Consider the following 231,972-nt stretch of genomic DNA (forward strand, 5'->3'; position numbering starts at 1 on the left):
ATACTGTTCTATGTGTAAAAAAATGACCCACAAAAAGGCTAAAACAGCTTTAGCTCAAGAGGGCTTTAAGTGCTGTAAGTATAAGTGAGTGGACTTTGTGCTGCTGTTCAGGCATTGAAGTATAGAAATTAAAAAGACAACAATGGCAGACATTTCTCATATACAGAAAAACTAGTATCAAGACATAACAATATGTAAAATGTATGAAATCATTTTGGAGATTTTTTATTTTGAAGAGCTTTTGATAAGTGATCATCATTTTTTTAAGTTGGTGTTGTAAGTATCATATGTCATCCCATTAATTAACTTCTACATGAAAACAAAGCCGTCCTGTGCTTGACTTTTGCAGTGACATGAGGTAATGTTTTTTTTATTTTCAATCCTGAATAATTCCCTGACTGTAACTCTAGCCTTGATCACATCTCGCATCCCTATTAACCTCGTCCCCTGGCGCAGTTTGGTATCACTGAAAGATTCATCAGCAGGGTAAATAATTAACCACGCAGCAGCTTGGGGCCGACAAGGTGAAGAAAGAGCCCCGTCATCTGAATCATCCAAACATTTTGTCCACTCATCTAATGAACACTTTCTGAAGGACATTACAGCATGACGCTAGAAACTTGTTTGTGCAAAACTCAAGTTTCAAGTTCAGATGAAAGCCTCGCTGACATCGGTGGACTGATACGATAATTAACTGTTTGCTCCAATGAACCAAAGCACAATTCATTTAAATATCCATTCATTAAGTCAGCCAGTTTCCATTAACCTTAACTCTGGATCAGTCCTAATAGAATCACTTTTATAGCTGTAATTTCTGACCTAATTGAATCACCAACATACAAACATACATGGACAATAACTAATTTAAAAACAAAAAAGTTAACCATCAGATTAATAAAATTGGTCAATGCGTCTCAATTCCTCAATGCACTTCCTGGTCCACAGTGTCTTTTGTCTAGAATGATTTTATAAAAAATACAAACAGAACATAAGCAGCATAAATGCCAGGTACCCAAACTCCTTCTTTTAAAGAGGCTGTACGTTAACACTGAGAGGTGTGTATTCCATTATTCTACCCGGTCCTTACTGCGTTATTTCCTGGGCTCGTTGTGTTTCGGTCAGTGTCTTTTGACCTAAAGCAGCAGCAATGTTTTCTTGGTTTTTCAGACTTGAACAGAGGTTGATCCCTTACTATATCAGCCTTGCTTCACGAGTCAAAGCCCTTATGTCCACCTCTGCTTTCTATCATTGGTCACCTGCAGCCAAAAGCACCTTTAATAAACTCAAGGACGTTTTCTTATGTCCTCGTCCAACCAGATCCAGTCCTTCAATTCAATGATTCTCCTGCTGACAATAAAATCCACCCAAGGTGGACATATTGTTCTGGTTCCCAAAACTCCAAAGCCAGATACCCTAAAATGCCAGGTCAACATAAGAGACCATTTTTGATCCAGATCCAGATTTAAAGGTTTAGTTGTTGACGACAAACCCAGATTTTACAGCCAGATTGAGACAACTGTCCTACCAACTTTGTGTTTGTCCCTGAAGCTGTCAACTCTTAATGGGCTTGTTCTGCTCATTGGGTCTGTTATTCTGTATCATCCATCTGTGGCCTTCTTTGTCAAATGTTCAGGTGGTCCACCATGGTTCCAGTCACCTGTTTCTTCTTCTCTGCTGTCTGTTGAATTCTAAATAAATCCAAATCGATCATTAGTTGCAGATGCACTTCCCAACATTCCCAACATTCCATGCTAGCACTGTATTTCTCTGACATGGTACATTATCTGTGACATAAGTGATTGCTTTTACCATCTTTCTGGAGCTTTTCTTAAACATTGTGCTCTGTCTTTCTCCTCTTCCGGGGTGACTCAGTTAGATGAAAATAGTTTTGTATCCATGCCTCAGAGCAAAGAATTATATTAAAGTCACTCATCAAGCTTCAAAGTACGTTGTAGTGCATGATAGCAATTAAATGAGCTAAATTACGCATTTACAAAGACCAGAGTCTGTTTTAAATCAGGAATCATTTTCGTGGAGAATAAAAAGGTTAGAGACTACAAAAAGAAGGAAAAGGAGCAAGTCACTGAAAGTGTACACCTATCGTATGGTTGGTGAATTTAAATATTAAATATTTAAGGAACGCAATGAACTATAGTATTATGTCCCTGCAAAACGTAGCCCTGCACTTTTTCTGTGTTCTTTCCAATTATAAAAATATAAATAACAACACACTGATCTATATTTTACTGGTCTTAATTGGATCATGTTTGAAAAAGAACGATGCAAAACCATGGGATGATTGATATAAACATGAGTATGTTTTCTGGCTAGGTTTTATATTTCCAGGTCTTGTAAGTGCCTCATACTATTCCTATAATATCCCTTTAATTACATCAGATACAATAGTATGATTTTGTCCCAATGATTAAGAAATGGGAGCTCTCTGGTTTGAATTCTTACTTTGTTATCTCATATTGTGTCCAGTAAACTGCACCCACTCACAAACTGGTGCTCTTTTGAGTTGGTCCCACAGCATACAAATGGCTGTACACAGAGGCACTGCTTGTCAACAGGCAAGGCAGGCAACTGCTTGGCACCCCAGACCAGTATGGGGCCCCTGAAGGCTCACAAACTTAAATCAAAGCAGTGGCCCAAAATGTGCAGTTTTGAATTGCAGTAGGAAACCTCCCTAAGGGGGCCCCCATCTGACAGCACTCACTCTCGTTGCCCTGCTACGCGCTGCATTATTGCTTTGAAAACCAAAGTTTGTCAATGAAAGTCAACAAAGAAAATGAAGGTGGTTCTTATAGCGTTCTGAAAACTTTTTGCAATAACGTTCTGAAAATGTTTTGATATAATGTTCTGATAATGTTCTGAAAACGTTTCACGATAATGTTCTGTAAACGTTTGGCGATGACGTTCTGAAAACGTTTGGGGATAAGGTTCTGAAAACGTTTGGCAATAATGTTCTGAGAACGTTTGGGAATAAAGTTCTGAAAACGTTTGGGGATAACATTCTGGAAATATTTCAGGATAGCGTTCTGAAAATGTTTGGGGATAACGTTCTGAGAAGGTTTGGGCATAATGTTCTAAAAACGTTCTGCGATAACGTTCTGAAAACGTTTGGGGATAATGTTCTAAAAAGAAGTGGAATTATGTGTCTTTACCGTCTTTAGGAGAGAGGGCCCCGCAATAGATTTTTGCCTATAGGGCCCCACCAGACTCTGGAATCACCACTGGCTGTACAGTCCACCTCAACATCCTACAGCGACCCCCTAATCCCCCTGAACCTACACCCTCATCATAGCTTGAAATTCAGTTTTAGCTTCAGCTCCGCTGTTTGCAACCTCTGTGATTCTGTCCTGTTTGAGCTTACATAGTCGATCATTTCCTTTCCCTCAGTCACAAGGATTTTCACATCGGGTATCAGTTATATCTGAGTCGGTTCTCTTGCCCACTTCCATGGCTGCACATGTGTTGGTTTGCTGTGATAACTGGTCTTATATCCAACCAAAACGAGGGGTGCGGGTGCCTTAAAACAGCCTACTTTATCCCCAGTCAAAACAAATGAAGACCATTCAGGCCTGGAATTGAAACTTAGAGGGAGGACATACTGACTGCTGCATTGCTGTCAGAGAAGCGAGCACTTCAACATCGCATGTTTCCTTAATGTATGAAGATATGGCAAGGTCATTTTATGATTTCATTCAGTAGATATATTTTATAGGCCTATTGCTCCTTTAATATAATGCACTACTGTGAGGCCACAACAATCATAGAGACAGGCCATTACCTGCTGTCTCAATAGCTGGATCTGCTTCACTATTACTAAGAGCTGCATCATTCCCTTAACGTTTAATTTGCTTTTCCGACAAAGTTTAAATTACCACCTCATTTATATAGGAACTTCTTAATGAAAACCCCTTTCAATTGAAAAACTGAATTGATATGTTGCATCACCTGCATCCTCTTCCTATTTAACAGATTAACAGACTTTTCTCTAATTTGCTTCAGTCTAAATGACAGAATATTAAACGGTCCTTAAAACTACAAGATATTAAGGTGATTACAGTTTGCTTTGGAGTCAAGAGATTTAAAACTGAAAATATACACATTGTCTCCCTCTGGTGGTGAAATGTTTTTTGACCTTTGGAATCCATAGACATAATGCAATTCATTTATTTCAAGGTGTTCTTCCTAAGCATTGAAACATCCTTTGAAGATACATATCACTGATTTGCATCAAATAAAGTTCATTTACATAAAAAACTATGCTCTAGTCAGATTTGAATTACACAAACTTGTTTTGTCTGCACTAAATCAAGTAAATTTAAAGCAATTTTATTTGCACAGCACCAAATGATTAATTAGTTTGCGTCAGAGGGCTCAGCAAGCTATGTCACATTTAAAAAGCTTTATCTCTATAACCTTGATTTAGATCAGGAAAATCCCCAAAATTGGAGAGTAAGAAACAACTAAGAAACATTTAAAATGAAAACCCCTCATGGATAAAGAGGCATGATTAATTATCTATTTAAATATAAATCAAAACCACTTACTTGCGATTTAAAATAACAAGAGCACAAAGACAGCAATGAAAAAATGCAGCTCACTTTCATTGTCATGGAAACGTATAATTCCCCCGGGTTGCGACACTCACGAGGGTCAGCACCTTGGACAGAGGTCGCAAATACTAACTTTGCAAAAGCACAAACATCTGAATCAATGATCCTTCACCCTGGACCATCAGGACATGTCACGTAAAGCTGCATGAGTAGTAACTATCCTCATTTACACTTGGTGACTCAACACAATGACAGATCTACTCATAAGAAATACCTTTTGCTTTAAATTAGTGTGATTATCTGATTCCCCAGCTCAACTGTGTGCATATTCCTATGTGTGTCATACTCTCAAAGCTTTTGTAGTTACAGTCCAATAGGAAAATACAAAATGCAAACATACAAAGGAGGAGTCAGAGCAGACAATGGGTTTGGGTTACAGCCATACATAGAAAAACATTCAGGAACCTGTCTTTCAAACCTGAAACAATGAGGCTTTCCAGTAGAAACATTAACACATCAAGACACATTGTTGATCAAAATCAGATCTTTTCCAGATTTCTCACATACAGATTTCTCACATTTCCCAAAAAGGCTATTTGTGTGGGCATTGTGCAATTTGTGGATGGGTTATCAGATTGGCTTGCCACTTTCCTTGCTGACAGACCTTGTAATCTATCAGCACACATGTTTGTTCTTGTCTCTTACGTCACTGAGACAGTTGTCTTTTGACGAACTAATAGCGAAAGTTGAATGAGTCCAACTGGAGGTAGTCGGAGGCATTGGCAGAAGTTCCTATACACAGCAAGGTGAATGGCCACATTTGGGGATTTAGCCTCATCAACATGTTCTGTAACATGTTTTGTGTTGAACGTTACTTTGATCAAAAATCAACAGCCACAGAAGTGGACAACATTCAAATAGTCGCACAGAACTTTATTGGCACACTTTTATACATGGTGTAGTATTCCCAAACTGCGACTGTCTGTCACTGTCTGGTTATTTTAAGAGTCATGCTTTTTGAAATTGCCTAAATCAAGGTGAAAGCATCAAAACAGGCCTCCACACAAAAATAGAAAATATGGGGCACAGGTAGTGGTGTGCTATTCCCTTTCTCTTATGTAATTCCCCACTCTGTACCCGATTTCTGACTCTATCCACCGTCCAATCTCCAAATAAATGCATAAATAAAAAAGTGTTATTGCTTGATTGTTTCCTCAGCTAAATTGGCAGTTAAGGTTTTCTCTTTCATTCATTTTCTCAAAACTTAGCCTACTAAAACACAAAACTGTAAATATTTCAATTTTCATGAAAAAACAAACACTTACGCCTCCATTGGAGGTGCAAAGACATGAACAGTTCCATTCTTGACCTTTCAATTTACCATTTCCTATTACTTAACCTTCATTACTGTCCTTATCGGCTTTCTCAATTAAATCATTGTGAAATAAAAAAAAACCCATTTAATCAGGCATTTCATCAGACAACTTAAGCTCAGGGCATTAAACATGGGAAATAAAAACATATAGCCTACAAAGATATATATTTTTATAAACCGGAATATTCAAACAGCAACTTTGTGCTCCTGAGATATCTTACAAACTTCTGCTGTGTCACCGTCAGAGGCGTCACTTCCAGTAACTGCAATATTTCTTAGCCTGTTTTTCCAGATGTTTCTGGGTCAGAAAGTTTAAACGTTGGGGATAAACAAAGGAGGGTAAACGCAACATCATTTATTAATGACAGTAAGAGTGTAACTCACATCCGGTTCAGCTCCCAAATCAGCGCTCCCCCACGTTGTATGAGTACGTCACAACAAACCACAAAAAACTGGCAATTCCTGATGGCAGGGTCATTAAAATCATCATCATTAGTCATAATCAGCAACCTTTATTGAAGCCTCGAAAATCATGGAGGTTTCTTTCATTTATAATGTCGAGGCACAAAAACGTACTATTAGCCTACATCGACTGAAACTCCAAAGAAACATACAAAAACAACAAAAATATTTATAGAAAACAATTACACACTGAGGTGTTATTAACACATAGATAATTGATTAGTGTGTCGATCTTAAGAGTATGGCTACATTGTAAAACATCCCACATGTTCTGCGCAAAGACGCAAAAAGCGGTCAGAAAACAAGTTTCTGACTAAGCTTGCTGATGAAGACGTCAGTATGATATTTAAATGATAATATTTCATTCAAAGATATTTGTACACTTTTACTCGTTCAATATTAAATCCATCCAGTGTGAATAATTGTAGACTGTCAAAAGATACCTGGCCCGGAAAAAATCGTGCATTTTGTTTTGTTGCTATTATGAACAAGTGCATTGTGAAATTATAATTATATTAGCTATACAGAATCATCAAAACAATACAAAATATTGCCATCTGCGTACAGGTTGATACTACTGTCGGTTATATGGTAGACAATATTATTGATATAATTGGTAAACAAGACAGGGCCCGGAACTAACCCCTGTGGAACACCTTTTGTTATTGGTCGAAACTTGGATATTTTTTTCCAGCCTTTACACACTCATCCAAAAGGTAGGAGCCATTTACAAGCAGTGGAGTCAAACCCAATGTTAGAGAGCTTCCCGATGAGAAGGCCATGATCAACCCTATTAAAAGATTTTGACAAATCAATCAAAACTGCATCACAATGTCTCTTCTTGTCCATGTCCGAAACAATATCAGTAACACTAATGTGACAACAGAGGTGGTACTGTGCATGGGTCTTAAACCAGGCTGATGAGGGATAAAATAACTACACATTTGAGAGACATTTGTTTTGAGTTGACTTTTTTCAGTGATTCTAGTAAATCTGTCATAGAGCCACTTTCACTTTGGGCAAGTATGCAGGCGCCTGGTAGAGAAGAGGGAGGGGAAAGTTTGGGATTTGCACACTCCTGAATGAGCAGTGCGTTATTAATCATTGAGTAGTGCGTGTACGCACTCAGTGGCTGCTTCAGTTTTCTTGCGCACACAGTTTCCTCCTCAGAAAGTTTAATGGCTAAATACAATTTCTGCCGGGTGAGCTGCTTTATCTTGGCTGGATTAATTAGTACCGTTTCTCTCGTCTTTTTCTGCATCTTCTGGTTTGTGGACGGAGGATGTCCCAACGGCAGTTTCAAGCACGCGGCTGTGGCTGCAGACTCTCTGCGGTGCTCACAGATCGGCAGGTAAGTCACCTTGTTGAACACTTTCTTACGTTGAAAAAAGTTCGTTATAATTGGGAGAAGTTAGTGCTGACTCTGACGAAAGATTTCCCTCAACACTTTCAACATTATACTTAAGTTGTTCGGGACTCTTCAGGCTATCTGTTCATGTGGCAGAGATAAAAAGCTGAACTGAATGGGATAAGCCGTTTAAGAGATTTGATAGGCTGTGTTTGAAGAATGAAGATAATACCTGCAGAAGTGTGTTATACAGGCTGTGATTCTACTCACCCCTTGTTTATGTATAGCCACTCTCATTTGTTTGACATGATTGTAAGATTTCCCAACCCATTCACTGATGTTTATCTTTAATGTGGAGTGAATAGACTTGCCTCTCTCTATCTATGATGCAGTCATTGTTCAGTGCAAGTCACAGCAGACTCCATAAATCTTTCATCAGAGGGACTCTAAATTTAGGAGAAAGGTGATTTCTCTTTACAAGAATGTGCGTGTACTATAGCTCTTCCGGCTTTTGTATTCAGGTGCAGACAGGGTGTCTTTCTTTTCCTTTGCACTGCCAAGATTTGTCAGGGGTTAATTTCCTCACAAGACAATGAGCTTCATGAAGCATCAGGCAACATGCTCATCTGAAAGGGCCTTTAAAGAACACACTAGGACCTTGTTTAAATCGATGCTGATATCTGAAGAGGAACAACATGATTAAGTGTTATAGAACACCTTCACATGTAACAGGAGTTATAGAAAAATAAAATATACTCTGGTCAGATAAATAGACAGTATATGAACACTGTGTTTAAGCAGAAGTATTCAGTTATAATCCCTCTTATTGTTAAAGAAAAGATAGAATCAAATCTAATATTATTTTCTCATGAATTTATACAAACCATTATCTTCATTACTGTATTGAAAGCTTGCTGTCAGTCTGAAGTCTTGCCTGTTACCTCTGTACACAATCCACCTTTCACAGATTAATACATTTACTACGTCTTCATAATGACATTAAACTGATATCAACTATTGCATTTGTTGTTCTTTTTAATCAGTCTACATGAGACTCCTAATTTATTTCATCTGATTCAATTTGGATCAGTCGATCTTTTCCTCTGTTCAACCCATCAAACGACAAAAGCCTCGAGTAGACCTGACCTTAACTGAACCAAAACATTCCCACTCCTTTTCCCCCTCTTATTGCATCTGAATTCATGCCAGCCTCTTAGTTGAAAAGAGCTATTCAGAAGCTCCCTGGAGACTGTTCAGAGTCAAGCTTACGGGATCTGTTATAATATACCTATTATGTAATTACATTGGAAACGCCTAATTAAAGCTTATGAGTTGTAAATTTCCAAGTTGTCCTTGAGAATCATGCCTTAAAAAGGCTCTGTATACCATGGCCAGCGACTTCCTGGTATGATTTCCTGAAGTCTGAAGCATCAGCATGTGGGGTAAACTTGCTTCTTGGCAGGCTGATACTCTTCAAAGACTACCCCACACAGCTACAAAATCAATGTGCACATGTGTATCTGAGGTTGGTAAATAGTTTAAATGTGTGTTCCCATAAATTTAATGACTATGTCTTTACAGGAACATGCTGCAGCAGGGAGGGTCAGCAGTAGATGGCGCCATTGCAGCACTTCTGTGCACGTCTGTAATCAATCCTCAGAGCATGGGGATTGGAGGGGGGTCTATATTCACTATTAGAGATAAAACAGGTGGGTCCTCTCATTTATTTGATGACGATTATGATGACATTTATTTAAATCCATAATCTTAAGTCTTTGATCTCTGTATTATTTCAGCGGGTCTCTGTGTGCTGTTTTGATATGTACAGTATTGGATTGCTTTTTTGTTAAAAAAAATCTCCCCCTAAATGTTATATGAATATTATATATTTCTGTAGAAACAAACCTTTTTTATTTTTTATTTTGTAAGTATTTATAACTATCAATCAAAGCCGTTTTTACATTCTTGTTGTATTAAAGCACTTGGTAACCTCATCTGGGTTTAGAAAGGTGCCATATAAATCAAGTTTATTTATTATTAACTCTGAAAATAATTACGATTATGTATCTTTTTACAGGCAAAGTGAAAGTCTACAACTTCAGAGAGACGGTCCCAAAGTCTTTTGATCGTAACCTGTTAGATGATTGTCCAACCACATTCAGACTGACCACAGGTAGGCAGAATTGTCCATAACATGTACATATTCCTGTATCACAGGTTTCTTATTTGTGCAATGTTTTGTCAACATCAATATTGCATTCAAAGTTCCCATTAACAGTCAAGGCTAGGAAAGACAGGTTTGTTAGCATAGCACATTTCATACTCAATATGTTTTACACAATTTAAAGACAAAAAACAACTGAGCACATAAAAGGACACTATAAGAACAATTTATTTCTTTGTGGATTTTGATCTGATTTGAATTGCCCCTCTGGGTCAAATAAAGTTTTTTTTTTAATTGGATTGAATCTGTACATAAGTAGGTACACTAGTAGTGTTTTCTTTTTTTTTCTTTAGAAAATCTCCACATGGTTTATTTCAACAGTCACATGTATCAATCATCAAGAATCTTGCAGTAGAAAATGGAAAAAAAGCATAGACTGCATATTAAGATGGACAGAGAAACAGCCGTCTGTAAGTGAAGCCAGAAGATTTAGAGCTCCCCTGATAGAGCATAGATAGATATAGATATAGAACGTAAACCCTGCCTCCTCTATGTTAACAAATAGGACATGGGTCAAACTATAAAATTAAAATTGCTTCATTTTACTCAAACCCAGTTTCCTCATGATAGTTATTGTCATGCCATTTTTTTGGGGAAAAAGTTTTTCTTAGTTATGGATGCTATAAAATGGTGTTTGATGCCATAATTGACAGCTCTTTTGATAACACTGAGTGCATGGGATTAGCAGAGTATACGCGGAAAACAGTGAGAGAAAACGTGACTAACACCAACACAAGAGCGGTTGAGTTTCCATAATCGTAGGTTTCTGCTTCAAATTGACACATGAATCTGCTCCACTGTGGCCTCTACCTAACAGAGAGATTTTGTGCTGTTTATTGGTAAGTTAACTGTGTGTTTATATCAATACCGTGATTAATCAAGCCGATCCCTACCGGGCAGACTCTGGTGCAGGCTGAGGTGTGCTGTCCATCTTTCTACACAGTCTCTGTAAAATAAAATACATCTCTCTAACAGCATTTTCCAACATGAAAATGAACCATTACAAATATTCAATCTTCATACTGATGATCTCTTCTGTCTTTGTGGGTCATAAGAACACATCAGCAATATTCTCAATCTGTTTCATAGCCTTAAATCCACTCACTAATCATTTTTAAGAACTCATTCTTTGCTATTCTTTTTGTTCCAGACCAATTTCTGATTGTTGTTTCTGTCATTTCTTGATTGCTGCACTCCTCCCCTCCCTGTACGATGTATAGGCACACAGTGGATCGGTGTTCCCGGCGAGCTGCGGGGATATGAAGCTGTCCACAAGCAGTATGGGAAGCTGCCCTGGGCTAAGCTGTTTGAGCCAACTATAAAACTGGCTAGAGAGGGCATCCCTCTGCCTCCATTCCTGGGAAAGCTCCTAACTATCCCCATTGCAAAAAAACATGTGGAAGGTTCCTCCATCTGGTAAAGCATCTTACTGACAATTGAAACATGTTTGATGGTATGTGCCTTTTCGGACCTGTGTGTCAGGGGAGAGACTCAGGAGTAAAGGGCTCTCCTATAAAAATGCATTTTAACTCATTTAATGGTTGTTTTATGAAACCACTGAGAATCTAAGTGTTTGACTTTCAAGAATTTAGATTGCATAATAGTCTCACCGTGATGAAGTGCTCATCTGTTTTCTAAAAGCAATGGATGGCATACTGTGGTTGTTATCATACAATTTCGGGTACAGAAGGTGCTGACCCAGACACAACAGAAATGCAAACCTTTCGTTCAAATATTTTTGAAAATTTGGATTTTCCTTACATTAACATTCTGAAAGAGTACATTTGCATTGATACATTTGATTGATCACATGGGATGAATGTGACAAACGTAAAGATTTACATGAAGTTAATGTCACTCTGAGGTTTACAAATGAGTTCAGGAGTTCATAAATAGTTTGAGTATTACTGAATGTGATCCTGTGTTTCAATATGTTTCAAATGTTATTTCACTTGCATGTGTTTTCCCAGTGAAGTTTTCTGCAACAAGAACAAAACTGTTTTGAGGAACGGAGACATGCTTAAGTTTCCCAAACTTTCCGAAAGCATGCAAATGATTGCTGCACAAGGAGCTAATGCCTTCTACACAGGCAAGATAGGACATGACTTAATCCAAGACATAAAAGCTGCAGGTTAGTGCAATGTTATCAACGATTGGGTAAGATGGGGGTGTATGCTTAAATAGACTGAAAAAAGACAAAAATACTTTATTCGAGAGATAGACCTGCTGTTTTTAAATGATTACATGTTACAATCAGGTGGAACGATGGAACTTGAGGATCTGGAGTCCTTCCAGGTGCGGGTGGAGGATGCTTGGACAGTTCCTCTGGGGGATGCTAAGCTTCACATTCCTCCACCACCTGCTGGAGGCGCCCTGCTGGCCTTCATTCTCAAAGTTCTGGAAGGTTAGAAGATCCCGTAAATTGTAGCAATTTTTTCCCCCTAAATTCTCAATGAGCAAAAACAACAAAATTGTACAGTGAAATACCTTTTCAGATGTTGTTTTATTTTTCTGTTTTTCAGGGTTCTCTTTGACTCCAAACTCTTTTCTTGGGGACCAGAAGGTTCAGACATATCATCGTTTTATAGAGGCAGCCAAATTTGCAAATGGACAAAAGAGAAGCATTCAAGATCCTGCCTTTCATGACAGAAAGGTTATGATTTTACATTTTTAATTCATCCATTTTTCCCAAGTTTTCTGTGTATTGCTGATTTTAAGCATCCTTCAAGCTCCTTGTATTGGTTTGATGTCCTAAACTTAAAGCTCTGTTAAAAACGACTGTACGTGGAAAAACTTATTTTAGACTACTTAGCTCCAGAGAACCAGATAAATATTGGACTTGCAACCAAATAATCAATCAATCACTGCAGATTGTTTTATAACCAAAAACAACATCAGGTACCCCGGGGGTTTAAGGAAAAGTACATTTTTGGAAATATGCCAAAAAAGAGTTGCTTCTACCTTCTTGCCTCTGTTAAATTTGAAGCGTCTCTAGCTGCTGACTAACTAAGATTACAGCAAATATGAAGAGAGGGAAATGACTATCGAGGCTCTGTTTGAATGCCACAAATTCAAACTCCTGCTACCTTTAAAAATCCCCATTAACACTTTTCATGTTTCCGAGAAATGTCTACGCTGTTTTCCATTCTCATGTTGATTTTTCTTTCAGAGTGCCGATCATTTGATTGATCCCGCCTTCATTAGTCGCATCCTGGACATGATTTTTTCAAACCGCACCCATGACAACTCGTACTACTCCAACGTCAAACCCTCACCCGATCACTTTGGGACCACTCATGTGTCGGTGCTGGATGAAGATGGACTGGCTGTCTCTGCCACCAGCACGATAAACCATCTGTAAGCAGGACGCCTTTTCAGGAAAATAGTTTTTATATCAAACCATTTAAACTTTGTTGTGATGGTTATTGCTCAGACTTCTGTGTTGTGTTTTGAAGGTTTGGAGGGGCCGTTTACTCTCCACGTACAGGTATCATCCTCAACAATGAGCTGTCTGACTTTTGTGGGAGAGCAGACAAAGTGACGGCAGGTGAAGTCATTAAAATTACCCCAACATTTCATCATAAGACAACAGATTCAAAGACATGCGCTCATGTATTAATGTTGAAATCTTTCAGCGTGTTATAGTCTGTAATTGTTGTCACAGGTGAGCAGCCTCCTTCCTCGATGACTCCCGTAATACTGGAGTCAAAGTCCGGAGGTCTCCTTGTGATTGGTGGATCAGGCGGGAGTATGATTACCTCAGCAGTCGCCTTGGTAACTAAACTAAACTCTGTTTGTAACTTTAATGACTGATTCTTATTTATTTTCCTTACATGGTTCTCTTTTATTCTTACAGTCTATTATGAATCACCTGTGGTTGGGGATGAATCTCGAAGATGCCATTTCTGAACCTATAGTCTTTATTGACTCTAAGAATGAATTAAATTTTGAGAGGTTTAATGAGGTGAGTTGCTGCTTTTTTCATCCTTACTGCCAATCAGTGACATTGAAATGTATTACACTCTAATGAGTAACATTATGTTAATGAGTTTTGATGGAGATTAACGAGACATAATCCTAAAAAATCCCATTTAATTTGCCATTTTGCAATCTAAGTGTGAAAGGAGAAGTGGTAATGTTCACTGTTTTTGTGTGTCCTCAGTCTGTGAAGGCTGGACTCATGGCTCTCGGACACAATCTAGGGAGCTCCCAATTTTTCGTCAATGTGGTAAATGCTGTGGAAAAGGAGAACGGATGCATTGTGGCCGTGTCTGACAGCAGGAAGATGGGAATGTCAGATGGTTATTGACCAAATATTGGTGAGGAAGCACCACCCTCCACTTCAACCCCCCGCCCCCTAAAGACTGACTGAACCGTTAGCCTTAATGGAAATACTGAATGTGTAAAAATCCAACCACCAAATGTTGGCATTTTGGTGCTCGTTGGTAGTCCAGGTAGCTTCAAGCTTAAAGTATCATTTTGATTTATTATAATAAAAGTCTAGTTTTCATAGATTTTGACACCATTTCTATCAAGAACAAACAACTGTAGTCACCATTTACCCTTTAAAATCTTTGAGGGAGCCACAAGTTTATGAAATTGTTCATAAAAATTAAGCGCACATATTTTTTCCAACCCCGAGACAAGTTGGGGAAACAATGGTGTTCTATCTTCTAAGTCTACAGATTTAATTGTGAGCAGCCCGAGGAAAACGGTTGGATAAAAGTTATTTACAAGGTGATACTTTATAAGGACTTTTCTCTACACCCAATACTAAATGCACATTTTTTAAAAAGAATTAAGAAAAAATAAATAATAGACACATTACAATAAGGCACACACATTTTGCAGAGTTACTAGGGCACAAATGAGGAAGTAGAAGAAGATACACTTTATTAATCCCGCAAGGGGAAATTCAATTTTACACTCTGTTGTTGAACATGCTACACACATTGGCTGAAACACACACACACACACACACACACACACACACACACACACACATGCACAAGCACAAGCATGGACATGCACTAATGGAGAGATGTCAGAGTGAGGGGTATGCCCACAGCGAGCACTTGTGAGCTGGTGAGAGGGTTGCCTTGCTTAAGAGCACACTGGCAGTGCTCAGGAAGTGAACTGGCACCTCTCCAGCTACCAGACCAATATCCCGACTTTGTCCGCCCCGGGACTTGAATCGGCGACCTTCCAGCTCCCAACCCAAGTCCCTGCAGACTTAGCTACTGCCGCCTCCAACGTTTAGCTAATAGTTGATAGTAAGTAACTCCTCATCACATTATAGAGTAGCTTATAATTACTGAACAGAGATCGAATGCTAGATAAGGTATACACAAAACTTTGCATGCTTACTAGGGAACGAATAAGGAACTACTGTGAAACATTTTGTGTACCATATTTACCTGTTAACTAATTGTTAACTAGTAGTTAGTTCCTCATTTGTTCCCCAGTAACTACGTGAAATCTGTGTACAACATTGTAAAGTGTTACCAAATAATCATTATTTACAAAGAAAAACTTTGCAAACTAACTATTAAAGAAGTCAATAGTTTTAATCCCAACAGAGATTTTGATTAATGAGCGTAGTACTTAAATGTAACTTTTTGCAAAGTGTTCAACTGCATTTCCTAGTCTGAGTTTGCTCACTTGTCATCATTGTCAACATCTGGATAGGCTTGTGGCTTTGCTTTCATTCTTTTTTCCAGAATTGGGATAATTCCTAACATTCGCCCCCATTGTAAGCAAAATAAGTTTGAGCAGTTTTTAGACCTTTGAAAAGCTTTTTTATTCTCTAACATTCAGGTTTCTTGCCCTGTTAATGTGATAGTAGAAATTATGTCCATTTAGCTGTTATGACCACTTTATATAAACACACTTTAAGTCCAGCCAGTTGGTATGCACACATATACTATAATAATGTTATATCCTGTGAATCGTGAAGACGCACAGTCAACGCACCATGAAGCGCCATGAGGTCTGCTTATATGTGCTGTAGAGTTTCAAACTTTAATCCAAAGTTTAATGTTTCGGCAGAATGAGCCATGAAAGAAAATCTACTGATGTTAAAAAAAAAAAAAAAAAGCATGTTTTCATGTACGACTGAATTTGATTCTTTGTATGAACTTTTTTTTAATGTGATTGAGCCATGTGCCTTTACAACATGACACCCTGACTGACATGTGAATGGAAAACAGGGAACTTTTACGCTGACCTTTAAGATATTAGTTTGGTTCAAATGTGTGTATGTTTAAATTGACAGAAAAACTTTATTTACATTTAACAGTTATATAGAAAGAAGATTTTTTTATTACCATTTACATATATATATTTGTATTTTGATAAGACGTTGTGTTTTGTGAATTCATTAATTTTTGTTACAACAATTAACTGTGAATATCTGTGTTGTCGTAATAAAACAAAGAGTTCGAACAAAGACGAGCTGCCTGACTCTTTAAACAAAACACCTCCAATACACTTTTCATTGTACAACAACACTTGTTTAAACATTTATCCTTTATTGTTAGCATATGATAAGCAATAATCTGCATCATGTTTTCCCGTTTGCCCTGGTTCAAAGCAGCACTTGTGCTCTACAACAAAGGAAGCAGTAATGAGATACATTTCAGAAGAAGGACTTATGAATTAGTAATGATTTCTTAAGTGGATTCTGCTGCGTTTTCCTTTGAGGCACAGGATCTGAGTTATGAGAACATGTAAATTTGTGTCTGTGTGAAGCACCACTGTCTTTTTCTGTATGACAAATGAGTTAATCTGGATAAGTTGTAACTTCATATCGGGTGTCGTGGCATTAACGGCCTTTCAAAATAAGGATCATTTTACACTGTGAAGAAAACGTCTGATTTAAAGAAGAAGCGGTTCAATAATCCTCTGATGACTCTTGTTCTCAGTCACATATTCCCATGATGAAGCAAACAACCTACACTGTACTTACGTAATGGTAGTCTACACGTTTTATTTTTTGTAACATTCATAATGCCATGCAAGGAAGCCGGTTGAATTACAACTTGAGCTTTTGCATATGCCCAAAGGGTGTGTGAATTGGCCTCGAAGTTACATAATACCAACACTCATTATGTGAAAGTGAGGCCGCGCTTAATTGGGCCTTAAAGCAAAATTCCGGTGTGACTTGCTCATTTTTGCTTTCTCCGACTCCATGAAAATAATTGCATCACACAAGGTGGCGATATTTTTTGCAGAGATTCCCAGGCGACCAAGGCTGTACTCAGACTTCAGTAGACGAAAAACAAAATCAGACTGATTAAAAAATCTGGTTGCATCATACACATAAAAAAAACATATTGGGTATTTTTCTCTCTAATCTCAAACATAAGACCCCCACAGATTATCATTAAGACTATTGCGTGTTCCGTAGGGAGCAACATACCACCTCAAATGACCTCATTTGATCTCATAGTAAGGTAGATGTAAAGAAATAAAGCAGAGACTGACCACAACTTTCTCTAGAAACCTTCAGCAGTGAGAAGTAAAACTTCAAAAGCAGAATCCTTAGCAAAATATGAATAACAAAATGTTTTGGGAAACACAATGAGCAAAGGCTCCTACTCTCTGGGAAGGATTGTAGAAGGGATTTGTTTGTGCTAGCTAACATTAGCTGCAGCTGTTTGAATGTTTACGGTTGGCTTGGAAAGCATTGATTGTATTATTCAGACTAAATTTTTTTTATACAGCTCTGATGAATCCTTGAACAGTTGAGGAGGTTTCAATTCTGACATGTAAAGCCCATTCCTCTCACTAAATAAAATACAGGAATTGGGAGTTACTCCAAAAGGGGCCAAAATTAATTTTAACATAACATGCTGTTGACAAAAATATTTTTATATAGATAATTTGTGCACCTTTTTTTTTTAAATATCACATGGCTGTAAAATCTGCTGTTAAATTAAACACAGGCCTATATGGGGATTGCCTCAATTTGGAGCCAGTATCAAGTGGCCATTATAGGAACTGCACTTTTTGGCACTTCAGTGCTTGCTTTACTTTTTACCCCAGAGGTTGCTGCTTGCATGAGCTTAACCGCGGAGAAATTATATTAGGTGTTAGGATAATTGTCGTGCGATACACCTGAATAAACCTAGATGTAACCAGTTAGCTAGCAGCCTTATTAATGAGTCAGTTATAATGAAACATGTTGACACAACTTAATGTTCTTTCTATTTGCAACATATTATTTTCATGAAGATATTTTACCCATGGAAAGCTCTATGTCAGTTGAGATGACCAAACAGGTCAGTCCACCACTTTGGTCCGGACTAGAATACTAAGGAAACTTTTTGATAATAAGCTAGTTGATATAATAAGACACTTTTTGGCAAATATTCTACAATCGCTCTTTAGTGAATCTTTGACCTTTTATCTAGACCAACATCAGGTTGCATTTGTTTATTTGTCTAATACTTTGGTTAATGACATAATACCTACAAAACTTTGATACTCCCATAGTTGTACACTATGTCCATAGCTAACTAATACATGTTAGCATACCAAGGTTAACAGAAATATTTATACCCAAGATACATAAACAATAAGCTTTGCACATAACTTTAAAAAAAGCATACAATATAGCTGCTTAAGCCTGTTAACATTTTCTTTGTGAGCATGTTAGCATGCTATCATTAGCATTAGTAAATAACAAGCTTTTGCAAGCTACTTTGTAAAAATCCTCCTTTTTTTTAGTAATAAATCTCCTTAAAGACTTTTTGCATGTGTGTTTAATTTTCACAGTATGATCATTTCAAGTGTTTCTTTAAAAAATACATCAATAATATCTACAATAGCAACTGTAATTTTATAAAAGCAGTCAGAACATTAATGCTGGTAATTCAAAAAATGGATGCATTCACTCAGAGATTTTTAGTGTGTTTAAAATAAATATATCTATAGTGTGAATGTTAAACCAGTTGTCTCTCAACATTTCAATCACTTGGGAACCATTCATCCATAGCAAACGAGTTATAAAAGCATCATTATTTGACACAGATTTACATTTCGTGAATTATGTAACACATTTACATTCCAGCTGAGAGAAGATGAGCCCTGAATCCCAGCAGTGACAGTGAGCAGCAACAGCTGTAATGTTGTTATGGGGTCATTATAGGCCATTGCACTGTGAGTTGTGGGAAATTACTGTAAGTCATTATGTGGGAGTGCTGTTCCCTGAGGTGTTATAGACCTTTATTTGGACAACAGCTCCTGTCTGCTCCCTCTCTTCTCTCTGTGTACTGTCACCATATATGATCCTTGTATAATATTTTTAACTTCTAAATGAAAGTCATTTGATCTATGGGGTTTCTTTGCTTGAGTTGTTTTTACATACAGTTGATATTTCTACATTAGGAGTAACTGTAGATGCTGCGTGTCGGATCGTTAATGGACAACAAAAGGAAGTGGCTCTACATTGCTGATGATTTACCAAACACACTTCTTATAACATCCAAGAATTGTGAGTACAGTGTTTCCTCATTGACAGTAACACGATTTACAATTTGAAATTCATGTTGTTTTGCCTCAATTTAAAATTCCAAGACTGAATGATGGAAACCTGTAAAATCTCATATCTTATGCGTCATTTTAGTACAATGGTGTGAAATATATTTGTAATGATTTAAGAGTATATATTCAAAACTTATTTCAGACAAAACTGAACAACAGTGAGGCACTTTTGTTTGGAAGATCAAATCAATAAGACAGAGCTGAGTCATGTGGAGTACATGAATGTTTTTGCAAACTTAATGAGAGAACAATAGGTCACCAGTGGGCTGACAATGGTACCTGGTTCTTTAGCCTCTTATCTCACAGCTCTTACCCAGGGTGTCAAAGTTCACACAGCTCCGGTCTTTCTGTGTGATCAGCAATTCTATTTCGACTTCAGTAGCCCGCGGCATACCCACCCTTGCGAGGATCTGACTGAGCATGGAGTCCATCAACATGGCGAACCACCGCCTGCACCACAGCCCCGGTTGACTTGAGGAATTCTGTCTCGTGGTTTTTTTCTGCCAAACCATCCAGAACATTCTGTGAACAGGAACATATATGAAGACATACAGACTCTATGCAAGCCAAGAGAGACAGCTGAATAGATGTGTCAATCTGTTTGTGTTGAATATTTTCTATTACTCTATCTACTCTTGGCACTTCAATAATTTGAGCAAAGGCAACTATAGCCATTTTGCTCGATTTATTTTTAATGAAGTCTGTGGAAACTTTCTTAAAATGACCAAAACTCTGAGAAAATAGCCCTGCATCGATCTTGAAACCTTTCCTTCGTTCGAACCTCTCTCCATTTTTCGAAATCTCCAATATTTATTCTAGTTTTACCACGTTTCTGGTCGTGAAACTTATTTGAAAAATGCAGAGTCTTTTTAGGTCAGGTAAAATCACTTCTATCTGAACCAGTTCGCCTGCCCACTTCCATCACTGCAACACCTCTTGGTTTGTTGTTTGCCTGGCAAACTGAGGGGCGAGGGGCAAAACGGGTGTCGCCACCTTTTCTTTTCAAAACAAAAAGAAACCACTCCGCACCAGAATAAAAAAACTTAGAAGGACATCCTGGCTGCTGCATTGTTGTCAGAGAAACCAGCACTTCAACATAGCATGTTTCCTTAATGTCTGATGATATAGTAATGTGATTTAATGATTCCATTCAGTTGATATCTTACATATTGGACCTTTAACTTCAAAGCAGGTTTATGTACTCAACAAATAATGGTTAAATTATTAAACAGTAAGATCTTTGCATGGATAGAGCCTTTTTTTAAGTCTCTTAATATTTCATTTTTGAAAGTCTTTAAAGAATAACAAATGTACCCAAACATAGAGACAAGTAATGCAATCACCACAAACAGACAAAACAACTAAAAAGACATGTCTATGTCTTTTCTAGGAGGGTTAGAGGCCTTTTGCATGTCTGTGACCAGGGCCAGTTGTAGAGATTGATGTTTATATTAAACCATCAGGTTTGTTTTCCCATTTATTACCCTCAAACCTTTAGGAGGCAAACAAGATTGTTCGGCCAATTTTTTCTCATTCTGACAAATGTGTGCGGAAATGATTTTCTAGTCGCGTCACGTAAACACCCCTGAAGGTAAACTCAATAAACAGTGTTCCTGGTGTTGGACATGGCTGGGGTATAAGAGCTCGGGGTTAGTTGGTCTTTTGGTTGAAGGATCGTCTCCTGACACCCCCACACCACCCGTCTATTTGTCACACATATCAGTGTTGTTTACTGTTTGTGACACTCACTTTGTCAAAGCCCGGCTCTGCTACAGTGGTGTTGGGACTCAGCTGGTTGTGGAGCCTTGGATCTGACACAGCTTTCTTCAGATCGTAGTCGAAGAACAGTGCCCTCAGTATCACCTAAAAAACAACACTTATTCAGCCACTGATCATTTTACAGACATAAAATAACAAGCTAGGTGTTATTTTTGAAGACAAAACAACATGCTTAATGAGTAACAGCCCCTTTTTTTTTATAGCATTTTCTGTAGCATTTATGACTCACCTGAGCAATCGAAGTAGTAATTTTTGTTCCTCCTGATCCTCCCACGACCATCTTCACTGTTTTGTTTTTGTCAAAAAGGATGACTGGACACATGGAGGACAATGGCCTTTTTCCTATTAACAAGATTTAATTCAATTAAAGGTAAAAAAGGAGTGAGGACATTTGATCCACTCTGAAGATTTAGTGTTAAAGCACAAAAAACATTTTATACAGTCTGAAAGAGGACAGCTTGACTTCTGAAGCAGCCAATTTTTTACAATTGTACTAGTTTTCAGAAACCTTATGGATGTTTCAGTGTGTGTGTGTGTGTGTGTGTGTGTGTGTGTGTGTGTGTGTGTGTGTGTGTGTGTGTTGGTCTTTATCTAACCTGGCCTGATGAAGTTGTTGGGTGAAGGAGGCACTCCAAAGCCGTTTGTGATGAGTGGGGAGCTGAAGTCGTCCATTTCGTTGTTGAGAATGATCCCTGTTGAATTCGACATGACTTTGGAGCCCAGACTACAAGAAACAACAGCCATTACACAAAAGAAGTTACAGACCCAAAACTGATTCACTTTCATCATTCAGACATTTGTTTTGGTCCATTAAGAGGCCTTACAATTGGTTGATGGTGCTGGTGGCAGCCACAGCGCTTCCGTCTTCGGCCACTACAGACAGATGTGCGGTCCCGTGGTTTTCGGGCAGGTAGAACTCTGGCTCATAGTAGTTCATGTGATGAGTGGTATTGTCTGTGATCTTCTTACGAAGGTCATTGGCATAAAAAGTTGAAGTCATATTCTTGATGAGCTTTGGAAGAGAGAGCAGAACTCAAAATTAAATCGCACAGCAATTAGTTATTTCATACTGTAGGTTAATTCATGTTCCAGGTAAGACCAAAGATAAATGTACAATGAGCTTCCAACACCAAAAATTATTGAAGTGGAAAAAAATAACTAAACATTCATAGTAGGCTAAGTGCTGTATGGACAATATAGCCAATGTAATGAGTCACAAAAGGTTTTAATGTTTGGTAATGCAAAAATACTCTTAACATGTTACGTTTTTCAGTATTTAATGGATACTGAAAAAACGCACCTCTGATCGAATAGTTTATTTTTATGTATTATCAAGGCACTGTGATGTAAACTGTTGTTACATACAGAGCACTTTAATGAGGCTGCAGCTAAAAACAAATACCCGTTCTTTACATTACTCTTTAACAGTTGGGCATTGTCAATATTTGTGAAAAACATCAGATAATATGTACAAAACTGAGAATGTTGGACTTTGGCACTCTCCTTGCAGCACACTGCTATTAAACATGTAACGAGAATGCTCACAAGTACGAACGATAAGGCCTTCAGCTTTTAATACGTTGCCTTTTCTAAAAGGGAGGTGCTGCCGCCTCGGGGTAAATTGTATGATTCCACAAAAAATCGACTCTTAAAATTTGGTATTAGAAATACATATTGGAAGGTAATTTTCTTACGCCTGTGATGTTGAGGAAGTCTGGATCTCCAAGTAAGGTCCTCTTTGCATAAGCGAAACGAAAAGCCTCCACGATGCGATGGTTGGTCAGGATCTTATTCCCAGTGCTTGACACACTATCTGGGGTTAAGTTGTACCCTGTAGAAAATTTAACAAATAAATGTTTTTAAAACATAGACTCATGTAGAGAAGGAGACTGCTAAAATAGACTTGACCCAGCATTTGTGTCTATTTAGTCTGAAAGCTGTTACCAGACTTTCTGTATTAGTCTGAGCTGACAGCCAGTAGAAGAGAGGAGGAGGAAGAAGGCTGAGGGAAGCAGAGAGTTTCGGTTTGATGGTTTTCAGCTGTCGGACAGAGACAGGAGTCACGGTAAATCAGCAGGATGAAAGTTTCGGGCAGCCTGTGAAATGTGTGCGCGAAACCTCCGCCACTCGACTGTGTCCAATTAGGAGGTAAATTGGTGAGATTAGTGTTAGTGTGTGAGGCGGGGGATGTAGTGAGTGGTGGCCAGTCAGAGGAAAGGAAAGGTTTGGAGAGATTAATTACTTTGGAGGGAAGTTTCCGTCAAATCCTTGGAGGGAGACACAGTTAGTATACTGAAAAGCAGCAGAGAGATAGTGTCTGCAACAGAGACAGTTTATATGTCCTGCAATGGCAATTAGGAGAACGTCAATTTAAACACGTTGTGTTGTACACAAAAGATATATGATTAAATGATGGAAATGATGATAGACCAAGAAGGTCTGAGGAGCAGCATGTTCGTTATCTGTCCTGCCACGACTCTGAATCTGTGCTTGGAAGACAGACTGCACAGATATCTGTATCTTAATTACTTCAATCCAAAAGAAGCTCTACTCTAAGGGTTGCACAGTTATTTCCTCAGTGGTTTCAACTTCAATCTCTTAATAAGAAGGAGTGAAATGAAAGTTTTTTATTGAAGCTCATATTTTAATTTCAGTAGGAAGTATCATCTGTTAATGTGGCTGTATCAAAAATCCAAGTCTTAATGTCTTAATCATTGTTAATAAAGAATTTCTTCTTTTTTTTTTTGTATTTGTCACATCTCAGGTGAAATTACTTTTTCTACTATTTGAAAAACCTAGAAGAATTCAAATTAATGTATTCCCTTTCTTGCAAAATGTTCATAAAAACGTCATGTTAACCAGTGAGTCAGTCACACTTAAAAAAATGTAACATTCTAGTAGTTGCTTTATGAGTTATATCTGCATGTTATCTTTATGCCTATGGCTTTTGCGACATATTTTAGCAGTAGCATTATACTTTGTATACGAACTAGTCTTATCTATCTTTTTATGTGATTCTTGGAAAATATTGTATTTTTTCCTTTACAGCTAAGGTTAGGGTTTAGGTTGAGGTTCACTATCTTGAGTTTTGTTGCCCGACTGAATCTTCCCAAGGCTGTTGGATTGTGCTTATTGTTCATTAGAAATCATAAAAATTGATTGAGGCCTTTATACTCACTATATAAATCACTCAAAACGGTCATATACTGTAGTTAATAAGACATCTATATAACTACACTGAAAGCACTGAGTCATCGCTGGTGACAAAGTCATTGAGCTAAGTGTTGCAACTGCTTGAAAGCTGGATTTGATATTTATTTTGTTCAGGCTGGAGAGGCTGTTTGAATCAGGTCCAAACCTTTCTGCCCCAACAGATCAATGTAGACAAATCACTACAGGACTCTATAAAAAATATAATAGGGAACCATCAGGACAGCTCACATTCCTGGCATCAATTACAAAAAGGATGTTGTGGGTGACAGGGACCGGGAGAGCCGGGTGTAATAGACTATTTATAGCCATTAATAAAAAGCTTAACATTGTCAGACAATGGCCAATGTTTTCTGGGATTGCATTACAACGGATGCGTGCTGCACATGGACAGGTTTCCAGAAATTAACTGCTGTGCACAGAAAGTGTGCTACAGTAATGTGTCATGTTATATTAAATAGGATTTTATAGTCCTGCTTAAACTACTTGGATAAATGTCTCTTGTTTTACAAAGTAGTTCAGGATACTCTTAGGTAACTTGAAGTCAACCAATCTTTTTATAGGAACAGATTTAGTGCACAATAGATCAACATGCTGCTCACAGCGGAGTCCTTTTTAAACAGACTGACTGGAGAAGTGAAAGCAGCTCACATTAAAGCACATCCTCTCCCACTCAGGGTGTTTTTGGACAAAGCATCAAGGCTTACCATTCAAGATGTTTAATATCAGCGAGAGCACAGGGCCGCTAGCGGGGGCATTGGGAACAGCCATGGTGTACTCCCCCACATTCACCCTTAGAGGGTTCTCATCCAAGACAGGCACATAATCCTTCAGATCCTCCATTGTGATGATACCGCCTAAACACAGATTGAAACACACTGGCAATGTGCACTTGGACAAAATTGGAAATTTCAATCCTGCTTACCATGTAAATTAGATGTGCAGAGTGTGTTTTTTTTTTAAACGTATCCCGGAGTCTTTTAAGCAAATAGCTCTTAGAGAGAATGGCAGTGGCAATGATGATAATGATGATGTCCTTACAGTATGTGTGACATTAATGTACTTGAAGTGTGAAGAAACATGGTTTCATAGCCAACAATTAGTTCTTTATGCGACAAAATTGGAAACATGATAAAGCCAACAATTATTTTAGGTAAAACTCCTGAAATCATCTGACATGTGACCCTAGGCTTTAGATCATTAAGCCAATAAAACATGTATCTTAATGTGTATAGTGCCAAATCACAGCCAAACTCTCAGGATACTTGACAAAAAGAGAAGGTCAATACTGTGGCCTACCATGAAAATAAATACTTTGTTATATTATTTGGAGAGACTCAACTTTAATCCACTTCTATCCTGACTGTAAGGGCTGAGAAAGTCAGATTAGTGGAGAGGCAGAGAGATGGATAGAAACAGAAAGATAGAAAGGCAAACTTTCTTTGCCCATCATCTTTTCTCATCAAGATCAAATTTAAAAAATATATATCCTACCTGCTGCTTGAATATCTGTCACAAGGTTCTGAGCCAGTTCTCCCTGGTAGAAAGCATCGGGACCCTCCTCGGCTATCTTCCTGTAGGTTGCTGCTAGCTTGGTAAATTTGATGTGATCGTTTTCCTTAAGGACTTCGCCATTTTGCCCACAAAACACTTCACTGATTTAAAGAGAAAAATGTATATTTAATGAAAAATAACCTTAGTGGAAGTAGTCCATCTTATTTTTTAAACTATAAATTGCCATATTTAGGAAAGAGGATGGCAACGTATTAGTTTGTTCATCCTGGTTTGTAAAGACTTGTCAAACAGTCATGCATTAAACCATTCCCTGCATAATGGTCTTCATCTTAACAAGAGTATCATTTTTTTTTAAAACACAGTTGGGTTTTGAAGAAGATTCAAACCACACACTTTTTATGAAAATGTAAACAGAGGTAATAAATCAAAATAAGAATCAGGTTTATTTTCTCATCTAGTTTAATACAATCCGACTTATTTTCGCCACCAGTTTAGTCTCCCCCTGCTGGCCATTAGAAGCACTGTAGGTTTACTGCAATGGCCACATTTTCTAAAACCAAGAGGCCAAATCTACTTCTTATACCCATGAAACATGATTTGACGTACTTCAGAATAATGACTCTGACTCACCATAAGGCAGAGTCATTTACGATTGTTTTCTTGTGACTGTTAATGGCAGAGGCAAGTGCCCTTCCAAGAGGAAATCCTTTTTCTGCAAGTTCAATGCTTGGCTGGAACAAGTCTTTCCATGGTATTTTGCCATGTCGCCGATGTGCCAACTCATATCCTCGAATCTCCCCTGGCACTGCGATAGACAAGCCTCCTACCAACCATGCAAACCAAGTAAGAAAAAAAGTTATTCAGACAATATTACATACTATTATTACCCTTTAAGTGAAATCGTAGACAGAATAATTTTCCTTTTATACCTGGGTTTAGAGTCTGTCCTTCTTTTGTCACTTTTACAAGGTCACCCTTGTTCATAATACATTTAACTACAGCTTGCCTGGGCTCATTTCTACGTCTGACAGAGCTAGTTAAACATTACCTTTCTGGGATAAATCTGTACTGTTGCCAAACATGTTCTCTGTTGCGTTGTGTGGTGCCGTCTCTCTGGCATCAATCGTCTCAACCTTCCCTGTGTGTAAGTCACAAATCAGGGAATTGCATTACTTGTAAGGGTCCATTTTGTCAGTTGGAAAGTAAAAAATTGAACAGTTTGTGTTGTGGATGTATATTAGAGGATTGGTGTACCAGTTTTTGAATCGTAGATGGTGAAGAAAAGTCCTCCTCCGATGCCCATACTGTGTGCGTTCATAAGTCCGACACACAGTAAAGCAGCTATAGAGGCATCCACTGCAGACCCCCCTTTCTGCAGCATGTCTCTGTGGTAAAATTAATTAAAACACACACAGGGAAGGAGTGGAGGAGGATTAGATTATTAGCACACTTGAGATCTTAAGACCCTGTGTTGGCATAGACGTAAATAAATTAAGTACAGATGGTTCACACAGGGATTTGCATGTATGCTTTACATGTGTGTGTATACAGTATTTAGATATGGTTGCATGATTGTGTAGGTGTTTACAGCGCTGTTCCTGTCATGGGGGATGTTTACGGGTGTAGTACCTCTCACCTGCCAATCTCTGAGCATGGCCCAGCATCTGCTGCCACAGCTGCCTTCAAGTACACGTGATCACTCGGTTTCTTCCTTTCCCCAACACCGAAGAAAACTCCCACAAAAGTGGCAACACAAGCCAACACTAGCACCCCCAGGGCCACGACTATTGTTTTCTTCGCCATTTTGACAGCTCAGGTAAGGCCTTGATTTACTGCCTGTCAAGAAAAACAACAATGGTTATAAATAATATTAATCAAAATGAAACTGCAAAGAACTGCACTTTGTATAATAAGAAACAAGCAAAATCACTGTACACCCAAATCCTGAATATACCTCATACATAAATAAATAAAAATTCAAAACAAAGAAAAAAAATGACCCAAAATTGAAGTGAACATATAGAACTACCAGTTCATTAAATAGGTTGCAAAGATTGAATCTTTAAAGCCAATACATTTTCAGAAAAGTTGTCCAGAATGCAGTTTTCTGCAATTTAGGAAAAAAAAGCAAAGTATTTAAACACAGCACACTTTTTTTTCTATGATTACATAACATTTATGGAGAAATTTAAATGTATGACTGCTAGGTTTGATCACACCTTTAAGATGACTGTCAGAACTAACTGTCTGGGAGGATCGTATTTGAATATTTATTGATTGATTGAAGTACAATCTAATACATTGAACAATTATTAGTTCCTTGAGGTGACATATTCCTCTTAAATGTATAATACACACTTTACCATGGTTTTCTAACACTAATATGTGCCCCAAGCCTGTCTACAAACCTCCCAATTATGAGCAAAGTCCATCCTCTCTGTATTTTCCCTGCTCCACTTTTCAGAAAATGTGTGCTCAAACAGGCTGTTTTCCCACTGTGACATCACAAAGGGCAGTAACCCACTCCCCCTATGTGGGTGACACTCCCACAGCTATGTGTTTGCATTTCCCTTTGAATCTGCCTTTCCACAGTAAACAACTGGGCATGGAGTGAGAAACCCCAAGCCCCCCAATTCCTTCCCAAAAGGGGTGTGGTCAGACAGCTCAGTTCCATTTAAAGCTACAGTCACAGAAACAGCCTGTTCTGAGCAGGGCTGATATAGAGAGGTTTATAGGGATGATAAAATATAGGATCAACGTGGATTTTTGACAAGAAACTTCACAGACATGTTTTGAGGACCTCTGAGACTTATTTAAACTTGTTGAAAAATGTTATAATATGTGACCTTTAAATCAGTAGCTTCAGTCGTCAGAACACAGTGCATATTTACAAGGCACTCTTGATCCCTGATAAACATTATGCAACAAGAGGAAACAACCTTTTGGTTTCATTCAGTCTGATTCCTGGAAGGGCTGAGGCCTTTGTCAGTTAAAATAAATGTGCATTTACAGTTTCAGCTCAGGCCTTCAGTAATACATTTGTTAGTAACTATACTGACCAACAGAAGGAAAATATGTTTGATCTTAAAGACTAAGCTAAAGAGAAGACACAATAAGATTTGTTTTGTTAAATATTGCTTACCAATAAGGCCAAGACTTTTAAATGTATTTAATAAAACATGGTACTGAGGTTATGTTTACAATGTTGTGAATCTTAAACCAAAGGTTAGTTGAATGGAGGGCTCTACTCATTTAAAAGTTACATAACTCAAGTCTTTAGTTGAAAAATACCTTTGCTGCAATGCTCATTTAAAACATTTTGCTCCCAACAAATAACAGGTTTTTTTATGTGCATTGTGGACTCTTACGGCCAATAAATATCTACATTGTCATGATAGTTAAGTTAAGTTAAATCATACAACACAGCTTTGTTTTTCTACTTGATTTTCTTTTCTGTGTTGTAATCCCTGGCCTGTGCTTTAGCTCCCAGTAAGACAAAGAAAAAAAAGGAAAAAACAGAGTATTTAAGGGGGTAGTACTTCCCATGGTCTCCATACTGTACATTAATAACTACTGTCATGCAGATTCTTTGGTCTGTCAAAGCACTGGGTCCAGATTATATAACATGCAAGTGATATGAAGCAGTTTCACAGCTATAAACATTAAACATTATATTCCACAGACCATTTTCTGTAAAAAGTCACCACGTTCACATCTCAAAGGACAAAGTTACTTAAAGGATTACAAATTAAAAGGTCTTTTTGTTTGTTTAAACCAATACTTGGATACAAATTGAATACAAACGCTGATGATTAAGTTTCAGTATTGAACCACCTGCATGAATTAAATGAACCTTCAAAAAAATAATTTTCTCTAACCTTGATTTCTCCAGGGGTCTTAGCAGCAGGCAGCTCAGTGTTTACCACGAACCACAGCACCAGGTAAAGGCTTACTTGTGATTCTCGATACGTAACTCAGACAAAAGTCATTAAACTTTAACCCAACATATCATAAATCACCTATCTTGAGCAACCAAGAGCAGAGAAAAAAAATGCAGACAGAGACAGAAGAAAAGACTCATGACAGCGTTCAAGTTATGCAGGGAAATAATGAATCATCCGTACACAATCTACACATCACTTTCTAAAACACCACAGAGCAAATGTGTGACCCTGAAAATGTAAGGCAACAACAGTTCATAATACAATGAAGACTTCTTTATCTAAAGTGGTACTAAAACTTATCTGAGACAAAGATTATAAAGCAGTAGCCTCAGTGTGCTGCTGGTTCATTTTAAGGATGTGAAATTTGACACCAGGTAGTCAACATTCACATAAAACTGTACAGTAGGCCTGAGCGGGGTCATTTCTTACAGCTATGATGCAACACTTTAAAGTTGTTCTTTTTGCATGATGGATTAAAACCTTTTATATCGAAGTGTTAAAATAAAGTGCCTCCTCACCAAGACGATGAAGGCCTTCGGGGCTGCGAGGGAGACGGTCACATCTGCCACGAGGGGACGGAGAACACTAAGAACAAACCGCAGGGGGACAGTGTGAAATAGTCCAGTTAAATAAGCTGCCAGGCACGAGACAGATGACTTTCTCAACTTTGACATGGCGGCCCCAGGCTTGTTATCTCAGGTAACGCTGCTCGGGCAATAAAATGGTTCAAAGAGAATTAGCATTTGTTTAGGTTTCAGATAACCTTGAGGAAATCAAGCATGACAGGTATGTTAAGGCAATCAGAGGCAGCCTTGAATTTGATTCCTCCTAAAATGTGAGGAATGTGTTTTGGTTAAAGTTAATTCAGGCTAACAGAGTTTCACTTCCAAAATAAAGCAATAAATGTGTATGGTTTTTAGCTTTAAATGTGCAAAAAAAAAAAAACGTGACCTGTGTAGTGGAATGTGAATGCTCCGTGCAAGGAGTCTCTGTAAACACAGTGTGTATTTTCATTCATTGGGCCTTTGTGCCAAACATCTAGTGGCAGCTGTGTTAACACCAACACTTAATGTTTGTGTTTCCACAGCTGTACAAAATACCCAAAGTTTGTTAGTTGTATGTAGCTCCATCCATTTCATCAGAAACTGCCATGGCATGTCCGAAAATATTGCACTCATCTTCAACCTGACAAAATATGGTTAACCCCTTCAAAAGAAAAAAAAATAGATAAGAAACAGATTGTGCGTTTGTTTGATTCACAAACTTATGCAGTGCTTCAATAGAATTACATTTATTCACAGGAGGCCAACAAAAGCCTCAAACTCAGCCTGGACTTCAAATATTAAAATAAAAGAAGTTGATTTAAATAAAGTTTTGGATACAAAACAAGTGTCTATCAGTGTGGATGATATATTGTAGCACTCACTTTAATATAAAGTGACACCTCAAGCTGAATATTAAGTTGTCTGCAGGCAACTACATCTGTTAAACCAACCGCTGTTTTCTGCTGATTTCTTCTTTTGTCCACCGAAGGAAAACAAAACCATCCACAGTTTTCAAGTTTTCTTCTTTTTCTTCTTGTGGCTTTTTAATATGTCCCGTCTTGTTTTACTATTCATTTACATCATTTTGTCCGTTACTTCTTTTGTAAACACAATTACTTTCAATGCATGGCAGAGCCTGAAGATATACGACGCAACTGCACTGTGGTGGAGCGACAACAACTTACTGTCTGTGTCAGTCTGTAAATCATTTCATTTGTCGGCATTTACGCAAGGTCACTGAAAAACCCATGTGATGTGTACTCCTGGCTGTCAGCCCCGACACCTTGTGCACAGAATCATCCCAGAGTCCCTTACATGTATCTGGGAAAAGGTCAGAGAGTAGTTTAAAATCCCTCAAACATCTTCAGGAAAACCTCTTTTTCCTGGTGTGATGGTGTGATCTGAAGCATCCCTCTGAGAAAGACCAGTCTGGACTGTTAAGTGCTTCTACAGCAAGTCAGCAATACAAAGCAGCTTTCACATGAACCAGTCCACAACACTATTAGGCAAGAATCTTTAAATAATTTAAATAATTCAATCTCTGGTAAAAAAAAACCTTGACCATTGTCCTCCAATACTCAATATCTCTAAAGAATGCCTTAAATGTTTAACAGTAGCTCAAATCCACAAGAGAAGCTAGAATGACTCAATATAGACCTTGCTGTGATACTACCTTACAGATAGTGTTTTGTATTATACTGTACACATCGTATTGTACCAAACCATATATCACCATTTTGTATTTGGTTGTACCATACCATAATATACAATATCATGCAATTTTGTATCATATTATAAGGAATTGTACTGCACTGACTGAACTGTATCAAAGTAAAACTCTATAAAGTAATGCAACTTTATATCATTACCTAACCTTACCTAGTCTTATCGTATTGTTTTGTAGAGTACCGTGATGTGAAGTTACTTTACAAAACAATGCCATTAGACCGGTGAGGTAAAATAATGTTAGGTGACGTTACATGAACTAACCTTAACTTGCCCAAAAAACAGGGACAAAAAAAAAAAAAAAAACTTACACGCATTATGGACCCTGGGAAAAAGAGTTTGATGGATGGAAATGCAATGGGCACATGGGGACAAATATAGTCTTACTCTTTTCTCTAGCATAAGGTTGCTGATGTTCCCATGGCTTTGCATGTAGTTTTTGAGGTGATACAATTTATCACACTCGTGTGGCATTTTCTTTTGTGATGTAAGGATTCATGCCCACAGATATTCCACAGGGCTGACGGTAGATTAGGATTGGAAAACTCTGTCCCAAGAAATCTGTCAACCTTACCACATAAAGATTTACCAGGAGCTTTACATACTTAACAAGATGTCACTGTATTAGAAACGGTGAGTAAAGTTAAAGGCTTTAAGAAGGTAGCAAAGTAGGCATGTCATCTCACTGTGTCATCGCTCTTGCTTAAGCCCCTTGTTATCATTATTCCACTGCAGTGCATTCCAGTTTTTTTAAAAATCATATTTATATTTAATGATTTCATGAGTGCCTTAACCTGAGTTTTTGTGCTCTGTCTTCTTGCAAGTCAGATGTGCTCTCACAGCACAAAATACTCCATGGGATTTAGTGGGGGGGGGGGGCTATAGCATGCAGTAGGAGGAGTCTTTATAATAGTGATTGTTTCTGGGTTGATATCACTGCAACATGTATGAAAACGCTTCAGCACTACAAACGCTTAGTAGAAAACATAATATGACAAAACAACATCATCTCTCTGCCCACAAGGTCTCTGTGAATGTTCCAGACTATTACCTCATAAGCTATCAGCTACTTGGAGGCTTGCAGGAAATACTCTGCCTAAAGTCGGGGTGAACAGATTCAGTATTTTGCATACACACATGCACACCTCCTGGAAGAAAGTTAAAATAATTCAGTGCGGTGCTGATGTGAAAGGGGCCTTTTTAGTCTCTGTTGTCTAACTAGTCTGGTTCTGCTCAAGGTTTCTGCCTGTTGAAGTCTTTCATTGCCACTGTTACAAAGTGTTTGCTCACTGTTAAAATTAGGTGTTTTTATATAATATTACAGAGTATTGTCTAGACCCACTAGATATACATGTTTTAATACATTTTGTTGTTATTTGTCAATATATGAATATGAATCGATTGATAATCAATGGATGGATGGATGGACGGACTGATGGATAAAACAAGCTCCTCATTGACAATTTAATTACCCCCCATTCAAATCTTCCTTTATTAAAATAACTTTTCGGGATGGATTGTCAAAAACAGTCTGTTGCAGATATATCCTCACCCAACAGTGATGTCACTCTCCACTGACACACAGGAGTTTAGTTACTGAAGCGAGGTAGTGTATATAAAGGTTTAAAAACAATTAATCCACAGAGTTCAGGTGCTGTGTTGTTGTTCATTAGATTGACAAACTCTTCTCTTTGTCGTAAATTGTTAAAGCCTCTTACAAGTCATGTTTTTCTTATGTGATTAAATCTGTCTACGAGCCCATCTGTCTGGACTAAATCAATACTATTGCTGATTTAATGGACTCCCATAACTTGAGAGTGTGCAGTCTGCATAGCTGATGGATGTACTTTAGTTAGAGACTGTTTTGCAATTTAAACAAGGCCGTTTTAGTTATTAGTCAGAATCAGCAGACTGCTCCTGCTTCATCAACTACCCGTAGTGTAATATTCATTTCTTAAAAACTTCAAGAGGATTGGAGTCCAGATGTATTCTGTGAATAAGTTATGAAATAAGTATAGGCTTGCAAACTTTTTGAAAGTTTTTGAAAATCTGAATCAGCACCAAGATTTTGTGACTTGCACTGTGTGCGCTCAAATTATATCAGAGCCTTATACCTATGATCCCCAGGAGTGACAAATCAATATGAATACCTTTAATATGTAATGCAATCCAAAGCAACACATTTAATACATTTAAGTGTTGCACCTATCTATCTATCTATCTATCTATCTATTTATCTATCTACCTATTATTACATTACGCAACTGTTACATAAGACCTTATGAAAACACTCGATCAGTAGATAAGTCTACTTTCTCTTATTGACTACGCGTCAAGTAAACCACCTGTGCGTTATGCTGTGGGGTCAATAAGAAATGTAAGCTGCCAACAGTTTCCTCCATGCCTCTCAGTCTCAGGCTGTGCGGAGAAACACGATCTGATTGGCTGAGGAGCGCACGAGCTCTGAGTAAAGCAAAGGATGCCAGAGTGCTTAGGCAGTGCATGGACGGATGAACGCAGGGGGACGACGGCGAAACCGCGTACACATTGTTTACGGTGCTGCTTTACACTCAGGAGTAGCTTTAAAACTTTCATACACTGCTTTTGCTGAGGTTACATGAGTGTTTCTTTATCTCGCTACAAGGAAAGTGTGATGTTTTGGCTGCATGTTGTGAAATCCCTCTCTCCACTACCTGCTTCGACACATCCTCTCAGGAGTGATGGGTTCTAAGTTGACCAGGCAGAGAAGTCTCGATTTGGAAAGCAAATTGTCAAAGAGAAGACGCCAGAGGAATGAAACCCCGGTGGAAAGCGAGAGAAGTGGCGACAGAAGAGACTTCTTGTTTACCTCCCTGATGCTCAGGTCCGACAAGCTCCCGGGGATGCTGCGGAAAACCAACCACAGCCCGTACGTCCGCCGGGTGGCCTGGATCCGGGACATCCAGCGGCTTCTCCGGGAGCAGAAGACGGAGCAGGCGGCCGAAGTGCTAAAACTCCTGAGAAAGGTGATAACTTACATTTCTATAATGCACCGAGTTGATTTAAAAGTGTTTGCTCTTACCTTAAATGTGGTCAATAAAGGACGGAACTAATTTAATTGACGCACTGAGTGGGTTGCATACGAGTTAGTTTAAATCCACCTTTAAAAGGCATATTATCGTTTATCTGCAAGTTATGAAACAATAACAAGTTTGTCTAGCTCAACTTGTGCTTAACATGATGTTGCTGAGTTTTTATTTCCACTTGTATGAGCTAGCCTAGGAGTGTTGTCTGCATCATAAAGCTAAGCACAGCTAAACAAATGATATTCCACTTTTTATGTGTCAGCAGGTGTCAGTGTGTAAGTCAATTTTTAAAAGTTAAAGGCATTTAATCCTTTACCATTTTTTTTTTAAATAAATGTTACCATTAAAGGAAGCCTTACTGTCATAAAGAGCAAATACTGAGCCTACTCTGTCGCCGTCTGCTTATAATTCGGAGGGGGAAAAGGAGAGTTTATAATGAGGTTTTAGCCTCAGTGGGTGAGAGTCTGGTCTGAATCAACCACCTGTTTTGTCTGAGAGGGAAAGAAGCCAGCAAGTTCATGATCTGAATATTCAATCAGCTCCAATAAACACAGAACACTGAGTGTATTATGTGTTGGCCTTTTTCAAAAAACGAAATAAAAAAACAAATAAAGGAAGACTTGCTCAGATGGATATTGCTTTGTAAATGAAAAGTTGTGAAAATCTTGATTAAATGCCTTAATATTTGTTTCTCACAGCTTACAAACCTACAGACTCCTGGAAACAGGTTATTTTATTCAGGTTTATAAATTGTATAACTGCACCGCAAGTCATGTCTGTTCTTCTTCTTCTTCTGCTGTTGTTCAATCGTTCCTTTTCAAAGGAGGGTTTGATAAACGATAAAAGAGAATGTGAATTTTGCAAATACAAAAGAAGAAGAAGCCATTCATAAAAACTCAGTTCTGCTGTTAAACAGATCAAATATGGCCCCATTTCACAGCATTATGCAAACACTTCATTGTCATCAGCTTCAGAGCTCTCAACTAGAAGTTAGTGAGGTTTTTTCTTTTTCATTTTACATCCGTTACATTTTCCTGTGTAGCACCTTGCTCAGCTTAATCCTCACTTTCTTAAAATGTATCCTAACTAGAGAGAGGAGGGGAAAATAACAGACTTTAGAGCTCAGCTTGAGCTTTCCTCTGCCTTCTGGTATGTGCACGGATCAAAGGAGCACAGTTTCGAAGTTCAGACAAAAGCAGTTCTGATCAAGAGGGCATCCCTGTCACGAAAACTCCCTGCCCATCTGTATACTACCATAGAATAAATTATACAGGTGTGTGGAGATTAAAGCAGAAAAACGACGCTGAGGAAAAGCTGTGGGTGTCTGCATTTAAGACGGATTTACCTCTATACCTCTATATTTCTCTGCAGAAAGCTTTATACTTCATTGTAAACATTCATATTCATATTTGTATGAAGCAGGAGGGATATGACTCATGCATAGCTTCCTTTAAGACCTCAATATGTCTGTCCAGGTTGATTAAAGTCCTCCTGCAGTCTGTGATATCTCATAAGAACGAATATTTTAAAGATCAACTTGTGCATTTGTTGGTCGTGAGCAGGGGCAGCTTTCCTCGAAGCTCAGCATTTGAACTGCTCACGAAGCATGAATACACTCTCCATCTCTTGCTGAGGTGAAGCCAGAGCACTGCTTCTGTTGTATGTTGTTGGGGTTTGAGCCAAGTGTCTGACTAACAATACTTCAGCACTTTAAACAAAAAAAAAACCTGGCAGGAGATTTCTTATTGTTGCTCTTAAGCAGTGAAGCAGCCTTCTCCTCTCAGAGACGGATGGATTTGGAGATAATCACCTTGAGATGATAGATGCGGGAACATGTCTGTTTAGAGGGAGTCATTACGACGGGAAACCAATAACACCAGCGCCCCCACACTGTATCTCCACCCCATATCTGCCTTCTGGGCCATTAAGTTAATTAGTTTGGGATCTTCTAGATATTCATTAGTAAACAAAGAATCAGCAACTGCTCGTATCAATTATGCTCCCCAACCCGAACACTAAGTAACCAATGTGCAGCCGTGGAAAAGGCACTAATTAAGGTGGTCTCTGTAGTGAATGAACTACCTTTCTGAAGTCTGAGGTCAGTTTCCTCAGCACACGTGTTATTTGCTTAATTAATTTACCTTGTATAACTTCTAGTCAGAATTCTGTGCCTTCTGACTCATAGTACCGGGCATCCAGTGTTAAATAGTAAAATAAGAAATACGAATGGGGTTAAGGTTTAAGATTCTTGTCAAGAATGCATCCTGATTCTTTAATGTAAACATATTTATACATGCTAAATATGGGGAATAATAGTAGACAAGGGCAACACGGTGATAAATCTAATGATTACCGCTGTTGCCCCACAGGAAAAGTTCCTGGTTTGAATTTCTGGCCAGACAGGGACCTTTCTCATGGAGTCGGCATGCTTTCCCCTTGCCTGTGTTCTCTTTAGGGACTCCAACTTCCTCCTACAGTTCAAAGACATGCTTATTTGACATTTATTGGCTTTATATAACCTGCCTCTTGCCCAATGACAGCTGGGATCAGCTCCAGTCCCCTGAGACCCCGTACAGGATGAGCAGTAAAGAAAATGAATAGATCATATTAGTAAAGTAGACCAAGATGTATGTAACACCAGTGCCTTCATGGCTAAAATAAATGTGGCAACTTTAGTTTCACATTTGCCTTCGTTTGTTGTGGTAGAGTTTCAAAATACATTGATGTTAATCTTGTGTCTGGTAAAAAGCAGCATTCGGCTGCTAGTTAGCTGAGCTTAGCTTAGCATGGAGGCTACAGTATGTCCCTATTTAAGGGCTGCATCCTTCAGCATTAGAAGGCCAATTACATCACTTCAATGTGGTGAAGGATGTCCCATTTTGAAGGCTCCTTTCAATGTGGCATTCAAATGTGTCCTTATTTCCTTGGCCAACGAAGGATCTATCGCATTCTTCTTGGCCAAACATATTAGCTGAATACAACAGATTCATTGTGTGCCAGCTCTTTCTTTTCCTTTTTCTAAACCTTTATTTATACTCAACATCTGACATTACAATTATGAATTGGCATAAATCTCACAATTACATCTAAAGATTAGTTGATAAGAACCAAACACAATGAAGATAAACTATAAATTAAAATAAATACAAAGCCAAAAAATGTCAGAAATCAAACAGGAATCAATATATGTATAGCTTAGTAAATCACTGAGTCTTGTCTAGTTTGAACGCATTTCAATGTTTGCTTGACGTTTGTTCATTCATTCATAAAGATTAAGAGCAGTGGTCTCATGGTCTTCATAAATGAGTTAGTTCTGGTGCAGTTTGAGGTTGCTAGGCAACAGGGTAAGGGCGGGGACAGTTGGTGACACAAACAGGAAATTCTCCGTAGACCATGCCGTCTTATTTCAGTTCGGCTTGAGCGGTCTACACAGGCTAGGAAGGCTGGGTCTTTCAAAGGATGCTAACCAACGAAATGCCAGTTTTTATGCTAGACTAAGCTAACCTGCCAATGCCTACTCTCATGTCTGTTTACCATACAGACATGAGAGCAATATTATTTTCTCTACTAACGTATTAGGAACATGTAATGGGCATATTCTCCTTGATATCTTACTATTTTAAATAAAATGAGTTTCTGGTATACTCCTTATAAACTGAGATTTGTCAAGTTTTTTTAGTCATTGTTTCGGGCATGTAGCTGCAACATTAATAAAATATAAAAATGTATGTGCTGGAGTGACAGAGCGTAATATTTAATTCAAAGACTGAACTTTGGAGAATTTGTTGATAGTCAATGACTCTTAATAAAACTTAACTTAGTCCAAATGAACATTTTAAGACAGTTATCGTAATATGTTCGGCAGTCTGCTGATGCACCAGTATGAACAAATTGCTCTTTTAAGTGCATGTTTAGTGTGAAAGACAAGACCATCATTCATATGCAATTTCACATTTGACTAAGATGACATGTTGACCTCGTCCTATTTGTCAGATATCCTTACCAAACATTTGTTGCTGCTGGCAAAGCATTCGCCTCTCAGAGATGAAACAGATTTTCAGTACTTTTTCATGTGACAACCATGAACAGCATTGGGTGATTGCTCTAAAGGTCACAACAAGTCAAGTAAAAGTAAAATAAAATAAAAAGGAGTTGGAGGGTTTGTTACCTGACAGTCCCAACATGTTTCGTACACTGAAGCAGGAAACTGTGGGACTGGATTTGTCACACTGTGAAATATGTTTAATTGGATTCTAATGAACTGCATGTGTGGGATGACATCCTGCGTTTCGGTGCACATCCGTTTATTCAGACTCTTTGTGACAAGGCGTATGTCAGATTAGATATGCAGCTTTCAAGAGGACATTTGTAGCAAGATCTGAAGGCACAAATAGGAAGACATTTCATGCTTTTCTGATCAAGATCAGTCAAACTAATCCCCTGTATCAGATCTTTAAAACACATTTTAGCTCTGAATCCCTCTTAGAGCTGCTCCAAAAAGCAGCTGCTTAAGACACATCATCATAATGAAATCATCTTCAGATTACTTTGTGCTTTCATTTATGGACACATGTGGTGCCTTCAGCTTGACTAAATGAGGTTTTACTGAAGAGGGAGCTGGTCTGGAGGATAGTCCAGCGTCAGGGAATCCCACAGAGCTCAGCTGTAATAAATCAACCCAAAAGCTGGAGGAGGAGAAAATGCTGATGGGAGTTTTCCTCTTTGCTTCCACTGTGCCCCGAAGTATTAGAGCTGTCAAGCCGTATAGAGCATGTTTTACACAGTCTCAACCTCCAGCCGGCTGTTTGAAAAGCTTTTCAGTTCAAATAAAGCTGACAGTATTTACTCTTCAGCCCCACAGCTTCTGGTTGTTCACTTTTACATGTCATAAAGTGAGCATTGCTGAAAGCAAGACGATTAAGGTCCAGTGAAACATGTTTGCTGTGTTTGTTTGTTTTTTTGATTAAGTTGCAGTATTTCAGTTGCTGGTATACCATGATGTTTGAGTGGGGGAAATCATCTTCTTACAGTTGTTTTGGATTAAGTGAGAATTGCAGCTTTATGTCTAAAAAGGCAATTTTCTTTGAAGATCTTCCCTCTTCTTCTTAACCTTTCATCTTCTCATCATTTTGTTTCATGTACGCCGTTTCTTGTCTTCCCTGCTGTTTCTTGGTTTTTTTCTTCTGTCGTGTGTTTGTGTGAGTGCTAGTATCTTCCCTTTAAAATGCGGGGGATGCTGCATGCCGCTGAGACTATTTGATGTGTCTGAAAATGTTAGTTCTCAAACTGTGTAATGACACGTCAGCACTTGAAGCATTACCTGAGGATGTAGCTTTCTACTGTGTACATCTTTGTTCATGAGTAAAAGATGATGTAGATTACATGTTGTGTCCTGCTCTGCAATCCTGAAAATTGAAGATGGAAGGCATAAACGCATTAAACTGGAATCAAAAAGTTTTTTCTCAGAGTAAGAGTTGTTTTTTTCCCTTCTTGTGATAGAAACTCCTGCGTGACAAAACACATCCAAAACCTGCAAATGAAACCTTATTCTCTTTATTAACGTTAAATAAAATTTAAAAAAGACAACTTCATTTTTAGATTGCTTCAACCTTAATCCCAACGCCCACAGATATATCTGAAAACACACATACAGTATATGCACAGATATAAATGAAACCATTTGATGTTAGCAGCCAAGTCTTAATGGCAAACCCCCAATCAGCTGCAGTGTGATAAGAGGGCAGGATGAAAGAGGGTCATGATCACAGCTATTAGAAAATGATAATCTATTTCATCTAAATAGCCATGAAATGCCTCATGAATTTTAAATCAAGCAACATCAAGATGAGTGTTTTTTCGGCAAATAATTAATGAATTGTAACTACATTTAAGTTCTGGTGAGAGGTAAACTGAGTCACTTTCCTTTCTTATCTTTTCTTTCAGGATTTGGGACTCCAGGGAACGTCCCTCAATGACATTTTGTACAAGAATGCTGCTTTTCTCAACTTGGTGGACCCCATTTCCCATGAGCTGCTGCTCAGTCTTGCACGGGACCTTCAGTGTCCAAAAAGGGTAAAAATCCAGCTTTTTCATGTCGGTTTTTAACTGTTACATTCATGAATTATGAAACAGCCGCTCTTTGTTTCGAACACAAAACACCTCACGTTAATTAACAGCACATGAACCAGAGAGACGAGCTGCAGAGCGTCCGCATTTATTAGCCCTGCTGAAGTGCATGTGTCACATTGTTGGCATGCTGTTGTAGCAGCATTGAAGTGTCAGGTTGCCTTCTTCAAACACAGCAACAAGCACTAAGAAGAATGGGAAAAGATAATTCAGTTCTTTTGACCATTAGCATATTAGATCACTACGCATTTTTGGTTCTGTGTAATGTGCTTAGCATTCGATGACATATTAACTTTGAATGCGAGAGGATCCTGTAAACTATTGCCAGATTCACCATCTGTACCAGGTTTAAAAGGGGAAAGGTTATTGACTCAGCAAATTATTTGAACATTGATCTTGTAGAAACCCTTTTTTGAAACCTCTTTTATGTTTGTACTATAGGAAATATAACCCTAGCAGAAAATTAGAGACGTTCCAGCTGGCATTGCTCTTTGTATGTTAACAAACACTCCTGTGATCATGTATGAAGTTTATTGATTTATACACGACCCCCTTAATTTAACCCATACATAAACCAAAGCATAAAAAACATGTTTGTAGTTAAAGGGGTTTATTGCACGGCCAATGATATTTACTCATCAAAGTGTACTTAAGAAAACTTTTCCTTTTTTAAAAAATGATTCAGAATTAGATTAACCATTTTTCTATCATTCATCAAAAACAACAGCAGAAACAAAGTGACAAACTTCCAACAACTTGACCTAAAATAGATCAATTTGATGTTTTGATCCAGCTATAAAGTGGATACCTACATACTCCGGATAGGTGAGGGGTGAGTTAAAAGGCTTGAGGGAGACTTTGGGTCAGGATTTGGCTCTGCAGTGGCACCCTGTGGTCTGTTCTCCCTTCTGCCCTTTTAGCTCAGTGGCCAACAGGCAGCATCTGTGCTCAAGACCCGCAGGTGTATGAGATTATCTGTCATGGCTGCTTCATGCTGAAAAGTGTGGGCAAGTTACCAGCAGGGATCAGTCTGAGGTCAACAGGGTCAGGGCCACAGACTCCGGTGCACAGAGGATTATGGGGCATCATGGGGTTGACGCCATCATTTAGAGATCTTTGAGGAATCGTACAGGTTGCAAATGGGATCTAACTGGTGAAGCTGGAGTCCAGTTGGTGCTGCGAGTGTGAGGTGTGAGGAGGGTAATCTTAGCAGGGCGGGTGTGTTGTTGTTGTTTTTGTCGTGGTAGTGTACTATTTTCATTTGAAGGCATGAATTTAAAACTTTACCCTGCACTATGGCTGAGAGAGAGGAGCTGGGGAGGAACGAGTGGTAAGAAAATGCTAATTTATAAGCCATAGCTATGTCACCAGGTAGCGCTATCTCCTTCTTTTAATGAAAAGTGACAGTGAGATTGTTTGGAATGCACATATGAGCTAGCAAACCCACAAATGAAATGTAGAGAAGGTGAGTTGAAGATAATTTGTTCCATTCACCGTTGTAGCAACTTCACACTTACAAGGTGAAGCAGGTTAGGCATACACTTCTCCATTGCCTTTTGTCTTTTTTTTTTCTTTTTTTTTTTTTAAGATGCTCTATTTCACAAAGTTAGTTTCTTTAGTCCACTAACTACTCGATTAAACAACCACCACAGGAAGTAAAATGAACAGGCTTATTTTTCAGCTAATGAATTAGCCATGAGTGAAGACTAATATGCTTTGGATAGATGACCTTTACAGAGGACCATGGCTCCTATCCGGTGCTACCACGTCATCCAAATATGATCACTTCTGACTACAGAAAACAAACTTGGTGGTGAAAACAAATGCCAAACTCAAAGATTCAAAAAGGCAGTTTACAAAGAATTGATTGACATTATGGTGCCTATGTCCATTTTTTACTGGGCCCATGTCACCACCCCAATACTTAGTCCATCAAAGTACAGTCCAGAGATATAAAGATCGACTGGAGACTCATTTTACACAAAGAGGTGTAAATAATTAAAGATTTTTGATGCTTTCAAATGTTCCTTCATGCTATTATTATTTGTGAACGCAGAAATTACAGCCCTACATTTTTAGTGAATCAATAAGAAAACCTTTTCATTTATGCATAGTATATGATTTCTGTTTGGCTTCATAATGTCAATGTAACAAAGCACTATTCCTTCGAGATTTAGATCACGATTTATCAAGAGTCAGCTCATCCACTTGTATTGTGGCATACAAATCAGATATTAGAATTCAAATTACATTGCAAACTCAGATATCAGGAGGGTAAGGACACCAGAGTGTGTCTCAGAGTGGCTGTAAAACACAGAGCCGACAGCCATTGCACTTATCTTCAGTCTGCAGTTATCTCTTTAAGGAAAAGATGAACTGCCTCAAGATAAAGTGTTCTAGTTTTCTTTCGCCGAGTCCAGCTGATAATCACCTGTAAGAAACTCTAATCTTATCGCTGTTTGCTTTGGCGAGGAAAGCCCAGGAGGACGGGAGAAAAGAGGCAGGCATGTTCTCCTGACTGGCTGGCGACCCGTGGCAGAGACCGTGTCAGACGTGATGGGGATGTAGAGAAGCAATGTGCTGAATTTAAGGCCTGGCAGCTGCTTCAGTGTCCACTACTTTCCACCAGACTGACATTTATTTATATTATATATTCAAGGACATATTGAGGGCTGAGAGATGACATGTGGTCATCACTTTCTGACAGCTCATCTATTGTATATTTAGTTTGATGCACTCAGGTTTACAGACCCATGATTAATGCTCATAGAGCTACAGTAGTGTACATTTACTTCCAGGCCACAAAGTCACATTTTCTTCATCGCAAATCAGTATGCGCCGCTGCAACACGATGCTCACTCATCCAAACGGTTGAAACAGCAGCACTGAATGTTGGAAACTATGAGGCATGTTCGCTTGGGCGCCCGAGAAAAGAAGCGACAGCAGGAATGCTTAATTGCCTTAAGGTAAATTGCCCCTGTCTTTCTTTTTTTTTTTTCCCCCTCTCTCGCCACATTGCCTCTGTCTTGTTGTCGTGTTGTACCATTAATTAGATTTGTCCTGCTCAGCACAACCCATTCCGTTTAAAGGCTTTGACGGAGGAGGAAGAGAGCAAAGAGAGGAGGGGGAGGCGAGACATGGAGCAAAGAGGCAGGCAGAAGGGAAAGTAAATTAATGTTTCTGCGGAGGAAATGTTTGAAGCTGCTGTATTCAAAGGAAAAGAAAGACTTTGTGACTGTGGGAAAATCAGTACAAGTTCGCAGGAAATAAGAAAGTGAGATCAGGCATCCAGTATTTATACATCCAACATATAATATATACAGTTCATGTGGTTTGTTTTATGACTCCACAAAAAAGGGTTAGCTAAATGTATGCAAAAAAACAGCTGTATGGTTTCACTTTGTTGTATGAACTAGATTCATTTCTCATCTTACGCCTTTCCTTCCTGTGTGTTGTGTAGGAGACTGAGTCCCTCAAGTCCACCAGCAAGATCTGCCGCCAGCTTATCTACCACCTGACCCCTCACTCTAAGTGGACGAGGCAGAGTGTGCCCAGGAGGAAGTCTCAGGCCTGGTAAGTGAGTCCTCTCAGCTGCCTGACACTCAGCCTCCGCCATAGTTAACACAAAAAGTAATTTAAGGTATCAATTCATAAAACTATAAAGAGCCTCTCTACAAATTCTGACAAAGACTTTTTCACTTTATCAAGGTGAACATTGGTGGTTTGTACTTTTTTTCTTCTTCATGTTTATTTGTATAGAGACAAGTTTGGAGCAAGTAAACCACTGCCACACACTATAGCATTTATAGCATTAGCTAATTTGCCTGTCAGTAGACGGGCCCTTAAAACACATTAAATTCAACTATAGACACAAATAAAACAGACGCAAACAAGCACAACCATAAACAGACAAAACAGTACAGGATATAAACTATCATACAATAAAACAAAGTCAAACAGGAAGAGCAATGACTACAAAACTGAAGATCATACAAGACTACAAGTCCTCTTTAAGAAGTGACTCAGTTTGAGTTTAAAATGACCCCAGTCTGGATCCAGTTTGACCTCTGCAGGTATAGCGTTCCACATGTTGATCCCCTGAACAGAAAAGGTGTTTTTTTCCAGGGGAAGATTTACAAAAATGGCACCTTACATTAGTAAGGTTGAGGGTGTTTTTCATGTAAAGATCACTCTTTTCGCTTGTTGCAGGATTTCTTACCATAATGACAGATGGTTGTTTAAACACAAGATAAGTTTTATTCCTTTTTTCTTATATTATACTTTCTATAATGACTGTAAGCTTATTTGACAAGCACCACACAGCTATATATCCCTCACTGTGTGAATGAATTACTGTGAAAAAAATCTCTGTCTTTACTTAAATTCTACCTTTAGTTGTTTCTTGGTACGTCAAGGTGTTCCTCTAAACCCTAGATGCAGTCTGAAGTCATGTATTACTGTAATCGAGGGATGTCAAATTTATTAACCAATGGCATCGTGCCTCTAATTTCACACCTGCCTCTCAGCTGCAGAAACTGATTCCCACCTGATACTATGGTGGCAAAACCCGCCTCACACCAGCTTTAACACCAACTGAGGGAGCAAAAAAAGATGTGTTTGCTGAGACTTTAACAGCCCAGACTTTTTTAACACTACAGCACAGCTTTCATGTTTACTACTGAACTGTCTCAGAGGATGATTAGGAGACAAACAAGAAACTTAGATACGGGTCATGGTTGCACAATTTAAACTGGAGCCGTCTTTTGTATTTGTCCATCCTTTTAATGCCTTGCTGCAAAGCCAATTGCCCTTTAGGGACAAATAAAGTTGGGTTGAGTTGAACTTGGACAACTATCATCAAACTGCAGGCCACCAGAGGTCAGCCAGACAGACATTGATTGCTGCTGCAGTTTAAAAAATTAAAAAGATTTAAACTCAATGAAAGTAACAGGTGCATTTGTGGAGATGTAATGAAAGAAAAAAAAAACCTCTCTAATCATGATGATGAGGCTCCCTCTCCCCAAGCAATTAACCCAGATTGAAAGATTTTTTTGACAGCTGGAGTGAACGTCCCGCCCCAGTCTCCTGGTTGCAATATTTTTGAAACAACACTCAACAGAACAACAAGGCAGAATCTCCCAGTGTGCTCATTAGCAAGCTTCAGTCTCTCCCACAGCCTCTGCTGCAAGCATCCAGACACCAGCCCCTACTGTTTCTTTTCCCTGTGAATATAAAGCTTACTAAAACGAGCAGAAATGGATGTTTTTGATGCATTCAAACACAGTTTACATGGTATCAAACGCTTTTCTGTTATCGATCTTTTCCTTTTAGCTCAACTCTCTCAGTCTGTCTCCTCCTCCCTCACCTTTCTGCTTTGCTAATCCTTTTTTTTTTCTCCCAACTCCTCCATTTCTCCTGTTTTAAATTCTCTTCGATGCATTGATTTTCTTCCTCCCCTTCGTTTCCTGTGGGATTTTTTTCTCTCTCCGTCTTGTGAGAGTCCATTTTGTTCAACAGTTGCCACACAGAGCGGCTTTGCAGTTTGAGCCGAGGCTCTTGGGGAAACACTCTGTCAGACGGAGAGAAATAAAAACCGGGGGAGGCGGAATCACTGCAAGGTTGCCGATAAGAACCATGTGTTTCCCTCTTTTTCATCCTGCCTTGCTTTGTATCGATCGTGAATTTGATCTCTTCATGTTTAGGAAAGAAAAATGCATATATATATATATATATATATATATGTGTATGTATGTGTGTGTGTGTACAGTATATAAATACTGCATCCTATATTGCATTCTTGGATTTCCATTTTCTCCAAGTAATAGTGAAAAGATAATTTGATCATTCGAGGAGTGTATTGCAGTCTGCTCTCCAATCATGTCTGATTGAATTATTTGAATGAAATATATGCAACTGGTTGCAAATCATTCTGCAAAAACACATAAGTCATGATTTAAGTTTTTATTACTCAAGCCTGCTCTGCTTTTATAACACTGCAACATCGAAGTGACTGTGTTGTTGTGAATATTCTGTCAAAACAATATCATTTAGGTCTCTGCAGCTGCTTGTGCCAGCTTTCAGAGAAGTACTGTTTTGCCCCAGTGGAGGTTTTAATTTTATTGTAATTGGTATTGAATTTCAGATTGATTAAGCTCATATTTTTTATTACACATTAAATTGCCCTTGCAGCACATTTTGAAGAGATTGTATTCCAATTGCGAGTGCTATTTTATTACCTGTCATTACTGCAGTGAAATTATTGATACTTGGCTTTTACAACAGATATCACAGACGTCCTCAGTGCATTTCAAGAAATGAATTTGGTTCAAGAAGACGACAGAATTCTCGTGTTAAGCTTTGGAGAGTAAAATCACTCCAAGTATAGAAGAAAATCTGTGCATCTGGCAATTTTCGTTGTATTTGACTCAGCATAGAACACAGCGTTCAGCAGAACCACTGACAGGATTAAGTGTTAATGTTCAGTCGTGCAGGTCGTGCAGACTGAGGACGGGGGTGAAAGAAATTGTGGGTATGACAGCTGTTTGGGCAGGTGTAATCAGCGGTGGGTGAGCTTTAAAAGTCTGTGTGAGTCTTCATATTTGACCCAGACCTCATGCAGAAGTGACTTTATTCCTACAGCTCAAACTACAGGAATTCCAAAAGTTATTTCACTTTAATTGATCTTCATATGTAACTTAGCAACACACAATAACATATCTGGTGACATTTAAAGTACCAATATGTAAGATATCATAAAATGACCTCACTATATCATGCTATGTATTTGCTGGCTTCTCTGACGACAATGCAGCAGCCAGTATGTCCTCCTCCTAAGTTTCGATTCCGGTGTGGAATGGTTTTGTTTTCGTTTTGAGAGGGTAGTCAGCTTTCAGGCAACCCCACGTGGCTGTGGTGGACGCCTCTCGGTTTTGCCATGCAAACGTCAAACGAACCGGTGCTACAGAGATGGAAGCAAGCAGGTGAACTGGCTCAGATATAACTGATCTTACCCGACCTAAAAAGCTCAGCATATTTCTAATAGGATCCACAAGCAGAAAAGTGGTAAAAGTAAAACTATGATAAAATATTGGAGATTGCTTTTGAAAACGGAGAGAAGTAAGAATGCAGCGTCAGTGTCGGCCACATAATAACCTTCATGCACATCGACTCCACGGAGGAGGGGGAGGAGGGAGACTGCTCTTTTCAATGTTTAAAAATTTGGACTTCAGTACCCGTTTTAAACACGACGTGTCAGGGTTACATTTTGCTCCTTTTAACATCATGAACATGTTGAAAAAGCCACAAACATCATATTTGATATAGCAAAGGTCAAACTTGATGAAAAATAAACCCTGCTCGATATTTCAACAAGAATTTCGACATGCCTCATCCTCTTCAATATGCAAACAAGGATACGACAGGAAGATTTCATTTAAGCTTCAAAGCCCCAATTAGGGACCAACCTTCAGAATCCTTTTTTTTTCAAAATTTTCACTGATTCTGATTAACTCCAACTTGTATTTCCATCACATGTCTCCTAAAAGCCTGTCTCAACATTACTAATATGCTGATCTCCTTTTAATCAGCATGACCCCTCCTCAGATTGCTAGACATTCATACATTTCAAATGTGCTCGTCCCCAGCCACAAACAGCATCAGATGACCTACCGTCTCTCTGTAAGCTAGAAAGCGTCACGTTGAAGTGTCTGCAGCCAGATCCTCAGACTACTTTGAGCTTTAATTAAAACCTACCTTTCTTTGTATGCGTCTTCACCTTTTCTCTGAAGAGTTACCCCTTTCAACCTTAGACTACATAAAAGAAGTGGATGTACAGTATAGCTTACATGACTTCAGTTACTGACTACCGTTTTAAAGCTTCTAGTTTGGCATTTCAGCTGTTGCAATCTTGTTTTTAGGAGCCATACAAGACCACATTTGGACTTGAGGAAGATAGGGGTTGTAATACCTTAATCCTGATTGAGAGGTCTCAGTAGAAGTGTCTTTCAAATCTTGAGTCAGCCTCACTTGAAAGCATTGGATGTTTTATCATCTTCACTTTTGTTGAAAGAGACTGTGCTTTTGAGGTTGTATGTCCTAAACTTCGGATCGGTCCTGCACTAGAACTGAGTACTGTGGACACTGTTGACATTTTTAAAAAGCATTTCAAGACCTATTTGTTAAATGTCTGCTTTAATGTAATTCTCTATTTTTGATGTGTCTCTGATTTGCCTTTTAAACTTTTATTGTGGAAATCTGTTTTTAAAAGGTGCTGGAAAATTAATTTGACTTACTTTACTTAAATTGGACCATACATGGGGAAATGTTTGCCAATGCTTTTCTTATTAGCTCTACTTTACAGACATGGTTGCCAAATTTACTTTCAACTCAAAGATGCCAGAACATCTATTTTCATCGAGGTTTTCATCCTTCCTCATTATTTTAAAGGAATCTGTTTAGATTGCTTATTTAACAAATTAAAACCTATTTCCCGCTGAGTTCTCAGAGTTATCATATCAACCCCAATGAGTCCTCATCCTCAAATATTCTCCAACGTTGATTCATTCTCTGCTGCCACAGAAATCCTGGAGGAAGCAGAGAAACACCCACTTGTGACCTGCTTTTTTATACTCAGTGTGTCTGCTTAGAAAAAGTCTCTCCAACATCAGCAGGATAAGGACCTGTCTTTGCTTATAAACTTCAAGAAAAAAACAAATTTCCTCTAGTGGCATCATCCTCTCACTTCTGAATCATACCTTGTGAAGTATTAGCCAGCTAAAAGCCATCTGGAAATCCTGGCTTTGACTATATTTCTTCATGGAGTGAAAGTTTTTTTGGACATCTGTGAAGTGGGGGATGCTTATGACCATTTTCTCCTCTTCAACGATGACATTTCTAGTCCAGACTCCTTTGCGGCTTTTCACCGGCTAATCACCAAAGAATTGCTCACTTGAAATCTCTCTGCGTTTTCTCTCCTGCTCTGCTCAGACTCATTTGCTCTCATTTTTTAAAGAAATCCCTCCTAGCTCTCCTCCTCACTGTTATTTTGAGCCCTTCTCTTTGACTTGATCCTTTCAGGGCCACAGCAATATTGTCAAAGCTCTACATATTCAACCTTTGCAGTCCGAACTATTGAGTGTGTCTGTGACCTAATTAAAGAATATTCTACTGTCCAATCACACCTGGGCATATCTAAAATAATTAATCTAAAATTAATCTTAAAATCACTTTTCATATAATTGAATGGCCATTTTTCTACAACAAGCTGCAAGCCCTTTTGGCATGTAATTGTGACTATATTTATATTCTTTTGCTTTTTCTAGGAGGAGGAATAGATGACTACAAAATCATTCTAAAACGAAATGCAGGTTTTTAATGGGAGCAAATGAAAGCGTTGCACCTTTTTGGGAGAGGTTTTTTCATCGAAAGTCAAGTTAAAAAAAAAAGTAAAACTGAAAAAATCCTGAGGTTTTTAGGATTCTGAACTTGCACAACAAACCAGCAACATTTCATATAAATAGCCGTGAGCAACAAGAAATAAATGATGAAGCTGTTGTCTCAAGTGGCCTACATACTGTATGAACAAGAGACAAAGAATATGCTTTTATGTGGAAGAGTTTTGTTTGTGTCTTTAGCTCTGTAGACGGCAGGGTCTGCCTTTCTGGTGCATGGTCTGAAATATCGCAAAACAATTTAATGATGCATTTCTGAGAAACTTTGTACTGATATTCATGGCTAGTATCTTTGTTGTCCTTGACATTTTCTCTACCTTAAGGTTAAAATGTATGGTTACAGTATATGTTAAATGACTCAATGATATTAAAATGGCAAACCATGACATTTTGCACTGATAAGGCCTGCGCAGTGGTGCTGCGGTTAGTGCTGTCGCCTCGCAGCAATAAGTTTCCTGGTTCAAGTCTGTGTCTGACAGGACCCTTTCTGTGTGGAGTTTGCATGTTCTCTGAGTACATGTGAGGGTCCACCTGAGTACTCAGGCTACAAAACATTCATATATTGAAAATTTACCAATTGTTTGTTTGACAAACTTTGAGTGATATTTTTATTTCCATTCATGGTCTCATACTGGATCCAGGGTTTTTTACCATGTAGTAAAAGCTTATGTTTTTCCCTGCAGCTCAGGATAATAATAATAATAAAAATAATAATACGATCTCACCTCTTCTCCAATCAGACCTACTCTTTGTCACATAGCTGGAAAAATGAACGACAGAGTTCTTCTTTACTACATTTACTGCATTTGTAGCTCGTGTACACTGACCCATGTGTCATCTGACTTAAAGTGTATGACCCATTTCTGCAGCCCAGTCACCCCCTGAGGTGTGCACTTGAAGGCCAATCAGGCTCTGACTCAGCAGGGTTGACCTCTAGGTAACTCACAAGGTTGACTACTGAAGAGAGGTTAAAAAACAGACAAAAATGGAAAAGAATATGAGAAAAGTATACATTTGTGTCGTAGACAAACACATACAAACACAGATGTCTGGTTTTTGAAAAGGTTTTTCTTTCTCTGGTCATTACTCCATTCAGACATGGAGTATTCCACTTGACTGCACCGTGCACTCAATCTACTTCTATTTGACCTCCACTTTTAATAGAGACTTAAAGATCTAGACACCATCCTGGTCTATGAATAATTGAGGACTTCCCACAGTACAGACCGAGATGCTGGTGGATGAAGTAGAGAAGGAAGAGATGCTCAGTGTCCATCATTTCAACCTTACGGGACCTAGCTTTAATGAAATAATCACAACCATTAAACTTGTTGATCAAAGCGACACATGTTAATTATTAACAGCAATTTAAAACTTGTGTTACGCTGCTTTAAATTACTGCATTTCAGGGCTTCCTTGTGTCTTCTCCAGGGATTAAACCACTGTTAACCTCTCACTGATTGGATTTTAACTGTAAATCTGAGATAAGGCTGCTGCTGCTCCGGGGTAATAACAGAAACAAGAATTGTTGTGCTTTTGATAATCTGTGGGTCTTGTTGCTTTGAGCCTGATACAGATCACTCCCCACAATCAAGCCCCTCGGTGTGTGTATGAAGCCCTGCATTTTAATGCTGATTTCATAACTGTGCCTTGACACAGTGTGGCACACTCAGGCTCACTCCTCCATGATATACACAGTTATATAATGCAAACTGTTTTCTATGTGTTCTGTCGCGGAATTCTCCTATAAGCGTCTAGTTTGTCACATCGAATCAAATGGTGGGTGAATTTATAGCTCACCCGAGGAGTACATTTTGCATTTTACACGCTGCATAGTTGCATTATAGAACATTCTGTACTGAGAGGTTTCATAACCATTGGCACAACGGCAACAAATATGCTTTTATCTTTTGTCACAAGCCATGTATTATTATGTCACATCTATAGTGGGCTGTTTGTGTTATGTTTATGTAAACAGAGATAAGCAGAGTAGTAAAGTGAGATCATCTTATTCTCAGGAGAAAGTAGATCATATTTTCCGTCTTTTATATTTCTCTTAGTACACTTTTACACATTTGTAATGTTGTTTTTTTTGTGTTGAGGAAAAAGTGTAATTTCCTTGACATCTTTTCTCAACATTCATGTCTTAATAACCCATGAGAATTTTTTGATGGAGTAGCTTACAGCTAAAAAAAGATTTATTACACTCACTTGAGTCCTTTTCTGTCCTACTCAGAGCTCATTAAAACTCCACCTTCACATCTGTAGCCACTCCAGACAAATGACAAAACGTGTGTGACACCTTCAAGGAATTAGCTGTTAGTAAATTAAAACATCCTTTTAATATTTTCACTTTTTTTCTGAAAAATAACTTTTTTCTTTTCGAAGGGCAAATGTGTTGTTAATAGCTTCTGTTTCACTCTGTGTTGACATCATTACTACTTTCCCCAAAACTTGAAAATCAAAGTCTCTTAGAACCAAGTGACAGATCTGCAATGTCAGAACATAGCACAGCCTGAAGCAGCTCCATTTCCAACATATAACGAAGGAAACCTTAATCAGCCCTGCTGCTAAATGCTTCACTGAAATTTAATCCAAATTAGCTTCAAGGCTATTTTTTCCTTCCCAGAAAAAGTGCTATTATCCTCGAGAAACTGGAGGACACCGGATGGTGTATGAAATCCCCACTTTCAGATTTGCCAGTACATATCCTACTTAACCGTAGTATTATTGTGACAGCTGCATAGATGAGGCTAATTTAACTACATTTTCAGCTTAGAGTGACTGTAAATGATTCTCATTTACACAGGCCAAAATGTCCCAAGGCTCTTGAGTCACATTTTTGATACTAAAACTGAGTTAAACAAACTGTTTTGGGAAATGTTCAGTAGTGTAGCCTGCAGTCACAGGCCTGAAGGCACACTCAGATAAAAGAGAAAAACGCAGAAATAAAGAGAGTAGCAGTTCTTTACAAGCTGCTTACTTCTCAAGGATGAATTTGTACAGGAGACCCTCATAGGCTCTCCCACGGCTGAGCAAGACGACTGCTCATGTTTTATACACATGCCTACAGGCAAGCTATTTCAGATCGACCCAAGGAATAAACAGGTCAGGACCAAAGTGTTGATGAAGCAGACATTAATCTGACCAATCTCAAGAGTCTGTGGAGCAGCTTCCACATCCAATGTTTCTCAAGTGCTTTTATTTCATTCCCCTGCAAGGAGTGGAATGTCTCTCTGTCTCTGCATGCTCAGCAGGAAGTAAATTGGAATTTGTGTTACAGATTTTATTCTCCCAAGGGAGATGCTATTTGATTTATATCAGATCTTAGGTAATGAATACAAAGCATACATTATTTGTACAAAAAAAATTGGATAAATTATCGAGCTAACAAGCTTCCTTTAAGAAAAGCTTCTTAAACAACATCTTAGAAACAAAGATGTCACACCACCTCAGTTTAAGCCTATTTGCATCTTCAAGTCCATTATAAAAAAATTTTAAGGCTTTACTCATTACTTTTAAAGCAGTTCAGGATCTGGCTCAATACCCGCACCTCCCTAAAGTCCAGCAAACAAAGGTCTCCAAATCTACAACAAAAAAAGAGAAGGCTGGGGCGCACTGGTGGCGCAATGGTTAGGGCGCGCGTCCCATGTGTTGAGACTCTCATCTCAAGCAGCACGCCCGGGTTCACTTCCACCCGTGACCCCCCTCCACATGTCATTCCCCCCTCTCTCTCCCTCGTTTCCGACTCTATCCACTGTGCTATCTCTGTATTAAAGGCACGAAAAAGCCCAAAAAATTAATCTTTGGAAAAAAAAGAGAAGTCTGCTTTTGCTGTTGGGCATTAAACATGCCTTTGTGTACACTTTAGTGTCTGTCTTAAAATAACCATTTTAGGAACTTGTATGCTCTTTTTTCATCACGCATTAAACTTTTTTTTTTCTTTTTACAGTTCTACTTATTTGACATTTTTTGTTGTTTCTGTTCTTTTTGTTAAGTTTCTTTTTTTCTTCTTTTAAAGGTTTATATACAAATAAAGGGTAAACCTTTGATTACTGTTTCCATCTCAATGATTCTATACAGTACATCCCCAGAAAAGATTACAGCCTCTCTATTTGAGGTCAAGGACGATCCATTGATTTCTGTAATCACTCGTTTTCTGAAACATGTCTGGGACTACTCAGTGTCAGGAAAGTCTCCAGTGAATCTGGTTTCTCTTAATGTTACACAAGTTAAGTGCTTATCATTAGAATTAGTCTGCAGTTTCTCAATTTCCCTGCTTAGCTAATCGGTTTCCCCTTCAATGACACCAAACACTCCCTCAACACTTAATCTGAAGAGAGATGGAAGGCTGGAGTGGTAAACGTTTTCAAAAGAGTTGAAAGGGTCAAGCCAACATGTTCATTGTCATACATTAAAACATACTGGCATTTTCAAAGAGAGAATGGCACAACTCTTCTATATTCTGCCACCAGGGTGAGAGTTAAAAGCAAATTGCAGAAGAAACTTGTAATCTGTCCACCCACACAGATTACATGTTCCCCTTCATTTACTCTCATGAATCAGTAATTCATCAAGAGACAGAGGGAGTGTTTGGGTTATTCTTCCCCCTCACATTATTTAATGTTGTATTTAATAATGGATGGTGGTCAGTATTATCAGAGTTGGTTAAGTAAATATACTTAACTGTTTGACCTCTCTTTTTGCCTGCACATTCCTTCTTTAAGCACTGTTCTATGGTTTCAGAGACTTTACTGGAGCTACTTGGGTGCAGTTGAGACACACTTCATATATAGTTGGCTTATTGTAACTAAAGTCAATATTTAAATGTATGAATCACAGATTTATAAAGAGTATTGAATGTTTGATAATCTGTCTAATCGTTTTTTATTTGCACTCACAAGTTTAAATGAAGATTTACTACTTCCAATTCTCATGTCTATTTGGAAAAGATTAATCTAGCGACAGCAGTTATTTTGGTTATCAAAGCATAAACACTGAAACAGGTAAAACTGTTTGCTTGACTTTATTCAAAGGGGGAAAAGTCACTGCTCCAAAGCACATATTAATCCCCTATAAAGCCACAATGAGTCTTCTTTTAAATACCATTAAATAGTTTTGTATGAACCAAACAAACGCAATGTCACAGGATAAAAAGTAAGGGCCAGAGGTGCTGTTGGTTAGAGTTTGATGCCTTTGGACATATATGTAGGTGAACCGCTAGTTACCAAGAAAATCAGAATAGAGAAAATGATGTCAAAGAAATAATTGAAGTAGGATCTTTTACATAGTTATCAGCTGGCACAATAAGAATCAAAGAGAAATCATAAATCTCTGGTACGGGGCTCAAGGGAAATGTTCCAGTTTCCATTTCCTATTTGAATCAGAGAATATTAGTGAGAAAGTTCTTCAAGAACATCAAGCTGATTGCAATTCTTGATAAATATACAGATAAATAGAGTTGCATGTCATCAGCAAACTGGATAGTTATCATTTCACAACATACATACAGAAGCAGATAGCCAGGAAATGGAAAGGGACCTAGAAAAAAGCCAAGTGGTAAACAAGCTGTTTAAAAAGTTGGAAACAAACTACTTGTGAGGAGAGTCTTTAAGTTTTGTAAAGTCTCTTAGACAACAAATTAAGTTATCATGATATATAGCTCAGCCTCAGAAAAACCATTTCAGCCCAGACCAACAGACCTGCAAGTATGAGCTACAAAGATCACGTGTGCAGTTAGAATATAGTTAATAACCTTGTCTAAGATTTTTAACAAATCTTAAAGTTTTGGATTGATCTTTACATCGTCCCATAGTACACTAGTTGCCATAGGTTAAATATTGGGGGGAAATAAAATGTCAGTTATTATCTGAAATTTAAAATGTATAGTGTATATTTTCGCTCTGCTGTGGAAAGAGAAGGCTGTACCAGATTTGTCGGGGGTGCATTATTATGGTAGGTTCTGGTCAGCTGATGCTCGGAATAAGCCTCTGCATCAACACTGGCAGCCTGCAAGATACATCAGGAAACTGTATGTTTGTTCTTCAGTCTCACCTCTGTCCCTTACAGTTTGCAGTGAACAGCGCTTCAATCACTGGTTATTCAGCAGTGTACATCTCTAAACACAGATTCTGCAACTTATGATTAAAAGACACAATCGCTGGTTTTGTTGTGACCTTTTCTGCAAGCTGGGTCTCTCTACCTGCACTCCATTTACACATCACACACCCCAGATGTTTGGTTCCCACCTCTGGGGTTTACATAACTATAGAACAGCAAGGACCCTTGTACAGTGTGTAAAAGTTAACAACATCCCTGAGGAAAGACAGGCTATGAAAAGCAATTAGACAGTCTGCCTCAACCCACATTTAGCAGCCAATAGTTTGACACAAGAGAGTCAGCTCTTATTAGATTCCTGCACTGTTGTATCAGTTGCTCCTGAGGATGTCAATAAATGGATTTCCCTCAGTTCTTTGCTCTTAAATGAGTCCCAATGCAGGGCATGCTGTTGTTTCTCTTGCTCTCATGTTTATGCGGGTAGACTGTCCTTTGAAGTTGTTTGTGTCTGAGATGGTCCAAGAGGATATGCACCACTGCCTACGAGCATGGCAGCCACATCAAGAGAGACCAGATGAGACATTTTGTGTTATTTTTAATGTTATCATTTGATGGACTATAGTGAACACTGAGGCTTCAGTAATGTTAGCTGTGCCCCCAGCCATGCAACCTGTGGGTGGAACTGCTCCCACGGTGCCAGGAGGCAGCAGAGAAGGAAGAAAGAAGTTGTCATCGACTCTGTCTCATTAAAGGCAAATTAAAGCCCACCCTTATGCTGCGCTTAGCTGCATTATATAGAATAGCTCTTCCAACTAAAACAACCACAACACACGAGAAGGAAAGTCCTCCTATAAATAAGTCCAAGAGAACCAAAGTCGATGCTCATAATCAGTTTCATTATAGTTAAGTGCAGAAGCTGCTCAGAGGACCAGTAAACCTTCTGAAGCCGAGTGGTGGAGTGTGCAAAAACAATGCAGAAGCAGACAGACTTCAATGGCATTTTTAGAAGCTACTGGTAAAAGGCAAAAATAATACAATAATAAGGCAATGAAATAATTATTCCAAGGCTATTTGCAGCTCATTTTTACAGGTTGCATTTAAACCAATCATTGTTTCTTTTCTTCTAACAGCCTTTGTTTGGATATTTTTATGTGTTTCAGGGTCAAAAAGCAAAGTAATATGTGGAAAATTTGGTGCAGGTGCTTCTGCAGATCAAATTCAGAACAAGAGAGAGGATAACAGTCATAATAAAAAAATTAAGAGGCCAGGAAATAAAGAGAGCAGAATCGGGAGAAAAGGCAAAGAACAAAGAGAGCTGTTCCAGGAATCAATAATATTTCGAATCACATCTCTGTGGTGCGACAGATCTTTTTCTTTCCCCTAACAGGCAGAAAGGTTGATAGATGTAAAACGTGCAGCCTGCCGATTTATAAAGCTCCGAGACCGAGCAGAGAGCGAGGCATGGATAATCCTCATTGTGCCTGAGGAAGCAGAGGGACGAGCAAAGGCAAACAGGACTAAGACAAAGAGAGGATAAACTTAAGGCCACTTAACCATAACATTTTTCTACTGTTTGTCGGATTTTTTAAACAAAGTCTCCCACTCTTCCACCTCATTGTCATTTGTTTGGCAGATTCCTCCCGATGACTTTCTCCAAGTCTGAATGTTGCTACAAAGAAAGGATTTCTAATGCACTGCAGCAGGCTTCTTCTTATTCACCATTGCTGCCATCACATACATGGAGCTTACTTAAAGCTCTCCAATGCATATTTAACAAAGCTGGTACGAAGGGAACATTTTGTTTCAGAGTGCTCAGTGCGATCCCAGGCAGCTAGGGATACAATGATCCAATCTGACACCTGTGAAAGCAACAGTAGTATTTTTCCTTGAAATGGACTCCTCTCACACCTTGTCTGAAGTCATTTGGGCTGAAAGAAACGACCACTAGCCTCTATCACTCTTGGTCTTAGCTCAGTTTTGTCCCACTGTGTGATTGTCCATGCATCAACTGTGCTTTTGTCCCCCTGCCTTTTCAAAATGATTTCAAATAAATTCATATACAGAGCTCTGAAAAAATATAAAGGAAAGTTTGATCATTTTTAACATAACCTATTTACTTCTACTGTGGTTGGCATACATTATAACTCTTGTGTTTACAAAACATTTAAAGCTACAGCCAGCAAAATGCTAACCTAGCTTACCATTAGTAATGATAGCAGTGAAAACAACTAACCACACTATTAGAAGTACAAAAGAATTCAGCTACCAGCACTGCTAGAATTTGCTAATTTGAAATATTGTAATTTGTCACCTGTGGAGGTTCTTGATTTTGAAAATGCTCGCTGTTTCGCCTTGTTTTTTTTACTTTTTGGTAAGCTAAGCTCATTTACAGCTGGGGGTAGTTTTATTGTACTGACATGATAGAGGTTTCAATAACCCTATCAGCTGTGAAATCATTTTTCCGAACACAAAGTCACCCCCATAAAGTGAAGCTTTTAAGCTAGTTGTTGGACTTTGACCCAGTTGGCTAAATTAAGTTAGCTGGCTACTGGTGGTAGCTTCATACTTTAAGGGGAGCTCCAACAGAAATATTTAACTAAAATGTGCTGTAGGTCTCAGATAAAACGTCCACAATGTAAGGGGACAACAGCTATATAAAGCTTTTAGGGAGCTTTCTGATTAAATGTTTGGCCCTTGAGATTGCAAATTTCAATAGTGAACTATTCATATGTCACTCACAAAACTTCAGACACAGTGACCTTTTTTTAAACCCAGTAAAAAGATGTATGTCTCTTCTCAATCCCTGCTTTCATAATGACATATGAATGACACCCCAGCCTGTTGAAAGGTGACATATCTGGCAAAAAAACAGAAGGTGAATTTACTTTTTTACCTTCTCCTGTCTGATTAAGTCATTAATATATTTGTTTAATTTCTTTGAAGGTTGTCTGTACTGAGGCAGTTGGACGTGACGCCCCAAACCTGCAAACAGCTGGTGCTTTTTAGTGTTTGACAGTGGCTGAGCGAATTTGTTACTTGAGGGACTGAGACTGAGTCACATTTAAATGCAAATGTTCTACTTTACATTATTGATTACTACACACTCCATTGGTGGATGCTGTTTCTTTTTGTTGCATACTTTGCAGTTCTCCTGTATAAGTGGTACTGTGTGGAGTCCCATAACAGAGGCTTTTTAATCAATAACCTCAGCATCAGTAAGTAAAGATCGTTTGTCTTAACAACCTGTTTGAAAACGACACGCCACTGCTGAAGAAAGACCAAATATTTCAAACTGTCTGCTACTAATGCCTTTTTTTGGCAAGATTCATCTTGTTAACAACGCTTGTGTGTTTTGTTTTTGATCTTTTTCAAATAGTCTGAAGACCACCCTGAAGAAGAAACTGTCCGGTGATGTGGTGAACCTCTCAGGCATACCGCTGTCTGGCCGAGACGTCCATCGCGTGGCTTTCTACCTGCAGAGCAGCAGTGACGCAGTGTCGGCTGTTGACCTGAGCTTCACCGAGCTGCAGGACGAAAGCTTAAGGCTGCTGCTGCCTTCGCTCGGCTGCCTGCCCAAACTGTCCATACTGGCCCTCAATGGAAACCGTCTGACCATGGCCATCCTGAAAGACCTGACAGATGCTGTGAAGGATCCTAAGAGGTTCCCAAAACTGGCCTGGGTTGACCTGGGTAACAATGTGGATATCTTTACTGTGCCGCAGCCGCTGCTTGTGGCCCTGCGACGTCGTTTCGGTTTACGCAGCAGCCTCCCAACCATTTATGAGTACAGAGAGGCTCAGGCAATGAGTGGCTCCACACCAAACATGGAGACCTCTGTGGAGGAGCCCAGTCTCTGTGAGGAAGGCGATGGAGATGAGGATGATCGAGAGGAGGAGGACAGACTGGAGCTTCGATCCTGGGGCTTCAGAGAAGAAAACATATCAAAAAGTGTATCATTGCACTTCTGTGGGAGGTGATTGCGTCAGTGCTGCTTTTTTTTTTTTTTTAGACTGAGTGCCCCTTATATCCCTCAGAATCACCTCAACCCTGAGTCGGACCTCCTCTGTTGGCAGATGTTATTGTGGCAGAAGCTAACAGTGACCCACATGTTTGTGTAAATAATGTGTCTGCCTGGATGCTCTACAGTGTGAGGCAGGCACTAAGACCTCATTTACATGATTCAACATTTCATTGTTCCAGGAGCTGTTGAACCAAACATTTATGCTGTTTTCAGAGTATCGAGTTTCTAAAACATTGTGCTCTTGCAGGTTCAAACTTCTAGATTTTTCCAATGTCCACTGGAGGTGCCAGGGGTTAAGTGCCTTGCAAAAGGGCATCTCAATAGTAGTGCATGAGAAAAGGGGGCGAGTTGCTGATTCCCCTAGCATATTTACCCAACTGAATCTGTCTCTCTGACAACTTCAGCCCTGCTGCAACATTTCTATGAAAAGTAGGAATAAGTCCAAGAAGCTTCATATCCTACTTCAAATTAAGATTTATTTTAACTAGTCCAATATTTTGGCCATAATATATTTTTTGAGTCATAAATTCTGCTTCCAACATATTTCTGTCATTACACAGGATTTATTAACCCCCATTCTGAAATAATTGCTGAGTGGTGATATGTAATAAAGCATATTGAATCCATTATTTTTTGGTTCTTCACACAGAATCAAAAATGACACACACAGTTGGGGTGTGAGCTGGCGATGAACTGATTCCTGCTGCTATCAGGCCTCGTTAGGTCCCTTCAGGCTCAGATGCTGAGCGGAGAGGATCTTTTTATTTCTCAGTAAATAGGACTAGCCCCAGATAATTTGTCCAGTCTGGGTTTATGAGTGATAATAATGAATCAGACCACACGCAATGTGAAAGATGCTCAAAATGTTTTTAAGGCAAACACAGAATTGACAACAAATCTAAAACCAGCTCTGTGTGCACATACATCTGTGTTGTGGCATGGAAATCATGCAGCAGTTTATTTTTGTCTCTTCTTAAATGTGAAGTTATTGTTTTTGTAAAAAAAAAAAAAATAATTAAATGGGCATGACTGTTAATTGAAGAAATAACATCAGATCCCGCCGTAAGAGAGCATGATTACATGTGGTTTATTATGACTACTTATATAAGAATATTCTGGGGGGTATTTGATAAAACTTGCCGCATGTGAACGCAACATTTCATCCTGCTTACAGATGTTAATGTGATTTCCATGCTATTTTTCAGGATAGTCTGTTTATGTCTACAGGGATGTTAATTAACAGGATGCTTGTCTGTGTGTGTCAGTTTGTTTGTGTGTGTGTGTGTGTGTGTGTCCGTTTGTTTGTGTGTGTGTGTGTGTGTGTGTGTATGTGTGTATGGGTGCATACTTACAGTGTGTGTCTGTGTGCATGAGAGTGTTGTGGACATGAAGAGTAAATTTCTACCTTTGATTGTAGAAATTAAATGTTTACTTATTTGCACTTTAAGGACGACTTCCTCGCTGACTGTGGAAGCTGTTGTTTTATGGGTCGCTGTTGACAGAAAAAAAACTTCTCTCTGTGAAAATGTTTTAGCTGAACTGTTTGATTTCATAGATCAACCATCAACTTTTGTACAAATCACTGTCAGGATCAACACATTTGTACATTTCCTTGAATTTGACTTTGCCTCATTAAATCAACATCCTTCCCTTAAAGTAAAAGTGTATGTGCCTGGTGTTGCTTCCAATATAAACATGATTTGAAAAAAACTTGCCTTTTGTGGAGTTTTTGTTGTTGGTTGAACACATTTATGAATTTGCTAGAAATGTGAAAACACTACTTGAAAGTGATACGTCTGCAAGCAGCTGAGAGAGACATATTTATTAATAAAAGGCCCTATTAGGATTTATTCTATTTTAAGACTTTAAACAGAGTTGATGAAAGACTAAATCAGAAGGAAGGCCAAGTTTTCTCAAAACTCATATTTATGAAAATATTGTATTACAAAATGTGAACTTTTGATAATGTTAAACATCCCTTCTTTGTTTTGTTTTTTGCCACTTGGATGCAACAAGTGGCAAATAAACTACTGACAAAACCTTCAAAGCTGATGATGGCAAAAAGATGCTTATGCACACTGCCATTGTAGCCTATCATATTTCTGACAACATGATAAACGTCCAACTGTTTAGCTTTGTATTTGTTCTCTACCCAGTCCTTAAGGAAATCTTCTGCTGCTTTGGCCTGAAGCTAATCACTAACTTGAGTTTGTTGTCGAGCAGTCAAGAAGCAGAAAACACAGATTTGATACTGAAAGGTTCAGTATGTAAACTCCATTGATAGGAAGCTCTCAATCAATCGGGCAGGCCTGATTATCTCTGCTACTCCACCCACCATCCCTGAATAAAACGAACTCTGAGTTTACCATGAACGGGCAAAATAAACCTGAGGAAAAGAATATGTTTACCATTAATGTATCCAAGTGTAATTTACTTCTTTTTTTTCATAGCAGCACATACAGCAACAGTACAGCAGCTTTTTGTAGCAATGTTACATACGGTGTTTCTATGCCAACTTGAACATGTCATTTCTGTCATGGTGACAAGGCTTATCCCGTTACAACTTCAATATTAAGGATTTCTCTGGATTTTAAAACTTTGGGAAATATTGGAGATAATGTAAGTGCACAACAAAATAATATATAGCCTGCTGTATAACATAGGTATAGTCCATTTTTAGATATTTTAGTGTAAACATTCTAATGCAGACTACATTTTTGTACCTTTAATTAAAACACTTTGGATAAACGCGGCATTCAAAAATGAAGCCAACATGATTGGAATGACTATTGTTCATTTTTTAGATTGTTATGCTTGCTGTAAGATTCATTAGTTTTGGATCCTGAAATCCTCCTTGCTTGGATTGTAGTTGTATTCCCTTCTTTTTCCCTGTCCTGTACATGAATTAGTTTTATCACAGCTTGTTGATGCATGTTTATCATTCAGAACTACTAAGAACTTCATGATGTCATATTGCATTTCATATTAACGGAGATGCTTTTACGCTTCATATCCGTATCTTTTTTACACACAGATTGTGCAAGATACAGTACGTAGTGCTGAAAGTTATTTAAGTACCTCACAGACATATTAGATAAAGTGATGACTCTGGGGTTTTTGCAGCCACTGGTTTCCATGTCAGCATTTAATACAGTGCGTGAGCATTGAGACCGGTGCTCTGTTTGGACATGTTAGGAAAAGAATAATATCAACATCCTGCTGACTTCTAGCTGCACTGCAAGCCAGGCATTTTCATGTTCACAAAAGGGGAGCCTGAGGCCATCCATCTTCAATTCCTTTTCTTCTCTCTTAGAGTCATCGAGGAGTGTCAGATAGCAGAGGAGCCTGTTGTGATTTGTAGCCAACATTGCAACACCCTGCAAACCTTATGTGGTCTAACATCTGTGTCTCTGCTGTTTATCAGACATAAACAACGTCTCATCTGCAGCATTCGTAAGTAAAAAAAAACGAATAGACCAATTTAGAAAAGCCTACACGTGTACATTGAGCTGTCAGTTTCAAAGGTTTTCACCTAGCTTATGAGTTTGTAAGTGTACTAGAACAGCCCTTTCTTACTGACATTTTTTAAAACAGTAAGAACCTATTAAAAATATGGTGTAATATTGATCACAGTTAAGTGTTGTCAGATGTTTTCAGGGCCATGACTCCTATTTGTTTCAAGGGAAAAGAAGACCTTTCAAGTGTCATTTTGGTCAATATTAGACTGCTGATGGTCTTCAAGTTAGTGACTAACTTCCTATATTTATTTTTTGCTAAAGTGTATCAAAACAAGATTAAAAACATTTTGCTAGTTCAAAAGTCAAAGCCGTCTAAAGGGACAATGCTGCTAGCTTTTTGACTACCTGAGATCTACAATGGCTTTTATGCTTGACCATGCTGTTAGATTTAACAGACTGTGTGACCCATGGCTTGTTACGGGGTAGTTTTATATATTTTATATATCTGCAGAAGGCAGAATCAGAACATGTGACCCACAAGCTCATCCAGATCATCACCACATACCTCTTTAAACACATCCCAGTCACTGAAGTCAAAACACTCCTACAGACAGAGCACAGACTCCTTGTCCAGTCCTTAATGTCCTTGGTCTGGACTCTCTCTCTCTTTAAAACAGTTATGAATGTAGGCAGGAGAGGTGCACGCACATGTGACCCTCAAGCCCAAGGGAGGAAGTGGGAGTGATGTTTACACCACAGCAAAACTTAACGTATGGATACAAGCTGTGGTGAGATTGTTTGCTTTATGCAGTAGGAAGGCTTCATCATCTTACAATGCTTACACAGATTTCTCAAAAAGATCTCACTTCTTGTTTGCAGAACTCACACTTAGGTCAAGTCAATACTCTCTGACCAGGTCAAACTCAGAAACTGTGAGCGGTAAGATGTCGAAGGTTAGAACACACTGTACTGCACTGATGTAGGAGGCAGAGCAAAGGATTTTGTTAATCTTCCCCTCGGTTTCTTACTTCCTGTGGTTTGACCCTGGTACAAACTCTGTCACAACAGCTTCCTTTCGGGGAACAGATAGATTGACTCTTTCTTTTTCAAACTCTACTCCTTCTTAGGTCAACATAAAGTCCTATATGTTATACTTAAAGCTCCTAAAGTTAAGTATGCTTCCTGAAAATGTGACAATACTAAACAGTTTAAATGCTTCATTAAAAGTAGCAAGTTCTGCTTCCAAATCCTACTTATTCAAACAAGCAGCAGTATTATTAACTAAATATGCATAACAGATTTAAAGTAAAAGTACTCGTTCTTCAAAAATGGCCACTAGGATTTATATATTTTCAAATTTTATTTAACGGGTAACAAAAAGTGAAATAACCCTATTGCATTCTAATCCCACTAAGGTGCAAACCAGTAATATCAACACAGCAAAAAAGAAAAGCGGTAATTGGAATTCATAAATTTTAATAGTATTTATTAAAGCAAATTTACCAATTCTAAGAAGTTCATAACACGTAGAAGAACAAGGTCCATCATCCAAACCCTCTTAAGGACACTTAAGGAAGTATGATCAACTAACTGTACTTGATGTATAAAAGGTAAAAAGCCGATTTCTTGAATAAATGGCTTACAAGATTTCATAGTATTTATTGCAGTTATATACCAAAACCAAAATGGAGATACTCCATCACAAGTACAAGTCCTATATCCAATCATTTTACAGAAAAGTATTTCAACTCATGTACTTCAAATATTGAAGGTAAAAGTACAAATTACAAAGTAAAAAATAAATGTATTTAGTATGAAAGATAATAGTAATTACTCTTGTAAAATGGTCCCTGGGACTCCAACATTTTCAAAATAGTATTAGAGTAAGCCTAAATGCAACAATATCCAAATGTTTAGGAAGCCCACATAGAGATATTATACACTAAATTAAAGTATTAAGAGTAAAAGTACCCACTCTTAACCAAAAATGGCTCTGTAATAGGATTCTCAGAGCAAAAATTAGAGTTTTTCTTTCACTTACTATATTACATGTCTATGTGTTTGAAAGCACACATGCTCCATCTAGTGGTCATGTTTGGTAGCACAGAGTATGGTTGACAGGGCATGTGCTGGCAAGAAGTAGCTGGATTTTTTGGGGGAACTGGAATTTTATCTGACCTTCATTTGCTCTGCCTAAATATTTCTGTCCTCAGCAAGAGTTTGCTGGAAACGCTCGGCTAAACGTGTAGATACACACAGATTTATACAGTCTTTACAAGTTTTAAAGGAAAAATGAATGAACGTTTATGGGAGTCTTTAATTGGGAATTGAATTTGTTTCCACAGAGTTCTCATTTTTTGATTAAGTTATCCATGTTTTCAACTACATCTGGTCTGTGTGTGTGTGTGTGTGTGTGTGTGTGTGTGTGTGTGTGTGTGTGTGTGTGTGTGTGTGTGTGTGTGTGTGTGTGTGTGTGTGTGTGTGTGTGTGTGTGTGTGTGTGTGGCCTTTGAAATAATAGTGACTGATGTTTCGGTCTGACGGGAAGGATTTTTTGCTCATGTTGCACAATCCTGGATACAAATGTTGGCTTTGGATATTCTCTCACACTTTTTGGATGCAAGTTCTCCTCACACAGTTTGAATTTGGCATCTGGTTTTCATCCAATGTTGCTTTATAAAGTGGACTGACAAGAAACACCCCCAGAAGGATTCTAAAAAGATCCCTAAGAGTGTCTCAGTGTTTCTCTTCTATTTCCCTCAGAATTCTTACACAAAGGTTTCCTGTTAATTCATGATTTTTTACGACCATAATTACCATGAGATGGTTGACATCGTATAAATAGAAGCAGACTGACTAATCAGGTAAAGTATCAGACAAGTTGTGCAACAGGCTAAGCATGGTGAGCAGCTGTGGGAACAAAGCACATTGCAATGGGAGTCAGCGTGAGAAGAATAGGGATATTCAAGAGTTTGTTTTACTCTGTATGTCCAAGATGTTATGTTTAAGAGGACATATGGAGTGTGTGGAGCTAAATGCTTCAGTCATCAATTAAACAGAAAATGAATCCTCAACAAGCATGGTCATTTAAGTGTTTCAATCATTGATAAATAATTAATGGAAAAAGATTTTCTCCTTCTTTAGAAAACAGATTAGCTGATATTTTTGCTGTTGTGTCTAATTGAAAATGTATTTTGAACTGTTAAAAATGCACATGATGACACTCTCGAAAGTATTTTAAAAAGTAAGGCTTTTTCACTTTTTCCTTTATACGGACAACAAGATCAGCGTCCCCCTTCACTCCGAAAGGATGGACTGCAGGTAAACTTTTGAATGAGACAGCTGATCAAATCCATTTTCTGAAGGGTCAACATTCAGGAGGAAATGAAAGTGGAGGATTTTTAACATGTTTATTGGAGTTTTTCAAAATCAAACTTTATCTGCATTAAAACATTATTTTTGACTGATCTAATTTATTTATCTTCCGTAATCTTTCTTTTATATTTCTTCCATCTAAAAGGCCTCTTAATGACCTTTAAATGAAACTGAATGTGTTGGTGAAACAATGTGTGACACAGAAAACGATGACGAAGATTTGACTTGATGAAAAACTGGTGAGGAAACTGAAAGTCTGTCTACATAACTGAATAAAAAAGCAGATATAAATGAACTTTAATAAGTGTTTACACTAACAAACTCCCACTGAGAGTTCAGCCAGATGTTTATGTAAACAAATTATTTGTTTTTTAGAAAGCTACATGATGTCTCGTTGTTTGTATATTTCTATAATTTGGCTTCACTAACTGGCCTTTCATGTCTTTATGTCTGCTACACAGCATCTAACAGCTGAATACACTGTTGATACTATCTGTAAACATCTGGATCCAATAAACACCTGACTGAAAATCTCAAACATCACATTTTGGCTGTCCGGAAGCTTACTCTCAAACTTGATTCTGAAGAATATTACATTTATTCTTAAAAGGTCTGACAGTAAAGAAGAAGTGACATTAACATTTCACCAGATGTGACAGATATTTCTCAGCTGACTCAGTTCGAGAGCAACGAGCTGTTTCCCACATCGTTCACTGTTCACAATTACGCATACATGTCGGGAAAATTAAAACCATATCCAATAAGCCAGTCCTCTGTCACAATATTAAAAAGTCCAAAAATGGTCATACTGACAGTTTACTATGAAGCATCAAGACTGTTGTGCGTCTCCATAATATCACATCATGTGTGAAAGGTTCATAGACATTTACTGTCAAATGGGACAAAAGGCCACAGCAGCACCAAAAACCAATCATGATAGTGATGATTTAAATAATGTTTGCTTCATTTTTACTGGGTTGTATCAATGGGATGTGATTTTTCTGTGAGCTTACTATCAATAATCATTCATATTTTGTATAATACGTCTTGCACAGTGATGTAACTTGTAGCAGGTAAAAGAGCATTTTCACTCATCCCAAAAAAACACCCTGAGGTGTTTTAAAAGGACTGTGTCATCACTTTTTTGTGTCATTATAAACTATGATGAACATGTCAGAGGCCACATCTCTGACTGTGCAACTGTTGCCTCAATCTCTCATCATCTGATCTGCAACTGTGTTTTCTGATGAAGTTTTAAAATAAGTATGAGAACAAATTATCCTGGGCACACAAATACATGTACAATTTTCACATTTTGTTCAACAGCAGTATGGTGTCATCGTGTTAACTGACTTTTTCTTCAACTGACTTCTAAGCATGGTGAGCAGCTGTGGGAACAAAGCACATTGCAATGGGAGTCAGTGTGAGAAGAATAGGGATATTCAAGAGTTTGTTTTACTCTGTATGTCCAAGATGTCATGTTTAAGAGGACATATGGAGTGTGTGGAGCTAAATGCTTCAGTCATCAATTAAACAGAAAATGAATCCTCAACAAGCATGGTCATTTAAGTGTTTCAATCATTGATAAATAATTAATGGAAAAAGATTTTCTCCTTCTTTAGAAAACAGATTAGCTGATATTTTTGCTGTTGTGTCTAATTGAAAATGTATTTTGAACTGTTAAAAATGCACATGATGACACTCTCGAAAGTATTTTAAAAAGTAAGGCTTTTTCACTTTTTCCTTTATACGGACAACAAGATCAGCGTCCCCCTTCTCTCCGAAAGGATGGACTGCAGGTAAACTTTTGAATGAGACAGCTGATCAAATCCATTTTCTGAAGGGTCAACATTCAGGAGGAAATGAAAGTGGAGGATTTTTAACATGTTTATTGGAGTTTTTCAAAATCAAACTTTATCTGCATTAAAACATTATTTTTGACTGATCTAATTTATTTATCTTCCGTAATCTTTCTTTTATATTTCTTCCATCTAAAAGGCCTCTTAATGACCTTTAAATGAAACTGAATGTGTTGGTGAAACAATGTGTGACACAGAAAACGATGACGAAGATTTGACTTGATGAAAAACTGGTGAGGAAACTGAAAGTCTGTCTACATAACTGAATAAAAAAGCAGATATAAATGAACTTTAATAAGTGTTTACACTAACAAACTCCCACTGAGAGTTCAGCCAGATGTTTATGTAAACAAATTATTTGTTTTTTAGAAAGATACATGATGTCTCGTTGTTTGTATATTTCTATAATTTGGCTTCACTAACTGGCCTTTCATGTCTTTATGTCTGCTACACAGCATCTAACAGCTGAATACACTGTTGATACTATCTGTAAACATCTGGATCCAACAGCAGTATGATAGCATGTTAATTGACTTTTCCCTCAACTGACTTCCAGTGCACTTACCGGTAGTATGGGGTACATTTGTAATCTTTGGTTAAAGGGAAGGAAAGGGCACATAAAGCGTCAGTTCATGCAAATCCCAAAATTCAATGTGTTCAAAACATTGACAAATTCATTTATCAGAATTAGCAGAAAGCATTTTCCAGTAAAAGTGTCCCAGTTACAATAGATTAGAAGCTGACATATTTCTGTGGATTTACTTATTCCTGGAAAAAGTAGTCCCAATATAAACTGTTGGCAGTGAGCTGTGCGGATTAACCACATAAAATGGGACACTGTTTTTTGGAAAAAGAAAAGTGTTGCTGTATATTTAAAAAATAATGTTTTTCAGTGCTGATAGCCCTATAAAAATAATCCTGCTGGTCTCGAATGTATTTAGGTGGCGACAGATATCCCCTTTTAAAAATGGGTCAATATGGCCAAGTCTGCATCGCTCAACCTCTCTAAAATCAGGTGAAAAGGAAAATGCTGCGTAAAGATAGAATCAAAGCTAAATGCACCTTCACAGGTAACGTGTCTGCTTCTTTCAAGCGAAAAAGAAGTTTGCACACATTAATACTTCAATACAACTTTGATGTTTAAGCCCCGGGACGGAATATTCAGGCCAAATCTGGAGCGCTAAAGTGTGTCACCGATGGCCTGAAGGCCTCCACACATCTTTGAATGTGCTTGTGTTAAATAAAATCAACATAGTAGGCTCTCTGTTTGATGTTGCGCAAATGGCAGAGAATCTAAAGTGATTCAGGCAGCAGCACAAAACTCCATTTGCATCATTGTGATTCATCAGCACCTTAAAAGTATTTCTTTCCTCGTGCAGGACCGCTGCAACATTTGCATGACTTAAAAAGTCTGTTTGATTTCAGCTGCATTACACAGTCAGAGCATAATGAAGAGCACGAGCTGCCTTCCTCGCCTGTAGCTCTGTTGCGTCTCAGTGATCAATGATAATGGTAGGGTGGAAGCGGCTATCTGCTGCCCCCTGCGGGTTGACGGCGGTACCGACGTTATATGGAAGAAAACCCCTCTAATCTCCTTACTGCAGACAGCGCGCGCACTGTCACAGCCATGCACACATGCAAACACGCACTGCACGCTAAATGTGGCAGTAAATAAGATTGTGGACGCATTTAGTTTTGGTACAAAACAAACCGTGCATGTTTGCGAAGGGGGTAAATAATCCATCCTCCGGTTAATTTATAAACATGAAAAAAGACGTGATTTCTCCTCAGTCTGAATAATAACAATCTTTTTTTTTCTTCCTTTGCAACAGAAATAATAAGTAAGAATAAGAAAAATCAAGCTAAAAATACCCCTTTAATACTCATCCTTGACTCAACTCAGGTGTAGTTATCTACTTGCCATAAGAAACAATAACTTGTTAGAAGAAGAAAAAAAAAAATGCTAATTCACCACAGCATAACCCGGAGCTGTGAAAATAGCATGATGCGTCTTGTCAGGCTCGCACATGCGTCTTTACGCACGCGCACTGACCGCCCACTCCGCCGCTGTGTGTTCGGGCGGATTGGCTGCTAAAGATACCAGCTTCTGCGTGCGCGCCGTGGTTGGCTGCGGCTCTGCTGGCCATTACGTTATTGCCTACTCCACGCACACACACACAGGCAGGACGGCTGGAGAGAGGGAAGACGTAATGGTTTGATTCCCTGTGCATTTGCGATGGTCGTCGTCCTGACTTTACTCGGCAGATTCCTCGAACGGGAGGTGCAATGAAGGTACGTGGTTGCGCCGCGGTCCCTTTGTGAGTCGGATGTACTGACGATGCACATTTGCCTCGTTTTGCTCGCGAGACTGCACCTACAGGCAGAGGATGCCTCAATTTCAAATGTCAATTCAATGTGTTTGTGTGCGCTTTTGGATGGGAATATATCAACAGGCTCGCGTTTATACGTAGCAGTGAATCTTGGATTTGAACTTGTCATATTCATATTCCCACCCTGCTGCCCTTGCGACACTCTCGGTGTGATTTTTGAAATTTCCTGGCGTGCAACCATGGCAAGGCTTCCCCTGCGTCTCTAGTCGTCCCGATAAACAGTAGGTACAGTGTGTAGCCTTTTAACGAGCCTGCTGTGACCCCAGAGTGATAGTTCAGTGGACTAAAGCCGCTGCAGAGACGTCCATTCATCGTCAGGCTCTAATCCGCTCTAATGAGATGAGAGTGAGGTAGTGAGTGAGGGGGATGTTTGGGGGATGTCTCGATGGGATGAAGAGAGATTCACCTCTCAGGTCCAACCGGGCTGTGTCAGGAGTCTCCTTTCCGCTCTGTGTAGAGTGTGTTTGTGTATGTGTGTGTGTTTGTGCTGCAGCATTGGAGAGGGGGGGGGGGGGGTGGGGGGGGTGGGGGAGAGAAAGCAGATGATGATGCTGTCTGGTAGCTCGAGCTCTGAGGACTGATAACGGTGAAGATGATGGCGATGATGTCATCGGTGCCGTGGTGGCGGCGGCAGGTTTGTGGAGAGTCACGGTGAAAGGTGAGGAGGTGGCAGGGCTGTCACTACCTTGATCGTCATCATTAATACTGTGCACAGACATCATGAAGAATACAAGTTGCCTCAGGGTTCGTCATTTTGAGATCGAGACACCCTCAAACCAAGAGATGCAGCATCATTAAGTAGGCTACATTCATGCCATGATGCGTGACTTATATTTACCTGTGAAGAACATGCACCAAAAGCGTCTATTCTGCGGGACCTTGCTACATTTCAGAGTAAGAGACAGAATATTATGAGCAAGGACTGAGGGTTTCCCCTGAGCAGCAGCTTCAAGCTAAGTTGCTGCTCCGCTCAGGCTGGTAAGATATTTTTTTTTTGTTATAGCTAAAGGTTAAACATCACTGAAGGTGAAAAAATACACTTACAAGAACCTTGTGTTTTTAAAAGCCATTTTAGGATACATCAAGATTGTGTTGGAGTATCTAGCACTTAAAAAACACATTTAATATTTGCATGTTGTTGTTTTTTTTTTTTAATTATCCAGCAGTTAATCACTTTCTTTTATATTGCCTTTGCTTCTACCTCCACTCTGCGTTGAAATCCAATATTTCTGCAGCTCCTGATACTTTCTCATGTTAAGGAGCTGAACATGATGAAGATGAGAGAAGAAGCATTACAGCAGTGGATGAAACCTTAAGTTTTACTTGTTTTTTGTTTGTTTTTTTTGGCTCAAGGACACAATATTTTAGGTACATTTTCTGCTGCAGAAACAAACGAGAAGTATATCGGGAAGCACAAGAATCTAGCATTGAACACAACAGCCACAATCAAGCTAAGATAATGTCTAATTCCTGCAGCTTCATCATCAGTACTTGTGTGATATTTGTCATGCACTGGGATCTGCCATTTTTCACTCTTGCAGGGCAGCATAGTTCATCTTCCTAAAGCCCATCATCATCACTCACTGTGTCCCTGGGAATCAAAATGGACGAGATGTTTATTGACTAATCTGCTTTAAATTGAAAAGCAGCTTTTCTGCCCCTGTGGAACAGCGTTGGCTAAAGTGTGTACAAGCATACATCTGAAACAGGAAACCATGCTGTACAGTGTATTAACAAAACCATTTTAATCAGGGATAGACCCAGTGTTGTTTGATTATCACACATGATACATTCACGTTCCTTTCCACCATTTAATGTCCCAGCTCATTCTGTACATCCTGGATGCAAATACTCACAAATCTGAGATGAAACTATAAGATGTAGCACTGCAGCCAGCGTAGTGCATTATTCTAGATCCATAAACAGACTTCTTCTAAAGTAGATCAAGACATCAGCAGCTATACAAACAGTCCAGAGGGCACAGCAGATTCTTGTTGTGGTGCTAAATGAGTCCAGTCATGTTTTTATATTGCAGGACAGTCTGTGCAGCAGGAATACATCTCTTTATTAATGCATCAAAAGAATTCTCCAGGCTAAATCCTCCACAAAGTCCTCCCCCTGCCTTTGCAGTAAACCGTGTAAGTCTGTTATTTTGCAGGACACAAATCCAGACTACTGGTGGCAGCTTCAGTTTTATGCGCACATCTCTTCGGTCGTCTGCTTTCTGGCATCTGCAGGCTCCAGACGACTCCATTGAAGTGTTTTTATATGTCGAATTTACAGAAAAGAATGCTTGTATTGTCAAAAACAGTCATTAATTGATTTTTTTTTAGAGTCAACATTACTCCCTGGGCTCAACAGTGATGCAGCTGAATTCCGCTCTGTCAGTATGAGTGACACAATGATGCCAGAGGGAAAAAAAAAAGAAAGAGGAAATGAAATGCAAGAGAAAGCAGTGGATGATGGGAAGATATAAAGATGGTGATACAATGTATGATATTACAGTGTTACGTAGACTGAAAACTTTTGTGAAGCTGCTTGTTTGGTACTTGCAGAGGTCACTATAGGATGCTCAGGACTATATTTGACCATGCAGTGTTTCCCTTACCATGTTTTGTGGGATGGGGGCCCACTACCCCAACATGACCGCCCACCACCCCAAAATAAATGCACAAAATACTCTATTTATGTGCACTATAATTTCAGAAAAACACAAACATATCTTATGTATTTTATCTTATTGTTTCCTCCTTTAATTTACAACAAAGAAATATTGGCGGGCACCGTGCCCCCACCTGTAACAGATTGACCTGGGGGAACAATGCTGTGTGTGCCATGAGAACATTTTCTGTTACCTCTCAAACAGGAGCAGCTTTAAGATTTGATTTCTCAAAGAACAAATCGTGTTGCAAATAATTGGTGGAGTTAAGACATTTTTTTTTTTTTTTCATCCACAGAATAAACCAAAAATCTATTGACGTATTTCTTTATTAAAACACATTTGTTTCACTACAAACTTTGTATAGCTTGACTCGCACAGAATAACATTCAGTACACTGTTATAAGAGTTTGGTTCAAATTAGCCACGTGCAGACTGTAGTGAACAACGGCGCATCAGTTATTTGTATTGTGCTGAGAGCCGAAGAGAATATAGAGAGAGAAGCAACAGAGGACGAGATAATCCCACTTTTTTTTACATCATGTTATTTATCCTAAAAAAAACAACAATAGCCTACAATACCCATAATGCAACTTCCTCCTTGCACATCTTTTAAACCCCACACCTCCAGATTGATATAATAAAACAAAATAAAAGCTTTGTGTTTTAAGTCTAAGCAGAAACTATTAACCAAAAACGACTCTGATGACATCATCAGGGTTTCTATATTTAGGCTGCTTCAAAAAGCTCCTTCAGAGGCATCAAAGACATATTACTAACTTCGTAGCTGCAGGACACTTCATGAAATGCGACTTGATATTGTTCAAATGAAGGTAAAAAGTCTTCTGTCCTGTTGTCAGGCCTGATTCAGTTTAAGATAAACATCCAGTCTCAACATGACCCATTTAGACTGCATCATGTCCCATATGGTAACTGCTGTCTCTGATTCAGGGCAATTTTTGAGATGTGATCCTGGAAAGCTGATTTTATGAGGTCAGATTGCTGTTCGTCCACATGAGGCCTGCTTGTCTTCCTCCCCCCCCCCCCCCCCTTAGTTTGTTTTATTTAAATCTGAACCTTGGTTACTTTCTGTCCTCTCGGTGTTTGTTTGTGTGCAGACTTCAGGCTGCTGGCAGCTCCTGTTTGATGTTAAAAATCCAGCAGCCAAGTGAGAAATATCTCAATTATTCCGTCACTCGGCGCTTCCAAAGGTGACTGGAAGGACAAATACATAAATACAAAATTGTTTCCCTGGAGGCACAGCTTAAGTGATGAAGCCATAGGGGAAATGTAAATTGTCCAAGGGAATAAAAAAAAAAAACAATGTAGTCCATGTGATGTTTCCTCTTGTCCCTTGTTTGTTCGGGACTCCCTGCCTGCAGAGCTTACAGTGTGCTAATTGCAGTGACAGAGGGAATTCATGTTGCTGGATCATGGCCACATAAGTCTGATTTCATTGGCAGACAGCAGCGGATCTCCGTCTTGCAGAACGCAGTAAATATTCCTTTTATTGTTTGTTTTTTTAACTGCCATATGAGGGAGGCTGTCTCTAGTTTTTTTTTTTTAGCAACTGAACATCAGGTCAAGTGTCTGCCAAGGGCAAAATATCCAAGTTGTTACAGAAGATGGTTTTATGTGGGCATAAAAGTAGAGAATATAATGATAAGCCAATTACTTTTGTATAGACATATATGTCATACAATATCAATGTCATCTACTGCTTCCAGCCTTTCTAAGTTCACATTTTGTAGACTTTTTTCTTCACTGTAATATCACAGAAAATGGAAATACTTAGGGACTCAGCTCTATGACAGCTGAGTAATATCAGCTGAGTAATATCAGCTGAGTTGCCCTGTGGACAGATGGACAGGTTGGCCTATTGGCAAATAATTTGGCATTCACTGATTGCAGAATCCTTTACATATCTGTTAGAAAAGCTATAAGCCCAATGTTTCTTTCTACTGGAAGGTTTTTAGCTTTTGGAGAAAGAAAATTGAATGGAAATAACACAAGAGCTGAATGCTCTATTTATGTTTGTAAGTTCCTTATGTGTTTCAGATTTTTTTTTATTTCACTTCTTTTCTCTGAATTTGTTCATTTTATTTGATTGTAGTATAACAGTATTGATGTTTTCAAATAGAATGTTTTGGATGAGCTGAGTAAGCGCTGAACACTGCTTCTTGTAACGCTGGCTACAAAGGCTAATGAAGCAGTTATTGTTTTCATAATAAAAGCTGTTATGTTTAAATTCCAGTTTGTTTCGTAAACATGCACAATTAAATGTGTCTTGACTCAAAGATCTGAATTACTTTAATGATTTGTTTTAAGAATGTTGATTAATAGCGCTCCTCGGCCCAGATTGGAAAAATTGGATGGATAAATCCATCCAGCAAACCGTCCACCATTTCCAGCGTAATGACATATCTAACCTTTAAAAATACGTCCTGGCTGCCTCGCTGCAGCAGGGGAAAGCCTCCCCCCTCCCCCTCCTCCTCTTCCTCCTCCTCCTCCTCCTCTTCCTCACTGTGACTCCACATATAGTTGCTCATTCCTGTGCTTACATAAGCAGTCCCTAAGCAGATGGGTGAGGTCAGATCACAGGGTGTTTGTGACAAGTCAGAGCAAAGAAGAGAAGTAGCGGTGCCCTGTGAATTCCATTGTTTTCCCCTCACAGAGAGCCAGGAGGCACAGAGGGCTTACATTATGCTCATGTCAGCTATTGATTCTGCAGGCCGGAGGAGGAGGAGGAGGAGGAGGACGAGGGAGAGGGAGAGGGAGGGGACAACAGAAGACATATTCTCTCCTCGCTGTTCTTTCTCCCTCCCTCCCTCCCTCCTCATCAGTATGCTCCAAGGAGCCGTGGATCCCATCACGCCATCTTTGCTGCCTGTCTACGTCCGGCCTCGTGGTCAGCAAACAGATCCGGCAAGACTCTGAACGCTCGCATTAACTTTACAGGATGAGTTTCCTTTCTTCCTGAGGACATAAACGCAACGCAACATAATGTCTACCGCAAGTTATTTGAAGTGTGGTTAAGAGTTGGGGAAACTTCTTTGTGGCTTATTTGTGTATCAAATTGTAAAAAAAAACAAAAAAACAATGCATGCAGTGGCATGAAGTAACTCTTGTCATTAATAGGAGCTTTTAGAGTCTGCTTGTGTCTCATTATCTCTAACCTCACAGGCTGGTAAAGAGCACTCTACATAATGTGCTGCATGATATCTCTCAGCCGTCCTCCGTGTCTTCCTCATTCACTTGCTTGCTTGATGTTCTCTCTCAATAATGGAAGACTCACTACTTAAGCTTGTTATGGTGTCATTGAGCGAACGACTGTGGTATTACATCAGTATTAAGGATTCTGGTAAGGTGATATAGAAACGTTAATACATTGGATAAGTAGTAAATCATTTATTTGAACGTCATGAAAATGATCAATCAATAGTCATGACCGGCTCAAAGGCCATGGCAACCAAAGGGAGAGACACTAGAGGCACCAAAACAAGGCACAAGCAGAAAGTCTCCCTGAGCAGACTAAGGTGGCAGCTTTTATACACCTACCGATTGCGTTTAGCTGCAACACCAGAGAGGAGAAGAGAAGGCACAACCTGACAGGCCACAGGGCCGTCACACAGTCAACCATTCAAATATTATTTGTGTCACTCTTTTCATACTATGTATGTAGCACAAAGTGTTTTACATTAGAAAACAAAGCAATAAGCAACAATATGACCCCCCCCCCCACCCCACAATCCATGCACAAATTCAAAAAAGATGACCATGGTGAAGGCCACAAGCTGAAGCACGTCGTTCTAATTTGTTAATCGTTTCGGGACTAGACCTTCATCAGGCATATTCTGTGTCTAAACTTTTCTATAAGATGTCTCTAAAATTATGATTTTTTGTGTGTGTGTTTATTCTTTTAGGCAGGGGCCTCGTCCATGTGGGCATCATGTTGTGGTCTGCTGAACGAGGTGATGGGCACGGGCACAGTGCGGGCGCAGCAACCGGGGTTCGGAGCAGGGGCCGGGCCCTTCCGCTTCGCCCCCAGCGCCGGGTACTCCACCTACCCCCCCACCAGCTCAGGGGGTGCCGGACAGCTGTGCAAAGCCTGTGGACTGGCGTTCTCTGTCTTCAGACGCAAGGTAAACTACACTCTGTGTATGTTTTTTTTTTTCTTTGTCCGTTGATGCTGAGGTTTTTCCACATTAAGCTGTTTGTTTCAACTGAAGAGCAGCTGCCTGCTTTCATTTCATGTCAGCATTTTAAAAAAAAAATCAACGTGCAAAGAGGAAACCTGCTTCAGTAATCCCTCACAGCCAAGGTTTAGTCAGCTTTTTTCTCTCCGTTTGAATTATGTAATCATTGCGTGCACTTGTGAGCAGGGACTCCGTGGTGCATTCAAGGAAACACCGACATTCATTCAATTGTTTTTCTCTCAGGACAAGCGCATTTAGTTCATCTTTATTTTACGATGCAGGTTGGCTGAACACATACTATTTTACAGCACCGTCGGTTGTGAACGGTTTACAGGAATATAATAGTAGGAACAGACTTAGTTTAGTTGAATAATGTCACAGCAAGTTGAAGGCCACTAGAGGCGGCTCCTGGATGATCATGTGTGATTATCTCGTAAGCACAAAGCTGGAACATTGTTTAATTCAGGTTAAAGAAAGTGTGAGCAGATTTTTAAATGTATTAAACAGAAACAAACAGCTGTAAAGGTACAAATACTAAAGTACAGTTTACTGTACGTTTTCTTTATTTAAGCATTTCCAATCTTTGCTACTTTGTACCATCTCTTAACTTTCTTTCAGAGTGAAATATACTCTAGTCCTCTACATGTAACTGCCAACTCTAAAAATCCTTTATATGTTTTAGTTTCTTTAGTTGTTAACAAGCTCCAGCACAATGAGATTTCCCAGGTAAACTTCTCAAATGGTTTCATTTTAATAACTGCAATGGGCATAACAGGTAACATATCCACCATTTATTTTAGAAATCCTGAACTTTTCTTTTCTTCTTTCCAATGCTGTTAATTGCAGAAACCCTGGGCTCTCCCTTGGAGAACACTCACCATGCATATTCAGGGTGGCATTTGAGTTAAATGGCAGAGTGTCTGTGTCTGTCTGGAAGACAGACGCTCTGAGATACTGATGAATCGCTGCTGTTTTTACTCTGAAATCACTTCATCCTTACACACACACACACACACTTCCCCTGACTCCCTGGACACACACATTAGTGTGTCAGCGTGATATTTTTATCGTGTAAAAAAAGAAGTGCCAGGGGATTAACACAAAACGATTGAAGAAAAGTATGTGTTGCTGTTGGAAATATGCTTCTGGTGGAGCAGAACATGTTTGTGAAAAGTGATAAGGAATGGCTCAGAGAAGGGCTGACCTGCTTTCTGCACATTTGAAGTGTCAGTCTACTCACTGCTCTCTATCAGGAGGCAGTGTGAAGACTGTGAAATGTCAAACATCACTAGGAACCGCTCACTTTTTCTCTTTTCTTTATTCTTTCTAAGAAGTTACAGAGCACACAGGATGTGTTTTTGGTTTCTAATGCTTCTCGTTGTCATGGGGATCCACCAAAGACGGCTGACTGCCTATCACTAAATCACAAAATGAGATGAAAGTGTTTGCTTTATTAATGATTATCACAAGACTATTTTTTTCTATGAAAACATTTGTGAATATTTTTTTCTAAAACTTATGCCATATTCCATTTTCAAGTAAAGATTTTGAATGAATTTAATGTGAAATACCAATTTTTATTTCTAGAACAGAATATATTAATTGGTGCCAATCAATTGTTGGGCTTTGACATTAAAATCCAATGTGGGTCATTGAAGTCAGTCCAACTTCAGGATTTGACATCAAGCCAATGTTGGGTTTGATTATCAATTCAATGTCCAGTGTTGGTATTTTACATCAGTCCAACATCAAGTTATGATGTCACTCTCCTTGGGTTGTGACATCAATCCAAAGTCTGGTTTTGATGTCGATCCAACATCAGGTTTAGATGTCATCCCAATGATGTGTTTTGATTTTAACCTAATGTCAGGATTTGATATCAATCTAATGTTGGGTTTCGACTACAATCTAATATCGGGATTTTACATCAATGCAACGTGAGGTTTTTTATGTCAACACAAGGTCAGGTTTCACATCATTCCAATGGCGGGCTTTGACCTCAAATTTTGACAGGTTTTGAAGATGGTCTAACACTGAAGAAAGAATCTGATTGTAATTGACAAAAGCAATTCAGTTTTTCATCCAGTGTTGGCAGTGAACTTCAATTCAATGTTTGGTTTTAAATGTTAATCCAATATCTGCTTTTGTCATCAGTCCAATGCCAGGGTTTGACATTAATCCAAAATTCAGGTTTTGATGTCAACCCAGTCTGGTTTCCAGCTACAACTAACCTACACACTGAAGATGCTTTTGAATGCAAATATTTTGTCATTTTACCTCATATATTACTGAATAAAGTAATGAATGTGCTCATACCAACATATGCAGAAAAGATAACATGCAAAATAATCACACTGATGATAATTAACATCCACTCTGTTTTAATATCAGTCAGATCAGTTTTGAATCAGTGTGCTTAGAATAATGATTAATAAACTGACTGAATTTCTGATTAAAGTGAATTTATTCTAATTCTCTATTATCAACCAGTTCTCTTTAATGATGTGGTTCAAGTCAGTAAAAACAAAGAATGTAGTGACGTTACTGATTACTCATTTGAATATAAATGAGGACTTTATTATTATTTATTCAAACAGAAGCTTCAGTGACTACGCCTCCATCATTTCACCCATTATTTATCATTAAAGTCTTTGAAAGATTTCTCAGAAGATGCTTAATTTATTCATGAAAAGCAACATGGATAAATAGTTCACTGTGCTAACAAAATGCCTGTTTAAAAGTAATGAAGTTTCTTAAACGATGTTGAAAATGTTTGGTTTCTTCACTCAGTATTCAAATCAATTCTGATCACATCTCGTCTCTCCTTCAGCACATCTGCTGTGACTGTAAGAAGAGTTTCTGCGCCCTATGCTCGGTGCTGCAGGAGAACCTGCGCTGCTGCACCACCTGCCACCTTCTGCGTGGCACCGCCTTCCAGAGGCCTCGGCTCATGCAGCTGAGAGTTAAAGACCTGCGCCAGTACTTGCTGCTGCGCAACATCCCCACGGACACATGCAGGGAGAAGGAGGACTTGGTGGACCTGGTGCTGTGTCATCAAGGAACGAGGGAAACCCCGCGACCATTGGTGGAGGAGGAGGACGAGGAGGAAGAAGAAGACGAAGAAGAGGACGAAGAGGAGGAGGGGGAGGAGGAGGAGGACACCACACATGAAGAGGAGGAGGAGGAGGAGGAGGAGGAGGGGGAGGATGAAGGGGGGGATGACGACACGGACAGTCTGCACTCACTCCCAAACTCGCAGGCTGCTTCGCCTCCCTCCGCCACACGCTCCGCCTCTGAACAGTCCGTGCTCTCCGCCTCTCAGGGAGACGTGCTCAGCCCCAGTGACAGCTCAGGGACCACCAGCCAGGTCTGTGTGTGTGTGTGTGTGTGTGTGTGTGTGTGTGTGTGTGTGTGTGTGTGTGTGTGTGTGTGTGTGTGTGTGTGTGTGTGTGTGTGTGTGTGTGTGTGTGTGTGTGTGTGTGACGTTCTCTCATTTACATATGCCATACTTCCTTCACATCTGTCCTCATTCTATCACAGATAATTATGCTTCTTTACAAGTTTCATTTTGGCTGTTTTAAGTCAGGAGATCTTCCTACAAACCGACAAACACCCTCTCGTGCATCTCTTTTGATGTCAGATGTTTTTTCATTGTATTTTTCTGGTTAGGGTTAGGGTCTTCCTGTTGACTTTTTTCTGCTTTATTTCTCCATAACAATCCACCACATTTCATTGTATTTTTTTTCCCCATTCATTCATACAGAAGAATCTGAGATTTACAGCACAGGTCCAGTGTTCAGCAGCATGCAAACGTGACAGCTGGAAACAGCTGTGTTAGCCATGTGTATATGTGTGTGTGTGTGTGTGTGTGTGTGTGTGTTTCCTAAGACTAGCCAACGATGCAGCTTAAGCTCTTTGCCTTTTTTAGGTCGGTTACATGGCTGAGTCTGTTATGTAACAGGCCCACAGGTTGAGAACTCCCCACAGCGTCACAGCTGCAGCCTGACAGCAGAAACACAACAGAACATCCCTGCTCTCACACCCAACACACTTCATCTTTTCTTTATTCCACCTCTGATTTCCTGGCATGAGAACTTTTTCATATGCCTGAAACTCAAGTTATAGAGGATATTTATTTGTGCAACAAAAACAATCTTCCACAGCCAAGCTTAACATTGTGTCATCTTTAACTTTTTATGACTATAAAAGCATACAAATCTGAACTTTCGATTTTCCATGATCTCTTCTTCTCGGCCACCTCAGTACTTTTGACCATTTGCAAGCAATGATTTCTAAATTAGATTTGAAATTGGAAAAAAAACTAGAACTAGACTGATGACACTTCAGCGCTCAGAAAACTTTCTAGGTCTTGCGTCCCCTGATTTTTAACTGTATTTCTGGTTATTTCTGATAAAACCTTTAAAAACCTGATGTAATGAGGGAGCTGCTGCATCTTGAGGTCAGATAGAACAGGCACAAGCTAAACCACATAGAAGTGCAGATATAATGTTCTGTGGGACGAAACCTAGATCAGCACGTAGAGTGTTTCAACCAAATATTGCGACTCCTTTGCAAATCTGGTCTGATGCTTAGAAACATATGGATTGTAGTGTTAAGTTATGTGACTGTTCTCCAATATGGTATCTTTACAATCTACTGCAAAACTCCAGCCTATATTATAATGCCAGCTCGGCCTGTGGGGGATTTAGACTTCTACTTTTGTGTAATAGAGATGAACTGCATTCATTTCAGTAACTAAAGGATCGATGTTCTCTTCCTTGGTTTTTCTTGGTTCTTGTATTTACAGTTGAGAGCAGCAATCTGTGGCCATGGAGTGTGATGGGGATTTCCTTTATCCTCTTATCCACTAGACACTTGGCTAAACCTTCAGAAAAACTCTACTGGGCTGGTGTCCACCCTTTTATAATGATTTGGTCTCCAAAAGTGCCAACACTCTGGGGGTGACTAAATCCTAGAACTATGACATTGAAAGACAAAACCTTGCTCTACACTGGGACAATATTTTCATTGATTATTTGATTTGGAACAATGATTAAACCTTTCATAACACTTCTTTCTTTAAATAGTCATGACTTTAGCAGCTTGAAAAGCTTGACAGAAGTCTTTGTTCTCTAAATGAGTTTTCTTTTACTTCCACACTTGGCAGAACGATGTCTTACATGAAGTCAAAGAACATTTGTGCTCCACAGAGGTTTAGCACTTTTTGTGTAACAGGACTTGTGTGCTCCTCTTTGTGTGTCTGAGGAGTCCAGCCTGAGTAAAAGCCTGGTGTTTGAATGATACATTATTAACACAACTCCAGTGCAGGTCTGCTGAAAGAGAAACAGAAGATTTCACTTTTTTTTATACTGTTGAGACAGCATGACGTCACACACCTTTTTTTTAAAAACTTATTTCAGCTCTTTTGTCGAGCAGATAAAAGAATAAAGAAGCGATATCTTTTCTCCATAGCACATAAATGGCTGAGATTAACAGACTTTCACACCAAACAGCGTCTCTGCTTTTTCTGCTTCATTTATTCTTCTTTCATCCGGCAAAATCCTGACCTCCACCTTCAAAGAGAATAATTAACTGTGCATTTAGAGCAACAACAAAGCCTCTATTCTTTTATTAGATATCTGAACAGTGGCAATTTAAAGAATGAGATCACAGGGGGCTGTGAAGTCATAAAGTATCGTGGCGTTGATAGTAATACAGAGGCACAGAAAATTATACAATGTAATCAGGCATAATAAATGCGCAATCTTGTTAAGGAAAGGAGAAGGCCTCTAATCTACAGTCAAGGTTAATTGTTACACTTGGTTTTGACTGCACTCTGTATCCATATTGTTCTAACAGCAGATGCTGAAAGAGAAACTTGATATTTGGAGATTAAACAGTAAAATGATGTGATTTGAAGGCTGAACATGAAATTAAATGTATTATGTTGATTTCTTCTCAAACAGGAGCATGAGGACACTCCCACTGCGTCCCTCTTGAACCTGGAGCCCACAGAAAATATGATGGAGGTATGGCACGCTTCCATAACTTTAAAGGTCACATGTTATCCTCCTTTTCAACCAGTTGAAACAAGTCTCAGAGCTCGTTCTCAGAACAAGTTTATTGTTAAAAATCCACCCAGATCCTGTATTTCATCATGTCTATAAACCCCTCTATTTCAGCCCTGCTCAGAACAGGCTGTTTCTGTGTCTGTAGCTTTAAATGCAAATGAGCTGTGTCTGGCCACGCCACCTCTGTGGAAGAGGATGTGGCTCGGGCTTTCTTGCAGCATGCCCATTTGTTTATGGTGAGAAGGTAGACTCAGAGATCAGAACAAACATCTACCTGTGGGAGTGTCAATCGCCTGGGGGAGGGGTTACTGCCCTTTGTGATGTCATGAACTGAAAATCTCCAAACGGCCTGTTTGAGCACACATTTTCTGAAAAGTGGAGCAGGCAAAAGACGGAGAGGATGGACTTTTCTCATTATTGGGGGGCTTGTAGACAGGCTGGAGACACGTATTAGTGTTAGAAAAACCTGGTAAAGTGAATTTAGCATAATATGTGACCTTTAACAAACATTATTGTGAATGACGAGGCTTTCAGGGAACGCAGAAAACGTCGGTAATCAACAGCTCCTGTTCCTCTTGTGTATTGCAGGTCAGTCCGGCAACACAGAGGAGGATCAGGGCTTCGCTGTCTGATCTGGACAATGAGGAGGCGATAGAAAACCTCTCTGTCCGCCAGCTCAAAGAGATCCTCGCCAGGAACTTTGTCAACTACTCCGGCTGCTGCGAGAAATGGGAGCTGCTGGAGCGAGTTCATCGACTGTACAGAGAAAACCAGCAAAACAGAAAGTCCAGTAAGAGATTTCACTACTTTTTTGCTTTGTTTTTGCTTCTCTTTTTGGAATATCCTTCTAAACATCAATGTTTTGTGAGATAAAAACACATTTCTTTTTTTTTCTTTTAGTGGAAAATGTCAGCATAACAGCAGGTAATTATTGTTTTTATTAGCACAATACATCCAAGTTTAAAATGTTGTCATAGCTTATAATTTGAACACCGATATTAACATATTAAACCAACATACACAATATAGTTATATTTAGTTCATGTGATGTCAATGATGCTGTTCTAGGTTAAAGGGTAAAGTCACAGTTGTCTGAACTAATAGATGTTTTTTTTATTACTGCCCCTTTTTTTATTTATAAAGTGGTTGCATATCCTCCACCTCTCTGCAACAGTGGTGTTGGAGGTAAGATGTTTACATTAAAAAAAGCCACCTTACAGCTCCATCTCCTCCATAAACACAAACATTGACCATGTGGTAACAGTAGAAGCCTGCTGCAGCATTTCTCAACTCTCTCTCATCCTATATATGATCACATTACGGTCACTTGAGTCATTATCTCCCAGTGTCTTCACACTCTGCCACTGCTGTTTTTTTTCCACAGTGTGTATTATTTCATGGTGTTTTGAAGGACAGCCTCATTTCCTGTCAATAATGCACTCTGTGTGAGAGCTTTTATCTCTTGATGACCTATCACTGCATTGGCAGCTTGCCTCCATCAGGTGTAACTGCATTATGAATCTTTCTCGAGGATCTCTTGTTGACATGAAGACCTTGTATCTTATTAGCCCACTTAATAGTCAGTCAGCATACTGTAAGTAGAGGGACAGGGAGAACATCGATCGGCTTTATTTTATATCCGTCGTTCAAGATGTGGTCAAACAGAGTCAGGTTTAGGCCAATGAGCTGACAATCAGCCATCAGACATTTAAACAGTACGTTCTGTACAGGAGTCATTTGTTTTTCTGATTCTTTTCTGTGAATTTGTAAGAAGAGGTGATAAATGTAAAGTCACCATTCTACATATTTTTCTTTTTTTTCTGTTTTTATTTCAAACTTTCAACTCATTGAAGGTCAATTATTCAAATAAACACAATTGAACATCTCTTTTTCCAAACATTACTTCTCCAATTTCAGGATTTTTTTCAATGTTTTTCTTTCTTATTTTCTGCACTTTTTAACAAATCTGAAAAATACCACCTTTTATTTGTTTCTTGCTCTTTAAACCAATTTATGGTCTTTAAAGACAATCCTATTCACAACTTAATACAATTAAAAATACTTTTGTGATCTTTAAAAAAAACAACCTTGATTAAAAATGAACCAGAAAAAGTTAAAAATACAAATTTTTAAGAGACTAAATGAATAAACCAAAGTACATTTAGCTAAAGTAAATTATATTATATCACCTCATATCATTAATTCCATCAGTTAATCACCAACTGCTTTGCTTTATGTGTTTTGTGGCATGTCTTCCACTTCATCAGTCATTATTGCTTTATATCTACTTCCACAATACGGTGCATCAAAAATGTTCTAATTTTTACATTTTCAACTATTTTTTTTATTTTTTTTTGTCTGAGCCTGCAGAGAAAGAGTGTATCACACTACATTTTTATATTTCTGTCCACAGATGGGGTCAAAACTCAGCTGGCAGCAGATGAAAACTTGTGTCGCATCTGCATGGATGCCATCATCGACTGCGTGCTGCTGGAATGTGGTCACATGGTCACCTGCACCAAGTGTGGAAAGAGGATGAGCGAGTGCCCCATCTGCAGGCAGTACGTGGTGCGGGCCGTGCACGTCTTCAAGTCTTAAAACTTTGCGTGTGTATCTGTGTGTGTGCGGCGGGGAGGAGTTTCTCACTGAGGATGAACTGCTGTGCATGACGTCTGGCAGGGTCTAATGCTGCAGCGGGTGCGCGCAACTTCCCCGGTCTCTGAAACCAGACTGTTGCCTCGTGCCCTCCACGGTTTCCTTCTCCTTTACTAACTCATGTTCCCGCCCCACTTCTCCTCCTGCTGGACCGTCATCAGCTGCACCAGGACCCTCTTTCTCAGCGGTGTGATAACATAACACAGCAGAAACGCCCTGCCATCACTCCCTGCTCTCTGTTCTCTGTTTAGTTTCACTCACAGGAGAGGAGAGGAGAGGAGGCGGTCCCGTGGACACTGTTTGGGTTTTTCTGTGTGGTGGAGGGAGGCGGGGTGAAAAAAATATAAGATCCCAGGGTTAGAGTCAATATGGTTTACACAGTCATGCCACATGACACTGTGTAATCTCCCTCAGTGTTCTTAAAGATGTGCAATATCAGAAAAAAAGAGACTTACATGTGTTTATAAAAAGAATCTTCTTTTTTCTTTTTTTTCAATTGAAATGCACCGAGTCATCTGGTCTCACACACAGGAGGGTGTAAGGTGCCAAACGTCATGCCTTTGATCCATATTTGGTTTCACAACTTATGCATCCGTTTACCAGCAGGCTTGGTGTGGTAGTTTACTCTTTAGTTGTATTTTAGGGAAGTGAAGTGTGTACAAATAAATATTTGAGCATATTTGGGAAGGATGTGATTGTTTTTGGCATTTCCTTCAAAATAACGAGTGAGGATGTGATTTCTGCAGAAGAAATGAGCAGTGGCAATACATTCCTTTGACATCTAAAGATGGGAGAGTTCATTAATGCACACCTTTACAGCAGCAGTTGGACAAAACAAAATCCAAACTCAAGGCTCTCCTGTACTTTTAACTCATTAACTGTGTATAAAGATGGACGACATGTCTCCACCTGCTCCTGTTGCACACAAGTGAAACCAATTTCCCCTCTGGCTATGGGGGCTCACAATTAAGGCATTTACAGCAAGAGTCTGCATAGTTCGACCCATGTCCCCTCTGTTAACCTGGAGGAGGCGGGGTTTATGCCCTTTACTGCATGTTGTCCACTTTTATATACAGTCCAGGTTTTCAAACACATGACTTCGGCTTCTCCGGCAGAGGGCGGTTGCCCGCTTTTTAAATAGAAGGGTCAGCTAACAATAGTTGTATATGAATATGAATATGAATGATTGCTGAACCATCCTTTTTCAGAGGAAGACCATGACGTGCATCAGATAAAAACTCATAAGTTGACCTTTTTTTTTTACAGACAGATTCCTTTTATTTTCTACAACAGCCACAATGCAATAGCATTTTGTTTTAACTTGTACTGAGTGTCTTTCTGTGTTTGTGTGATTGTTAGTGTGTGGATGGTTAGGTAGGTAACGGGTGCTACTTCCTCTTTTCTGAGTGTAACATCAACATATCTTTTTGTAAAGTGGTCCATCCTGCAGAGAGGTCGAGGACGCCTGGTTTACTTTAACCTGTTATGCAAACTAAACACTTTACGTTTTCTTGTCTTGACATCCAGTTAAGTCAGACGCCACTCAAATATCTGTGTGTACAGTATGCCTGTGATACGTTCAGTGAATCGCATAGATTACTTATATTGTTGTTTACTGATCAGTCATTAAATGTATATTTTTCCATTTACTTGGGAGACAACATGATTTGAAATTTAAATTATTATTATGATGGAGGTTTTAAAAAATGAAGAATAAGACATTTTTCAGAATGTATTTCTGCTGGTTTGGGTCACATGACTCCCTCAGCCCGCTGATCGTGTCACTCTCTCACCATGAAACCTGTGACAGTCATGGTTTTGGTTTCAAGCGCTCTTTTTTTTTTTTTTTGTCGTCGTCTGCTTCGGATCCAAACATGACCCAAACACCATGCACTGTAATAAACACTGTAACTCTGTAAGTCTGTGTGTTGATGCTGCTGTTTTTAAAAAGATGTCATTCACAGGCAGCTACAGTAGAATCAGTCGGAGGTCATCCTGAGCACTCATAATCCTGGATCTTTATATTTTGGAATGTTTGAACCTTTTTATTTTGGTAAAGAAGAGAAAATGATTTATTAGATTCAATAAAAAGCAGTATTACAAACCAGACAGTTAAACCCTGCTCTTCATTTATTCATCAGGCTGCATGTTCTTCTCTTAAAGCTGTAGGCGAGGTAGGCGATCATTCAGATGTAATAACAGACCAAATGTAACTGTGAAGACATAATCATGTTTTTTTAAATCCGAAGGACCATATGCACACAGCGTCGTGTTTCAAACAAATTTAATATCCCAAAAGTTGACTTAACTTTTCCTAGAGGCTTTACATGTACAATATGTACAGACGGAACATTTTCAGTAATTAAATAAAATGTACGATGGAGACAAGGTTGTTTAATATAAAAAAGAACATAACATTTCTATGTCAACCCATCTACTGAACTGTATAAGTGCTGCGCAAAAGTTACTCGATTACTTTTAAAGACTTCATTTCTAAAAAAGAAATTTAAAAAATATTTAAGAGCAAAAAAAATCTGAAACTGGAGAGTTCCAGAGTCCAAAAGCAAAATTAGTCTTTTTTTAAAAATGGTATTAAAACTAAATGATGATAAACACTTTTAAAGTACACTGCATCTCAATATTGTAGTGTTCTTCATCCATCGGTATTTAATCTCAAAGTCAAACTAGAAACATTTGAAAACATCTGAAATAAAACAACAGTGTTCATGGTTGTTTGTCAGCTGAAAGTGGAATGTCTAAAAAAAGAAACAGAATTCTAGATTTACACAAATCTCTGGAAAACTGAGTTCTTTTTTCAATGGCACAGTATAAACGACATGTATCATTTAACACTGTCTGTAATGTACACTTGTGATCTTAAGTTTGGGCTTGTTGGCCCATGTGTGAAATGAAACTGGCTGGATATGTTCAAAAATAGAAAATCTTCAAATGTAAAGGCTCACTAATAAGTTGCAATTAACAGACCGTGAATAACGAGGTTCAGGGGACGGAGACGAGAAGAGAAACACACCCTTTGTCGTCAAGATCAGTGGTTCTCAACTGGTCCAGCCTCAGGACCCACCACCAACTCCCTCATGAAAAATCAGGACATGAATTTCAGATATTTTTTAACCAATCAGATTTGTTCAATGAAAAAATGGTTTGGACCTCAGACAAACATGTTTTAAAAGCCCTTCATAGACTTTTTTGTGGCACAATATTTTTTCCATGCACACTTTCGCAAATCCACTGAAAATGGCTCCGTGACCCACTTTTGGGTCCTGACCCACCAGTTGAGAAACACTCATTAAGATTTCTGCAAATGTATCACATTCCTAAGGAAGCCCTAAGAAGACATTTATCAATACATTTTAGCTACTCACTTTTTCCACGAGGCGTAATGTCCCGTAACCGGTCTCGTTATCCCGGGACAGCGGGAAACAAAGGCTGAGATCTCGGGATAACAACTGAAGTGAACTCGTCCTCACAGGAAAACGAAGTCGATAAAAAGCAATGATGCAAGTCTGCTGTGGCTTCTGTACATTCCTGGACTTTTGATTCTTTCTGTTGCCCAATAAAACACTCAGTTTCATATGGAGTTCAGCTAATGACTGTAGTAAACTGTTACATTGTTCAACATATTAGCTGTGGTGTAAACTTGTTTCTTTGCTGCATGCAGAGCTCAAACGCTTCTTTAACAAAGCATCAACTATGCTAAAGACTGTATGCAGGCCAGTTTTAATAGAGCCTGGTTAACTAGTAGCTGTTAGTAGTGTAGAACATCTTAGTGTTAAAAATATGCTTTATATACTTGGTCACTGTATACTGTAGTGTATGTGTGAATACATTCATGTATTCATTTTGACTGTAGCAGTGCAAATCACTTTTCTTCTACCCAAAGGGACATGGAGGCATTGTTTGGAAATACAAATGTACACATGTCAGAAACATAATAAAAGTATAAAAACACTCACAAACACAATCTACCATCCTACAGTTTGGCAACAAATCAATAGACCTTTGCCTCGCAACAATAAAGAGCCTAACAGCAATGCCGATTGATTATCAATTTCAACGGTAAATGGTGCAATCAATACTGCACATAAATGTAGGAAACACTTTCTGATACAAAAATATTACTCTATTATGCAATAAACTTTGCATTGGAACAAAAAATAATCTATAACACCAAAAGAGAAACAAGATACAATACAATCAATATAAAGAAATAAATAACTTAGAAACAAGTGCAAACAAGAAGAAAAACATTTTTGCATTTTTTTGTCTTCACAGGACAAGATTTGTACATTCTGGCTCAGCTGCACGGCTTCCCTTCACGGAAACAGAGACTGTGTCTGATTAGTCCTCTGCAGACGTTCATGTCACAGCGCACAGTAGTCTGCTGCCTCCTTGTGGTCAGTAGTTTCACCACTTATTAATGTGTTCCTTTTTCCTAACTGATCTTCTGCAGCATTTTCTCCTCGATCAGTTCAAACTGCACGCTGACCGACATCTCTGCGATGAACTGGTCGCAGCCCTCTTTGGTCACCTGCTTGCAGTATCGCAGGTCGATGTGACAAATGCTCCCGCAGCGCTTGAAATAGGTCAGCGACTGGTCTGTGACCCGGTTGCACACTGCAGGGAGGAAAAGCACAAATGAAGCAGAACAGGTCACCTGCACAGACACACACACAGCTGTAAGACAAACACACAGGGATTAATCAGATCTTTAAGATATTCTGGGACATGAAACCTTAAAGTATTTTTTTTTTTATGGTGAAAGGCTTTTTAGGATGAATGAGGAGACTGTAGCACCGAACAGGAAGGCAAAATGTGTTTGCCTTTCAGCTATCTCCGTAATGTCTCACTGCTTTTAGATGTTAATGGTTTTTCAGAAGGACAAAAGTGTAATATTGGATTATTTCAAGCATCTGTGCACTCTGCAACAAATGGCATGGAATTAAATAAAAAGTGATTTCACAATCTTTATCTAATTTCATGCCCGCGTTTGCATGGAGAGAAATAACACCAGAGGCTTCTCTTACAACGTTTCTGCAAAAATAATCATTGAAACTCTCATGAAGGTCAGATTTATTGCAGGATTGTTGTTGTACTCTGCAAAATAGTAGTCGAATGTACCTTTTTCTATTTGAATCTGCGATATTGGTTACTGGAGGATTTTCTTTGCCTGTTTTTGGCAACAATACGACAACGTGGAACAACCCTTTGACAACCACATGACCTTCAAAAAGGTGAGCACTAGGTGAGAAAATAAACGCTGGGCACTTTTTCTTCTGTGCTGCAAACGCTCTCTAGTGAACTGAAAAAAGTTGAAAAAAAGATGCTGGCCCTCAGAAAAACACGGATCCTTAACCAGTATAGGAATGAGCTTTGGAAGATGATGTGCTGATCATATGATATTTGTGTTTATAGAGGTAAAGATTAAAAAACACTCATATGGCCCTTTAAATAAAGTAAAATACTTTTATTTATGTTTAAAATTAAAGTTAGGTTAAAATCCTCTGTTGTTACTTTAGTTATCTGGTAAATTCAGAATTTGTCCACTAGGGGGCTGAAGTTAAATGCAGCACAGACGGGCACCTACCTGACAGGTTGATGTCAGTGAGCGAGTCTCTGGTGGTCGTCCCCGCAGCAGTCAGGATGTTGACGGACTGGTCGGTAACGTGGTTGCAGTAGCTGAGGTCCAGTTTTGACAGCGAGGGCATGTAGCGAATGATGAGACGCAGAGATGTGTCCGTAATGTCCAAACCTGCCAGGCGCAGGTCCTCCACGTTACGCAGCTTACTCCTGTTGTCCAACTGACCTATGAAGGAAAGAAAATAAGAGATGATCAGAGGAACAGAGACCAAATGTAAAGGGTTCATTTGTGCAAGAAGCCAAATGTCAGTCACCAATCAATCAATCTTTATTTGTAACAAACGTTATCTCGAGAAACTTTACAAAAAGAGCTCTTCTAGACTTTACTCTTTGTTATTCATTTACAAAGACCGAACATTCATCCACCATGAGCACGGAACTTAGCAACATTTAGCAAAGTTACAGTGAGTGCTGCAGGAAAAACGTCTGAAACATTATCATGATCAGGGTTCTACTTCACTGTATCAATTTGAAAGATTATTGAATTGATAGTGAATATTTGTCTCATGTATAATTAATCCCATTAATAAATAAAATAAAAAAGGTTTAAATATATGATCCTTCTATCAAGTTTTATCAGGCTTTTATCTGTGAATTAGCCTCACATAACGTATTCCTCAGTGACACAGACTTCCGCTGATTAAAAAACACTTTAATGAGCTATACTGTGGTGTTGATGTTCATTTATCCATTAAAATAAAAAAACAGGCCCAGTACTTTATTCATCATCATAGTTAATCCTGCATTCACCCTCTTGCTGCTGAAAATAATCACCAGAGACCTTATTGCGTATTAATCCCTGGCTGAAAATAGTCACAAACATATTCACTATTTATGCTTGTTTGGTGCAACAATTACTTAAAATAAATTGTCAAGCTGTTTAAGGAAATGGTTTAGCCTTGTTTAAAGCTAGGCTTTATATTTGTGACCGCTTTTAAATATGCAGGTATTCAGAAAGAATCATTGGGCCTAAAGCCGGCTGTGGAGGACTCATTTTGAACAGTTTGGGTCTTTCATGGGATTGTTCGGCAGTATGAAAAATATGCCACATATTATTTATATGATTATTATTTCTTTAAATTTGACAGCAGGCATTGAATGGCACTCCTGATTCATGCTCACTCTTAACTGTTCAGACAGTATGAGTGTGAATGGCAGGTCGGCACCTGGTCTGTTATCTGTAGGCGGCGACAGCAGGTCCCTCATCTGAGCATCTTTCAGTCCCTCCACCCACTGAACATCCAGAGTTCTCAAGAGGGGACAGCTGGACGTGCAGAGAGCAGAGACAGCTACCCATGAGCACCCTGAGAGCAGCAGCACCCGCAAACCTGCAGGGAAAACAAGGACATATCAAAACAAGCAGATCTTTTTCTTTATCATTTTTTTGGGACGTTTGCCTTTATTTGATAGGACAGCTGAAGAGAGTCAGGAAATGTGGGGAGAGAGAGTGGGGGGGGTGGCATGCAGCAAACAGCGTCAGCATCTTCTCTAACTCTTAAGAATCTGTTCTCTGTGATGCCACGAGCAGCTCGGCAGCTAAAGCTACAGCAGACTCAATGTGAATCTCTTGAACAAGTCTTGCCCTATTTTTCATTTTTTCTGTCTCCAGAGTTTGAGTTAATCAGAGGTCACAAAATAAACCAACGCAGAATCTAATTAGCTGAATGATCCAGCAGAGACGTTCAAACGAACAAAGGAAAGCATTGGAAGTAAACCATCGAAATCCACACGCCTCGAGGGATACAATTATCCAGAAGAATGAACCAAATGGGAACATATGGGAGTTGTAACTCATTAGTGCACATGATGCTACACAAACACACTTTTTTTTTTATCAATACCTGAAACAATTATCTAACTGCCTTCATCATGCACGTTTGTAGACTTCATCAGCACAAATATGTTGGCTGTACAAATCTGGACAAATGTTTACTCAAATCCCTATACCACCTGTTTCCCTTTGTTTGAAGTTATAATTAAAATCTACTTCACTTGTTAAAGTGACTGCATGGGCTAATGTCTTACACTGTAAGTTGTGCGACCATATTCTCATGTTTCTCAATTCAGTTGTTCATAAACACTAAGAATAACAGCCCAACATCTGAAATGAGAATTTGCTAAAATTTTACCGGTACTAACATTAAAGAGGACATATTAAACCCCTTTTCCACCTTTTCAAACAGTCCCCTATGGTCTAAATGAAACATCTGTGCTGTGCTTTGGTCAAAATATAACATGAATCAAGCACCAGAGGAGGTTTGTGACCTTGAATAAACCAGCTCTCTCAGAATGCTCAGTTTTGGTGCGTGTGTCTCTTTAAATGCAATTTAAAGAGACACACACAGACAGACACTCAGGTTACCCAAATATGTTCAAAAACACTGTAAAAATGAGTTTTTCATAATATGTCCCCTTTAATCGATCAGACCAGAGGCGGCAAAAGTACACATTTAGACATGTTCAAAAGTATACATCTCTGAATGTGTGCAAAGACAGTTTCAAAAGATTTGGGTTTAAGTAGAAGAAGTACTATTTCAACTTCATTATTGGAGCAGAAGTGAGACAGAACAGGCTCTGACATAGTCTCAGTCCCATTTCACCCCTTAGTCCTACCACTTAGCCCTACCCCTTCGTTTTGCGCGTTCACGTGTAGGGGTAGAGTGTCCCAATTCTTGTTGCAGCGGAGGAATAGGGTGAAGTGTTAGGGCTACTTGGCCCTTTAAAACGAGATAAAATCTCTCAGTAAAAATCAAAAGAAGCCCAATGAAGGACATTTCAACCAGCTGTTTGTGTGCAAAGCTAACTAAAACTAGCATCAAATTGTGGAGGCTTTTTTTTTGTTTAAATCATTCAAAATCTAAGTAAAATGAATATCTTCCTTTTAAATTCCCAAATATGCACATCTGAAGCTACTTCAAAGATGATGAAGAATCTACTTCGGTGTTAGCTGGTTCACTTTTGCATGTTGAAACAAAATGTTGCTGTTGGTCACAAACATCAAGAATCTGAAGAGACAAGTCTCAGGAACAAGAAGTCTCTCTCTTGATATTAGCTGGTGGATACACCAATGAGTCATATTCTTTATGCATATATGTTCCAAGCTGTTCAACCGGTTGAATTGGATAAAATGTTGGAAATGTGGACATAAAGAATCAAAATATAATGATCAAGAAATTCCCTAAGAATTAAATACACAGCTAAAGTAGAGACACCTGAACCCCGACCATGTCACTTCCCATCTCTTGCCTCAGTGTGTTTCATTTGCTTCTCGTTATAAAAGTTTATTCTGGTTGAAAGTGTTGATTGGAATACTTCTTCAGGGAGATTAAAGTTATCTACCTGGCAGTCTGTTGATGAGCCAGCTGAGTTGTTTCTTCGAGATGTTGGTCCAGCTCAGGTCCAGCGCTGCCGGCTGTCTCCGGATGATTCCGCTCAGCATGAGAGGCGTGATGGACTTACAGCGGTTCAGATTGATCTGCTTCCAGAGCCTCTTGTCGCAGCACCTGGTGGGACAGGCAGTTAACAGAGCTGTTTGAAGTGAGGATGGTGTGTGTGTGTTTTTTTTTTTTTTTTAACTCTGTGGTGCATCCTGTACTCACCATCTGTTCCACGTCCTGCACACGCGCATGCACACACACAGATCTCTGTGCGTCAAGTGACCGAACACCTTCATCCACATCTCTCTCTGCATCAAGTGAGCTTCTCCGTCGTTTAGCGGGAGTCTGTCAGGCGGGGGGCTAATGGGAGGTGGGCGGATCACATGGCGCTCCATTTGGATGCATTTTGGCGGTGATCTGCAGGGAACGGGGCGGGGACAAATGGGTGTGATGGGCGGGTTTCTGTTCCAGCTGAGCGGTGAGTAACCACGTGTTGTCTCTGTCACTTCCTGCCCTCTGTGTCGCAGCCAGTCGTCAAGGTTGCCGCTCCCGTTATTAAGAGGCCATCTTGGCTTTTGGTCTTCGACATTGTTGTCAGGCTCGGCTTTTACAGGTCTGTGGTTCTGATTTGCCAGACTGTCCTCTGTTTTCAGTGGCCGTCTGTTTTGATTGGCTAGTCCTTCCTCGGTTTTAATTGACCTGCGGCTCTGATTGGAGCCCGAGTCCTCTGTTTTAAGTGGTTTACGGTTCTGATTGGTCATAGAGTCCTCGCTCTTCAGTGGTCTTCGGTTGTGATTGGCTGGGCTCTCCTCTGCTTTCACTGAGATGTTTTTTTGGTCCTCCTTCTTCAGTATCTCCTGTTTGAACTCTTTGCTCAGCTCTTTGTTGGGGAGACGTCGGCGTTGATGGCGAGCCTTGGGATGAGCAGTGCTCCTCTCCTGAGCATCTCCTGATTCGCTGCTCGGTCCGGCTCTAGGAGAGTTGGAGGACAATAAGTCACTTTCTCTGCCTGCCGATGTCCTCAGCAGCGGATTCAACAGGAGCTTTCCTTTGTCCTCTACACTACTGTCTCTTTCTCTTTTCACTGTCTCCTCCTCTACGGCCTCGTCTTCTCCTTGGCCCTTTTCATCAAACTCGTTTTTCTGCTTAAAACGAATCCTGTCTAAGAGAAACCTGTCTTCATCCCGATCCTCCTGGTTGTCTCCATCATCGCCGTGATCATTCTCTGTCTTGATTTGCCGCAACATCTTCGGAGTCAAAGGATCCTCAGGTTTTGAAAGCTTCTTCTAAGAAAAAAAATGAATGAATATAATTATCTCTTTCAAAGTCAGTACATTAGAGTGAATTTTCAGAATATTAAGTTGTGCTGTACATTCAACTTTAATGGGAATGAATGGGCTGCGGATAGATTTATGAAATGCTGAAAGAGAGACATTTATTTTGAGACTTGACCTCTTGAAAAATTGCCTCCGATAGTTTGCTCGGTCCTCTAACAGTCAAATTAAACAGGATTTTGTGGCAGAACATGACAAAGCATGGTAAATCATGGTTAAAAACAACTTCAATCTTGGAGAAGTAAATGGAATAGGTCCAGCAATTGTGTGACTGATCATGCTCAAATTTTAAATGTTCTGGGAAATTAAAGTTTAAGGTCAATAGAAGATTACAAAATGAACAAATATTGTTAAAGTTATTTAGTCAACTGCCTTTTTTAAAGAACCAAAACAAGAATGAAACTTGAATGGGACATTTTGCTGTTACTGCACTACAATCAATGTCCATCCATCCATCCATTATCTATACCACTTTTCCCATTCTTGGTCGCAGGGGGGCTAGAGCCGATCCCAGCTGTCATTGGGCGAGAGGAGGGGTTACACCCTGGACTGGTTGCTAGTCAATCACAGGGCTGACATATAAAGACAGACAACCAGCCAAACTCACATCCACACCTACGTGCAATTTATAATCACCAATGAACATAACTAGCATGTCTTTGGACTGTGTGAGGAAGCAGGAGGACCCGGAGAGAACCTTCTCGCTGTGAGGCAACAGCACTAACCACTACACCACCGTGCAGCCACTCTGTAAGATGTGCAATGGCCTAATTTCCCACAGAAATCAAATTACAATGCATGCATTACAGTATATAGTAAACATTGGCATGAATCAGTTGCATCATAAATAGCACCAGATTATCATATTCACTATCTAATTTTTTTTATTTTTTTTATAATCATTTTACAAGAAAGGGTAATAAAGTCAGGGATTATTTCTCAGAGCAAAACAAGAGATTATTATTACCGCCACATTGATAAGCATAAGTGATAAATAACTGTAATGGTTATACCTTCTTTTTCACAATAATAGGTTCATCGTTGGTATCAAATAGTTTCCTCTTTTTTCTCAGAGGGTTGTCCTCAAGCCGTGGTCGGGGCGTACCATCCAGGGACAGCAGAGGAGGACGTTTCTTCGGAGGCTCGTCCTCTTTCCTTTTCGGGCATTCTTCCCGCTCCGCCTTTCTCTTCACAGCAGAGGTCGGAGTCAGAGCAGTTACAGTCGCTGTGGCCATCATTGGCGGCTCCGGCTCCTCTTTTGAATCCCGGTTCGGCCGAGGTTCTTTCAGTAGCGAGCCAGGAAGGTTCGACGCATACTTAAACCCTGGCCCCCTTTTTTGCTTTGAGGCCAAAAGGTTAGAAAAAAAAGAGACAACAACTTTATTTCTCTTGTTCTGAGATTAAGAGACAAAGTCAACAGTATACTTGTGAATGGTTCAGACACATACACATTAAAGTCCATACAGATGCTTACTTTCCCTGTTTTCCCAGCATGGTTGCACTTTGGGCACTCCCAGCAGTTTGGCAGCTCGTCATTGACGACTCCGTTTGAATCCTTAACCTGAACACATGATGCACAAAGAAGACGAGGTTTACTCACGGTTCAAAATGTTTTTTAAGGGACTAATGTTATAAATTCTTCCACAAACACTTTGCTTTCTCATTGTTAATGCACTTAAGGATAGGGGTCACACAAATAATAAGAGGACATATTTTAACATAGCTTGAATATTTATACCACCAGGCCAACACTTGGTCACACTTTCTATGAATGTAAGTTTTGCAGGGACTAAAATCCTTGTGTGTGTTTTACATATAATTTGTAATGTTTTCAATTTTACCAGATCCAAGATCCAACTTCAAGAGCCTAACACCTCCACTAAATTTACCACCAATAAACTGTTACATCCTCACTGACTAAAACACAACTGTTTTTGTTTTTCTTAGACCATTTCACTTGGCAGCTTGCTGCATTAGCTTCAGTGTAAACCTCGTATCTACACCAACTCCACTGTCCATGCTTGTATGTAATTATATATATATATATATATATATATATATATATATATCTTACTTATGAGATCTCATTCACTTGCAGAGTGCATCTGGAGTTCAGTCGAAGAGCTGACTGTGAAATGAGCTGATGCTTAATATGCTTAGATTGTTGCTGTAAATGCAGTAACCATTTGTACCACCATTTTTTTCAGTAAATATAGAATAAGAACGGAACAGATGTTAAATATTACAGGGAAATAAAATTCTGTCTTTCCATGTCTTCATCCTTCAGAGCATCTCTTCAGATCTATCAATAGGGGGGGGGCATCACCATTAGTTTGGTGTAATTAGTAAAATGTTTTGGTTGTTTTGTATGATTGACCTCACTTGTTAAGGTTATGTAATTATCTAATGAACTTGTGTTATGAGAGTCAATTATACCTGGAACATAAAACTAAAAATATGATTAAATAAAACCAGATCATTGTGAGAATAACTTCCTGGTCGTATATTGAATACATAATGACTTTGAGTAGTTCACCTTGAGACAGTGGGGATGAACAATCTCATTGCAGATGGAGCACTCCATTAGCATAAGGTTAAACTTTTCCTCCTCATCCTCCACTGTGTCCTCTTTCCCCGCCTCTCCACAGACCAGACACACGGCTGTGTGCGGCAGCACGGGCTGGAGAAGAAGAACAATAACACAGGCTTGAAGATACGGCTGCTGAAACAAACTTGTATCCTCTTTAAGAAGAACTCCTCTTGGTAACAATTATAGTTGAGAAAGCAGTTAACAGAACAATCCTGAAAGGTAGAACTGTGTGTTAATTCAAGGTTCAATCACAATACTGCACACAAGAGAGTTAGCTGTGTGCAATGGTTTGTGCAAACTTGGCATTAAACTGTAAATTAACGTGTTTGTGTTCAGAACATTCACCACCATGGCTTGTAAATAACCTACTTACATTTGACTAAGAAAACAGAAAACACTTCCAGGTGAGTGGTGTGATCCTGATGTGCAGACTGAGCTCCAGCACTGGATGATATGAGGGTTTATTCAATTCTTGTCATGTAATATACATCAATGTAAGAGTCAGTTTAAAGAGAATGACTTTCCCTCAGAGATGACATTACTTAGCTCTAAGCACTGCTCCAGTATGAGAGAGAACTGAACATCACCAGCGAGTTTAGCCTCCTGGCATATCTTTATGATGTGACACAGTTGCTCAAGAGTTGAACGCACACATGTGAGATGTCTGGAAAGATGGCACCTCTCTCACTTTCTTGTTTCAAGAGGTCGAACATTTCAAATGTTGATTCTAATTTTGTGTACAGAATGCCAAAGAACGAGTAAAACCAAGTGTTTTGTTTGTCTCTGTCCGTGGTGCTGAAAGATTCAAACACAGTTTTTGGCAAACCCTACCATAAGTTTACATTGTTTTCTATAATTCAGGCAGCATACCAGCTGACTGAAAATTAACCCTAAAAACATAAAGCAGGTATAACAGGTGAGAATGGTATAAAAGATGCTAATTTCTTGGATGAAAAATACCAATCCTCGCTGAACACTCCAAAGCACAAACATGCAGAGAAATGTCCAATAAGATACTGACATGAACTGAATGTGTCATTCAACGGGATGTTGTTTACGTTCATTAGAAAACCATGGTCCAGTGCTTTGTTGATTTAAAAAAAAAAAAAAAGCTTAGCAAAGTACTTTAATTTCACGCCTGTTATATTGTGGAGAGTGTTCAGACAACGTCCTCTGAAGCTACACGCACAGACAGCATTATTTAATCTATTTATAGCGCATGGTGCTTTTAGGCCGTGTTGGATTTCTGTGAATAGATATGTGCTTATGGATGCAGAGTCTGTAGGAGAGAGATGTTGGTAACTGAAGAGTTGTGTTTTAAACTTCATACAAACATTTAAAACAAAAAGAATTCTCAATAGGAATAAAGATTTTGAAAAATAAGGCCATTGATGTCCTCTCATTTCTAACCAAGTTATTTGGTCTCAAGTATCTAATGTGATTGTACACGATAAACGCTACATGGAAGAGAACATACTGTATCGTGAATCAAAAAACATGAATTTAATTAAAACCAATCAGGATGTCCTGTCCTACTCTGTTAAAAACCAGATGCCTCTGGGCAGTGTCTTTTAAATGGAGGATTTGCCAAGTTGAAGAAACTGCTGTTTACTGCTGTAGAGAGGGAAGTGCTTGTGCTCAAATCAAGAGTGTTCTAACCCTAGAGAGAGGATATAAGGTGTTCGTGAGCCTGGCGGGAGGATTTTTTTTTTTTTTTACAATTGGCAGTGTGTCCCCAGTTTTTCAGCCTTCCTGCTAAGTTAGGCTTATTGCCTCCTGGCCTTGGCTTCATATTTCACATACTGAAGAGAAAATGATTTAGATCTTTTATCTAACTCTCAGCACTGAAATGAATAAGCCTATTTCCCCTACATGTCACACAATATAGCCTTAACATGGGCTGTACATGAAAGGAAAATTCACTGCATGCACTACAAACGATGAACTCACTGCAATGCACTGCCTCATGATGCAGGACTGTTTCATGCGGCCGGGCCCGCCAAACTTCTTCATGTCTTTGCAGAAGTGGCACTCTCCACACTCGGTCCGCAGGCACGCCTCACACTTCCGACAGCGCGTCCTTCTCCTCCTGGCACCAGATGTTCCCCGACTGGCTGACAGCTTGACTGCTGATGCAGGAGAAGCTGCCATCTTAGGTTTTGGCCGGTTGGGAGGCCGGGGCTAAGAGGATAGAGAGGATATTTGATTGAGTCAACTCATTCATACACTGACATCAAATGAAAAGATATGACATTTTTTAATGAAAGTAAGGAAGGATAGGGGCGCTGGTGGCGCAGTGGTGCAGTGGTTTGTGCACGCGCCCTATGTATGGAGGCTGTAGTCCTCAACGCGGGCGGCCCAGGTTCGAATCCAGCCTGTGGCCCCTTTCCCGCATGTCATTCTCCACTCTCTCTCTCTCTCTCTCTCTCTCTCTCTGATTTCCGACTCTGTCTACTGTCCTATCTCTCAATTAAAGGCACAAAAAGCCCACAAATAAAGCTTTAAAAACAAAAACGAAAATAAGGAAGGATTATTTTTAAATACTGAAATATTAAAAAAAGAGGATTGCGAGTTTAAGTTGACTGATGCAGTAGCACTAAGAAGCTGATGTGTTGTATCTTCTGTTTCCTATTAGCTTTGAAAAGACAAAGTTAAGTTTGCAGATGCTTTACAATATTTATCTATATACTGGTCAACAAGATTCTTTATACTCCATTAACAGTCCTGTACTCTCAATTGCAACACATTCCATTGAATACTGGTGCTATGTCTGCATTATAAGTCTTTATATTATACATATGTACATATATATTGCCATTGAGTTGTGGGCAGCTCTGCCTAATGTTCTCTTTAGTCTGCAAAGCTCTGGGTCAATAGTTCACAACACATACACATTATTAAAAGAAAAAAAAAAACCTTTATCAATCTATGCATACATAGACACCACACACCCTGAAGCAGAAATGTGATCACAAACCCCCGTGTGCCACCACATATTTTTCATGGTTATTAAAGCAGTCGGATCCAGGACAGAAAAAAAAAACAAACACATAAAGAATGTCCCTGAAGGCATCTTCCAAATTTAGCCCTTCACTTGCCTGCCTGTTCTTCTTCAAAGAGTAGCTGCACTTATGGCTGCATTTCACACATGTTTCAGCACCTAATACTCTGCGTAAAGAGGCGCGCACACTCATTTATAACAGTAACACGATAAATGTGCTCTACTTAATCAAACCAGGCCTTTGATCGCCATTGTTCTTTCTCTTGTGTTATAGATTATTGCTTCTTCTCAGGCTCTAAAAAAAACCAACCACAACAATGTATCTTAAACATGCATACCACATGTCAAAATACTGCCAACACAGCCGTGAGAGAAGATGTGTGAGATGCACAAGAACAAGGAGGGCACAAGACTGCAGAGCTCTTGGAAATGAAGATTTCTTTAGTTACATCGGCAGTGCAGATTTTCCTAGTGTCAGCATAGCAACAGCCACGTCCCATTCCCTAACAGAACAGTCTATGACACACAGACTTGTAACCAATAAGAACTGTAATGAGACTCTCTGACAGAGAAAGAAAGCAGGCTCAATCTTAGGCACATTATAGTCATTTATTCCAACAATAGCCATGAAATAGACTGACACAGGCAGTCAGATATGTGCTAACCAGACAGGATTAGAGGCAGTTATTGGGTTGGGGGGGGGGATGTAAAATCTGCACTGGACTGGTCTGGGGGTATTCAAGGGGATTATAGACAGGGGGTCTGTTTCAGACCAACACTGAAATGAGACCAAATAACCCAGAAAAAAAAACCCACTTCTGCAGCTTCAGCACCGTGATATGAAACCAAGCTTTTTCATGAATCATCTGGTCAGAGTGATGATAAATAAATCTTTATCACTCTCTCATTGAGCCTGTCAATTAAAGTGCAGGTGTATAGGGTAAACATACTTCATATAGCTGTCCATATTGTGTCCCAAATCCCCTCCTGACCCTCCTCTGTCTGCTACGTGAACCATTTCTAAAGCACACCACCCCCCCTGAAATTACAATTAAGTTTACATCAACACAAAATATTAAGTCTTAGTAAGCACTCTCTGTCTCAGGTACAAGAGCTTCTTTGCAATTATATGTACCACATATGTCCACGATAGGAGTTACGTAACAGATTGTAGTATATACTTGTGTTCTCTTTGCACAGGAACAAGGAGAGTACAGGAAACAAATAGTAATTTCTCAGCTCTTCAAAGCCTGTTCAGCTGGGAAACATAATGAGACTCGATTGTTTATGACATAGCCTCAGAGCCTTCTCCAGCTACTGTGGACAACAGGGAAAATCAATTATTGAGGATACACTTAACATCACCTTAAACACGCGTTAGAGACAGCGTATTCTGAGGACAAAAACAACACGACCTGTTGTTTATCAAGGCAAAGACCTGAACCACAGTCCACACTCACATAAACATGATCCCAGTGTTAAAAATATGATGAAATCGCCGACCTTAATTTGTGCTTTCTCTTCACGTCTCTGAGGGTTGTATTAGAAAAATGTTGATTTCTTTTTTGATTCACAGCTTCCTGGAAGGGTTGTTCCCATGTTGTGCCTTCAAGGTGTCATATGTTGTAAAGGCAAAAGCATGTGCTCGTGTGGCTGAGAACAATATTAGGTGTTTTCCCAAGTGACAACAGGAAGGTGGAACACGTGTTGCACCCAAATAAAACCTCTGGAGTCTTTAGTTACTCCGTAGCTGAGGACTAAACAAAAGCTGAAAGTGTCAACCAGTTAAAAAAAGAGCCAGAGTTTATGCACAGCTTGCTTTGGACAGATTAAGAATAAACTGAATTCTGTGCTGGATTCTTATTGAATATTTGGGTTTCATACTGCCGTGCAAAATATCTAATTAACTGAATTATTTGTGGACAAATTGCATGCACTTTAACATTCATAGTGTTTAAATGTGACCCTGTTTTTTTTTTGTTTTTTTTTTTACATTAGTGATGTATAAATAGTTAAGCCGTGGCACAAATAAGAGGTGTAATTACTTGACTTGAAGCAAAATACTGAATATATTTTATATCAGTCAAAAATGCAAAATGGACTGCAGTAAATCTTGTTCAAATCTAAATGCAGCCACAGATTGAATGTAAGGGGGTGTGGTTCAAAGTTTAAAGAGGAGAACATTTGAACAAACACAGTGTAAGCAGGTCACATCTTAGATCTCAGCCATTTTCACTGAACTGAACAATATCAAAAACAACCGACATGTTATCATTAACAACTGATAGGCATAACAACCGTTTTTTTTTTTTTTTGTATTAACTGTTCAATCTCCTTACATGCGCCTCCAAAGGTTTTACAACCAAGCCATGAAATATTCATTCTCTGCATCTACGTGAATTCCCATACCTCTGCCTCAGTGCTTTGAAACAACCAATAGCAGCCCTCAGGCTCTGAGCTATATAAACACAGCCTTCTCCCAATGCTGGTTTTACCTGACAAAAACACACAAGCATTGCCCACAGACACACACTCTCACAAACACAAACCAATACAGAAAAAATAAATAAAAAATCAAAGAGCAGACTGAATCAATGCATTCTCTCCAGGTAACTCCATTTCCTTGCTGCCCTGTGATGCTGCACGCCGCTATGTCTGGTACAAGCATTCCTCTGGTGGCCTCGCTCTGCCTGCCTGCCTGCCTGCCTGCAGAGTTTTGGTGCTCTAACCTGCTCAGAGTCTGACTCGTAGTCCTCATCATCAGCGCTCAGCGACATGGCCATAGCTGGTTTTTCATACAACGTCCAGCTCACAGAAAACTGACATGGCTGCAGTCTCCTCCTCCTCCTTCTACTCCTGCTACCGCTGTCTAGCCTACAGCCCTCCCTCCTACTCCACGGCTCCACAATACCACAAGCAGATGTAGGAAGCACAGACCAGCCTGATTAATATGGATAGACTCCTGGGAGAAGAGGAGGGGTTTCAGGAAGCATAGGGCCAATGGGAGGCTGCTGTGCATCAGAATATGCAGCAGGGGGAGTCAGCTTCTATCCAATGAGGGGGGGAAATGCAAAACAGGTGTAGTGATATTCATGATGAACGTCACAGGGAGAGGAAAGCGTGCGCTGCAGCGCCAGTAGAGCCATATGGCATCTCATTACAAAGGCAAACACAAAGAGGCCCCAAAAACCAGCAGTTGGCTTTTTGGAGGGACGGCTTGGGGGGATCCAGAGGCGCCAAGCAACTAAAAATCACCTCCATCCATTCATAAAGAACACATCCCATCAATGTGACTCCTGCTGAGGCTGAACCTCCTTTTACACAATACATGGGTTTTTCCTAACAATTAATTACTTAGTTAAAACAAAGAGCATGTATAATAACAATCTTTATTTAACCCAAAATTCTTTAAATATTAGATAAAAACATCATATCATTTAAATTCAATAAAGTCAACCTACATTTTTTTTTAGATAACAATGCACTACAAGGAATGAAGAAACCAAATATAAATATTCTCTAAGTACAGCAGTATATGAATTTATACATTTGTAATTATGACCTTTACATTTAAGATATGAGTGAACCAGAAAGAGGTGATTGTTTCCAATGACTTTAAGAGCCTTGTCTTTGACCTGCTGGTTTTGGCCTGGTACAGATATCTTTAAAGGGGACATATTATGAAAAATCCACTTTTACAGTGTAAAAGTAAGTATAAAACATATATTTGGGTAACCTGAGTGTCTACTGACCTACAAAATGTGAAATTAACCCATCCACTCCTTTGTTTGTGGTCTGAATGAGTCTTACAACACAGAGAAAAGTGCTCCGTTTTAAATTTACCCTAACTTTATGTCACAAGTTGGATTCTGGTATATAAATAAAAAATACCCTCCCCTTCCCTGATATCTCCACCCATGGACTCCACACCCAGCCTAGAACAAAACTTTTGAGCAGGTACGCCATTTTTATTCTTGCTAAAGAGGAGTGATGTCTCCCGGGGAAACTTAGGGGGGGGGGCTCATTGCATTTAAAGAGACACACACACCAAAACGGAGCGTTCTGAGAGAGCTGTTAATACAGGGTCACAAACCTCCTCTGGTGCTTGATGGATGTTATATTTGGACCAAAGCACAGCACTGATTTCATTCATTCATTTAGACCACAGGGGACTGTTTCAAAAGGTGGAAAAGGGGTATAATATTTCCTCTTTAAATCAAAGATGAAAGAGGCGATGCAGAACGTCACACTCACTTTAATCCAGCAGAGGTTTACAGATATGAATCACTCATTCACTCAGACTTTTGAAAGTACATACAGACTAGGGCTGGGAATCTTTGGGGGTCTCACGATTGGATTCAGAATCGATTTTCGATTCCAAACGATCCTGGCTGAATTTCTTGTTACTCTATTTGGCATTCTACTGAGTTAAAAAGCTAGCCTTAGCACATAGCAGGGAGTGACTGATCAGCCCAAAAAAGTTATGAATCAATTTTAAATCTTAGAAGAGAAGAATCTCGATTTTAACATAAATCGATTTTTCCCCCACCTCTAATACAGACTACCTGTAACGGCCTCTTTGTTAAGATAAAATAATCATTATTGAACAAACAGATCAATGGAAGTGAACTGGATTAAACTGGCAGCACTTCAAAGAAGCATCTTTAGTAATTATGATAACACCACATATCTAAAGTAGCCCTAACCCCTATTATAAGTCTTACATTTTTAGATTTTCTTTTCCTTTTTTAAAATCAAACATGTCGACTAACTTCAGTTGAATGACCTTCACCAGGTAACAAACGATGTTCCACAAAAGTAATAAGAAGGTCTGATGCAGCAGCTGAGATATTCTTACCTTTATAGCTTTCTTAGGCCAGGACACCACAGGAACTCCGGTGAGCGCTAACTTTTGGTCATCATCAGCGTGTTCTTTTAAGACAACCTTGACAGCCAAAGAAAAACAAACAAAGAGTCAAAAAGAAATCTTTAATGTAAAAATTGCTGAGTGTGTGAAAACAAGAAGAATGTGTCATCTTAATGTTTCTACCTTCATGTCTTCCAGCAGGCCTCGTGGGTTTTCTATTCCCTCTGGAACACATTTCTTATTTTCAGGGAGCGACTCCAGCTTCTCCACCAGAGTCCTGAGTCCGCTCAGTTCAAACTCCGTCAGATGCATCCACTTATTTGGCGACTCTGAGGCTGGAGAGTCAGAAGGGGTTTGGGGGAAATCTATCGATGTCGAGCCGGGGTTACAGCTGTCCTCCGAGTCCACAGATAACACTGCTTTGAAGAGTTGCCCCCTCTGGTTGTCGGGAGAGCAGGGGCCATCGTTGGCAGGTCTGTCAGATTTTTCACCCTGGTCGTCCCTGACCTGAGTCTCACACGAGTCCTCGTTCATGTCCTGGCTCCTCGAGTCAGAGAAGGGGCTCTCTGTGTTTGCCTTTGTCTCATTGTCTCAAGGGGCAAAATGAGAGAAAATAGCTAAGTCAAATAACTTCACATGTTTCTCCATATTGTATGTCTCCTTTTGAACAATTTGAATTTTCCTTAAATGTAGCTACATAGCTTGTGAGAGCACAGCAGAGCAAACTGAGAGAAAGGTTTTTCATTAATACACTTAATAAGAGATTTAATAACTTGAGAGCGATCATTACAGCTTTAGTACTTATCAAGGGACACAGAGGATATTAGAAAACAGCTCACCCATTACTACAGGCTCTTTACGGATCTCATGAGAGAGGTAAGAGCGTTTGGTCAGGCAGTGGAGGTACCTCTCCAGGACGTACCAGGATATCTCGTAGTAGAAGGGGAAACGGAACTTGGAATGAACCTGAAAACAGGAGCAAAACTGGCTTTGGTTTAACCTTGAGAAACACCTGTTTTTTTTTTAAGATTTGTTTTTTTTGTGCCTTTAATGCAGAGATAGGACAGTGGATAGAGTCGGAAACCAGGGAGAGAGAGCAGGGAATGACATGCGGAAGGAGGCCACGGGTGGAAGCGAACCCGGGCCTACCGCTCGAGACGACATCCTCAATACATGGGACGCGCGCCCTGACCATTGCGCCACCAGTGCGCCCCCGAGAAACACCTGTTTTTTGATGAAATTATTTTTTGTCTTGCATTTAAATGTCATGCCATGAAACACTGGAATATTTATGCTTGTGTATTAGCATGATAGAGAGCTAATGATATGTAGCCTATAGCTAGCAGCAGCAGCAGCAGCAGCAGTTTAAAGATGCAGCTCAAACACCTAATACATAATAACAGACAGGCAGACGTCTTCGGGAACAAGCAGTCTTAACTTTTACAAATTGTTTTGTTGTTTTTTAGAATTGCGACAATTTTAAAAAGCCACAAAGAAGCTTAAAGGTCACACACAACAAACACATTACAGTAGGAGGTCATCTCTTTCCCCACCTTTTTTTTTTTCAAAAATATGACATATGTCTTAGAGATGATTTTGATTAATTAACTCTAAATAGAGTAAACTGTACTGCAGTGCAGGTCAGATTCCAACCTTACATGGAAAGGTCCAGTCAGACTCCTACCTTGGTCCTATTCTCTATCTCATGGATGGTAAGCTGCATAGGAATGTTAAAGCTGTGCAGGATGTTCCCTCCAAACACAAGTGTGTCCTCAGGAGTGTACACGGCATGAATCCACCCTTTATTACAAAAGCAAAGTTAAATAACATGTGTAAAAAAAAAAAGTGTAAGGACTCATGCACATAGTTTAATATACAGTATAATACGCAGGTATGGCTTAGCATTAGTTTTCATTGATGCTGCAGCTAATCTTTTCATGCTGGCTACTTTAAAAACAGCCGTGCCAACACACCAGATGGAATGAAGAAGGTGTATCCCTGCTTAAGCTCTACTCTCTGGCATCCATCCGCTCGATCTCCCAGGAAAACATCACTCTGCTTGCCTGACAGGACCCAGTCCTCGTAAAGGGTGAGGTTATGAGGGGTTGGAGGCACAAGCCAAAACACCTGAGGAGGAGTAGAGATTTAGATTTTAGAGGTTATTCTGGGCAAGTTCAGCTACAAAATATCAACTCTGAGTCTGTTAACACCACTGAAATATTACCAGTCTTTTCTAGAACAGTAAATTACTAATAAATGAGGGTTTATGAAACTAAACAGCAAACATAAAAGACAAATGGACTTACTTTTTGTCCCTTAAATACGTGATACCAAACAGACGTTCCTCCAAAGTCGATGTGGAAGTCTGTGTAGCAGCCTTTCACACTCATCAAACAGTACCTAAAGCAGGAAAGAAGATACACATTTATTGAAAAAGGGCCAAACTGTGTGTATAGCATAGATTGTAAAGCAAAACACCAGACACCCATTAAAAGATCTTAAATGGAGGGGAAAAAAACAGCCAGGCAATCAGAACCAATTAGGAGTCAGCAGAAATCTCTGTTGTGTTTTGCTGAAAACAACAGCTACAAATTGAAAACACCACAAGAGATCGATCATAAGAACACTCGAGCAAAGAGCAAATTGTTCACAGTAGGACACTGCTTCTCTGGAAATTAATTGGGGAATGATTAGTACCCCAAGGCACGAATGATTCAGTCATTTAGATAGATGGGAGCAGCTCCGTTTATGTATATACACAAAGTATTAAGTTATGCGTCCCACAGGGAAATGATACAACAGTTCTTTAAACAACTGGTGAGACAGTTACAATGAATGACACAAACAAAACAAACTACGCCAACTTTTCTGTTTGACAAGAATGTGGAAAAAATCCCAAACAAATGTGACTTCAAGACAGAACAAGCTTTCTTAACTGTAACATCTTAATTCTCGCAAAGTATCTAGTTGATACTCTTCTCAACGATAACTGACCACAGGGCGCCTGAGAGTCAGCACTGTCATTTGGCGTACATGAGAGAAAAGGATTTACAGAAAACAAGCGTATTATTTGATTTTTTTTTTATGACTGTACAGTTGATCCAAAGAAAAAAGAAGAAAACTGGGATAACATTTTTCTAGCCCCTGAAGATATTGAGTTTTGATTCACATAACACCAGAAGAAAAGCAAATAATCTAATTTCAGATGTTAAAAATAAAGATTATTTTGCATTTTTGCTTAACAAAATAATCAAAAGGTCTGGTTGATTTAAAAACGAGTCTTTAACACAGCAATTAACTCCAATCCAACCGCTAATGATGAAATATTTAGAGCTGGATAATAACAGTGAACAAACTAAAAAACAACAAAATGACAAAAATGACAAATGTATGGAACTTCTCTAACATTTCTATATCAGATATGTCATGACTTATGTAAAGTACATCACTATTTGAACTCATACCTCTGGGGCAGTTAGTTATAGTAATTACATGCCAACACAGATACATAGACGGCATGGGGATCATTCAGGCTACATCCTGAAAATTAGGCTCAAAAAAATCATTAAAAAAATGCTCCTGCTTATTGAGGAATGTTCAAAACTGTTCCACATTCAAATATTGATTAGTGCATACTTAAATTGTTTTCTTTAAGAAAGAGAGCAGTCACTAATACAGTTAGGATTTCTGCATCAAGCCTGTATAGAATAACCTAATTATAGAGAAGATGTATGCAAAAGTATTTGTATTTCTCCATTTGTCTATAATTTAATCTCTACCACCAGCACTCACCTAACTATGAGCCTTTTGTAATAGAGTATAATTTAAATAAAATACATATAAATAATTGGGTTGGGTTGAGAGCTGGGTTGGTAAGGTTTACTGCATTATATCTGCCAAATTTAAGGTTTACATTTGAATTGAATTTGAATTGAGTCAAAAAGGAAAGGCACAAGCAGATTTGACTCTTTCCCTCTGTGCAAATGCAAGCAGCTGATTGGCTGAGAGGTGTCTGTGCAGTCAGGCTACAGCTGTTATATACCCATCCTCCACTGTGGAAAACTCTGCTGCCTAGCAACAATCAGGAGCACGTTCAGGAGATGGAATAACACCAACAGTGTGCAGCACTCTGCAGAGCTGAGCGGTACATGAGAGATTGAGATGAAAGGAGAAACTGTGTTTGCTGCTAAGGAAGCAGCACTCTTCTTCAAGTATGTTCTCTACTGTGCCCCACACATTTCTCTTTCTTTTCACACACAGACTGACACTGAGCTCAGAAAAATGTCAGTCAGCTCATACCTCTGCACTTTAGGGTACTTCATTTCTGAGATGACATTGGTTGCTTCTGTTTGGCTGTGTTTGAGATCAGGAGGCCACATGTTGTCCACCCAGTCCACTTGATCCACCTGTGACAGAACACAAAACGACTCTATTATGGGAATGTCTTCATCACACTCTGTTTAATTGCAGTACCAGATGCATGAGACATGCCCTTATGCCCTTCATGTAAACCTTTAATGAAATAGCGCCATGTTAAATTACCACTGTGGGCCGCTTGATGAGGTTCTCCAGTTTAGTGTGGCTGAACTCTAAGCTGATGACGTTGAAGAGTTTGTCCCGCTCTTCTTCTGGTGTCTCATAATAACGGACAAACTGGGCCATGCTCATTTCAGAGCCTTTCTGGGTGCTAACATCCATAACATCCACAGACCGACGGCTGCCTGCAAGCCACAATCACAACAGAAAGTGAATTAATCCTATTAGTAGTAGTAGTAATAGTAGTATTATTAGTACTAGTATGATTTTTATTATTGCTGTTGTTATTATTCTAACGTAATAATTACTACTATTATTATTATTTATTATTTTGTGGGATTGATACAAGGAAAATATGCATTTGTATTTGACAGTTTAAAAATTGAATCATGAACTGTCCTAGTGCTTGCAATGCACTACCTTCTCCACTAGATGTAGCAATGACGCCTCTAAAGTCTTCAGACAGAACTCTCTCAGGCTTCTCAAAACACATTTGTCAACACAAAGAAATTCCATTTTCTTTGACATTATGACGTTCATAATGAATAAAAGGTGTAAGAAAGTACATTTAAACATGTTGAGTTTTTTTAAAGGAGGATAAAGAACAGCCTACGTTGTGTGAGAGAAGACATATAGACACAAACATTAAAGATCAATCACACACTTAAAAATGTTAGAAGAGAAGATCAACCAAAAACAATATGTTATGTTGAAGTTAGATATTATTTGAATGAATAAAACATTTTGCTCATAATCTTTTTAATTTGTAAACTTCATTCCACTTCACAGAAGAATGACACAGTAAGCGATAAAAAGATGCTATAGCAACGACATAACAGAAGCCATTATAGCTGGGGTTGTTTACACATTTTTATTTAAAGCATGCTGTGAAAGTGAATAATGCCATGGATCAGTCTGATACTTAGTGCACATACAGATAATTGTAGGTTTCATTTAGTGCGATTACTCCACCCACTGACTGAATTTTTGTGTTGGAGGGGTTTTGCATCCGCCATTACAAATGAATTCAAACTTCAAAAAACTCAAATTTACTAACCTCCCTGATTTTTGCTCCAACTGTTTTAATCCTCTGAACTAGCAGGTGGAAGTTTTCACCCAACGTTTTGCTTCGTTTAACCCATCTAACTGCTGCATCACTAAAGATATGTATGTGCATATACTGTACATAAGTGTGTGTAAGAAGCATTGTACTTACCGACTAAACCCTTAATCTCACTCACTGTAAATTCTGGTTCGGGCATTCTGTGTAAGAGAGAGATTTGATACAATTTCACGACATTGCAGTACAACAAATACAAATAAGGTTCCACCAAAATGACAAACTATCTAAGAATATATTCGACAACTAACTGACAGGTGATTTTCCATAAATTGCTTCTCACCTGATCCCCAATCCAGCTTTCTCTTTAAAAATAAGTGGTATCCTGAGTGCCTCCCTCTGCACATATTCATAAGAGAAGTCTGCAAGACAATGTTCCAGACAAAAGCTTGAAATTATTGTAAACAATGCATCTTGTACATCAAAAATAATAATAATAATAGCAGCTTTTGGAAAGAAAATACGATGTGCTGTGTGATGCTTTACCTTTACCCTCCATGGAGTGGACAAATTTTGCACTGTAACTGTCACTGGCGAGTTTTTCCTCCACACTGAAACCTCGGATGTTTGCAATTTCTTCCACGTCAGACAAATCCTCGTTTTCGTCGTACATCCTCCGGCAGATGGAGCGCTGCCATTGAAAACGACATTTATTTACATTCCCCAAACTGCAACACGCGTGGAAAGCAAACTCTTCCTGTCACAAACAGCCCCCCCCCCCCACCAACCCACCCACCCCCACCTCTCCATAAAACAGACAGAATAAAACCATGGAAAGTTAACTGGACCTTTATCTTTATACCACAGCCTACTTAACAAGTGTAGCAAGGGTCTTCAGTTTACTGCAGTCATGTTTATTTTCTTAAATGTGATGTCACAGAATAACAAGCGACACTAAGACATGTGTGCGTTACTCCATAGTGTTCCCTGATATAAATATTGATTTATCATGACTCTACTACAGCACACTATTTATATTACATAACATATATGAGAAGTTATCACATATAAAATGCAATAGTTTCCCTAGTAGGCTCTAACTTGAACTGCTTAGGTTACTTGACAAATATCCCAAAGCTGCACACGTTAGCTTAGCTTACTAATTAGCTCGCTGCCAATCTCGCCTTCATAAGCTAACATTAACACGGCAGATGGTACACACCAGCCTGCGTCCGGATTCGGCACACGTTTCCACGGCCTGAGCCATCGTCTCTTGTGAATGTTTCCCGGTCATTCAGGGTTGGATGAGCATCTTCGTGCGTAGTGAACTTAAGGAAACATTTAGCACGCTTTTGCAGGTTCAAAACAAGGGAACCATGTTTTTGTGTGTTACGTCATCGTCAGGAACCAAAACATTGTTGGGCAACGTCACGGTGTGTTAGTTCACTTGCTTTTTCCAATGCTACTACAAAGAAAGAGAAGCATCCACGTCAAACGGGGAGCTCTCTGTTAGGGGTCCGAAACAATTAAAATCACAATTAATCATAATCATTGTCTATTTACGTCTTCCGTATTAAAAAAAAAAAAAAAAACACACACATGAGTAAAAATGTCCTAATAGCGTCCCTTTAAAAAAATGCTCATTCATTCATTCTTATTGTAATAACTCCAGCTTTAGTGCTTTGGACGTGATTTGAATCACGTGGACTGGTGCATGTGTGGTCAGTCGTTGTTGCTGTTGTTGTTGTTGACTAAACCCTTTTTTTAAAGAAGCTCTGACACGTTTAATGTGGTTGTTATAACATCATTAACTTAGCGCAGGTTAGTAATCCGTTTAACCGAGCAAACGCAAAACCACAGAGCGGATGTTCCCCCACTCTCTCTCTGTCTCTGAGCGCGCAGGCTTATGGGTAATGCAAGGTGTAGGCAAGCAGCACAACGAGCCGGGGAGTGCTGCTGAAAAATTGCTTCCACGGTTTCGTCAGTAGGAGATTTTTTTTTTTTTTTTTTTTAAAGGTTTTTTTTGAGTGTGCACTGTTAGCATGTTGAACTTTTGTTTTTGTCGTGTTCCGCTTCAGTAACAAGGTAACTACGTCAGCGCTGCTCGTGCAGTCCTTTGATAACAGGAGCAACATGAGTCTGAACGAGCATTCACTGCAAGCTCTGTCTTGGAGAAAGCTGTACCTGAGTCGAGCTAAACTGAAGGCTTCTAGTCGGACATCAGCCCTTCTTTCTGGATTTGCTATGGTAACATCGTCACAATTCAACTCTTGTGTTTGCTCACGTAGTCATTAGACAAGTGCGGGCGTATGTAAAGTTGTTTCCTGTTCTCTTCCGATTTCTTCTCTCCAGGTGGCAATGGTGGAAGTGCAGCTGGACAACAGCTATCCATACCCACCTGCCCTGCTCATTGCCTTCAGTGCCTGCACCACTGTGCTTGTTGCCGTGCACCTGTTCGCTCTGATGGTCAGCACCTGCATTTTGCCCAATATCGAGGCTGTCAGCAATGTCCACAACCTCAACTCTGTGAAGGAGTCCCCTCATGAGCGAATGCACCGGCATATTGAACTGGCGTGGGCTTTTTCCACAGTAATAGGCACTTTGCTCTTCCTGGCTGAGGTTGTTCTGCTCTGCTGGGTCAAATTTTTGCCTGTGAAGCCAAACAAGTCCAGTAATAGCACAGTTTCATCCGGTGTGGCTGCTGCTATCACCTCAACCTCCATAATGGTCCCGTTTGGTTTAGTCTTCATTGTTTTTGCTGTGCATTTTTACCGCTCATTGGTCAGCCACAAGACCGACAGACAGTTTCAGGAGCTGGAGGAGCTATCTAATCTCACCAGGCTACAAAACGAGCTGGATAACAGAGGAGAATCTTCCATCCTGCAGTCTCCAAACTCACATTTTCCATAGAAATAGTATGAGGGACATATGGTGGAAGTCTGACTCCTTAGAATTTTTCTGAGTTTAGAAGCCAAATTGTTGGCTTCTGATTTTTTTTCTTTTTTTTTTTTAAAGAAATGAAAAATGTTCATCTATTTGTTGTGAAATTTACTTTTCTGTTGAGAGTTGTATTTTTTTAGAACAGGTTTGATCAACTGTGAATTCACAAATCTGCCATAATGCATGGAACTTGAAATTGTAAAGTCTTAACTGTGCTAGCTGCTTGATTTATCACTAACATTATGGCCCACAATATATATCTGAACAATAATTCTGAAGTTTGTCTGTTGCCTGCTGGACTAATTTACCTGTTTTTCAGTGAACACTGCATTTGTTGATATATATGACCTGGTTGTGGTTTACAAAACACAAGTATTTTACTCCCTCTTATTCACTGTGTACCTGTTTTATTGTAATGTTCTCTGTTTTGCCATAGACTGACTGCCGAAACAACAGTATTACTTTTAAAGACTATATGCCGACATCTGTAGCTCAGGCTGACTTGTTAGAAATAAAACACTTTAGTATGAAACAACATCCAAATGTTTAGTGTTTTTAAAAAATAATCTGAATGTACTTTATGAAAAACAATATACTGTGTAATGTTATCTGTGTGACTTATTCTTCATTATTTGCACAGTTTAAGCAAACATGTAGCTCTGGAATGCAGAAAAAAATGGATGACACTGTTTTGAATCAGTCGTGGGGTTCTGTTTGAGGTTATGTCGTTGCTTCCATGAGACATTTAGAAACATTGAGCAAATGCTACATTTGAAGTTCATGGGAACGCAATACAAATATATTGTCATCTTAATTCTGAAAAATCCACTAAACACGTATGTAATCCTGATTCATTACATGTGCTGCATAATCACATTTGAGATTTATTTTATTCATAGACACTAGTGCGCCATCGGCTTTATTTTGTAAAGCCCAAGCACCCCACCTGCTTCACACTCCTGAATTAGCATGTTGCATTCATAGTCCACTTCAATCAGACGGTTGTTTATTCAAACATAATCGAGCTGGAAATTCATTCTCAACAACTTAAAGAAATGTATTCATTTGAGTTAGCAGTCTGTTCTGGAGGTGTTAAAGTCCAGATATGTTTGGAGAAGCCCAGGTGTGATGAAAAGTAATGGTGAGGAGATGTTGTAGTGCAAATATTCCACCATAACCATGGAAAAAAAAACAGGTTTAGAGCTCTAGTTGAATAATGAAAAGAGAATTAGTAATGAATGGGTAGGTCAGAAGTAAACTGTTATATAAACACATGGACTTTCACCCTCTGGTTATTTACAACTGCACCAAACAGAAAACACATGAAAGACTATTATATGATTGGTTAACTATAGCTATGCTAATGCTACTATTTAATTGATCATGACAAGCTTGGGTAGCTTATACTATTTTAATATAATTATCCAGCTTCAATACAGTGTAATAAGACATACCATTAAGTTGATGATGTTTCAGGAAGAAATTAGCTGTTCGTGCAGTAATAAGAATTAGCACATTTTGTCTTCATGACAGGAACTGTGTTACACTCTCTGTGTTAGCAGTAAACTGGATAAACATGACTTTATATTACCTCTGTTTTCAGTTCATTTGAAGTAGTTCCATGTGTTTGTGTTTCATACTATGAACAAGAACTATTATTTGGGTGTAAATATTAAGACAAATCTGACTATACTGAATAAAATCATGCCATTTGTTTTATTCCCGTTCAGTAAGTGTGTGGCCGAGTGGAAACTTGCTTTTGAGCTTCTTCTTGTTCTTCATCAGCACTGCTTAAGGTAGGCGGCCTGGGCTTCCCTTAAAACCGACTGCGTATCCACCAGTTGAACCTTGGAAAAACAGAATTGGAAATGTTTATGTTCAAACCAACACATATGCGTAGGAAATTAGCATTTTTATTCAAGATTATTTGATAGTGTTACATAAGATACGACAGACTGCTTGTAGACTGATTTGTAGAAGTGTCTTTCATCAAAATGATGTACCTGGGGAATTAGATACTTTGTTGGTGTTGGTGCTTCATCCCTTCCAAAATCAGACAGGGTCCCACTTTTTGCTACTCCATCCACCCAGAAGCCTTCATAAAGCTGGCCTTTATCGGAGTAATAGAACTTTCCATGTCCATTTCTCAGGCCGTCTTGCCACGTGCCTTCATGCCGATTTCCTTTAGCTTGAAAACAAGTTGTGAAGTCATATTTCTCCAATTATCTCCAAACTCTGCCCGACTAAACACACAAAATGTATTAAGGCAAAGTCCTCTTACCAAATCGAATGATGCCTTTCCCATGATTCTTATCCTTAAGCCACTCTCCCTCATAGATATCTCCACTCTCATAGTACATCCTTCCCCAGCCACTCCGACAGTCCTCGCTCCACTCCCCCTCATAAACTGATGAGTTATTGTAGAAGTACATCCCATACCCCTAAAGAGATATAGAGTGATGTAAGCAATGCATTGTATACATTTGTTATACTGTGTAGAAGAATAGAAATCAGTACATACATGCTTCTTTCCATTCTTCCATTCACCACAGTACTTCCTTGAATACTCCTTCCTTTCTGGGAGAAGCACACTGTAGGTACCTTGTCCGTCACGTTTTCCAAACTTCCACTCTCCATCATAAATGGCACCAGACTTCTTCCACACCTGAGTTCCCTTTCCTTGAGGAATGATTTAAGCAAACATTTCAGCTAAAGCATAGCATAATAATGCTAAGGCATCCACAGAAATGGTCATAGAAGCTCACACTTAACAGTATATCTCACCATGCTTCTTGTTGTCCTTCCACTCTCCAGTAAATTCATTTCCATTGACCGAGAACACTGTATGCCGCAGTCCACATTTCTGTGACTTGCTATCCAACAATTCTGAGCGTGGCTGCTTTATTTGTGCTGTTTTAAAATTTGGCATGGCTGGCGGGAGCTTGATGAAAAGGACATAAATAACATATTAGACTCACAAAGCTTTTCCCACATTAACAAACAATACTATAAAAAAAGGAGAACAAATAAATCTATTAGTCTTCTTTTACCACAATTTCCTTTTTTTATGTTATCTGATAAAGCACAAGGGATGGGGAAGTTTTATGAAACAAAATATTTGAACAAAAAACTAATGCAAATATTTATTTATTTTTTACCAGAGTGTTTTTATTTTGCCCTTATCTGTGGATATTATTGATGTAGTACAAATAACAAAATCTCACAAAAAAAACTACTTCAGAACATAGGATGTAAAGTTGTGAACCACTTTTATAATATGACTACATTTGATTTGTTGACATTAGTTATGTACAGTAGCAGCTACACAAATAAACATGGCTACCAAACACTCATTCACTCATTCAAAGCAAAGTATTTTTACCTTAGCGACGTGTCCCAGCGGTTGACTTACTTAAACTCAATCCGCTTGTGGATGCAGGCCATGTAGCTAACGAATAAACTGACTAAACATGCGAGAGAGCTGACAGTGTAAACTTTACTAAGTGGTTTCCGCAACCGAGGGAGCCGAGTATTTACTGTATCTTAGCAACAGAGTTGTGCACTGTTGCGGGCGCAGTGGAAAACAAATTTTAAAATACATTTTAAATTACAGTGAAATGTGTCTGGAAGGTCCATTTAATGACTACGGCTTTTTATTTATTTTTTTAAATATATATTTTTATTTTTATTATTTTGTGTGTTTTCTTTAAACCACTGTTTCTGTCCGGACTGTTAAAACGATGTGCGCATGCGCCATGTACCCCCCCGGGAGTAAAACAGCTCTGAGTGGACAGTCAGTGTGAGGAGAGACTTTCAGGGTGGATCCGTGAGAAGCCGTCCTCTTTTTCTACATCAGCGACTGTGCCACAATGTCCAAACCGAAGTTTCAGTCTGATTGGGAGGAAATTGATGTGGAATATCAACAATTACAGGTGAAAGAACACACTTACATGAGTACATCATGCATGGTAGATTGTTGCCTGTAGCATGCTTAGGATGGGACTGACAGCCGACACTCTTTGGCGGCTACGATAGTTTGGATGCCTCTTTCTTCTTGTTCGTCATTCATTCTCAGCCCAGTCATAAACGCAGCATTTGGGCCAATATCTGCTCTGTTGAAAGCAATTTCTGAGGGGGTGCATTGTGTCACACTGGAGGTTTATCAGGCTTTGCTGCAACATCCTTGTGTTAGAGGAGCTAACGTTAGCAGCAGGTTGCTTGTCTGCCTGCACGGCTAATGAGCAGCTATAGTAACTTAGCCTGCCAACACAGAGCAGCATACAGCCGGAAATATTATTTAATAATTGCTAACAAAGTTACCCAAAGGCAGTTGTGGAAAATGGAAAAACTTCAGGTGTTTTCTAGTGCTTTGCTTCTGTAAATTATTTTATGTGGAATGAATGAATCATTGAAAAGCTAGCTCTTGTTTGCTAGCTGGCTAAGTTGAAACAATAATTGGAAGTAGAAGATGTTATTTAAGAATACCGCTCACTTTACGGTTCATCATGTTTCATGACGTGGTGTTGTGGCCGAACCACTGCTCACCTCCAGCTGCTGAGATGTGTAGCAGTGATGCAATCCCACATACACAATGTGGAGCTGCTCCGTGGGGAAGGATGGTTTAAAAAAAGGTGACTGTCAGCTTTTGTCATGTGAGGTTCAAACGTGTCACCTGCCAAGAAACAGTCTCTTTAAGCCAGTTAGGCATTTCAAGCCTTAACACTGGGGGGGGCTCAGTGGGGTTGACTGATAGAAACCCCTTCAGTATAACACCTCTTTTTGATTAGTTATGTGCAAAAACAAACTGTGATTTGGTGTTTGGTGGAATACAATGTGAGCAGCTGTGTACATTTTATTGTCCCCTCTGGAAGGTCAGGATGCCTTTGAGATTTTAGGATGCTGCTTATCTTAAAGCCGGGGGTTGCAAAGACACCACACGAGTGTCCGATAGTTAAGTATAGACTCCCATTAAACGTTTTTCAATATCCAGTTGTGCATCAGTATTACTTTTCATATGTAGTCGGACGGCTGATTTAAAAAGCAAACAAACAAAAAAAAAGTCCCAATTAAAATATGTCCAACTTTGCTTTACATTGCGAAAACAACTCTTGTGTGGCCCACTTTCGGCTATCTATTGAATAACATAAAAAGGTTTGTTGTGGTCTAATTGTACCTATGGGGGTCTGAGAATGAGCCCTTTACCGTAGACCAAAGGATTATCTCTGCTGACTGTGCATCCTCTCCTCCACACACACAAACACACACACAAACACGGTCCAGTCTCATGAGCCTGTGGGGGATAAAGTGACGACAGTGTGGCTGAACGCTGTGGTTTGGTTCACAAGCATAGATGGGTGGATAAATACTGGAATACAAATTTCAGCATGTAATTCAGTTTGAAGGGCTGTTTGTGTCCAGATAGAAAAGGTCAGGCAAGATTTCACAGGTTGAAGCCTCTGCATCTCTTATGAAAAGACACCCTGTTCACCTTTTCAGTGCCGTCCATTGAGATGAAATTAAGTTCGGCTGAGATTAGGATACACATTCAATCTTTCAGAGAAACATTTTCAGGGGAATATGACAAACCTGACGTTTTTTTTTCTTCTCCATATTAGTCGTAATCATCCATCAGCAGTGCTTTGTCATTTCACTTAAAAGTATTGATGTCTTGATTTCTCTTAATTTACCAAAAAGACACATTTGTTATTGAGTGCCAGCAGCCATTTCAACATTTCTATACTCATTCTGTGTGTGTTTTTTTTTTTTTTATGTTTGGTCACTAGGAAACCCACAAAGTCTACCGACAAAAACTTGAGGAGCTCACCAATCTTCAGGCCACCTGCAGCAGTTCGATCAGTAAACAGAGAAAAGGCCTCAAGGACCTACGGAACAGCTTGAAGAAGTACGTGTTCTTTGATTTGGAGTCTTTTACAGATAGTTTGTTTTGGGACATTTTTTTCTGCGTCGCTTGATATGAAAAGAAAATACGGGGACAAGAGAAAGTTGAGTATGACTTTTCAAAATAAAACAAAATGATTCATTTTTATTTTTCTATGCTGTCCAAAAAAAAATGTGTTTTCCCATTTTCTATTTGATTGTTTTTAGATTTTATATGGATTTTCCCAAAGTTAATTTATACCCTTTAAAATGATTTCTTATTATCTGCTATATCTACATCAACTTTCTTCCTGCTAACTTTCCCCTCAATCATGTGATCTTTCCTTCAAAGATGTGCCAAAACATGTGATGAAAAAGACTTGGAGCTTATAACGGACATCAAAACACAAATCAAAGAAAAAGAAAATGTCTTCTTTGATATGGAAGCTTATTTACCAAAGAGAAACGGGTATGTACTGTTTCCATCGATAAAGTAAGGTTACATTACAGACAATGAGATTTTTTTTATTTCTCACATGTTTGGTGTGTTTGTGTTTTCAGACTTTACCTGAATTTGGTCCTGGGTAACGTGAACGTAACTCTTCTCAGCAACCAGACAAAGTAAGTAAAAAAAACAAAACAAAAAAAAACCTTCAGAGCAGCTTTACAAGAAAAACAGTTGAAGACTTTGGATTCATCTTTTATTTTTCTTCCATAGATTTGCATACAAAGACGAGTACGAGAAGTTTAAGCTTTATATGACAATAATCCTGATGTTTGGAGCAATAACCTGCCTCTTCTTTCTCAACTATCGGTGAGATCCCTTATGCTCCTGAACAATTCTGCTTCTTGCCTGAGACCTATTGAAAGGGTTGCTCTACTATTTTACTCTCTCTCTCTCTGTCTGTTTAGAGTCACTGATGAAATTTTCAACTTTTTGCTCGTGTGGTACTACTGTACGCTGACCATAAGGGAAAGCATCCTCATGAGTAACGGCTCCAGGTGTGTGCGATAAGCAGATTTGTGTCTGAAAATGTGCTCGTCGAATGACTCTGTATAATACTTTTTCTGCTTCACAGGATCAAAGGTTGGTGGGTGTCTCACCATTATGTGTCGACCTTTCTGTCAGGGGTGATGCTCACCTGGTGAGTTTTTGATTTGGATTGTCTTATTTTGAACTTGGGTAAAAACACACGCAGGTTAATAACTAGTAAAGCAATAAAAGCTGCATTTTCCCTGCTGAGTTTTTGTTTGATGTTTATTTTTTTGTCTTCTCACAGGCCGGAGGGGCCCATGTATCAGATGTTCAGAAGCCAGTTTCTCGCTTTCTCCATATATCAAAGTAAGACGTGAATCTGTTCTCTAGATGTAGAACTAGATATGAGCGCATATTTAATTTATTTATGTGTGTTTGTATTATTATTATTATTATTATTATTAGTTGATCATAACCAGAAATTTGTGTTACTGTGTTTATGACTATGACTATGTCATTTTAATGGATGTAGATTCATTAAAATGACATGAAACAGGACTTTCATATGAACACACAAACATCTCTTCTCTGTTTGATAGGACTGTTTCACCTCAGCTTAGAAAATCTATTTTTAGCACAGACAGCAACAAGTGGATTATCATTAAAGCAGTGGTAACTTTAGCCTTTGCTGTGATGTTACAGGGAACTTCTGGTGCCTTGTTTTTATTAACTTTTATCATTTCACAGTTTTTTTTTTTTAATTGACTTTGGTCAAGTGTTGATGCACTTATTTTTTTTTGAATAGAATATTTGATTTAGCTTTTTTCAGGTTTGACTGTAGAGGTAGACAAAACACAATAATTAAAATCAAGGACAAGTACGAAACAAAAACAAAAATAATACTCACAACTGCAGGATTTGAGACAACAGACAATAAAGTTTGATCCACTATTGAATTTTTTTCTATATTTATTTTTGTGCTTTTATTGTAGAGATAGGACAGTGGATAGAGTCAGAAATCAGAGAGAGAGAGAGGAATGACGTGCAGGAAAGGAGCCACAGGTCGGATTTGAACCTGGGCTTCCTGCTTGGAGTACTGTAGCCTCCATACATGGGGCGCGTGCACAAACCACTATTGACTATTGTAGACATACTGCAACATGCTGCCAGGCTGATGACTAACGGGAAACAAACACTTCACATATCCAAAGATAAAGGAGAATTTGAATGAGTACATGTTTATAAATGCGTGTATTTGTTTGGAAAAGCTGACACAGATTTGAACAGAAACATCTCAGTGATCAAACACATGAACGAGGCAGCAGCTCAGGTGAAATATTAAAATGGATTGTTACGACGCTCCTGTTGATCGAGGACATTAGACTATAGATGCGTCGCTTCTAGCCTGCTAACATGAACTGCATTGAAATAGATGCGTGTTTGTGTGAGATTGTATGCTCACCAGAAAAGGGAAGAGACCTCATTTCACACGCTGCTACTTCCAAGTCATAAATAAGAACATCACGTGTTAGTTTTCAAGATTCAAACCACTTAATTCAGCATTCAGATAGGTCAGTGACAACAGATCGGCTGTGAGAACAAGGAGCTATACAAATAGCACAACCAACATGATGCAGCATTTAATCAACACCACAATGAGAAGCGCCAATCACCTCCCCTTGTTGCGAGAAAAAAAACAAAAAAACATTAAAAGGCCAAAGCACACTGACAAGCCGGTTTGCAGTCCCTTTAGGAATCTTTTTCGGGCCTTAATTTGTCTACAGTGTCATCTTGTAAAATAAATCTTGAGAGAATCGTATCATGAGTTGAGTGAATCGTTACATCTCTATCTTGGCGCCATTAAAGAGAGTTCAGAAGACAGGATTTTGTCCGACTGACTTATAACGCTTTTGCTTTCCGGACCCAACTTTTCTTCCAGAGCGAGTTTCCGATCTTTTAGCTGGAAACAATGTCATTAAGACTGTTTTTGTCTTCCACTGCCGACCCAATAAGCAGCTGATAAAAGAGATGGCTAAAAGACTTTGGATAAAAGCGACATGAATAGCTCTCTGTTGTCCACGTTCTACAATAGCTTCTGTGTTTCCACTGAACTTCAGTTGTGACTAGGAACACTGCTCCCACATACTTGTACTTGTTCATACTGTGGTACCTCTGATGATGATGATGATGATGATGATGGGGCTCTCAGGTTTGAGGTTAATGGGTGATAGGGTCACATGGTTAAACAAACAGATGACCACTTGTTTAAATAGCTTAAAACAGAACAGCTCTATTGATGTGTTATTTTTGACCCAATTTAAAAACTCTTAACTACAGGCAAAGCGTTGCCTTGTGTGTTCTGTAGTCAGTAGTTTGTCCTAAGCTCAACTCCTCAACGTGTAGCTGAGACTAATTGATGTGTTCTGTGCTGTAATCATTCTATTTTGTGGTCCAGGCTTTGTTCAGTTCCTGCAGTATTACTACCAGAGCGGCTGCTTATACAGGCTCCGGGCTCTGGGAGAGAGAAATCAGCTGGACCTCACAGTGGGTGAGTTGTAAGCTATTTTTGGTTGTAGTCATTTCAATCGTTTGAACTCTTGAGCCATCTGCAACGCCATGTCTGGGGAGAAATGGAGGGGAAAGGTTGCGAATAACAGTAGTGCTGCTGTTGCACAGATCAAGGGTGGACAGAATCATTTATAAAGTGTTCTGTGTAAAGCTGTCCAAAGGTTACTGTTTGCGTTTTGTGTCTCTGCAGAGGGGTTTCAGTCCTGGATGTGGAGAGGCCTCACCTTTCTTTTGCCATTTCTCTTCTTTGGTCATGTAAGTCAAACTTGAGTTTAATCTCAAAACTACATCTGTATCACTTTATTCCAAATATCTTCAAATCAGGAGGATGTTGCATAGAATCACCACAGCACATTCTCTTTAATGTGACAGTATAAAAGCTTGTAATTGCGTAAATGTTTGCCTTTTGGGCTGACTGTATGAGCTGAGGAGAAAGACGTGGATCAAAGATAATAAATCCTCTTCCTTCACAGTTTTGGCAGCTGTACAACTCGGTGACCCTGTTTCGCTTGGCAGGACATGAGGACTGTAAGGAGTGGCAGGTAAAGATGAAATTGGCAGATCCATAAACTTAATTGTTTGCAGGAAATAAATAGTATGACAAGCTTTTATAGACTCTGCAACCCATGTGGCTTATTCACTTTTTTTATTAAACAGACTACCTTGAAAACAATGTAATCCCACCTGTTTAAATGTAGAAATACGAATGCATCTACAGTTTTTGTGTTGTGACTTTTCTGGTTCAAATATTTTGTTTCTCACTTTTCTTCAGATATTTATGCTGGCGCTGACATTTCTTGTCCTATTCCTGGGGAATTTCCTCACCACGTTAAAAGTCGTCCACCAAAAGATTCAGAAAAACCAGGGTAAAGTGCAAAAAGACGACTGAGAACAAAGCTCAGAGACACACCTCAGATTCTTAAAAAAAACGGCCAGTAATTTTCACCAACGCACACGACCGCTAAACAGACTTGACCACGGTGTGAGCAGGCCCGGGAGAAGATGATGCTTGAAGCCACTCTTCCTCTCAGGCTTCGATGATGGCAGCGGCGTCCAGCCAAAGTTTCTGGCCTAAAGGCTTTTTATTTTTATTTTATTTTGCTTCTAATGATCTGCCGTCAATGTTGCTGCGCAGCCGGGTCACAACACACAAAGTGGCGTCTCTGTGCTAGATGAACAGTTTGTCGCTTTTCTCCTGTACATTGAGGAAAGAATGTGTTTCTTTTGGGTGTTTGTGTCCGTGCATGAATATGTCAGAGAGCCTTCGTTCAGATCATTATGCAAACTAAAGAGAGCAGGTAGCAACAACAAGTGTCAGAGCAGAACATTGGTTTGCCTTTTGAAGACCTAAAGTCTGTCGTGTACATTCTTCATACTTCTGTGAAGTAGTGATGGTCAAACCGTCTCTGGCTTGAACAAAGCTGTTCAACTTGGCAACCGCAAGTATACCACTTTTTATGTGTAGTCCTCAAATTCCTCGTGTGCTATTTCACTGCTAACCAGTATTTTAACTGGACTTACATCAAGTGTAGGTCCACAACTTCACAAAAACATACATGTGATACTTTACTGCCCAAAATGACACTTTTCTGAAGAAGAAGAAAAAAAACCCTTTGGTGTATTTTTTGTATATCTGTCGCTCTGTTTTTGTTGTTTACTAGTTCTTCAAAAGAGTCCAACTACAACACAGTTTATCCCTTCAGGCAGCGGTTACAAAAGCCATAAATTTTTCTCTTTTTTTTTAATATAGTATGACCTAATGCCTAAACTGGGTTAGCTAGCTCAGTCACATGAACACATGACACATGAAAGCTCGTACTGGCTCAACGGAAAGTGATTGAAGATAAAGGAGTTCTTCTTGTGAGCTCATCCCCAACTATTACACTCTTGTGTTGTCACGAACATAATGCTAGCTAATTCATTTAAAAAAAAAACAAATGTAGGTTTACAAAATGTTTCATGGTTAAGAGTTGCTTGTCAAAGATTTTTTTTTTTTTACGAAAAGGGACATGAGACGTTCAGCTTTGATTCACATAGTTTTGGGTTTTTCATTACTGTGCTGAGAAATCAAAATGTATTTCTTCCTTTCTAGTCCTATGGTGTTGTAGAAATGATCAAATGCTGCTAGTAATGATTTAATAAAAGTTACTAACTAATGGCCAAATCTTAAAAAACTGTTACTCTTGTTCACTGTAGGGGGGGGAGGGGGTTCTCCTTTGGTCCATGTTTCATGTTACACATTGGTTCTTGTTTGTTTTTGAAGCAAAGGTTCAGCTGACTTCAAACTAATGTTTTTTCGTCATCTGCTTTATCCCTTCAACCTGTCGTGGCAAAAAATTCTGTCTTTTGACAAATCAAAAAGAAGTAGCATTATGATATGTTTGTCGGGCCCCACAAAGCAATCATGCAGAAGAGAATCAGTTTTCACTTTAATTTAGGGGGAATATTGGATCATGTGGAGTCACCAGAATATTACATTTGATACCAGAGCTGAATGCACTTAACAGTTTGTTTCTCTCCTTTTAATGATGTAGCTTGATGTTTAACATGTTTTCCATGGATCAATCCAACAATGTAAACTGGTTCCTGAGTCTGATCAGCACCCTGAGACAGTTGACAGTTTCTTCATCTGTGTACGTTACTGTGAAAGAATAGATAATTAAACACAAAATGAAAAATAACCACTTTTTTTTTTTTTAAATCTCTTTTTCGATAATGAAAGAAAGTTTTGTACCTTTTCATTTTCTCTTGTGAAAATGTTGCCCAAATGTGTAATGTGACATTTATTTTTTCCCAACACTAGTGGGCACTGTTGTTACAGATAGACTGCTCCAGGACTAATTGTTGTTCAGTGTTAAACTGGAAATGAAGTAACCCTGCTGTGTTGTTCATCGATGGCTTATGTGTTCTTGTTTTTTTTTTAAAGCTACAGTACCATTATATACGCCAACTTTTTTTCAGGGAGTTTGTTATGTAACAGCAGCGTCTTTAACCAGGTAGGACATTCAAAATATCGTTACAAAAAGCTCTTAAAATCTTCTTCAATCATACAGGAAATGCCAGGTTAATTTAAAATACCCAAAACAGGTAACAGAACAAAACTTCCATACGAAGACACTTCAAAAGATTCTTGTAAAAATGTAAAAAATACTAGGCATTTCATGTTGCATCATAATCAAGTGATAGTCCAAACTGTTGCAGCTTTTCCAGAGATTTGGCTTTCCTGTCATATCAGTCACTATTTCCTTGTAACAGTCTGTTTCTCCTCCCAGTCCTCAGTCCTTTTTTTTTTTGGGCATCACAAAATGAGACACCTCTTTGTGTTTTTTTTATGTTTTCGATTGAAGGCCAGAGTTCTTTTAGTGGCTTCCCTGAAAATGTCGTCGACATTCTCCTGATGCTTCGCCGAACACTCGAGGTAGAGCTCTGCGTTCATCTGCTGCCTGGTCTCCTCACCCTACAGATCCCAAACAAACCAGCAGTAACACCAAGAATTATGGGAAGTAAACAAATCAAGAAAAATGTGTACTGGAAAAAAGATCTGCTGTCCTATTCAAACTGTTGTACATAGTTTTAGGTCCTGGTTAGGGCGCTTCCTCATACATTATGCACAATTTTGCACATCACAACATTTGTGCACATTCTCATATCTTTACCTGGGTGTAAGTGATGGGAGCCAGATCCATGGCCTTGAGTTTCCTCGTGCATTCTTTGTCCTTCCTGAGGTCGGTCTTGCAGCCAATCAGGATGACTGGAGTGTCTCTGCAAAAGTGCTTCACCTCAGGGTGCCACTGGTTGGGAAAAAAAAAAAATAGAAATCAAAACAAATATTGCATGTCTTCTTGTCTTTATTATTTGTGTTTTGCTTCAGGATTACTCTGTTTCTCAGCATTCTAACACTGTTTACAAGCCCTATCTGTGTGCATAAGGGGGTTCAATGTCCACATGCAGGCTCACTTTCATGAGTTAATCATACAGCTAAAAGGAATGCAGCCAACACCAACATGCCAGCCTCTTAACAATCATTTAGAAATTCTGTAGAAAGCAAAACTGCAGCTGCGGTTAAGCAGTGACATTCTTGTCTCATAAGATGTGTTTGTTAAACTTGGCATGCAGACAGATTACCTTTATCATGACATTCTCAAAGCTGGTCGGGTTGGTCACATCAAAGCACACTAAAACCAGATTAGCTTCTTGGTATGAAAGTGGCCGCAGTCTGTCGTAGTCCTCCTGGCCTGAAAGAGTAAGGGTACAAAATATGTGCTGAACTGAAAAATGAACAGAAGAATAAATGCAAAAAAGAAACGGTTCATGTGTACATGGACAATAGAAGTGTACCATAAGGGGTCACTTAGTGAAGAACACTGTGAACATAAAGATATATGAATGTCTCAGAGTCTGTGAGCATGTTTAAAACCACATCCTGCCTTCAGCTTCCTTTTCCGCTGATGTAAGTCACACTGCTGCAACTGCACCAGAGATAAGCTGCCAACTCGGACTGTCATGGTATTTTCTGAAAATGGTCTTTGGTGGGTTTTCCTGTCAGCCAAGTCAAAATGTCAATGTATTTACAAATCATTAAAAAGAAGTTTGCCTTCAGTAACCTTATGTGCCACATTTGAGCATTTCTCTTCAAAGCATTTCATTTTTAAAAATCAAATAACTGAACTTCTACCTCCATTAAAATACAACACATATCACATTATACATTAAAATCAGTAAATATTAGAAAATAGATCTACTGACAAGAAATATGTTTAATATTGATAATTTTTCCATTCGTATTAGATTTTTATACTAAAACTGAGCTTTTCTGCAGAGAAACTTGACCTAACAGCACATAGACCTAAATGCACCCTTGATACCGGATGTTGTAAAGTGTAGGCGTCCAAAAAGAAGGAAATAAAACATTACAGTGGTCATGAAGTGTTCAAAGCATCATGTCAAAGTTTCAAAATGATATTGAAGTATGACACTGAGGTCAATAACTACAATAAAACCTAACATCATGATAGACTTGTTTGTACTGTATGTATTTAGCATAACGCATTAGATAAGGAGTTTGACTCAATAACAGTTTTTCGCTGACTTTGGAAGTAGAAAACAATCTCTGGCACAAAGTTTGCCTCTAAAGTTGATACCTAATAGGATTAAGAAACTAATATGGAAACAGTGTCAGTTCCTGAAAATATGACAACGATGACATGCACATCCTCTGTGTCTACATCAGAGTGATATAAAGATAGTGAGTGGATGTGTACACTTAGATATCTTGTAAAATATTTTTAAAAAGAATGAAATTATCCCACTTTGGGCAGTCACATCTGTGTCCCCCTCTATGCCAGTATATGTGTTGTATATATATATATAGTGTGTATATATATATATATATATATAAAGTGTTTCTACTGTATTTCATTCAGTGGACTTTGGCTGGGGAATTCATTGTGTTTCAATTTTTAATTAAAATGTTGGCTTCCCATGATCATGAAAACAAGAGAAATAGATTTAAAAAATGATTGTGCCATGACGTTGTGCCCGTTTTGTCATGTTATATTTTGGCCACAAGAGTAAATCTCCACTACCTGAAAAACACAGTTTTATTTGTATTTACTATAATTATTTTAATATTTAAAACAAAAAAAAATAATTGTTTATTTTCACTTATTGCTTGTTTTTCAGTGTTCCGGTGGTGTAAGGAGTTCCATAAATGTTTGTGATGCAGATGTTGTAAAAACAAATAATGAATACATCATGTTTAATAATGTGATTTCAATATCTATTAAAAAATAATTGTGATTAGGATTTGTGCTCTAATCCGGCAGCCCTTCAGTGGACTCATTATGTGTCACTCACCAAACCCTGCTGTCTCTAAACATTAAGTGAAATATAACAGGATAGTTTCTCATCGTCTTACCGGCTGTGTCATACAGGTTGAGCTTTATCTCTTTCCCTCCTAGGGTGATAGTGGTGACATATTTTTCAAACACTGACGGCGCATATTTCTGTTTTTGAAAGACAAGGGAAAGATATCCATTTCAAGATAAAACTTTATTGTACATTTATACCTTCTCATACATTTCTGCTCATTTAAAACAGAATGAGAATAATGCTGTTCCCATTGGTTACACTACAGCTGGAGTAATCATTTAGTCTGACGTTAGGAATGTCTTTGAAGTAATGATCAGGAAATCTTTACAAATTAACCAATGTAAATAAATTGAAGTCATAAGGCAAAAATAAAATAAAAGCTGTTCTTACCTCTGGAAAATCCCCTTTAGCATAAACCATCAGAAGTGAGGTTTTCCCACAGCCTCCATCTCCCACTATCACAATCTTAAGCTCTCCTTTTTTTGTGGTACCATTACTATTCACAGCACGGTTTTGTGTCATTTTTTTAAACTCCAAAAAAATCAAACAAGTGCCAGGCCGGATGGGTCTGAAAATTCTCCTTTCAGATATACGTTGAATACATGATAAAGCCAAGGGAGTCTACATGTGGAACAGCTGAGATGATTTACAGTCAGTGAGAAGAAGCGAGGAACCGACCAGCCTCATGTTGTTACCAGGTATCTAGCTCAGTTCACCACTTCCTGTTCCTGTCACACTGATGCTGTTTCCAATTGTACTCCCACCACGTCTTCCTTCTTCTCATCTTTTAGCAGTCTGCTCACTGAAAGCACCCTTGGTGGAGAATAAAACCGCACGAGTGGAGTGGTTGAGTCTGTCTGCTGCCACTTCCTGTATTGCATGTTAAGCCCTGCCTCCACCCAGAAAGTTCAGCTCCTGTTGACATGCACAGTAAAAAAATTTGATTTTTATCTTTGAAACCAGGCATGTGTTTCCCAGAGATGCTCTGATAGAAATGAATGGGTACGTGTGCGTCTAACATTTTACCTCCATAACAACTTTCTGACACTTACTTTCACAGACTTGTATGGAGGTCAAAGGCTAGAGCTTCATTTCCTTCGACCAAATACATTAAAGATGACTCGAGCATTTTATTTACAGATGCCCATCCAGTTAATTGACAGCATTTGTGAATTAATATGGAGTATACGTTTGATGTTGTTTTATTGAAAGGCCACTGCAACAAATACAGGATGCCATGCTCTAAACAACTGATCAAAAATATTAATTTTACTGGACCAAAAACCTGAATATTCCATTTGAATCAATTTTTAACTTTCCCCCTTGCTACCACATGCTCCATCTATGTATGCAAATAAAAGACACATTTTGTCTATGTGTAATGTCCCTTTAATGAGATCATTTCCCATCCCCAGGTTAATCCACGAGCATGATGCCAGTCATACCTCTCTGTGCAGTCTGTTTGGCTGAACACATCAATGACATCACAGATCGGGCGTAAAAGACCAACTCAATTCTCTCACATATCTGGGTGAAATTTAGGGAATTATACTTGAGCAAGAAATATCTTTAATGAGTGAAAATAAAAGGACTGGTTTTGGAATAGCATTCTATATCATACTTAAGGTAAAAAAAACATCTTGAGTGCTTTTTTTTTTAAATAGGAAGGTGAGGTGTGTGAGGCAGACGTGCTGCTTCAGGGCATTTCAGTGATTCAATCAGGGTGCGACGGTATATAGCTTTAAAGGAAACTTGACATGCACAAAAAGTCTAACACATTTAATTTGTTTAACCTTGAATAACTACTGGAATTACAATAGATGACTCATAATTTGCACCCTCCTCTGTTACATAGGGATATTTTAGAATTGGTCATTTGTTTCCTGTTAACGATTGCTCAACAGAAATCTGATGAAGGTAAAGGTTTTATTTGTTGTCTAGAGAGAGCATATCAGGATTGAGCTGTGCACAATACACAAAAGCATTGTATTTCAGATAACTCATTAGATTTAGTGTGAGCATTTTCACAGTGCCAGGCAGCTGAACTCGAGCCAATGTACTGTAGGCTTCGTAGTGAGATTTGAAAGCTACATTTTAGTAGTCACTGGAGGGGAAATATGCAGTAGGAGTGGTAAAAAAAAACTGTCCCTTTAAGAACTTAAGCAAACACTAGCCTTTAGCCTTTTTCCTCTAAGAAAACACATTATCTTTTGAGTATTTTACCTAAATACACACACCTTTTTCTACAGTAACAGAAAGGGGGTTTCAGCTGCACGATAAGGTGTATTTTCAAGGTCAGGAAAGGCTTTGAATAATGTTGGAAATATTTTGACAAAAAGTGCATTAAAGAAGTCCATCAAAAAAGAAAAACTCTACCTCTTTCAGTTTCCACAACAACAAACCATGGAGTGAATTTAGGAAAGTCTATTTATTCAAACATCTCATAAAAAACAGACATTATATAATGGTAAAGAAATAGAGACTAAATTACACTGAAATATTAACCTTAAATATTAGACATGCAAATAAGAGTTAGAGAGAAAGAAAGACATTAGTACAGTACCACCAATCTGCATGAAGGGTCCTTGATTAAGCCAGTGTACCCATATATAATCATTAAACAAAGCGACGAGGAAACCTGGTTTGATCCACTGAACAGTCCTTCAGGCTGTACAAGAGAGACAGAGATAAAATGGCATGTAGCAGTTTGCCTGGCTATGCTGTCTCCAAATAGTCATACTTATCCTTATGCCCAAAGTGCTACAATTTGTTACACAATCCATGACAGGAGCCTGTATAATAGTAAAAAATAAAAACAAGTGCTTTTTGAGGTGAAACTATAAGCCTTACATACAAACTAAGGTAATCTATAAAAAAAGGATATCAAATTGTCCTGTAGGTGTAAGAAATATCCACACGTGTAAACCCCTTTTTTTTTTTTTGTAAATTAATTAACAAAGAAGGTTTGTTAAAAAAAGAGGTTTTTTTCGCAGTGCAGAGACAGCTGTCCAGCAGGAGAAAGGCCAATCCTCTGTGTGGAATCTTCCAGTCTTTCAGCGGCGCGCAAAGCTGAGTGGCGCAACCCACAAGGGAGTTTTTTTTTTTTTTTTTTTAAACAAAAGCCTATAAATAACCTCATTGGAGGGTTTGGGGGCGCAATATGTTCGCATTTGTTACACACATCTTCAAATTTGTATCCCCGTTGAACAGGAGATGGTGTCTAGAAAGCAAGGTGGAAAACAGGAGTACAGCCTCGTGACCTGCACACGGGAGAGAGCTTAGGAGTGGCTAACAGGAAAAACAGGCCTCACACACACACACAACCACAACTGTGTGTCCAGATAGCCCAAACACACGTTTTTACGTAAAAGGAAAAAAAGAAAGAGTGCCTACTTCCTAGAGCCAACACAGAGACGGTCCTAAACACCCTATTTACTAACATAGACTTCCCACTGCTCCATTTTTAACTCCATATCGGATAAAATACAGAAACGCATCTTGTAAATTTGTAACTGAGCTGCAGACTTAAAACATACAATGTTGTTGATCCACACGGTCTTTGCCTTGAGCCAACAGGCACCCGCTGCAGTCTAAAGCACCCCCCCTCACCTCCCCTCCCCCAATGTTATTTTCGCCAGATGCAACCAACAGGACTAAAGTAGATTCCTTATGACCTTATATGGCAGTGTGGGGGTGCAGCAACACGCCGAGTTCTCGTGGCAAACGTCCAGAGCTCTCGGGTTACTGCCGTCGTCAGGGCGAGTCAGCCTAGCAACCGACAGTCTGAATAGGAAAACAAGCACCGTCGACTGTTTTTCGTCTTATATACTTATTTTCGAGCATACGCCGTCCAAGTAAAAAAAAATCCCCCTTATGACGGTCGTTGGAAAGACTTCCTGAATGTATCACCGAGAAACGTCCTCACAGTAAAAACAAATATCCTCCTTCCGACTGAATGAGCCTCACCCAGTTATGGCGCAGCAACATTATACAGCTCACTGTTCTCCTTTGTCTGCAAAGAAGCCATTTTGAGAGGGGAGGACAGCAGAGAAACCACAATACATGGGTAGCTTTCTTACACTAGAAGGTTTGTTTGGACACAGATAAGCAGCAAGATGTAACTAGAACATCCCCCAATATATTTCTTTTTTTCCTCTTTTTTTTTTTTCTCTTTCGTGTAAGACTTCTACTAGGCTACAAGATTTTTAAAAAAGCCTACTAACCTGACTGTAAGTTTGCAACATTAATCAAAGAATGTGGAATTAAAGCTAAAATGTACAAAAGTGAATACAGTTTTGGCGTTTTACCACAATTAAATGATGTCCGTGTTGTCAGTCCTCTAGTATAATAGCCTACTAACGCGTATATAGTTTGTAAAAAAAAAAATAAAAAAAAAATAGCTAAAAATCCATTACCTTTCCAAAAACATTTCCTTTGGGCTTTATATGCTGCAGCTCAGTAAGAAATGTCGCGATAGAATAAGTTATAGGCTACTTGACTGCAATCCTGTCTTCAAGGGGGGAGAGAGAGAGAGAGAGGAGATGGTTTGCATAGGCTATTGCCCACACAGATGATGCTTGAAGATGAATATTCGCTTGCTAAAAAAGAGGCAATGCCTGCCACTGATTAAAAAGTTTCCAAAAAGAGCTCAATCTTCGTGCTAATGGATTCCTTCCCTTTCAGGAGACGCTCTCCCACCCCTAATTAATGCATTTAATAGAGGATCCGAAGATGGAGCTGAAAACATTCCTCCTGCCCCTTCGTTTAGGCCTGTTAACTGCATTTCACCAAAGTGCTGAGGTAAATATTTTCAACATGAGCTTTCCCTCCATCGGTTTCCTCTTATGTGTCACAATTTATTTTTAGACGTTATATAAAATGCTTGAATGCCACCTGACTACAGGCTACTTATTTAGACTTTTACATTTGCCCTTGAAGTAAGGTCAAGCTGTCGTTTACTACTTTGGACGCTTTTGGATCCTAAATGGCAAATGAAAAGCACAAACCTAATCATGCTTGAGGCTGTCTCCAAAGATGTAGGTAGAGAACAACACAAGCCATCGTGGTGTTTAGCATTTGCTGTTGTGAAAGGAAATGTTTAAAGTCATTAATCAAAGCAAAAGGGTTATCAATCAACAGTCAGAATTGCGAGCAGAACAATAAACTCATTTGCAAGAGGCCATTGGTTATCCACGACCTTCTTACCTGTCATTTGAGGAGTATGATAACATAGTCTATATAATCTGGACTGTATCTGAATTTTGTATGTCTGCATGCCAGTGAACATAAAGGAATAAAGGTGCTACATTCAAACATTTCTGTTAAAATTGGTGATAGCTCAATGAATAACATGACAGAAAATACTTTTTACTTACAGTAACTGCATGCCTCACATTTACATTGATAATTACCAAAAAAAAAAATAAAGTTATAAAAGAGTTGAACTTACTCATTGCTACTCTTATCCTACAAGGCCAGAAGTACAATGCCAACAACCAGCCATTACACATTTTCACTTTGACTGTGTTTGTTTCCTCTAGTTTAACATTAAAAAAAAAAACACAATGCTGTTTATTCAAAACATTTGGTTTCTTTCACTTAAGAAATATAAATACTATTATATGGGTGTGCCATGACCTAGTTAAGACAAAGATGGATTCCAGGCAGAGGAAAAAAGGCTCAAAATGTCACAGGGTATTACATCCAGAACATTCTCTTCCTTCTTCTCAATCCTTTAAAAGGAGGAATCATAGTTTTATCATAGTCCGTGAGAGATGAGGAAATCAAGTGTAAGATCCCTTTTGGAACAAAGGAAACCCATATAGGCCATTGAGTCCTGTTTTAGGAAAATGGCTGCCGAGAGCGCTCAGCCCCCTCTCTCTGCTCTCTGTTGAAGGACTCCTGAGCCGTGCTTCTAATAGCAGACAGCTCCTCTGCTGCTGCGCTCTGATTGGCCGGCCGAACTGCCGCTGTTAACCAGCCAATTGCCCGAGCACTGCAAAACACCATGCAATGTCTAACGATATCCAGTTTGTTCGACAAAATGCAGTTCTCTATAATAATTAAATGATGCAAACTCCATGTGTTTAATAATAAATATAATTGTAGGTAAAAAAAAACAAAACAATATTGAATATAGCCTACGTGTTAAGTAATGTAGTAAACAACGAGGTCTGTAGGCAGCTCTTCCCCTTCTGTTTTAAATGTTGCCCGACATGCTTGAATATTTGCACATTTCACTGGCATGTAACACAACAGCCTTGGAAAAAAGTCGTGTTTATTTGCTTTTAGTGGCAATTAATGAAGATAGTCCCCCCCCCCCCCCCCCCCCCGTGTCTATCTTGATGTTTGCCACTGGGAGTAAACACAATCGGCAGATTCGACACAAAATGAATGGAGGTTTATCGAGTCAAAGCAGCGGCCATGATTTAAACGTTATAATGCTTGTAAACGAGCGGGCACTTTGTTAGTAGTTTCAAAACAAAACAACGTCCTGTGTGGCAAAAGTACCACTCAGTGGCCGATGGAAAGGGCAAATATTTTTTCTGTTAACGAAAGTGCGACTGTCGTGTGAGGTAAGGCAAAGCCTAGCGGTGTATTGTGGGAGAGACAGAAGCTACAGACTAGAGGCACACAATATGTGTTGGCTGTAGCCGAAAAGGAGGCTGTATTCTTCAAGCTAAATCATGTAATGTAAGCGGCGAAAGGGAGAGCGATTTCGTCTTTTCGTCAATTACAGAAACAAAAACACTCGATCGGACAAAACATGTCCAAGCCAGGGGAGAGGAACAGATTGAACGAAGACCATGGCAGAAAGCAGAGTTCAAGTAAGCTTGTTCTTTTTTCCCCTCTTTCTCCAGCCCTCCTAATGCCTGTTTTCCGTAACTGGGATCTACGCTAGATCCCGTTTTCCCCTCTCACTCTGGGGCTCCCCCTTACACACAAAGTCATGCATCTGTAATGTTTGACTGTTGTAAAGTGTTTGGGATCGGGGGGGGGCGGCTGGTAACGGGACCGTGTTTGGCGTTGCCTCACGATAGCTCCTCTCTCCTTGTCGCTGCCTGTCGTTTCAGGTCTGGCGAACGGCATGGACAGTCATCCCGTCTGCGGCTCGGCGGAGAAGCGGAGTCACCACTGGAGAAGTTACAAGTTGATAATCGACCCGGCGCTGAAGAAGGGATCCCACAAGCTGTATCGCTACGACGGACAGACTTTCAACATGCCCGTGAGTGGACCGCCGCGGATCGGCTACAATAGTAAACCGAGCAAGCCAAGACCCTCCATGATAATGGGGGGGTGTGGGGGGGGGGGGTTACAATGTGTCGTGTGTTGCGGCATGTCGGCGGTGCTTATGTCGGACAAACACCGCGTCCGGTTTGCGTTAAAAAAAAAAAAGTACTTTTGCAACAAGTTCTCGCTGTGTGAAAGTTGTGAATGGGATGATAACACTGTACCCCCCCTCCCTCCCTCTTTCTCCTCCTCTCATCTCCTCTCAAACAGAACCCCGGGATGCCACCAGTGGACATGGTCCGGGACCCGAGGATCGGTCGTCTATGGACTAAGTATAAAGAAACGGACCTACCTGTGCCGAAATTTAAGGTACCTGCTCCGACAGAAACCCAGCATGTTGCCCGCTTTTTTTTTCCTTGAGGAATAGGGGGGATGGGGGGGGCTGTCAGAAGTTGCAGACACACCCCCTCGGTCATCTTTGGGACGTGGAGTATACAAGTTTGATTGTCGGATGGATGTCACTAGAATAACCCACGTGCATATGGCTGACTGGATCTGCACGTTCAGAGTTACTCCTCTGCCACTGTTGTCCTCATAATCAACTGTCAGGTCGCACATGGTGCAGCATTAACAGGGAAAAGCACCTGTGACAGTAACTCCTTTCCTCCTTATTGCAGATCGATGAGTGCTACATCGGCCCCGTGCCTCCAAAGGAGGTGACGTTCGCCCGGCTTAACGACAACATCAGGGAAGGGTTTCTTACCGATATGTGCAAGAAATTCGGAGACATCGAGGAAGTGGAGATCTTGTACAATCCGAAGAATAAAAAGCACTTGGGAATTGCCAAAGTTGTTTTTGAGACCGTGAAAGCTGCAAAGGTGGCCGTGCAGTCGCTCCACGACACGTCTGTTATGGGAAACATCATCCACGTGGAGCTGGACCCGAAAGGTAAACAGTGATTCAGACTTTCAAGGAAACGACTTGTAAGCCGCATTTATGCACTCTCTCTCTCTCTCTCTCTACTGTAGAAAAAAAAATAGTCGTCAAAGTAAAGTGTTGTCTTGTTTTGAGTCATTATAGGAGTAAGGCAGTCACGTGCATACATTTACGTGCGTTGCCTAGTAACGTTTGGTAATTGAATTTCAGTGAATGTTAGCTTGCTCCCACAAGCCCAGAGCAGAGGGTGCTGTGTACTCCCACTGTGCCTAATTTCAACCCATAAACAAACACTAACCGATCTGTTAGAGTCTCAGTCCCTGATCAGATCCCCTCAATGACTTGCTCTTCAAAAAATATTTTAGCTATTTTTTCTTTCCACCTGCAGCACTTTAACATAGAAAAAAAAAAACCTTCTGTTGTTTGAGAATGATGCTTACTTTAGGTGCAGCAACTTCCCTTAACACAATTTAAATGTAATTATTATTAAGTTGGGAACAATGGTTTTCACCTGTTGTGCTCATGTAGTTATTAAAATAATGACTGATTTAAAAAAAAAAAAATCTACTATAAGGTATTTTTTCCATAAATGAGGCTTAGAGAGAAATATAGTTTGCATATGTTAAATAATGGTGCTTAATGCTTTGTGTTAATGGTAAATCTAATAACCAGTGTGGGTAATGTTATTTTGCTTCAGTGTATCCCAAACCTGCACAAGTGTAGACAGCCCCTTATTACAAATGTTTAGATTTTGCTTCAGTATTCAAAGCATGCCCGATCAGTTGTACTGAAGCGTGCTGGAATTCCGCTTTATAGACCGTGGCATGAGTATGTTTGCTGTTCTGCAGGTGAGAATCGCCTCAGGTACTTCCAGCTCTTGATGAATGGCAGCTACACCCCACGGACCCTGCCTGTTGGAGGAGAGGAAGCCAGAGAAATTTCCCCTCGGAGCTTGGCAGAAGCCTTACTGGTAAAAAAAAAAAAAACAACAACTCCTCTTCTATGCAAAACAGTTGAGTTTGTATGTTTAGGTTGTGGTTAATCCCTCTTTTAGCTGTGACAGTGGGACTTTGATAGTGCTATTTGGTGCACTCTCTTCTAGGTTTTGCAGTAGTTGGATTCTGCCGTGTAGTTGTGATGGCTTAGTTTTACTGTTTCTTTGTCAAAACAAACTTCAGTCTCAACTGACACCCTTATCAGTGATCTAGTTTATCAGTTCAGCAGGTGGTGGAGTAGAGGAGTGTAAATGTTATCCCGACCCTTGGTTGTGGACTGAAACCACAAAGAAACGTGCACTTTGGCCTTGTAGCATGTGTCTGTTCAGGCATCGTGTTTAGGTTCTCTGATATTTATATATATTGTTTTTAAGAACTCTGCAGGTGTAGACGGCAAAGTTAGTCATGTTGGGAAAAGTATTCAACTCTTTTTAATGATTGGATTGAAACAGATGCGTTAAAGTTTCATCCTAAACACACTCCCAATTAGAAGTTATGTCATTTGTTTTTAGTGTGAATGTTTGCCTTTGACACCCAGATTCCTCCTGACTCTGTCTCTCTCCTCTCAGGCCTGTGAGCCGATCCGCAGGCTGTCAGAGAGCAGCGTGTCTGCTGTCGGAGGAACATTGCCCCCCAGCAGCTCCACCACTCCACTGTCCCTGGAAACGGGCTACTCCAGCCTAAGGCAGGACACACCCCAATCCCAGGGTACCCCTCATACCCCACGCCAGACCGGTACGCCCTTCTCGCAAGACTCCAACTTCTCCAGCAGGCAGTCCACGCCCGCGTATCAGTCCGGCCGGCCTGAGAGCTCCGGAGCTTACAAATCTCGCCGACATGAGAGTAAGTTCCAGGATGCATACAACCGCAGACCGGAGAGACCTCAGTACCGCAGCAACATGTTCCGAAGTACAACATCATCGGAATCCTTTAAACCGCACCAACTCACCCCGCCTGAACCTCCACCGTCCACCCCCTCCTTCACCTACACAGCACCCCCGCCCGCTACACCCAATTTCAAGTCTGCTTTCTCGCCCTATCAGGCCCCTTTGCCCCCTGCATTCCCCCCGTCAGAGCCAGCTTTCCATCACCCTGCCCAAAGGGAGGGTGAGTATCTCCGACCACCACAGCCACCTCTAGCAGCCGCCACAGACTTTTTACCTGTCAAGGATAGACCTGAAACTCCTCCCATCCCAGAACCCCCACCAGAGCCCAGTCCCCATCCCACCACACCTCCTCCTCAAACACCAGAACACTGCCCCTCACCCGGCTCCCCTACGCTAGATCCAGAGCGAAATAGCCTGGATTCCCGCATAGAGATGCTCCTCAAGGAAAAAAGGACAAAACATCTGCCGTTCCTCGAGGAGCGAGACTCGGACACTGAAGTGAGGATGGAGGGGAGTCCGATTTCCTCCTCGTCCTCTCAGCTCTCCCCGATCCCCCCTTACACGAGTGGCTCCCAAGGTGGCCAGCTAAACTCCCGCCCCTCCAGCACAGGTTTAGAGGACATCAGTCCCACCCCGCTACCAGACTCGGAAGATGAAGAGCCCATTCCTGGAACGGCCGCCTTGATCAAGAGAAGCAGCTCGCCTGTCCAGGAGAAGAAGAGCAACAGTGAGCTCAAAGACGGACACTTTCGAGTCCACACACCCACTGATACAATGGAAACGGTAAGCCAGAGGATGTTTTGTCATATTTGCATGAAACTTTTATCTTTGCCTGTAATGATTATAGGCAGTTATTTCAATATGCTAAGTATTTCCTATTTCACTGAAAGCAGCATCATGGAGTGCTAAATGTTGCTAAAAGTAGCCTGTGTTGACTGTCCTGATTAGTTGATAGTAGCACAGTGCTGATAGTTACTTCCAGCTTTGAATGACAGTTAAACAGAAGACACCGGAAGTCAGGTCTAGTTTCAGTGCAGGTAGTAGACTTTCCCTTTTGTTTCATTGTGTTCTCTCTGCTTGGTAAAGGAAGTTTGAACAGTTATTATGCATGGAAGGTACCACAAAAAGGAGTCTCAGTGAAAATCTATCCTAATATTTGCTGTGTAGATTACCTGTATGTATTGTTAAATAACTTTTATCTAGTTTTTTTTTTTTTTTTAAAGACTAGGAATGGCATTAGAAAAAAAGTGTATCGCACACGTTGTATTCCTTGGAGTTATGAATGAAAACTATTCAATACAACTATTCATATTCAAACAAGTCGCTCTCCTTGTTTGAAGTCACAGTAAACACCATCTGGCTTGTTGGAAGTTGAGTTTCTAAATTTCGGTCTAAAAAAGAGAAACAGGAGCCTCTCTGCTGTTGGGGAATTGGAACACTCTTGTTTCCTCTTTCTTACACTCACCGCACACACTCGCATGCAGGAAGGCACAGTTTGGCTGGGGGCCCCATTCAGAAGTACACTCGCTGGTTTTTTTGCTGAGCCTGACAGCCACATTCGGCCCCGCAGCGTCCCACGTTCTCACATTTCAAGTTGTCAGAAAGTTGTCAGACAAAGCAAGCCGTGCGATCCGGTCATTTGCGTACGACGCCACTCCCACGATATGTTAACTCCACTCACTTTCATTTCTGCAACTGTTTTAAAAAAAAAAAACCTTTTTAAAGCTCATTAACAGCAAAGAAGATGATTTCACTCTGATATGTTTAACAATTAAACTTCTGGATAGAATAGCTCTCTTACTGCTCATGCATGTTTTGCACATCCTTTCAGTATAGACATAGAATCAGAGATGAAATATATCTGTAATGTTGAGAAAGTTCATGTCAAGGTGAGACCTCATGAAGAGATCTTTTAAACATAAGAATAATGTAATCCATAGCTGCGGGTACAAGGTACATCTTCAGTTATATAGATTTTTAAATATTAAATAATAAGGTTCTGATTTAGCTCAACTGGTAGAGCAAGCGCCCCATGTAGACAGGCCACAGACCCCATCGCACTGGTCGCAGGTTCTACTCCCGGTCCTGATGCTAATTGGTGCATGTCAACCCCCAGTCTCTGTCCTCACACGTCCTGTCTCATCTTCAGCTTTCCTATCAAATAAAGACAAAAAAGAAACACCTCAATATGAATAATAACAAATAGTGGATAATTTCCCCTTAGCTCTAAGGATAAAGTTACTTTAAAAAAGTATCACCAATTTATATTTCAAAATATAACTTTATATATATAACTTTCATGAAAACATGTGAAATGCATTTACGCTCATTTGGCAAAACAGTCAGTCAGTCTGTCTGTCAGAGAAGAAATGTGAAAATTCAGTCTGTATTTATTCTGAAATTCTTTCATAATGATTTATTTCTTCTAAGTTATGCTACTGTAACACAAGTGTGAAATTGGATCTATCACTTAATGAATTAACTGTTTTAAATGAATGTGGTCAAAATGACAGTTTTAGCTGATTTAGGGAGAACAACTCAAAACTCTAATGTGTATTTTGCAATAGTAATCAAACAGCCGTACTGATACAAAATGTAAGAGTTCTATGGTAACACACATTACAAACACAATGACTGTGTCTGTGGTCCTCGTGTTAATACTGTTCTATATACTTTTTTATCTGCTGTGGTTTGAAGAGTTAATATTTTAATAAAAAGCAAACAGATCTGTTTGGATTTGGGAGCGACTACGTGGGGTCAGCTGTGTTTGTGTTTATAGATGCTAAACTTTGAACTCAAATCAGTCCTCATATCACAGATCTTATATCATTTGGTGCTCTGATTTCAAAAGCCTGATTGACCTCTTTGACCTGTACAAAACATGTCAATGAATCTATGATAATGCTGATTAGAGATATTGTGGTGAAAATAATAAGAAAAAAACAGGTAAATCTGCTAAGTCATCATTGAGATCAGAGGGACATGTGATTAAACCTGTCAAATCTGTGAAGCTGTCCTGACCTGCTAAGTTTTCCTACAGGGTCATCAGTCGTCAGGGGAAGACATGGAGATCTCTGACGACGAGATGCCGGGGACTCCCATCACCAGTGGGGACTGTGGCCAGATGCAGACCATCACCATGCCTCCCCACGGCTTCACCCATATCCCCCACCAGGCCGGCTTCCCCATCCCACACCACCACCTGCACTCTGCCGTCCAGGGACACCCTGCTCACCTGGCTGCTCACCCCGGGGTGCCTCATCATTTGCTGCCCCACATGGGTCCCTACGCTCCGAGCATGATGCCGCTGGTGCAGATGGAGCTGATGAACTGCCTGCGCTGGGAGCAGTGGAGCACCGTCCCAATGTCCTTCCAGATGCAGCAGCAGATGCTGAGTCGCATTGCGCAGACTCGAGGGCCTTTTCCTTTCCCACATTTTTTGGACAGTGGTGCGTCGGGGCCCTATGGAGGACCTTATCAACCTCCGTCTATGGGTGCTACGCCTGCTAGCAGCACAGGAGCACCCGGACAGCAGTGGCAGCACCCCAGTATACCAAAGTTTAACCCCACCGTTCCACCTCCTGGATATGAGAGTAAAAAGGAGGATCCCCACAAAGCAACCGTAGACGGGGTGCTGCTCGTCATTGTCAAAGAGCTGAAGGCCATCATGAAGAGGGACCTCAACCGCAAGATGGTGGAGGTGGTGGCTTTCAGAGCCTTTGACGATTGGTGGGAAAAGAAGGAACGCTCAGCAAAGGTAAGTCTTTTATTTTACTTTCCAAGACCTAAACACAGTGTCACCTGCAGAGTATATCGAGCGATTATACACCAATTCATCAAACCGACTTCTACTTGTACACCCTGATACAACAGTCTCATATTGTCCAAATGATATGAAGTCATTATATCAGATAGAAGCAATGAATTCAGTGACGTTAGGATAAAATCACTCTGCTGGCATATCAGTGTATAAGTCAGCTGTACATTTTGAGAGCAGAATCCTGGATGAAGTAATGATGATTTTTGTTCTTGTAGAATATTTAAAAAGAAACAACTGAAACAACCATGCTATGTGCTTTTAACCAGTGTGTCATTTTGTCCAACCTACGCCCCCCCCCCCAAAATCTCACACTTTTACAAAACAGCATTTTGTCAGGCACCGTTAATGAAAAGGTGACTAACTAAAACTTGAATGAGGATTCTGACAGCTTGTTGCTGGGATGCAAAAAAAGATGACTAAAGAAGTCTAGTTTAAGGACTAATGGTCGATAAATCTGTTCGTTTTGCTCTGGAAAATGTGCCATTATTTACATTTTTCAGCACCTTGTAGAATCAACAATTAATGGAGAACTAGAAAATAATAACATACTCATCATTTACACGTGAAGGGGCGTGTGCATGATGAAAAGTGTTCTGTAGTCTGAATCAGGTAGAAAAAAAAAGGATGGATCTATTTTTTTAGAATAATGTATTGTTCAGAGTTAATACAGAAACACCTCAAAATGAAAATTCTTGTCTTTTTTCCTAGGCATCTTTGACTCCAGTGAAGGGTGCAGAGGGGAAGGAAGAAGAAAAACCCAAACCCAAAGAGACCATGGGTTCAAGCCTGCTGGAGAACTGGAACAAGGGGGAGGGGCTGGGCTATGAGGGGATGGGCCTGGGGATTGGTTTGCGAGGAGCCATCCGCTTACCTTCCTTCAAGGTTAGCCTTTACATTTGTCTTTTAGATTACAAAGACAGGGGGGGGGATGTTTTTTTGTTTTTTTTTTTACATCCACTGGGTCACTGTCTGGTGCTTAATGGTTGCATGTTGTATTCAGGTGAAAAGAAAAGACCCACCTGAGACTACAGCAGTGGGAGACAACAAACGAGCACGACCCTCCACTCCTGTAGACGACGAGCTGGAGGACGAAGGTAACCACAAACTAAATACTAGTTTGTCCCTACATCTTCTTTTCAGATGGTCTTTTTTCTTCCTGCTGTTGTCATTGTTAATTCATCCTGTTGTTCATTTCCATCAGACCGGGATCGAGAAGCCTCTGGACTCCCTTCAGATGATTCCAAAGTGGATGCCGATGGTTTGTCGGCAAAGCGACGGCACTCGCGTCCTCTTGAACTGGACAGTGAGGGCGAGGAGGAGGTGGACACCTCGGGGAAGGAGGAGGAGTCATTATCAGACAGGGAGCAGGAGCCTGACGGAACGGAGGCTGCTGATAGGCTGTCCGGCAAAGTAAGCTGCTTTGGAACAGCGAACCATTTAATGTGTGTCTAAACTTTTACATGCGTGCGGTAGATATTTATTGATTTGTTTAAAATCCTCTTTCAGGAAAGTGGTGATGATGACAGTGATGATGAAGACGACTCATCCAGTGAAAGCGCTTCCTCAGATTCTTCTGATGATGGTACTTTGAAGAGCAACAGTTGTTTGTTTTTTTTTGTTTTCTTGTCTTTTATTCTTGATATAAATCATTTCTATTCCCTTTTTCTCACGCGAGCAGAAAGTTCGGCTTCCTCCAAGGCCAGGTCGGACTCCTCAGGAGACAGCGATGACTCCTCTTCAGAGTACGAGTTAAGCTCGGAAGAGGAGGAGGAGGAGGACGAGAAGGCTTCCCATGAAGTAGACAACGATGTCAAAAAGGCAGACACCTCCTCGACGTCTTCGTCCTCATCGTCTTCGTCTTCTGATGAAGAGGGGGAGGAGGCAAAGACCAAAGCATCAAGCCCTACTGCAAGACCGCTTTCAGAGGAAAAGGAGAACCAGAGGAGGAGGGAGGAGCTGAGCAGTAAAGCTAACCACAGACCTCCAAGTCCTAAAGAGGAGGTCATGGAGGACAGGAAACCACCATCACCCAAAGGTCTCCTAGGTGAGTTTTTCACCCTTTTTTATACAGGATTCTGATAGAATAGGAATCATTTTCAAGGACAGATTTAAGAGCTTATATGTTTTATCTTTTTATGACTTCTAGTTAAAGAGCGAGTCATCAGTGTGGACGGAAAAATTCCCGTTGTGAAGTCTGAACCCCAGGAGCGGGTAGCGAACCTCCAGCCGTCTACACCCACAGGTGCCCTGCCTGACAGCGACCAGGAGACGAAGGCCAAAGGTAAAGCAGAGCCAGAGGAGGTCCCCTGCACCCCTGGTCGATTAGCCCCCGCCCACTTAGAAGCAAACACGCCTGTCCCCAAATCCACCTCTGCATCTTTAATGCACCTCCCTCTCCCTCCTCACCCAGCACTAGAAGGTCGCTCCCTCCTACACCCACCCCCCGGTCTTCTGCCTGACTTACCTCAACGGCCACGCCTCCCCACAGACGAGGACATCCCTCGCACGCCGGGCCGGGACCTGCTGGAGCGAGCCAGAAGCCTGGGCAAGTCTCACAGCACAGACACTGTGCCCAATACGCCCGGAAGTGACGCCCCGTTGACAGGTAGCAGCCTCCTGCTTAGCTCTCCCCACATCCCTGGTAGCCCCTTTTCCTACCCCTCACAGTCCCCTGTTCTTAGCGCTGGAGTCCCCCGCACTCCAGGAAGAGACCTAACCTTTACCCCTGTCTTCCCTGACCCTGCCGCACTAACTCTAAATAGGAAAATCTCCTCCGAGAGTATAGATGATAGACCAGTTTTTAAGGAGCCTCCTGTCAGTGTCCTGCCTAACCAAACTCTCTCAGCTGGAACAGAGCTCTCAGCTCGAGTCCCAGGCGATCTGCCCTCTGGTCTCACTGTAGATGTCCCTGTGCCATCAGATACCCCCTCCTCAAAGAAGAAACCTGGACGATCCAAAAACAAAAAGACCTCGGCTCTCTCTGCATCTGAAGACTCTTTGGAGCTCTCATCGGAGTCCACCCTCCTGCCTCATGACGCACATCTCCGTGAACTGTCCATGCAAATGTCCTCCAAGTCCCCGGATCACCCGAGCCTGGACTTCAGGGAAGTGAAGGTGGAGCCTCAGACGGTTCTGCCTGCAGAAGACGGCTTCCTTTCCTACGACGACGAGGCCCCCGTGGTGGTGAAGCCGACGCGGAGGGCCCGGCGAAAATGGGAGGAGCTGTTACTGTCCCCTGTCACCTCGCCGCCCCGGCCGTACTTCAACCCACGCTCCGAATTTGAGGAGATGACCATCCTTTACGACATCTGGAATGAGGGGATAGACGAGGAGGACATGAGGCTTCTGCAGATTACCTATGACAAGATGCTGCAGCAGGATAACGGCAACGACTGGCTCAACGACACGCTTTGGGTCAACCATCCTGATATCCTTTACTGCTAAAGTTAATAATTGTGTTCAGGGAACTTAAATAACACTGTTTTGTACTGTGTGTAACAAATAGCAGCCCCCCCTGGTGGTGAAAAGATGGAAGTTTTCGGCTGGTATTGCTTTTAATCTGCTGAAGTCTGGTTGCATTCTAGCTATGGTTTAAAGTGTTTCCAGTTTCTTCCTTGACTTCCCTGCACCAACCAACATCCTGGGCGTGAAGAAAAAGAGAAGAGACGACGGCATGAGGGATCACATGACCGGATGTGCGAGAAGCGAGGGATACTACAAGATCGACAAGAAGGACAAGATCAAATACCTCCAGAGCACGAAGCTGCAGTCGGAGGAGCCGCCGATGGACACACAGGTGGGGGGAAAAAAAAATGTTTCCTGGTTATTTCAAACTGCATATTTGGACAAACAAATCTAATTCCCTGTCCTCCCTCTAGGGTATGAGTATTCCTGCACAGGTGCACGCCTCTACCAGATCTGGTTCAGAGCGGCGGTCGGAGCAGAGGCGGTTGCTCTCCTCGTTTGCGTGTGACAGTGACCTGCTGAAGTTCAACCAGCTGAAGGTAAACACCGACAAACAGAATTTTGCTCCAGCAGCTGAAACGTAGAAAAGAATTGTGAACAGGGGCATAAGACATTCACACAGACACAGATGTCATCGACATAACTTTAATCCTGAAAGCCAGACCCAGGCGGCTTGTCTGTTACTAAAAGTGACACCTTGCTCCACTTTTTTCCTCTTAGTTCCGAAAGAAAAGGATCAGATTCTGCAGGTCGCACATCCACGACTGGGGTCTGTTTGCCATGGAGCCTATCGCTGCGGATGAAATGGTCATCGAGTACGTGGGGCAGAACATCAGACAGGTGAGATGCAGCTGATTGGTTGGTTTGAAGTGGGTTTTTTTCTCTGGGTATGTACAATGTTTCATCATTATTATTTTCTAACATTATTTTTATTGATTTTCAAATACAAAACAATAACAGCTCAGTGCACTTCAGCAAAGTATTTGCATAGTTGGTCCAGTAGTCACATTCAGCATCTACCGGTATAGTATACATGTGATTAACAGTGATGTTGTACAATAGCAAGATAATCATTCAGGGATCATTATGATAAGTTGCACTTAACATTTAGAAGATTCAAAGGCTTCTCCCATTTTTCTTTTAAAGAGATGAGTCTTTCCTCCGATACAGTATCTTAACCTTTCTAACGTCACAACATCAGATATCAGAGAGTTCCACAAGTGAACAGTAAGGGATTCATCCCCAACCCATTGTGTCATTATAGCCTTCCTAGCCAACATTAAAAGAAATTGGATTATGTCCTTATGTTCCTTTAAAGGGCTCGGTAGACTTCCTAGGAGGCATAGAAGTGGGCCAGGAGGCAGTTGTTGTCCTATCATCGTGCCTATTTCTCCACATAGTGCCTTCCAAAATAATTGCATTTTTTCACACTCCCAAAGACAATGCATTCTAGTTCCAGTATTAGCTTTGCATTTGGAACATATTTGGGAAGCTCCTGTTGTGAACTTACTATAAACATATGGAGATATAAAAACATTATGTATTGTACTGCATCTCCTTATATCTGTTACAGATTGAAATCTTGGAGGGTAACATCAGAATTGTTTCATCATTTTTTTTTTAAACTGAATGAATCTGTTTTATCATTATATTTTATTTACACTTCAGAAAATTTAGAAAAATCATTTTTGAAACCAATTTATAGACATTTTTAGACTTCTGAATATACAGTAGCATTTTTCAGACTGCAGGAACTTCTTGATTGCTCTACAACTGTTGGAACCCTGCACCTTTTAATTGATTCCGCTCTGCAGCAGAACCTTATCTGCTCCTGCTTCAGAGTCCCCATGGTGTGTAGTATTCAGGGAACTCTCTAGTGGATAGTTCCTCTAACTTACGATATTCAAAAAGTGTAATCTCAGTTTTTTTTTTTAGTACAGAACACAACTTAGAATAAAATGCTGAAGTGCTCCAGCAAACCCTGGATCAAAAATAACTTCTACCTACATAACCCAAAGGTGGAAACAAGCGTGATTTTATAACAGTCAAAGTTCAGCATGTAAATAATTCACTAAATCATTGAAACAAAAATGTTACAAAGTTACCTTTATACGGGACTCTTTACAGCCTCTTCTTTATTGAACACACTATCTCAGATGTAAACAGTTAGTCAGATTTGTCATTAAAGCAGGACTGCAGCCGAGCATGTTGGCTAATCGTGTTTAAAAGTACCAGAGCTACTGAAGCGATCAAGCACCACACATAGAGGCAATGACTGTAGAGAGCAAGTGGATAGTCTATGTCCAAAATGGTTTCATTTCAAAGCTCACAAACTTGTAACCTTTGACTATTCTTCCCTTCACAAGGTGATTGCGGACATGCGGGAGAAGCGCTACGAGGAGGAGGGCATCGGCAGCAGCTACATGTTCCGCGTGGACCACGACACCATCATAGACGCTACCAAGTGTGGCAACTTTGCCCGTTTCATCAACCACAGCTGCAATGTAAGATAACATCCACGTCATCCACGTTTAGTTTGTCTACGCATCAGTGCTGCACATTTCTCACTTGTTTGTCTTTTCTTTACAGCCTAACTGTTATGCGAAGGTGATCACGGTGGAGTCTCAAAAGAAGATCGTGATCTACTCCAGACAGCCGATTAACGTCAACGAGGAGATCACATACGACTACAAGTTCCCCATCGAGGACGAGAAGATCCCCTGTTTGTGCGGGGCGGAGAACTGCAGGGGAACGCTCAATTAACGTCCATTTGAGGTGGATCCCCTCCTGTATGTGAAAGTGCTATCCTTGAACTGAAGTTTCACAGAGGAGACTTCAGGTGAGGGGAAAGTGAAGGGGAAATATCCTTGCTTCCCGTAAGGTGCTCTTCACATATTAAAATCTAGATTGTTTACGATTTATGGTGCTCTTGAAATAAAAAAAAAACAACAGCATAGTTTTTTACCTCTGCCAGTGATTACCCAGAATTACGAAAACACTTGACTTGCTGGTACAGCATCCCCCTCCCCTTCTCCTGTCAACACAGGACAGTATTTGAGCATGGTTTCTTCCACATCCAGTCCTGCTTTGTACAGTTTTTTTTTTACACTTTCCCCCCCCTCTGGGTTGTCTCATAAGCTTTACCTACACCACACTCGGTTAAAGAAACACAAACACAAACATGTTCAGCTGCTTTCTAACGCTGTTGAGGCGCACAAACCTGAGGCCTGAACACATGGCAGACAGCGGATGGCAGCAGAGTGTCGTGGCCGGGCCAACTCCTGCCTTTCACTCCCGCCTCCTCCGCACAAGTTATCTTTACGTGGAAAATAACTGACGGAAGTTCAAAGAAAAAAAAAAAACAAGCAAAAAAAATTGGTCTAAACCCACCGCAAATTCTGGAATACCAGCCAATTATGGATCATGCTGCTCTCTATTTGTTTATGCAAAAAAAAAAAAGTTCAAATGAAAGTGGAACGTTTGTATTAATGATATTTCAGTGTTTTCCCAGTTTTTGTTAAGGTAGTCCTCTTCTCGCTTGTTCCTCAAAGACACTATATACGTGTGTGAATGTGTGAATGTGTGTCCTGGTTGAGTTGATCATATCTTGTGAATGCGAGTGCACTGCCCCCTGTAGGCCGCTTGAGAGAAACTCCAACTAATCATGCAGAGAAAGAAAAGTGAATCATCACCTGTCTTTCATCCACTGGGCAGTGTTCAAACTAAGTTTCGAAGAAAACATAATTTGTCATTTTTAAGTGCCATATGATTGTGTTATTGTCTGTGCTTAAGATGAGCAGCAGGTGACCAATTCAAAAGACTTGTACAAAAAGTTGCTGCCTATTTTTTCCAGCGCTGCGGGTGTTGATGACGATGTTTTTTTCGGCTTTTTGACCGTCACTAATAGATTCCTGTTCATCTGAAACACTTGATTACTTCTACAGTGTTGTTGATGATGATGATGACTGCAAGACAGACATGTTTGTCTGTCCCAGACAGACAGCAAGGGTTCTTCTTTCTTTATGATCTCATTAAGATAAAAAAATAATGCACTCGAGGCTTGCACTTCTGCTTAGCAACTCCCTCAAGACCAAGTAGATCATTGCTTTTTCATTCAGTTTGATTAATGTTTTGTTTTTGTTTTTCACCATTGATGTTTATATTGTATATGATTACTTGTACAGAAGATCTAAAGCTTTTTTTTTTTACCTTCACAGGGGTTACACTTTTATGATGCATCTCTCTCTATTTCTCTTTTTTTAACAAAAGACTGAGTATTTAAAGATATTTTCAGGGATCTGTAAAAGGAATCTAAGGATTTAAAAGGTTGTTTATTTAAAGAAAAAGGTCCACTGTGTACAGGAAAGGTCTCCACCTCCTTTTTGGAAAGATTGTTTCTTGTAGAAACGTCTTCATTTTCTGCCCATTTGCTTCCTAATCCTAGAATCTGTAAATACTGTAACTGTGAATACTATATAAATATATATATATATTTTTGTTCCCTGGGATTTGCTACATAAACTCAGCTCAGAGATCTATGTAAAATACAAGACAGGAGATGAGCTGGTAGCAGGAAAATTCAGCTTGTGTCAAGCTTGTTTTTTTTTATTTTCTGTTGTAAATTCTATGAAAAGTTGTTTGCGGTGTGGAGGAAAAAAAAGGTGCAGAATCGGCATGGGAAGAGGATTGAGGCATCAGCCTGTTTCTTAGGTCTATTTATTACACGACAAATGTATGAAAAAGGAAAATGGAAATAAAGCAATTTTGCATACATCCATAAAAGGCTGTTGTTTTCTTGTGAAGCATCAAGTGAGCAGTATTTATGAGAAGACACTGTCCTCCTTTAGCTGAATGTTCTTGAATGGAGACTGATGGCAGCAGCAGAGCAAACAATGCCTCTGTGTCAGGCTGGTTTGATAGAGAAAAAGGTCATGTGATCCACTGACCTCCAAACACACAGCCAGTAGAAAAAAGGTCACCAAGACATACCTTGTTTAAAAAACAAGGTTTGGTACAATTGAAGAAACGATTTACTCGATTAAGAGAGTATGAGTTGAGGTGCGAGAGCTCGCATGGCAAAAAGTCTGATTGGTCCTATTACCACTTCACTTTTGTTCTCGTTATGTGAGAAACTCTCATCATACCATGTATTTGCTTGGTTGTGTAAATTGAAAGATGTCACATTTATGCGGACAAACCTTGACAAATTTGCAACCCACAAAATAAAAGCCTTTTTTGCATAATAGCCACTGTCTCAACAAACGGGAAGCAATAAGTAATGCCTCCCACTTGCCAAAAATGGTGAATGTTACACAAGCTAAGACATGGTGTTTATTGTTTGAGTACAGTAATTAATATGAATATCATAAATGTAAAAAGGTGGAGATTTTATGTGTAATTCTTCAAATCCATTGCTACATTGATGCTGGTGGAAAATATGCAAATGATGTAAACGTGTAGGTACAAGAAATCATTTGCATGCTGAATGCAGGAGTGCTTATAGCCTAAGTTTACTTTGTAGTCTGTGTTTTTAATGGGCCTTTTTTTGACTAGTCATGGTAGGACATAAACAGGTGTTACCAATGACATTGATGATGGCTCTGTTCCATTCAAGTGTAGCCTATCAGTAAGCTGTCAGTTAGCCACAATGTAAAGTAGCACAGATGGCACACTGGGAAACAGGGAAGGCTAAATGCATTCAGCCCTTTTTAAAAGTAATGAATTACACCAGTGATTTTCCTTTTAAGTGTCAGTGAAAAAGGACTTTTGTGGGATAAGTTGAAGCAGACTTAGCGGTTGTACCACTGCTGGCTTGTCAGTGGCTAAAGCTAGTTGGCCTATTCGTTACTTTTATATTCATGCTCACAATACACTAGAAAGTAATATAATATTCACAAATACTTTTTTTTTTAAACTATTCTCAACTAAATTTTCATTGAATCACTTGATGTTGATGTTTCAGTAACATTTATTTGCCTTTCCCTTTCTTTGTAACCATGCTAGCAGCACATAGTACTAAATGTTAGAATTTGAATTATAACAACCTGCAAATGATATCACATTCCCATAAGCCTCAGCCTAAATTTATGTTTGGCTATAATTAAAAAATATTAACAAGCTGTTTAAGTGTAGTAGCATTAGCTTGTGGTGAAAACATCATGCTGAGTGGGAAAGACCCTCAGTCATAAAAACATGGCTGCCATCAGAAAAACAATGACTCTGAAGACATGTAAGACATAAGACATGTATTATGTAGGTTATTTAACAGTTGTACATTTTCAATGCACACAGCTATCATAAAACATTTAGTAACTATTTAACATTTTACAGTACTTAATCTTCACAGTTTGTTTTTCTATGTCAATTGTTTTGTACATGTGTGAAAGTTCTACATTTAAATGTCAAGTTTGGGTAAACAACAGTAAAAAACATGATACATGTTCAAGTTTTTCTTAATTGGGACGCAGGTTGTGCTAAAGTCCAAACATGAAGCTTCCCAGCAAAATTATTTGAAGCAGTGACATAGCCGACATGTGGATATGACTGGCCGCCCCTGTGAGCAGTTTGGCGTCTTTGGACACAGAGATGATGCGACTGAAGGTGGGGTGGATGTGTCTAAAGTTGTTCTGAAGAGGTGTCATCTGCTCTGCATCCACTTCTGTTGAGAAGATCTGCCAGGTAAACTGAACCAGCTAAGGAGGAACAAAAAGACTTTTAAAAAAACCCTGTGTGCAGAACCCTGTTAGTTATTTTGGAAAATGGCTGTAAATACCTACTTGGGACCATGAGATGTAGATGGGGACTTCATACAAAGTCCATATGACTGCTTGTGAACATGGAGGGGTGGTGAGGCTGCCGTAATAACGAAAATACTGACTCATGTTGTGCTTCGGCAGAAGGCTCATCAGCGGAAATGGCTTGACTTTAGCAGTTTGGCCTTGAGGAAAGATGCACAGCCATAATGAGAACAGATGCAAACGACCAAAAGAGATATACATTTGTTATGGTTTTCTTCATACCTTTGTAAGAAACAGATGACAGCTTTTGTGATATATGTCCAAAGTGCACATTATCTGCATAAGCAACCTGTAAAAGGAGCGAAATCAGGATGAAAAATAACTACAAATGCTTAGAAATAAAGAACACACATGATTTATTGAAAACTGACATCAATAAAGAATCCAAGAACTGCAAGTCCTGTTGGGTCATCTAAGGCTGCAGTCAAATTTGGATGGATGGACTTCATGTTGACAATATGCATCTAGAGAAACACAAAAAAGACATTAAGGGAAGTCTGCTCTGCATTATACTTTTAAAACTGTGTTTCAGTGCCGATCTGTCTACTGACCGTACTGTACCTCCATCGGGTATCTGCGTCCGTGCACTGTGTGCTCTGATCCGTTAGTAGCCGGGCCTCCCCAGTGGAAGTGCAGCTGCATGGTGTGATAAACACCTGGAAGACCTCCACCGCTCACTGACATGCCACTGCTGACCTGCAGCACCACTGGAAGTGACCAGAAACATTAGAAACATCACCAAAAAAGAGAAAACAAATCCTTTTTCAGTTAGGAACATTCACCAGAGTGTCCGTCATTTGCAAGCGTCCAGTGGCCTGTTTGGATCGCATCAAAGCCCTCGAGATGTAGAGAATCCAGAGACTCATTTCTGGTCATCTGGTGCTCCAGGTTGATGGGGGAGTGAAGCTCTTCAAGTAAAGGATGACAGGACGAGAACATGTCTCCCCATGCATAAGGATCTGAGGGAGGTGAAGGAACCATGTAAGAACCAAACAGACCAGAACAGAACAGAACAGAAGACATGAATGTTATTTTAATCACCCTGGAGCATCCATGGGATATCAAGATTATTCAAGAGATTAGATAGTTCAAGATCAAAAGATAGTTTAAAAAAAATCCCAACTTTTGTTGGATTGCAGACTTAATAATTAGAATTCTTGTAAAAGTTGAAAATGAAAATACAGCTGTATCAGAGCTTTTGATCATAAAATGTAACCTTTTTCCAGTTGTTATGATGTTATGTTGTGTCATAGACATAAAAATGTTTGCCTGATCTGACTCTTCACCAGTCAGGCCCCTCTTCCAATGTGAAAGAAGGGCAAAACCTATTTAAATGATATCCACTGAAGAAGACTGCATGACCTGATCAAATGCTGCAGAACAATGGACCTTTTGGTGAGATACAGTAGTCTGCACTGAGAAAAACAGTCATGATACTAAAATATTTTTTTAACTTCCTTCTTTCTTTTAAAAATCTCCAAAATTCGTTTAGATCTCCACAATACCTTCTAAAGAAACATTCTCAGAGGTCTCGTGGAAAAAAGATCAGCTGACATACATTTTGGGAAATTCACAGCTTCCATATAAATCTAAGAAAGCTCTTAAAACAAAGATAGACTTCTTTGATACTAAAAAATAAAATAGAATGAACTGGCTCAGTTTAATTATTATTACCATGAATTATTATAATAACACATTGAGGCCTATTTGTAGAGCACCTTTAAAAACACAGTAATACAAAGAGTTTTTCATGAAACAACAACCAAACTAAAATCACATCAACAATCAGAGACAGTAAATACAGGTGTTGGTTAAATATATCCCACACCATAAAGGTACAGGATACTTTAAAATGTATATGCATTAAAGAATTCTTGTAAAAAAGATTTTCATTTTCAACTTTTTCTCCTTTAATAAAAAGGAGATTTAAAAGATCAACCTGATTTTGCCAGCTTAATGTCCTCTGACAGGATGCTAAAACTGCTGTCTGTGTGTTTCAAATGAATAGTTAGCTCGTAGATTACTCACCACAGTGCGGCTCGGTGTAACAGTAGTCCTCTGGAATACAAAAAACAGCAAAATGTTCAGAAGAAATGCCTTGTTTTAATTTAAGTAGCTTTAATCTATTAAAAACATAGATGGATATTTTAGTCATCTGAAACTCGAGCAGGACCCTCACCTGAAATAACATATGAAACAACAGTCATGAGGAGAGCGGCGGTCTGAATCATGGTCAGATGTGGAACTCGATGAACCCGCTCAGGTGTATGTTTGTGAGGTAGACTCAAGAGGAGGGAGAACGTCGTCCTGCTTAAATAGCAGCCCGAGGTGGAAGCTGAGTTTTCCTCCTGGTGTGATCAGTGATCTGTGTCATTACAAGTCCAGTGGTCTTTTTCTGATCAACAGGCTCATTGATGCAAGACAGCCCCCATCCTCCCCCACACACACCCACACACCCCATCCCTCCTTCCCACTGCTGCCAGCAAAGATACCCACTGACCAGTAACAAGACCCATTCATCTCATGGGAAAGTCAGGATGTGTAGCAAGCAGAATAAGAAAGGTACAGAATATACATGACTTTATCGGCAGGCTATAAAAATCTAGTTACAGAAATATAGATGAATCAGATTTAAATCTAAAAGGGACAAAATCCCACTTCAAAACAACAGTTTATATGCTTTTAGTAAGTCTTTCTTCTTTGATTCATTTATTTGCCATCACAGTCTGGGTTTGTTTGCCTGAAGCCACTGAAGAAGGGCTTTGACCCAAATGTGTGCGGCAATCAAAAAAGTGGATATTTAAGATTTTGGTGTGCTGTCCTGAATCACTTTCGATCATTATAATTATTGAAATTTGAAATGCCATGCATCCACTTATTTGATTTGGTCACTATAACAACTACATCTAAATACATTGACTAATTAGCTGAGTAGTCAGAGGGTAAAAAACAATAACGTATGCTCTAAAATGATGTCTTGTAAATACATCCAATTATTTGCTATGGCACTTCTTGTGAATTCAATAACAGTATTAGTAGTTTCCTTAATTTCTAATTAAGTAAGTTCTGCAAGTTCTTTCCACACTGTCTCATAAAGACATCCATCTTTACTGAGCTTCTCAGAGTCAAGTGTTACATCTCCCTCATCTAGAAAACGATCATGTGGTTGTGTCACTACTCGGCCTGTGTGAACAAAGCCTCTTTTCTTCAGCGACAATGCACCCCAGCAGGATATCGCTATCTGCTCTGACGGCTGCCTTATGAGTCACTGTGAAATGCAATATATGCACTTTCTTTAAATCATTTGACTCAGGAATAGTGCGGGGAATTCCCTGCATCGCACCTTAATCCTTCGACATTTGGTCACTGCAGACAGAGATATTTCCTCCACAAGTCAAAGGAGTTAGAGAAAGGTAAATGTAATGGATGCTGTGTTCATAACCACTGACGCATGAGTCGTCCTTCATGGTGCAGTTTATTTGGCATTTTGATTAGATGTACATCTACCTCAGGGAGAAAAAAATAATAATAATAAAAAAAAAGCCCTCCCTCCCACCCCTGCAAATAAAGCATTCTTTAAGTTTAAAGGCTATGAAATAAGACAATGAAATGTATTTGTTTTGTTATACATAAAACATTTCTAATCCAGTAAAATGAGATGTAACACCGTCACAGAAACTTGTGTCACTGCAGCTGTTCCAGTCATGGGCAGGATTCTTTGATGCACACGGAGTATTTCAACCTACTATATACGACAGAGTGTCGAGTTTAAAATGTTGCTTTTAAAAAGAAAATTCTCTCAGCATGCCAAGCGACAAATAAACATGCACCTCAGGTCCAAAGTAAAAAAAAAAAAAATAGAAATAAAATCAAACCAAACAAAGCTGATGGGTAAAGAAAATTAAAATCAAACCAGAACACCATCTTCTTCCTATACACACATGCAAACTTTTTTTTCCACTATTTGAGTTTTTGTTGGTTGGATAATCCTCTGTGGATTGTCAAAGCCCCCCCCCCCCCCCCCCAAAAAAAAAATGGGGGAAAAAAAAATGGGGAAAATAAGTTTCAGCACAAAAAAAAAGTTTTCTACACATACAGTACATTCAAACAGGAAGTACAGACGTACACAGTCATAGCGACACATTTTCAGCTGGTGCTCTTTATGCAGATCAAACGCTGTTTAATGCTGGTGGCTGTGGGTCGACTCTATTCCAAACATATTTCTGGCTTTTTAAAGCTCATCTTTGAGTGAATCAAATGATTGTCATCATATCAGAGGTCTAAACATTTTGCCACTTTTCTTTATTTCAACTTTTTTTTTTTTTTTTTTTTTTTTTTTAACTGCGAACCCACTGATAAACAGAACAGTAACAGACCCATCAACAACACCAAACAGGAAAAAGACTCACAGCTACAGTCAGCGACATTATCTTCATCAGTAGCTGAGGAAACACAATCGTACATATAAGCACATCAGGGATGGAGGGGCAGCATCCAAACGTTACACCTGACAGATTAATCTCCAAAAGTTCAAAAAAAAAAAGAAAAAAAAAAGAAGAAAAACCCTGAATTAATAAAGAGATGAACGTGCAAAACATTGAGCTTTGAGTCACTAAACATGGTTCAGTTAGCAAATACACAACTATCCTGCGGAGAGTTAATGATAAAGCAACAACAACGGGACTGTTTGCATGATTCAACAACTTCATGATTGTTAACACTTCTGTAAATAAATTGATTTTTGTCAAATTCATTAGCGGGATATCAACCCCTAATCTTCACACATGCACTTAATCGCGCTTGCTCACTGATCAGTGGACAATAAAACTATCAAGATTACAGCCTGCAGTCATACATTATAATCATAAAGAACACAATACCAGACTCTGATATTTATAAGTACCACCACAATCCTTGACACACAATGCCTTGTGTTCTCATTACCTAGTAAAAATCCTGCAGTAGGAAACTAACTGTACCTTCTTGTAAGGTTAAACCTCTTTATTACAAAACAGCTTTTGCTTCAAATATGCGCTATAAACCTGGAAGACCGCTTCATGTAACAGACTCATAAGAAAGTGAAGGGACAGGAGGTTCTTTTTATGAGCGAGTAGAAATCGTGATCTGGGACATGCCGAGAGACAGATTGGATGAAAACATTATTGAAGCCTGGCGATCATTCCGATCCGTCTGAAAGACACTATGATGCTAACAAAGACGCAAAGGGAACAATTGCTGGCTTCGCTGTCCGTCCATCATTCTTTGCCTTGTGCTGGACTCTGACACACAGGTATAACAAATTTGAGCCGCACAGACCTGAGGGGTATTTACATCAGGGCTTCCCGACCAATCAGAACACCTCTGAGATGTTTCAAAAGCTTCCCTAAGTGAATAGTAAGGTCGCAGCCTTCTTTGCCTGGATATAGTTTTACTTTCTCTGTACAGAAACGGTCCTCTTTGCTCCTTCAGAAGCATTAAAAAAAACAAACTCTCAGAAGGCCGACTGTAGAAGATTCTCCAGAGAGAGGGCGTCCTGGCTTTGTTGCATCTTCTAAAAAAATGTGCTGCCTCTGATATGTCTGTACAAACTTTAACTACACAACAGACTGCTGCATCCTCTCCTGCTGCAGAGTGCACACACTGGCTTCCTCGACCAGCAGGTAATGTCTCGATGCAGCTCTGTATCGTCAGTCCACAGTCCTATACCACGGTGCTGAGGGAGGTGTCTGCTGGCATGGAGGCGGGTACGAGGCCATCTGTTGGGGTGTCGGGCCCCACAAGGAGGGTGCTGCTATCTATGGAGTCCTCCCTCTCCTGAGATGATGGTGCCATGTTTGACACAGGACGGGAGGCGTTGGGAATATCGGCATGCATCCCGTCTACCATAGTGTTCATCTGGCTTGGCACCAAGGCAACACCACTGTGTCCTGAAGTAAAAATCAAAGAGAGGACATGAAGACCAGAGCGTGACTCTGTAAACATTAAGGTACGACCAAAAAAATTGAACAAGTTTGTACCTAGGTCCACGTAGAGTAAGCTGTCTGGGTTGATGGAGGCTTCGTATGGAGGAGGGGGGTCGTCAGGGTGCTGGATGTCGGGGTATTTGTAGGCTGCATACGGTGGGGGAGGCTCTTGGAAATGGAAAGCGCCTCCCTCTCCGTCATCAGAGAGATGCAGGGGAGTGAGGCCTGTGCCAAAGGCATCCGGGCCGTAGTCAAAGCCTGGGACTCGTCTTCCAAGGTTAAAGTGGTGCACTGTGCAAAAAAAAGAAAAAAAGAAAAAACAAAAGCAGGCACGAAGATGAAAAATCAGTGCAGAAGTGCACCAAAAATACATCCACAAAACGAGGACACTTTCATTAACAGACAAACTGAATTAGCAAGAAAAAGGAGAGGGTTTTAAAAATAAATAAAAAAGGCTATGTTTTAAAGTAAAACATTTATTTTCCTTAACATCCTAAAACTACAAAGGGTTCTCAAATGTTGCTATAAGTGCAGCTCAGTGTATCACAGGGCTTGAAATTAATTGCTGCAGTCAAATGAACTGACACTAATTATGATAAAGAAAGCCTCATTACATAAGCAAGAGATCATGGTTTGGAGAGATGTGTGTGTCCAACAGGCATAACACTCACAGTTTCCTCCAATCAGAGTTTCGATGCGTTCACGTCTCCGCTGCCGGAGTCTGTGCACCATGAAGAGCAGCAGCGAGAGGATGAGGAAGGATGAGATGCAGCTGACGATCAGCCTCATCCCGCTTGCCATAGAGTCGAACAGACTGTTGCCATCTGAGGAGAGAAAGGACGAGACAAAAACAGGGATATGAGCTAATTCATGTTCATGGGTTTAAATTGATCAAGTGATCTGATTAGTGATGCATATTTAGGAGAGCAGGCTTATTGAATTTGTCTTTATGGCTCAATTTAAGAAAATCGATAAAGTATATGTTATTTTTTTGCACACAGTGAAATGATATGCCGTGGCTGAAAGAAAGTAAACCAAAATAAAACATAAATTAATGTAAATTAAATCTCCAACAAGTGGGAACGAGAGCACTGACATGAAAATCCCTCCATGTAAATATCTCTGCAGCAACTTACACAAACTATTGGCTTAATGTTTAAATGTCAAATCTTTTTTTTGCAAGGTTCTAATCATTGAGGCGTGGCAGACTGGCAGTACCTGGGTCCAGGCAGGTGAACTTGCAGCACTCTTTAGGATCCTTGCGGAAGTGCTGGCAGCCCTGCGGACGCTCACACAGAGCTGCCACACACATCTCAGGCTCCCCGTCGTGACATGTGCAGCTCAGACACGGGTCGTCACCCTTAGGCGTGAAGTAGTAGCCCTCGTTTACGACGTTATCTTTAATATCCACACACGTTTGCCCTACAAATGACATATAACATCAATATATAGTTCAGAAAATGACAGGAACATTTCAGATCGATTATCAAATTAAAATTTCAGCACTCACTCCTCTTGCAGAGAAAGGGAAACTTCTTATAACAGTTCTCAGCGTGCCAGCTGTGCAGGCCTCGTTCATTCATGCTTTTAATTTGAAAGCGCTGCAGCTGGGCACAGAAGACGTTGTCTTGAGTGGGAGACGCCTCCCCAAAATTGGTTAGACCCTCAGGTGGCAGAAACACCTGCATCGACCCTGATGAGAGAAAAAAAGACAATCTTTAAGCATTTCAATGATTGATGAAGAACATATGAGCTTCTAAAGGAGCAGATAAATACCTTTGTATGCCACCTCCCAGCGGCCCTCCAGGGAGTTGTTCTGATTGGTGATCACATACTGGTACCCCACCCAAAACCTGAAAGCAAATCACCAAAATGTTTAACTTTACCTCTGAAACTCCTACACTTAACTACCACAATTGGCCACTAGAGGGCCTGCAACACATAACAGAGCACTGTCATTACCCCCACAGCAGAGCCCGAAATAAGTATATGTTATTTTTTGCTAACAAAATATGTCAGCCACGGACAAATATAGGTTTAATAATAATAATAAATAAAATAAAAATCAGCTTTTCTCTGTAAATGAATGGTAAATAAACAACCAAAGAAAGAGCAGCACTCTTAACACTCATTTAAAAAAGTGTTTGTTTTTGTGAGAAGAATTTTGAAACAAAATAAAAAATGCACTTAAGTAAATCAGACCTTGTTAACCATCAGAAGCTTTAAACATTAAGAGAGTAAAAACTTACTTGCACTGGTCTCTGCGCTCACAGACTTTGTCATCAAAATCAACCTCGATCTTCAGTATGAACTGCAGCTCCTCGTTGGTACCAAATGTGGCCAAAGAGCCGTTGACTTTCTGACAAGTATCCACGGCCTGCCAGTAATTCTCATTCCTCAGGTACACTTTGTAGCAGCTGGCTGTCTTCTCGTAGTGGTGCCACCCACTGGGGCATTTCTCTGTAGACAGAAAAAAAATAACAGTTTCAGGATTGTGGTGTGATAAAACCTGGGTTATAATGCAGATTCAAAGACTTTATAAGCAGCCAAAATAAAACGAGATTCTTACTGTTGAAGCGCACAGGCTGAGCCACACCTATGACGTCTTCTACCTGGTCATATCCGTTACCAAAACGAAACCTCTCCTCCTTGATAGCTGCAAAACAAAAGACTCTAGGTCAACATGTGTGATTTTTTGTTTTTGTTTTACTTCCTTCAAGTCTAAATTATACGTGCACAAAAGCCTTTTTGATTAAAATAAAACCAGTAAGATACAAGTTTACATTAAAAAAAAAAAAAAAAAAAAAAGGTCCACAGACTGTATGGTCTACTAATGGCATTCCTCCTGGTACATTTCTAGGTCTCCTACAGTTTTTAACCTCATGAGCTTTGGATTAACATTTCCTACTGTTTCGAGGTTCTTTACTGATGACATGAATTTACAAACAGTTTTGTCTGCATCTCCAAAATGTCAAGGTAGATACTGATAAGAACATAACAGCAGAACCAGTTTACATTCTAGCACACACGTTAGTATCCTTTTTTAAATGTTATAAAAGCCCATTTGAATCTAAAATCCAGCATTGTGTACATAATGAAAATTCTACACTTTATTATAAGGAGTCTGAGAATGAATCCAATACATGAAGTAACAATTAAAATATTGATAATCACCCAGATACTAATGACTGCATGGTTTATATTCTGAAATGTCATCTACTGTATCTTAAAAGCCAACAATACAACCTCACTAACTTCGGAAACTTGAGTTTCTCAGTTTACAGCATCACCCATACAGAAGTCAGACAGCTCAGCATAAAAAAAGGGAACAGAAGATATGTATTCTTACTCACATGCTGATTGCTTAAACGTCAAGTGATTTTCAGAGGACACTAAGCTGATAAAATAAAGTAAACTAATTGTTCACTTGATGTTTCTATGAAATTAAAACCTGGCATATCAGAAGTTCCCTTCACTTTGGATACATAAGGGGAAAAAAACAATCACTTTCAATGTTGTGAATCTGTAACATCAAGCATATGTTTTTTAAACATTCTGTTGTTATTTCAACTTTAAATTGCATTACTTGTCTTCAGACACAACCGTTATGGTAACAAGTGTCTTTTTTTGCAGGCTGGTTAATATTTGTAGAGTCTGCTATATGTTCGTTGCTAGTTAGTTATCCATATAACAGCTTCAACCTTCTCCTCTTTAACCTGCACTGAGTTTACATGATTGAGCACTTTCCTTTTGTAGTGTTTTGCTGGTGTTAGTGAGACAGATCGCTCAACCTTTGACTGTATTCAATTAAAGAAAGAGCTAATCCCATCCTGGAACACTGATTTCCATGCATTCTGTTAATCTAGTTTACAGTGAACCCTCACTGAGGCATGATGTTGATTGTTGGGTTTTTTATTTCATTCTGTACGATGCTACAGCCACTTAGAACATAAGGAAGAGGACAAATCATGGCATGAGAGCCTTATTTGAGAAGCCTATACATAGATTTGTAGTTAATTACATTATATTGTTCAATAAAGACGCTTCCAGTGCTGTTCCCATTTCCTTCCTTTAATGCATGTTTAAAAAAATGTGTTTTGATGAACACAGTCCACTGTGAAAGTTCAATCAGGATACAGTGTTGTTAACATGCCAGCAGCATTTCCACAAAAGTAAGCATTACCACTTCTGTACCAGGGTCACATGCTGAACTCAATCCTTTCAATAATTCCTATTATGCAGTCAGAAATCTGGGGATAAGGTCTCTCTGGGTTTAAGAGCGGAAAACAAAAGGATTTCGGTCAAAGGATTAACTGCTGCTGCAACATTTCTGCTGTGTTTTGAAGAGATCAACAAGCAGTAAACAAAAACAGAGACACATGTGCAGCCACTCAGAATTTAACTCTGCCTCCCTCTGCCATCTGATGCTGTCAGTCAGCAGCTAATGGATTTACTGTGGTGGATATCGGCCGACTAACATCACGTCTAAGCCTTGTGGTTAAACAAATCATCTGGATTGAATTGAGTTTGAGGGTTTTACTGTGCAAATGTGTTAAGGCCCTTCCTTTGTTCATATGATGTCCACATGCCTCACTGAGCATCGCTGAATATTGCTCAATTGGACATTAGTTCTTTTTCTCTAATTCATGCTTAGAGCATTCAAACCAGTAATAAGAGATGTCCAATGTGTGGTTGGTTTGTGCGTGTGTAGAAGTTTTTTGTTTTTGCTAGTCTTTGCAGAAATCATCTTATGATTGTTAGGTAACAGAGTGGGTGTCAAAAAGGCTCAAGTGAGCAAAACTCACGAGGACAGTCCATCTCATCACTCTTGTCCTCGCACGCTGTCCAGCCGTCACACTGCCAGGACATCGGGATACACTGCATCTTCCCACTGCGGCAGGCGAACTGCCCGGGGCTGCAGCGCTGCTCTGTAACACAACAAGAGAGTTTGCGTGGTCAAACCTGCACAAAGCGGAGCCCTTTCCCAAACAAGAAAAAACACGTTCAGAATTAGAGTCAAGCAGTGGACAAGTTGAGTCCTAGAGTTGTTCCAATTTCAATGTAAGCTATTCAGTTGACTTCGGATGGAACAATAATAAGAAACAACAATGTGGTGTCAGTATAGAGTTAGTCAGAGCTAAAATCACTTCATGCTATATGATGCTGCAGACAGAATATGTCACTAATGTTTTCTCAGCATGGCTGTTTTTCAGCAAAGCAATGAGTATTCATCATTTACAAGGTTAGTAACAGGAGCATAATAAAAAAGTATCTTCCTCTTGAGTACAAACAGGCCCATTAATCAAAACTTGTAAAACCTCAAAACCAAATGGTTTGATGTCAAAAAATCACGTCACTCAAACAATGTTCAGCAAACGCAGAATGGTGAAATGTCTCAAAAAGCTCCATCTTTGTTATTCATTATCTTCTCAGTTATGACTTACCAAAATAAAATACATAAAAAGACAGTTACATGGCACGTTTATGTGTGTATGTATGTGGCCATGTTTTCCAAGGGTGTAACTTGAGACAGGCAATGTAGCATTGTCAACAATAATGTTACATCAATACAGGTATGGGACTCTGCTCTGGTGTGGAACAACATGCATCATAATAACTATAATATACACACTAGGCTTATCATGATACCAGTTTTAAACTTCCAAATGATATGATAATGATATGAAAAAATAAAATAACATCAGTACCTATTTCGATATCATGGCAAAAAAAAGTCACTAACAATGGGTTATTTCTTCTTTGCATCACCAAAGATTGCCAGCGAACTAAAAAGTTACTGTTTCTAAATTTCACAAATGTTTGTATCTCTGTCATTTACACAGTTGTAACCCCCCCTGCTCTCTGTGTTTGTGAGGGTCGCGCAATTAACCTTTGCATCTTTATGAGACGCTAAAACGACTGGAGAAATGTCAGGATTTGCCGAGCTGTGAATTTGAATGAACCACTGTTGCTCTCCCTTTCTGTATTTACATGTTTGACAATCTTAATAAATGGACAGACTTTTTTAAGTTCTTCCTGATGGTTTCTGGTGAGACAAAGTTCAATCAAATGACACACAAGAACAACTATCTTAAAATATAAATGCAATATCTGTCAACCAGGCCACTCACTGACAGATACAACATACTGAGAAAGTCAAGTGGGACGAAACAAACATTGAAGCCGTAGAGAAAAAAAAAAAAAAAAAAAGCCTCAGGACTTGATAACTGAAAGCACAGATCCTCTCAGAGAATCCTACATATTCACAAGACTCCAACCACTTTTAAGAGAACAACAGAATCTATTGTAAAGTTGTCATTGAGCAACATTTCAGTTATGACAGCATGAGGAGAGAAGGAGCCTCATTTAGACCTCCAGCAGACACACACACACACACACACACACACACACATCACATTTTCTATGGGTTTCTTTTGTCTCTTTGTATCTGTCAGCATCCCCATCTGCACTAAGTGGGTCTCCATACTGCATGTGATCAACATAAGGGACGCTTCAGCATCAGAGCTGCATGTGTCCTGATTCGATCATGTGATTAAAAGGTCTATAAGCAAACTCAAGAAGGTCCCAGCAATGTTGATGTTTACAGAAGAATAGGGGATTACTTTCGTTCTATTTTAACAACTTGTAAAAGAAATGTAAAGAATAAAATAGCTGAATGTTTTTAAAAGGCAGGTTCACCATGTTTAAGTATTTAAAGGTCAGGGTTCAAACTGAAGGAACTGCTAATATAACGTAATAAAACCACTAGACACAGCCACTATACTAACACATACACTGCTTGCTTACCTGACAATAATCTTGCCAGAGCTACCCGTGGACCTGAAAAGAATAGAAACAATAACAGTGACCATCCTGTTTGTTCTGCTTAGTATGTCCCCCTGTAAGGAAATCTATTATGTACACTGTTAACAGTTCTCTGGTATTTGGCAGGGCTCCCTGATTCCCCCAGTTGCTTGCCCAGTAGTGGGTCCATATACACCCTACCATCTGTTTCTTGGATACAGGTGGTTGTGTTTGCCTACAATGGAGCTGGACCACCCACTCACCTGACAAAAATGGCTGCACTATTTTTACTTTAAAAACAAAACAAGGCCAGGAGCTATTTCAAGGGACTATTGTTCCATGTGTGTACACAACAAGCCAGGTGACATCAACCTGAACAAGCTAGTCTTACAGTACCACCACCTACATGGTGTAGACGAGACGGTGATTAAAAACATGCCTTTGCTTGTACTTAAGTTCAGATTTCTTCACAAGTTGATGATTCGCCTGAACTAAATTAAAAAAAAAAAAGTGGGCATGTTGCTTGGACAGGCTCTCAGGAAAGATTTTCTTTTCACGACCGGATCGTATTGAAGGTTTTCTTATTTACAACCCCTGTAAAGCCTCAACAACAGCTTTGTCTTAAGAAAACCACTCAACCGCAGTGAGAATTTCAAAACTATTTGAACCCAGAAAACACAATGATTTATTATTACTTTCAAAAACCAGGAATCTTACATAATATTAGAGGTAATCTTTTTATATTTACTGTAACAAAAAAAAGGTCACAACCAACTTTCATCAGCAAGTCTGACCTCATTTTGTACAACCTCCTGCTTACTAGTCCTGATGTAGGTTCATAAAATATGAAAGAGTAAGGGTAAGGGGGGACAAAATATTGAAACAGCAATATATCATTGTCCTGACTTGTTTGATGCAATCATGAAACCGCTGTTGCCAAAAATCAATATTTTAATACAGAAAAGCGAAGCCCTAAGCAGAGTCCCCAGCCAATTTTGACTCACCACTTCCTGACTCCTCACACTGACACTTGAGAAATGAATGACGGTAAAGGGAGATAAAGTTAATATGCCAAAGAAGAAAAAAACAATGGGATAAAAAGAAGAAGATGAAGACAGGCAATAACGTCAAACAGCATCAAAAATTACGATTGTTTTGCGATACACGCATGGGCCATGTATCAATTCATATCATATTGTATTGTAAATCACCCTGTGTTTCCCCTCCATTTAGAACCCTGTTTCGTTTACAATCAAAACCAGCTAACCACCTAAACATGATACATTTTTTTGCTGAAGGCCCGAACAATTTCCTCAGTGGACTGAAGTGTGGAGTTGTTGTCTGTAAAAGACACAGCAAGATAAAAACATGCAAATAAAGCCTCACTTGAAAGAAGTTGACCTATCTGATAAGGCTGACCTCAAAACAGGTCTTCTTCGCTCTGCCAAGAGCAGACGTCACCTCGTCTTAGTTAATGCTAAGTGGATTGAGATGCATTACAGGCCTGTGGCTCTCCTGGGGCAGGATCCATTCTCATTTGTCCCACTGAGCCTGAATATGTGTCAAACTGATGGATAACATTAGAGGCCGTGTATCCAAACGCATTAGAGAGGATGTGTGATGTTAATAATTAATGCTTAATGTTTAGACAGAATATCTGGTTGTGGATAGACCAGGTTAAAAACGTGTGCATGGTTCTAAAAGATTGAGGTTTGTATTGCTTTTAGGCATATTAAAGTTTATGTGAAAATAACATCTATCTAATATCATCCTTCTTCCAAATTCCCATGAAGAATAACGCTTTGTTTATGAGCTGTGAACAACTTCATCAGAAGAAATGCAGAGCTTTTTCCTTGGAAAAAAAAAAGGTACAAACTGCTAAGGGATGCAACAAATGCAGAGCCAAATCCAGCTGGGGTCGTGTATTTAAAATATAGCTGAACTACACTTTTCAAGCTGTCTCTGCATGAGCTCTTGACCAAAAAAATCCACGCTTGATTTGCGCTTTCTGCTGCCTGTGGTTTGAATAAAGCTGCTTTGCTGTCTGAACAGTCTTCATCAGTATTCATTCTTCCTGAGAAGTACTGCAGGAGAAATCTTCAAAAGTAGAATTTATTCAGCTACCACTGGCCCCTAACTTTGGGGTTATCAGATATTACATGGTGCAAGCAAGAAAAGCCTCCATCTATAACAACTTCAATCGGGAGTACATGTCCCTAATAATGATCTGAACTGCCTGCTGAATGGGATGGAGTATATCTGAAAGGACTGTGGTCTGCAGCTGCCTGAAAGCTCTTCTGTCCCTTCTGGTTTGGGGAGGATTTCATAAGGGAGATATTTTTAGTAAAGATACTTGGTTTGGAGGTTTTGATTTTGGACGGGCTAGAAAGCCCAGCAATGACAGACAGAATGCCTGATGCTCAGTAGGTTTGACATGCAGGCTGTGAATTTGCTTCGTAAAAGGGTTGAAAAATAATTTAGCCTTTTTTTCTATACGAAGGCCATGAAAAAAGAAAAACAGGGTTATATCATCTCGTATTGAAGCTATTCTTCCCACAAGCATTAAATGTTTTCTAGAAATGAGTGAATGCCGGCTACTCTGAGAAATGAAAAGCCTCTGCATCTCTTACATAACCCGGAGGAAAATACAATAAAGACTATGAGACTGCCCTGACTCAGTGCTCCTGAAGTATCAGCACAGTCAACCGGCCCTGTGAAAACACTGCTTCATCTCCGAGGCTCCGTGTTAAAAGCAAAGAGTGGCTATGGGCATTCATTTGTTATTTGTTCAGCCAGCTTACATTTAAAACCAATACATGTCTCTTTACAGTGTGGGTGAAAGGCCTCCATGCTAAAAACAAGGCCTGTTTGGTTATGTAAAAAAAGCAATTTGGGGGTTGGAAATGAATGTGTCACTCATAACTGGTTTCCAAGAATTGGATCAGTAGTATATAGTCTGATAAAAACAATAATGTAATCAATTCTTAGCAATTTATTTAAGTATTGAATGTGTTCCAGGAATCAAAAACTAAAGCAAACAACGATCCTGACCTGCTGAAAATGAAGCACTATCCATGTGCTAGTACACAACTTTCTGCTGTCATACATTTATTAAGCCTGACTGAAACCTCTCGGCTCTGTCACACTGTCAGTATTCTCCTCTCAACATTTTCAGTCCCTTCACTTACACTTACACACTGCTCTACACTACCGGACAGGAGTAGGAGCATGAGCAAGAGGTTGCAAAAATGTTTCAGACGTGAAGCTCAAAAGTCTCACTCTTCCGGTGACATAAATATGTTAAAGGGCGGGGTGTAGCACTCGCTTCTGTAACAGGAAATGATAACTCTGCATTCTTTGAACTGTAAACTGCTGATCAAGACCAAAAAAAACTGTCACTGTTGGAGGGTTTCTCCTCTTCTGCTGAAACCCAATAACTTACAAACTGGGGGGGAAGTAATTCGATAACATCACTGTGAGAAGTTCTGGCTGTATTTCATGCTCAACACATTTGGGTCACTGCAAGTTAACCGTCAACTTCAACCGTAGACTTGTCAATCATCTGATGGAGAACTTATGGACTCAGCTGCTAGTGTTTATAAACCCCACAGAAAGTTCAGCAGACTGGTAGTTCCTCTTTATTTCTGTAAATATGAAGTGTTTCAGTCTCTGGAGTCCCTGGTATGTTCACACTTAAGGAGTCCAACCAGACAGTGCTACTTTGTCTGGTGCTTCACAGTATCTGAAGTAGCTCAGTCTAGCCTGAGGTTGGTGGCCTTTCGGTGACCCATATCTGCTGTGCTGTCTCATCTTAAAACAGGGCAATGTTGTCAAGAATGTGGTGCTAAAACACAAATCCCAATGAAAGTGTATGATTCACTATATTTTAATATACAGTAATACTGTAATCAAAGTTATAAAATACTGCTTTTTATCTAAGGAAAGCTGTCAAAACACCATTATGCAAATATGAGATGAAAAATGTTGCTTGGACCTAAATTTTATTTACAATTCTAACGTCCAACTTCACCGGAGTACTTCTTGTACAAACCAAGCAAAGGGCTTAATATTTAGCTAAATCAGTGAAAACATAAACTCTCAGCTGTAAATGCAGCTGAGAGTTCAAATAGTACACATACTATTATCAACATAGTGTGTAGTAATTTTGCAGTTTGACAGACAGGCTCAGCTAAACTAGTTTCCAGTCTTGGAATGTGGAAGTAAACAACAGTCCATCTGACGGCAAACGTCGCTACGGAGTAGCATCCATTTATGGTCTGAAGAAAAGAACTGACAAGTTGTTCATTTTGATTGTCAGAATTTGGAGAATCAGAAAAGATCATTGGTGGTGTGATGACAAGATATCTTTGGCTTACTGCGGATCTCACATTTGATTGCATACTGCATTTTGGCCAAATCAGTACGTACTACTAGTATAGTAGGCGGTTTCAAAAACAACCACAGTATAGAAAGGTGTACAATCCATCTACAGACATGTCATTGTAGATTGGTAGTCACCAAAGGACATAAATATGAGCTATCAGTGATGCCATTGCACTGCCTTGTAATGTGTGTTTGTATCCACTTCTATCCATTAATGTTCTGAATACTTCTACAACACTGTGTTTAATACCACAGTACTGCTATTACATATTATTTTAATATACATCTGAAAACTGGTAATCGAAAAGATTCTATTCATATTTTGGAATAAATGCACAACCTCCTTCCCTGAATGGAGAGTGTAATCCTGCAACTTCACTGCACACTGGTAAGATTCACGACCTAGTTGTACAAAACTGATAAAAAGTTATCACCAAATAGCGAGTCTATACAAATATATATTGTCATCTACAGGTGACTTGAGCACAGCTGAATTCAGTCTTCACCTGTTAGGAGACACCTGGCTTGCGTGATACAACATGATGTGGAACGAGTGTGGAAATCAGGTAAGCCAATTATAAAGGTCCGGAATTTATCAAGGCCAGATGCAGCATGTTGGGTGACTTGATACCAACTCCTAAAGCTTCAGAGAAAGTCTGAAATGATCGTGTGATGATGCAGGTACCTTTGTCAAGTCACACTGAAAGACTTTGTGAGATGCTGCGAGCTTACCTGTGTGCCTGAAGTGTTTCATGTTCACAGCTGCCTGGTTTTCAAAAATTGAATTATGTTCGAGTAAACTGGATTATTTTAAAAGGTGAGTGCCATGTGGGCATCAAGGTTTTGGAGGCCTGAGCTTCCATGTGCACCAGCACGATGCTCAACAACAGAAACATGTGCATGAAAGCAACAATATCCCCCCAACAAGGTGAATACACACAAAGTGGAAAAGTATGTGAGGAAGTATTTGATTCAAACGCATTTGACACAGATAGCCTAACGTTTGAGTTTCTAACAAAACCTGTGCCACTCTTCAACACAAGATTAAATAATGACTCAACCACTGGGAAGATAACTGATAACAGTTGATTTCATTGTGCAATTAAGTACAAATTAACCTCAGAGAGCACCCTGATATGAACTTAATGTCAGCTTAAGAACCAACCCTCTAGACAAATACACAAGAGGAGGGATGCAGTGCTGTGTGTAATGCATTTTCTGGGCAGGATTCTTGTTGCTTCTTTGGATTAAGCCAAACAATAGCGTGTTTATCCATGACTTGAATTGATAACAGTTTCTCTTATCCACACAATTGTCAGGATCCCAAGATGCATTTGTCCTCTTGCTGCTTAAAAATGTACCCAGAAAAGAGCTCTGGAAGCATTTGCATTCACAGCACGAGTACAAGCTTCCAATTGAGACAAATTAGGTAAAATAATGTCCTCGTTTGGTTCATATAACACTGGCATTTTGTGTCAAAGACAATTACCTGAGGAGGACTTCAGTGTGCCCGTAACGCTGCTATTTTAAGCACTAACAGGGTTTTCCCTTGTGAGGGGTTTTGTATGGTTATGTTATAAATTGCCTGCAATATATGTGGCACAAGACAAAAGAGTTTCAAGTGGGAGATATAAATAGTAAATTAAACTGAATCACCATTTATTGATTTTTAGGGTCAAGCGGTCCAAAGCATTTGCTTATCTAATCACACAGAAAGTGCGATAAAAACGAAATGACTGTCGTCTTCTGCTGGCATGTTTCAGTGTGACTCAATGTGAGGCAGCATTAGTGATGCAGGAGCATGCATCTCTAACATGCATTTCATATGAAAACAGTTCAGCAGACACACTGACTAAAACACAAACGTGGTTCTTTTTTTCTTGGAGGGGGGGGATTCAAATGTTTGCACACCTCTTTTTCCCCCCCCATTTAACATGAGCTAAGAAAGACACCTTTGTGCACCAAAATGTGTGTCAAAAATAAAATAAACAAAAAAAGATGAAATAAAGTGTGGACACTGAATTTTACATTTATCCTAAGAAAAACTTAGAACATAACAAGTAGCCACAAAACGAGATTTCTTCAGTCCTCTGTGCATTTCTTCAGACACATAGTTGAAAGGTGTGTTTCATAGTTTGAGGGGGGGGAGGGGGGTCTGTAGTTTAAAATCAAGTCCTCTGAAAAAAAAAATATATATATATATATATTCAGTAGAATTTCTGCAGAGATCTTCTACTTTTTCTTAGAAATAGTCTGCAGCTTTTCGTCTCTTGGGCAGTTGCAGCAGATTGTCTGTCAGGATAATTATAGGAAGCATAATTTCCCCCCTTACAGCCGTGTCAATTACGGTTCAATTATCATTTAACACAATAATTATTTTTGATATTTTGCTGCATTTATTCACGTGTTTGTTGTTCAATTTGCAGCGAAAATTGGTCAAAGTAATCCCACTTAAAAAAATAAAATAAAAATGTACTGCGAAAGTGGCGACACTGAGAAAGCGATGCACACGGTCCAGTATTAGCACACAGTCCTCCTCTTTATCTAGCAGGCCTTTCCGCCTGACCTGCCGCTTTCTGTTTCCAGCTGTAATCTCTTGTCCCCCCCCCCTTTCTTCAGAGACAGAGACGTGCCCTCGGGAATGTACGCAAAAAGACCCCCCCCCCCCCCCAAAACAAAAAAAAACACACAATGTAGATGTATTTACCTGTCCGTGGTGGGTCCGTTACCGTGAGGACGAAGAGAAGAGAGAAGAGCACGAAACTGCTGCTGTCAGCCTTTGGCAACATTTATCCTCCATTCATAGTAACTCCTCTATTCAAGAAATGTTAAAAGATATACCGAGGATCTGTCGCCCGCCCTCTCTCCGGATTTATAACGTTAACCACTCGGAGCACTTTGTACCCATTTCTTACGCACTCGAAGCGCAATTTAAGAGCGATAAACACCGCGAGTCCAAAGACATGTTCAGCAACACAGATTTGTTGTTAAATCTGCCCGAGTAAGCTGACGTTCACACAGCTAGCTGGTCTCTCCCGTTAACGTCGCCCGTCCTCTCCTGCTGCTCGGTGTGGAGCGGCGCTGATCCAAGATGGCTGCGGCCTCCCCCATCACAACAATCCCAACAATCCCCAAACATGGAAACGCACCGGATATCAGCTGGAGGAGCCTGAGGAGGGGAGGGGGGAGGAGGAGGGGGGCGGGCGGAGTTTAGTAGATTACACTCGGCGTGACACACGATAAACCAGTGTGTTTGCCCTTTTGAGATTATTACGTGATGAATCTCGCCCAAAAATATTAGCGCTGTGCTGTACTGAGCGGATGTCAACAGACTGTTTCAGTCTTCGCAGCGTTATGCAAGTTGCCGGCAACACTGGGTGGTGTAAAGTTCCGTTAGTTGCGCATATTAAAGGACTTTGATGAAGACTGATTCCATTTATTTGAAATGCAGCGATATCTCAAGATCCCACATTGACATTAACCAGTGTTTATGGCCTTCCCTCACTGGGACCGTCTGACCTATTTGACCTTGTGAGACAGCACGTGTCTAGGAAATGTCATTGTTTACTTTTGTCACACATTAGTGGTTTGAGTACAACACACTGCCCACTAGGTGTGGAATGACACACTTTCTCTTCAAGCGTTAAACATTAACTATGTTAAAATGTGAAGTTGTACACTTAGTAGTACTCATTATTTATGTTGTGTTATGAAAACACTGACCTTTGACTTCTGCAGCCCTCCCTAAGAGATCAAGTTGAAGGATCTGTTTTGATTTATTCAAAACAAATACCATTTGGCAATAAAAGAGCCAGAAGGGAACACCCCCCCCCCTATTAAGTTATAATTGCTCTAGTGTCAGCAAGAAGTAGAACATCACTATTGAAAAGGTAATTCGTTGAGTTAATCTTTTGCAGACACATTTTGGCTGAGAATGTCTTATTTAATCATAGATTTCAGTAAAAGGTTGTACAGATATTGGTTCCAAGCCATTCAGATCTGCCCTGTTAAACATCTTGACCTACAAATTAAAGCTCCTGTTAGGAATTTTAAGTTTGTGTTGATTTTGGCTAAAATCTGCAATATGCTGTTATATTCACTTTCTGGACACCAAGTCTGAGGCAGCAGTTTCAGGAGTTAGAAATAACTTTACAGAAGTAGGGTAAAATCATCTTTATGCTGATCTTGTCCTTTGTTTCTGTAAGTCATAAACAGAAATCAGTATAAATGTAATTTGTGTTTTTTTTTTTTTATTATTTACAGTTTTCTCTTTAAATGTACATTTTTTAAGAACACAAAAGTGTGATGTTGGGGAAGCCTGATTTAATGCCACCAAACATGTAACAATGAGTTATGTCTACGCAGTGACAAAAACTGATATGACTTGTCAGCTATTGGATGTTGTGCTTTGAAATATTATTTCTGTGTGCTTCCTTGAAACAGCTACTGGATTTCTATTGTATGGATAAAAACTAAGCATGAGCTGTTTGGTTAGTGGCTGTACAAACATCCATCAAAACTTCCACTGCGGAAAAATACATTTAAAAAAAATAAAATAAACAAAAGATTAAATAAAGTGTGTACACTGAATTTTACATTTATCCTAAGAAAACTTAGAACATAACAAGTAGCCATAAAACGAGATTTCTTCAGTCCTCTGTACATTTCTTCAGACACAGTTGAAAGGTGTGTTTCATAGTTTGAGAAAAAAAGGGGGGTCTGTAGTTTAAAATCAAGTCCTCTAAAAAATATTCAATCTGCTCTGTAGAATTTCTGCAGAGATCTTCTACTTGTTCTCAGAAATAATCCGCGGCTTTTCGTCTCTTGGGCAGTTGCAGCAGATCGTCTGTGAGTGATGTGATGTCCTGAGAGCTTGGCGTCTTGGCTTTGTTTGACGTTGGCGTGCCTGAAGGGGTGGATGGGCCACCGAAGGGAGACTTGCAGCTGTTGGCTCTATGCGAGGGCGATGGCGTGTAACTCGCTCGTAGTGCTTTGTCAGTGTATTTACTGGATGTCCGATTTACGAGTCTCTGCAGGGCAGGGGTGAGGGCGGGGCTTAGACCTTTAGGGGTAAGACTGCAACACAAAGTTTGATTTAGTCACTTGGTTTAAAATAATGCCAATCATTTATTACACAAGTTCAAAAACAGCTAGAAGCCCAAAACAATGAAAAACTGAAACTATACTTCCCTCTTTAAAGACAAGAGTTGTATTCATGTGTAGAGGCAAAAGTAATCAAGTGGCTTTACCTTGCGAGATTCTCTGTAGCCTTTCGCAATGCTTCGTGTTTCTTTGCACGGTTTTTAGCAGCAGCTTCGTTGGCCATCTTTAGACCCAGCCTCTCTCTTCTTCCCGGTTCTGGAATCTTTTACAAAGAACACGTTTAGTGCAACAAAATGATTAAAAACCAACGATAAACGAATCATTGCAGATAGCACTGAAGGGTCAGCACCTTAAATGAAGGGCCATGATTCCTTTCGACATACGGGGTGTCAGATCCATCCAGACGAAACGGGGTGCTCTCGATCTCTCCCCAGGTCATTAGAGGCGACTCAGATACACCTGAGGAGACAGAAACAGCTTTCAGAAATGTTGGCCCAAATGCAGGAAGAGCTGTTGAATCAGTCAATCAAGGTAACAGTTGATCTTCCTCGGACCCAGGGCTGTTTCCATGTTGAGGAAGACTTAAAGACCCACTTACCAGGGGCAGGAGAAGGCATTGTTTCAAAACCGTATCCGTTCACTGTTGGAGATTCATGAGGGATGAGCTCTTTCCCATCGGGGCCTACTTTACCCTGTTTGAACTGGATAGACAATGAGATACATCAGCTATAGAATACATTCATTTACAGAAGATGCTCAGACTATTCCTTCACAAGACACCTTTAAGCCGAAAGCACTCCCAACTAAACGTCATTCCTCATTTCTTCATGTCTAAAAAAAAACAAACTGTATTTCTAAATCATACCTGTGCATTGAGGGCTGCAGCCTGCTGAATCTGACTTTTGTTGAGAGCCTTGCTGAAGGGGTCTCCAGCAAAGCGTGTGTTCTTGTGAATTACCTCCCTCGGCTTCTTAAATAAATCGTCATCGTCCGGTACACCTGATATATAAAAACAAAAAATGTATATCAAATGAATATATCTCTCACAGCAAAATATGATCAGTTCCATGCCTTCAGTAGGGATTTATGTCGAGGAAAAATTAAGAAATTGAATCCAAGTTTGGTGTTCTTACCCTCTGGATAATACATCAAGGCATTCTTTGCTTTGTACTCCCATGTCTCAAGTCCAGCTTTGACACATTCAAGCGCCCCCTTCTCTACCGATGGTAAGGCGAGGTTCTCTTCATGGCGCTGGAAAAAAAAATGGAGTTTTTATATTTTCAGTGTAGTCCTTGGGTTCCAGTATATAAAAAGCTGGTTTCCTGTCTCACAAAACATGCATCAAATATTTGGTTAATAATTCTCCAATCAGTTAACCTGTACCTCAAGCAGCATATGCAGAAGTTATGAACTGAATCGGTGCTTTGTTCTCTGTTTATGCGTACCTGTTTATATTCAGCCTCAGCCTCATACAACCAGGAATGCCTCATCTTCTCCTTGTCACTTGCCAGTTCCATTATCTGTTCGAATGATGCATTATCTTCACTGGTGTTTTTAGCAAGGAAACGATCCAGAGAGGGCAGCTCTTTCTCTTCTTTGTCATCATCTTTGCTTTCTGAAAACACAATCAAGAAACTACCGGTTACATTTCTGTTTACCATTTGATTGAATACTTATTTGAATATTACCGAGAAAAAGATTTCATTTGTTTTGAACAGATTTTCAAGTTCATACGAGTGATATAATTAAGCTCAGAACATTCTGTTGGATCTTACCTCCATCTAAACCTTTATTGCCGATAGTGGAGGAGGGCGAACCTGCGTGGCCCACTGGCGTCTCAAAGCTAGCTGGCGTCACATCTTACATAAAGAACAAAGGGGAGAAAATGGGTGTAAAGTACATTCAGATTACATTTTTGGTTAATTCAATTCGTATCTCTTATGGTATATTGTAATTTTGCGACGGCAGTACTCACATGGTGCATTAGAGCGTGGTGTAGATTTAGTCAAAGACGATCCATATCGGATGGAAATCTCTCTCATTCTCCCCAAGTCGCCATTTTCCTCTGCATCAAGATAGTCCTTCTGTGCTTGCAGTTTAGTCACATCTGGGAAGAAATCCCTCTGGATGATCTTCTCTAAATTCTGTTGACATGGGACAAGAAGTTAGATTTGACTTTATTTTAAGGGAAGATGACAACATGTTCTTTTCAATTCAATTCAATTCAATTCAAAAAAACCTTTATTTGTCCCTGGGGGGCAATTCAAAGGCACACAAAGCAGTGAATTAACAACAGTGCAAGTAAACGAAACATTTTAACCTAAATATAAAGTGTCAATTTAAATACAACTTAAAGCTTAAACTTAACTTAAAATACAAAATATAAAGAGTAGATATAAGTGGACAGTGATCGGACTAACAGATGTAACCAGAACTATATGCAGTAGTGACCAGATGTAACCAGAACTATATGCAGTAGTGACCAGATGTAAACAGAACTATATGCAGTAGTGACCAGATGTAACCAGAACTATATGCAGTAGTGACCAGATGTAACCAGAACTATATGCAGTAGTGACCAGATGTAACCAGAACTATATGCAGTAGTGACCAGATGTAACCAGAACTATATGCAGTAGTGACCAGATGTAAACAGAACTATATGCAGTAGTGACCAGATGTAAACAGAACTATATGCAGTAGTGACCAGATGTAAACAGAACTATATGCAGTAGACAAGAAATAAATATATATATACAGAGCTATGTGCAAGTAGGCAAATACTAAATGATAAGTTAATAAGGTGCATGTAAATATACCAGAGCTAAGGCTGGGCGATATGTACCAGAAATCAATTCTTAATCATTTTTAAACCTTTAAAACAATTTGGGTTTTTTCGCCCTGAATAAAATATAGTATTGTGAACAGGAGGTGCTGTACCTGATGTCCATAAAGTAACCTAAAGTCCTCTTTGGAAATGATGGACATTTAATGATCTCACGTTAACTACGTTATTATCACACAAATCAACTTCTAAGTTATGTTTACTAAGCTGATTAATAAAGCCTGTGAGGTGTTTGTTTCCATGCTAACACACCCACACAGTGCTACTGTCTGACAGTCAAAGTCCTATGAGATGTAATCATACAGCTACCTCAATGTACTCCTCTTCATCAAGGACCTTCCTCTGCGGCTTCCCCTTGCCTGTCTCTTCGGGTTGGGGTAAGACAGCCACAGTTGTGATCGTCACAGGAACAAGTGTCCCGCACAGAGATCTCCTCACACTGGCGCTGCCCTCCATTGTGGAATCTGTTAGCCTTTTATGCTAACTGCTAAAGGTTCGCCTTTCACCCAACACCGACAAGAACCGAACCGAACCGAGGCTTTTTTTTTTACACGAAAACACAGGTTAGTATATCAGACGCGCATCATTTAAGTGTGAACGCCGCCGACACACCAACAAACTGCTGTAAGCTAACTTTAGCACACCGTGAAAACAACGCAGTACGTAGAGAGAATAACCGTGTTTACGTCACCGGAAGTTTACGTCCTCGCAGGGTATTCTCCTTCTTCTTCTTGTGTATATTCCGGAAGTTTAGGCTGCATCTAGGCGTGTTACTGCCCTCCACAGGCAGACAGAAACTATATCATTCTACAAAACGTCACTTGAAATTCTTGAGTACAATTAAATCAACCAATCAATAAATAAATCAATTTTATTTGTATCTCGAGACACTTTACAAAAAGCAGATAAAAGACCTTACTTATTGCTATGTTACAAAGATCCGGCCTATCCATCATGAGCACTTTTAGTACAATTGTGTGGCATGAAGATACAATTTTCAATCAAGTGGTGGTTGGGAAGTTCCTTCATCTTCTTTTTGTTTTAATGGCAGCTGGCGTCCAAGAAGCTGCATTGCTGTCATCTGTTGGATTTAATTACACTTCGCACGCTTAGATTCTCCTCAGTCAATTCAATCCCTTCGTTGATGTCCCGTATTTCTATTTATCATTTATTTTTTACGATGATATGGACCTATAATGGGTCTGAAAATAAAGTGTAAAGTAAAAGATAATCAAAGCGGCCTCGCCCCTTTTCCTCACGGTTCAGAAACTTTTCAGATGTATCATTATGAGTCAAGTTCTTCTGATTTCTAATACCATGTGTTGTACTTTCTACAGGCGCACGTTCAACTGTTTCTGCTTGATTGAAAAACCTCACAGAGACCAGAAGGATGTTTCCTTTTGCTACGCAGAGCCCTGTTCAAATTGCTGTGACCTATTCTCAACTCCCCCCCCCCCCCCCCCCCCCCCCCTATGACCTCCTCTCTTCTGTTGCCCCTCCTATATATTACTCTATAAATGTTGCTCTGAATTGAATATATGTAAATGTCCTCCCATTGTCTGATTGTTCTAATAGGCCTAATGTTGCTTTTCCTGTTCGATTTTACTCCATGCGATTCTTTCCCCCGTCTGACTTGGATAGTGTGATGTTAACATCAGTCCTGTCTTGTTTTACAGCTTCTTTCGCCAACCTGTCCACCTTATCATTTCTTACAATGCCTGTAGTGCTGGAACCCAAATGAATGTCATTTTATCCCTGCATAACCACCCATGAATGTCTAAGTATTGTTTCATACGTTAAGTCTGGGCCAGATGATGCTGTTTGAATACTAAAGCACTCACTGAGTAACTGCATTTCAGCTCTAGACATAGAAATGGCACACAACTCTACTGTTAACACGTTCAGGAAATAGGACATTCTCCTACTTCCTTCAAGAGTGTGGGATCCAGGGAAGTTCCCGCATTAACATTATCCTAAATATGTTTAAATAATCTGTGTATCTGAAACATATTATAGACCTCCTAGTTATTCTTCACTATAGTTTTATAATTTTTCCCAAAACACAAGCTTTTTGCAATGAACAAAAATAAAAATAAACAGAGGTTAAAGAATAAATTAAATTCCTCACTGCATGGCAGGTTTTAAAATCAACTTTGATGTTTTGTGGTTTGTGTAAAAAAAAAATAAAGTTCCTCCATCTTTATAAAAAACAGCTTTATTTGTTCCCAAGGACACTTTTATTTTTGAACAACAAGTAGGCCAACATACAATTACAATCCACTTACAAATGCAAGATGTAATGTTCAGGGGTTGCATTAGTCTGTTCTTCTAATGCACTCAAAGTGGCTTCAGTCATGATATTGGACTGGCATTAAAAAGCCTTTTCTAAATCCAAAATATATTGATGTGGTCTTGATAATCAGTATCCAGAGCAACAATATATCACACACACACGCACACGCACACGCACACACACACACACACACACACACACACACGCACACACACACACACAGCTCTTCCTCTTTTTCAATGGAATTTAGTTTTCTGTGTTTCCCACACCAAATGATAATCTTTTCTGACGCCTCCACTTTGCTCTTCGGTTTTTAAACCAAACCTTTCAACAGAAAGAAAATTATGTTTTTTTATTTGTTTCTTTTGTCATGACATACGGTACTAATGATACTTGGCACCTTATGTATTCTAATTTGAACAGACATACAACGGCATTGTGCATCATAATCAGCTCAGACATTTAATTTCAACAATACAGAGAGACGATTGGATTTAATCTAGAAGCTTTTAATGTCAAATGATGTATTTATACTTGCATACATATTTTTGTAGATCAAGTCTTCTCGAGATGAAGTGGCTGAATGTGACAGTATTCTTACCTCTACTCTTTCTTCTCTTAGGTGAGTTTGTTGTGCTAGTCTCTCCCTCGTGTTCACATCTGGATACTGATTCTGCAGGAACAGCTCCTCCAGTGCGTCCAGCTGCTCCTCTGTGAAAATAGTGCGATGTCTCCGGGTTCTCCTCTGCACCTGACCAGGTCCCGCTGACATCTCGTCTCTGTGAGCATCTCCAAGCCTGCAGGGGTCTGTGAGCATCGCTGGGGGCCATCCGTACTGACAGGCTGCAGGGAGGGAGGAGATCTGAAGTGAGCATAACTGAAGTATAAGTCAGCTAACAACGGGTCTCCAGATAGGTTATGTTCTTACCTTCATGGACGAAATCCGTCTGGAAAATGTCTCCACAGTGGGAGCAGCAGCAGCAGCACATGCAGGCATGATGAACAGTCTCTGTCTGGCCTCCAACAGCACACAGCGCCTTCTCTTTTAATCCAGTTGTCCCACATGACCGCCTGTCTCCATGACTGTTTGGATATTTGCTCAGTATGTTCTCAATAGTGAAAGGAAACTTTTGTCTTTCCATTCTAATCAGTCCATCCATCTCCAAAGGAATCCCAAGAAAACAAAAGCAGTGGAAATCACAAGATATCGACTAGAACCCTTTCTGGTAGTTGAGGCTCGCTTGCTCTTCTGCTTCTCTGCTCTCCACAACATCGGTCAGGCCCTTATAGTGAAATTGGGAGGCACAAAAAAAAAAAGTAAAACCATAATCCCCCCCGATGGACCAGACACATAAAACGGTTGAAACTTAATTCCTAGCTAATCTGGGCAGTTTTGTGAAGAGGTTAGGGAGGACAGCAGATTCCGTTAATCTTGCCTCATTCCTTTTCTCCCAAAGAAATCAGATTTCAGTGCATAAAATGAGAAGTGGAGAGCTCCTTAGATCCTCATTGTTGAGGTTTTAGAGAAAAGGGGATTGCCTGGTATTAGAAAACCTGGATTTAAAGATGAACTTTTTTTTTTTTTTTTTGGTGTGGCCAGAGAGTTGTGCATGCTGAATTTGAGGCTTAGCTGTTAAATTTGCTTCATTTCACTTTCCTATTTTTCTTGATAAATAAACGATCACAAGCAGAGTCAGCATTCACTGACAACAACAATACTTTTGATTACACACAACAATAAGGCAGATGAATGAATCTTGCAAGTGACATGTGTTTGTGACACTGATAGAATTGTGTATTACGCCAAACAAATTGCAAGAACAGGCACAGAGAAATGGCCGCTGCATGTGGTTTTGTATTCCCAATCATACATCGTGCTTCTTATCTGTGCACTGCAGTATTTCACAGCAGAGGTAAAGCTATTACAGGTTAAATTCAAACCCCCTCCTCAACAAATCCTGTGATTTCATACAACGCAATACACCTTTTTTTCCCCTCCTGTCAGAGAATTAATGGATTTCCACAATCTGTCTTAAGCTCCTCTTATAAGGGCTTTTGAAAACAGATAACAATAAACACCATCCCATCCTTTTCACCTGGGTTTAATAGCAGCCAGATTGTTGATGTATAGTTTGTGGAGCATGTGAGATCGCTATCTGCTCTCATTGTAGTTCTCAATGGATGGAATTGTAGCACATCCACACTGGTTCAAGCAGTTCAAATTTCATTACTGGGGATTAGAATGATAAAGGTTCATTTTGTTGTTGTAAGAGAAATATTTGGTATCAGAGGGGAAGTGGGAAAAAAGCCTCAAAAGCCAAAAGAGTTTGGTGTAGATTGTTGGGGAGACAGACCCCTCACTGTTTCACTTTCAACTGGAAATGTTACGGTATCAAACATGTCATGCTCACATTACTCACTATGCATAAACAAAGACCAACACAATTTGACAAAGATTAAGTGGTATAAAAATATAGAATTTCTTTCCATTTTTTAAAAGGTTTTTATAGGTTTATAGAATTTAAACACAAAGTAAAAGTTGAAAGATTTTTAGATTTTGAAGTTACTTTGCTGCCTTACTTTTGTAATGCCAGATTTTGAATCTGGGAGATATTATACAGCTGTGATGCAGAGTTTGTGGCCAGATGCTGCTGAAATATGATATCTGTGTCTGTAACACTGACTAATGTACTCTTATAGACCCGTGCCTTAGGATGTGATTTCATAAAAAAAACAGGTCTGTGGGAGTAAATAACATGTGTACAGTTCAAACAGAAGACATTAGAATTCAAACACAGCCACACAGTGAGTGTTGATGAACAACAGAAGAATCCACAAGTCATCAGACTATTCATGCAAGAAAAGCTCAGTGTCTCTGTTCGCTGCTGGACCAGGGCCCAAAGCCCCCTGGGAATTTGGAGATTGCAGCTCTGACCAGAACACACAGAGGAGCAACCTTCCTCTCTGTGTTTTCTCCAGCTTGTGCAGGGAAACTTAATAAACTGTTGAGGGCAATCAAAAACCCTGGAGACCAGGGGGAAATCAAGACAACCACCATGTGGTTTCAGAATCTCCTTATCTAATTTCTGTGTAATTACAAACATGATGTTTTTTCTTCTTTCCCCTAGAAACTGAGAATGAGCTCTGGGATCTGGCAGCACTCCCCCCTTGCAGACTTTCTGAACAATGAATGTTGATCAATGTATTTTTCTAATGTTAGTATGTTCAGGAACTGTGCTATGCATATTTTGCAGAAGGAGATCAGTATAAACCCCCAGGGGGAAAGAAATGTAGTTCCTACCAGGTCCCGATGACCACCCCGGGGCACATCACTGACAATGTGTCCGCAGGTTGCACCACATAGCTACAATGGAATGAAACTCAATCCACTTTTCTGATGTTTATGTAGAAACTACTTTGTGTTTCAAATCCTCTTTGAATGCCTTAAATTCTGTTTTGATAGGCTAGACTTTCAGTGTAAGTTCACAGTCTGCTGTATTATTTAGAGTAAACCGGTATAACGAGGCCAGAGAGGGTTCAAACCAAGCAGAAATATTGAGAAAAGTTAGAACTAAACAACCAGAGTTTTGTGAAAAAGAATATTTCCTTGTTCATCCATTGAAAACAACTTACAAAGCCTGAATGTGAAGAAAAAATAAGAAGCGACCCGAGCATCAAAATGAATCAAAGTTTGAAAACTTTTGGAATATGTCTTAGTTCCCTTCTCAATATGAAAAATGATCTTATCCTTAAACAATGTGTATAATATTTGTGCCTCATTCAAAAAGGTTGAGTAGGCCTAAATATAACATTTATTCTGTATTCTGGTAGTAGTTGTGGTAAAATGAGAAGATACAGAACAAAACATTTTATCTTGTCTCATGCTATTTCCAGGCTCAAAATGCGAAGAGGAGCTTGTGGGTTTATAAATAGGCCTAGAGAATTATGTTTTGGTCCTGGCTCAAAAAGCCATCATGACCCCTGTGACTGGGGCTGTAATAAAAATAGATGGGTTATAATTTAACACCATAGCAGGGCAGCGTTATAATGGCAGGCAATAAAATAGTCGTGCGCCCCCCTGTGACAAAAGACGAGAAGGCCACCGTTGAACGGCAGAGCGACGCAGCGCGGCAGGCAGCCCGCCACTCGCGATAACTCGCGTTTGGTCAGCAGCAGCAGGGCGGAAAAGGCGGGAGAAGACTGCCGCTTCCGCGTCCGCGCAGCACGGGCAGAAGAGCACTGGGGCAAAATGGACGATAAGTTAATATTGGCTGTATTTAACTGCCCGGAGCTGTACAATGTCACTCTGCCGAATTACCGCTGCACAGAAAGTAGGGCAAATGCTTGGAGAAACATTGGTTTGATACTTGGTATTTCATGTAAGTGTTAATTTATTATTTTTTGCTTTACACAACTTTTACTATTATCTGCCTAACGGACGTTGGCGCGGAGTCCTAAACACACAGAAATGAGAAAACACTGAAGAGGAGTTTTACGTGTCTCTTGCTGCCAATTCCTTAACTTTAATTTTTTTTTTTTTTTTTTTTTTTAATATCCGCGCAAGCATATCATGGCGGTGAGGATGCAACCGCGCGTACCGTGCTAGCGGTAGCAGGCGCAGCTCGCAAGCCGTAGGCCGCGCTGCACCGAACGGCTCTGTGTATGCGCCGCCAGCCGCGTGACCAACACCGCACGGCCGGAGAAAGAAACATGCACAGTGAGGCTCAGTGTGGATCAGTGAGGCACAGCGAGGCTCAGCGTGGCACTGACTCGCTGTCTTCGCCGATCCGCGTGCTTTTTGTCTCGCTCATGAAACACCGCGAGCTCCGTGTACACAGAACGCTTCTCGAAGTCTCGTGAAAGCATCTGCGGCGGCATTAGCTGTGTTGGATAAAATGTGTGACACGGGATAGAGGGGGGGCCCCCCCCCCCCACTCAAGCCTGACATTTTTATCATGTGAACGGTCTGATGGCGCGCCATGAAACATTTAGAAAAATATCCTTACAATGACCTCTGGACATCAGCATAAAGGCATCAAAATAAAGAAAATGACTTACAATCTATTAATTGTTCAACTTTCTGAAACTAAGCTTCAAAACCTTGGTATATAGTTTATTTACTTATGTAGTGTTTTCTATGTTTTGATGTCCCGCTCATGCATTATGGACTCCCTGTCCACCTATAATTATGTACATATTTACTAATCAAATCCAATATGACTGATGTTCCAGAAACTTAAATGGAATGAGTTTAATGTTACATAAAGATAAGTCTGTAATGGCAGACCCCAATTTACATAATTTAAAGGATGTAATTCAAGATATGTTGGCGCTTTTAATGTAGTTTTAGGACAGTGGACAGAGTAGGAAATCAGGGAGAGAGAGTAGGGAATGACATGCACCACAGGTTAGTCTCGAACCCGGGCCGCGCGCCTGGACAACTTTCGCCCTTGCACATGGAGCGCGCACACCAACCACTGGTGCACCAGCGCCTCAAAGGATTTCTTTTAACTTCCCTATGTTCCGATTTCTCAAATGTGATGTGCTGCTTTTCATAGTCTTATTTAATAGTAAATCAAATATCATTGGGTTTTAGCCTGTTAAGACAAAATAGAAAAGAAAGTGAATTTTTTATTTAACCATAAATACCATGTTGTGAATGTTATTCTCAGCTCGTGTGGATCTACAGGTTGCAGATTGTGTAATCCTTTCATCCTTATTAATTCCCCTTCTTTCTGTATTCTGAATTGACAGCAGAAAATGTTCTGTATTATTATTTTACCTTCTTACACTGTGATATTTTTCTTTCCCAGCTGAGGACTGTAAAAGAAAATGGAAGAACATGAGAGACAGGTATCTGAAGGAAGTCAGAATGGAGAACAAAAGCAAGAAACAAGGAGAGGTCTTTCAAAGCAGATGGAAATACAGACAACTCATGAATTTTATTGCACCCTTCGCTGGATCAAGAAGCGGAAACCCAGATATCACGGGCAACAATGACGATGACCACGACAATCTTGACATGGAATCTAGCAGCCCGGGAGCAGAAACCACATCGTCAGAGGCAGTCAAGACGTCGCAGACCCACGGGAAGTCTGTGAGTCAAGATATCAAGCCGCAGGTCGCGTTTGTGACACATAGTCCATCGATACATCAAGACTCACAGATTGCCCAGCTGGCTGTTATGACTAAGATGTCATCAGGCTCCTCCTTCATAAACAAAACAGGTCGAAAACGAGGCCTCATGCCAGACTCACACTCACTTAATTCTTCTCAATCATCCCCTACAAAGTGGCTGGTAAAAGACAATGGTGCGTCGTTCTCCAACAGGCCGCGCGACGAGGATGAACTGTTTCTGCTGAGCTTTGTACCCGCTCTGAAGCGTCTCGCTCCACAGAAAAGATGCGAGACAAAAATGAAGATCCAGCAAATAATGTATGAAGCAGAGTTTAACGTTACACATCCTGAACCGCGTGAGAAACAAGCAGAATCAGACACTCAGGAATAGTCCAAACGGACACTTTTTTCCATCTGTTTCTGCTTTCTAGAAACATCTTTCACACAATATTCATGCCATGTTCTTTGTTTTTTATATCCTTTTTTTTTCATGTGAAATAATGGAGTGAAGAAAGACTACATTTACTCTGTTTCTCAACAGAGCTGTCAGTAAATGTTTGAACACCACACTGATTTGGTGGGTCACTTGAGGCTTATTTGAAGAAAGAAATATTTATAGATTTACACATAAATAGGACAACACACAGGATCTGATTAACATCTGTATTTACATAGGTTCACATAGCGTCAATAGAGTGAATTCACACCACTGCTCATTTCTACTATGTAATAATATACAGTATTTGAGATTTTAATTACAGTAAAATACAGAAATTAAAGACTTTCTGGATTGGAAAGGAACACTTTCATAAATTAATCTTACAACTGTTAACATGCAAGAACATTTTTTGTTATTTTCTGTAAAATAAAAAGACAATTTATGACATTGTTTTGATTTGTGTGGTATTTCTTCTCAATTAGCAGATGAGATGCTTAATTTATAAAATCAAGCACAGCAGGATAAAACAAACAATAGAAACCAACTTAAGTTCATCAGTGAACAGAAAGATCTGGACGATGCACATGCTAGTAATTCGTTTTTACCATTAGGTCCTTTTCAGTGATTTATAAAAATATGCCTGAATGAAAAGCCGTTGAATTATTTCTTTTTACAGAAAATATCTTGACAGGTGAGCATAGTCAATTAAGAGGTTAATGGGGATCAAGCGGGGTACCAGTGTCCAGAAATAGGCTGGTATAAATGTCTTTATAAAATATGTGGGATTGACAGCATATAAAAGGTAATAAGCACATAACAGTGTCTTATTGAATTTTGCAGAGTCTAATTTGAACACTAAGAAAAAACTACTCTGAATAATAAATGTGATGTGAAGTGGAAAGAATGCTGACCTCTTATGCTCTTTTGTTCTGACATGACAAACCAGGTGACCAGCTGTTTGCTGATGAGAATTTTGGTTAGTTGAATACAAAGGATGTGTAGATGAAACATTAGGCAACCAGGGTCATCTGGTTTGAAGAGTTGTTATTATTGGATTAGCAAAGGTAGCTTTATTTTTGAAAAAAAAAAAAAAAAAACTCTTCATTTATCTTCTCACATCTTTGTTGACAAAAGGACAGAAAAAAATAGTCAAAGAACAATTAATGGTGGAAGGCAGAATCCGATTGGTGCAGACCATGATGTGATGTCTTTTTTTTTTTTTTTTTTAATTGCTCTTATGCAATCAGCAGCCAGAACATAATCACCAGAGCGACAAACAGGAAGAGTCGAGAGAGAAACTGTTCATCCATGTGCTGTGGTGTCCCAGGAGCTGCTGTTTGTGAAATTGTTAAACAGAATGTATTAATAACATCGCAGATAAAAAAGAAAAAAAAAACAAGGATTAATGGTGACATATCAAACATAAATACCTGGAGGAGGCCTTCCGTCATTGATGTTGAAAGCTGTAGCAAAAATACCAAACGGAAACGCGCCGATTCCAAACGACATTTGGAACCCTCCATCTCCAAAACCAAAGCCTTGAAATCCCTGTGAAACATCAGTTCATGAATGACTTGAGGATGTATTTGTATTCTCACGCCTGGACAAATATCAACTACATCTGAGGTACAGTTTGACATTCAAGGGGCGCGAGATGTGACGCAACAATCAGTGACATTTGTTATCATTCTCCAGAGATTAGTCTGCACCTTGGTGCTAATGGAGCCCGTTGGGAACTGTCTTTTTGTTCATGGATAAAGCACACATCATGACAGCAACTACATCATCCTTTGTACAGGTTTCATCATTACAGACATATAGTGACTCAATACACAGAAAAGTTATCATGTTAGGAATACTGGGGGAATAAATCAATCGGATACTTTGTCCTAACCATGCAAATGTATTTGTAAATAGTTCTACTTACACCACGGTTTTCTGGCTCAGGTCTTTGCCCCTGTGGTCGAGGAGGTGTTCTTTCTCTAAAAAAAACAAAATCACATTTTGTTAGAGCCAACTCTGCTTGCATCTGAAATGAGACTACAAATGTGTGTATTTTAAATGTAACCACAAACAGGGGTATTTAATGTTGCTCTAGAAAATATGAATGGACCGTATTCACCTCTGGAGAAACCAAGGTAGTGTTGTGATTAAATACCACATGACGTTTCAGTCAACTTACCTGTAGTAATGCGATAAAAAATAAAATAAATACCAACCTGGGGTCTTGTTGACCTGTGCTTCCCCGCCCGTATAAGGGGATAACTTTGTCCCGGCTGATGCCAGCTTTACACACCGGACACACTTGTCTGTTGGGTCTTGTCTCCAACCACTGTGTGCAGAGAGAGAGACATACTTAGGACCTGACATGTCTCCATCAGTTATCTTTGTCATAGTCATTCATAGTGTAGGTTAAGCTTACCTGATGCAAGCAAGGCCAACTTATGGGGAGGAGGTGCAAAGGACGATAAGAGAGAAGGAAGAGGTTTGATTAGTAAAGCTGATCAAAATGAGACATCCGAATATTATGTGTTCACAAATGAAAACAATTCATCACTCAACAAGTGAAAGGTTGAATGTGAGTTAAGCTAGTACAGAGCGTGGAACAACAAGTATAACGGCTCCCTGCTTTTGGATTTATCTTCTCATTTCAGAATGAACTACTACATCAGCACTGCTAGTGCCAACATTGATAAGAGACCAGAAGCTGAAGTCCTTCTGGCATTCATGTGAAGGGGGAGACCTGGCTCCAGAGGTTGGAAAACTTTCAGTAGAACAGACAGAGATTATAAAAATCAATACATGTTTGCTTACAATTACACTGTTGTTACACTGGCAGCTCCACACTTTTATTTTTAGACTACACGTTTGTAGAAAAATATCTAAAGTTTCTACAACAGAAATATCAAACATAGTTTTTATAAAATAGATTTTTAGCTGATCTATTTTTTTTAATCTATTTTTTTGCACATTATTAATTTTTCTTTTTATAGTTTAAATTGTACTGTGTTCACTTTTTGTTTGCAATCTTTTGCTCTTTGCTGCTGTAACACTGTAAATTTCCCCGTTGTGGGATAAATAAAAGATTATCTTATCTTATTCTGGGAAGCATTTGTGTATATTTTGAAGGTAATGCCTAGAATTGTCTAATATTTCAGACATGTATAAAAGGGGAAAAAATATATAATAATAATAATAATAATAATAACTTTATTTATATAGCACCTTTTAAAAACACAGGTTTACAAAGTGCTTTGACAAACAGCAAGAACAAAGCAAACTAAACCAAACACAGAAGAACATAAACAACAGTAAGAATATAACAGATGCAAAATACTAAAAATAATTAAATACAATTCAACAGAAAAGAACCCAAAGTGCACGATACACAACCAGATATATATATATATATATATATATATATATACTTTGGAGACATGAATGTTGATCCTACGAAACAGACCAACATTATTTTTCAACTTTGCTGTTAGGAGTAGAATTAATAACAATACGTCAGACAAGTACTGGTTATTATTGTTTGTTTTCTGATATTGGCCAATAGGATTCGATAAAACAGGTCAGTAAGATTAGCTGGGTTATAATGCTCCACTGTAAACAAGAGTTATAAACAATAGTTCTTACCAGAAAAGGTGTCCACACAGACTGATAACTGCATCCTTGGCGGTGTCCAGACATATATTACACTCGAAAGTGCTGTCCTGGTTGCCGCTGTCGGGCGCAGACGAGCTACTGGATCCGGGATTTGGGTTGTCAGTGGCCGCAGTGGAGCCAGAGGCTGGAGCGGGAGCTGCGGTAGCCATTTAAAGATAGATCCGGTCAACAGGAGGGTTCAGGTGGGGTGACTCCGCGGGCACCCAGTGTTTCAAAGTACATAGGGAGGCCCAGTGGTTGGGGGGGTTTGTTTGTGACAAGGACGAGGGGAGGAGAGACTACGCCTTTCAGAAATAACTCTAAAAAAAAAAAAGTTAAATCGTGTAAAATCGACTGGATGCTAACGAGCTAGCTCCCATGTAGATACAGTGACCAGCAGCTAACGTTAGCTACCGAGGAAGACAGGAGGAAACTGACAGTTTCACTATCTCACGGATTAAATCGGTGTTACAACAGATACTAAAATCGCACATCCAGACAGGAATGTTTTAAAATAAAATATCCAAACTTGTTGAGAGAAGTTGAGGGGGGGGATATCCTTACAACTGCTTGCGTCACACATCCGCTGCTGAACCTAACCCGGTAGTAGATCCTGGAAGGAGGCGTGGCTAATGGCTGTCCAGGGACGAAGCTCCTCCAATCATGAAGGTGTATGTGGTGACGTTTATAAGTCTCTTTTTCCGGCAACATAAGATATACATAACACGTCATACAGCAACTTTTGAAGGCCTACTTTTTGTTTTGTCCTTTAAATGTTAGCAGATATTGTTGTTTAGGTTTAAATTTCATATTGTTTATTGTTTTTGTAATTGATTATTTATTTATCACCATATTCGAAATAAATATATAATTTAATCAATCAATCAATCAATCAATCAATCAATCAATCAAGTTAAGACAGTGAACATTTTAAAAAGCAGCACTTCTGTATACCAGGTGATTCAAGCCATCCAATAATCATTGACTTTTTGATTTCATCACCTCCAGAAAATGTTTTCTTCGCTAAAATCTTCACTGTGTTGACAGCTTCCCACCATTATCTCTTTCCTTTACAAGCTGCCATCTCCAACTAGAAACACAGTGAATGTGAGTGCACCAAACCCCAAGACAAAAACAACTATCTGATGTGGTCTATCACTGCTCATCTGGTTGTCCGCCTAGATACCAAAAATCGCCTCTAGAAACGCAGTGGGAGAGTCTTTTGTAGCCGCTGTCCTGGAGAATGCAGGCCGGTGACCAAGCACGGCGTCAAGCCGGTCGAACCACTTTCTGTTCCTCCAGTCGAAGCCACTGCGGTAGTTGTGGTCCTTAATTTAAAAAATAGTTTTTTTTAATTCTACCAGACTTGCTTGCCGCTGTGGTTTCTGCTAATCTTTGCCAACCTTGAAGCCATTTTTCCAAATACTTTGTTGTTGCAGCTCGCCGTCTCCAACTCCTGCTGCATGTCATCTTCCGCATATGTGGTCAGCAAGGCCTGCATCTCGTTATCGGTCCACCAGTCATAACCCTTCTTCTCTGAGTCCATCTTAAAACAAAACATGGTGGGTTCCCTAAAATGATACGATGGACTGACCAATCAGAGACGTTCAGTGCTGCAGTTGCTGCAGGCACTACAGGCCCCTTAAGTCCCTCCTGAGGAAAGTATTATACCCCCTGAGATGGGTCTTTTTCCGGGCTAGATTATTTACCCCAGAACTAAATTTAGACCCTGGTTCCTTCGGTTGAAACTCACTAGTTCCTCAAGAGGCCCCTAGTTCAGGGGGTAAGTTCCTGCGGTTGAAAAGGGGCTTGAAAGAATCTTAGAAGCTCTTTAGAGTTGAGGGAAGTTGTGTGTAATTTTGAGCCACACTCTAAAGTTTATTTTCTTTTGAATCAGAAACTTTGGAGTGACCAAGTTTTTGCTGTCAAGGCCCCTGGGTTTTTGAATAGCCTTCCTCCCTCAGTCGGGTCGGCCCCCTCTGTGGAATCTTCTAAGTCCCGCCTCAAAACATTCATTTTTTATCAAGTTTAACATTATTAACCTTTTTTTATTATTCAATTGTTATTGTCTTTAGTACATGGTGTGTGTGTGTGTGTGTGTGTGTGTGTGTGTGTGTGTGTGTGTGTGTGTGTGTGTGTGTGTGTGTGCGTGCGCATGTGTGTGGGCATATACAGTATGTATGTGTGATTTTTCTGTGAGGTTATTATTTAAATGTTTCCATAATTATACTGTATTGCTCTTTTGTTTCGTGTTCAGCACTAAATGTGCTTTGCAAATACATTTGATCAGTTCATTGATATTGTATGTTTTTTTTTCCATTTTTCAAAACAAAACATGAAAGTAAGAGCACATAGGCGATTCAAAGTTTTATTAAAAAAGCAAACACAGAAATAAAAAAAGAACCACATACCATTCAGCAGGGTAACTGTAAATCAAAGAGAAGTTTTCATTTCACAAACTTTGCAGGAGGAAGTTACAACATTGCAAACAATTGGCCAAAGCAAAGTTCATTTTATACACTCCAATAAAGATAACTCCCTTCAAAAGCACAATATATTTTAAAAGCTGAATATGATTCAAAATGTTTACCACTAGTACACAAGGCAATTTAGAGCAAGCTGATTTGAAAACATAATAAGACAAAAACACAAGAAATGAATTTACAGATATAATACATCTAAAGATTTAAAATGTCTGAGATGTCAGTGAGAAAATCACTAACTGACCAACAAAGTCCTAAATAACATTGTGTAAAGCAATTTTTAAATTGTGTTAGAAATGCATGAGGCTTCATCATCATGATAAATAAATCATACATGTATTTACAGTAGGGTGCATCTGAGGTTGAACATGCAAAAACATTTGATTCTGTCAATAAAACAAATGTTTAGGATCATTTTTGACTCTGGCTTCGTGTTGTTTAATTCCTTCTTCCTATCTGCTTCCACCTGATCCTATCCTGAGCAGCATGTTGAGCCTCGCCTCAAGTCAGTGGGTTCTTGTCCTTTATACCAATGGTTTAACTTGATTCTGGATCACATCCATTGTCTTTGACCTTGACCTTTCTGTGCGGAAATCCTCAGCCATGGCCTCCTCTATCCTTGATGTCAAAGAGCGTTTTAGAATTTGTTTAAAGTCGTTACCAATAAACACGTAGAGAACCGGGGAAATGAAGCTGTTTGCTGAAGCCAGCGTGGCCCCCACCTTCAGGCCAGTCTGAAGTACTTCCAGGCTTTGGTTGTTCAGGTCCAACTCTAAGAGAACGAAGCTATGATAGGGAACCCAACAGAAGAAAAACGACAGGATGAGGGCCGCCATGACTTTGTACGGCTTTGTTGACTTCTTGGTCAAACGACTCAGCTTAACACTGAGCACTGAGCAGCAGAACACCATCATCAGGAAGGGGATCAGGAACCCACAGATGAACCGGATTAGTACCACCGCCCTGTGTCTGGAGTGGCCCATGTAACCTGTGTAGCACTGCGTGACTGAACCGCTGACTGTGATCTGCCTAAAGATCAGTGAAGGCAGCGTCAGGAGGGCAGAAAGGAGCCACATGACCAGGACGACTCCAAATGCTCTCCGCACTGTCCGATGGTTATGTGACCACACGGGAAAGGAGATCATTAAACAGCGATCCATGCTGATCAAAACCAACAGGAACACACTGCTGTACATGTTGAGAAACAGGGCGGAAGAGGTGAGTTTACACAACACCAGTCCAAAAGGCCAGTGTGAGGTGATCATGTAGAAAACTTCAAGGGGCAAAAAGGCACAGAACAGAAAGTCTGAAATGGCCAAACTGATGTACCAAGTGGTGATGACAGTTCTCTTCATTTTCCATCCACAGATCCAGATCACTAGCAAATTTCCTCCAAGGCCAATAACAGATATAATGATATTTACCACTACCAGGACATGAGTCAAAGACTGCGATTGAGAACTGCTGAAGTTCACAAATGTGCTGGAGCTGTTATCAGTTTCATTGTCAGGAGTGTAATCGCCAAATTCGATATAATCCACATCCATGCTGGTGACTTTACCTGAAATGCGAAGCACAGAGTCTCTGTCTTTATAAACATCTACCCAAAGAAGACACGTAGCAATTAAACAGGTGAATGTATTTAAGTTTGTTTCAAGAAATGTACTCACGTTAAATCTTGATGTGGAGTCAATCCGTGTTGTGCCTTCTGTCCTGACTTCCTCCAGCCGGTCGCAACTTCTCACTTCTCTTTCCTGGGCAGAGTAGGTGACGAAAGTGACATTTTATCAGAATCGACCAGACATGTTAGAAATGAGAGTCTATATTCCTCTAGCTCCAGAAAGCATATTTTGCCTTTGTAAATGAAAGCCAATAAAGAGGTCTTTCAGAGAGGTTTATCAGATGCTTTTAAAATAGCTGTTTCAAGTCCTACAACAGCTTATATCTAAATGCTTATATCTATGTTGCAATCTCTAAAAGGAGATCCTCTTTGACGCCTGCATTTCCAAAAACCACAGACCCACATTTCTTAACCAAGGGTGTGACTAAAAGCCTTTTCACAGAATTGCAAAGTTTGCAATACTGTGAAACTATTCTGTCAAGATTGCAAGTTTGTAACCAATGGGTGACCTTCCTAAGAATATGTCCATGTTTAATACAGTATATGATGTGCAGTGTTTCCCCTACCATTATATTAGAAATATAATGCCCCCCCCCCACCCAGCAGCACCCCCCGGACCCCCTGAAGGTCAAGTAAAGAAAGTTGTAGGATTGTAAGATTTATTTTTGGACTTTTTGTGCCTTTATTGTAGAGCTAGGATAGTGGATAGAGTCGGAAATCAGGGAAAGAAGTCATTTAAGGATATCTTTCCGATAGAAAAGGACAGCTGTCATTAAAAGTAACACATGAACACCAAGATTCCTTCAAGTGTTTGTGTTGCCATGTTGCTGTGTCGCTGTGTCGGCTTGTCCCCCCCCCCCAATGCTTTAAACCTAAGGGGAACACTGAGTGTGCAATGTTAAAAGTGTTCAGCATATGGTTGATTCATCATGTTTATTATATAGAAGTGTCAAGAGCAAATGCATAAAGGGGAACTTAGGTGTAGCATGTTTGCATTGACATTAAATCAACATCACAAACCAGCAAACAGTGGTGCTGTTTGTTGTCTATGGTTATCAGTTTGACAAAGGAGTCTGTGAACATGTTGATATGTTCAAAGGGGATAGAGGGCTCAAAAAAGCTCCAGCATACTTGTACCACAATTATAGTTAAAAGAACAACTTTATCAAGCCGATGCATTTCAGCTTGTGGCCTTCATCAGGTTGATTTTTTTCATCCTCTATATGCACCTTGGAAGTTTATGAAGTTGTGCCAGAAAACCCTAGTCTGCTTCTGGAGTGGATGGAGGGTCATTTGTAATACGATAATTAAGGCATACTATTTAAACCAATGCCTGCTTAAGTGAAATATCAAATACATGATGCCTCTAAGTCAAATTCTGCTTATTTATGAACCATTTCATATTACACAATCAAGGGGCAATGTTGTTGGAAGTAGTCACGGTTCCCTAAAAATCACATGATGCAGTTGTGTAACAGATAAAAAGCTGAGTGTGGGGCGCTGGTGGTGCAGTGGTTAGAGCGTGCACCCCATGTATGGAGGCTGTAGTCCTCCAAGCGAGCAGCCCAGTAGCAAATCCGACCTGTGGCTCCTTTCCCGCATGTCATGTCACTCTCTTTCTCCCTGATTTCAGAGTCTATCCACTGTCCTATCTCTCTAATGAAGGCACAAAATGCCCCCCCCCCCAAAAAAAAAAGAAGCTGAGTCAATTCTATAAAGTAAACTACCAGAACTTTGTTTTACTTTTATTCATTATCTTTAAAAGAAATCACACTTTTGTATATTAACTAAAAGTTCTGCTGCTGACCCTGCTTACATAAAAAAAATATCCCCACTGGCAGTGGTGGCTGAAGAAGTGGGTATACTCCTAATATCCCCCCCAAATGTGTTGAAAGTGACCCGTCCAGCAGAGGATAAACAGCCTCTGTTATAAACAGTGACATGTAAGAATCCTCATGCACATTCAGTTATTACGTACTATTCAAGTAGAGACAGAGTAGGAAGGTCATCCCTTCACCATCCTAGGAAAACAACTGCAGCAAACTACTTCATATTGTCAATCATGACAATGTTAATGGTTGATTTAGCTTCCTTGCTCATCAGCCAATAGGCAGAGTCAGGAAGGACATCCGTAAAGTGTGTACACTGGAGTTAATCAGGGCCTGATCTTATTTTAGGGCCTCCACCAGCTGGTGTGGTTTTGGATGCACGTCACAACACTAAACACGATCCATGCATTGCATACGTAACTGATTCATGACTTGCAAAAAAATAAGTTTGATAAAATAATGATTTATTAAAGTTAAGGAGTTAGGAACACTCCTCATCCTCTGGAGTGGGGCTGTGCTCTTCTTCTGGATGTTTGTGCTCTGGTTTGAGGGGGCTGGAAGCAGCAGTTTGGTGCAGGAGTGAGTTCAGTGGACTGCTGTGGCGTCTGAGCTTCCAGGGACGATCAGCTGGCTGATGTCTACTCACAGGAGACATCGGAGTCCTATAAGGAAACATCACAAACAACTTGTTAATATTTTATATATCATCAAATATCATCATAATACACTATGTTATGCTGTCTTTAGCTTATCATAACTTTATTTCACTAAAGCTTTATTTGTAATCTTTATAAAGGGCTTACATACTTTAATGATCCAAGCACCACGTTATCTCCATCTTTCTGTTCATCATCGTAATGGGAACCCTGGATTGAGAGCAGGGGCGTTGGGTCCTGGTCCTCCTCCTCGTCTTGTCTCGTCCTCTTTGTATCTGACAGAGGTGTGAGCACACCTGACAGTTACAGCCGTCTGCACCTGAGTAACAACATACAACAGAGTGAGTCCTGGAAAGAATCACTGAATTACTAATAACACCAACAGTAAGATAAATAAAATAATGCATGATTTACATACCTGTGTCTGTCAGTAATAAAAACTTCAAAGAACAAAAGAGTGAGTCATTTTTAACCTAACAGTCCGCTGACCTCAATGACTATAAGCAAAGACTTGTCTCATTCTCCTCCAGCGTGAAAACGGCCAAGACAACATATCATCAGAACAAGATATGCAATGCCACAGATAAAAGAAAAATGTTTTCTGCTTTCAACTCACTGCTTCAACCACCTCCTCCTCCACCCTCTGATCTGTTCACACCAGACATGTTTGCCTCGTATTTTACTGAAAAGGTTGCATCCATCAGGAACCAGTTTTCTGAGCCTGACCAACTCAGCCCAAAGGCACCAACCAAAAGTGCCTCACTCGACTCATTCTCCTCTCTGACTGAGGATGAAGTCTCTAAGCTTGTGCTAGACTCTCAGCCCACCACCTGTCCTCTGGACCCCATACCATCAAGCCTCCTGCAGACCATTTCCTCTCAGCTTTATGCTGCACTTAAGCATATCATCAACTCCTCTCTGTCAACGGGTGTGTTCCCCACCGCATTCAAGCAAGCTCGGGTGACCCCTCTGCTCAAAAAACCCACACTAAACCCAGCCCAGGTTGAAAACTACAGACCGGTTTCTCTTCTGCCCTTTCTGTCAAAAATACTTGAGCGCAAAGTCTTTAAGCAAGTCTCTGAGTTCCTGTCCAGAAACGATCTGTTTGACCCAAATCAGTCAGGCCACTCTACTGAAACTGCACTACTGCCAGTAATAGAATCGCTACGAGCTTCCATAGATGCGGGTCAGTCCTCAGTTCTATTACTGCTAGACCTGTCTGCTGCCTTTGACACAGTCAATCATCAAATCCTCCTATCCACGCTCTCTGAACTTGGCATCTCAGGATCTGCCCTCTGCTGGTTCGTGTCCTACCTCTCTGGTGGATCCTTTAGAGTGTCGTGGAAGGGAGAAGTTTCCAAAGCGCACAGCTCATCCACAGGGGTACCTCAAGGGTCAGTGCTTGGTCCCCTTCTCTTCTCCATATACACAAGCTCACTTGGTTCAATAATCCGCTCTCATGGCTTCTCATACCACTGCTATGCTGACGATACCCAGCTCTTCCTGTCATTCCCGCCAAACAATGTTACAGTCTCTACAAGGATCTCGTCATGCCTTGCTGATATCTCTAAATGGATGAATGAACGCCACCTTCAACTCAATCTTTCAAAGACTGAGCTCCTTGTCATCCCAGCCAGTCCCTCTATGCAACCACAGATCAATATCCAGCTTGGAACAATCAAACTCATGCCCACAAAGTCTGCCCGGAACCTGGGTGTCATGATTGAAGACCAGCTAACTTTTAAGGTTCAAGTAGCCTCGATTGCCCGGTTATGCCGATTTGCCCTGTACAACATCAGGAAGATCAGACCTTATCTGTCAGAACACGCTACACAGCTCCTGGTAGAGGCTCTTGTGATATCACGCATTGACTATTGCAACTCTCTACTGGCAGGTCTTCCTACATGCACTATCAAACCCCTGCAGATGATACAAAATGCAGCAGCACGACTGGTCTTCAACCTTCCTAAAAGAGCACATGTCTCTCCGCTGTTCATCTCCTTACACTGGCTCCCAGTTACTGCTCGCATCAAATTTAAAACTTTGCTGCTCGCTTACAAAACAGCGACAAAAACGGCTCCTCCTTACTTTAACTCTCTCATCCAGGTCTACACTCCCTCCCGCCCACTACGCTCTGCCAATGAAAGGCGTCTGATCCAACCTTCACAACAGGGTCCTAAGCTGCTGACTAGACTCTTCTCCTCTGTTGCCCCCCGGTGGCGGAATTAACTTCCAAACTCCATTCGATCTGCAGAGTCCCTCTGCATCTTTAAGAAAAAGCTAAAGACCCAGCTCTTTGAAGGCGTCCTGTCATTGCGGTCCGACGAACCCCGTCTTCACCTTCCCTGAGCCATCAGCCCCTTCCTGTTTTAGTGAGTTCAGATATTTGTTTTGCTTTTTGATTTTGGTGAAGAGAGTGTGGAGAGGCTTTAGCACTAAGTGACTGTCTCCTCTGTTCTTACTAGGTGTGTTCAATTGCCAATCAGCTGCCCCCCCTCACAAACACTATGGGAGGAAATGAGGTTCCCTAATAGCCGTCAGCACTGGGAGTTGTAGTTTCCTCCCAAAACATTAAAACATAGCTACCACACCTCCTGTTCACAACCAGCTTTTATATTAACGAAAGAAAGAAAAGCTAACGATCTGTCCGTAACAGTATTTTAAATTACATTATATTATTTGAAATGTTAAGAGCTCTGATGGAGGCTAAAGCAGCAAATCAAACTGAACAAAAAATAAGTAGCGACAGTTTTCAGAAGGTTGGTTGATCTGGCTGCACACCGGGCCAACCATCCTAATCTGAGTCACTGTCCTGCCTTAGACCGTTACGGAGAACCTCCCAGAGACTGTGTCGGAACCTGTTTGAGGAGGATATGAGGCCTGAAGTTGAGGGAGTGGGTTCTTCTCCCTCTTCTCTGAGGCCTTCCTCTGCACTCCTTGGCCTCTGAGCAGGATGCTGCACCTCCTCTTCCTCCTCCCTTCTCCTCTTCCTGGAGGTGATGAGGCCAGACGTGGATGGAGCTGCTTCTTCAGGGATGTGGTCAAGGCAACTCCAAGAGTCCTGGGATGGTGATGGCAGGTCCTCAAAGCGAAGAGGTCTGATGCTGTTCTCATCCTCTGCAGCATCCTCTTCATCGGCCTCTCCACCGTCGTCCAAGTCGTCACCATCCTCTTCATCAGATGACATGGAGCGGTAACCAGAATCCTCTCTGATCGTACGTGAAATGTCCCTCGGCCTAAGAGGAGACCAGCTTTCTTCTTCCTCCTCTCCTCTCTCCTCCTCACAAGAAAACTTTAACATTTGGGTTGTGATTTAATAAGCAACAATCAAAGTTAAAAAGTTAGAAATAGCTTTAAAAATAGATTCACATGTTTATTCTTATGCTGTAACATATAGCTGACAAAAACAGACATTACCTTTTCCCAGCACAGAGTCATCTACTTTAAAATGTCAGAAGAGTGGAAACAACAAACACATACAAATATCTCTCATGTGAAATAACCAGTAACCAAATTATTTTGACTGATAACAGTGTTCAAGGAAGACCAAATCACTTATATCAAGATACATCAAACAACTCACACAAGATTCCTCTGCTGATCCTGATTAAGATCCCAACACAAACACACACACACACACACAATCACAGCAGAGATCACATGTTCGGACATGCAGCATGCAGCATCACCACTTTGTTAGAACATGCTGATTTGAGGAAATTCTTACCTTATGATAAAATACTGATTTGGTCCCAGGCCCAGCCCGCCTATGAGTACAAACATGACGGATGAATCATAGCACAAACTATGACCATTACATTGCACGCACACACACACCAAACAACCCAAGTTAACAATTATCTGGAGCAGACAACAATGGCATTACAACAAATAAATCAAGCACTAATTATGAAACCAATGAGATAAACACAGGAGATTACACAAAAGTCACTGCCGATTCAAAAATAATACACAAATACCAAAGGTCGACCGTGTTTCACATAATTAATAGGCGTTAGAAATCATATTAATTTAGGTTTTATCATTTTTAAATCATGTAATGTAATCATGGGCGGTTCTAGGCAGGAGCCAACAGGGGCCAGTGCCCCTGTAAAACTGACCCCTCCAAAAGGAAGACCCCCCCTAATAACACATACACAGTATTTGACTCACAATCTAGTATTTAATTCTGTTACTGAAACAAACATAAATCATGGTATTTTATGTTGTGGTATTTAATGATGTGCACTATTATTTGGCATTATATATATTAAAGCAATTATCTTTGTCCATTTTTGACCTGGGTTTAATGTTCCCATCTGACAAAACAACTGGCCCCAGTTTGGCCCCCTCAGTAAAAGTGGTCTAGAACCACCACTGAATGTAATAATAGTGTACACAATCAATTCTCCACACAGTGAAAGTCCCTGCTTTGTTTACACATGCATGTTCTGACGTCCTGATGTTTACTGCTGAAAGTTCCATCTTCTCTATGGTAACAAAAATAAACATTATTATGCATTTTATGAAAAATGTTTACTTCAGCATCCTTTGCACAACTCACCACTGCACTGTTGTCTTATTAAGTCTTGTACATATTAGTCTTTGTATATTTTGTATTTGTGTCTTAGATTTCATTTTTATACTTTGTACATAGAGAGTACAGTTCACAGTTCAAAGAAAAAAATCCTTGTGTGTGTAAGCATATATGGCCAATAAAGCTGATTCTGATTCTGGTATGCCCTGCACTACACCACTGCCCACTGGAGATGTACAGTGGGAATATATAGTTTTATATTTATATATAAGATAAGATAAGATAAGATATACTTTATTCATCCCAGCAGGGAAATGTAGGTGTTCCAGCAGCCAGCATACATACAAACACACAACACAACACATATATACATATCCCACCCATACAAAAAACATGAGCCCACAATACAGTTTGATATATGATATATGCAACTCAGGCTAAAGTTTAAAAGTTTAAATGTCTTCTGTCCTTACTTAAAGGGGAGTCGTTATAAAGTGCAATTGCAGTAGGTAAAAAAGTATTTTTAAATCTGTCCTTTTTGCGGCTTAGCTGCTGTAGCCTCCCACTAAAAACACTCTTTTGTTCACACACGAGATTGTGTAAGGGATGCATGTTATTGTCCATAATGTTCAACAGTTTCTGTATCATCCTTCTCCCCATCACCACCTCCAGGGGCTCCACAGCAGTCCCCAGCACAGAGCCAGCCCTCCTAATCAGCTTGTTAAACTTTTTAGAGTCACAAGCCCTGATGCTGCTGCCCCAACAGACGGCTGCAAAGAAAATGGCACTTGCCACAACAGTCTGATAAAACATGGATAACATTTTGCTACACACATTAAAAGACCTAAGCTTCCTCAAGAAGTAAAGTCTGCTCTGACCCTTCTTGTAGACAGCCTCTGTGTGGTGCTTCCAGTCCAGTTTATTGTTCATGTGCACCCCCAAGTATTTATAGCACTCCGCCACCTGCACCTCATCCCCAAAGATAGAGATGGTGCTTGGCTCAGGCCTGTCCCTCCTAAAGTCCACCACCATTTCCTTGGTCTTTGTTACATTTAACATATACAGTATTATATATACAGCATATAATATTCCACACAAGGAATTGAAATTATGTACATGTGCATTAAAAACAACCCCAAGAGACAGTCACAGATCTCCACATTATTAAACTATAAACCTCAAAGAAGAGAAAGAAGACTGGGGGAGCATTTATAGGAAAACATCTATCTATCTATCTATCTTATCATATGCAGGGAAATTTTCATAATATTGATGGAAATACATTTATACTTCTACCGCTCAGTAATGAAACCATGAAAATATTTGTATTTCTTCCTAATCCAGCAGATGGTGTTGTTTGAGTCACACAAACGCCCCGCCCATCTGATTTCCAGACCCCGCCCACTTCCGCGTGCTGCAGTGAGTTATTACCACAGACCGTAAGAATATTGCTCAATGTTCACGCCCCCTCTCAGCTCTGGCACAGCTCGTGCACCGGTGTGGTTACAGGGGGATGGAGTAGCGTTTTAGATGAAGGAAGGCATGGATACCATTGAAGAAAAACCAAGCAAAACAGTGGACATATACCGTGATACATGGGTCCGCTTCCTAGGTATGTAATCCCATTTTCCTGTGGTAGTCGCTCTTTTCTCGTTTTTTTTTTTTTTTAATCTCTGCACACTTCCAAATCAAGAGAGTAGTTGACGTTAATCTGAAGCCTTTTTTGACCCTCAAAAACTAGCTCGCTGAAGGTTAGCATGCAGCTGGCTAACCCCTCCAAACATCTATTTTTAGCAAACTTGGCTGTTAAAGGTCAATTTGTTGCCACAGGACGTAAAGGACGACGGAGTCCAAACGCTGTCGTTGCTGCTTTTGTTTCCGTAACGCGTTTGAAACACGAGCTTTAAAAAAAAAAAATGACTTTGTCGCTCAGGTAGGTAGTTGCCGAGCAAGTTGAGGCGGTGACTCACAACCCCGACGAAAACGCCTGAAGGCATGTTCAGACTGACACAAAGCTGTGGCAGATAGAAATTACCGGGACTTGACTTTTTTTTAAAGCTATTGTAACATCTGGATGGTAAGTGTGCAGAGAAGGGCATGAACACACTGAAGGGCATTCATACTGCACCAGTTTCCCTGTTGAATCTAATGTAATGCTCCACCACAGCAAACTTTGGGCAGCAGTATCCATGCTGTGCCAAGAGCATCAATTAACCTCTTAAGAAAGCCAGAATCTATTTTCTCACAAATTACAATGAATACATTGAATTGAAGTTGTGTAGTATATCTTACAAATCAACGTAATCCTCCTCAGACAGCACGGAAACAAACCTTTAAAAGCACAGCCTTTTACAGACAGAAACTTTGAGCAGAATCAAACGCATTGGTGAGCAGCTGTCAGATGGATGTGAAGAAGGCAGCTGAAAAATCCTCCAACTTGTTGTGGATTTTTCTGTTGGTAATGAAAGATCTCAAGTCAAAGTCTTTTGTCTTCGTGTATTTTATTGCATATAGTAAAAAGTTCTTCTGCAAAAGGGGGTAATCGGCTACAAAAGTAACATCAGTCACAAGGGCATCAAAGATTCCCGGGGCAGTCCGGGTTGCAGAGCATATTTATACTTTCACAGGGTGTAGGTATTTTGCACATACATGAGTGATACATCGTCATTGGTTTCAGCTTGCCCTAGTGACTACGCCTTCTGCTAGTTTGCCTGGTGATTTATCTATGCAAGCTTCTATAAGGCACCTGGTACCCTTTGTCAGGAGGGCACTGATCTAAGGCCATGCTGTACCCAGATCCTGAGGAGCGTACCTGTTGGAGATACAGAGATACAGTTTCTAAATGCTAAATGACGCACGAACATCCTAATCTTTTAAGGTCAAACGAAGGCAACAGACAGATGGTTTGATTACACGCCACATTTATAAATGGACAGACCCCAAAGAGATCAACTTTGAGATTTGAAAAAATGCAATTTAAGTGTATACGTTATAATATATAACTTCTGCTGAAATTCATTGTGGCAGTAATTATTTTACTTATTGCAAACAAAGCATTTTATTCTGTTATGCATTTTCCCCTTTTGAAATAGTTACATAGTGACACCTTACTATTTTTCTTTTTCCAAACATACATTTCTTCCCAGCCTTTACATTTTTCTAATAATCTGTCATCTGGGAAAGTTTTTTGTTTTTTTTTACTGCTTTGGAACAAATGGTATAGTTGTTATGCAACAAATCACACATTCACTGGCAGAGCCACTTTAAACGCTTTGACATAATGCATTAGCGGATATTTAAATAGATGTTTTATTTGTAGTGCGAGGATCCTTGCATTGAGTAATTTGTTTAGATTTTTAATTTTTTAAAAATATTTATTTTTGGACGTTTTGTGCCTTTTATTGGAGAGATAGGACAGAAGATAGAGTCAGAAATCAGGGTGAGAGAAAGTGGGGAATGACATGCTGGAAAGGAGCCACAGGTTGGATTTGAACCTGGGCCGTCCACTTGGAGGACTATAGCCTCCATACATGGGGCGCACACTTACCAATGCGCCACCAGCGCCCCGATTGGTTTAGATTTCTGTTTGCTTTACATGTCATCAAAATATATGTAAAATAATATTTAAAAAAAACAAACAATTTTTTAGTAACTTATACAATCCACTTTTGGCGTATTACTGCAGAATGTCTGTATAAAATGAGACTCTTGACTTCTCGACAGACAGTTCTTCCTTTTTTCTCACTCACCATCCAAGCCTTCATACCTTGCACTCACCCTGCGCCATATGTCATTCTTTATCTCCAGTTTCTTTGTTCTTCTTTCAACGTCTGGTGAACACACATAGAGACAGACAAAGGTCTGAATGTTGAAGTGTAACATGAAACCTTTTGTTGACAGGCCAAAGTGAAGCTCCAGCCTTTGTTGCTTGGCATATGTTATTATTAACTAAGTACCTTGCTGATAAGATAATCTTATCTTGTCTCTCCTCTTTATAATGTTTAAATTTTACCAGTACAGCTCTCTGCTATGGGGTAAAAAAATCCTCTTATTGTCTTTCTCAGCCTTTAAACAGCCGATACGTTGACTTGACTTAGGAATGTAAAGGTTCCTTTAAAGGTTTACAATCAATGCAAAGAAAATGTTGGTGAGTAATAACTGTAATCTGTTGGTGGCAGAGGGACTCGTAAGTCCAATAAGCAACTGAAAACTGTGATAATGGAAGGCCATAGCTTCCTTTAAATTCAATACAATGCAACATAAATGTTGATGATGTTTTGCACCAGTCAATGTTTCTATCCCCATACTGAAACCTAAACTTAGGTTGTTGCAGATGCTAACCCCCCCCCCCCCCAACCAATATCTGAAACCTGTCAATCACATTGTATGAAAGCTATTTAGATAATAGTTGTGAAGTAACATAAAGCAAGAAAAAGAGAAACTATGTCTAATGTGGAGCAGTGGTATCATGAAACCTAAGGTAAAAAAAACACAAGTGTCTTATCAGTGAATATCAGATGTGAGGATCAATGAGATTTGTTCTGATCAGTTTCCTCAATAAATTCTGTTTTGATTTCTGCAAGTGAAGGACAATATGTAGTCAACATATTTGATGTTTTAATCCTTCCCTGGTTTTCTACTTTATTAAGCTGAAGCAATAGAAAAACAAACTGTGTCCAGAGAAAGAGACTAAAGGCTGCGTCAGAGTTTGACCACACTCTGATAAGTCTGTATTCATTGAAGCAAAGATAAAGGTTGTCTGGAGCTCCATTTATCAGTGATTTACATGAACTCTGGCGTTTAGCACAGGTGACGTCTTTATAAGAGCCCAGAGAGGCTTTTGAACTATTCAGCCTCTGTGAAATTTGTCACAATTTCCCAAACGTTTCTATCCGTTTCCACCGTGTCAGAGATAACGTTTAGGCTTATTAACCTCTTGATATATGCACAGGAATCCAGAGACACTGAGTGTTTAAATAATGAATGCACTGCCCCATTACTTTGAATGGAACCGAACCAGAGTTCATTTTTGATAAATGTTAAGTCCTAATGATTCTCTTTTATAGACCTGATTCTGACGTCTTCTCAGCTGGGTGACCACCTGAAGCATTTAGAGGAGACTATGAAGGTCAAAAGTCATATTTGAGTTCATGTGTGTTTGCCCCCACAGGCTACTCCAATGAGGTGGGAGAGGCTTTTCGGGCGCTGGTGCCGCCGAGTTTTGTGTGGGGCAGCTATGCTGTGGCCACTGCATACGTCACTGCTGATGCTGTGGACAAAGGGAAGAAAGCAGCTGTGGTAAGATATTAACGTGTGTGTGTGTGTGGTTTGTCTCAATATGTAATGAGAAAGGAGATAAAGAATATACTAGGTCAACAGCATCTTATATCACTTGTTTGCTAATGCTACAAGGGGGATTAAACGAGTAATCTGATGGCTGATGTGATGCATTAACAAGACAGCAGAACATTTTTTTCTAAGCACCATATGGTTATGCTCATTTTTGTTTTATCAACTTTCACTGCCTCAGGCTACAAGCAATGAGTGAGATTTAGTTGTCTGACATGTAAATTAAACGGGTGAATAGATGCAACTGTTTACAAGCACAGGCAGACGTGGGTCACACGCTCAACAGGTTTGTTATCGCTGTCTTTTATGATCTAACAGAGGCTGGGTCTTTAAATAAAGAGAAGCAGACTAGAATATAAAGTCCTGATAATGAATAAACTGATTTAGTGTTTCTACTGTGTTATAAAACCTGATTGCGACAGCTGTGACTACCCTCATTTTCTTGATCCTCCATCTGTTCCTCAAGGCCCACGGGGACAACCCGGGGAAGACAACACGGGTAGCGGTGGCGGTGGTGGACACGTTCGTGTGGCAGGCCCTTGCCTCTGTGATAATCCCGGGCTTCACCATTAACCGCGTGTGTGCTGCGTCACTATACCTGCTGGGCAAAAGCACCAAGTGGCCCCTTACTGTCCGCAAGTGGACCACCACAGCAATAGGCCTCTCTACAATCCCCTTCATCATCACTCCTATTGACAGGTTGGCTCTTTGTTTGCATGTCGATTATGTAAGCCGCTCATTATGTAAGGTTTGATTTTTTTTTTTTTCTTTGTGGGTAAGGCTTCAGTCGCTGCTGCGTTGGTAGAAAAATCATTGCTCACAGCAGATGAAGTGATGATCTGTCATTTATTTCTTTACTCTGTATTTACACTGCGGGAGGTGAAATCGTCAGTCTGGTGAGATTTTATTTTAGAAAACCAAATTTTAAGACCAAAAAAATTCTGTACAAATGAGAAATTACGTGATGTATATGTGAGTTGTTTTTATATCACAGAAAAAAACTAAAGTCTGATTGATACAGACAAAGAACATGATTATTGAGACCCAGTGAACTGTCATTTTGTTGAAAAGGGATTAGTATATATATTAATATATGTTTGCATTTGATTAAACAATACTACCTCATTTTAGTTTAAAAAAAGAGTCTCACTTATAGTTATTTTATATATATTTAAGAACTTAAGTGTTTCGATTGCATTCAGAGGTAATCATTGGGGCGCTCGATAGCCTAGCGGAATCCGACCTCGGCCCTTTGCTGCACATCATCACCTCGCTCTCTACCCCCGACATTTCATGACTCTCTTCAGCTGTCCAATCCAATAAAGGTAAAAATGGTCCAAAAAAGATGAATAAATAAAGAGTGCATTATTAATGACAGAATTAAAGATATGCTAAACCAGGGACATACCCCCGTACACTGCAATATTGTGCAACTTATTTTTAAATGTGTCAGCATGACAGCTCTCCGCAAAAAAAGCCAGCTAACAAAACTGCAGAGTCTTACTCCCTTTCCTTTTATTTAACTCAATTATTTTCACTTTAAACAAATATAACAGATTTATAGCCAGAAGAGACGCATGATTCCTTCATTACTTATCTTCAAACCTACACCAATTACCCCTTCCTCCAATAACTTGATTGACTTTTCAACGCGTCTCTTCAGAGTGGATGGTAAAGTAAAATATTAAACGCTCTAACTCCTTTACATGTTTCAATTCAAGCGCCTGATAATGAAAACATTTGGGAAATGGAAACGTAATGAAGTTTATATTCCATTAGTAGGTGGTAAAATATGATGATGGTGTAACCAGCAGTGGAAATAACTAATATCTGGTGCCAACTCTGACAACATAGAAGCTTTAAATGAAAGGTTTCACTCCTCCTGGTTTCATTTGTGGGGCTGCTCTTGTTTAGTGACAAAAGTAGACGCTTCTTTTCTTTCCCTCTGTAAGGATCAACAGAGAGCTGACTTCACTGATACTCTGTATAGATACAGCTTTTTCATCAACCTCTTCTTCTTTCACAAAATGAATTCAGAAATGTTCCACCATGTCCAACCTCAGAACTTTTTCTCTTTGCTCTACTTGTAGGTCAGTGGATTACCTGCTGGATTCCAGCCTTCGGAAGGTCTACAATGAGGAAGAAAAGCACAAATAAAAAAGGGATCATGCAGGTGAAATGGTCCTCTCCGTGTCAGGGACAAGTCCAGTCGAAGCAGACCGGTGCTGATTATTCCACACTGTGAAGCACTAAAGAAATGTGAAGAAGGATTTCATGGAGCTTGACTCTACGGCCAGTCCAAGATAGAGACATACAATTGATTTCATTTCAAAAGTTTATAACTTTCAACAGTAAGTTAAGTTGTTAAAAATGAAATCCTTCTTCTTTGAGGATCCTTAAATTTAACCCCACAGGGCATTCTGGGTAGTGACACCAGGAGTTATAAGCAGGGATATAACCGTATTAAAAGGAATAAAAAAGTCAGCTTTATACGGTGAAATCCTTGTTAAAGAATTATTTGGCAGAAATATAGTTAGAAGCACTATAGTAGAGTGCTGTTATGTCCTGTGATCCTCCTCACAGACAAACCCTGCCTACACTGTAGAGTCTTCACCTCATGTCCAGGAGATATCCACTCCTCCTGTGTTTGTTAGCCATAGTCAGTAGTACTGTAATGACAGGCCCAATAACCGTCTCTTCCATTGCTCACTTCAAAACGTCTTCAGCTGTATTCTTGTTTTTTTCTACACAGAGATGTCTGTTACTTGGAGCAAGCTGTTCCAAGAGATGCACTTTTACATGGTTTCATTCTATGGTATTGTTAAACATGTGAGCCTGCGCTGGGAGCATCTTTCTCACCGTGGTTACATTCTGTTTTCTCTAAATGGTTTACGGGTCTGTGAGACTTGTGCAGTCAGTCAACCTCACAAGTCTTTCAAAATTATTACTCAGTTTAAGTTTTCTCATCTTTTACATTTCTCTGAAAATCTTCTATATGTCTAGTTTGAAAATGTTATCTATACAAGATTTGTTATTTAAAACTGTCTTTTCTGCATCAGGAGTCCACATGTTTTCATTAGTGTTGTAGTACTCCAAAATCGGTCTTGGTCTCAAGCCACTTTTGAAGACCTAGTCTCTGTCTCGTGTCTGTTACTCGGTCTTGTGTCAGTCTCAGACTGGGTGGATTTGGATTTTAAATCAAGACCTCTCAAGACCACCACTGATAGGCTTCTTTCATTACTGTGATTAGAAGGAAAATGCCCCTTTCTAAAAGAACTAATAATTTCAATTAATTCATAATTCAATTTTTATTCCACATTTGATGATATTTATGATCGTGGTCTTGACTTGGTCTCGATCCCTAAATGTCTCGGTCTTGGGTATGTCTTTGTCTTGGTTGGTGTGTTCTTGACTACAACGCTAGTGTTGATTATGTTTGGCTCAAGATAAAATGGTGACATCATTTAAAAAACTGTTATAAAGAAATATATATAGCTAAATCCTTTGAGTTTGAAACTTTACACATAAAATCAAGCTTTAAACACGTTTCCCTCCTTGATGCAAAAGAGTAGATGCAATATATTTTTCTCTAAAACGTCGAGGTCAGTGTCATTCAAATGCAGGAAAGGGATTCTTTTAGAAATACTCAGATGATTTATATTTATATTATTTGAAGAGCCATAAAACTGTATATAGTGTATCTCATCTTGAGCTATGCAAGGGAAACAATTTGTTGTGTTAAACATGAGCTCTACAAACTTACGGGATTGTTGACACACTTTATAAAAGGCTTGTCGTTACATAATGGTTAAATGTGGGGATGTGAGAAGGAAAATCTTATGCAAATAAATAGGAGCTTAAAATTGGGATGGGCAGTCACAAAGGCAACGAGGGACGCCCTGCATTGGGAATGGTTACCGTTTCATATGATGGAGTATGTATACACAAATGTAGCATTTTTGCAATACTTAGTGTAATGTTTTAGTGTTTCACTGTCCTCTCTGCTATTCAAGCACAAGGTGAGAGTTTGGCGAGTTCTTGTTTAAACTTGTTCCACATTAGATTACCTTTGTGTCTTACCTTTTTGTTTTTCTGTCATACTGATGGAGAAGAGGGTGGTAAAATGGGTTGTAGCTATGCTCGTGGTTTGACTTGTGATTCAGAAAACGGACTCAACCTGTTCATGAGTATGATCAAGATGTATCTAACAGTATAGGATTTTTTTAAATATTGGAAACACGTCTGCTCAAAGCTCTGATGTGTGAGAGATGTTATTCTCACCTTGTTTAAAGAACAGTCTCTTTCATGACTATTTGTCATGGAAAAGCAGGAAAATAGTAAATGTAATAACAAAGGTGCTAAAGTCAAACATCTTAATAAAGTTTCTTCCCTGTCAGCCATGCCAGTGATTTATTGTGCATATGATCATGACCCTGGATCTTTGACTCCTAAATATAAAGCAACAACTATTAATGTTACACATTACAGTGTGTGTCACATGTTAGAGTTGGCAATGAGGAAGGCATTTAGATGCAGCCCTAGTAATAAAATAAGATATTAATTGTCAATTTGAACATTTCATACTGTACAATGATCATTGTTGTTTTTATTGTCTTAGCTACAAGTAGAAACCACCCGTTTACCCTTCTCAACATTTCTGTCACATTTTCTTCAGCGCCATTATGTTCAGATGTGGGTTTTATGAGTCACTTTTTCAGCTTTAATTGGGTAAAGAAAACTGCATCTTTCTTCTGCTTACTGTTGTTCATAAGGTGACGGTTATTTTTCAAGTGTCAAATGCTTTGTTCCTTACAGTGGACACTTTATCTTCAGCACTTCTCATTTTCTGTAAGAACATAATGAAACACTGGAGATTAAAAACATTGTAAATCTGTAGTGAAATAAACGATGGAACTATGAGCCTGCCTGGATTTTCTTTCCAAAAACACAAATCACACCTTTAAAAACATTTGGCCCGTTTCACACGTGTACATTTACATGAGGAACTTGCAAAGTAGATTTTCTCCGTTTCATGTAATTTCCAACATTTATCTTTTACCACAAATCATGGACAGCAACCTATTTTAGCTTTAGAGAAAAGTGATCAGCTCAGTATGTGTGTAAAAAAATGGTTTAATTAGAACACCTTTCACAGTGTGAGCTCATGTGGCAGAGTAACTACTTAGTCTTTTTGCAGGCACAGTGTCTTCTTCCTGAGTAAAACCTGTCATCATCAGATGAACAGTGTTTTTTCAAGGAAAAGTCAAACCAATGAAGGAGAGCCACTCAAGTCATTTCTCTTGATTGAATCAGGAGGCCACAGCTGAGGCCAATTCTGTAGATGAAGTGAGCACATAAAAAGCTTCCGAAATCAGCGCAGGCAGGTGCAGTGATGTTCGTTCTCATTTTTGTGTTCTTGGCTCTGTTGGCCACATCATCATCATCAGCTCAACCAGGTATGAAAAAAAGAAAAAGCTTAAATGTGCTGTGAGGCTGAGGAAATGTAACCACCACGCTCCTGACATGTTTAATGTTTTTCAGGGTTTCCTCGATATATCCAGGGCCGGTGGATTACCGCTGATGAGAAGCCAGATAATGAAGAAACAGAAGAACAATCACAGGCAGGAGAGGATGCTGTATGGTCCAACAATCTCATGGAAGATGTTCAACTGGTGACACCAAGTGACCAGGACTCGCAGACCACTCCAGACCCAAACGCTATTCAAGCACAAGGTGAGAGTTTGGCGAGTTCTTGTTGAAACTTGTTCCACATTAGATTAACTTTGTGTCTTACCTTTTTGTTTTTCTGTCATACTGATGGAGAAGAGTGTGGTAAAATGGGTTGTAGCTATGCTCGTGGTTTGATTTCAGAAAATGGACTCAACCTGTTCATGAGTATGATCAAGATGTATCTAACCGTATAGGATTTTTTTAAATATTGGGAACCCGCCTGCTCAAAGCTCTGATGTGAGAGATGTTATTCTCACCTTGTTTAAAGAACAGTCTCTTTCATGACAATTTGTCATGGAAAAGCAGGAAAAGAGCAAATGTAATGAAGGTGTCACAGTCAAACAGCTTAATAAACTTGACCCTGGATCTTTGACTCAGAAACAGAAGAACACTCAAAGGCAGTAGAGGATGCTGTATGGTCCAACGACCCCATGGAAGAGGTTCAACTGGTGACACAAAGTGACCAGGACTTGCAGACCACTCCAGACTCAAGTGCTATTCAAGCACAAGGTGAGAGTTTGGCGAGTTCTTGTTTAAACTTGTTCCACATTAGATTAACTTTGTGTCTTACCTTTTTTTGTTTTTCTGTCCTGTTCTCAGAGTTGGATAAAGTAGAAAAAACTGCTGCGTGGAAAATCGTCCTGGTTGTAGGCATCCTGTTGGTGTCTCTTGTGGGTTCTGTGAGCATGGTTTATTATTATTGTGTCTGGAGGGGAGGCAGGATTCACTATCAGGCTCAGAAGGAGGGCTTCTCCTAAAATAAAGTACCCCCCCTGAGTAAAAACCTTAATTTCGTAGTTTTTCTCCAACACTAGGCCATGGACTATACAATGGAACATGATTGGGGTCACTTTCTGTCAACAGCTTCTACGAGAGGGTACAGATTCTTAAAACAGTTGTGGGTGCTTCTGGTTGATTTGATTAAGTGTGTGTGTTTTTAGTCTGGGCAGTCAAATACTTTAAAGCACATCAGGCTTTGAAGCTCATGAATGTGAAAATGTACTTTACCTACGAAGAGTAGTTAGAAGGAATGTTTAACTGCATGTGATTTCTGAAACTAGTAATGTACAAAGAGTGTCTAAAAACGGGTCCGAAAGATCAATCAAATTTTATTTGTACAGTGCAAATGATATTTCATGACACTTTCCAAAAAGAGCAGGTTTAGATAGTTTCCCTTATTTACACGGACCCACCATGAGCGCAGCATTTAGCAAAGTAACAGTGGCATGGATAAACGGGCAGAAAAGTATGTTACAGATTAGTGCCTCTAAATGCCTAATAAACCCTTACGATGTCTAGTCTGACATTTGAAATCAGATGTTAAAAGGGCTGGACATGAGTTTTGTGTGAACAGCTTTAGTCAAACTCTTGAGGACAAAGCAGTTCCTGCAATTGCCACTAGAGGTCAGCACTAACATTAGGTTTGCAATATTTTCCCTCACTGGAAGAATAACTAAACACTTTAAGGGTTATACTTTCATATTTTTGTATTTCAAAACATGGATTTGCACTCTGATCTGAAATTGTAAGACTCCAACCTTATTTAATGTGTTGGATCCTTTTTTATTATTCATCACTTGAAAATGTGTAAATCATATAATATCAAAATCTAAGTGTTTTTGTTTTTGTTTTTTTAACACTTCACTCTGAAAACAGCTTCTAACTTAAGTTGTGGTGGGTTTTCTGTAAATGTTATTTGAGATGATGGCTTTGAAAGAGAAGTATATTCAAATATAACCTTTTGAAAAGGACACTAGTTGGAATTCTGGCAGACATGTTTAAAAAGAAATGATTTGCTGCCCAAACGGGCTGTATAAAGTTGTGTGGGTTGCCCATTGTGTTATTAGCATTTAGCAGTGACATGCTAGTCCTATATGCCTGTATCTCTTGCCTTGATAACTTTTTAAAATCAATCCTAACAGTGATGCTCTAGCTTATTCATTATCAGAGATTCTATCGAACATCTACAGCCCTTGTATTTTCTTTATCTCCAGCCCAAATAACACCACAGCTCTTTTCACTGTGTAAACTCTAGTTTATACTATTGTTTGATGCTTTGGGCAAGTGTTTTTCCCTTTTTTGTAGGAATTCATTTTGATCAGAATTATGGCAGAATTGGCAGGAAGGCTGATGGCAAAACCAGCACTGCTACAAGAAAAGAGTAATGTTTTAATTCAGTGTCAAGCAAGCGGGCTCGGATCAAATCCACAAACATTTATAAGTTCCCCCTTGAGCAATATCAGGTGGCATTAGGGGGCCCGCGGAGACAAAAAGCTGATGAATTGAATTAATCTCCCCTCCTGTGATGGATGGGCCTGTTCACAGGGGGCTGGAAAATGGGAGCATTGTTCATCTGTCACTCAGATTGCCATGTCCCTCTATGATTTGTGCCCGGGTTGTGAAGGCCACAAGTAGCCAAAAGACCTCCCTCTCCCTCTCTCTGTCTTTTTTCTTCAGGAGTTCCCAGCCTTTCAATCGCCTCCTCCACCCCCACAACTCACACTGATATCCATACAGCCAGAAGCAGAAAAACAAGCCTTCACTCAGTACAAGCAAGCATAAATATCTGTCAGTTTGTTTTTATATACAGTTGGTGTGATTTGCAATGTGTGCCGGTCACTTAACAATCAGACTCATAATCCTTGCAATGTGTGCTGTAATAAAATACAGAGCATGGTGATACGAGTGTAATGAATTTGCCACACAACTATGAAATTCAATTATTTGCTTCAAAAATCCGAAACTTGTCAATTATTCACAACAAACATCAGCAAAATCTGACTAAATCATTTCAAATGTAGAGAAAATGCTAAAAACAATGACCTATTTTTTTTGTCTAAATGTCTACAGTTTGCTTCAAAGTTGACAGTTCTTTAAGCTATGTTGTCGAAATACGTGTGCATTTTTTCATCAAAATATGTCTTGAACATGGAGATAATGACAACATGGCTTATTTTTTTTTCCCTCACAGTTAGTTCATCCTCTTACCTTGGCATCGAATTTGAACACGATATTCATCATTTAACTCTGAGACCCATATAAGAACAAAGTGGATGATCTTCTTACCGGAGCTATCTTTTGAGTTTCCTTGTTTGGGTTTCCAGACTTTCAGAGAAATTAATATTCTGATCCTAGCTAATATTATGTTTCATTTAACCCCTGTGGTCAGAGCAAATAGATTTACATTTAAAGCCTTCTATGCTGCTCAATATTTCATTATAACAAACAATTGGCAACAATAGCAGCAGCAGAACACTTCATCAAATGTGTGAGTGTGTTCATTGTGGGGAATTTTTGGCTCTGAGTCTTTAGTCTCTTGTCTCTGAAGCACCTGCCCCTTCAAGGGCACTTGAGCTGCTAAAGGAACAGGTGCTAAGAGGAGATTCAATAGAGATACAGAGCTCTGATTTCTTCATTGCTTTTGTAGGATGTGTGGATTACAAAGTGAGATCAGATAATATCTGCTTCCATCAGAGCACAGGATACTGGAGACCTTTATGCAAAGACAGCAGCAGGTGAACAGGGGGCAACATAGTATCTGTGGTAAATGGACACTATAAGGAAATGTTGCCTCTAGACCAGTGGTGGGTGCAGAGGTGTTTTAAAAGCTTCCAGACGACTATCATGGTTACAAGGTGGCTGGAAGGAACTCATCCTGAACAGGACATGATAACCAGACGAAAAAAATAATAACTTGCATGCCTACTACTGAAAGACTAAATGATCCCTCATTATACCGGAATAATTGATTTTGATTGGCTGCTAGATAGAAATGTATTCCTGACAATTGGAAAACTATAAAGTAGTACAGTTGAAACTGTTATATTTACTAAAGTCAAAATGAGAACATGTCAAACTCTTTGACAGGGTTTCAGCTAAAAAAAAACCCAAGAACAATTAAAGAAATCTGAGAACATTTTGCAATTCACAACACAGAGGGCCTGATTCACTCAGACTCAATTGTGTCTGCTAGCAGCTCAAAAATGGCATCATTTGCTACGCTATCTGCTCTGTCTCAAGGTCGAACACAAAATGCGCTGATAATATTCAAATAGAAGTATGTCTTTTTTAAATCCAACAAAGGCTCAGGTGTTTCCCGGGAAAATATGTTGCCCCTTGAAAAAAGACAAACTTAATGGTTTTATTTGTGTTAAGTGGAAAAATTATCTTCAAGGTGTCCGTTATCAGAGATTTATGAACTCTAGGGAAGCAACCGTTCATGACGCTAGCTTCCATGTGTTCCATAAACTCCTGATACACTGCGTCATGACATTATTATAATAATAATGATAATACTTTATTTGTATAGCACTTTTCTATACAAGTAACAAAGGGCTTTACAACAGAAAATAAAAGCAGATAGACAATTAAAGCAACAGGCAGAGTGTAAACAAGCAGACAACAAAATCAGACTAATAAAATAAAAATAAGAATTACCGAAATCACAGCATGAAAATGAAAGTGTTGAACCAATTAAAACCTAGTGGGGTTAGAGTAAAATAAAAGTAGGGCAAAGGTTATTTGAAGGGGTTAATGGCAGTCCATTCAATCGTGGACAAGATATTTTTCTTAAAACCTCATGGTAGCCTAATCGATTGGGATTAACCTCTGGATTATGCTTTAAGACTTTTAATTTATAATGGAGTTGAAGGAAAAGTAGTACATATTCTTGGCACCATGGATATGTGTGCAATTTTCCAGCATTTGTCCAATGGCTGTTGAGAAAATTTCTAATCTCTGGAAGTTTCTACTGACCAAATACTCAAATCACCATCCCTACAGCAATAGCCTGAATAAAAATCATTATAAAGAAACATCCAATCATCAGCATGAGCCGATTTTATTTAACCTTTAAAAATAATGGCTTTTTGTTTGACACCCACAAAGGACAGACTGAACAGCATTCCTCCTCTTAAAATAACAGAAACTTAAATGATCAGACATAATCCTTTGCAATGGGCCATTTTATTACAGTTAAATGATGGTTACTACATGCTACATGCCTCTATCTCTCTTCCTTTCTCTTTTGCTGTCTCATACACACAAAACACACACTCTCTCAGTGCCCCCCTTTAGTGAAGGACTATGTTTGTGGAAGGGCCACTTTAAGGGCACTAACTGAAATGTTTGACGCTCACTGGTCGATTTATTGAGGTCAGCAGAAGGCTACGTTTTGAGAAACAGAGGAGCGGGCTATGTTAGGATTGATTTTCATGAATGATTTTATGCTGTGAGCAAAGAAAAACAAAAGACAATCAGGGCACATCAAATCACGCCACAAAAGAAACGAGAGAAAGGAGAATAAAAAATGAAGGGCAAGGCCAGAGCCGTGTCACAGAGCATTTAACTAATAAATATCAGTTTCTGTCTGCAGCATGAAGACAAAAAGCAGGGAGAATGCTGCTTCTTATGCTATTATCCAGACATTCTTTTCTATTTTCTCTTTTCATATCATGTTATTTGTATTTTCTTCTTTTTTAGTATCTTTAGAGTGTATGAACTAAACCAGTTATTGACATATGTAAAAAGATAATTTACACATTAGAAATAACCAAACACATCCAAAAAGGAAATGATGATGACGATAATAAGGGGAGTGATCATCCAACTAACTCATAAACCTGTAATAATAGAAAACAACCAGTACCAGTGTCAGCGTATTTCAGATATTTTGCCAACCGTAAAATACAGTGTACTGTACATCAAGAAATCGGCAGGGGCATGTCTTCATATTATTTTTTTTTTATTCAAAGTTTATAGAGCCAGGAAAACTTAATTGAAATTAAGAATCTCCTTCACAGGAGTGCAAAACAGGAGGCAGGAAATTTTCAAAAGACATACAACAGTTACAAACACAGATCAACATATCAGTGGTCACAGAGCAGCAATGCCTCTACAGCCCGTTGCATCTTCTTCCAACAGACAGAGAGCCTGATGCTCAGTGTCATCTGCATATAAATGAAAATTTACATGAGGAACATTATGGCTGACACTGTTAATATAAGTGTGAATAACAGCGGTCCAAAGACTGTGCCCTGAGGCTTGCCATATATTATTTTAAGAGATTAAGAGGTGATTCCTTCTGCCTTCACACACTGGGATCTGGGACTGTTCAGACAATCTCATACTTTGTAGTCTGTGTTTCATAATTACATGGTCAACAGTGTCAAAGGCCTTCGACACAATGAAGGGGGCTGCATAATGTTCTTTATTGTCCAGGGAATCATTAAAATCATTGACTACCTTCTTTTACCATGTGTTTTTTCCTAAAACTTGACTGATTATCAGATCAAATATTATTGGAGGATAACAATGATTTGTGTTAAGAGATTCGAGAGTCTTAGATTAGACAGAAAGTTTAGAAATGCATGCCAAGCCCTGGACTCACCCCTTTATTTTTACAGAATAATATCAGGATTCATTCTGAATATCAAATACTCTAGGTATTTCCTTTATAACCGTCCAAAAATGTTCAAGACACATAAAAGCAAAATGGCAGCTTTCTTTTCAACAAAGAAACTGTGTTGAAGTGTTGATTGCAGATTTGAACATTGCAACACTGGCTGTGTGCTCTGTATGCTGGCAGAGCTGCCTCTCTTTGTGAAGTGAATTAGGAGGACATGAAAACTGAGCAGACCTTCAGAGATACATAATGTATGAGGAGCTCGAAGGCTCCCACTGAATTCTGTTCAGGTGGCATCAGAGGGTGCAGCCATGTGGAAATGCTGGCTGGTCACTTAGCGCACACTATCTGTGGTTATATTTCTACATGAAAGCGCAATGTGTGGCTCAGGCTGTATTCTTCTACTTGCAGTTTGAAATATGCATCACAACCAGGTTTCTATAGTGGCCACAGTGGAGCATTACTGGAGCAACAGAGGATTAAAGGCCTTGCTCTAACCTTCAGGCTATCTCTCACCCTGCATAACTTTAAGCAAGTATTTGCAATTTAAATTAAAATCTATATTTGTCCCATCTTGCACTTGATTTACTGGTAACAGTATATAACTCTGGTAATCGTGTTTGTCTGTAAATGAAAATTGTAGTACAATATCATCTGTGAATTAGAGAGTTTGACAGCTCAACATCTTTTAAAAATCAGACAACACTCCATATGACTCCTCACCCTCTGTTGTTATGAGATAACATCTAATTTCCCATCTCTCGAGTAATCTCACAGACATTGTCTGCTCGTCGTGAAATCAATATGCTGCGGAAACACCATTACAACAGTCTTCACAGAGCTTGACTGAATCGCTCGAGACCACAGATAAAAAAAACACACACTAACAGACACATTCACATGCAAAATGAGGTACACAAAAAACTGTCACATCCAGTGTATCCTTTTATGAAACTAGAATAATTTAAAAGCCCAAAAAGCACAGGAGTGCTAATTCAGCTAAAGTACAGAGGGAGAGGACATTTAACATCAATTAGCATCTATATGTAACATAGCAGGCAATATTTATATATGAGATATTAAAATGTGTGATGATGGGGCGCATGCCTACCCTCACTCTCTCCCCACTCATTTGCTGTCTCTCTAAAGCTATCCTATCTAATTAAGGCCAAATAAGTGATCTTTAAAAAAGTAATCATAGCTTGTAGAGTTTGTGAGCAAATCTTGGTTATTGTTTGAAACTATTTGATTAGTTAATCAGCAGAAAATGATTCAACCACATTTTTGGGGATGAACTAAGTTTGAATCATTAGTGAGTTAAGAGCCTCAAACCATGTTGATGAGGCTTTGACATTACAGGAACGTGCTAACATTACAATTCTAATATGGCCATCGTTTAATGCTAACATGCTTTATATGCTATAATAATATGTTCATAAGCTTAAGTTAAGAAAGTTAGCACGGTAACAACTGCTAATTAGCAATTCAAAAGTACAGGTAAAGCTGTTGATGTTATTAGTTCTGCAGTTATTTGGTCAGACACAAGTACTAGACAAAGGGACATTTGTATGTTCAGATAGTGAAAAGTCAGAAGATCAGAGTTCAAATTAACCTACTGTAACGAGGACTATACTAAAAGAAAAAAGGCAATTCATCCAATACTTGTGAAAATATTTGATAAAAACATAAATGTCATAAATATCAACTTTGTGATGACTGTGAAAGTAAAGGAAATCTAGTATGACTCATCCCCTGAGTACTATAGATGTGTGAACAAAGCGTTGTGCCAACCCAACAATTGTATTCAAGGGAAATAAAAAAGCATCTACAGAAAATACATGACACTCTCACCAAATATTGGTGTGGTTCTCAAGTCTTGTCCAAAATAGTGGACCAGCTGACTGACCATCATAACTGCACCGCCACCCAAAGAGACATATTACTGGGATAACAAATACTGGTTCTGTTTTCTCACGTTCTGTTCTCTTTGAAATAGTCTCAAACGCAATAGACTTTGGTTTAGAATAGAAGATGTTGTCATCAAATCTAGGGAATAGTCAAGGCTAAATTTCCCCACCTATTGAACAATGACAGACTTATCATTAATAGATAATAACAGTAAGATGCTGCCCCATTTCCAGGAAGCAAAACTGCATTCAAGCCGACAAGTAAACACAATTAGCACATGAGTAGAAACAGCCAGAAGCATGTTAAAGGATAAATACATTGAAGTAGATATTACAAAAGGTTTACAGTAAAGTGACAGGGACACAGACCGTGTCTTCTGAGAGACAAACCAGAAGTGAACTTGGCAGTTTAAAAAACAACAAAGAGCTGATGACAGTCTAAGAAGAGTTGGAGCGACTGTGATTTAAAGTCTCTCGCTCTCTTACTCTCTCCCTGGCACTGCTATAATTTTCCTCTGTGGAATGATGGATGAGACGGTGTCAGCCCATGTTCATTATAATGCACACCATCTATTCTTCGCAGCCAGACTCTCTGCGCTCCAGGAAATGCCGGAGAGGTAGTGGAGCCACGAGGAGAGGAGAAACTCTCATCTGATTTTATGGAGAGAATGTGCTGCTAGGTGTGTGTTAACTTAGTGCACGGTGATCCATCAATCACTAATGAAGGTATTGCGAGGCTACTGCTTGTTCTTAAAAAGAAACACGTTTTTCCCAGGGTGTGAATGATAAACAGCCTAAGATGTCCGTGTTAGCATTATCCCTGGCAAAATGCATGTCCTAAATTTATAATGAGCCTCTCAACATTTAGCTGCATGTAACACATTTAGGAAAACATGTAGTTAGAGTGTCTGACATCTTGGCCAATTTGTGAGGTTTCTCAGGTCCTGAGAACCAGTGGCTAACTGTCACGTATTGATTGAACAGCATTTTAATCAACAAGTGAACAGTTGCAGTTTGTTAGTTAATCTTATTTGTTCAAACCACACAAGTCTGCCTTGTTTTGCACAAGCTATATTTATATTTGTTGATTTTTTGTTTGTTATAGATATCCTTTGAAACAACTACTTTAAGGTGGAAAAGTTAAATATTGTTCCTTTAAGCTAATCTCATCAATGCTTATTCATATCCAGTTATATTGATGTTATTGGTGAATTATTTGTGATTTAAGGTATATTATGTTTTATATGTTCGACATACTGAACATATTTGAGTCAAGTGTCAGGCCTCATTAGTCTTTTACTCCTGTGTTTAGGGTAAGCTAACATTAGCATTGTCACTCAGTTATGAACAGTTGCACTTGAAGTGCAAACACACTATACCATCATTTAATTTATTTTATGTTCTTTGAATATGTGGGGTATAAAATCTTACATCTAGGCCTATATTAAACAGATTTCAGTAAAAGTATCAGGTAACTTTGTCTTTTGTTCTTGTCAACAGGTAAACACACATTAGCATAATCAGTTACTTGATCTGAGTAATTTTAGCTTCCCAACATGTCTTTATGATGCGTAGATAGATAGATAGATAGATAGATAGATAGATAGATAGATACTTTATTGATCCTGAGGGAAATTCAATCGATATGGAAAACTCCACTTTGTTCAACTGGGTCTTTATTTAGGCTAGATGGTTTTTTTTTAAAGAGTCTCAAAAATTAACCAAAAGAAAACCATTTATACAATTTTCTTATATTTTAGCTTCTATGGTGAATATTTAATACAAGAGAGAACCATTTTAAGTTAATTTGAAAGAAATAACAAAGAAAAGATGAAAAAACTATGCATATAGAGCATATTTACTGTCACTCTGCACCCACTTTTAAATGATTTTGAAATGTATTCAAAATATTTCTTTAAGGATTAATAAATCATACCTACATTTTAAATGAAACATAAAGGAGAAACATGTGAGGCAAAACTCCATGTGTAACCTAAATGAACAGTATATATATATATATATATATATATGTTTAAATCAATACATGATACTTGTGCCCTATCAAAGAATAAGCACAAAGTGAAGAAACCCCTCATCCCAGTTATGCCCCTATGCTCAACCAAAACAACGTTTCCACCTTTAACAGACCAGGCTCCGTGTATGTGATCTATCGCTAGGTAAAGTGACAACTAGTATTACAAATTAATTTAAGATTAACAAAGTATTTCTGAACTAAGTTACGACCTGCCCCATTGCGTGGACCCTTCTGGCCCCCAAAACACAACCATGTAGACTGATGGGGAGCCAGAGCATGGACATCACTAGGGTTGTCATGTGGGAACCTTCCTTCACTGGTGTTTTGTCCGATTAGTCTCACGACAGCTCTAAATATTCATGTGAGTAGACTATATGTTCATAAGGCAAATGCTGAAACTGTTCTTTATGCGTTACATTTACATTTCCAGTTACGCCCACTGGACTTTACATTTATTTTCTTTACATGCACTCTGTGAGTAGGTAAGATTTTTTTTCTCATAGTCCACTGCACAGCTCCTACATTGCACCTTTTGTACATTTTGTGTTTTTTAAAAATATTTTACATTTTTAAATTCTGTTTTATATATTGTAATAGCTTCTTATACTGTATTATTCAAGTTGTTGCTAGTTCTGCGTTATTTCCTTGTTAATTGCTTAGCACCAATACACCAAGTCAAATTCCTTGTATGTGTAAATGTACTTGGCAATAAAACCAGATTCTGATTCTGATTCTGATAACTGCACCTTGCAGCTTCATAAACGCACAATAGATCCATTTACACTTCAACAAAGCTACACATTGAACACACACACGCCTATACACTCCACCCAGAAGAAGTCTAAGCACATTGTCTAGACAAACACATTCTTTTTAATCAGAGCAGTAATGCATCTTTTCTCCTCACACACAGTTGAAGTCAGTGGGGGCCTGATGAGGGGAAATGTGTGGCATATTGAAATAGATTTATTTAAACTGATAGCATCTCATCCCATCAGCTCCACAGCACGAGTGCCAAGATGTGTGCGAGAGTCTTTTGAAGCCTTTAAAGGATGTATTGAACAAAAGGGTGAAAAAAAAAAGTCTCTAAATGAGTTCTGGATCAGTCCAGGAGCAGAGGGATCAATAACCGCCAGGCTAAGCCCTCGCTCATCCATCTGATTCATATCTTTCCCCCTCTTGCTTTTCAGATAGAAAAGGAATCACTGGACTAAAGGCTCCCTCGCTGTGGCAGTATATACCAGCTGTTAACTGTTTCCTTGACTATATAAAGCTGTATGATTAAGATTGTCACATGTGTACTTACATCATAATGAAGTGGGAATGTCAATATGGTGATTTTTTCCTGAAATGTCTGGCAGCATAAGAAATTCCTGAATCTCTATAAATAGCTCTGTTAGGTTTACACTCAGAGTAACATCTCGTACATGTAGATACTCAGCCTAGAACAGCCTATAAATTATGAAATAGGAATCAAACAACTGCCACTGTTCATCCTTTTATACACTTCACATGATGGCAGCTTGGTGTTAAAATATCTCCCTGAGAAAATGTGAACTTCTAAATTCTACAAAATATTAATAATGTTCCTGTGTCATACATTAATTTGACAAAAACAGCCCTTGTGCTCAATGAGACTTACTCAAAGAAAGGCCTGTGGGCCACAATAAGCCCTTTAACAATCTCAAACTGACCCCTTTGAACGTTGTCAAAAACTTAAGCTTAAAACACTTTTCACATGGATTCAATGTTGGAACCCAACGTCTTTTATTGTGTGACTAGGATGTATGCATCTAGGAACGGATGCCATCATCTCTGTGTTTCTGGAGTAGCCAGCTGTTAGCATCAAACAAATTCCAGCCAATTCTTCCTTTTATGTTTGCAGCATTGTTCACGGTCTATCGAGTAATGAGTAACCGCCTGTTCTGATCAAAAGCAAAGCAAAATCCCCTCCTCCAGATAGGTCTGCAGTGTAAACACCATCATTTCATGGTTTGTTACATACGTAGGAGCGCCCGTTCTTCTGTTTCAGGTGAATTTCAGTTTACAGTGAATAGTAACTCACACAGAGGCTTCTCTCTTTTTTGAAATACCTGCAGTTAATGGGTTTGCAGCAATATCCTCACCATGCGGCAGATTTGTAAAGAAACAAAAACAATCACAAGTTTGGTAAAGTCTGTCCACAAGAGGAGATGAAAACATCTTTGAAATGCTCCTAGTGATGTAATCCTAAGAAAATTCTTAGACTCATGAAATCTTCTAAGTATTTCCCCTTTAAGTTAGAACTAAATCCTGATCGGCGTAGTGAGGAGGACTTTAAAAAGTTTCTTAAGCAGAGAAAATGGGGAAAAGACGGACATTTAAGAGAAATGTTGTCAGAACACTGAATGACAGTGAGTTAATTAAAATGGTTTTATACTCAACAGTAACTGAGCTTAAAGTAAACATTCTTCCTCTGTTGGGTTTTCTGGTTCTTCTTGTTTCACTTGCCTTCACTGGTCTGTGGTTATATTGCTTAATTATATAACAACATATTCTCTTTTAAGATTAAAAAAGTGAATTATTGATCAATCAATCCCTAGTTTTACAGATCAGACTTAGGAAATACATATGTTAGAACACTTGGCACTTCATTACTTTCTGCCCAAATTGTGCCCGTCTTAAAAACGAATTAATCGGCCTGTTTAAATAATAGCAATTTTTTTCTCCAGATGTCAAGATTATTTCAGAAATACACCAGTTATACTATCAACATTACAAAAATAGAAGTCAAGAACTTTTTTTGTACTATTTCTTTCCTCTTCTGAGTTAACTTTAGGTTTCATCCTCAGATTATACGGGGCGCTCTGACACACCAGTGACACTTATCTCCGCTGCTGACGCTGCTACTTTAAAGACCTCATCTCACTCCAGGAGAGCACGGTTATTATTTGTACAGACTGTGATTGAGCTCAGTGGAAAACCTGGCAGGGAGAAGAGACTTCTCTGTCACCATCTGTAACTAATTCAGTCTCGAACACGGCCTCAGCTGAATCCCCATGCACACTGACGTTCAAAATAAATCCTTGGAAAGGATGCCTGATAAAAGGATGAAGGGTTCTGTAATTTGAGAAGAGTGTGGACATTTAGAAAAATTCATTGTACATTTATGAGTGCAAATGAAAAAAAGCCCATTCAATTTGATGTGATAGGTTTGATTTTCTTGTTAGGGTCATAGTGATTGAGGGATAAAAGTGTATTCACTGAATAAACTCACTATTGAATGTTTTTATAGACCTTAAGGGGTCTCAGTGTTTAAAGGTCTGCAGCTATTCATTTCCTCATTTTCTCATGACTAAAACTAAATTCATACAGAAAAAAGGGGACGGTCCGCACACTGTTCTGTTCAGCTCCCAGTGAGCAATAACTTTATTAAGGTCAACATTAGATCCTTTGGATGAAACTTTGCCCTTAATAAAGTAATTGCATGGGAGCTGGACAGAACAGTGTGCGGACCTTCCCCTTTCTTTTTTCTTCAGTTTATACCTTTTTTTTTGTCCTGCACCTGTATGAAATTTGATTGGATGTGCACACACTAGTCTTTTTTCTCTTGTTTAAACTAAATTCATAAAAAAAAAAGTAATCTACAACAGTACAGTACAGAAGTACAGCATTGAATTCAAACTATGACTTCCGGTTTACAAAGCATTAAATGGAACGGCACCTCCATATCTTTCTGACCTGCTCACTGACTACAGCCCAATCACATCCCTCAGATCAGCAGGTATGGGTCTGCTGAATTTACCTAAAGTCAAAACTAAATCTGGTGAAGGTGCATTAAGTCACCCTGGTGCTGATTTGTGGAAGAAACTTCCTGCTGACCTGAGGTCTGTAAAAACATTATGTTTACTTTTAAGAGCGGCCTTAAAACATTACTTTTCTCTATCGTGTCTTTAGATGCTAGTTTATCTTTGTATGTGTGTGGTCAATATTGAATTGATTTGAAATACATTGTAGTATCGTCGTTTAAAAGATGAGCAGGAATATGTTTCCCTTATTGTATAAAAGAGAATACAATATTTTTTTTAGGGAAATGTACAGTTAGTTTGACATTTGAGCTAGAACCTGCAAGCTCAGTTACATTTCTCATCCAAACATCAAGAAAGCCCAAGCCTATTTAATGCATGTATTTATAGCATATAATAGCCTTTACGTTATTCATAATGACACACATATTTCATGCACTGACTCCTTGAAGGCCTTGTCAGTCTATACCTCAGGAAACTGTGGATGTATTAATAATCTTTTGTTCTTCATCCTCAAAGAGCACCACCTGCTATCACTGAGAACAAAGAGAACAACGGTGGCTATTTTTTTTTTTTATGAAAAGAGTGTAAACAAAACCTCCCACAACTCGTTCATGTGGACAAAACAGTGCACCACATGACTGGAGAGTAGAGGGATTACATTTTTTGTTTGTACTGAATAATTAAAATGTTCATTCAAATCTATATAAAAGTTAGGATAGAAGCACTAAGGTCATGACTCAATGCATTCTCTGTGAATATATTAATGGAGTTGAACAACCTTAGGGTACAGTTATAACCCTTCCTAAGGGAAGTTACATACTTAAGACTATACAGAAATAAATAAAAGAAACTGAGCACTGAGTGGCTAAATTTTAACTTGGAAAAGACTAAAAGTTACATGATTATATCCAAAGTTCCATTACTACAGATAAAGCAAACCCTTTTTTTTAAGCAATGATTTTGATAAGGAATTTACTATTAGGATTTTCTCCATTTCAAACTGAATTCACGATTTTTAAGTAAAAGCTGTAGACCACAGACCCTGTATAAAAGGTTGGACACAGCCTCATGGTTTCCAAAGGGAAGCAAAGTGCAAGAGCTTCAAATGTGCTTACTTTCTAATGGCCAACAGGGGGCAGCACTGCTGGTTTGCATTGTCCAAATGTATTTGAAAAGAAGTACAAATTCTCAGTTGATTTATCACTATAGTAAAATATTAGCTGATGATTAAGTGTAAATCTCTTTACTGGTAAATCTTCATCAATACACCACAGTGTTATTTTTATACATGTAGTTCTAATTTAGAATGAAATTAATGATAAGGCAGGTTATGATTCAGGACCTCTAGTAAAAACAAAACTGAGTTGGGACTCTATTCATTTCAGGTGATATTGTTCATACATCCTAAAGCATTTTTCTTTCACTTTACTGATATGAAAATAGTGAATAGTACAATAAAATGTAAATTGGTGTCTCAAGGGACATTACCCGATCATACCTGCAGTAGCCTTAAAACTTGGCTATGGCTCTGCAGGCCTATGCAATAAGGGTAACAGTCATAAACAGCCAATAAATATGAGGTCAATTTATTTGTAAGTTGTTTTTTTTTTTTTTCAAATTCTAAGACTCCAAT

The 231,972-nt window shown here is 39.5% G+C and overlaps 17 protein-coding genes and 1 long non-coding RNA gene across 37 annotated transcripts; 7 read left to right on the plus strand and 11 right to left on the minus strand.

Moving 5' to 3' along the window:
* Positions 1 to 7,491: 7,491 nt before the first annotated feature.
* ggt5b (gamma-glutamyltransferase 5b) lies at positions 7,492 to 16,424 on the plus strand. The gene is made up of 12 exons (XM_020629869.3): positions 7,492 to 7,753; positions 9,332 to 9,459; positions 9,828 to 9,923; positions 11,195 to 11,390; positions 11,945 to 12,105; positions 12,232 to 12,378; positions 12,497 to 12,627; positions 13,144 to 13,331; positions 13,430 to 13,521; positions 13,639 to 13,748; positions 13,831 to 13,938; positions 14,137 to 16,424. Exons 1-12 carry the CDS (start codon positions 7,581 to 7,583, stop codon positions 14,281 to 14,283), a joined length of 1,677 nt encoding a protein of 558 aa, XP_020485525.2. The 5' UTR covers positions 7,492 to 7,580; the 3' UTR covers positions 14,284 to 16,424.
* Positions 16,425 to 18,721: 2,297 nt separating this feature from the next.
* ggt1b (gamma-glutamyltransferase 1b) lies at positions 18,722 to 31,659 on the minus strand. Of its 4 annotated transcripts, XM_065965435.1 has the most exons (14): positions 31,464 to 31,659; positions 30,487 to 30,553; positions 27,661 to 27,860; positions 27,279 to 27,409; positions 27,073 to 27,162; positions 26,655 to 26,847; positions 26,004 to 26,164; positions 25,217 to 25,366; positions 22,994 to 23,130; positions 22,124 to 22,311; positions 21,896 to 22,023; positions 21,529 to 21,641; positions 21,270 to 21,383; positions 18,722 to 20,042 (listed from the first exon to the last, which is right to left on the minus strand). In XM_065965435.1, exons 3-14 carry the CDS (start codon positions 27,825 to 27,827, stop codon positions 19,896 to 19,898), a joined length of 1,719 nt encoding a protein of 572 aa, XP_065821507.1. In that variant the 5' UTR covers positions 27,828 to 27,860; positions 30,487 to 30,553; positions 31,464 to 31,659; the 3' UTR covers positions 18,722 to 19,895. The 4 variants fall into 4 exon arrangements, with proteins under 4 accessions (XP_065821507.1, XP_065821508.1, XP_020485470.2 ...); XM_065965436.1 differs by lacking the exon at positions 30,487 to 30,553; XM_020629814.3 differs by lacking the exon at positions 31,464 to 31,659 and having other exon boundaries at positions 30,487 to 30,876.
* Positions 31,660 to 34,699: 3,040 nt separating this feature from the next.
* lrrc75bb (leucine rich repeat containing 75Bb) lies at positions 34,700 to 62,677 on the plus strand. Its single transcript, XM_020629777.3, has 4 exons — positions 34,700 to 35,243; positions 41,247 to 41,375; positions 44,890 to 45,002; positions 60,312 to 62,677. The coding sequence occupies exons 1-4, from the start codon at positions 34,959 to 34,961 to the stop codon at positions 60,910 to 60,912; spliced, it is 1,128 nt and encodes a 375-aa protein (XP_020485433.1). The 5' UTR covers positions 34,700 to 34,958; the 3' UTR covers positions 60,913 to 62,677.
* A 9,051-nt stretch (positions 62,678 to 71,728) lies between these two features.
* Positions 71,729 to 89,727, plus strand: rnf34b (ring finger protein 34b). 2 transcript variants are annotated; one of them, XM_065965814.1, is made up of 8 exons: positions 71,731 to 71,939; positions 78,620 to 78,838; positions 81,723 to 82,259; positions 84,859 to 84,921; positions 85,552 to 85,753; positions 85,864 to 85,887; positions 86,107 to 86,148; positions 87,377 to 89,727. In XM_065965814.1, exons 1-8 carry the CDS (start codon positions 71,934 to 71,936, stop codon positions 87,559 to 87,561), a joined length of 1,278 nt encoding a protein of 425 aa, XP_065821886.1. In that variant the 5' UTR covers positions 71,731 to 71,933; the 3' UTR covers positions 87,562 to 89,727. The 2 variants fall into 2 exon arrangements, with proteins under 2 accessions (XP_065821887.1, XP_065821886.1); XM_065965815.1 differs by lacking the exon at positions 86,107 to 86,148 and having other exon boundaries at positions 71,729 to 71,939.
* Positions 89,728 to 89,885: 158 nt separating this feature from the next.
* kdm2bb (lysine (K)-specific demethylase 2Bb) lies at positions 89,886 to 115,733 on the minus strand. 3 transcript variants are annotated; one of them, XM_065965812.1, is made up of 21 exons: positions 115,264 to 115,733; positions 114,588 to 114,732; positions 114,385 to 114,463; positions 114,198 to 114,244; positions 112,988 to 113,166; positions 112,745 to 112,851; positions 110,752 to 110,845; positions 110,419 to 110,572; positions 110,130 to 110,245; positions 109,285 to 109,411; positions 108,629 to 109,035; positions 108,437 to 108,523; positions 102,528 to 102,758; positions 100,524 to 100,667; positions 99,461 to 99,548; positions 99,001 to 99,335; positions 96,876 to 97,936; positions 96,616 to 96,779; positions 94,443 to 94,604; positions 93,224 to 93,442; positions 89,886 to 92,253 (listed from the first exon to the last, which is right to left on the minus strand). In XM_065965812.1, exons 1-21 carry the CDS (start codon positions 115,333 to 115,335, stop codon positions 92,072 to 92,074), a joined length of 4,200 nt encoding a protein of 1,399 aa, XP_065821884.1. In that variant the 5' UTR covers positions 115,336 to 115,733; the 3' UTR covers positions 89,886 to 92,071. The 3 variants fall into 3 exon arrangements, with proteins under 3 accessions (XP_065821884.1, XP_020485479.2, XP_065821883.1); XM_020629823.3 differs by having other exon boundaries at positions 96,876 to 97,939; positions 99,001 to 99,327; positions 99,462 to 99,548; positions 115,264 to 115,726; XM_065965811.1 differs by having other exon boundaries at positions 96,876 to 97,939; positions 115,264 to 115,724.
* A 188-nt stretch (positions 115,734 to 115,921) lies between these two features.
* On the plus strand, positions 115,922 to 117,589 carry orai1b (ORAI calcium release-activated calcium modulator 1b). Its single transcript, XM_020629826.3, has 2 exons — positions 115,922 to 116,288; positions 116,394 to 117,589. The coding sequence occupies exons 1-2, from the start codon at positions 116,175 to 116,177 to the stop codon at positions 116,949 to 116,951; spliced, it is 672 nt and encodes a 223-aa protein (XP_020485482.1). The 5' UTR covers positions 115,922 to 116,174; the 3' UTR covers positions 116,952 to 117,589.
* Positions 117,590 to 117,970: 381 nt separating this feature from the next.
* Positions 117,971 to 120,512, minus strand: morn3 (MORN repeat containing 3). Its single transcript, XM_020629825.3, has 6 exons — positions 120,364 to 120,512; positions 119,766 to 119,922; positions 119,503 to 119,660; positions 119,263 to 119,422; positions 118,985 to 119,169; positions 117,971 to 118,828 (listed from the first exon to the last, which is right to left on the minus strand). Exons 2-6 carry the CDS (start codon positions 119,908 to 119,910, stop codon positions 118,763 to 118,765), a joined length of 714 nt encoding a protein of 237 aa, XP_020485481.2. The 5' UTR covers positions 119,911 to 119,922; positions 120,364 to 120,512; the 3' UTR covers positions 117,971 to 118,762.
* A 243-nt stretch (positions 120,513 to 120,755) lies between these two features.
* On the plus strand, positions 120,756 to 129,083 carry tmem120b (transmembrane protein 120B). Its single transcript, XM_020629803.3, has 12 exons — positions 120,756 to 120,913; positions 122,765 to 122,883; positions 123,211 to 123,327; positions 123,420 to 123,479; positions 123,577 to 123,672; positions 123,771 to 123,860; positions 123,938 to 124,003; positions 124,139 to 124,200; positions 126,290 to 126,382; positions 126,593 to 126,657; positions 126,876 to 126,944; positions 127,175 to 129,083. The coding sequence occupies exons 1-12, from the start codon at positions 120,851 to 120,853 to the stop codon at positions 127,289 to 127,291; spliced, it is 1,017 nt and encodes a 338-aa protein (XP_020485459.2). The 5' UTR covers positions 120,756 to 120,850; the 3' UTR covers positions 127,292 to 129,083.
* rhof (ras homolog family member F) lies at positions 128,819 to 138,164 on the minus strand. 5 transcript variants are annotated; one of them, XM_029276612.2, is made up of 6 exons: positions 136,689 to 138,164; positions 132,664 to 133,188; positions 132,320 to 132,407; positions 130,528 to 130,637; positions 130,059 to 130,193; positions 128,819 to 129,859 (listed from the first exon to the last, which is right to left on the minus strand). In XM_029276612.2, exons 2-6 carry the CDS (start codon positions 132,793 to 132,795, stop codon positions 129,701 to 129,703), a joined length of 624 nt encoding a protein of 207 aa, XP_029132445.1. In that variant the 5' UTR covers positions 132,796 to 133,188; positions 136,689 to 138,164; the 3' UTR covers positions 128,819 to 129,700. The 5 variants fall into 5 exon arrangements, with proteins under 5 accessions (XP_029132445.1, XP_065821889.1, XP_065821890.1 ...); XM_065965817.1 differs by having other exon boundaries at positions 137,280 to 137,298; XM_065965818.1 differs by lacking the exon at positions 136,689 to 138,164 and adding an exon at positions 134,837 to 136,674.
* Positions 138,165 to 138,735: 571 nt separating this feature from the next.
* Positions 138,736 to 154,388, plus strand: setd1ba (SET domain containing 1B, histone lysine methyltransferase a). Of its 5 annotated transcripts, none has more exons than XM_065965809.1 (19): positions 138,738 to 139,100; positions 139,347 to 139,498; positions 139,774 to 139,872; positions 140,181 to 140,451; positions 141,288 to 141,409; positions 142,004 to 143,104; positions 145,362 to 146,078; positions 146,850 to 147,023; positions 147,142 to 147,235; positions 147,343 to 147,551; positions 147,648 to 147,723; positions 147,820 to 148,185; positions 148,288 to 148,746; positions 149,062 to 149,568; positions 149,771 to 149,937; positions 150,020 to 150,145; positions 150,327 to 150,446; positions 151,973 to 152,110; positions 152,196 to 154,388. In XM_065965809.1, exons 1-19 carry the CDS (start codon positions 139,040 to 139,042, stop codon positions 152,367 to 152,369), a joined length of 5,133 nt encoding a protein of 1,710 aa, XP_065821881.1. In that variant the 5' UTR covers positions 138,738 to 139,039; the 3' UTR covers positions 152,370 to 154,388. The 5 variants fall into 5 exon arrangements, with proteins under 5 accessions (XP_065821879.1, XP_065821881.1, XP_065821880.1 ...); XM_065965808.1 differs by having other exon boundaries at positions 148,288 to 148,422; positions 148,552 to 149,568; XM_065965810.1 differs by having other exon boundaries at positions 138,739 to 139,100; positions 148,288 to 148,422.
* A 1,166-nt stretch (positions 154,389 to 155,554) lies between these two features.
* On the minus strand, positions 155,555 to 159,916 carry car15 (carbonic anhydrase 15). 2 transcript variants are annotated; one of them, XM_065965816.1, is made up of 8 exons: positions 158,583 to 159,916; positions 158,432 to 158,461; positions 157,186 to 157,362; positions 156,965 to 157,099; positions 156,775 to 156,867; positions 156,626 to 156,692; positions 156,383 to 156,543; positions 155,555 to 156,298 (listed from the first exon to the last, which is right to left on the minus strand). In XM_065965816.1, the coding sequence occupies exons 3-8, from the start codon at positions 157,267 to 157,269 to the stop codon at positions 156,080 to 156,082; spliced, it is 759 nt and encodes a 252-aa protein (XP_065821888.1). In that variant the 5' UTR covers positions 157,270 to 157,362; positions 158,432 to 158,461; positions 158,583 to 159,916; the 3' UTR covers positions 155,555 to 156,079. The 2 variants fall into 2 exon arrangements, with proteins under 2 accessions (XP_065821888.1, XP_020485544.2); XM_020629888.3 differs by having other exon boundaries at positions 156,965 to 157,110.
* A 124-nt stretch (positions 159,917 to 160,040) lies between these two features.
* dgcr2 (DiGeorge syndrome critical region gene 2) lies at positions 160,041 to 176,689 on the minus strand. Of its 2 annotated transcripts, XM_020629870.3 has the most exons (11): positions 176,261 to 176,689; positions 169,174 to 169,206; positions 167,172 to 167,294; positions 164,936 to 165,022; positions 164,616 to 164,826; positions 164,143 to 164,219; positions 163,877 to 164,059; positions 163,585 to 163,788; positions 163,038 to 163,190; positions 162,421 to 162,657; positions 160,041 to 162,330 (listed from the first exon to the last, which is right to left on the minus strand). In XM_020629870.3, the coding sequence occupies exons 1-11, from the start codon at positions 176,340 to 176,342 to the stop codon at positions 162,104 to 162,106; spliced, it is 1,617 nt and encodes a 538-aa protein (XP_020485526.2). In that variant the 5' UTR covers positions 176,343 to 176,689; the 3' UTR covers positions 160,041 to 162,103. The 2 variants fall into 2 exon arrangements, with proteins under 2 accessions (XP_020485526.2, XP_065821885.1); XM_065965813.1 differs by lacking the exon at positions 169,174 to 169,206 and having other exon boundaries at positions 176,261 to 176,688.
* Positions 176,690 to 177,781: 1,092 nt separating this feature from the next.
* ess2 (ess-2 splicing factor homolog) lies at positions 177,782 to 182,191 on the minus strand. Its single transcript, XM_020629839.3, has 10 exons — positions 181,811 to 182,191; positions 180,632 to 180,800; positions 180,432 to 180,515; positions 180,102 to 180,271; positions 179,790 to 179,907; positions 179,522 to 179,655; positions 179,255 to 179,357; positions 179,006 to 179,115; positions 178,803 to 178,918; positions 177,782 to 178,629 (listed from the first exon to the last, which is right to left on the minus strand). Exons 1-10 carry the CDS (start codon positions 181,955 to 181,957, stop codon positions 178,350 to 178,352), a joined length of 1,431 nt encoding a protein of 476 aa, XP_020485495.1. The 5' UTR covers positions 181,958 to 182,191; the 3' UTR covers positions 177,782 to 178,349.
* Positions 182,192 to 183,753: 1,562 nt separating this feature from the next.
* LOC136183185 (homeobox protein goosecoid-2) lies at positions 183,754 to 186,654 on the minus strand. The gene is given in 4 exon segments (XM_065965703.1): positions 183,754 to 184,118; positions 184,396 to 184,637; positions 184,723 to 185,128; positions 185,130 to 186,654. Coding segments are annotated over 4 exon segments (744 nt in total). The 5' UTR covers positions 185,148 to 186,654; the 3' UTR covers positions 183,754 to 184,040.
* Positions 186,655 to 190,560: 3,906 nt separating this feature from the next.
* On the minus strand, positions 190,561 to 194,614 carry rnf185 (ring finger protein 185). Of its 2 annotated transcripts, none has more exons than XM_020629928.3 (6): positions 193,993 to 194,614; positions 192,773 to 192,791; positions 192,570 to 192,682; positions 192,278 to 192,332; positions 191,781 to 191,898; positions 190,561 to 191,680 (listed from the first exon to the last, which is right to left on the minus strand). In XM_020629928.3, the coding sequence occupies exons 1-6, from the start codon at positions 194,169 to 194,171 to the stop codon at positions 191,586 to 191,588; spliced, it is 579 nt and encodes a 192-aa protein (XP_020485584.1). In that variant the 5' UTR covers positions 194,172 to 194,614; the 3' UTR covers positions 190,561 to 191,585. The 2 variants fall into 2 exon arrangements, with proteins under 2 accessions (XP_020485584.1, XP_020485583.1); XM_020629927.3 differs by having other exon boundaries at positions 190,561 to 191,683; positions 193,993 to 194,613.
* Positions 194,615 to 196,355: 1,741 nt separating this feature from the next.
* Positions 196,356 to 198,502, minus strand: LOC109981205 (chemerin-like receptor 1). Its single transcript, XM_020629889.3, has 2 exons — positions 198,155 to 198,502; positions 196,356 to 198,045 (listed from the first exon to the last, which is right to left on the minus strand). Exon 2 carries the CDS (start codon positions 198,029 to 198,031, stop codon positions 197,009 to 197,011), a length of 1,023 nt encoding a protein of 340 aa, XP_020485545.2. The 5' UTR covers positions 198,032 to 198,045; positions 198,155 to 198,502; the 3' UTR covers positions 196,356 to 197,008.
* A 1,758-nt stretch (positions 198,503 to 200,260) lies between these two features.
* On the minus strand, positions 200,261 to 204,352 carry LOC136183193 (uncharacterized). The gene is made up of 3 exons (XR_010669028.1): positions 204,318 to 204,352; positions 200,742 to 200,909; positions 200,261 to 200,596 (listed from the first exon to the last, which is right to left on the minus strand). It is a non-coding gene; the product is annotated as an uncharacterized lncRNA (long non-coding RNA).
* A 2,228-nt stretch (positions 204,353 to 206,580) lies between these two features.
* mtfp1 (mitochondrial fission process 1) lies at positions 206,581 to 216,996 on the plus strand. 3 transcript variants are annotated; one of them, XM_065965704.1, is made up of 7 exons: positions 206,581 to 206,739; positions 210,298 to 210,425; positions 210,943 to 211,175; positions 212,567 to 215,932; positions 216,018 to 216,209; positions 216,585 to 216,716; positions 216,807 to 216,996. In XM_065965704.1, exons 1-4 carry the CDS (start codon positions 206,658 to 206,660, stop codon positions 212,631 to 212,633), a joined length of 510 nt encoding a protein of 169 aa, XP_065821776.1. In that variant the 5' UTR covers positions 206,581 to 206,657; the 3' UTR covers positions 212,634 to 215,932; positions 216,018 to 216,209; positions 216,585 to 216,716; positions 216,807 to 216,996. The 3 variants fall into 3 exon arrangements, with proteins under 3 accessions (XP_065821776.1, XP_020485547.2, XP_020485548.2); XM_020629891.3 differs by lacking the exons at positions 206,581 to 206,739; positions 210,298 to 210,425; positions 210,943 to 211,175 and having other exon boundaries at positions 215,813 to 215,932; XM_020629892.3 differs by lacking the exons at positions 206,581 to 206,739; positions 210,298 to 210,425; positions 210,943 to 211,175 and having other exon boundaries at positions 215,813 to 215,932; positions 216,591 to 216,716.
* Positions 216,997 to 231,972: the final 14,976 nt, after the last annotated feature.

This window comes from Labrus bergylta, chromosome 17, assembly GCF_963930695.1.
Source record: "Labrus bergylta chromosome 17, fLabBer1.1, whole genome shotgun sequence".
Classification (NCBI taxonomy): domain Eukaryota; kingdom Metazoa; phylum Chordata; class Actinopteri; order Labriformes; family Labridae; genus Labrus; species Labrus bergylta.

Bases quoted from the DNA above. Each gene is read 5' to 3' on its own strand.
- dgcr2 (XM_020629870.3), bottom strand. From the start codon at position 176,342: ATGTTGCCAAAGGCTGACAGCAGCAGTTTCGTGCTCTTCTCTCTTCTC. The intron at 163,789-163,876 runs GTGAGTGCTGAA...TGTCATTTGTAG, and splicing joins TCCCTTTCTCTGCAAGAGGA to GGCAAACGTGTGTGGATATT. The intron at 162,658-163,037 runs GTGAGTGTTATG...TTTTTTGCACAG, and splicing joins AACTCTGATTGGAGGAAACT to TGCACCACTTTAACCTTGGA.
- rnf34b (XM_065965814.1), top strand. The intron at 85,754-85,863 runs GTAAGAGATTTC...TTTTTCTTTTAG, and splicing joins CCAGCAAAACAGAAAGTCCA to TGGAAAATGTCAGCATAACA. The intron at 86,149-87,376 runs GTAAGATGTTTA...TTCTGTCCACAG, and splicing joins CTGCAACAGTGGTGTTGGAG to ATGGGGTCAAAACTCAGCTG.
- rnf185 (XM_020629927.3), bottom strand. From the start codon at position 194,171: ATGGCTACCGCAGCTCCCGCTCCAGCCTCTGGCTCCACTGCGGCCACT. The intron at 192,333-192,569 runs GTTGGTATTTAT...TGTTTTTTTTAG, and splicing joins ACAGGTCAACAAGACCCCAG to AGAAAGAACACCTCCTCGAC. The intron at 191,899-192,277 runs GTAAGTAGAACT...GATGTTTCACAG, and splicing joins CTGAGCCAGAAAACCGTGGT to GGATTTCAAGGCTTTGGTTT.
- mtfp1 (XM_020629891.3), top strand. From the start codon at position 215,869: ATGTTCGTTCTCATTTTTGTGTTCTTGGCTCTGTTGGCCACATCATCA. The intron at 216,210-216,584 runs GTGAGAGTTTGG...TCTTTGACTCAG, and splicing joins AAACGCTATTCAAGCACAAG to AAACAGAAGAACACTCAAAG. The intron at 216,717-216,806 runs GTGAGAGTTTGG...TCCTGTTCTCAG, and splicing joins AAGTGCTATTCAAGCACAAG to AGTTGGATAAAGTAGAAAAA.
- LOC109981205 (XM_020629889.3), bottom strand. From the start codon at position 198,031: ATGGATGTGGATTATATCGAATTTGGCGATTACACTCCTGACAATGAA.
- ggt5b (XM_020629869.3), top strand. From the start codon at position 7,581: ATGGCTAAATACAATTTCTGCCGGGTGAGCTGCTTTATCTTGGCTGGA. The intron at 12,628-13,143 runs GTTATGATTTTA...TTTTTCTTTCAG, and splicing joins CTGCCTTTCATGACAGAAAG to AGTGCCGATCATTTGATTGA. The intron at 13,749-13,830 runs GTAACTAAACTA...TTATTCTTACAG, and splicing joins TTACCTCAGCAGTCGCCTTG to TCTATTATGAATCACCTGTG.
- car15 (XM_020629888.3), bottom strand. From the start codon at position 158,634: ATGATTCAGACCGCCGCTCTCCTCATGACTGTTGTTTCATATGTTATT. The intron at 157,111-157,185 runs GTGAATGTTCCT...GGTCACTTCCAG, and splicing joins TGCAAATGACGGACACTCTG to TGGTGCTGCAGGTCAGCAGT. The intron at 156,693-156,774 runs GTCAGTTTTCAA...CTCCTTTTACAG, and splicing joins TTCTTGGATTCTTTATTGAT to GTTGCTTATGCAGATAATGT.
- ggt1b (XM_065965436.1), bottom strand. From the start codon at position 27,827: ATGGCGAAGAAAACAATAGTCGTGGCCCTGGGGGTGCTAGTGTTGGCT. The intron at 22,312-22,993 runs GTAAGAAAATTA...TCTCTTCCAAAG, and splicing joins ACTTCCTCAACATCACAGGC to CTCATCAAGAATATGACTTC. The intron at 21,384-21,528 runs GTGAGTCATAAA...GTTGTTTTTTAG, and splicing joins TTACTACTTCGATTGCTCAG to GTGATACTGAGGGCACTGTT.
- lrrc75bb (XM_020629777.3), top strand. From the start codon at position 34,959: ATGGGTTCTAAGTTGACCAGGCAGAGAAGTCTCGATTTGGAAAGCAAA. The intron at 35,244-41,246 runs GTGATAACTTAC...CTTTTCTTTCAG, and splicing joins TGCTAAAACTCCTGAGAAAG to GATTTGGGACTCCAGGGAAC. The intron at 41,376-44,889 runs GTAAAAATCCAG...TGTGTTGTGTAG, and splicing joins ACCTTCAGTGTCCAAAAAGG to GAGACTGAGTCCCTCAAGTC.
- setd1ba (XM_065965806.1), top strand. From the start codon at position 139,040: ATGTCCAAGCCAGGGGAGAGGAACAGATTGAACGAAGACCATGGCAGA. The intron at 139,873-140,180 runs GTACCTGCTCCG...TCCTTATTGCAG, and splicing joins TACCTGTGCCGAAATTTAAG to ATCGATGAGTGCTACATCGG. The intron at 141,410-142,003 runs GTAAAAAAAAAA...CTCTCCTCTCAG, and splicing joins GCTTGGCAGAAGCCTTACTG to GCCTGTGAGCCGATCCGCAG.
- kdm2bb (XM_065965811.1), bottom strand. From the start codon at position 115,335: ATGACCGGGAAACATTCACAAGAGACGATGGCTCAGGCCGTGGAAACG. The intron at 110,246-110,418 runs GTGTGTTGGCAC...TTTGTAATAAAG, and splicing joins CACCTTCTTCATTCCATCTG to GGTGGATTCATGCCGTGTAC. The intron at 108,524-108,628 runs GTAGAAACATTA...TTGGCTGTCAAG, and splicing joins GCCTGCTGGAAGACATGAAG to GTTGTCTTAAAAGAACACGC.
- morn3 (XM_020629825.3), bottom strand. From the start codon at position 119,910: ATGCCAAATTTTAAAACAGCACAAATAAAGCAGCCACGCTCAGAATTG. The intron at 119,423-119,502 runs GTATGTACTGAT...ATATCTCTTTAG, and splicing joins GGAAGAATGGAAAGAAGCAT to GGGTATGGGATGTACTTCTA. The intron at 118,829-118,984 runs GTACATCATTTT...TGTTTTTCCAAG, and splicing joins CAAAGTATCTAATTCCCCAG to GTTCAACTGGTGGATACGCA.
- orai1b (XM_020629826.3), top strand. From the start codon at position 116,175: ATGAGTCTGAACGAGCATTCACTGCAAGCTCTGTCTTGGAGAAAGCTG. The intron at 116,289-116,393 runs GTAACATCGTCA...TCTTCTCTCCAG, and splicing joins TTCTTTCTGGATTTGCTATG to GTGGCAATGGTGGAAGTGCA.
- ess2 (XM_020629839.3), bottom strand. From the start codon at position 181,957: ATGGAGGGCAGCGCCAGTGTGAGGAGATCTCTGTGCGGGACACTTGTT. The intron at 180,516-180,631 runs GTGAGTACTGCC...TCTTTATGTAAG, and splicing joins ACCACGCTCTAATGCACCAT to ATGTGACGCCAGCTAGCTTT. The intron at 180,272-180,431 runs GTAAGATCCAAC...TTGTGTTTTCAG, and splicing joins CAATAAAGGTTTAGATGGAG to AAAGCAAAGATGATGACAAA.
- rhof (XM_029276612.2), bottom strand. From the start codon at position 132,795: ATGACACAAAACCGTGCTGTGAATAGTAATGGTACCACAAAAAAAGGA. The intron at 130,638-132,319 runs GTAAGACGATGA...TTACTCTTTCAG, and splicing joins CAACCTGTATGACACAGCCG to GCCAGGAGGACTACGACAGA. The intron at 130,194-130,527 runs GTAATCTGTCTG...TTTCCCAACCAG, and splicing joins TTGAGAATGTCATGATAAAG to TGGCACCCTGAGGTGAAGCA.
- tmem120b (XM_020629803.3), top strand. From the start codon at position 120,851: ATGTCCAAACCGAAGTTTCAGTCTGATTGGGAGGAAATTGATGTGGAA. The intron at 124,004-124,138 runs GTGAGTTTTTGA...GTCTTCTCACAG, and splicing joins TCAGGGGTGATGCTCACCTG to GCCGGAGGGGCCCATGTATC. The intron at 126,658-126,875 runs GTAAGTCAAACT...CTTCCTTCACAG, and splicing joins CATTTCTCTTCTTTGGTCAT to TTTTGGCAGCTGTACAACTC.